This window comes from Pseudochaenichthys georgianus, chromosome 3, assembly GCF_902827115.2.
Source record: "Pseudochaenichthys georgianus chromosome 3, fPseGeo1.2, whole genome shotgun sequence".
Taxonomy (NCBI): Eukaryota; Metazoa; Chordata; class Actinopteri; order Perciformes; family Channichthyidae; genus Pseudochaenichthys; species Pseudochaenichthys georgianus.
Genome location: NC_047505.1, coordinates 31,190,348 through 31,440,092, shown reverse-complemented (window position 1 = coordinate 31,440,092; position 249,745 = coordinate 31,190,348). Strand labels below are relative to the sequence as shown.

At 41.0% G+C, this 249,745-nt stretch overlaps 17 protein-coding genes across 31 annotated transcripts in view; 5 read left to right on the top strand and 12 right to left on the bottom strand.

Moving 5' to 3' along the window:
* The window catches only part of gpc5a (glypican 5a), a 130,178-nt gene extending 119,141 nt beyond the window's left edge, over positions 1-11,037 (bottom strand). For both annotated transcript variants that reach the window (XM_034103133.1, XM_034103141.1), the window contains exons 1-2: positions 10,586-11,037; positions 4,389-4,550 (exon numbers count right to left, since the gene is read on the bottom strand). In XM_034103133.1, the coding sequence (XP_033959024.1) occupies positions 4,389-4,550; positions 10,586-10,739 (316 nt within the window). In that variant the 5' untranslated portion in view covers positions 10,740-11,037. The remainder of the gene's footprint in view (positions 1-4,388; positions 4,551-10,585) is intronic.
* A 10,900-nt stretch (positions 11,038-21,937) lies between these two features.
* LOC117441676 (ephrin-B2a-like) lies at positions 21,938-28,096 on the bottom strand. Its single transcript, XM_034077721.1, has 5 exons — positions 27,990-28,096; positions 27,004-27,287; positions 25,715-25,807; positions 23,112-23,222; positions 21,938-22,305 (listed from the first exon to the last, which is right to left on the bottom strand). Exons 1-5 carry the CDS (start codon positions 28,094-28,096, stop codon positions 21,938-21,940), a joined length of 963 nt encoding a protein of 320 aa, XP_033933612.1.
* Positions 28,097-44,805: 16,709 nt separating this feature from the next.
* LOC117466252 (C3a anaphylatoxin chemotactic receptor) lies at positions 44,806-49,043 on the top strand. The gene is made up of 3 exons (XM_034109400.2): positions 44,806-44,894; positions 45,752-45,877; positions 46,393-49,043. The coding sequence occupies exons 2-3, from the start codon at positions 45,773-45,775 to the stop codon at positions 47,347-47,349; spliced, it is 1,062 nt and encodes a 353-aa protein (XP_033965291.1). The 5' UTR covers positions 44,806-44,894; positions 45,752-45,772; the 3' UTR covers positions 47,350-49,043.
* A 91-nt stretch (positions 49,044-49,134) lies between these two features.
* Positions 49,135-54,517, bottom strand: cenpq (centromere protein Q). Its single transcript, XM_034106371.1, has 8 exons — positions 54,151-54,517; positions 54,020-54,074; positions 53,766-53,874; positions 52,735-52,803; positions 52,511-52,634; positions 51,925-52,044; positions 50,242-50,316; positions 49,135-49,916 (listed from the first exon to the last, which is right to left on the bottom strand). The coding sequence occupies exons 1-8, from the start codon at positions 54,253-54,255 to the stop codon at positions 49,734-49,736; spliced, it is 840 nt and encodes a 279-aa protein (XP_033962262.1). The 5' UTR covers positions 54,256-54,517; the 3' UTR covers positions 49,135-49,733.
* A 914-nt stretch (positions 54,518-55,431) lies between these two features.
* Positions 55,432-58,357, bottom strand: mrpl16 (mitochondrial ribosomal protein L16). Its single transcript, XM_034105473.1, has 5 exons — positions 58,124-58,357; positions 57,422-57,493; positions 57,107-57,255; positions 56,419-56,712; positions 55,432-55,966 (listed from the first exon to the last, which is right to left on the bottom strand). The coding sequence occupies exons 1-5, from the start codon at positions 58,191-58,193 to the stop codon at positions 55,775-55,777; spliced, it is 777 nt and encodes a 258-aa protein (XP_033961364.1). The 5' UTR covers positions 58,194-58,357; the 3' UTR covers positions 55,432-55,774.
* Positions 58,358-58,900: 543 nt separating this feature from the next.
* Positions 58,901-72,261, bottom strand: tgfbrap1 (transforming growth factor, beta receptor associated protein 1). Of its 2 annotated transcripts, none has more exons than XM_034109727.2 (13): positions 72,007-72,261; positions 70,083-70,798; positions 69,228-69,422; positions 68,421-68,575; positions 68,138-68,220; positions 67,691-67,871; positions 67,413-67,573; positions 65,797-65,854; positions 65,567-65,710; positions 63,542-63,685; positions 62,435-62,594; positions 61,670-62,130; positions 58,901-61,367 (listed from the first exon to the last, which is right to left on the bottom strand). In XM_034109727.2, exons 2-13 carry the CDS (start codon positions 70,777-70,779, stop codon positions 61,179-61,181), a joined length of 2,628 nt encoding a protein of 875 aa, XP_033965618.1. In that variant the 5' UTR covers positions 70,780-70,798; positions 72,007-72,261; the 3' UTR covers positions 58,901-61,178. The 2 variants fall into 2 exon arrangements, with proteins under 2 accessions (XP_033965618.1, XP_033965625.1); XM_034109734.2 differs by having other exon boundaries at positions 70,083-70,793.
* Positions 72,262-72,450: 189 nt separating this feature from the next.
* cul4a (cullin 4A) lies at positions 72,451-83,192 on the top strand. Of its 5 annotated transcripts, none has more exons than XM_071206671.1 (21): positions 72,451-72,497; positions 74,284-74,418; positions 75,418-75,533; positions 75,684-75,788; positions 76,555-76,623; positions 76,709-76,782; positions 76,871-77,033; positions 77,126-77,215; positions 77,321-77,403; positions 78,324-78,391; positions 78,529-78,647; positions 78,746-78,938; positions 79,043-79,147; positions 79,245-79,355; positions 80,024-80,109; positions 80,242-80,349; positions 80,948-81,061; positions 81,144-81,249; positions 81,336-81,508; positions 81,644-81,796; positions 82,345-83,192. In XM_071206671.1, the coding sequence occupies exons 2-21, from the start codon at positions 74,346-74,348 to the stop codon at positions 82,438-82,440; spliced, it is 2,205 nt and encodes a 734-aa protein (XP_071062772.1). In that variant the 5' UTR covers positions 72,451-72,497; positions 74,284-74,345; the 3' UTR covers positions 82,441-83,192. The 5 variants fall into 5 exon arrangements, with proteins under 5 accessions (XP_071062772.1, XP_071062778.1, XP_071062771.1 ...); XM_071206677.1 differs by having other exon boundaries at positions 72,458-72,497; positions 74,298-74,418; XM_071206674.1 differs by lacking the exon at positions 72,451-72,497 and adding an exon at positions 73,591-74,188 and having other exon boundaries at positions 74,298-74,418.
* Positions 83,193-84,515: 1,323 nt separating this feature from the next.
* lamp1a (lysosomal associated membrane protein 1a) lies at positions 84,516-92,508 on the top strand. Its single transcript, XM_034109646.2, has 9 exons — positions 84,516-84,925; positions 88,713-88,819; positions 88,919-89,138; positions 89,432-89,593; positions 89,678-89,883; positions 90,372-90,497; positions 90,594-90,660; positions 90,748-90,915; positions 91,518-92,508. The coding sequence occupies exons 1-9, from the start codon at positions 84,871-84,873 to the stop codon at positions 91,655-91,657; spliced, it is 1,251 nt and encodes a 416-aa protein (XP_033965537.1). The 5' UTR covers positions 84,516-84,870; the 3' UTR covers positions 91,658-92,508.
* A 136-nt stretch (positions 92,509-92,644) lies between these two features.
* On the bottom strand, positions 92,645-104,331 carry LOC117466432 (growth hormone-regulated TBC protein 1-A-like). Its single transcript, XM_034109659.2, has 8 exons — positions 103,647-104,331; positions 101,912-102,063; positions 101,669-101,827; positions 100,190-100,314; positions 99,212-99,308; positions 98,781-98,953; positions 94,294-94,479; positions 92,645-93,701 (listed from the first exon to the last, which is right to left on the bottom strand). Exons 1-8 carry the CDS (start codon positions 103,715-103,717, stop codon positions 93,609-93,611), a joined length of 1,056 nt encoding a protein of 351 aa, XP_033965550.1. The 5' UTR covers positions 103,718-104,331; the 3' UTR covers positions 92,645-93,608.
* tmco3 (transmembrane and coiled-coil domains 3) lies at positions 102,932-139,980 on the top strand. 8 transcript variants are annotated; one of them, XM_071206657.1, is made up of 18 exons: positions 102,932-102,970; positions 105,574-105,691; positions 124,124-124,180; positions 124,865-124,958; positions 125,464-125,777; positions 127,788-127,955; positions 128,163-128,342; positions 129,275-129,475; positions 129,909-130,037; positions 130,504-130,596; positions 130,913-131,105; positions 131,331-131,429; positions 131,517-131,634; positions 131,732-131,927; positions 133,065-133,215; positions 133,303-133,382; positions 133,488-133,637; positions 137,776-139,980. In XM_071206657.1, exons 5-18 carry the CDS (start codon positions 125,520-125,522, stop codon positions 137,887-137,889), a joined length of 2,130 nt encoding a protein of 709 aa, XP_071062758.1. In that variant the 5' UTR covers positions 102,932-102,970; positions 105,574-105,691; positions 124,124-124,180; positions 124,865-124,958; positions 125,464-125,519; the 3' UTR covers positions 137,890-139,980. The 8 variants fall into 8 exon arrangements, with proteins under 8 accessions (XP_071062758.1, XP_071062756.1, XP_071062759.1 ...); XM_071206655.1 differs by having other exon boundaries at positions 102,947-103,208; XM_071206658.1 differs by lacking the exons at positions 102,932-102,970; positions 105,574-105,691 and adding an exon at positions 111,764-111,833.
* adprhl1 (ADP-ribosylhydrolase like 1) lies at positions 110,572-116,249 on the bottom strand. Its single transcript, XM_034109605.2, has 8 exons — positions 115,980-116,249; positions 115,551-115,833; positions 114,180-114,344; positions 113,752-113,877; positions 113,434-113,574; positions 111,872-111,999; positions 111,636-111,768; positions 110,572-111,546 (listed from the first exon to the last, which is right to left on the bottom strand). The coding sequence occupies exons 2-8, from the start codon at positions 115,765-115,767 to the stop codon at positions 111,377-111,379; spliced, it is 1,080 nt and encodes a 359-aa protein (XP_033965496.2). The 5' UTR covers positions 115,768-115,833; positions 115,980-116,249; the 3' UTR covers positions 110,572-111,376.
* Positions 117,447-124,062, bottom strand: dcun1d2b (DCN1, defective in cullin neddylation 1, domain containing 2b). Of its 2 annotated transcripts, none has more exons than XM_034109669.2 (7): positions 123,917-124,062; positions 121,898-122,114; positions 121,150-121,318; positions 120,561-120,691; positions 120,367-120,449; positions 120,025-120,121; positions 117,447-119,836 (listed from the first exon to the last, which is right to left on the bottom strand). In XM_034109669.2, the coding sequence occupies exons 2-7, from the start codon at positions 122,070-122,072 to the stop codon at positions 119,760-119,762; spliced, it is 732 nt and encodes a 243-aa protein (XP_033965560.1). In that variant the 5' UTR covers positions 122,073-122,114; positions 123,917-124,062; the 3' UTR covers positions 117,447-119,759. The 2 variants fall into 2 exon arrangements, with proteins under 2 accessions (XP_033965560.1, XP_071062769.1); XM_071206668.1 differs by lacking the exon at positions 123,917-124,062 and adding an exon at positions 122,718-122,806.
* An 891-nt stretch (positions 139,981-140,871) lies between the features above and the next one.
* Positions 140,872-145,573, bottom strand: LOC117460896 (potassium-transporting ATPase subunit beta-like). The gene is made up of 7 exons (XM_034102512.1): positions 145,462-145,573; positions 143,927-144,055; positions 143,731-143,844; positions 143,429-143,634; positions 143,248-143,310; positions 141,753-141,845; positions 140,872-141,286 (listed from the first exon to the last, which is right to left on the bottom strand). The coding sequence occupies exons 1-7, from the start codon at positions 145,571-145,573 to the stop codon at positions 141,128-141,130; spliced, it is 876 nt and encodes a 291-aa protein (XP_033958403.1). The 3' UTR covers positions 140,872-141,127.
* A 6,130-nt stretch (positions 145,574-151,703) lies between these two features.
* On the top strand, positions 151,704-180,270 carry LOC117466386 (transmembrane protein 255B-like). Its single transcript, XM_034109595.1, is given in 9 exon segments — positions 151,704-151,764; positions 152,655-152,797; positions 153,195-153,257; positions 172,513-172,602; positions 174,956-175,036; positions 175,374-175,489; positions 177,300-177,459; positions 178,236-178,382; positions 178,973-180,270. Coding segments are annotated over 9 exon segments (1,098 nt in total). The 3' UTR covers positions 179,210-180,270.
* A 140-nt stretch (positions 180,271-180,410) lies between these two features.
* gas6 (growth arrest-specific 6) lies at positions 180,411-194,225 on the bottom strand. The gene is made up of 15 exons (XM_034109587.2): positions 193,728-194,225; positions 193,345-193,505; positions 191,390-191,414; positions 191,246-191,308; positions 189,344-189,466; positions 188,233-188,352; positions 187,272-187,394; positions 186,187-186,308; positions 185,284-185,402; positions 184,205-184,394; positions 183,953-184,117; positions 183,574-183,742; positions 183,291-183,430; positions 183,011-183,212; positions 180,411-182,309 (listed from the first exon to the last, which is right to left on the bottom strand). Exons 1-15 carry the CDS (start codon positions 193,801-193,803, stop codon positions 182,158-182,160), a joined length of 1,950 nt encoding a protein of 649 aa, XP_033965478.1. The 5' UTR covers positions 193,804-194,225; the 3' UTR covers positions 180,411-182,157.
* A 719-nt stretch (positions 194,226-194,944) lies between these two features.
* Positions 194,945-204,409, bottom strand: pros1 (protein S). The gene is made up of 14 exons (XM_034109578.2): positions 204,162-204,409; positions 203,367-203,524; positions 202,846-202,870; positions 202,669-202,749; positions 202,133-202,255; positions 201,861-201,986; positions 200,922-201,050; positions 200,545-200,785; positions 200,035-200,221; positions 199,697-199,861; positions 198,720-198,888; positions 197,493-197,629; positions 197,147-197,375; positions 194,945-196,095 (listed from the first exon to the last, which is right to left on the bottom strand). The coding sequence occupies exons 1-14, from the start codon at positions 204,238-204,240 to the stop codon at positions 195,914-195,916; spliced, it is 2,031 nt and encodes a 676-aa protein (XP_033965469.1). The 5' UTR covers positions 204,241-204,409; the 3' UTR covers positions 194,945-195,913.
* Positions 204,410-204,981: 572 nt separating this feature from the next.
* Positions 204,982-246,374, bottom strand: rasa3 (RAS p21 protein activator 3). Its single transcript, XM_034109572.2, has 24 exons — positions 246,091-246,374; positions 229,053-229,170; positions 227,546-227,649; positions 226,354-226,448; positions 223,174-223,250; positions 219,635-219,715; positions 219,451-219,523; positions 218,003-218,076; positions 217,807-217,911; positions 216,622-216,778; positions 216,382-216,530; positions 215,999-216,113; positions 215,789-215,863; positions 215,415-215,538; positions 214,859-214,965; positions 214,560-214,637; positions 214,332-214,409; positions 214,048-214,121; positions 210,429-210,535; positions 209,738-209,820; positions 209,416-209,624; positions 209,236-209,339; positions 208,964-209,147; positions 204,982-208,649 (listed from the first exon to the last, which is right to left on the bottom strand). The coding sequence occupies exons 1-24, from the start codon at positions 246,143-246,145 to the stop codon at positions 208,574-208,576; spliced, it is 2,502 nt and encodes an 833-aa protein (XP_033965463.1). The 5' UTR covers positions 246,146-246,374; the 3' UTR covers positions 204,982-208,573.
* Between the last annotated feature and the right edge of the window lie 3,371 nt (positions 246,375-249,745).

Sequence of the window (249,745 nt, the reverse complement as noted above, 5' to 3'; positions counted from 1 at the left end):
TGGACAGAGCCAGGATAGTTGATTTTCCCTTTAGCCTTTATGCTAAGCAAAGCTAACTCTATGCTGGTTGTACCTTTGTATGTAACGGGTAGATATGAGAGTAGTTTTGCTTTTCTTATTAAAATCTCTGCAATTAAGTGGAAAATCCCATTCTCAAAATAACAAACTATTCCTTTAATTTGTTACAAGCCAACAGTTCCAGCCTCTGTAAATATCCCTGGATTCTTCACTTTTGAAGGCAATACAAGGCAATATGTTGCTTTAATATTTCCTCAAAGCTCTTCCCAAAGGAGGGCATTCCTTTGATCTGGTGGTATCCGACATTCTGCTAAGATTTAAGTGCCCCTCCTCAGACAGTCTCTCAGGCATCTCAACAGCTGATTCATAATATGCTCTGTTTCTGAGTTTTATCGGCTGCCGCCCAGCGGGAAGCTAGGATTGCACAGGTTGGTTGCCATGGATGTAAAACAAACCTGCACAGGGCAAAAAAGATCTCCTCTGAAGCCCCTCTGAGCAGGCTGCATATTTGTGCATTGTGTGGACAACATGCAGGAAACCCACAACCGGTGAAAGAAAACATGCAGTCCTAAGAGGCTTACTGACAGAGCAGCAGAAAGAGAAGAGAAAAAAAGAGATGTGCTGGGAGGCTCAAAGGACTTCTGCTGAAAAGTATGCTATCAACTTTATTCTTTCTAGTTTTAACCAGCCCAGTTGCCAAGCTATCTTTTCGTTGTGAAGAGATTTGAGAGGCAGCAGTCAAGTTCATTTAAGGACGAGATATTCTAATCTTGAGGCACATAAAAGAAATGGAAACACGTATTCAGCCATTAATGTAGGATGAGCTGTGCTTTGAAGCTCTCATAATCAACATTTCTTATTATGTGTATTAAGCACTTTTTCTACATATGCTCTTGAATGTGTTATTACTGCCCATTAAAGGGCAACAAAAAGTCCCAGAGGAAGAAAAACATTTTAAATAGCATTTTATTGGTTAGAGCTATTTTCCCTGTCTCCTAAGTCTTTCAGACTGTTATTGATCTACATTCCTCTAATTGTGTCTTGCCCCCTCTCCTTTTAGCTGCATATATATAAAAAATGTCTAATTGAAGGCTTTGCACATAACAAATGACCACATTAGTCTGCACCCCTTTAACTCGCCCTTCTTCCTGTCTGTGGTTGTAATGCATTATACACTCTGCTTGTTCTCCGTTGTCTCTCAAATTACAGCGCAGGCTGCCAATCATTTGGAAGCTAAAACTAAGGGACTTGTTTTTCTCCTACCTCATAGAGAGAAGTATTTCTTCCAGTACTCAACAAAAGTGTTTACGGTGAAGCAGTAATAATGCTGAGGGCAGCCAGTCAACATAACATCTTATTTCAATTTTAAAACCATCCGTAAAGTTGTTGGCTTGTTTCCACCTCCATTATAATCTGAAAACACCCAGAACAAAACTAACAGTCACACAAGATGAATAACAAACAATTCAGTCATATTAATTCAGCATCATTGAACACTCCATGGATAGGAAAGAAGGATTAAATGCTTGACTTGTGTTTCTTTTATGTCTGCACATGAACAGCAAAGCTGTTTTTTTTTTTCCCACTCTGTTAAGATCTAACAACCTGCCAGACATTTCTTTCCCTCCGTGCTTCCCATACATATGGTGCCACAGAGAGTTTTCTCCATGTGACAAAGACCCTTAAAACCTTCACAACCAAATAGAACAATGCCACGTGGGTGGCTCTGTGTGTGTACGTGAGTGTGTGAGTGCGTGCGTACCAAGATATTATAGACTGCGAGTCAAAAAATCAGCAGCAACATTTTAACAAGCATCAGCTTCTATCAGCATAGATTTACTTCAATAGCAAGACAAACAATATTGAACCGGCAGAGAGGAAGAGTTACATTTGTGGTTTGCATTTCTTTCATGCGCAACTTGATTTAGCTTATGAAATATATATATATGTGATCCAGAAGATATTTTTGGACACACGTTTTCCCTTATCTAAAGTTGGTGGTGGTAACATGACAACAAACTAAATAAAAATTCCAGCAATAGGGAGAGATTGCTGGCAAGCAATCATAAATGCAAACATTGCAGGATTTAAAATGTTTAACATGATTAAATATATTATTTATTGTTATGGCCAAAAGCTAAGTAACTTTGTGAGGTCACAATGACTTTGAAACACAAATTCCAATGAGTTCTTCTGAGTCGAAGTGGAAGTTTGTTCCTCCAGAAATCGGGGGTTCATGATAATGAGAGGGACGGAAAATCAAGAACAATATGCCTCTGGAGACATACATATAGCTTTGCAAAGGTCGTGAAGAAAGTAAAAGCAAGGTGTTTAGATGAGAATTCAAAAGCAAACGTGAATGTATCTACAAGAAATTTCACAGGGAGTATTTTAAAAATCGAATCAATCAGTCAATCAACAAACTTTTTTAAACAACAAGTCAATTACAAGCCAACATTTGGTATTATCTATGGGGGCTGGACTATACACACAATCTGAACATGCAAACTAAAAAATAAAAATAAATTAAAAAAAAAAAAAAAAGAATATAAATATATATATATATATATATATATATATATATCAAGAAAATAATCAGTCACAAATGACTTAGAACCCACAACTTATTTTAAATAAATCAGAAGAAAAACTTGGGAACACAACATAACGACTTAATAAATGTAACATTCAGGGTAGTTACACTGCTGTTGCCTGTGATCCAATATGAAACCTAAATTGCTGAGCGTCTGTTGCCACTTGTGTTACGCAGCCTGGATGTTGGAAGCAGCCGCCACTGTTTGTTGACTGGTGATGAGAGCCGCTGTTGACAGGGAACTCTGTTTGCTTTGGCAAGAGAGCACACTGCCTGCCATTCCTCAGATGAAACCATGTGAGTGCTGCTCATTTTAGTATTTCAAACAGCTACCAGCTCCTGTAGTCTTTTTTGACTTGCCCTGCACTCACAAAGCTGCCAGTTCTTGGACTGGCTTTAAGTAACAAGAACTTTAACTTTAAACATGTATTATTTGTGTAGCCCTGATTAAGCTTACTCTTATCTGCTTTGGTCCTCCAATATTGTCCAACAATCATTTAAAAAAACAATCAGAATAGTCGACATTGTTGTACCGAACAACATGTAAATTATTTGGAGCAAGTCCCAAATACACATACCTGTAATACTATACCAAACATGTATTCATCTGAAGTTCAAAAGTTCTCCTAAAAACCAAATGTTGGGACATTTCTATATGTTAGCAACCGTTTTGAAGATGTACATATTCAGTTGAGGGGGAAGTGCCAAAGGAAGTGAAGTCTTTAGTTTTTTCATTGGATTTGAACTTTTCTTTTTAGAAGTTTTTTTTTTTTAAACCCTTCACCTAAATAAGACTGTTTGCCATTTTTTAATAAGTTAACAGTATTTAAAAAATCTGCCAATGCCTTCATAAACGCAGAGTATTTGAATTCACCTTCAGAGCCCCAGTAGAGACATCAAACATCTGACAACACAAACAGGGCATTGCCCCTTCCAACCTCAACTAAAACACTGTGATCATGCCGGGACTCTCCCATAAACCATTTGAGTTTAGGAGGAGGATAACAGCACGTCTTTAAACTGAGAGACATCGTTAAAGAGAATTGGCTTAATAATATGTCTGAGACTGTACACTCAAGTAGTAAGCTCTGCATTTGTTGCCCACTCATTTCAGCCATCATATGACAGCCATCAACTAGAGTGGGAGAAACATCCCAAGCTGGGCAGGAGAGATACAGAGGCAAGTTGTTGCTTGTACACTAACTGTCAATCATTGCTGAATGAAAAAGATGGAGAGGAATGCAAAACAATAAGAGAAAGAGGTTGAAAACCGATATGGGGATGGGTTGCAGCCAGTTTATGGTGTTTCTATGCTGAGTTAACTGTGTTCCTCTGCCCTACATATGTTGCTTTTATGGAGGTATCAGTATAAGAGGACACCTTGCACAGGAAAAGCAGCTATTAGTAAAAGCCCCAGTACATATCCCTGACAGACTTTCACCCTTAGAGACGGCATCCTGAGTCCATCTTATCTCAGGATCATAGTGTAGTGGTAGATCTGGAAGGAGGACAGACCCTCTCTGTTTGCTCTGAAGTGGAGCCTAGCTGCACGCACACTGACTCATCCACTGTTTTCACAACACCCACACAAACCCCAACTCCTAAATGTGTACTGCAACTCGGAAACACACACAAACAACTACACACATACAATTATCCACGTAAACATTTGCTCTCTCATCTCAGCACGCGTTTATGAAGTTTAACATTTGTTACAGTGATGAATAAACACACACACACACACACACACACACACAGCACACCAGTTAACTCTTACCTTGAAAAGCTGCCACATTGCGCGATATGAGGAACTTGAGGCTGGAGCTGGACGTCTGCAGGAGGTTTTGGATGTCTCTCCGGGCCGCCACCTGGTACTTCTCCTCCATCTTTTTGGTGCAGCAGGTCAGGTTCTTGGACATGCACACCTGAAGGTCTGAACCTAAGAGTAGTTAAGATTGAATGTTAGGATCTTAAAATAAAAATGGGAAGGAATAACTCATTTCTCATGGTGCCACTGTATTTCGAAATTCACTGAGCCAGAAATTACATTTGTCTTTGTTATTTTGTTCAACAAAAGAGAAATGTCAAAGAGATAGTTCAGACTTTTGGAATTGGGTTCATTTACAGGCCCTGGTCAGACCTGAAAGGTCGAAGTCAGTGTATTTGACACCCAAGGGGGCTACAGCAAAAATATCATCAACCACCTAAAAAGAGGCATGGCTAAAAGAAAATCAATATCAATTTAAGCTTAAGCTGGCATCCATTACTATTCTCTTTTGATGTTTTAAATGGTTAACTCAGATGTCACACAACACAGACATATTGATACAGCGTTATAGCAACCTCTGTGTAATGTTGTATACATTTTCAGTTTTATTTTTTTCCCCCAATGGAATCTGGTGGCTCTAAAGAGAACATAGATAACAGCTTTAGTTACATGTCAAAACCTGATTGCGGAGGACAGTTTCAAAATATAAGATTCAAATTGGTTTCGCTGCTGGCTGCCCACGTCCATAACAGTACACTTCTTTACCTCCATACCGTAACACCGAGGGCAACATGTGAACACAACGAGACAATCAGACACACCAGGGAAACCAACGACAGGGAGGAAGACCAGACAAAACACTGAATGAACAGACTTACAAAACCCACAACTAGACAGACAACACTAAAACCGTGACATAAACCTGGGAGTGTGACAGAACCCTCCTCTCAAGGGACGGATCCCAGACGTCCCAAAAAAAAAAGGTCCAGCAGGGTGGGTGGAGGGGGACCGGAGGAGGGACACATAACTAGGGCCAAGAAAGGGTGTGTGGAGGGGTCTGGAGGACGGGTCTCGGGCGACGGCCCGGGGGCAAGGCAGAGACCAAGGAGGGGGTCTCGGGCGGACGGCCCGGGGGCAAGGCAGAGACCAAGGAGGGGGTCTCGGGCGGATGGCCCAGGGGCAAGGCAGAGTTCAAAAAGGGGCGAACGCCACAGCGAGCGAACTCAGGGGGCCGAGCATGAGGGCACAAGGCAGCGGCAGGAAGAGTCAGGGGACCGGGCCCGAGGTCGAAGACCGCGGCTCGAGGGGGGCCGGGCTCGAGGGCGGCCGGGCTCGAGGGCGGCCGGGCTCGAGGGCGGCCGGGCTCGAGGGCGAAGACCGCGGCTCTCAGTGGGCCAGGCTCTCAGGGGGCCAGGCTCTCAGGGGGCCAGGCTCGAGGGCGAAGACCAGACAGCTACGGAGGCCGGGCAGGACCCGGTGTCGGCCGAACAGGAAACGGAGCCAGTGGGACAGGTTTCGGCAGGATCCCACACGGAATAGGACCAGGAGTTGGCAGGACCCCCGGTGAGACAGGTGATGGTGGGGCCTCCAACGGAACAGGACAAGGGGTTGGCAGGACCCCCGGCAGGAGAGTAGTCGGCGGGACCTCCAACAGGACTGGACATGGAGCTGGCAGGACCCCCAGTGGAACCTCCAACGGCACAGGACATAGGGTTGGCAGGACCCCCGGCAGAAGAGTAGTCAGCGGGACCCCCAACGGGACAGGACATAGGGTTGGCAGGACCCCCGGCAGAAGAGTAGTCGGCGGGCCCTCCAACGGGACAGGGCATAGGGTTGGCAGGACCACCGGCAGAAGAGTAGTCGACGGGACCTCCAACGGCACAGGACATAGGGTTGGCAGGACCCCCGGCAGAAGAGTAGTCGGCGGGACCCCCAACGGGACAGGACATGGAGTTGGCAGAACCCTCGGCAGGAGAGCAGGGTTAGGGTTTGAGGGACTTGAGTGAGGACTCGAGAGAGAGGACTTGAGAGGGAACTCGAGAGGGGACTTGAGAGAGGACTCGAGAAGAGACTCGAGAGGGTACTTGAGAGGAGACTTGAGAGGGGACTCGAGAAGAGACTCGAAAGGGGACCTGAGAAGCAACTTGAGAGGGGACTCGAGAGGGAACTCGAGGGGAGACTAGAGAGGAAACTTGAGAGGGGACTCGGGTAGGGACTTCAGAGGAGACTTGAGAGGGGACTTGAGAGGGAACTCGAGAAGAGACTCGAGATGGGACTTGAGAGGGAACTCGAGAGAGGGAACTTGAGAGGGAACTCGAGAGAGGGCTTGAGAGGGAACTTGTGTCGGTCAGTACGCCAACAGGACACAGGGAGCTGGCGTCGGCTGGAGAGCCAACAAGTGACGAGGTGCTGGAGTCGGCCGGTACGCCGACAGGACTCTGGGAGCTGGCGTCGGCCGGTAAGCCAGTCCTGGAGCCGAAACTGGAGTCGGGACCATGGCTACTGGGGCCGGTAATGAAGCCGGAACCATGGCTGCTGGGCACGGAACCGGAACACGGAACCGTGGCTGTGTGGGATGGTACTGGAGCACGGAACCGTGGCTGTGTGGGATGGTACTGGAGCATGGAACCATGGCTGTGTGGGCCGGCACTGGAGCATGGAACCATGGCTGCTGGGGCCGGAACCAGGGCCGGAACCATGGCCGCTGGGGCCAGAACTGGGGCCGGAACCATGGCTGCTGGGACCGGCACTGGAGCCGGAGCCGCTGGAGTACGGGCTGGAATCCTGGCCTCGCATCTTCCAGAGACCTTTTGGAGGCTCCGTGGACCTCCAAATGCCCGACGGGTTCCTGAGAAAAGGTCTGAGGCTGGAACTGGAGCCGCTGGAACCGGAACAGAGACCTGGACCATGGCTGTGTGGGCCAGGTAATCGAGCAAGGAAACATAACCCTGCGGGCCGGTACTGGTGCATGGATCCATGGCTGTGGAAACCGTAACTGAAGCCGGGATCATGGCTGTTGGAGCACGGGCTGGAATCCTGGCCCTGCGTCTCCTAGAGGCTTTTTGGAGACTCCGTGGACCTCCAACAGGACAGTAGTCGGATCCCAGGAAAGGGTTAGAAGCTTGTGACAAGTCTTCAGGGCTACTTGTAAAGGTTTGTAGCCACTCAGGCAACAAGCTCCTGAGCCAGGGCTTGCGAGCAACCTCCCGGCGTGCCTCCTTCAAAGCAGCCTCTTTACCTCGTCTAGATGAGGCGTTCTTCCAGGTGTAAAAAATGTACTCCAGAGAGTACCCAAGACATTCCGCCTGTGGGGCCAAAACATTAAAATATGCTGAGTCCAAATTTGGTCGGTTCATTCTGTTACGCTTGGGTGAAGCAGGTAAGACTCAAATGCAGAATTTAACGAAAAGAGAGCTTTATTAAATAATAAAAGCTGTGGCAAAAAAGGCAGTATCCAAAATATCCAAAACAAACGAGCAGCACAAGGAACACAGACCGTGGAATAACATGAAGGGGAAACAATGAACCGACATGGAACACAGGGGAAGACTAGACCAAATACACAGAAGGGTAATCACAGGACAAGACACAGCCGGGCGGGGGAGGGAGAAACACAAGGGCAACAGGTGAACACAACGAGACAATCAGACACACCAGGGAAACCAACGACAGGGAGGAGGACCAGACAAAACACAAGGAGGAAGACAAAACACAGAATGAACAGACAACACTAAAACCGTGACATAAACCTGGGACTGTGACACTTATGAATAGGTACACCATTTTCCCCAACCTTGTGGGTTTTCACCTTGTATTTATTTAGTAACAAATTGCTTACATATGTTACATGAAAGTAAAACAAATATGTGAGAGGCATGAAGTTGTGGCTGGGGATCTAGAGGCTCTCCTTAGGGTGCTCCACTTACTTTCCATTCCACAGACATGCAAGTCTGTCAAAACTGTCAAAAGGCAAGTATGAATAGGTGAGTGTGTCTACAAATCTTTTTTAATACCTGTATGATAAATTGGCCAACCGTCCAAAGTGACAAGCAATTTTCTTTAGCAGCACTCATGAGAATCTGTCAAATGGAAATATTTCACTCAGAAACAGAGGGGTCAACCAATTATGGGAAAATAAAAGTCAAGGGGTCATCGAGGTTAAATGTATTGACAATCCATGTTTATATAGAGAGATACACACAAGTCGAAAAATACAAGGTAAATAAATAGTACGGGATATTCAAAAGAAATATAATATATATGGACCTAATCATTGATTCTGGTCATTCAAAATCATTCTTCCACCATTATAGGAGTACAACAAATGCTTTACTGGAGCAGAAAACCAAAACACAAAGAACCTGAGCAGAGATGTGAGTCAAAAAGTTATCGGCTCACCAGTTTGTGGCAGTGATAAGCTAAGCTATGAACAAATAAGCAATCCTTCATAGGGGACAGTCAAAACATCTTAAAAGAGTCCCAAAACTGTGCAAAAGCCTCTCGGACAAGCCTAGGCAGAGAGTGCAGAGCTGTTGCCAGAGACGCTATCAGTTGAAGAAGAGTGAGGAGGGTGCAGGGCAGGCGATGGCACACGTGGAGGAATTTAAACTCTCCCAGATAAGACAACTTGAAAGAGCCCCAGGTCTTGTTTTTTTTCTTTTTCACCTAAATGCTTCCCAGAACTATTTTCACAGAAAGAAGCTTTAGTTGGCTGAGGGGAAAGACTTATGGCTTGCCATATTCTGACCCAAACTGAAGGCTGTTTGGCACGTCTTATTCGAAAACATAGAAACAGCTCGCTCTCAATCTCCAGGAATTTCTGGCAATGTATCACAAGCCAACCCTAAAGAATAGATACATTATACGATATACAGGATTCATTATGCTATTGCCCATTACACTCTCTGATGTGTTTCAATGCATTAATATGAATCCATCAAGGAAACCATTTACACATCTCTAATGTCAAGATGCATTCAGTTTAAGAGGAAATGTGCAAGGTTGCAAGAAGGGTCAGCAGCAGCACATATATTAACAGTAGCAAGTGTTTGTATAACGTTACTGAATCAGGAGCTTATCATCGCCTCTACAGGAGGCACCCACTGCACACATCATTCATATCTGAGAAAGTACTTTTCAGTTGAGAAGTAGCACTGAGATTCAGATTCACACAGGCTCACTTAAAGGGCAGGAGTGGTGATGGCATTATAAGGGTTAGTTAGAGGTTTAGGAAGTATTTGAGGGTTTTCTGCCAATGTAATCAGTTTCCACACAGCAGCAGAGGAAAGTGAAGTTTGTAGGGAGCAGTTTGTGGCAGGATGCTATCAACACTGTTAAGATTTATTTTTCCAAGAGAAAGCAGTAGCAAGCCGTTTGGTCAATGACAGCCCACTTGAAATATCTGCACCCATCATCCCACCTAATTGATGTGCAGAAGTATAATGTGCAATTGCATTATGGGTGGTGTTCAGAAAGTTAAATGAGGCCTTGTTTACCTAACTTTAGACTAAATAATTCCTGTTTATCCCTGCAAGCCACTTATCTGCTTTTGACAGCCATCAAAAACCAACACATCATCTCAGGAGTTTAAACTCCTAGATACCTTCGAAAAACGTTAGCACAAAACAGCCAAGACAACCACATTTTAAAGGTTGTTTTGTTGCGCAAACACAAGCAAAGTATAATCTCCAAGCCCATCTCTCTAGCCCATGCAACCCTATTGAATATTTCAACATGTATTAAACTGAAACACTCCTGGAAACAAATTTAAGTTATGGGTCCAAACATGATATCCAAAATAAACATAATTGCGTTACACGGCATTTCCTCCATATTTCTCGATTTAAACGTCCCATCACACAAAGGTTTAAAACTTTAAACAGTTTAGCGCTCTCCAGGTTCTGTCTATATTATTATCATGACTGCACACACGCCTCTAAATATGTTTAAAAATGCGCATTTTGTAACTACAAAGAGTACTTCAATAGCCAGAAAATGACAGGTTAAAAATCCACAGTGCAGTTAGTGACCTCAACAGGAAGGTAATGTAGTGTTGAATGACTTCTCTGGCATATTTCTTTCATTCAGGGTTTAGCTTGATGATGCTTTCGTTGCTAAATAGATGTTAATGATTAAAGTATCGAAAGAAATGTGACATCAATTATATGATAGCATAGGTTAGCTTCTCATGTGCATTTCAAACATACCTAGTCTGGGGCTCAAAGGCAATAATTGATTTGGTCCAATTTGTTTGAGTTGGAAAACTTTCCGCACTTCATCGCATCTGTTGGGGCTGCCAAACCCTAATCCAGAGCCACACGCCAGCAAGAAAACGCAGTTCGTCCACAGCAGCACACCCATGTTAACCAAATCCAGGGTTATACGCCACAAAAAGACGCTTGTTTGGAAGTTAAGGTTTCTTCTGAACCTTCGGGCAGCTCAGGTGAGTCCCGTCCACATCTCAGGTTTCAGGACTCAGCGTCGTCGACCATGTGGCGTTTGTGTGGAGGAAACGCTGCGGATCATCATTTCAGTGCAGGCTGACGGAGTGAAAGTTGCAGCGGTGTGAGGAGTCTGTTACAGCGGCATGTTGTCCAAGTTAGCTGGACCCGGAGCAGAGGCGGTCCCGCAGCGTTACCTGCACCCCATGGCCGGTGAGCAGCTGCCGGCGAACGGACAGCGCCATCTAGTGTCCGCCCCCTTTGAGTTAAGACCTGATTTAATTATGACAATTAAACAATATCAACGCTGAAGGGTGCAGAGATTAGGTGGATATGAAGCAAAGGTCTCTTTACAGCAAAGTTTGTATATATTGATGAGGCGTGACTGTTAAGGGTTTTCTTAAATCATGGATTGATTCATAAACTATGGGTATGCCTATGTTTTGCCCTTAATCCCAAATGCAAGTAAATGTAATTACACTGTAGGGGCCTACTCGTAATGTTCAATAGTTCTCAATTTCTTATTTGACTTACGTTTGCTTATTGTCAGCAACATCTTAGTTTGAAATTTAGATTTGAATTCAAATGAAAGATTGAAAGGGTTGTTTTGCATTGCTGATTTGCCTTTCTTCTCAGTAATTAAAGTAGTAGTACCCTGTACATTATGTTGTATGTCATCCTTATTGTTGTTCTGTTGTTTTTATGTTACATGTGTAACTAATGTGCTGCAGGTCACCCATGAAAAAGAGATATGTTGATCTCAAGGGGCTTTCACCTGGTTAAATAAAGGCTACAAACAAATTAAATTGTAAAGTTATTTTCCATGTTTTCAGTTTGCCTTGAACTCATGTGGGCTTGATTGTGATTTGCAAACTGAAAAAAACTAGAGGTAATATTCAGCTTTCATATATTGAAAATGAATGGGCAACTACTACAATAAGACCCCCATCAGTTTAGCCATTACTGCCCTTCAATGTGGCCTCCTGTAATAAGCTGCTGTTATTCAGGGCTGTGCTCTTAAATGTCTGTCTTGTGTGCATTGAAGACTGCACCTCCATTTTTTTTTTTAAAGCTGTTAACCCAATGGGTGATATGCTAGATGTAATCCGGTGTATGGTGGTCAAAAAATTACATTTATTAGAATATTAGTTGATGCCCATCAGTTAAAGAAAGTGTAAAGAGAATCAAAAGTTACTGGCCATAGAATTAGTTTATTAATGTAAAATAAATAATGTTACTTTTTGTATTGTCTTGCTTCAACAGTGTCTAATAAAGGCGGCACGATATAACCATTTAAAAAAAGCTTACAAATAATCCTATACAAATTCAATTGAGGTGCATTTCAATTTACCAAATGACTAAACAGTGTTAAATTCCTTTAACTCATTGTGAGATTTGCATAATAAGGCATTCAAGAAAAAGAAAAGTGTAAACAATTTAATATAAATTTCAAATGACATTACAATTAACACATTTTAAAAAAACATATCCCCATCAACTATCACATGCATTGCATACATAATAAGCAGTCATAAAGTTGAGTGCATTCATTTTTCTAGTATACTGAGGTCAGGATCCAGGTCAGCTCCATCTCCTCGTTCCTATACAGGCCGGGACAAGTGCAATACCTCCAGGTACTCAGCATTGCTACAAATCCCCACCTGCACAGGAAGGGACATCTCCAAGTATTTTAGACACCATATACCCACCACGAGGAAATAACATCTATGTTTAAGAGCAATACCACTTCGAACAGTTCATCAACCTAGTCAGTTTTGCATGGATTTGCACAGCGAACATCAGAAAAAGCTGGATGCAAACCAGCAAAACTGACCAAGTGATGATTAACAGATCATCCATAATCATAGACATCCGAGGTTCAGAAAGATGCAGTTAGTTAGAAGTACTTTAAGTGCTTACATTGCAGTAGATAGGAGAAAGACACTACCTGCACTATAAGCACTTTAGCACTGCTGAAACTCAGTAACTTCACAAACTGGAAAATACGTGTTTTTTTTTTTATATCAGCACTACATTTGTATTATTCAAACCAATTGTGTTTGATGTGACACCCCCAAAACCAAAAATCTAAACAGGTGGAGAGCAAGCAGGCCACCATCAGTTTTGCATAGATTTGCACAACTCATCTATTCTTGTAGTGCAACTATGCAAAACTAGCAGAGAACTGCAAGATATTAAAGCCCAATTGGAAATTGAAAAAAATGGTCTGGTGGCGCATATCACAGCCCCTTATGCCAGAAGGAGCACTTAGGGCAGTAGGTGCTAGTCTATTTCACTATCTGCACTAGATGCACCTTAGCACAAAGACAGTACTTCACATGACACATAACATCAAAGGGCTCTGCACATCAGTGTCAGGGTATTGCTGTAAGTGCCTCCATTGCAGTAGGTATGACATAGAACTACCTGCACTGTAAGCACTTTGACAATACACAGACTGATTACAGCAACATGGGAAAGATTGTCACACTGGTCCAGGTTGGAATTCGGGTTGGCCTCAGGATATCATGGTGGATCTGGAGGGGGGGGGGGGGGAGAGAACAAAATACACCTTAGAGAACAATTCGACTTTTTGGGAATTACAACAAGTTACATCCTTAGGTTGATGTGTGCGCACATGTAACCCATTTCTTTCATTAAATCCACCAAAAAAAACGTGGTATTCAAATCGTCTCCATCAATAAAGTGCATCACTATTCCTGATTAGTCGAGGATTACACGAATTAGTTGTTGTGATAGGAGATGTTGTGATTTATCGCAGCAGCACGAGGTCACAGAAAACATGAATGAGCAGCACAGCCTGCGGCCCGCGTTCCCTGCGACACTGAGGCGCATGCGCAGGGAGACTGTTGATCACCCCTCCCCCACCGCCTTTAACATGGCGCCTCCAAGTGCGCCAACCTTAGCATAAATGAGTAATGACAAATCGAGCTAACGCTGTATTGACTTGTTGAAATGTGTAGTTGCGTGTTGTTTATTTGGTGCAAACACCGGGGCCTGCTGTGTCGGATCCCCGAGAAAAACACGGCTAATGTCCGCAGCAAACAGCAGCCGTGGTCGGGCAGGTAGCTTAGCTGCTGGGAGCTAACGAATTAGCCTGGTGAAAACATGGAAAACCGTGTTAACGTTACTACAGCTGCAATAACGACAACTTTGATGTGGCACATGAGCAGTTTAGTGTCTTAACAGTAAACTCGGTGGGTCTGTTGCAGTGGTTTCGCAAGCTAATACAATTAAATAGTTTGATTACACTGATTAGCCGCTAGCCAACAACAAACGAGCACACGTCTGAACATACACCACCTGCCCCGGTGGATTGGCTGTATTTATCTGCTCCTATCTTTATCTAAATGTGATACCAACCCTTTATACTGTTATGTATGTGTTTACCCAACAACACAACTGTGCTGAGTGTCTGCAGCTAGGCTAAGGTAGCTAAGCTAAAACGCGCGGCCTATCACTGCCCCATGTGCTGCTGCTTTGTTCTGGGGGGCACTTTAACTCACACACCACTGCACTCGAGACTGAGCAACAAATTATCCACATTTACAAACTTTCCTTACTAATATTGGACACGCATGTTTACACAAACTCGAGTGTTGTTACGAGAATGTCGTATTTTTCTCAACTAGTTGCTAAGGAGAAAGGCTCTGGACAGCTTTTCAAATCTCCCTCATTCCCTCAATGGTGGAGCAGAGGGGGCTGCCATGCGCCTCACATTACACTGTTTTCATCGCCAGCATATCATTTAGGATTTAATGTGTGCATTTCCCCTCCATTAGTACGATATTAAGACACATTAAAACAGGCATAAAACACATCGTTTAGAGATTTCGTTCCGCAAAACAGAGATAATAAAACAACCCCAAACCCGACTTCCTTGCCTGATAAACATGCGCTCGGCAGACACTCACCAGCCGAAATCCACCATCTTCGCTCACTTGCTTGGGCTGCCGTGTAGTCTCTTACCGACAAAAGAGAGGAATAAATACGAAACTGTTCCGGAAAGTTTTCTACCGGCGCACAACAACGGAACATAAAGAGAAATCCGAGCCGATCGGGAGTCAATTTGTAGCCCAGTAAGGCTGGTTAAAAATGATTGCGGGGATAGGAAAGTGGCGCGAAGGCGACCAGTTGGTAACCATGTGGGTGAATGAAGGGCGGCTCCCTCTGAACGTAAATATCTAGCTACAACCCCCAACTCTACACATTAGCATACATAAACTACGGTACTTCCGACACAGATCTCCACCTCTCCTGAGGAAGGAGAGGGAAACAGTCAGCAATCATCGAGGGTTTCCAACGTACTTTTATATAAAATTATATATACATATATGAATTCGTCATAACGGCACACAGACTGCTTAATCATACATTTTAATGTCCATTAAAGTTGTTCATTATATTACAAATGTATCATAAAAAAAATGTTATCGATCAAAAGTGCTGAGTTGTGAACTTAATGTATTTATATGATGTTATTCTTAAGGTTCATTGCCTCTTTGTTTACTTAAAAAATAAAATGACTAATTAACCTGTTGCTGCTGCTCAACGCGTTCTCATAATGTGTTGACCTGGAGCTCATCATATAAACATGATTTGCATTTTTTTTTTAAAGAGCGAAAAATAAAAGTAATGTTTCCTTTTTATTTTAATTCTAAATGTTACACTTGTTTTTGAAAAACTTAATTTAAGGACACTATTACACAACAATTGGTCAGTTATACAGTTTTTGTTTGCTTTATAACACTTTAAGTATTACTAAATATTTCTATAATAAAACAAATCTTTAAAAAAAACATTAAGCACCCATAAACCCAGAGTGTTTAAAACAGAAAAACAGGGATCATTTTCATGTTGTTTTCGTTAGTCTTACCTAAATGTTCAAAGGAATATAAATCAGTTATTTCAATAGAAAAGGACTGACAGTGATGTCAGAGTACAGTTGCTTCTCTTTTGAAAGTTGTTCTTATTTTAATTTAAAAAAGAATATTGGTTGAGAAAACAATGAAGATGGTAGTAATCTGTGTTGGGGCAAGGTTCATATTGCTTTATTTATTTTCAACAGAAAACCCCAAAATATGTTGATAAAGTTTTAATGAATCAAGCAAATAATTTAAAGCAACATTTGAAACTGAAATAATAATTGGAGAAAAGATATGAAGAATAAAAATTAAACGGAAAATAGTTTGTAATGTATTTAAACATTTATTTTAGTAAAGGAGTAAGTACTATGTTTGTTTTTTTCAAGTGTTTTTTCAAATGTTTCAAAAATGTTTTCACATTTTGTTTTTAAAGTGGTTCAAGACAAAAGACAATAATAAGTCCTATTTCTTTTAATATTATCCAAATTATTTGAACAATAATAGATATTTGGTTTGTGCATCATGAAAAACTGTAGAAGATGAAACAAATTACAATTATAAATTGTCCTGGGTCCTTCTTTCTTTTCCTATTCTTAACGAAACATCTGGATGTTATGGAGACATTACAGCTAAAGGTAGAAGCCTTAAAACCACAACAGAAGTGTTGAGTACCACAACACTCTCGGGCCCTAAAACAGGATGCAGGGCCCACACTCCACACTTTGTTAAGTTATAAGTTAAAACTGCCTAGCAATTTAACCGTACAGTAATCTGAATGTATGAAATAAAATAATTCAAAAAAAGTTTTGCAGTTAAACACAAAGCTTACGTCGATACAATAATGCATGTTTCATATGTGTTGTTGCATTCTGCAGAACTGACTTTTATATTGAATTCAAGCTCCCAAACTTCAGTTTTTCGTTTTTTCTAATAAGTATGAATTTGCAATTTTCCCAAAAAGAGTTACAGCTATTTACTATGAGACAAAATCTTGTAGAAAATTGTATCAATTGGATGGTAAGGTTGATATCTTTTAATTTAAGATTATTCAAATGACATAACTGAAATAGCCACTTCATTCACATGTATTTGTTTGCCACTCTCAGACTGGTAAGTTCTTTTTCATTTTCTCAAGTATATCCTTTTTATGCTACTTCATTTCAGAGGAAAACATTGTCACATTTTGCTTACATCATTTGTCCAACAACACATACTTTTTAAATGAAGCTGCCCTAAAGAAACCGTATAAAATACGAAACAGAATCATTTACATTTACATTTTCTAAATTGTTGTCATGGTTAGTTTAAAGTGTATTAAAGGTTTTTAATACTTTTAACACCACTCTATATACGTGCTCTGCAGCTTTAAGAGCAAGTACAACCAATCCTTCCAATTAGGTTGTTTTGTTGAGACCACAAATATGCAACTTCACTGCATAAATGATTAAACAAGTGTTTTTAAGATTACTCCGGTCCATTTTCTTTGGAGTTTAATAACAAAGAAACAAGGGATGATCTCTTCTAAATTCACAAATGCAACCTTTGGGTAATTAGATGGAGGTCTGAGTTCTTTTTTTATAATTCTATTTTAATTAAATTTTTACGGGTATATCTATATTTGATCTCTATCTCATGTAAATATTGCTATATTTTAATGTTATAATAGTTTTCTTAAAATCGTTTTTTATAATAGTTTAATTTTGTTGGTCCTTTTCTTACTATATATCTTCTTTGACTGTGTTTTTGTATTCAACATATACACCAAGGCAAATGAACCTGTTTCTGATTAAAAGCAGGGTATTGCTATTGTCCAGATGTGCTGTTTAAGAGTCAAACCATCTTCTGCTTTCCGTTAGTTATTTTATATTATATTATTATTATTATTATTATCATGTGTTGAATCCTGTAAATCACCACTTTGATACTGTAGTAGGGTGATACAGTACGATAGTGGCCAGCAGAGGGAACTAGCAAACTAACTACTGTAAAGTCATGAATGGTTTTCAACTGTAGAGAGGAAGCACTAACCACAACTTCCCCATCCCAGCTTCTGTTTTTAAAGAAAGAGTCGGCTTTATGCAACTTATTGAGTTTCAAAGAATGTTCCGCGTGTTTCCGCAGCTGCTGAAAAATCTTGTTATTTAACTGTAAAATCTATTTTCTGCATGTTGCTGTAAATTACTCTTGGTTGTCACTTCAATGAAAATGTGTGTGTGATTTGCTCTTCACACACACTCATCCAACTGACCAACACATATGAAACTTAAACCTGATACCACAATATCTGTTCTTCTTCTCCAACATCTCTGGGCACACGGTGGGAGTAGGAGCGCTCACTCATGACCCACAACCCCCCATACAAAAGCAGCGGTGGGGCCAGTTCCTCTGCATATGGAAGTGAGGTGGGGGGTGGGTGGACGCAGGGAGGCTGCAGACTTCTCCTCGTCCCATGGGGTCAGATAAAAGCTTGCAGCTCTCCTTATAAGACCTCCCCCTCCTCTTATGCTCTCTGCACAAAGACTTAGGTATATCAGTTGCAAAAGCATGTAGAAGACTTTTTATATAACTGTTTAAAGAATAAGGAAATGCTGTGAGGGACGAATAGCAACAAATGCATTAAATCCATATATTTCTCCAGAAGACTTCCAAGGTCAAATGTGTATCTTAAAACACCAAGCTGGCAGCATCTGTGATATTCAGGCCTTTATTTCAAATCCAAAACATCCCGTCGGATGCATCATGCAGCACCACTTTTGCCTCTTTCTTCAAAATGGCCTGCTGGATCCAAGCCCCTCCCACTACAGGGGCCATGAGCCTGGGGGTCCCTGTTTTGTTCTTCCTAAGGAAGCCTGACCACCATTGTCTCTGTTTGACCCCGGGGTCAACTGAATTCACCTCGCCCAACCACGGCCTATTCAGCTGTGAAACTCCGTAGGACAAAAACATCTCACAAGAGCAAGGATCACTTGAGGCGAGGGGGTGGGAGGACACACACATGCACACACACAACGAACATACTCTGTAATGTTTCACAGTCAGAAGCTCATTTGTGTTGCATTGTTTTTGCACAATAGCAGCGAGGCAGCAATTATTATTTCAATTGATCAATAAAACATTTGGACTATAAAATGTCAGAAAATGATGACAAATATCCATCCTTGTTTGTCAAAGTCCAGCTGTCTTTAAATGACATGTTTTGTCAGCAAAAGAGATATGTTTTAGTAAAACATTCAACAATTACAATTCTGGAAATCTATTTTTTATCATTGGATAGCCAGGATGTGTTCCCTATTCAACACATCATGGTTTAAATTAGACGAGACCCACTAGTCTATTAAGGAAGCCAATTATAGAAAGCGGTTCTGAAGTCATTTTCTCATTCAGATACTTTAAACACATCACTTGCCTGAGGGGAAATAGCTTTTTGCTACAGGGTAAGAATGACACTATCCATGTCAGACGTGCAGTTCTTCATTACGAAGTCTATTATCAAGAGCTGCAGATCACGGGCCAATTAATCAACAATTTCCTTACAATGCACTTTTGCTGGTATTTTGTATGTTTTATTCTTTTTCATCTTATTTAAGGTTTAATCTTTTGCCTTTTGTCTCAGAGCTTTAGCTCTTTTATCTACAGCCCTTTGAATTGCCTGTTTTACAGACATGTGTTTACTTACCTTACAATGTTCTCCTTCAGTAGACTTTCAAAGAACGAAAATAGCTTTAATGTTCTGTTTAATGTTAGATGAGCAGTCTCCTTGTTTGATGCACAAAGCACATGTCCTGGAGATCCTTCAGTCTTGCTTTCTGAGGCAACAGTGTCCCCGGTGGAGAGGAAGCTCATGGAAGCTGACAGGTTGAAAATCTGTGGCATGATGTGGCTGAAGGAGCATGAAACATGTTTACCCAGGGATGCCGTTCACAGAACCACAGGAGACACAATGAGAAATTGAAATGCTGAGAGTTATAAACATGTATATAAAAAGGAATTGCATTACTTTTCCAGATCGCTTAACAGTTTGCAAGTGAGATTATACACGTGTTGAACTGCAAAGATGCCACTTCTAATTCTACATGAGAAAAGGGTTTAGTACAAATTAAACAATCAGAGATATTTATGCTTAAATATCTTTTTGGATCTTGTGTCTTTTTTGCTCATTCAACCTAATAAGACATTGCAAAAAACTCACCACGGTGCTGTTCACTTCAGAATGACAGTCACTTTCCCATGAGCACCATTAAGTTATGATGAGACATGCTCCTCTGAGCAGCGTCTACCCACCCAAATTATTCAGAGAGCGGTTTTGAGTTGAAAATAAATTAACCAACATGTGGCGATGAAAATGTCTAAAAGTCTGTTAAACATAATGCAGTGGTTCCAATTGCTGTATGGGACTATGAAGGTCTTTACACTCACTTTTTGCAAATAAAGTTGCTGTGCATGAAGTCATCACGCACTGTGACGCTCAGTCACTTTGTTAGTCCAAGAAAAGCTGTGAGTTATCCGCAGTCTTTAATTCAAATTGAATTCTCCATAACCCTCCTGCTGTGTTTCCATCACTATGCTGTTGCTCTTGTTAGTTGTAAAACACTTAAAGTGAAAGCAGACACTGAACAAGAGGCTACTACGTTGTTGTGGAGTTTTTTTTTTTACTTTTACACCATTAACAAGTAAAAAATAATAACATCCGATTTTGAGTGATTACATTTTTTTTAACATGGCCCCCTGGCTGTTTATTGAACACAGCTAAACAGGTTTATATTCAAACATAAGGCCCGGAAAAGAGAGATTGATCATCCAACAGCATTTAGAACAAAGTGCACGACCAATCCATTTACAAATGTACCAACATAATTAAATAAAAAGCATATATATTTAATTGCAGCTGCCATGTGCAGTGACAGTGAGGGATAAAATCATTGATCTTGAATAATAAAAACATAAACAATTATACTGTGGAGGAGGTCCTCAGATGTTTTACTTAAATAAAATTGTCACCACTTTAAAAAAATACTCATTCACAAGTTATTGTTCAGCATTTGAAAGAAAATGTATCAGGAAAACGTAATTTCGTATTAAAATAAAAAAGGAAGGAGTTCAATGTAGAGAAAAATGAGTTTTCATGAGTGAAAAACTGTTGTTTTCATTTTGGATGATCTACTTGTTATTTGATCTAATCCATTTAAATGTTGGTTTGTAAGAAAATTGTGACAAAAGATTACAATAACCCAGTGTTTTAAGTGTCAGCTTCAAATGTCTTGTCTTGTTTAACCAACAGTTCCGACATGAAAATGTTTCTTTAATTTAAGACAAAGAAAAGCAGCAAAGCATCACATTTGAAAATCTTAAACCATGACATCAACAGATGATCAGTTATCCAACAGTCACTGACTAATTTCAAAGTTAATTTACGGTCATTTGACAACATAGGGTTGCACAAAGGAATGCAGTTGTTATCCTTTAATTTGACATAACCACAACATTTTGTTTATTATTTAGTTTGTAAAAAAGGATGAGTTGCTGAGTCTCAAAGACGGAGGGAAGAAGTTTCTCAGTAGCCCGGTGGTTGGACAGCGCATACTTCTGTATCTCCTGCTAGCGGCAACTTAAACTAACCAAATAATTGAATAATAATTTGCTCAAATTGTATAAATATTAGGTAGATTAATTTCTTACAAGGCCTCATTTTTATTTATTTTTTCATATGTTTTGTACGTACATTTTATAAGCAAAATGTACTCAACGTATCAAAAGTAATATGAGAATGTGACTATATATATTATTTCCAATATATTGTTAGCTTGTGTTTGGCCAAAGTGGAACTTAAATAAAAGATACTGATGGGTAGTTGAATAAATGAAGATGCAATCATTTATGATCTCTCTTTTTTGTGTGTAAAATCTGCCGTGTATATGTAGTAAGGTGAAAAGCACAATATTTCCCCCTGTAAAGATTACAATTTTACCTCCAAATTGTACAGTGGGCTATTAAGTTACATCCTACCTGTGGCGTTAGCTGGATGATGTGTAAGACGCAACACTTTGACTTTGATTGTCTCTCTTCACAAAAGAAAAAGTATGTGCAGTGCAGTAATGCTATCTGATGTATGGATGATCCCCATGTGACTTTTCTCCTACTGTGCAACACAATTTAAATCTAAAGCAATAGAAATGCTTCGTGTCCCAGACAGTTTAGGAACATCAGTCAGAGTCTGGCATTAGAGCAGCTAACATCAGACCTTGTAGTACATGTTGGTGGGAGTCTGGGGCATGATCTCCTGAACTATGTACACAGGGGGCCCGTAGTCCCCACTCACACGCTCATAATGCCGACAGATCATGCTTTCAGACGCCCGTAGAGGGAAGACCACGTCGCTGGGGTCCGAGCCGTTGTTCTCGCTGCTGATGCTGTCCCGCTTAGCCACAGACAAAGTATTGAGGGACACGGAGGCAGACTGATGGCTGTCTGGCACGCGGTCATGCTGACGGCTCCGGCGCCTCCAGAGCACCACCACCAAAATGATGATGACGAGAAGGAGGATCACACCTCCAAAGATGACCCACATTAGCAGTGGTGGCCCCGAGCTGGGGTCTGTTGGTCCTGTTGGGAGAGAAAGAGGAGACACAGAAAAAGAAAGGAAGGAGAAACTGAGGGTGAACTTGGGCAACCGGCACAATGATTGAAAACATTTTCTCTCAGTTAATGCCCTGGTGAATCGTGATCATAATGTGTTAACATGAAAAGCCTCAGGCAAAGCATCAGAGAAAATGCTTTAATCCAGTGATAGTCGATTTATGGAGGCCATTTTTTCGGATTAACAATGCGAATAAATTATCTCACGATGTGAATCTTTTTTTACTTTTAACTTAAAGGTACTGCATGAAAAGCCCTACAATAAACAAAAAGAGCTTGTTTATAAAAAATAAAAAAGTTCACATTCCCCCCAACAGATGTCCTCAAACTCCCCTGCATCCATCTGACCTTCGCATGGCTGCTGCCTGTGACTGGCCTCCTGTCATTGAGAGAGAACCGTAAAGATAACCATAAAGTCTCCCTGTGCTAATCCTTAGCCTGTTAACTTTCTCTACAGACCAAAGAGTCATGATTAGGGGAGGTTTGGGTACAAGTTGGAGTGTGGAAACAATAAGACTGTCCCTTATTGTCTAATGAAATAGCTAACAATGTTATATACTCTTACCTTACATACAAGTTCCTACTAACAAGAAATATACAATATCTGGGATGTTGTTTCAGTCAAACTTTGGAAAGCTAATTGATTTATTTGGCTAAAACTGCCAAAATATAATAATAGTCTAATAATTGTAAAGCTCTTAAAGATCATTATGTTTTGAAATGTTACACATGTATACTTATTTTAAGGTAATATTTTTGTATTGATTTCATACCATTTGTGCTTTTTATATCCTTGTCTTTTGCAGAGGGGTTCTTGGACTTTGGATGTGTGGGTGGGAATCTGGTGGGGGACTCCTGGAGGGTTGAAGGTGGATCTGAAGAGCCTGGAAAATAAAACAAGTCAGTTGGAAATAGAATCACAACATTTAGCTTGTTGTGCCATTCATCACTTCTCCTAACTTTCCCCATATGGCGGTATGTAGGAAGGAATGTGTCATGTCAAAATGTTTCTTTATAATGAAGTCTGTTGAATCATAATCTGTGATGGTGTCAGAGTCACAGAAGAGGTTGTTCTGCCTGGTTTTCTGATTATATTACTCTGAAAGGTCATTCAGGTAAAAATGCGTCAGTAACCTTATTGAACAAAATAAATGTTTTGTTCTGAGTCACAAAACTCTTTGTTTCTTGCCTGGAAAAATTACCATTAACAAAAAAAAAATGCTTTCACTTTCTCCACCTACACATTTGTGTCTTCATATTCACTGGGGTTTTTCCAAAAGGAACTTTGGGAATCAAAACGGTGTTGAATAATGTTCTGTAGCTCTATAGAAAATAAGATCAAATGACAGCCTAAAAAACATTTACCGAGCTAACCATGTCCAGTATTGTTTTATATGTTTATGTATTTCAGTAAAAAATCATACTTTGTTCTCCTCTACATGTTTCTGGCAACTGTTAATTACCTTTTAAAAAATTATGATAAACTTATAAAATACACATTGTTGGATTCAAACCCTTTCAAAAAGGGTTTATAGTTGGGCTCTTTGTCACTATTCAGATGTTGAAATTTAGAAGTTAAACCAAAAATACATACCCTGTCATACCATTCAAGGCCAACAAAAGGAGAAGCAATTGAATATTTCACAAAAGAAAGCAATCAAAGTGTGCAAAGTCTAAAAAAAATGATTGATAAACACGATCAGTAATTTCAATTAAATGTATTATGTCAACAGGTTCCACACCATTGTATTAGGTTAGTTGAAAGCAATAGTATTAAGTTGAAGCTATTGCTATCAACTAACCTAATACAATTATGTGTTATCTGTTTACATAATACATTTTATTTAAGTCAACGGATAAATAGTTTTGAGTGTAGGAATCTGTGTTTAAAAAGTTAAAATCAGCCCCGCCTCAACCCGCTCCAACATAAATGCTGCTTACACACTGAAGTGGAGTTATATGGCGGAAAACATGATGCCTGCAGACAAGAGATACAAACAACACTTCAAGTAAAAAAGAAGGACTGTAGGAATTCTTTTGACATCATAGATTCAGATATTCTTGTATGTGCAAAGTGTCCACACTGAGCAGTTTCCCAAATGAAAAGTACCGCAGTAGACGCACACTTTGGCCTCTCAGTGACCTAAATAAAATAACATTTGAAATTCTCTCTATTAATTCAGGATTAGATGTATATTTTATGAGGACAACACACATGAATCAACATTTCTGTATGTAGCACTAATTCAAAACTGGCTTTAATAAAATGTTTCCTCACATATCCTTTTTTCAGGTTTGAAAATGCACAACCCATAAATCCAAATCCAAACAGAAGGGTAGTGACATCAAATTAATCTAAACACAAGACCTTAAACTGCAGAAACTCTGTACAGATGAACAAAAAGATTAAATCTAAATCTGAGTGATTCATGTGTCTGTTGCTGTTAAAAGGTGTATTTACATCAGTAGCATTCTGTACAGCAAGAAAAAAGGCCCATATTTGCAGTAAGGATGAGTTAAGAAACACACAAAATGTTTATTTTTCCACTCAAATCCTTGAATAATTTATTTGAATAATACTTCAAATTTCTGAGGTCAAAGATTGGATGTTGGAGCTTTAAGAGATTCAGCTTTTAAAGTTTTTAGCAACACACAGAATTAGTTTAACTCTGATTTTGTGCAGCTAAATAAATTAAACCTCCTTAAGGTTTGTAATGACAGTTAAACAAATTTAAAAACGCTAGGTTTCTGTGTCCATAATATGTATCAGAGAGATTTAAACGCAGGGCATTTATAGTGACCTCAGTTAATATGTTCCATATCTGCTTTATTAAATGTTAATGTATGTTATAAGAGCACAAGAATGATACGGCCCACTGGCTATTCTGATGTTAATACAGGGGAAAGAAAGATTATTGAACGCCACAGTCTGAATGACTGCATGAGGGATAATACTGAAGCCTTAAGCTGCCAGCGATTTGAATTAGGGATTTTGAGATGATTCACGCAATCTCTCTGTGAGAGAATGAATAGATCATCAAGACTATCTGACCACTTAATAACACCAGCGAGGTGGTAATACTATTTGCTTTAAACATAACCAGAATAAAACTATTTCCATCACTACTTTAACTTTGTTAGTCAGATAGCTGTGGTTATTTTTTTATTTGCAAACACAGATTTACACACACACACACACACACACACACACACACACACACACACACACACACACACACACACACACACACACACACACACACACACACACACACACACACACACACACACACACACACACACACACACACACACACACACACACACACACACACACACACACACACACACACACACACACACACAAAGCACTTACTTTGGCCAACCCTCAGCACCAGCTTCATGGATTTGGTTTTACACACCCCTCCATTAGTGTTATCCAGTCCCAGGAGAGACCCTGCAGAGGTGGCTGACATATAGAGAGAAGAACATTAACATTTTATTTACATAATTCTAGATATTTAAGAAATGCGAGGCGAGGCAGACATTTGAGCCAGTTGCCGAATGTTGCATCATAGGCAAGAGAATGCAGATGTTACTTGCAGTGTATAGATAATCACAAGCGTATAAACAACCAAACAACCGATCCTGTGCTAGGGCTGCACCAAATGTTAATTATTGATTGACTGTTTTATATATTGTCAGAAAATCCCAAGAGCCCGAAGAGAAGTCTTCATATTGTCTGCGGAGTCTGATCAACAGTCCTTAAATAACATATATTTGGTTTCACTTATGAGAAGCAAAAGCAGCAACTCCTCATATTTAAGAAGCTAGAACCAGAACAGATGCAGCATCTCCCAATGACGTTAAGAACTGATTATACAAATAGTTGCACATACATATTCATGTTAAACTGACTAAACGTCTCGGCTGTAAATGCAAAATGTCTGCTTGACAAAGAGAATAAATGTGTTTTTTTTTAAACAACATAGAAATGACCAAATAAATGCATATACAAAAATACACACACTAAGAACTCTAGTTCACCCCCCCCCCCACACACACACACACACACACACACACACACACACACACACACACACACACACACACACACACACACACACACACACACACACACACACACACACACACACACACACACACACACACACACACACACACACACACACACACACACACACACACACACAGACTTGTTAGCATGCAGCATTTAGGTCAGATAACAACATCTCACAGTCTACAAGCCACGTTGCCATGAAAGCTCCCATCAAATCTGCCTGATGCTGTAAAAGCCTTGTGTGATTTGGGGCATGTAAGCCCTTGGAATCACACTGGCCTGCCAGAGCGAAGTGTGCTGTCAGATCGTGGCGAGGAGGATGAGGCTACACGGTCAGACTTGCTCTCTATCTCATGCATCACTTGCCACTAAGATGCTGGTTTAACCGACAGCGGGCCAATAACGAGGCCACGTTTTTGTGACTCTCACGCAAGCTGACAAACTGAGTTGGGGCCCATAGGAGGACGGCTTCCTTTTTTATTTCACCAGAAAGAAGAAACAGTTGTTATTGATTCAATTCCATAGAAACCAGCAGCTTGTGGCTCTGTGTTACTGATTTCTAAGTGTTCACAGGAGGGACTCACAGGTGATGTAGTAGTCCTTCCCCTTCAGGAACTCCAGGCCCCACAGGTTGGGGCTGAACTCCTGAAACTTGAAGGTGAACTTTACATCCTGGTGAGGTTTGTCACAGTTCAGCAGGGGCGTGTCCGTCTTGTGGAGGGTGCAGTTCTCTATCTGACTTCTGGAGACAAGGTACACTCGGTAGAACTCCTCTTTCCCCCCGGAGGAAGCATCTGCCCGGGGACACACGATATCCATCTTGTCCCCGATCTGAGGATACAGGACCAGACCCTGACCTGGAATAAATCTGTGTGCGAGATAAGTGGGTGAAAAGATGAAGTGTAAAAAAATGCAGAGTGAAGCATCTCTGTTGCATTCAACAACATTTTTTGAATCATCTGCAACATAAGATAAGATACTTTATGCTCAGACACTAAAGCCTTTGTATCAGATCAATTGATAAAGGAATAAAATATGGCCATCACAAGTTTAAAAAGAAAAAGGTCCAAAGGGGACATATTCAAAGATTTTGTTGGAAGAACTGGCCAAAACCCCAAAAATATTACATTTAAAAGATGCACATTTAGTTGAATAATTGAGTGACAGAAGATGTATCTTCAACTATTTTGATAGTTGATTAATCCTTAAGTCATGAAGCCTCAACATCGCATCTTTTTTTCATGTGACAGTAAAATGTATATTTATTGTTGAGTTTTTTCAGTCAATTAGTTGAAGGCAACATCTTACACTGGATTTCAGGACATTGAGAACATTGACAAAATACACATGATGAAAATAAATGTTGATTGCAGCCCTATTGGCATTGATGTATCAATTAATTTAAACAATGAATCAATGAACAAAGGATTCTGTAATGAATGAACTAATAGTTTTAGCACTAGCCATTCAAATGAAACGTCCAAACTGTAGTGATTTACTCCATCAATGAGGTCCCACTACGCCGACAAAGCAGCAGCAGAAAGTTGTGTGAAGCTGCTCCATCACTTACTTTGCATTGGAGCTGCTCCACTGGATGGACTCCAGAGTGACTGCCCGACATGAGCTAATGATGGCCAGCAGCGCCGCGGCACAGCAGCTCCATGCGAGTCTCCCCATCCCAGGATAACAGCGGCTCCGTATCATAAAGCAGAGTGGAAACGGGACAAAACGTGGTGACTCTGCATGTCTCCGGCGGCTCCAGGTGCGCGCACAGGACGCATTCCTGAGTGAAATCCCACACAGCGGCGAGTCTTCCTCCTGCACTTGTATGAGATTTTCCACATTGTGCGTTATTGCCTATAAAATCATCCGTGTGACGAAATCCATGTATTGAGGACAGAGATTGTGAGGAGTACTTCAGTCATCAGCTGACTGACCGGTCCGCCCATACACTGGCTGGTTGGCACAGTTTGTGTTCACATGCAGATACTGAGCTAAATACCGAGGGCATGAGAGGCTGTATTTATATGGTGTTCATTGTAGAGGAGGTTGGGTGTATTCTCTTAACGCCTTGCATAGTAAATGATTGAAAGAAACATCTATTCACACTGTAAAACTATTTTACTCCAACTCCACTTTCCCAAAAACATTCTTTTTGTCACGTTTGAATATATACTATCCATCTCTGTGAGCTGATAATTATGATAAAGGTTATTAAATGTATCTTGTTTGATCAAGTTTGTTTGTACATGTAAAGGCATTTCATTCAAATTAATCATATAAATTGCCTAAGATCTTATGAGGCAATAATTAGTTAGAAAAACTATGATGTCTGTACAATATGTTGTTTGTGTTTATTTGGATTATATACTCTTGCTTGCATTAATGATTTCTCATGATCATTTAATCAGAGTTTAATTTAATAATACATGTTTTGTCTGTAGCTAGTGCTTGACCTGCAACATAAGTTGGGATATATGTCTGTGGTCTGCCCTGATGTGGTGACAAACTGAAAAACCAGATCGACTCAGAGTTCATCTTAAATGAACCACTGTGCCCAGCATGCACAGACCTTAGGGGACACGTTTACTTCTTAACATTAAGTTAACTCCTTAATTAAAGAACAGTTTGAAAATCCTCCACTGTATCCTGAGCTCAATATTGAATTGTTATTCAATGGATGCATTTTAAAATAGTCTTTGGATGGATGTGTCAGTATGGGGGGATTTTCTTTAACATCCTGTATATTCTGCATTTAGGGAGCCAAGGCTGTAATCCTCTCATTTTCAGAGACTCTGAACTAATGATAAAGTGGTTTAAAAGATTACATAGGGCTTCTGTCGCAAGACTAACGCAGCACAAATGACGGCTGAACTGCAGAAATGTCTGCGACTCGGCTGGATGGAGGTTCAAAGTTCAAAGGGTTCACATCTTTCTTATTTATAATTTAATGGTCTATTTCTTGCTTTTGACATGGACTTCAAGGGAAACTGGATGCAAAATGTATTTATGATGCAAACACAAAATGATACATATCAGAAAAGGAAAAAATGCAGATGTTTGTCTTTGATTTGATATATTTATGATTTTACTTGCATTCAGAAAAAGCAACAAGCATACTGTAAAATAAACACAATATGACAAAGGTGAATTATTAAGAACCAAGTCTCAGCATATTCTCTGGTTTGACAATTAAATGTTTTTAAAGTTCAAACCATTATTGGGTTTGCTATGAGTTTATTTTTCTTAGTTTATAATTGCTTACATACAGTTATCTCTGGTGGAGCACATTTTTCACAAAAAGGTCAATTACACACAAAAGAAAGGGACAATGATCGATCACAATCTGCTGAGTTAAAAGTGGCTATAAAAATCCTCTTCAACTCTAAAAACAACATGTTCAATATCATATTGTGAATGCCATATTTCATAAATGCAAAGTACAAGATTTGTATGTTTAAACAAACTTGTGGCAGTGATGTTACTGTCACGTGTTAATTGTTATGTTTTATCTCAACATGAGGATCTTCCCACAAAAGAAGCACTTTCGTGTACAGTTTTGCTGTTGTGCTGCTGTATTTATTGTGTTTATTGTATTTTGTTACTCTGGCACAACAATTTCCTTCGGGATAAATAAAGTCTTATCTTATCTTACTTCATCTTTCATTTACATTCAACAGCAAGGATTTAAAGCACATGGTTGGGATTGTGCCAATGAGTGTGAGCTTACCCTCTTTCTCTCTTCATGAGCTCATGGCACACATGTGTTCCACCATGCTGGCTGCTTTCCATTTCCTTAATTGGACCCCTTTTTATATTTGAAATGAGCAGAGTTATGCTGTAAACTTGAAATACACACTAAACTAAATAATAAAGGATGCAGGAAGAAGTCAATCTGCACATAAGTGAAAGTGAAATAAGTCCCTGTAACAAGTCACAAGTAACTGCTGTACCAACAGAATGTTTGTACTTTTTAAACCATGTTGATCTCTAATATGTGTTGCACCAAATAATAATCAAAGCTAAGAACTTAGTATCTCGACATCTTCAGAGATGGATATTCTAGTGAGTGTTGGTCCATGCGTTGTGCCTGTTTTTGCATCATTGAGTTTAATGACTTCTTACATACTCTCGGATGTTGCTCCTTCTGGTTAGTTTTAATGTGAGATCTCCCAGAGTGAAGCTAATGCTAACATGTTAGGTGTCTGGTAATAAACAACCCCTATCACGATTAGCATTAACCTCACCATGGGACTAGATTCTTCATCCACATGCTCACCTCCCAGTGGGTGATCAGGCTGCTGAGGACGTCCTGCAGAGGGGGACAGAGGCACACTGATCACAGGTCATCTGTGTGGTTCATTCATAAGTACTCACTACACATGGCACCATCCAGAGGTGAAATATGACTTGCTGTACTTATGTAGAATGTTCAGGTACTTGTACTTTCTGCTACTTTTTACATGATAAAAAACCTGCATATAAGCTGCAACATTATTGATTTATACATTTAACCATCAATATTTTTTTTTTAAATAATATTAAAAATGTTCATCTAAAATTGACTCAGTGACCTAGTTACGTTTTAGACTGTACTTGAAAGAGACTATTTCTTTAATTAATTATTATATTATTATATTTGAGCACTCCTTCCATCTATGTCAATAAATGGACGTTCTTGTGACTTTATGGCTATATTGGCAACAGCAATATACTTTAGAGTGAATTCAAAGTAAGTAAGCTTTCAATTAATTAACTAAAACATTTTTTTTTTATTTAGGATTAAGGATATTTTAAATGTAGGATTGCAATTGCTACATTAATGAGGAAAACAAATCAGCACTAATTCTCCCACTACCCTCTCAATATTTAACCTAAAACAACTTCATTTGTTCTAGTTTGATAAGACATACTTTAAGTGTGACCATCCCCTGTCATTTAGACTGGTCCGTTTGTTTAGCAACTAGTTTGTGATTAGAAAACCAAAATACATTTTCTAAATTTCTTTAAAATATGCTTGTGACCCTCTCCAGTGTCTGTGAGATGAAACACTTTAAACCAGGTACCTGGACGAGTCTTTAAAGACTGAAAGAGTCCTGTTGTGAGGCTGCAAACTGTCAGCAAAGTTTGTACTATTATCTCTCTTCAGAGACATTGTGAGGTATAACAGGATGTAACAGGTTATGTTGTTTGTGACTCTGGTTGAGTATCAACATGCTTATCTGAGCTGAGAGAATGTAAGGAAATTGATTTTTTTTCTGTGTGTGTGGTGTGTGTGTGTTGTAATAGTAGTAAGGTAGTTACCGACCTGTCTTCACTTCCTCTTTTGGCAACTGGTGTCTCTCTCCTTCTTCTCTGCTGGGCGCCTCTCTCTCTCTCTCTCTCTCTCTCTCTCTTCTGTTTACGCTCCACTAGTTTCCGTGTGTCTCTCTGTCTCCCGTTGAGCAGTAAGCCAAATGCGGGTCTGCACGTCTTTATACACTACGCAGGTGACTCATGTGAAATTCCCCATCCAACAGAATGACTATTAAAGTGAAAATCAAGAACACATTTCATTTATATGTAAATGCTTCCCACGGTATAGAAAATATTTTCATTTCTTGGTTTCAAACAGGTTATTTACAGTAATATCAAAGGGGGATGGTAGTTTAATTGTATGGTCTATTATTACATGAATGTGTTGCTGCTTTTAAGCAACATGTGTAAAACTAGAACCTTTTAAAACATATATGGAATGATTTTTAATGTCATATTCTGAGATGAAACAGATATAAAAGTTAAACATTTGATTAATCAGATGTTAACAAACGTACTTTATAAATAAAGTGTGAGCTCCGCCTGTGGAGCCAAACCACGTTGGCCACTCACATTTCATACTGCCACAATATGAATGGGTTGATAAAGGGACTTAAAAACTATTCAAATTTCCTTATTTTCACTTAAGATCTAAGATTGAAGTTGAGTCCCTATACTATACAGTATGTCTTCTTTTCTAATTGTCATAAGATATTATAATTTTTTAGTAGTTAGAACCCCACAATGTATTTAAAAGAATGTCCAGCTCTGAGCAACTCCTTTTTGCATTGGTCTGGTTTAAGTGTAGGTTACTTTTATTATTTACTTTTCTTTTGTGAACACACTTTATATATATATTACAAAAAATATATATAAACATTTAACTTTAATTCCGCTACCAAGTACTTATTTATGGATGAAGGATGCTACCATCATCTTGACATCATGATCACAAACAACATTGCTAACATGCTGGTGTTTAGGGGATATATGGTTTATTGTGTTCACCATCTTTGTTTAGCATTCTAACATTTGCGACCTAGAAAATGCATTTCCTGTAGAGAAAGTGTGTGGATGCTTAAAGCTGAAATAAATGGCAAATATTGCCCAATAGGCAGAAATATAATGCTAAACATTTTAAATGTTACAGCTTCATGAACTGCATGGCATTGAAAAGCAGATGAAATGTAAAACTGGCAGAGTTATAAGCTGAACCGCATTAGCCTACCTAAAGTGTTATACCGCCAAAGTAGTAGTAGACGCTTAGTAGTAGGCTAGTAGAAGGAAAAGCAGCAGTAACGCCATTGAAATTACTAAAAGAGGATTTAAAGAGTCCTCCTATTCACTGACATGATAAAATAAGCTGAAGGTAAAGAAGAAGTATAATTACTTTGTAGAGATAGAGATAACGATACATCATCTGGGAACCATGAATTTCTTCTCTTAAATGTTTGGGTCACACAATCAGAGAGATATTAAAACCTTTCAATGGATGAGAGAAGAAATGTAGACCTGCTGGTGGCACTGGATAACAAAATCAAGGGATCACCAAACAAATCTTAATTTTAACATCTGGGACCCTGGATACTGTACCACATTTAACTCTTTCAGAAAGTTGGGATATGGCACTATAAGAAACTAATGACAATTTGATGCTGCATTTAAAGAAAAGTCAAAGTAGTGTGTACCGCATGTCTATGGAGCATATTGAACTTTTTAACAGATTTTCAACATCCATTTCTTATCAAGCCACGTGTACAGTCACTTCTGACTGCGCAGGGTTGTGAGATGAACTGGAATTCTGTTTGACAGTTATAGGAGTGTCAGTGGGGATTTTGAGACCCTGTTGCACGAAATGACTGATCAAGCGCAGTATCATGGTTACGTTTCTCAGATGTCACCTATAAAACGGCCCAGAATCTCACTGGCCGCAGTGTTTGCCTGTTGTGACCTAGTAACCATGTAATATTGCTCTTTTTGACAAAAAGGTGCCTCCCCATCTATTCTGAATGTCCCTCCCTGTCATTCTGCTCTTATAGCACTTTCTGATTCTGACTCTTTCTTCATAGCTCATTTCTTAAACTCACTAAGGTGACGAGCCATGTACTGTATATACAGTGGAGGAAATAAGTATTTGATCCCCTGCAGATTTTTTAAGTGTACCCACTTACAAATAAATTAACAGTCTATAATTTTAATGGTAGGTTTATTTTAACAGTGAGAGTAAGAATATCAAAGATAAAATCCAGAAATTTACATTTTATAAAAGATACAAATCTATTTGCTAATCTATTTAACTGTGGGAAATAAGTATTTGATCCCCATGCAACCAACAAGAATGCTGTCTCCGACAGACCGGTTATATATGTTATATATGGGATCAAATACTTATTTCCTCCACTGTATATACATACGTACATGGCTGTAAAAGAGGTGACATATTAGAAAATACAAATTGACTGTGTTGAATTTGAAGGGAAATGTTGAAAGAACATGAGGAGGTGGGGGAAGAAACACAGAGGCAGCAGGGACCCTCCCTTAGGTGAAATGGAAATTCACAAGGTATAATATGCCAGCTGGGGAGACTTCAGACACAATCGTCACTTCCTCTCTTTGGCTTTCTGTCTCTTTCTTATAGATTACACATTTATCAATTTAAATGTTGAGGGACAGTTATAGTGTTCCTGTCTACTCAAAGAGGAACTGACATCATATTTTAATGTTAAGGGCAAATCAGATGCTAATCTTCCTGTGAAATTCAGGTGAAAGGACAAAAGTAGTCAGAAATACTTGTATCACCAATCATAACCTTGTGTACTTTAAATTCTTTGTTAAGCTGCTATTGTGGAAACCAGAAATGAAAGTGTGAATGCTTGTCCTTTAGAGCAAACATATCTTATGTGTTGTATCGAGTTAAAACAAAAAAGTTCTCTGAGCTGAGCTCAGTGTTTCCACTTGGGCAGACCCACAGCTGATGTGATCTGATAGCGTTTCCGTTGTTTGTGCTTTGTGCGTGTCCTCAAAGTGTGACGAAGATGTGTCGGAGATATGTAGTTTATTATAAACATCATTCCTAACAACTGTTTCAGACCAAAAGTATCGATTATGTTCACTCCTAACAGAATGAAATGACTGAGAAGCACTGTGAGTAACAAATCAGAAAGTCTTGAATCAAGACGTTGGTTTCCCCGACTAAAACTCCTGCAGCTAAAATTAGCAAGTTCAAAGAAAGTGTGGGTGAGCTGGTTATGATTCAATTCCAAAAACTCCGTTAAATAAGATAATTTCTCCTTTTTTTATTTAACGAAAATCCACATCAACAGATTCAACTAACCACAAATACTAAGACTATTATAACAATTAAATGTCACTTTTTTGCTAATTCAACGTATATAATAATTGATGTATATATGTCATTTCAATTTACTGATACTTTGTTCAACTCAAACTATTTTAACTTTAGTCACCAATTACAAATGAGATAATAAATCATGTTGTAGGTTAAGCTATCAGTTAGTGTTTAAAGAAAATATAACAATGTAAACCTTTATCAGCTGAAACTTTAAAGCAAGTACCCATTAATGTATCACTAATGATAGTAATAATATAGGATTCTGAAATTCTCAACACTTTTACCATTGACATGAACATATGTACACCAAATTCGGATATCCTGGCTTCTCCAATACACAAGTTTGGTGACAATCACCAATATTAGTGAAACATACAATGATAAAATTGTTTAATGCTTCCATTCCTGGTCAGGGATTTTATTAATTGATTATTAGATATGACCAAATGTCCCAATCATGTCAAATGTGACAATGAAAGTCCCTTACAATAACTGAAGCAAGTGTCCAATTCATTGTATATGCCTCATGTAGCTAGAGTCGTCACAAAAAACAGCCTCCTGAGAAAAACTCCAAATCCTAAAATCACATCCAAAGACATCAATTATTAATGAGATTTCCTCAGATAAACAAATGAGCAGCACTGACACCTAGTGGCGAAGGTCGACTTCTGCATCTTTATAAAGTATGGAGGATTCAGATCACAACAGAGCAGTCATTTGTTGAAGCAAACCATAATACATGAGCAAACCTTGCTGGATCCGGAGTGTTGTAACTTCTATGATAGGGACTTTGATAATGAAGAAGACATTTCCTTCTGTCCTTTTTTATTTTCTGGTATTATATAATACATCTGACAGTGAGCTAAACTGTTGCCCTGCAAAGGGAATAAGAGCAATCTCATACTGTCATACTGAATATAAGTGTTTGAAATGCTACGTATTAGTGCCTGTCTCTTTAAGCCCACCTCCAGAAAAGGCTAAGTCACAGGAAGTCCAAATCTCAATAGCTTGTTGAATATAATGTTTTCTGAATAATACAATCCCACAGAAAACAGATATGGTTGTCTTATTTCAGATTCTGTGGGTTGGTATTCACACCAGTTGCCGCACAAGCACTGAAAAGTTCGTTTTTATTTGTGTCCCCTTTAATGTTTTTGTAGGGCGTTTAAAAAATACAGTTCTCATTCATAACACTCCGTTTGATGTCTCACTATGGGATGCGCCTCATCGCAGAGCAAACAGAAGCATCAATCTCATTACGCCAATCCTGATTGGCTGGTGATCTTGACGTCGGCGTCAGGGAAATCACCCCCTATAAGTAGCTTGCGCCACAACGCATGCGTCATTCAAACACCTCTTCTCGCTTCAGAGCACATCTCTACAGTAGCCGGGCAAGCTTCACTGTCCACAGACTGAACCCAAATACCCATTTCGGTCGACGGGCGCACAGGAAGACGGTAGTACTAACGCTGTTAGTATTTAAAATCGACCTCGCCCTTCTCTTACCCGAGAAAGTAAGGTAGGTCCGATTTTTCAAGCTAGCAGCACACCTGTTGCTAGCTCGCTCCCTCTCTACCGACACCACGGTAGCGAGGACGTTTTTTCTTTTCTCTTCTCCACGGAGGAGGAAAGGATTAAGGGAGCATACTGCCACACCAGTCAGTATTCTCCGGGAATAAAAGACCCACCGTCCTTTTCTCCGGATTAAGGACAAGGTGGTAACATCTTTTTCTCCCGTCCCACCTGTCGAGAGCGGGCCCTCTCCATGCCACGAGGCGAACAAAATGGACGCCCCTCTCCCTCACACCAGAGGAGTCAGGGACTCGGTGGCTCGACTCGGTGGCTCGACTCTGCGGCTGCGGGTTGAAGATCTCGGGCACAGACACACACCAGGTCTGTTCGTCCTGCCTCGGGCTGGAATACGCCCGAGGCGCTATCGACAACCCCGGCTCATGCGGACATTGTATCCGCTTCACCGTCAAGAGCCTCCGCCGACGGTTAGCACGACAAGCTAGCCTGTCGGAACAGGACCCCCCCATGTCCATGGACCCGCCGGCCGGCAGTCAAGACACAGGGGCGTCCGCCACAGAGAGTGAACCCCTCTCCGTGTCGGTCTGGGGCTCATTATCTGCGATGGCCACAGAACCGGAATCCCGCGCCCTGGCAGGCCGGGACCCGGTGACGACAAGACACGCGGGAACGGATTCCCGCGCTTTACCAAGCTGGGGCTCCCGGTTAGACCTCACCATGGTCTCACCCGCGGAGGATGTCTTCGAGCTGGACTACGAGCTGGACTACGAGGAGGACGAAGAGGAGGACGCCCTGGCGTTCCTCCTGTCCGAGTCGGATGAACAAGAAGAGGACACCTTCATGTCATCGGCCCAGGCTGCAAAGCCTGGAGCGAGGGCTGCTCTCCCGGGCGATAGCACACCAGCTTCGCCCGGTCTGAGCATGGACCTGCAGGCCGTGTGCAAACGCGCTGCGGTCAGACTCAACGTTCCGTGGCCTGAAATGGCCAAGGAGACCTCCAGGTCCCGCTACGAGGGGAAACATCTTCCCCAAGCAGCGGGCAAAAAGAGGCAACTCCTTCCGGTCTTCCCGGAAATGTTGGATGAAGTGTCGGTCTCGTGGAGAGACCGGCCCTTCAACAACAAGGTCCCAATCCAGGGTGCCTCCTCCCTAGACTGCGACGGAATGGAGAGGCTCGGCCTGCTCCGCATACCACCCATGGAACCGCTGGTAGCGGCCCACCTTCTACCGAAGGTGGGCCCGTCACCGAGCAGGAACCCCACGTTGCCAGCAAAGTCAGACCGTTTTCAGTCAGCAATGACTGAAAAGGCCTACAAAGCGGCAGCGCTGTCCGTCAGGGCCCTGAACGTGTCCTCGCTGCTAACCGCCTATCAAGCGGAGCTCTGCGAGGACCTGTCGGGTAGCCCGGGAGCAGCCACTCTGGACGAGATGGCAGCGGTCACGGACATTTGCCCAAGTGTCCAGCGCTGCACCGTCCAGGCCACGGGAAAGGTAATGGGGATCATGGTGGTGCAGGAAAGAGCGAGATGGCTCAACCTCACCAACCTCCCTGACCGAGAAAAGGAAGATGTGCTGGATATGCCCATCGTTCCCGAGGGAATTTTCGGCTCCGCTCTCTCTCCATGCAAAGGAGGTGTGAGACGAAGAAGAAGAAGGAGGACGAGGCACTCCACCTCTGCCTCCCTCGAAGGGTCCAGCCACTGCCTTCGCAGCAGCAGTCCTTCACCCAAGCTGTCTCGAACTCTGCTCGGTTTAAAGCACCGGACAAGCAGAGGTCGCAGCCCACCCCGAGTCCCCAGCCCAGGCTGGAGACAAGGGCAAGTTGGCCGAGATAATCTCCGGTTCCGGCTGCAGCTCAGGTTCAGCCAACCCAGAATTTCGGCCAGCAGTCGAGGAAGAAGAAGCGAGCGGTGTGACAGCCCCTCCTTCTCCCCTCCGTGAATGTGTTTCCGCCGCCTCGAGAGAGGCCTAAATACCATCCTCAAGTCCGCACAAACACATGTCACACATTGATCGATTCCTCTGTCATAAAACATTTGCCGCTGACGCATCCAGGCTTCAGGCCGAGGGCGCAGCTCAAAAAAAAAATGAAAAGAAAATCAATGAAGCCAATAAACAGCCCGTCAATTGTTCCCCTTCAGAGAGCAGCTAGCATCTCTCAAAAGGCGGATTACTGACGGGTCTGTGAAGGCACCACCGTCACGCGCATGCGCAGTGCCGGCTGGAGCTGTAAAGGCACCACCGTCACGCGCATGCGCAGTGCCGGCTGGAGCCGTAAGCTCACGGCCCGTCCACACAGCGGCGTGCTTTGAGGCTTCCAACGCTTCTGCCCATTCACTTTGAATGGGGTGACGTCACTTTTAGCCGAACTGCATTTTGGGAAGCGACGTGGAGTGTTGCTGGCGTAGCTGGCGTCAAAAGTTGAGCAATGTTCAACTTTTGACGCCTCGACGGAGGCGTCAGCCAATGAAATCCCGTTTATGCAAATCTGCCAGTACAGCGCTAGCCAATCAAACCGGGTGTATGCTGGGAGAGACTACGCAGGTCTTTTCCTCATATTCCAAAAAATGGAGGAGAAATTAATTATAGCGGTAGTGAATCACCCGGTGCTATATGATCAGTCTCTGTTCATTTACCGGGATACAAACCGGAGGAGCCAGGCATGGAGGGAGGTGGCAGAGACAGTGGGTGGAACTGGTAGGTTTTCGCCAGTTTGGGGAGTTTATATTATATATGATATTCTGAACAAACTGTGCTGTTGTATTAGCTGTAACGTGTCTCTACTGTAGGCTAGTTTTATTATATGTACAGCACTTTGGCTCGACCAAAAATCGTTTATAAATGTTTATAAATGTGCTATATAATTTAAAGCTATATTTGATATATCCAGTGTACTTAATTTTAACATTGAATGGACAGCTTGCAGGCATAGACAGTATATTAAACCAGCATGGAATGTAGCATAACATAGCACCATAGACATTAATGTCATAAATGTTCATCATATAAAGTGTGAATGTAAAACCTTTTATGCAAATGACACTGATAAAGGGATTTGCTTTTCATTAATGTAGGAATAATTTAGTCAATTCTTCAAGTAGTTCAATAAATTAACTTTATTATTTAATTTCATTAGAGGAATTGTGCAGGACAAGGTGGAAGTCTCTGAGGGACAGGTTCCGGAAGGAGAAAGCTAGGGAGAAGGAGGCAAAAAGAAGCGGGGCAGGGTCGTCAGGGGGATATAAGCCCTGGCGTTTCACGGCAGTGATGGGTTTTTTAACCCCATTTCTCATTGACCGTGAGACATCCAGCAATATACCCCGGCAAACCCTGCCTCCACCCCCCTGTACTACTCCTGACCCCAGCCAGGTGCCAGAGGATGAGAGCCAAAGCCAGCTAGATGAAAGCCTTGGTGAGACTCAGCCAGCCAGCAGCCAGCAAGCTGAGGCAGGGCAGGCAGGAGAGGAGGAGGATAATGTTGAGGGCCGGGGAAAAAGGAGAAGGGGAAGGGAGATGTCCGCCTTTGAGAAAGGGTTGCTGTCAGCCATCGCTCCTGTTCTCTCCATGCCACTACCTCAACCTCGTCCAGTGGTGGAGGAGGACGAGGACGAGTTGTTTCTCCGGGGCCTCTTGCCTTCATTGCGAAGGATGTCCATGGCAAAGAAAATAAGGCTGAAATGTGCCATTCATAAGGCATTTTTTGAAGCAGAGCAGGAGGAAGACTGATTCATCACTTTTTTTTGTTATTTACATCCATACTGATCCACACTACATGTTTTACACTCATCACTGCACTCATCACTGCACACACTTCACTCACAATATTACATATACATTATTATAAATAAAAGTTATTTAAAGTATGTTATGGCTATACTGTGTCTTCACTTGTTCATGTCGTTTGTCAGTTACAACATACGGAAGATACAGAAGCTTCATGTATGTCGATGTATAATGTGCTGTCTTCTGTATAATTGTTCATGTGAAAACCTGTTGAAATCACGAGAGGTTTATCAGTAAAAACAGGGCTGAAGGAAAAAGGTTGTTAGCAATGCATAATATCAATTTAAGAAACATGTTTATTAGGAATGTTTGTTTTTAAAATGGCTCATATGGAATATTTGCTTTTTAAAGAAAATATGGGTAGCTCTTAAAAGAGCTTTTGGTTTGGAGGCTCTTAAAAGAGCCATGGTGACCCTACACCACGTTCTGCTGCCATGGCACTGCACCCTCCTCATTGAAATAGCTGCAGAAGGTGTCCCGCAGTTGGATGGATCTGCGTGTGCGTTGTTGGAGCCCATCCTCGGTGCATCACGCAGGGTTGGAGTAGCTGGAGATTCATCCGTGGACTCTGCGACAGGTGTGCGTGATGTCCTTCCTATCGTCTTCCTGCGGAGGAAGTTGTGCAACACACAGGTGGCCTTCACACACAACTCTGCTACCTCCGGGCTGGTGGTGATGACACGCCGGAACATTCTCCACTGGGATGAGAGGATGCCAAACGCACATTCAACCACCAACCTGGCACGGCTGAGGCGGTAGTTGAACATTCTCTTTTCGCGTGTGAGGTGACGTCCAGGGAACGGACACAGCAGGTTGTCCATCAGCGGAAAAGCCTCATCTCCAACGAAGACATGGGGAAGAAAGCCGAGCCGCTCTGCTCCTGGGATGACGGTGTCAGGTGGTAGCTGCAGACTGCCATTTCGGAGGCCCTCTCCAAATGCAGAATTCCGCAGGCTCCCACCGTCGCTGCTCCTTCCAAAACCTCCGACATCCACTACCCTGAAGAGGTACTGGGCATCCACGACAGCCAGCAGTACCAAGGAGTGGGTGGACTTATAGTTGAAGTACAGGGACCGAGAATTTGCCGGAGCCTGGATCACCACGTGCTTCCCATCAATGGCACCAACGCAATTCGGAAAGTTCCAGCGCTCCTGGAACCCAGCAGCGATGGCTCTCCAGTCCTCCGTCTGTGGTACCGGCATGGTCTCCTCAACCAGGGCGGTCCAGATGGCACCCGCAACCTCCCTGACGATGACAGCCACGGTTGCATGCCCGACCCGATAGCTGAATGCTATGGTCCTGTATGAGTCACCGGTTGCCAGGTACCTGAGAAAAAAATAATATACATGATTTAAAAAAAAGTATATGTCCCCACACACACACACAGACCACAGACACACAGCACCCCCACACACACAGACCACCCCCCAACACACACAGACCAGACACACACACAGACCACACACTCTCTGTTCAACTACACTGCACACACACACACACACACACACACACACACACACACACACACACACACACACACACACACACACACACACACACACACACACACACACACACACACACACACACACACACACACACACACACACACACACACACACACACACACACACACACACACACACACACACCATGTACACAGGGGAGCAATACTGTATTTACCTAGCTATCTTAATTAATGTCATCCATCTGAACTAAATCACAGACTTCATTCAGCATTCATCCATGGCATGCATTCTCTCTCTTTATATACAGAGTCAGGTTACAGAAGTAGAAATACACAAAACGTACCGTAGGCAGATGGCGAGTCGCTCGGCGGGTCCGATTGACAAACGCATATGGGTGTCTGCCTTTGAAATCAGTGGACCCACTTTTCCGAGCAACTCGTCGAACACGTCTTTGCTCATCCTGAAGTACTGCTGAAACAGTACATCATGCAGGCGGAGCTCTTGGACCAGAACGTGGTATTCCCCCCGTTGCAGACGTTTTCTGAGTATCGGATGTACCCAACAGCGACGCACACTACATGGCCTCCTGCGAGACATTGCATACACTAAAGCCACCCTTGCTACTACACTTGCCCATGCTACCCTTGCTACAAAACCGGCATCCTTTTTGGCAATAGTGGAGAAGAACCGGGCTTTTCCTTTTTTGCTATGTCGGGGGCGGGAGATTCATGTGATTGGTTGTTGGTCACGTTGACTCCCCAAGCTTCAGACACGCCCACCGCCAAGCGTCAACGCACGCCGCTGTGTGGACGGTCCGGCCCGTCCACACAGCGGCGTGCGTTGACGCTTCCCCATTCACTTTGAATGGGGTGACGTCACTTTTAGCCGAAATGCATCGTGGGAAGCGACGTGGAGCGTAGCTGGCGTGGCTCGCTGCAAAAGTTGAGCAATGTTCAACTTTTGACGCCTCGGCAGAGGCGTCAGCCAATCGAATCATATGCCAGTACAAGCTCTAGCCAATCAAACCGCTGCTTGTGTGTCAGGGGCGGGAGATTCATGTGATTGGTTGTTGGTCGAGTTTCAGACACGCCCGCCGGCAAGCGTCAGCCGCTGTGTGGACGGGCCGTAAGACGGCTAGCCAACATCCTTTGGTCTGCCGTTTTATGAAGGGAGCTCGCAGGCTCCTCCCTGTCTCCAGGTCGCTGGTGCCCTTATGGGACCTGGCAGTGGTTTTAAATGGGCTCAGAATGACCCCATTTGAACCCCTGGAAGGAGCTGACATGAAACACCTGTCACTCAAGACAGTGCTGTTACTGGCCCTGGCATCAGCCAAGCGGGTCAGCGATATTCATGCACTGTCTGTACATCCTTCATGCACTCAGTTCGCCCCAGGGCAAATGAGAGTGTTGTTGAAGCCCAACCCTGCCTTTACACCAAAGGTGGTTGGTTCGTGTACCCCAATTGACATTGAGGCATTTCCGCCGCCGCTGGTTTCCTCCGTGGAGCAGCAGCAGGATCTGTTGTGTCCAGTCCGGGCTCTACACACATATATGGACAGATCAAAAGAGCTTCGTCTTAATGACCAACTCTTCATGTCCTGGGCTAACCCTCACAAGGGCAAGCCTGTTACTAAGCAACGGCTCTCCCACTGGATTGTGGAGGCAATTGCTTTGGCCTATACGAGTCAGAATCTGCAAGCCCCTTCGGGTCTGCGTGCTCATTCGACTCGGGGCCTGGCTACATCCTGGGCTTTGTTCAAGGGTGTTTCCATCCAGGATATCTGTGCAGCGGCGAGCTGGTCCTCGCCGCTCACTTTTGTCCGCTTTTACAGGCTAGACGTCTCCGCTCCAAGCGTGGCCCGAGCAGTGCTGGGCACCTTGTTGAGTCGGGACTCTATCTGTTAAATTCTGGTTGATCTGTGATTTTCGAGATAAGCTCGTCTGGCAATACGGGAGCTACAATTTCCCATAGTGAGACATCGAACGGAGTGTTATGAATGAGAACTATAGGTTACTTACGTAACCCCAGGCTCAGAGTAACATGAAGTGAGATGTCTCACCAGACGGCCCTCCTTGCTATGGTGAAGCGAGAAGAGGTGCTTATTTTGAATGACGCATGCGACGTAGCGCAAGCTACTTATAGGGGGTGGATTCCCTGACGCTGACGTCAAGATCACCAGCCAATCAGGATTGGCGTAATGAGATTGATGCTTCTGTTTGCTCCGCGATGAGGCGCATCCCATAGTGAGACATCTCACTTCATGTTACTCTGAGTACTGGGGTTACGTAAGTAACCTATAGTTTCTCACGAAGTGTCCCAGACACTAACTACAATGTTGCCCATAAAGTCAGAATAAAATACGTTTTAAAGGTGTATATCTTCTCAACCCTTTATTGCTCATTCTCTTCCAAGCATATCACAGTGAAAATTAAATAGGAATACAAAGAGGGAGGTGTATGAAATCTGAATCATTTCAACTTTATGGGCAACAGTGTATAGCAACACAAACGCTTTACATAAATGAAAACAGATATCATGGTGCATCTACTGACCAAGGACATCAGGAGGACCATTATTTCATGTCATTCTCACTTTCTTCCCTCATTTTCTGTCTGATCTCTCACCATCTACGAATTGGGGCAAACATACCTATAAGTCTAAAAAGGTGAATGATGAAAATGTTGCTAAAAAGTATTTTGTCCAGAAGAACAAGCAGAGGAAACAGCATTAAAGTGCACCGCTGATTTGAAGATTAATGAGTAACTTTGTATGTAACCCTCTGAGGTTAATGTTCTGTTGAATCTTGCAAGTAATACAGCCGTCTGAGCACAAAGGAAATCACCTTTCATTGGTTGCAGACTGCTATGATCGAAACTATTGCTTAGATGTTAATAGATATGTTCATAGGAAGGAGTGTGTGTGTGTTGCAATCACTCACAGAGAGAGAGAGAGAGAGAGAGAGCGAGAGTTCTTATAACACCAGTAGGCACTCCTTCCTACTTTATCTCCAGCCCCATTCCTCCTCAACGCAAGGCAAATAAAGCAGGTAAGAAGCATTTTTTTAAATTCACATCCAAATGATTTGAAGCAGCTTTTTAACACAGACTTTCAAACAGAGATCTCAAGTCATTAATGTGTTCGTCGATGTAGATTATGGAAATCTGCTTTTAATCAGATAACCACGGCTGCTATCAGTAACTTAGGCACAGGTAAGTGGTTCTGCTACTGTGCGGAGGCTAAAGAGGAGTGTTCATTAACACAGGAGTGTTCTAGCTGCATGCAAACAGGCCCGGTCTAGATGTGCTGGCCCTGAGGCCGCAGAAAAAATATAGGAGATGACTTTCTCTTTGATGATTGCTGCTAATACAACACCTGGCACAAGTCCTGCAAGTCTGTGTATGTGATTGCTTGTATTGTGGGGATTAAGACAATATAGAGGTTGTGCACATCCAAAAACCGCAGGGGCTGGATTTATGTCAGACAGAAATTAAAACATTATCAAAGGTCCACACAAAGTACCTCCCTCAAATGCAGTTTATTTGCACATCCAAACAAGATTCGAGGCTACATGCTCTTATTGCGCTTTGGGACTCCCTTTTTTGGACAAAATGTGATTCAATGCAAGAATGTCAATGACAGTTTTCAGGGTAAATATGTGGTAGTAATGGTTATGGTTCTTAGCAATGAAGCCCTTAGCAAACATAAGGAAGGAAGTCTGTGGGTTGTCGTGTGATGTTGACATCAGTCTGCTTATGTTTAAGACAGACATTTGAAATTCATATGCAATCATGCATGTTACAAAAGGTGTTTTAATTTTGTGACATTTAATATTTGTTGTCAAATTTCAGAAAAGAAAACAAATCTTTGCAACTGTATCATCAACAAATGTTTACTGTGTTTCAGCGCAAGACCTCAGTGGCCAATATGAATGGGACTGTCCATACAGGAATCAGCCCCAACACCAGCAACTCATGGCAGGTGGAGGCAGTTAGGGGAGTCCAAATGGCAGCTACTCTGGTTATCTTCCTGGTGAGCAATCCTTTAATACAACTGTACACTACTACTGCACATAGCGCTGGAAAACACTGAATAAGGGGCTGCTAAATAGGACATATAATAATAGTTTCGATAATCTGTTGATTAGGAAGTTTGCAGGTGAGAAAACACAACATGCTCACTAGACTGTGATTTGCAAACATATTCTTGTATGTACTGTATGTGTTTTTAAATTAAGAGTTAGATGATGAGTTGATGATACCACTCTCATATCTGTACGATTAATATGTATTAAAAAATATCAAACTTTCCCTTGTTCCGCATCAGCTCATTTCCATTTGGAGAGTCTATTTCTTGGAGAGAGGCAGTCATTTCCTGGAGTTATTTTTAATGCTAAGTAAAGCTTAGAGGCTGTAGGTTTCGATGACATGAGAGTGATGTCGATATTTTTGTAAAATGAAATAAAACAAACAAGATTATTCCCTGTATTATGTCTGTTACTCTAAGGCTTTCGTCCTAAATGTGCCTGGTTTTCGTGGTGTCTCTAGGTTGGCGTTCCTCTGAATGGGCTGGTGGTTTGGACACTTGGACTGCGGCATAATCGTCACCTGGCACGCAGAGGCAGCTGTGAGGAGACACGTGCTGCCAGCAGTTTCAGGATTTATGTCCTGAACCTAGCCCTGGCTGACCTGGTGCTGCTCCTGCGCACCCCCATAATGTTGGGCTACGTGGCTCACAACTACAGCTGGCCGTTCGGCCTTGTCTTCTGCCAGCTTGTCATGTTCCTGCGAGGCCTGGGCTTGTACGCCTCTGCCTTCCTCCTCTGTGCTGTGGCCCTGGAGCGATGCCTGTGTCTGCTGAAGCCGGTGTGGGCTCGCCTGCGACGCCCCTCCTGGGCTGTTCCTCTGGCCTGTGGCCTCATATGGCTGTTAGCCACCATCTTCTCTGCCCCCTACCTCCACACTGCTGTGCTGATTGACGTTAACGGGACACTCCATTGCAGAGAGAGTGGGAACTTTGACATTGGGCTGTTTGTCACAGAAACAATAGCAGGTTTCATCTTGCCCCAGCTGGTGTTCCTGGGAAGCAACCTGGCTGTTGTGCTCACCATTCAGCAAGCAGTGCCCTTAACACCGACATCCTCCAACCCTTCCAATGCCCGCAGGATGACAAGAATGTACCACGTGCTCTTTGCCACCATGCTCCTCTTCCTCACCTGCTGGGTGCCATATTTTGTTTGTCGGTTCCTGCGGGCTTTGGCCGTGGGGCACCCTGAACGATTGACACTGTATATCCGAGCATCTTGGGGCGTATACGTATCTCTGTTCCTGGTGTACATCAAGTCCGCTCTCAACCCGGTGCTGTACGTGTTCGCTGCCCGAGGCTTAAGTCGTGCCATCAAAGCTTCAGTTGTCTCCACCCTAGAAAGACTTTTCAATGATGACTCTTCAGAGTCATTTCGAAGGAAGTCACTTAAAAACTCTCTTAAAAACTCACAGATGTAGCCAGGAGGTCAAAAATGCATTAATGTTGTAGTTTTTATATTAAAACCAGACATTTCTTTGGTTTTTGTAAAATGAGAAATCTCTTTACTGGTGGGTTTCTCCATTTGCTCATACCCACCAAAAATGAGACAAGGACAGTTTTTAGGTGAAGTTACTGCTAACCAATTAGCCACGGCAAATGGACAAATAAGTCAATAGCATTAATATTACACTCCTTGTATGTAAATATGTGATCTTGATAGATTTGACCATAAGAATAATTTAAAAAAAATGTGCAATGTCAAAAGCAATTGCGTTTTTTTAACGTTATTTTTATTAAATTGCCGCAGGTCTCCCTTGAAAAAGAGATCTATGATCTCAATGGGACCAATCTCGTTAAATAAAGGTTTGAAATGAATTAAAATGGTCTTAGCTGGGTCATAGTTTGATAATAGTACCACATCTCAGCTCCTCATGAAACAAACTTTTCCTGGAAAGGTGATTCCTCCTCCTGGTTTGATTTAAATTCTTGGATCAATGGTTCCAGAAACTGGATTGAGATTTCAGAGACAGAGAGCGTATCTCCCAGGAATTGACAAATAGGAGCGATACATCTTTCATCAGACACTGACACAAGCCTGGTTCCTCAACTGTCAGCTGAGAACAAGAAGATATATGACTGCAGGTGTCATCAGTGAAAGTACATGACTGAAGACTCCAGAAATGCTGCTTCTGTTACAGCACGCTGAAGGCAGGGTCATAATTGGGCATAACAATTCATTCATGAATCATCTTGTCGATTAGTTTCTTGGGCAGGGAACACTTTGATGGTAGATAACGAGCCGAATGAACCCAGGATTATTTCAATGCCAATTTCCTAGCCCCAGGAGAGTCTTTGTTAACCTTTGGATTCCTCCAAGATGACTCACCGTAGTATGACTCACCGTCATACTACCTCTGCTATGTTTCAATGAATGTTATCTTATCAGAATCAATATTGAATCAGATCCATCAACATGATCACCTCCTGCTCCATAGACTAAACACCATACTGAGCAGGAAGTGAACATGTTGCAGGAAGTGCTCTTATGGTGAATGCACCACTAACATGTCTGACTTGACTTCAGTTATTCACAGATAGCTTTATGTGTTTTTTGTTAAAACTATATTATATATTCTGTCATTGTTGACAAAAGGGATGAATGGTCATGCTTTAAATGTGTTTAATTCCTACATTAAAATGTTAAAGGTTCCCTATTATACTGTTCATCAATATATTATAGGTCTCAGATATATACAAAACATGTCTCTGAAGTGTTTGGCTCCAAATACCAAACAGATCACCCATTGCAGCATCCCATAATCCCCTCTGTTTCAGCCCTGTTTCAAAAGTGCTGATTCTCTGTCTGTTACTTTAGATGAAAATAAGGTGCCCCCCCCCACGCCCCTCTGAGAGATATTTGGTTAAAAGAACACAGTGGTGCTCTAGGAGGAGATTCAGGTGCTAAGGTGTGGGGGGGGGGGGTTACCTTGGTTGGTGATTGGCTAATGGTTACACAAGCCAAAAAAATCGTTATGACATCATAAAGTGGTTCAAATCTGATCAGCTCATTTTCAGACAGGTTTTTATATAAATGGATCAGGACAAAAAGAGAGAGAATCTTTTTTCCTGAAACCTTCAGAATCTCTTTACACAGAGGGGACACATGTTGGATTTCGCATAATAGGTGACCTTTAATGAACAAAAGTCAATTAGTTGTTTTTAATTATATCTGATCATACAGTCATAGCATTAACTCATGTCTCTAAGGTTCTGATTATGGACATCAAGTCACTCTTTATTTGCTGTTACAGTATTTCTTTAATGAAGTTTATATGTTCTGTTATTTAGGCTCAAACGATGAATAAAGAGAATTTGGACTTTCTATGAAAAAAAGAAAAAAACGTAAAATGCTTCGACAGCGAATTCTTTAAATAATAATGCACACTTCAGATGGGGAATGGTTAAGGTGTACACTGTATACCACATGACCGCAAAATGATTCCGGTTTCAATGGAGACTTTAGATGTATATCATGCCTCCCCATCTCTCCCCGTTTCCTCTCTGACTCTGTACTGGCAGCTTTACAATAAAGACAAAATGTTAAAGAAACCTTATGATGTAGTCTTAAAGAACCACACAGATTGCATTTCTTTCTGCAGGCGTTTCTCTCTTTGTGTTTCCATTGCTGCCAGTTAGACTTTTTTCTAGTTCTTCACATATTTGCCACATTTTTTGCACCACGTTATTTTTGCAGGTGTTTAACCACCACAAAAAGTAGAACTGAGTAATATTAGCACAGGAAAAATAATGCATACACATCTTCTTCTTACATGTATACATATCCTTAACATTTCAGACCTGTCTAAGAAGACGGTGCACTACTGATGTGGGCGGAGCCAGGGTTGAACAGCTGATTGGCTTGTCTCTGTGCCTGCAGAAGAAGCGCTTGGGTACCCTCCGTAGTCTCTGATTCCTGCAGGATTTCTCCAAGTTTGCGGGCAGTGGCTTCAGAGTCACTTTCTGGTATAATTTTTCTCAATCGAGCCTGAGGAAAACCAAAACATGTGTGATTTTGTTTAAACGATATGTATTAAGACAGTTTTGTAAAAATGTATCTCTGACGCAACAGAAGCACAATTGTTCTCTCTCTGCATTTCGTAAGACAGATTTCATATCTTCTTGCCCAACACAGAACATGTTAAGACTTTCCTGTAGCATAGAGAAGTGCCCACTCAGACATTTTGACAACGTCTTATTCAATGGAAAAAGTGTCAAACAATAAGTGAAGCTTGTGAAAACAGCTATTGTGCAACAGGAACAAGTCAAAGCATATACTAGATTTCATGAATGTGCTCCCCACCCTTGCTCACCTCTAATGTTGATTCATATTTTTGTGAAGGGAAGGAGGGAAGGTTGAGATTTGCTTGTTCAGCTATCTGTTGTATCTGCATGAACACAAAGAAGGAGAATTGGACTGCATGAGAAAAGATTTACATATTTGTATCTAATAGATGAGGCGAAGAAAAAAGGCATGCTGCAAATGTCTGCTTATATGTATAGAGTATCATAAAAACAGATCTCACAGTCATTTCCTGCTAATGCCAACACCCATTATATCGGCTTCCACAGAACAGCCACATTTCAACATGCTGTTCACTTCTGACCGACAGGCTGATATGGAGAAATGCAGTTAACCACTTATTTTTCTCCGTCACCTATTTTACTGAAACAGCCTGATTAATGTTGTAATGGTTTTTTTGTTAAAATGTCTTTGTACAGCACTTACATTGGAGTGAATGGTGCTATAATACATCAGATGTAACACTGTAGGCCAGAAGTTGGATGGATAAAAAGGAAGCTACACCAATAATCTCTCATTTGTGTTTCAATAACAGCTGAAATGATTTGTGGATTGTCAGAAATAAAGTTGGCAATTATTTGTGATTAATAATTTCAATCATCATTTTTCAAGCAGAAATAGTGAAACAGTATCTGAATGCAGCATCTTATAATCAGAGGTTTCCTGGTTCATTTGGCATTTTAGTCAAACAAAACAAGTTGTTTGATTCTGTGAACTATACAATTTCCATGTGTAAGACTAGGATATTATATATAATACAAAGAAAACATCTGCAGATTAATCGATATGAATAAAAATCAGTTGCTGCAGCTCCAGTTTCATGCCTTCAAATTAAAACAATAAGGAATTCTTAGCTGCTTTAAAGGGGACCTATCATAAAAAAATGCACTTTTTGATGTCTTTTATACATAAATATGTGTGCCCGGTGTGTCAGGGAACTCACGCAGCGTCAGAAAATAAAACCCTCTCTCTTTTCCTCCATACCCAAATCTCTAAAAACGGGGCTACAACGGAGCTGATCCAGATTTGCTTCCGATATGAAGTCAAATCGGCAATGCAGACCCACAGCACTATCAGATAGTTGCTATCAGAAACAATGCCCGACTGTTTTGGACGTAATATGGTCGGTGTTTACATTAGCATCGCTAACACTCAGAGCTAACCTGTACTGCACAGAGCACGTGTGTGAAGAAGCAGGAAGTAAAAAGGAACTCACCTTGTGGTATAACCGGCAAGAGAGAAAGCCTTTGAGCTCCAGACTGTTTCAGAGAGAATCCTTGATAATCCATGATATGGCGTTTCATCACGGCAGTATTTAGTTTAGACAGTAGCTGCTGGGTCCCGCATGAGCTCAGCCCCCACCTTTTTTATTTATCTTTTATCAATTTAAAAAAAAAAAAGCTTTATACCCAAAAGCACTTTTGAAACAGGAATTGAAATGGGGGGATATGAGGCATGGCTAGAATGGTTGATCTGTTTGGTATTTTCAGCAAAACACTTCATAGATGTTTTTTATATATTTGTATATATATCTGAGATCTATGCTATTGCCTAAAAATAGCATGATAGGTGACCTTTAAGTTAGCAATAATGAGTTATAAAATAAAGAAATAAAGATATACAAATAACCGTCTTTTTACAGCTCAGGACACAAAGACATTTCATAAAATAAAATACATCTGTATGCTGGCACCTCTTTAGCTTTCTCCTCCTCCTCCTCCACCTGCTCCCTCAGCACGCTGCATGTGTTCTGCAGAGAGTCGGCCTGCTCTTCCGTCTTCTCCAGAGCACGGACCACAGATCTCAGGTTTTCCTGAAAACACAACAAGACATCATGTAACACAATAACAGACATTTACTCATTTATATTTCAGATAAATTAATGCACTGAAATACCCAAACAGTATGTATTTTCAAGGCAGATGGACGACATTGCTTAAAGGTTTATTGCATATAGGACTGAAGCTTACAATTATCTTCATAAATGATGTGATTATTTATTCCATAATCAATTTATAATTTAGTCAATTGATAGCCACAACCTATTTAAAAATGACCCTCCTTGCATATCCCAGTGAGGTAAACTAGATTAGATATCAAGAGCTGAACATGTTTTGCTTTTTTAATTCTTTAATAAATAACTTGTAATGCTGTCCATGTATTTCCAATCAAACATATACATCAACTAATAGTTTCAGCACCAACTGAAATGTAAATTAAATTAAGGTTTACATTTTTAAAATATTCCAGCCTCTTCACCAGATTCCAGTGTTTCTCACCTCCATTGTGCTCAGGGTCTTCTTCCCCACCCCTGACTTCTTGGCCTCCTCTTGGTGGCTCTGAGAAAAACACTCATTTTGTTTCTGCACTGGAACTTTGAGCTCTGCACATTTAGCAATAAACCTAAAAAAAAGTTAGGGAAATATGTAAGCACCTGTAATTACAAGATAATTACCAGGCACATGAAATTCATTTTTATCCTTATTTCAGAATAATTTCTCACCTGCTTTTAATTATGTTTAGATGTTCCCGGCTCTCTTTCTTCTCTTTCCGCCTCAAAGCAATAGTTTCTCTGGGAAAACAAGACAAGAAGATAAAGATGTTGACCATTTATTCTGCTGTATTTTAAATGCCTCATAGTCTTTAGGGGGAAATGGCTGGCTTCAATTATTATTATAGCTATATTACATTATATTACATGTTACTTGTTAGACGCTTTTATCCAAAGCGACTTACATACTCATTACTGTGGGCGATCCCCACAGGAGCAATTTGAGGTGAAGTGTCTAACGACATGCTGACTGCAGTAGGGTTTGAACCGGTGCTCCCCTGATCCGAACACCAACGCAGTAGACCACTGCGCCACAGCCTCCCCTAGCTATATATTTTTAAGCTGATACCTATCCCACCTTTATCAATATTTGAAAGTTTAAAAAACCTAATGACAATTAATCAAATGGTCTGTGATCTCTGGCTAACAAATAATGTAAAAGGGGAATTCTTTTCTAAAAACCTCATAAATAGTTGGCATTTCTGTACTTAAATCTATTGTTAATCGAGTCGTCACTAGGCTTATTCTTCACCAATACTGACATGCCGGCAACAAACTGGCCCGTTTATCAATATAACTCTAGGCACAATAAATAAACAAAAAAATGTAAAGTTAAAATATGTCTCAGACTGTAAACCATAACTGATAACATCTATAATTGATTGTGTAATTACATTACATGTCACTTGTTAGACGCCTTTATCCAAAGCGACTTACATACTCAATACTGTGGGCAATCCCCACAGGAGCAATTTGAGGTGAAGTGTCTTGCCCAGTGACACAACGACATGCTGAGTGCAGTGGGGTTTGAACCTGAGACCCCCCTACCCACTGCGCCACACGCCTCCCAATTCAATCAATAGTTTTTCTACATGTATACCTTACAAAATGGCCCGAGTCTATATACCGAAAATAAGAAAATACTACTTTTTAAGGGTAACACTCAGGAGTAGTAAGCTGTAAAACAACACAGTGAAACTCACAGTATGGACAAATCCATCATGTTTTCCAGAGCAATGATGGAGGATGCTGGCATCGACCTCCACTTTTCCTCTCCTTTGACTTTGTGAGGGACTGAAGGTGAGACCTCAGCTATTTCAGGACACAAACAGGAACAACACAATGACAAGAGAAAGTAACAACATTGCATTAGGCTTGTTTTGTGGGCTGAAACGTATTTATATTCAACATCTGAAGAGACATGACATCACATTGTGCTATGAAGGGTTTTGCTAACCTTTCCTCTTCTTGGCTGCTTTTGGCTGGGTGCTCTTGCCACTGGGCTTTGGGTCCTACACACACATTGTTGACGTTAACAGGAGACTGCTGACAGGAGCCAACATCAGCTGGAGTATTAACTGATCTTACCTGATTCTCTGCTGATTTCTGTTCCGTCCTCTCGTCAGGTTTTTTATTTTTCTTCATGTTAGGTGTTTTTGTAGCGGCCTGGTTAGAGCCTCTTACAGGCTTCATCTCTGCTAACGTGAGCTAGCTTAGATCACGATGAAGTGAATGTAAAGCTAATGTAACGTTATCTGTTATAGCGTCTGGCTAGGCTAACGTAAATAACAATGGCAACATTAAAAAGAAGTTCCCTTGTTGGACAAATGAATACCTAATACTTGATATACAACTTTATACAAATGAAATCGTAAACTGGACTTGTTGTCATCAGCTGAGGCACTTTATCGCGCTGCTGTTTTCGAACAGGTTAGCACGTAATGCGCATGCGTCAATAGTGTGCTTTCTCTCCCCACAGTCAAGACTGACAGGCAGCTATTCATCTAAGGCTAAGAAGTCATGGCCAAACACAACATTTGAAGGCATCATATTCACACTAGAATTATTATTGTATGAATCATACAATGGCTAATACAGCAGACTTCTTTGAGAAAACAAAACCCACATGACAAAGGTCCCATCCCATCTCCTACATAGGAACAAGACACGTTTTTTTTTCAATTTGTATCTCTTTGAAATTGTCTTGGTCTTTTTGTTGTTATGTTTGTTTGTGATTGTTTTGACCCTTTTTGTAGTCATTTTGAGTTTTTTTGTGGTTTTTTTTTTTATTTCAACAGTGGTCATGAGTCTGCTTAAACGTCCTTAGTAGTTGTTGTATGTTTCTCTGCGGTCATTTAGAATCTTTTCCTGGTTGTAACATGTCTCTTTGAGTGACCTTTTGTAGGTGAAGGACCAGTAGGTTCCTTCAGTAATCCATTTATGATCCCAGCATGGTCACAATGTCAAACGCCTATTAAGTTAACGCTGGGCATAATAAACACAATGCTGCAGTGTATTGAAAACATTGTATGTTTGAAGAATGTTTTCATTAGCTTCTCTGAACACATGAACAAACACTATGGAGGGATTTATTGGCTGTTTGAATCTAAAAAGTTTATAATTATAACAACGATAAGAAAGATGAGTTTTGCTTTAATTTCTCAGACAGCAGGTTCATGCAGAGTTGTTGCAATATATAAATGTTGATATTGACTTAGCTAAACCATCTCTGAATACCAGATAAGTGTAAAATATTATTAGATATTAATGCTCCCTGCTCAAAATAGATTTAAAATTGTGCCAAATATAATTATCATGCATATATCTTACTCCATATACACCATTTACATTATTCCAGCAAGATAGCAATTGGAATTTCACATTCAGCCTTTAATTACTTGTTAAACCATAAATAAAAACGGGTATTTTTAGGTGACAGGAGATTTATTTTCACTTCCGTTTCACACCTTTTTTCAGCAGATTACACATAAAGAGCTTTAAATTCAAATTGACAAAATGCGATTGCATTATTTAGTTTATTTGTATTTTAAAGCAGGAAATTAAAGAAATATCCCTTAGACAAATGTTAAATCCACTAATACGTGTGTAAAAAAACAAAAATGAAAGAAGATTCCCAAAATGTACTGAATATTTAGGTCTGGATGGTAAACAGTATGACAGACACTGCAGCCACGTATGTCCCTCAGGTCTGTCACACCCTCCATGGGAGGTGAAATTTGCCTGCAAAGCGTCCGTTGTGGCACAGGTCTTTGGGGCTGAGCACTTTCCTGATCCCCAACATGTTGCCGAGCGTTATCTCCTTGAAGGTCCAGGGATTCTGGTTGTTCTGCTCCATATCAGCATGCTTCTTCTGAAAGGCTGCTAGGCTCGCTCTGCTAAAAACCTATAGGAAATCCACAAAACAAGGAACGGGTTGTTTTTAAGAATTTACTGATACACTCCCTTTGGCTTTTTGATACTTTATATGGATCCTCAAGTGTATTTATGCATGAATAATTTAAGCATTAAACAAAGAAAGCAACATTGTGTTTAAATGTTCTTTAAATTATCTCTGTAATCTTTTTAGGAGTCTTTTAGTATATAGATAAAACCCTATATGGACGGATCCCTTATCAAGATCTTCATTGAGGTTAGATTTATTGCAGACTTGTTGTATTTCTGCATTTGTTTTTAGCAAAGTATACCTAATCGACTGGCAGCTGTTTATATAAATAAAGTATCATTCACCAAAATATGCCTTTGAAAAAAGTGCACAAACAAAGTTAAGGGATATTTTGAAAGTGAATGTAAGAGTGTATGTCTGAAGTTCAGTATATACAGTATCAGTCATCTCACCTCGGCCTTGAAGGGTAGCTTTTGTGCCACTTCAGTCATGATACGCTGAATCTCTCCAAGCTCCACCTTTCCTCCGACTTCCACAATAAAGCGGCCGTAGCGCACAGGTGTCACGTATTGGTCGATGGCTCCCTTGCCCCCGCCCATGCGCATACCCAGACCTTTACGTGTGACAGGCTTATATGGGCCATTGACACGCCAACGGGCAAATGTAGTTTTGGGATCCATCTTGCGATTGATGGTTAGACGGATCATCTCTATGTGACCCCAATGAAGGTAGCCTCCTCCCATGGCCTGAGCATAAGAGAGACAGACAAGAGGGAGGTCACTTTTTCATGGTCTAAAACAAGTATGTATTATTCTCTTGGCATTAGGTGCATAAAATAATACAAATACACATGAGTATTGAGTACATGTTTTGCTATATAGTATTTGTTTTTAACTTTGCATAAGTATATAGTTACATCATTTTTGTGAAGAAGAAAGCTAAGTAAAAATAAACATTATTTTACATTGTATAATACGTTGAAATAAGTGCTATTAAGAACCTGCTTATACTGTATACAGTTACATAAGGTTAAATAATAAATTCAAGTAATACAATACTACAGGTTACATGATCTTCATATGCTTGAATGCCTTAAGCAGCTGCAGATATCAGCAGTCTCTTAACATTAAATCCACTCACCACAATAGCAAACTCTCCCTTAGTGAAGGCATTGGCTGTCGTCGCTGGGCCTTGGATATCCTTCAGATTCTTCATCTCTTTCTTGGCGTTTTTAAAGTTAGGCATCTTGTTCACAAACTTCAGTTTGCGTCTGTCTGGCAGCACCACATCTTTAGAGGAAAAAACAAGTGAGGAATTATGAACATTTTCATAGTGCATCAGGCATGCATGTCGATGTAAGATTTTAAAAGTCCAAAGACTGGAGCAAGGACAGACAAACTGTATGCATTATTGTGTAAACATAACAATGTCCTAATGTAGAAACTAAATGATTACCACTGTGGTCTGGAGGAATGTCACGTGTCTTCAGGCCAGCAGCCAGGACTTTCAGGTGGCCATGTAAAAGACCTGTGGGACAAACAGCAGATTACAGAACTGTCATTTATTACTGCTAATGTGCACTACTGCTCAGTTCACAGCCAAACCTCAGCCAGAGAGAGAAACTGTAGCAATTGTATTAGTTTTTCTCTGATATTTCCTATTTGAATAGAACAAGACCCATTGAAAGTAGTTATTTTTTTACTTTTAGATGTAACTGTGTCTAAATTGTGTAAAAGTAGACTGTTGTTAATATTGGTCCCCTTCATTCATCTCTAATGTATCTATGTACTGTAGGCCAACTGTTTTAAACCACAGTGAAAACTGTTTTCACTTTATAAATGTTTTAATATCTATATATATAAGTATAATTTGCTTTGCTCTGTGTTAGTAGTTGGTCGTGCCTTAATTATTGCTCTTCATTCTGATGCTCTACCTTTATGACTATAACACCTGTGCAAAAACTATGAGTTTAAAATATTGTATTCGCCTACTCTGAAATATAAAGCTTAAGTGCACATGCTTACGGACTATGTGAAACAAACCAATTGATATGCATATACACATGTCATGCCTAATAAAGACCATACATTAGCTTGTTTTGTTAACTTCTAACGCAATAAAGGAAGAATTAACACATGAACTGAGCTGACTTGTTACCTTGCTGGTGACCGTTCACTCGACACAAAGCAGTCAATCCGCCGACAGCAGCCTTTATGATGGAAAACATGATATCACCCTTTGAATGGACTCTATAAACACCAAACTGTCACTGTGTGTGGTCGATATAAGAGCATTATAAGGTGGTAACTCATTAAAGCATTGTTAACATCACGCTCTGTACAAGGTCGCTGCCATTGCTGTGATGCTTCTTCTTCTTTTGGTTTCAATGCAACCAATGTCTTAGTTGCATGTCGCCACCTGCTGTACGGAGTGTGTAACATGTCTTTATGATAACTAAATTAAAACAAAACCAACAAATATTAAAAACACTCAAATCCAAATACAATAGGGGTGACCTACTTGTTCAGCCTAGTATTACAAATCTGCTTTGATATGGAGTGACATGACACAGGAAAAAAAACCTTTAGATAGAGAATGCTGAATTTTCAATAAAATATTCATATAAAATGTAAAAGACACTAAAATCTAAAGGAATGTCGTCCAGTGCAGTATTACAATGATGCATTTATATGGAATCACTTAGTCACATGATACATTGAAGCTATTGTAAAAGCAAGACTTCTATATTGGAGTTTCAATAAAATGTTAAAATGAAAATACCCCCACTTATATCCAATTAAAAGATCTATGTCCTACTAGTCCAGTGTTGAAACACAATGCTGCATTGATTCAGATTCCCTTGTTCAAATGAAATAAAAACCTATTGAAGAAAAATAATACTTTAAAAATCACATCTAAACACCAGGGGAATACTTTTTAGGTGTGAAATTGAAACACCATAAGTTTCATGTTTATTAAAATGGGACGGATTTACAGTTTGTACACTCCATCCACATTGGCATTGATTTAGAAAGCAACAAGTACAAATGCAGTATATGCATACAAGTATACATATATTTATAAAATACAATAGTATTTTTTCTTTTAATGATTTGATGTCATGGTTAGGATGCTTTTTGAGCAAGCTACACTGACATTGTCCGGATAGAAGGATGCTGTGCATAAGCTGTGAGTTGCTGTCAAAGAAAGTGAGTCAAGCCAAAAAAGAATTACAATACTTCGATCTCCATGTTAGAAAAATAGTCCCATGAGTGCACAAAGTTCCCTCACAGAAATGTGTTGCAATTACAAGAGGCTAGAATCAATAGCACAGGCAGCAGAGAAACAAGAAATACCTGTAAATTAATTCAAATATAAAAGACGCACTTATGTTCTTCTGGTCTTTGCTTCTGTTGAAAACTTGTTTAAGCAATGTTTAACAATCGGGGTTCATGGAGACTTGTTTTTGGAAGTACCAATATTCTCTTTTTCAGAGCAAATTTGAATGAAACCCTTGTATAAAGTGTGTAGCGAGTAAGGATTCCTTTTCACATTCGACTGTCAATATTGCTATTTTAATAACTGTGTTTGCCAGAGTTGTAAACCTCTCGTTATAAGCAATTCCATGCAGCCTGAGATCATTCAATATAAACCCTTTGCAAATGAGTAGAGATGTAGCAAGATGTTGTCGGTGCATCAAAGCCATGTTTTGTGTTTTCTTAATTTTCAAACATAAGTAAGTGAATCAGTTTGTTGCATTGCAATACAATGTATTATGAGACAGCAGTTTCATTTAGTCATCGCCTTTGACTAAATCGCCTTTGTTAGGAATGTGGTAGAAATGCATCCTTATCCATAGCACCTGCTATACACGATACTTGTAATCACTGATTGGACCACCAGGGGTTGTGGTAATAGATTGTGATCTGAAGTAGAATAATAAAAGATGGATCAGGTTTGAAGTATTTGTTCCAAACAGCTTAATATATTTCTCGTGTTTTGTTTCACTCTTATAAAAAGCACTTTCAGGGCATATTGAGTAATGATAAAGAACAACATTAAGTCATTTCCATTAGGTTCCACCTGTAACTCATTTGATTTAAACATAACTGCCTTCTTGGGTTCAAATACTTGTTTACGGTGTAAATAAAAAAACTGTACATCTCTTACATCACAATATGTGAGTAGTTAACATATATTATTAGCCCACAGGTTGTAATGAAGTAGATTCATTACAACGATCTCACATTATACAAATGTAAATGTTTGGAACAAATTACCTCCCAGCCCTTTCCTGAAGAGAAGTCAGAATAACAGATATCTGTAATTGGACTTTCTAATTATTATTACATTTCGCCTCTGGTTGACATTTGTTTTGTGGTTGACAGGATTTAAAATGAACTATCTTTATCACTTAGTACATGAGCCAATCAAACACAATATATCTACGGTATGAAATCAGGCGAGTGGTTAATATCCCTCTTGATTTATTTCATTTGTAACTTCAAAATAGACAAAATGTATGAAGCTTGATTTCACATGATTAGATGATATTTTTCCAACCTACTGACATATTATTGGTAAAGATTTTTTGGTTGGCATAAGCGGGCTGTTCTGAGGGTCCTTGAAGCAGTTTGAGTGATGATTTCACTGTTGTTGCTCCACACGCGACAAGGTTCAAAGTCCCCGGATCAAACTGTTGAACTGAAACACTGCGAGTCCAACGTCCAGGGGGAAATAAAGCAGCAGGGAGACCAGATCACAGAGAGTAAAAGACAGCCAGAGACTCTGTTTGCATCAGCACTGAAGGTTGTAGTATTTGACATTAAAACGATGCAATGTGCAAGTTAGGACAATATTAATACAATACCCAAATGAGGGGATTCGACCACAACTGTAAGAGTGGTAATAATATGCATGCTTCAGAAATATTTGGAACAGGTTTCAAATATTGTGTGTTCTGTAGTTCACCGGGACCGCCCTGAAGTCCACGGATAAGCACGGACTGCTGTTGTTCCTAACTTCAGACAGTGTGGTACAATTGCAGCACGGGAATAAATAGAAGAAATCATCGGTTTCTCCCTTGCACTCTCACACACAGCTTTGTTTGTGTTTCTCATCATGTTCTGTGCTTTTGTTATCCCCCACAGTCCTCAGTACGTCCTGCTTTAGTGCCTCCGATCAGTCACATGGTAGCTTACAGGGTCAAGTCTCACGTGTGGTTACTGCTATTAGTTAACTGTCTCTTAGTGGGAGAGTCTCTTACTCTCTGGGCGACACAGTGTGTGTGGACAGGCGCTCCACCTGGCAGACACACCACGTCGGGCTCGCTGAAGGTGTTGTGGCACAGGTGGCATCCTTTCTTCTCAGACACAAAGATCGGTTTCTTCCGGTCTTTCAACTGAGGAGAAAGAAACACGAGGGCAGTGTTACAAAGCACGAATGAGCATAGAGTATATTCTTTTAAATGGTTGGCATTTTTGGGGGGGACCATGAGTAAAACCCTTTAATATGCAGCTTTTCTTTAGTTGTTTATTTATAATTGTTTGGTTGACTCAGGATTGATAAATGAGTTATTCATATTGTGACAATAAAACATTAACTAAATAAAAAACCATAGCCGGTAAAAAAATCACATTTCAAAAGTATGATTAAGTATTTGACTGAGTTTAATGTTTTTGGGTATTGTCATGTGTTCCTCACCCTGTCGTGGAGCAGTTGGAGGTTTTCGGACTGGGCGAGCCCCACGGCGATCTGCGCGGTGCGGCCGGCGTGCATGCTGGCCCTGACGGCTCGGCCCAGGAAGGGCCGCAGCAGCTGCAGGGACCAGCCCTCAGGGAGCATGCGCAGCACACGGACTGCATCGAACACCTCGCCATGGCGATTCAGGAGATCCACTGCCGCCATCTCCAGCTCTCCACCCCCTGCTGCTGCCTGGGACTTTCCAGGAAGGCTCCGGTCTAGATACACCTCCAGGAGCAGGTGAAAGAGCTGCTGTTGGTATGCAGAATCCCGACAACAAGAGGCCCAGACGCAGAAGGCCTCAGCGGACGAGAAGTCTTTGAGCTTGTGCACCAATATGTGCAGAGCTTTGCCATTCTCCTCCAGCTTACCATGTAGTGTTGCACGCTCCAGCAGCAGCTGTTCACAGTTCTCCATCTTACCTAAAGAGAGCAGGAGGAAAGGAAACATTAACAACACCTGCATGTGAACTCTCATTGAGACCTACTGTATCACATCTTTCTCTAAATGATTTTCCACCTTTCCACCTCGAAGCAGCACTAAGCCTGCATAGCATTTCTGATTCCACAACTGTCAAACTATATGTGTTAGATGTACATTAATATGTGCAGACTGCAGAGCGTTGTCATTCTCAAGCTAAACATCCTCACATTACGTCAAACTTTACACAAACATGGAGACATTAAAATATGTCCGTGTTGAGGCATCTTCCGAGCTGTGGCTCACCTAGAAGGAACTGTGCCTGGTAAAGGTTGGACTCCCTGAGCAGAGCCTGGAGCCGCTCTCTCGCTCTGCTGAGGCGCTCTTCATCTGCTGGCGCCTCCGACAGCAGCGACAGAACTCTCTCCAGGTACAACACGGCCAGGTGAGTGTGGAACTTCTCTTTCTGCAGATACAAATATGAGAGAAAACTATCTGAGTTCAATAGGAAAGCAGATACACTAAAGAATAAAAACAATTTTCAGATAAAACCTTGATCAAGAGCGTTTTCTAATAAGCTTACTTGAAAGACAATGAAAGATGGGCTCAAAAGTGCAGCATTACCTACAACTTGAATCCTCACAATCGTATGCCTTCGCCAACCAATCAGGTTGCAGTTTACATCCATGTCTGTCCAAAATGTCATCATGTTTTATTTAATTAGCATACAAATTAACGAGTAATGACCTAAACTTGTTTTTGAGGTTTTGACCACCAGTTCCTTATCCATCCATCTTTGAGCCCAGGAGGGCCTTTGTGGTCAATTTGAAGAAATTCCCCCAAGGCTTTGCTGACGCATTGCATCGATAAGAATGGGATAGACTGACTAAACCAAAAAAAGCCCATTGTTGTGGGCAGTGCAAGGCCTAAAAAGAAAAAACTATGTTTGGACATTAACAGGATCCACCTTTGTAACCATCAATAAATCAGGAGAATCGGTTTCAAATTAAGTTTTAAAAGCACATACAAAAATTCCTCCTTCCAGTACTTATGTGTCGCAGTACTGCAGTGATGAGCCAGGTAGAAATGAATGATGTACATGTTCTTTACCGAATTGTAAGTCAAGGGAAAGTGAGCCACTGTGACAAGTTTCATATTTAGAATGTGGTCAATAGAGAGTCTGTTTCAGTTCATGTAAATATAATAATAATGCAACTCAGTACTTTAGAGAAGTGCTACTGCTTGGGAACTCATCTAATGCTGCTTGCTAGCCTGCAGAAACCCTCATTTGGATCAGCATCGCTTGCACATATTTTGTGTATATTGCTCAAGGAGAAAGCCAACCACTTGTTGACACGTGATCTACGATGTATCCTAGGATCTAGGATATGTTTGTAATCATTTGGAATGTACCTTTATCTTTCTCTCCAGCACCAGGTGTTCCAGGAAGAGAAGCAGCGCCTGGCTGTGCTTCCCCAGATATGTGATGGCCTCCTCAGGGTTCAGCTCCGTCACATCCTTACTGACAGGCCTCTTAGTGAAGATGTGGACACCTATCTGTGAACACAAACGAAGGTTAGAAATAACCAGGCATGAAGGAGAAAGCATGCAGAATACCAGTGATACAAGTATTGTATTACAAACATTTGGAAGTGTATCTATACAATCCACACATAAATGGAGTTGTATATCGGTACCAGCGACGTGCAGTCAGGGGAGGCAGAGCCTCACCTGTCATACTCCAATATGACAGGAAAAAAAACTAAACAAAATAATAATAATAAAATGTCTCCACTGATCTGTGTTGTAAACGTGATTTCTGTATGATTCCAATCGCTTTTTATAGTCAAAATACATGGGAGCGATGAGGAGTGAGGCAGGGACGAGCTCTGCCTCACGTAACCCCACAGAAACTGGCTGGAGCGCGGGCACTAATTTAGCTCAAATATGAGATGGTAACAGGCATGCGCTTAGTGCCCGCGCTCCAGCCAGTTACTGGGGGGTAAGGTGAGGCCCAGATGAGATCTGCCTCACCTCAGAAACTGGCTGGAGTGCGGGCACTAAGCGCATGCCTGTTACCATCTCACTGTAGGTAGATTGTAGATCCCCTTATTACATGTATCCGCCCCATCCATAGTCTCTAAAATAACTTATTTCACGTATATATGATATTTAGGCTCGCTGGTCTCATCATACAACGGCAATGAAAAGCACCAGGGGAGGCAGCAATAACCTCTGCCGCACTGAAGGGGGCGCAAGTGAGCCCACAGGTTCTTGTTGCTACTGTTATTCTACGCAAAAAAGATCTTTGTCTAGAAGTAGGGATGCTCCGATCGCCAATTTCGGGGCCGATCGCTGGAATCAGTATCGGCCGATACCGATCGCATCGAGTGGGCGGGGCCTAAATTCTCTCTCTCTCTCTCTCTCTCTCTCTCTCTCTCTCTCTCTCTCTCTCTCTCTCTCTCTCTCTCTCTCTCTCTCTCTCTCTCTCTCTCTCTCTCTCTCTCTCTCTCTCTCTCTCTCTCTCAGTCAGTCAGTCAGTCAGTCAGTCAGTCAGTCAGTCAGTCAGTCAGTCAGTCAGTCAGTCAGTCACTCATGCAGCTCACTGATCCAGTAATGAGTGACCCGACAGTGAAGAATAAATATATTTATAACTAGTTTAGCTTGTTCCAGAGGTAGATAAAATAGCTAAGTGTGTTAGGTCTAACTCTCGTGTGTTTCGCTCCGCTTACCGGTCCGGCGGGCGGAGCTGCAGGATTTCTGCTTCACACACGTTGCATTCCGCTATTTTACTGTATTTTTCAGACATCTTAAAATAATGCCAGACCGGTGAAGCCATTTTGGCGAGCTTGTTTTGCCGCACACAGAGAAAAGTGTCATGTATTTTATGTCATGCGATCGGCTCTCGCGATCGGCATGTTTAGAGAGCACCGATCGATCGGTAGAGAGTGAGTATCGGCCGATCTCGATCGGAGCATCCCTATCTAGAAGGATAGGCAAATGGACATTGTATTGAAAATTGGATCTTACTAAGAGAGAACAATCCAATATTTAAATGAAACTAAAAATGTTAAAAATCCTTTTGTTGAACGGCCTGTTTAAAATTAATCGAAACATCAGACTAAAAAGGCTTTTGAAAATAACAGAATATTCCGATTATTGTCAAAATATAATATTTGTAAATCTGACTCTGAAAGAGTCAGTGCCTCACCAGCCATGAACCTCACCGCACGTCACTGATCGGTACATATAAGGGTGCTAAATGAGCACTTTTTTAAGGAACTGAAAAAAACAAAAACTGATCACATCTCTGCTGCCATCCTGACTCCATTGTTTTGCATTCGAATAATGTGGACAATGGAGAAATTATACTTGTTTACATTTTTACAATGAATAATAGAATGATCCTTGAGGTCATCTAAAGTCCTGGTGACGTACCGTGGGATCTTTAGCCAAGGCCCAGTCTGCATGCTTCCACACGAGGTCCGGGTTGGAGCAGGAGCAGAGGAAGTCCACGATGTACTCATAGAGGCCGGACCTGGTGGAGTCCTGCAGATCCCCGTCTACAACGCGGATCCACAGCTGTCAGAAAAGAAGAGGGGATTCGTTAAATATCTACAAAATGGTGGCACTGATTCCTTCAGAAGACTCATTTTAGGTGCACATACCTGAAGTGCTGCAGAATCCTGACTATTGTAATGATAGAGAAGCCCAAGTGCAAAATATCTACAAGAGGAAAAAAGACAGTGAGTATAGCAAAGGCTATTTCTGTACAACATATGAAATTAGCTGGACTAAACTGGATACCGTTGTAAATGGGATGGTTCAATATCAAAATGTAATGGGATGTAACGATACCAAAAACTCACGGTACGATAATATCGCGATAACAAGTCCACGGTACGGTACGGTATTGAATAATAAAGGGGAAAGAAAAAAAAGTTTACTCGGAAAATGTTTCTTTATTACATAACAAATCTGATTTGTACAGCATTTTAGTAGGATAGCATTTTAAAGTGTCAAAAACAAAGTGACAGTAACAGACTGGAACAAGAAAACCAGTGTTTTTGTACCTATAGTACTACCAAACAAAGTAGGCATTTTCTTTGTGCCACTGCATCTCACTGCTCTGGAAAAAACTCTCTCGCTTGGTAGGCTACTGATGTTGCTGGGACAGCAGTGGTCGCGTTAACCGAATATTTTATTTAACAATGACGGAAAAATCTGAAAGCAGTCATTTTGACAGATTAGAACAAACTCGGAACAGCGCCAACGTTTCCCCGCAGCGAGGCTCTGGTGTTATGCCGTGTTATGCTGCCCTCCAAAAGGAAATGATATAGTTTCCAAACCGTACTTTGCCGTACAGATCAATACATGTCTGGGAGGTTTTGCTTTACGCTGTGCGCGCTCCCGCGAGGTGCATGCACACACGGCATAACACCGCCACCCCCGTTGACAGTTCACGAGCGTGCTCTCTCTCTCTGTTCAGACCCGACGGGTAATAAGGGATTATGATGGACATTTTACGATCCTGTCTGTCAAATTGACGGACAGCGAAAAAGTCTAACGCCACCTCAGTGGGACGGAGAGATATGCTTTGGCCATGAGTGACAGCAGTGGGTCAAGCTGTGCATTGTCTCTCCACCACTTCAAAAACAATACAGTTTTTGCCAAGAAGGTGAGGCTTATTGACAGGGCGAGATATAAATATACTGTTGGTACTTGTCAATGTCTCTAGGTGTGTAAATGTAGCCCTGTAAATAGATGTCCTTTTGTGTTCTGTTGTTTTATGTTCATGTTGTAACCTACTTGCTGCCATGTTGGACAGGTCTCTCTTGAAAAAGAGATCGATGATCTCAATGGGACCACCTGGTTAAATAAAGGTTTAAAACAAAAAAAAGTGTTTTTAAAAAAAAATGTTTAAATGAATTTTTGTTTTTAAATCGCGGTAGATTTTGTCAGTCTCACGACGGTGTTGAGACGTTTATTTACCGCGATATTCGGTATATCGTTACATCCCTAATATCAAATCATTACATTGTCTTTACCTTAAGGGATATTTATCCATCTAAAATGTGTTGGGTGACGGTGGAATAAATAGTTATGATATTTGATTGCTGTTTCAGATGAATTGTAAGTATATGAGCCCATCTACACATGTGAAGGGCCTAAACTAATTAAAATGTCTGCGTTATAATACAGGCCTTTCCTTTGCGTTTTGAAATAAATTACATAAACTTATCTTAAAAGTAAGAGCACGAAACCAGAATGATTGGAAACACACTTGTGATATTTCTCCAGCCACGGGACGCTGTCTGCTAGCAGGCAGGCGTTGTCTGAAGCTAGCAGGTCGAGGAGGCTGTCGTGGTCCTGTTCAGCGTACAGCTTCAGCAGAGCCGTGTCCACGTCCTCTCTGCAGCCATTGGCCACCTCTGTGCTTCGTACCTGTGTTCGGAGAGAATTCAAAACAATGGGTACGGATGTAGAAATACATGGACTACTGAGACGTGAACTCTCTCCATTATAACATGCATATACATCTTTTTTTATCATTCCATTTACCTCTCCCAAATAACTGATGAGGAATTTCTTGCATCGCAGCACTTTCTCCTGGTCGCCCTGTGCCAGGTGGTTCAGGTCTGCAAACTCGTGAAGAGGAGGGTGGCAGCGTGTGAAGGAAGAGGAAGCTGGCAGCAGCAGAGGGTAGAGAGAGATCAGCTCCCGAACGTCCAGCTGACCCTTCCTGAGAATATTAGTGAACAATAAATCAAGGATTAAGTCTAAAAGCAGGGAACTACAGGAACTAGAACGCAGTAATAGAAGGAAGATCATTCCTCATAGCTGCACAATCTTTAATATCTGTTGTGATAGAAAAGGATATTTCAATGGGTATTTGATATCACTTAAAATAAAACACATAAGGATATTTTTCAGGAAAACATTGGACCTAAATGGTTCTTGAGTTGTCACAACAGAGCAGTTTAAGAAACACCAGAGTCTGACTCTCACCTGAAGTGTTCCTTTGCTTCCAGAAACTGAAGCTGGCCAAACTGTATGAACCCTGCCTGCTGGAGGATCCTTTTGTGCAAAATCTGTAGAAAGTGATAATATATGAGACAATCGTTTTTTTACTTTAAAAAATATGGTCAATAATGTAACAGTTTACATTGAAGGTCACAGTCCAGGCAAAGCTATCATATTTTCATTCATTTCTTGTAATATCAAAATCATGGAAGGGCATTCCAATCACACATAAGAACATTTCAGCCATAGATTCAAAGCAACACACTACCTGGAACTTGTCTTTGGGGATATTTTGCTGTGCTCCTTCTGTGAGGATGAGCGCCTCCTCCACTCTGTGACTGGCCAGTAGGTCCTGGATCTGTCTCTCAAGAGGCAGCGGGACCAGCACGTACACGGCCTTAGTGGACGCCAGAATGACCTTTCCTAAAACAAACAACACCCACAGGTCAACACTTCCACACTCTCAAACCAACAGCTGCTGATAAGCACTATGACATCACACCAATTGGCTTATTTAAATAAACCCAACACACTCTATTTGATTTTGAATCCCATAGCTCTTACACTTATTTAGCTCTGGAAAGAGCCAGCTTCAGTTAAATGTTGGTTGTTGAAATGAAATATTCTATGTAATGGAATCAAGACAGCACCGCACAGCTCTATCCAGCTAAGCAGTGACACTTTCCATCCCTGGTCTATTTAATAACAGAGGCTATTTTCCAATTTCAAACGATGAAGCATTTGACAATCAAAGTCCAAATGTATTTCCATTCTCTATAATCAATATGTGATGGGCAAATTAGAATAAAAAATGAATTGTCTCTAGTGAGCGGTGAGAAATCTGACAAATTGCTTCATGTGATGTCACTCAGGTATAAACAGCATTCTGGATGAATGGAGTTAGAAAGAAGTGAGACCTCTGTTGGTGCTCCTAATCTCTGCCTGACCTACATTAGCAGCTACTAGCATAAAACACCCAAATCTCTGAATGAAGATAATTGGTCGAGTTTTCCTTTAAAACCATGTATATAGTTTGTTTGATTAGACAACGTAGGTGTCCAATATGTGAGGATACCTTCAAAGTCTTGCAGAATGTGTCCATCCCTGAAGGAAAGGGTTTGTTTTAGTTGTTGGTCCAGCATGCTGTGGATTGTGATGAAGCTTTCATCCAAAGCCACCACGTACGGAAAACTCACGGCAGCACCAATCACGCTCTCCGACCAGTTGACTGGAGCTCGCTGAGATACTCCTTCTGCATTGGCAAACATCCCTGGGAGAGGATTCAGAGAAACAGTTTGAGAAACAACAGGGAAAGGTCATGCAAACACTTGTTTCAAAGTTAAAAATAAATCATTTTCAAAACAATTTACCAGCAGTTGCAAACAGGCTGAGACAAATTTGGAACTGTTCGATGCAACGATTGAGTAGACTGTTACAAATGGGTACATCAAATGTATGAAAAACTGCCAATGATTTGATTTATGTTTTATTTTAAAACCTGGTGACTCATCAGTTTTTTCTGCCTTTGTGAAGCCCTTTGTAACCGGGATTTAAAAATATGTGATTGTATTAATATCACAGTCATACAGGTAAAAGGATGATGGAAAACCAGTAAAGAAAGTAAGACTTACAACTGATTTTTAAGTACACAAATGTATGGACATTCAGATTGTTGTTGGTACTTCCTTGTTATGAAAAAAAGTTTTCTATTTATAATTATTCCATAAAAGTGACTTAAAAATGGTATGCTAAAATTCCAAGCACTATCCACTATCGTCTCTTTTGTTGTTTATAGCTTCTCTACAAAAACGCAATGCAGCAAATATTTACAACCTTTGTAAATTACGTCTGGTAATAAGTAACATCAAAGCCTTTTCCTCTGAGGGGACTGAATGAATCCTTTAAAAGACCTTTTCTTGTGCTGACTCACCCAGACCACCTGGTGCTGCTAAGAGGAACTCCTCCCTTCCGATCCTCTTCACAATGGGTCTCCTGTCCTCGCTGTTGTAAGGGAAGAGGTCTTGGGAGGCTCCTGTGTTGTAGTTCAGAATCATGTACTGTGTAGCGAGGGCCAGGCACAGGAAGTAACCGTCCACACTGACAGCACAGGGCTGCTCAGGGGTGGTCACCTCTTTGACCAGCTGCACTCTGTCCTCATACACCATGTAAATCTGCACCGTCCGTTTCTTGGAGGAGATCACACCCATTTCCACACAGAATGGATCCCCGTTCACCGGGTTCTCGTTAACGCAGAACGCTGTCACTCCTCTGATCTTGGCTCCGCCTCCAGCTGCCGACGGCACGGTCTCCAGTGTCACCATGTCGACAAGGAACACAATCCCATCGCAGAGCACAATCAGACGCTCTAAGGCGGAGGCGGCACGCAGCTCAGCAACGGGTTTCTTGAGGCCTAGATATTTGTGCAGCAGCTTCCGCGCCGAGTAGGTCAGTTTCCCTTTGGAGGAAGTGACCTCGTCCAGCAGGAAGTGGTGGATGAAGCAGTCGTTGGTGCCCATGTACAAGTGCTTTCCACAGCATTCGATGCACTCGATGTTGATGCGAGCCTTGTCCCCCATGAGGAGATCTCTCTCCACAGCGGGGACAAGCTCAAACGCCTTCACACTCATCTCCGTCACGGCATCTACACTGGAAGACACAAAAGAGACAGGCTTCAACACAACAGACTTATTAAATAATCAAAATGATACTGCAAAACGTCACAAATAAATCACTGGCTATATATTACTGTTTAAAAATAGGATAGACTGCAGCAACGGTGTGTCCCTCACTCACAACACACTACTTGAAGACAGAAAAGGGCTCTTGTAAATTGTGTCAAATATTTCTTACAATGTTTTGGTATTTTAAAGATCTAACAAGTTATTGACCAAATTAAAAATGCAAAGAGCTGTGCTGCCTTCTATAACCTTTACAGACAATCTGGCACTTATTATTATAGATATGAATACATGTTTTAAAAGTAGGACTTTGGCAATGCTTAGTCTTTGTTGAGAACTTAACATCCACATATTAAAGTGTTTTGTGTTTGTGTATAGCTTATCTTCTTCTGACACGTGAAAATATATGTGCTTGTTTTCTGTTTTGCTCTTCCTTGCCCTGCAATGCAAGTAGAGGGCTGGGCTTTGGGGTGTGATACTTGAATAGTACAAATACTTCTTAAGACTTACCCCCATGTTCATAAATATTATGTGTTATGTTCATTTTACAAGACTATTTATTTCCTTAGTTTGTTAAAAGGTATCTGTAATGTGTCATTTTATGGTAACAAGCTCCTTTACTACCATTGTATAGCTAACTCACCTCCTTACACAAATATTCTGTTATATCTTAAATATAAGTCAGTCATATTTCCAAGCCAGTTCTTTAAAAAAAAACATTAGCTAAAACACTTTTCTCATGTAACGTAAGGTTGCTGGAGTGGTGACAGCAGCTAATATTGTTAACGCTAGCTAGCGACAAATCCATGGAGGCTAACGACAGTAGCAAAAGACAAAGTTCAATGTTTAGCACTGGCTGTCTGTGGGAAGAATGTTTGGTTTACGTTTGGGAGAGTTAACTTAAACATGTGAAGAAGACTTGGACGTATAGGTATTATTTTAGATTTCTGTCCGAGATAGCTAGGCTAACGTTAGCTTATATAGACCAGTGATTTCAATGCTAGCTGGCTAATTAACACTTAGCACAGCTATATGTTGTATGTGGCTAAAGGAGGGGCTTTCATAATGTGTCTCATTGGGTGACTGTCCAAAGAAAAAGCTCCCGAGATTAGTTTCCAACCAGCCTGCCCTCCCTGGAAAAGATTATCCCTCCCTGGTTCCTGTTAGCATACCTACCGCTACAGACAGCGCTCAGTACGGCAGGCCGGATCAACACCAACAGGCTCACCACTCCACAAACAGCCGCCCCGGCATAAATGTACAGTCAGACATTACTGCCATGGTGCTCTGGTCGGCACCGCAGCGACAAACGTAAAATACAGCTTGAATTGGGAGCGTTCAGGTCTTCCTTGTCCACTGTAAAACACCGCCCATTTGCACTGAAAGTCCTGCTGGCTGCAGGTGATGCTGGCCGTTTCTCAATCTCGAGGATACTGGCTTCCAAGCCAATATTTCAAGGATGCTACGTCATCTAGTGCCGCCGAAGGACTGTTCCAATCTCCAGCATACTTGGAATTCCACCGAGGCCACGTCCTTGGTTTGGGGGAAATTTCGGGCTGCACATGGGTAGACTTCGCATCCTTAAAATCCCCACAATGCTTTGCGCACGGTCCAATTTCTAAAACCCTTGCGGAGAATGGCTGAACCGACGCAGCACACATTTAAATGTAAGTATGTAGTGGCGTAGAACATGTAAATATGTTACTTTGTTAGCACCAACAATGTGTTCCGTGAAAGTAAAGCAAGTTCATAATTAGATAGACATCGTGAGGTATTTATTTTCGGTACAGTTTATGTTGAAACCGTTAGACAGAGTGGCACACTTGTTAGCCTGTTCCATTCTTCTTCGTTTTCCGAAGCCGTGGCTTGGAAGTATACTTGCTTCGTTTCTGAAGGAAGTGACTTGGAAGTACACGACTACCAAGCCAGCATCCTCGCGATTGAGAAACGGCCCGTGATTCCCCTGCTACACAGGGTGCGTTCATGATCGAGAAAAGTTGTTAGATTTCTTAATACTTTTCAAACTGATTTCTAAAATATTTCATAGTAAAGTCAATAATATTCAATGAAAGACAGAGGTGGTTATAGATGGATGAAGTGTTCATTTATAATTATTATTACATATTTATTTGTATTATTTTTTATAATTTTGCAAGGTATTGTGGGAATTTCCCCAAGAGACCGATTAAACTTTACAATAGTCATAAATTATCTTTTATCATTATGACTAAAAGGGATTTACAATTTCTGAGGGTAATTCAAGATAAAAGAAGTGGAGTTAAAAGGTACCATGTTTGAATGAATACATTTTGTCAACATAATAAAATACAGAAACAACATTTCAGTGCACTTTTAAGCCTACATTATCGCATAGACTGATATATCCTATACTCCCCTTCAACATTGACTGTCCTGGTTTCAGCAGTGTTTTAGAGGAACTATTGAAATGTAAAATGTGCATGTACATATGAATATCAATGTACATATTGATTCATCACTACACATTTTCCAGTAATATTAATCAGGCGGCGGCCAATGTAAGAAATAAAATAAGTAGTCCATAAATCATATTATATCAATTGATAGAAAATAAATGGTCAACTATATTAATAATTGTTTCATGTTTAATCACATATGTAAACATAAGCTTAAAGTTTAGCTTTTTGCATGATTCTTCGGTATGTCAATTCAATGTAATCAGTGATAAGTCGAAGAAATATTTATGAAACTTAATCATATTAAATATTCCAACAATAATAATAATACTGTGACTTGTGTAACCTTACCTCAAATACTCTTTATTGCTCGGTATACATTTATTTAAATGTTTTTAATGTTTGAGCTCTCCAACAAACTGGAAGAAAAAAATGACAGTGAAAGGTCAAACTGTCACTGAACGCACCTCGGCCGCTTTTCACCCAGGATGCACCTGTCCAACTGAACTGTCTGAGAAAAGCCATTTTGTTGTGCTAGCTAGCTAACGCTATGTGGGTAAAGAAAGCCACTAAAAATATGGGTATGTTACATCAACGCTAACTCTGTCGTTTTTCCTTGTTTCTTTACCGGCGCAGTGATATACCTCTGTAAGTAGACAGCACTGGCATGGACTAACGTTATCCGGAAAACAAGCTGAAGTGTTTAGAAGAAGACGGTAGCTGGTAGCTAAAGTGTGCTGCAGTTTCACATAACACACTGTTAGCTAACATTAGATATCTGTTTACTTCACCTACGATAGTTATGTTTTTTTTGTTGTTGATTGATTTACGTTAGTCAGTGTGTGTGTGTGTTTGTAAATGTGTTTTTAAATACACTTCGGCTGCCCACCAAAGACAACTGGTTCAACAAAGAGTCTGTGACAGTGAGTAATAAACAGGCGACTGGACTATCAAACAGTAACTAAAAAAGAAAATAAGCATACAGCGTTGAACCCTCACGCCAATCTGATAATGGCAGAGGACACCCGACAGGACAAGAGGGCCAGCTTCTCGGCCCTGACGGAGCACAACACCAACGGGATGGCCCGGAGCTCCGCCGTGGCCTCCAGCAAGAGTGGCGCTTCAAAGAAATTAGTGATCAAGAATTTCAAAGGTACTGTCCCTGGTCGTTTTCACCTTCTTTACCTAACAGCGTCACTTCATATCTTTTATAATACTGAGCGTGTAACTTTTAGATGATGCTGTCAAACAAAGTTGGGCACATATTGTTATGTTTTTTTTACCCAAAATGGTCTGATTAGAGCAATTTCAAAATTTGCCCAAATTGGGATCAGTAAAGTACCATCTTATCTTATGTCCGATTTTAATAGGCTTTGATTTTGTAACCACACATCTCCTAGTCATTTATTTTTCTCGATTCATTTATTTATTTGGCGTCGCAACTTCTGTTTGTCCCATCAGATTTTAGGACGCATTGGGTGTAGTAGACTAATTCAGTTATTAATAAAATAATATAATAAATAAGACTTTGATAATGTGACGTTTTATGTTTTTCTTTCTCTTTTTTTTACCCACATAACAAATACATACACATGTACCTGTTACAATGACTGTGCATCTTTTTGGCTGCTATTGATAGATTAAATAGTAATTTTGCGCAATCATTTGACAACTTGTGATAGGATGCCATTGTTATTGTTTTTGTTTATCAACTAATAATTGTGACAGAGATTTATAGCTAACAATCAGTTACTTTTAATACAGGCAGCCGAGCATTTCTTTAGGACTACATATGTGAAAACTTCTACTGAACAACTTATGTACTATTTATTAAACAAAAAGTCACAAAATAAAGCACTATACTTCTGTACCTTTTGCCATTCAAAATAAGTATTTACTTTCTCACCTGGCCCACAGTATGTGGTGTAGGCCTTGGTTTATTGTCCGTTATCCCAAAAATGACAATTAAAAACATTTTTTTTAAAAAGCTTGTGGTTTTACAAACCTGCAACTTATCATGTTTGGTTAATCACGTGAAACCATGTTTTAAGATGCAAATATATTTGTTATTTTCACTATATGCTTCCTTTTATCTTCTTTGGCAATATCTAATTTGTATTCATTAACATTGTTGCTTTTTTCTCTCCAACAGACAGGCCAAAATTAGCCGAGAACTACACCGAGGATACATGGCTGAAGCTACGAGATGCAGTGGGAGCCATCCAGAACAGCACCTCTATCAAGTACAATCTGGAGGAGCTCTATCAGGTAGCTACAACTACAATTTCTACATATCAAAAGTGCTACTCATCATTTGCAATAAATTACCAAGAATAGCTTTAAATCAAGAAATAATGTGACAAACATTAACTTTTTTTTTCTGCTCTTGTTTCTCTCCCTTGTCTCTCTGTCTTGAAGGCGGTAGAAAACCTGTGTTCGTATAAAGTCTCCCCCACGCTGTACAAGCAGCTACGGCAAGTGTGTGAAGATCATGTGCAGGCTCAGATCAAACAGTTTAGAGAATATCCTTTTTTTGTGAACAGACACACAACGCAAGCCATGTGTTGAAGCTGTGAAAACATTTTGAATCATGATGCATTGTGTCACTGAGTCTCTCCTGGCAGTTAGTATCTTATCTCAAAACTTTGGAAATCAAACTGCATTTGGCCTGTTCTCAGCCCTGTTGAATACTGCGCTGCAGAAATGTTCATTTAGTAATCCTCTTCAGATCAAGCAGCCCATGACTCATAAGAGAGGACAGTTGGACCAGCCTTTACTTACTGTAGTGATTTAAGCCAAAATGCAGTGCTAATGTGTATCACAAACTTGTAGCTTTATTTGTACATGTATGAGATTTAACAGATGGCTTTCAACTTAATTTAGAAAGTGTTGGCTCTCCTGTTACACCTCAGGTGTTGTTGCAGTCTTTCCTCACAAGAGGTCAACATACAACAAGTTTGACAGCTTTATAATCCTAAACAAAAGGGCTGTTTGTCTGTTATAGGCAAAGCACTTACAGGACCTTTTCATTAATGTAATCAATAATCATATATTTCATTTGTAAAAAATAACGGTTTTTAGACTCTGTATTTAGGTGGACTTAATTTATGCTCCCCCCTCTAATAAGACCTACAGAATGTTCAGTAAAGAGCAAAAAGATTGCTTTTACCTAACTTGAACCCCAAATCTTTTTTGAGCAAATAAGTGAGATAAATGGATTATGTCATGCTTGCTAACAAAAGGATACTTTGAACGTGTGTGAAGGTTTTTCCTTAACATGGAGCTCACAGAGTCTTTGGACAACCTTTCCTTCCTGAAGCGAATGAATCGCTGCTGGCAGGATCACTGCAGGCAAACTGTAAGTGTGATGTTTGACAAACATGCATATCAAGACGGTTTGAGTAAGAAAGTTTCCTTTAAGACTCTTGTTTTTCTTTTTATAGATAATGATCCGAAGTATCTTTCTCTTCCTGGATCGTACCTATGTGCTTCAGAACTCCCTACTGCCCTCCATCTGGTAAAGCTACAGTTTATGCAAACATGCTTTTTTTATTCTTTCTGTCAAGTTGTATTAGGAGGCTAATGCTATGATTTCTACCATGCAGGGACACTGGGTTGGAACTGTTTCGTACCCACATTGTGAGTGACAGCGGGGTTCAGAAACGGACAGTAGACGGCATCTTGGAGCAGATAGAACTGGAGCGGAACGGAGAGACAGTCGACCGGAGTCTGATCAGGAGTCTGCTGGGCATGCTGTCGGACCTGCAGGTACCTATGCCCCTGGTTCATTACTAACAAACCAGTTGACTTGAGTTTATGTCATTGTTTTTACACCCAGAAACTTTCTATCTTTTGTTCAGGTTTACAAAGATTCCTTTGAGGAGAGGTTTTTGATCGAGACCAATCGTCTGTACGCTGCAGAGGGACAGCGGCTGATGCAGCAGAGAGATGTGAGTGGGAGGATTCATGGGTATTTGATGTATTGATCACTAATCCGTCACACACTTGATGCTATCGCATGCAACTGCTCTGAATCTTCATGTTTATGTGTCCAGGTGCCTGAGTACCTGCACCACGTGGCTCGTCGGCTGGAGGAGGAGAACGATCGAATCATGAGCTACCTCGACCAGAGCACTCAGTAATTTGTCTTTAAATGTTTAACTCTCTAAATTCCATAATTAACACTTTTTAATAAAAAACAACAATGCATGTGCATACCAAGAGAAACAAGTAAAAAGAACATAAATAACCATTTATTATCATTTCTTCCCAAACATTAACACAGGGTAAACCTATAATACAATACCATTACGGCCCTACACACGGCGGCGTGCGTTGCCGCTTCAACGCTTCTGCCCATTCACTTTGAATGGGGTGACACCATGCTTCGCCGAACTGCATTGTGGGAGCAAAACGTAGCTTTTCTCGCGGTGCTCGCTGCATAAGTGGAGCAATGTTCTACTTTTGAAGCTTTGACGGAGGCGTCAGCCAATCGAATCATATGCCAGTACAAGCTCTAGCCAATCAAACCGCGTGCTTGTGTGTCTGGGGCGGGAGATTCATGTGATTGGTTGTTGGTCGAGTTTCAGCCCCCCCCCCCCGCCGACAAGCGACAACGCACGCCGCCGTGTGTAGGGGCCGTTAGGGGCCTCTGTAAATAGATAAATAAGAGCCTGGTGTTTTTAAATGTACTTTTTGTAGACAAATGGTTCATTATAGTGTTTGCTTACATTTCTAATACAGAGCCCTATGTTAAATTCCCTTAACATCTTCTTTGTCATTCTTTTTACTATTATCCGTTTGTTTGATTTTTAATAACCCACATTAGTAAAGCATGTGTATAGCTCTAATTGTCTACTAATGGTCAAATCCACACTATTCAGAGGTTACAGCTTTGTTTATTATTCTTAAGTCCACAAATAGTTAAGAAACTTAACCTGGAAAAGTTGCTATGCAAAAATGTCATTTTATTGAATGAATAAATGGACAAACCTTTCATGTATGCGTTTATTATATCTTTTTGATACATGTTCTCTCTTTTTCCCACGTACCTTGCAGGAAACCACTTATCAGCTGTGTTGAGAAACAACTTTTAGGAGAACACATGACTGCAATGCTACAAAAAGGTACGTCTCCGTTCCTGCACTTACACATCCATCCCTTTTGAAATCTGTGAATTAAGTGTTGTTAATGTGAAATTGCTAAAATGCTGTAACATTTTCCATATGGACATAACATAATAGTGCAATTTGTTTTATTCCAGGACTGAGCACCATGCTGGATGGGAATCGTGTGACTGAGCTGTGCCTCCTCTACCAGCTCTTCAGCAAGGTGAAGGGCGGACTCCCCACACTGCTGCAGTTCTGGAGGGATTACATTAAGGTAAACATACTTACCTCATACACACAAAGCATTACTATCAAGACAAACATGGTCTGAGAGATGCATTTGCACATTGATGAATCTGTCCCTGGTCTCAGTCCTTCGGTGGAGAGATTGTCTGCACTCCAGAGAAAGACAAGGACATGGTGCAAGACCTGCTGGACTTCAAAGACAAGATGGACAACGTTGCCCAGAACTGCTTTGCGCGGAATGAGGGATTCATCAACGCCATGAAGGAGGCCTTCGAGACCTTCATCAACAAGAGGCCCAACAAACCCGCTGAACTTATTGGTGAGTCAGGCAAATGAATGACATGGCAGTTGTTACTCATAAACATACCTTTTCATTAGGTTTCCTTAGTTATAGCCTGTAATAATATATTGCTTCCCATCCAGCTAAATATGTGGACTCTAAGTTGAGAGCGGGGAACAAAGAGGCTACAGAGGAAGAGCTGGAGAGAATCCTGGATAAGATAATGATAATCTTCCGTTTCATACACGGTCAGTTTCACTTCCGTCGTCAATGCTGGCTATGAACCACTATGAAGCGTTTAACACTGTGATAAGAGCTTTTTATCTGTGTTGTCTTTTGCTCCAGGAAAAGATGTGTTTGAGGCTTTTTATAAGAAGGACTTGGCCAAGCGTCTGCTGGTTGGAAAGAGTGCTTCTGTTGACGCTGAAAAGTCCATGCTCTCCAAGCTCAAACATGGTGAGTCGAAAGGCTGTTCTTTGTCTTAAATATATATAAATGATTGTCCGTTGAGTGTCTTTCATGGCATTTAGAGCATGCAGCCACTGTGTCAGAGAGCTTGGGAGTAGAGCTGACAAACTGAAGACAATGTCAGATAATCACCGATAATGATTTGAATGCATGGTTCTAGTTACCTGCCAGTTATTAGGCTTCGTGGCATGGTTTCATACTTTTCTGGGATAGTCTGTTATCTCATTGAAGTCAAAAACGAAATGAAAATCTGCTCAAAGATTGTAGGTCAACCCCTTGAGGAACGTTATGACTCATGATATTAATGCAGGTGTCCAACGCTGTATTGAACTCCAATCATGTCCTGAACGGCAAATAAAAACATCACATTATTGGAGATGCATGGTTATACTAAAATTAGACAGTTTAATCCAAGATCAGATGTCGGGTCTTGAATGTATTGTCTGCTATGATGATAAACATTTTAGGTATTTGTATTTGTTATTTTCGTCTTACATATTTTGTGTTTGTTCAATGGCGCTGCTGTGGTGCAACAACATGTTTAGACTTTATCTGATCATGAAGTTTCATTCTCACTATGATCATTGTCAACATGACGAGCGCTCATGTGTGGGTGTGAGAATGATTCAATGTTTTGTGGTTTTGACTTCCTCCAGAGTGCGGAGCAGCCTTCACCAGCAAGCTGGAGGGGATGTTCAAGGACATGGAACTGTCCAAAGACATCATGATCCAGTTCAAACAGGTACTCCACATAAATACCAATATTAGCAGAATACAAATATTGATGCCGTATTTCAGTATCTGTATGCATTCTGAGTGTCATTAAATGCCTTTTGACATGCACTATTATAAAATGTATGATTCTTCTGCTCAGCATATGCAGAACCAGAGCGAGCCGAGCAACATCGAACTCACTGTGAACATCCTCACTATGGGCTACTGGCCTTCATACATACCCATGGAGGTCCACTTGCCCCCAGAGGTACGCACGTCTTTGTTGGGGTTCCTTAATGTGCACTCTGTGCTCAGTCTGACAAAAACACTGAAGCGTCTAGCGAAGCAGTTTTCTATTTTGTTTGTGAACTACAGTTTGAGCAGCAGACTATTTGTTTAAACAATATTTAGCCTTTCATCTGTTCTATTTTAGTGTGATGGTTTATTAAAGTAGTTATTTGGGAAACACTTCATTTTCATGCACAAAATAATCAGTTTAGCCCACGTTCTCCTAAAAATATTCCTGCTAAGCTGCTTACATGGCTAATGGAATTAATATTTCACTTATTTTCCTGTTTACATGCAACCATCAAAATACTCACCACTTATTTTCTAAGTTTTAAGCATATCCATCTTGTCCATCTTAACCAAAAAATGCTTAATTTGAATGCCTAATTCATAACATTACATTATATGCTGTATATAAAACCCATAACAAATTCAGAATATTGTCATATTCAGAGCAATAGTTGTAAACAACATGAAATCTGGTTTCACAGAGTTGTACTATTGTGTCTTCAAACTGATGATCTCTTAGCAGAGTCATCACCTGATCCCTAACAGACTCTCTCTTTGTGTTTGTGCAGATGGTGAAACTCCAGGAGGTGTTCAAGTTGTTCTACCTGGGGAAGCACAGTGGGAGGAAGCTGCAGTGGCAGCCCACACTGGGCCACGCTGTACTAAAGGCAGAGTTTAAGGAGGTACGGGCATAATGCACACAGAAAGAGGAAGGGCTTGGGAAAGCCTCTGATTCACACTTCAAATCATTCCTTTTTGCCACAGGGGAAGAAAGAGCTGCAGGTGTCGCTGTTCCAGACGCTGGTGCTGCTGATGTTCAATGAGGGAGAGGAATTCAGCGTGGATGAGATCCGCACTGCCACAGGCATAGGTTAAACACGTCTTCAAACATGTAGTTCAACTATTCTGTTGTGTGAGAGGGGCCTGGTGTCACAGACTGTCTCTTGTCCTGCACAGAGGAGGGAGAGCTCAGGCGGACGCTGCAGTCCCTGGCCTGCGGAAAGGCTCGCGTCCTCAACAAGAACCCTCGAGGGAAGGACGTGGAGGACGGAGACCGCTTCAATTTCAACAATGATTTCAAACATAAACTGTTCCGCATCAAGATCAACCAGATCCAGATGAAGGAAACGGTAAAACATCGTTCTTTCTTTTGATGTTTTGACATATGGATGTTAGTAGCAAAGAAAGCTTGACGCTGTTCTTGCAATGTATGTTTTTCTATGCAGAAGGATGGTTTAATCCATATGTACGCATTGTTCTTACAGGTAGAGGAGCAGGTAAGCACCACAGAGCGCGTCTTTCAAGACAGGCAGTATCAGATCGATGCAGCTGTGGTGCGCATCATGAAGATGAGGAAGACCCTCAGTCACAACCTCCTGGTGTCAGAGCTCTACAACCAGCTCAAGTTCCCCGTAAAGGTGAACACTCCTAAGCTTCTTCTTATTCTTTGAATTTATAACTGATTTCTATAATGTTGTATGAAAACACATTATTACCTGCGTATAGCATGGTTTAATTATATTTATGAGCACTGATGGATATTGTTAAAACGAGGTATAAGCATTTACTTGAAATGGGCATTTGGGGACTGAGGAGAATGAAAAATATTGACAACGTTTTGTGTTTTGCATAGATGTAATGTTTCTTTCACTCAATACACTATTGCTATACAAATGGGACCAGCCCTTTTTAAAGTACTATGATACTTGTGCCTTGTTACTCATTCTAAAATATTTTATATTATGAATATTTATAAGTGTTTTAACTTAATTTTGACATCTATTTAAGCTCATTGTAAGTCAAATCCATGGTACAATCATTGAGTCATTTAACTGTTACCTTTCTAGATATTTTTTATACTCTCACACACACTCACACACACACACACACACACACACACACACACACACACACACACACACACACACACACAAAGCTCATAATTGACTTTCTTTCCTGTCTGCAGCCGGGCGATCTGAAGAAGCGGATCGAGTCGCTCATAGACAGAGACTACATGGAGCGTGACAAGGAGACTCCTAACCAGTATCACTATGTTGCCTGAAGGGATACAGCTGTTACTGCCATGCTTTCCTCAGAGCAAGCGTACAGCTGGCCCCCCTAAACACAGCATAACGGCCCTCCAGCCACCCGACTCTCCTCTGGTGCCCATCTTCCCCTCCATCCAGGATCCTGGACACATCGTCCCGATCACACAGAGCTCCAGAGAGACGAGAGACACTTGGCTGTACCGTTCCCACTCTGCGTTACCTTTAGTGGCTCGGGGTTGGGGGAGTGGCCCGGGTTGTTGATGGTTGGTTTATGTGACTTACAAATCTGCTAATGCAAAACTCAACTGAAAATGATTGGCACTTTCCTCTGTTTTTGTTTCGTTTTTTCCCTCCCAGGATTTTGATTTGTTTCCCCCTCTCCATCACGCTGTTCTAAAATCACTTATTTTCTACTATAGTTGGTTTGTCTTGAGTTTTAAGTTTATATTGTTTTTTTTGTTCAAGGCGGTCCCCTTGCGTAATCTGCTGAGTGTAAACCTGGTTGGTTGGTATGGCAGAGAAACAGCTGTTAAGGACAAAAAAAGACTTAAGAAGATTAAATGGGTCAGACGTGTTTGGGTATGAGGGGAGGGTTTGTTGCTCAGAAGCTAAACAACATGCAAGCAGGCCACTTGGGTATTTCTTTGGGTATCTTCTATGTTCTGACCAAAATGTCCAAATGTCATGTGCTGACGTTTTTGTAGATCAGATTGTATTACGTGTAAGAGTGAGACAAAGTGAACCTGAATAAATGGATATTTAATGATTCAATTCATAATTTGTAGATAAATAGCTAGTAGTAGTGTTGATATTTTCTTTATTTGAATACATGTCTTCCATCTTGCCTCTTTTCAGCTTGATCATGCTACATAGCTCAGTGTGGGAACAGTGTGCAACTCATTCAGTCCAATATGATTTCATCAAATGGTGAATCTTGATTACAACAAAACAATGTCCAATGGGATCAGAGCAGATGGGCTTTAATGTATCAAGAATCTTGTCTTGTAGGCGCCATTGAGGTTTGCAGTTTAAGTATCAAAACATTGACATTACTTAGATCAGAAGTCATTTAAACACCACAACACTATAATGTCCTTTTCCGGGCCTTGTATCACTCCCTAAATCATACAAGTACGTTTTCCATTCTCTTTCCAATCAGTTTTGAGTTATCTTCAAATCATTTTTGATTCAAAGGCACTAGGGTTTTAGTTTTCTGATAAACGAGCCATTCGGGATTTTGATATCTAAGTTAAGGGAAGATGGAAATGAAAGTATATTTCTTAATACTTTCACGGCAGGGAATGTACAGCTTTTTATATATCACTTAGAAATAGATATTAAATCAATGATAAATTGTTGTCTGACATTCAAGTTGAACTATGCAGGGAGATTTTAGCATGGCCCTGATAAGTCTTGTGCAGCAGCATAAAGCAGCCTCTGCGTTCCTTCTAGGGTTTGCACACCCTCGTGAATTGATGATGTTGTCAGCTGACTTCCCACCACACATGCAGCCTGCACAGGGTCTGTCTGGACTCACATGCTGACTTCCTATGTTGTAATCTTGACGTTGTTCTTCAGATGATACAGGATGTGTAATATAGCTGATATCTTGCATGGCATGCTAAAGTGTATTTTCCCATTTCCATACCTTTAACCAGGCAGCTATTGTATTAACAATGTTGTGCTTTGGTATGCGTTTGTTTGAAAGTGTCAGAAAGAGAAGGCAAACAAACCAAAGTAAAATGTTGTCCTGAAATTGTTTTGGTGTTTCCCCTCGTCCTCCCTCATTATTATATTTGTTAGCCTTGGCACATGTAGCTTGTGTGAGTTCCACGAAGGAGAAGTGTAAAATTATTCCTGGAAGTGCACTATTTGTCTCATGTTTCTCTTTACACCCACTCGTCATTATGTACACAGATATGTAACTTCTTATTTAGTCGTGTTTTTCAAACGCAGTATAGTAAACAATGCATTACACTGTTACTCTCTGTGGACTACATTTGTGACGTTCATGTAAATGGGGCCGAAAACAGTTTATTAGGACTGCCTTTGATAGAGCTCGTGAAAGAAAGAGGAGAGGGGGGTGGCTCACGTGACTGGGTGGGTGGCTCTTACTGCTACCAGTTCACATGACGATTGACGAGACATGGTTTATTCAGTCTGTGTGGCTGTATGACCGACAGCTAAACGCGTTTACCGAGAGAATACCAGCAGGACGTGCTTTAGGATTACTAAACAACGGGTTCCTGCATCTTTGGACAGCAGATACACGCAAACAACAACAACAACAACAGTGACGCCTCGCTTTAAGCGCTCCGTCAAGTCAAGTGCAGTACGTCGCGTAGACCCACCTGCGCCCGCAGCGCCGACACAACACCACCTTTGTGTGCTCGACGCCATCTATTACCCAGGAAAGAAAGAGAGGAGAACTGTGACCGGAAAAGATGAGAGTCTATTACTCTTCCGCCGTGCTTATCATCGCCTGGCTTGCGGTTTTAGGTGAGTTTTATATGTAACAAAACACAACATAACCATTGTCTGTTGTGGTGTCCGTTAGTGACAACATGAAGCTCAATGCTAAACGTTCCATCAGTCGATTAATCGAATGGATGGAAACTTTTGTATCGATTGATCAAATTCTAGTTACAACTTCTCAACATGGGACCCCTTTCATTATAACACTATAAGAGTATGAACTGATGGTCAGACACAGTGGTGGAAGAAATATCCAGATGCATTTGAGTAAAAGTGCCAATACATTATTGTCAAAATACTTCCTGCATTCAAAAGGTTACTTAAGTAATAGTGCAAAAGTATTACCAGAAAAATGTACTTAAAGTATAAATATTAACAGTTATCATTGTGCAGAAAAATGTGTTTATAATATAAAAGATTTTTAAATAATTTGACTTTTTTGTGACTTAAAAAGACCAAAACTATTTGAAGATGTCACTTTGGACAATTCTTTCGATATTTGATAAATTAGTTGACAATTGACAAAATAAACTATCCTGACGAAATTCAGAAGAATGATGATTGACAATGTAAATAAATAGAAAAATGATCCTCAGTATGTTGTAGTAGCAACAGGTATATCTAGTAATATGTGTATACTATATAAGGTTGGCTAGTAATGAGGCAAGGACAAAAGTCTTAAACTACCAGCATTGGATGTAGAAATGTTCTATATTCATTCATGACTTGACTTATAATATAATAAGGGACCTCATAGTGTCAGCAAGTAACCAGTTAAAAAAGACACATCCCTCCTAGTTTAAGCAAAAACTGATTGATGGATCCACTGCCCTTTACATTTTCATGTAGCTCCCTGTCGTAAAATAATCCAAAGGTCATCTTTCCTCATGTAGCAATGGCAAAACAGTCCCTGGATTTATTTCACTCGATTCTGATATATCAGCCAGGTGTTGTGGACCAGCAGGCTGGCCTCTTTGTTGTGCCATTTGAGAGCTTCACAGGACCTCTATATGGCTTTGTGTTGCACACACAGCCCAGCAGAGGCCTACTGACAGTGTTGGTTTATGACCTTTTAATTGGCCTGACACACACGCACACAAACACAATGCTGACACATGAAAACAGGCCAGTGAAGTTGTTCAGTAGTTGCAGTATTGAGTATTGTAATACTCAAAAACGGACCATCGGATGTAGTTGGGCGTTCCGTTTAGATGTTTCCACAGCCCCTCCTGACGCAGCATTTCTTCGATACAAGCAGCAGAGTCAAGTCACTTTCTGTTTTGTTATCCTCTCCACGCCGACTGTCTATTGCTGCTCTCTGCAGCTTGATACGTTGAACACGCAGCCGCTCTCTGCAGCTTGATACTTTGAACACGCAGCCGCTCTCTGCAGCTTGATACTTTGAACACGCAGCCGCTCTCTGCAGCTTGATACTTTGAACACGCAGCCGCTCTCTGCAGCTTGATACTTTGAACACGCAGCCGCTCTCTGCAGCTTGATACTTTGAACACGCAGCCGCTCTCACCTCATGATCAGTTTGCAGTGTTGTGTAAACCCATTGCTGTGTGTTTACAGGGTGAACAGAGGGGTGACATCAGGGTCAAGTTTCAGCAAAGTAGCAGCAGAGGGAGTGTGTGATTTACAGAGAGCCTCACAGGACTGAAGCACAGGCTTTTACCATAGTGATCAATACATTTGGAAAAGCTCATGTTAAAAGGAAGTGAGGGAAAGGATATGAGATAAATAAAATGTGTAAAAAATAGATCTCAGTCAGTCCGCTCAGTAATAAGTGAGTAGTGAGATAGATTTATTGAGTTTATGGCCTACAAGACATATTCTCAATAGATCTATCTACTGTAGGCCTGTCACAATACATGTTTTAATTATAGATACAATTGTTAATGTTTACTGAGTGCAATTTTTGTAGATTAAGCCAGAGGATTCATCTTATTTATTGTTCTGGTTGTCTGGTTTCATCCATTTTATTTTCTCAATTTATAAAAAAAGAAATTGTTATTCAATAAAAATAAATTCACTTTGAAAGGCTATTCATGCAATATAATATTATTACATTATCATTACATCAGTGGCATACAATTTCAAAAATATTGTTCAGCACAATTACTAAAATAAAAGAACATGCGCTGTTTAAAAGTGAACCAAAAGCAGTCATACATCAACCACAAACTGCCTTCACTTCTCGCTAGACCTTCTGGGAAGTCTGAACATTGGGAAACTAGTGTATTGTGTTGCAACAATATGTTTGAGAATCCCAACCAACATCACACACCCATACGCACGTAACAGTGAGTTGGCCGATTCCAAGGCATGAAGGCAATACCATGCTAATGACTCAGGTGACGTGTGTGTGTGTGTGTGTGTGTGTGTGTGTGTGTGTGTGTGTGTGTGTGTGTGTGTGTGTGTGTGTGTGTGTGTGTGTGTGTGTGTGTGTGTGTGTGTGTGTGTGTGTGTGTGTGTGTGTGTGTGTGTGTGTGTGTGTGTGTGTGTGTGTGTGTGTGTGTGTGTGTGTGTGTGTGTGTGTGTGTGTGTGTGTGTGTGTGTGTGTGTTGTCTGCTGACCCCTGATGGTGTCTGTGGGAACTACTTTATTGTTTATGTAGGGCATGGCACCATGTAACACTGGTTATGTTGTAATAATCGTCATTGCCATAATTTGTTATTCTTTAAGTCAAATATAAATGCAGATAATGAATACAATTCAGGTCACATTGTGGATTAATAATTTGTGGTTTGCAAAATAAAAAATCTATACATGTTGTTTATCATTGTGGCATGTTTGTAGTTTAACGAAAATCTGACACTCGAGTAGTATCACTAAGTTGTATATTTATCCAGAATAAAGGAGGAAGACAGCTGAAAATAAGTATTTTCTTTAGTATGGAGAATACACATTCCATGGTTACATCCAGATGTGCCGTACCACTGGGTCGAGGACAAAGCGACCCATATTTCCAATGTTATAGCCCAAGAGATGCACAAGCGGTAATTAAGTCTATTATTGACCTTTTGACATTTGTCAAAGTGTTTGTGCAGTGTAATATTAAAGTGTTAGAAATGTTTTAAATATTTGTGACGAGAATAGTTCTGTTGCTCTTAATTGGGGGTAGCATTGAGAAATAAAGAAATGGGTACTAGTCGAGGGTCGGACTGGTTCAATGTTTATTGCAAAACGTATTGAAATTAACTTATTGCACATATTAAACCTGGAACTAACTAAGCTTAAATTATTGCCTATAAAAACAACACTAAACATTAAATAATCAGTTGCATTCATTTCTTATGGCTCTATCTGCAGCTTTTCCAGTCATTTCTTTTGATTACATTTTTCCACAGGCCAACAACAGCTTCAAAAAAACTATTTCCCTCAAAAAAACAAACGTGCCCTGTTGTCGCAAGAAGAAAGAGTGCAGAAAGAAACATTGAAACTCAGTTTGCTGCTCTGTGATGCTAGTTCAAGCAGATACTTGGCATCTCATCTTGGGTGCAAGTTCATCAATGTTTGGGCTCAGGCTCTGAGCTGAGGAAACCCTCAGGATTGAGTGAAGGTGTGCGTGCAATATACCGGCGGGCCAGATCTAATAGTAATTCAAAATGATCCTGCGGGCCGAAATTCAATCCACTAAGGTCCTGATTTGGCCCCCGGGCCTTGAGTTTGACATATGTGGTTTAAGACATTGAAGAATCGTGTCCTTATGCATTTTCACGAATACATGCACCAACCCAGGTATGAATTAAACTGTGTCTTCTGTATGCCTAATCGTCACTGTTGGCCTCCCTGTTCTCCTCCAAAGGTTGCATTCAGGCTGTTACCCTTGAAGTGAAGGAAGGGAACTCCACCTGCATTAAGGCTGAGCTCTCTGCATCCTTCTCTGTCACATACACCACCTCCAGCAGCACAGTACGTACAGTGAACAACACAGTATAATCATTTCCCAAAGCTTTAATATTGATTACCTTGATATGTATCTGATTGTAAACTTGGGTTCTCTTTCCTCAGAGAACCGTGCAGTTCCCTCTTCCCAACTCCACCACGGTGGATACAGCCAGCAGCTCCTGTGGCACAGAGGAAAGCTCCCCGTGGCTGGTGGCCGTGTTCGGGCCCGGCCACGCGCTCGGGCTGAGCTTTTCGACCAATGGGAGCCTGTACAGTGTGGCTAACCTGACGCTGCAGTACAACCTCAGCGACACTTCTACCTTTCCTGATGCCAACAGCTCAGGTGAGAAAAACATGTCAACAAAACGTCCAGCGCAGTGCAGTTTGTGTGGTGTGGTAAAATGTATGCGATCCTTGTGTTGACAATACAATTCACACCATATTTTAATATATGAAGTAAGTGAAGAAAATGTTTTATTTATGGTGAAAAAAAAGGAGCAAAAGTGTGTGCTTATATTTTCTGCAACTAGCAAGTTTATACACATTTTAAGCCTCCTAGTGAATTTACATTAAAACAACATATGCAGTTATACCCTCAGGCACCATATTGATTTCTTATGTTTGATTTTGTCCCAGTTGTAATCACTGTGGTATCAGCTTCAGTTGGGATCTCGGCGACGCTCAACACCACCTACCACTGCGTGAGCCCCTCCACTTTTGCAGTAGGTGGAGCGACTGTCACTTTCTCTGACATGAGGCTGGAGGCGTACATGCCAGGAAACGAGCTGAGTCCAACAGGTACCACTGGGAGGGATTGTGGGTTATTCTGACCTGCTTCTTGATGGTGGATTACACATTTCTTTATAATTTGTTTCCTCACAGAAAGCATATGCATGGCAGATCCGACCAGCTCTACAGCTCCACCTACCACTGCCGGAACAACAACAACCGCAGCTCCAGCCCCAACCCCCCCAGGAACACCTGAGCGAGGCACCTACTTTGTGAACAAGGGCAACGGCACCCAGTGTCTCCTGGCCCAAATGGGACTGCAGCTCAACTTCACCTATTTCTCTCGTTCTCAGAATAAGGTAACAGTTAGCTTCACAAGCAACACAATAAACATGTTGTCTGGCGAGTTGATGAAGAATGGCCGCTGAGAGCACAATGGAGTGCGCACCATTCGCACCTGTCAGTTTTAGCCAGAGAGCCACTTCCATCTCCTGAATGCAATGAAGTGACAGAAAAGGGGGAGATAATGTTAGCCCAGGATTGAGAACGGATTACTGGTTATTACATCCTTAATGGTGTATCTCCCCTATTATATATTTTGATAAGAACAACATTTAACTTCCATGTATGCCGCCGAGTGCGTACTTTTGTAGAGACAGCAACAAATCTAGCACTTTAACTGCGTCGAGTTTGAAGTGCTGATTTTTGTGAATCAAGGGCTTGGCGGTTTTAGTTTTAGTGCACATCATTTGGTTTTATTTGCAAAGGTTTAGAAACCTCCCCCCTTCAGTCTATTATGTATAATAACCTTCAAGTAAACAAAATGTATCTTTGTCTACTTTTCCAGACTGTCCAGGAATTATTAAACCTGACTCCCAATCTGACAACTTCATCAGGCTCATGTGAAGCCAGCAGTGCTTCCTTGGTTTTGACACAGGGGCAAATCACCACGCTCAACTTCACCTTTACTCTGGTAAGATCTTCCTGCGCCTGTTGAGCAGGTTGCTCTATAGTGTTTCCATTTGAGTGTGTGGATACACATTTTCTTTCATTCAAATTGTCTCCTCAGAACTCCACGAGCAAGAAGTACCACCTGAGTGGAATAACCCTGCTGGCTGACAGGGCTGATGCCATTGGTACGTCATTTGTCAGAGGCAACATGACTTTTTGTCTTGGCTCTGATTAGCTTAATTCAACTATGACTGATCTTTCCCTCTCCACAGCTCCCATCTCTGCCAGTAACAGCAGTCTGGACTACCTGCGCAGCACCCTGGGACGCTCCTACATGTGCAACGCAGAGCAGACTCTGGCTGTGGTGCCAAGCTTTTCTCTCAACACATTCAGACTGCAGGTCCAGCCATTTCAAGTCACCACTGACCAGTTTGATACAGGTACAAATACTTTGTGTAACCATCCCTGCTGAGGTGATGGCCTTGTTTGTTAGGAGGAGTAGGTTGCCCTCTGCAAAGTGCCATTTCACAGATGTACCGCAGACCACTGCAGTTAACATAGACATGTTGGAAGAAGAAGTACGCATATTTAACAGAAAACTCCTTTCTTACAGTGAGAATATAAGAGTTGGATGAGAAGATTAAAACCACCAATGTCTGTGAAAATAAAAATAAATAAAGCATGTAACCACTTATAATCACGACTTTAGGGACAACTTAAGGGACTGACATTGAAGTAGTATTCTCATCTAACTCTTGGCAGGAAAGTGAATTACCACATGCCACAAAATGTAAAGCTATTCTTCTAATCGTTTTTTTTGTTGCATTATGCTCATCCACACTGGTCGTTTTTCCAACTGGTGAAACAACCACTAAAAATCACAAAACCAGAACCATTTGAATATTGAGCATTGACTCAAGCACCCTCACTCAATTCAAGTTGCATTTCAATATTTAAAAAAGGCACTAGAAGTGGTCAAACATAATAATATATAGATCCAAAATTCTGCCATGTGACACAAACTTGTCCTGTTTGTCTCCAGCGGAGGAGTGTCAGATGGACCAGGACCTGATGCTCATCCCCATCATCGTCGGAGCAGCTCTGGCCGGCCTGGTGCTGATCGTCCTCATCGCTTATCTAATAGGAAGGAAGCGGAGCCATGCTGGATACCAGACCATCTGAGTGGACCCCTTCATTTCACTTCAGCCTGACAGACTGGGGGGGGGGGTGAACCAGCGTGTGAGAAAGAGCTAGTAATACACTGTGAACACGAGCATGACTGAATGAAAGCAGTTACTCTGGGGCGAGAGTGCATGTTTTTGCATATCCTATGTGACCTCTGGATATTTTTCTTTCACTTTCTCTGTGATGATGAGAAGCCAAAGACCTGCTAGTTTTAGACGGTGTGCAACTTGATGAGAATCACTGAGGGAGGCAGTTTGAATTTGTTGTGGCAAGTCCATTGTAAGCGGTTTTCTTTTGTTCCATTAAGTTCTAGGATTTGGTTGAATTGCTTGAACTGCTGGTTTTATCTGTCATTATTTATAAAACATCATGAAATACCACATACAAATAAAGAGGAATTTGTGTGCAAGTAAAAACATTTTTAAAGTTAGGTGGTGCTTATTATTTGTTAAAGCTTATGAGCTAAAGATAATCCTGCGCCAAGAAAAGGGAAAGCTCTTATTGTTTTCCAGCCATAATACTCCAGTGAAGAAGACTGTCCCCAAAGCGCACTGAGGCAGTTTCATTCTGATTATTAAACAGTTGGGTTATTGTTATGTGTAGAGCTGCTTTGTGTGAACAATGTGTTGTGGTTCGACACAGAGTGCGACTTTGTATTACTAAAATGTATTTAAAATCCCAAGTAAAAAGGTGCATGGATTATTTTTCCATTCTTGCTTTCCCCGACTCTCTCTTGAAAGATGTGTTAATATAAATTGTGATTTGATCTTTTATTTTTATAGAAAATGGTTTGATCTCGTTTTCTATTATGCATCCTACTGAAAGTTAATTAAAATCTTAAAACTCCAGCACTGATATATTTTCTTGAGTATGAGTGTGTGGTATTTTACACAGTGAACAGTGAAACAACATTTGATATCACGTCTATAAAATGTTAGTCAACAAAACCTAAACCTTCTAAACATAAAACCAATGACATTATAGTTTGAATTTCGTTTTTTATTTTGGTTTAATTCAGTGTCAGTTTTCCAACAAAGGTTCGGTTTGGTTAGAGCCAGGTTAAATGTCCCAGAAGCATGTGACATGATTAACATACCAACATATATATGGGTTAGAAAACTGTAGGAATGTTCATAATATTTAAATATTTTTTTTAATTGGACAGTACACCTGAGAGGGATTGCTTGGTTAAATGACATTTGATATATTACTATAAATCATGGTCATGTCATTAAACTCTACACAATTAGACAGCATCCACATCAGGGATTCATTGTGAAGCAATATCACCATCTCCTGGAATGTCAAGTATGTTCATATGTTGTGGTTCAATATCACAAATTGATTGAACTGCTTATTTTCGTGTTAGTTTAGGATAATAACCCTGCACAGAACAAACAGGAAACCCCTTTGTGTGAAAAGAGCAGCTTTTTCTTAGTTACACTTCGATCTTTAAATGATATCAATTATGCATACTATGACATTTGCTCAAATATTGAACACAGACAATAATCCATTATTCAGATTTTGAAATGTTTGAAAATCTGTTTCTGCATAACTCTCATTCAGTTACAGCATTCGATTGCCAGTCTTCATTTACCATCAATTTGAAATACAGTGGGCCGACACATTTATCTGACCTGGCTGCTAATCTTTTTTTCTCTACAGTGTCTCTGACTTTCTGGAGTAAAGTGCATCATTTAACAAAAGCAAGCAACTACAAGTTAATTCCCAATGGAATGCTCAGCTCATACATCGCTAAGAATATTCTCATTTCACAGCATAGTTACACTTGGGCTGTAAAATTGTCTTAAATATGACACAACCTCAACAGCATGTGAGAGTCACTGTGACATTCATGCGTCAGTAAAAAAGAAGAAGGTGCAAACGAGCGCTCGGGGCTCATCCCGGTGGAATGTGTATTGAAATGGAGCAACAGGCCGTTGGTTCAGTGTTCTTCTGCACTGATGCGAGATCGACAAGTTGCCCGCAGCTTACTCAAGGTTGCAATGGAGAGACTTCTTGGTTCAGTGAAGATTTTCTAGGAAAGACACAAGGATTATCGGATTAAAGGCAGCTGATAATAATGGACATCCGTTTTATACGGATTGGTCTTTCCTCCAGTGGATAACATTTTAAAGGTCCCCTATTATACTGTTTTTCATCAATATAGTTCTCAAATATATACAAAACATGCGTCTGAAGTGTCATGATACCAAACAGATCATGACTTGTAGCATCCCATAAACCCCTCTGTTTCAAAAGTGCTGATTCTCTGTCTTTTACTTCGATGAAAATAAGGTGCCCCTCCTCCCCAGACCTCTCTGCGAGATATTTGGTTAAAAGAACATAATGGTGCTCTAGGAGGAGATGCAGGTGATAAGGTGGGTGGTTGGTGATTGGCTAAAGGTTACACAAGCCAAAAAAACATGACATGAAGTAGCAAAATCTGATCAGCTCATTTTCAGACAGGTTTTTATATAAATGGATCAGGACATATTTTTTCCTGAAACTTTCAGAATCTCTTTACACAGAGGGGACACATGTTTATGTATAAAAGACATGAAAAAGTGGATTTTGCACAATAGTTGACCTTTAAATAAAAAGCAGTGATGTGATTCCTCCTTTTTTACCTGCATGAAAGTGTGACATTCTTCCACAAATGGTCCCTGGGTGATCTGCTTGAAGTTCTGGCAGACATCCGGCAGGGACTGGGCCTGCTGCAGCAGAGCCTGCTGGTGCTGGATCAGAGTCAGGGCCACGCGGAATAGGATTTTAGAACCCTCGTAGAACAGGCAGTCCCAGATCCGCAGAACTGTCTGCAGAGAGACAACAAGAATGAAACTGGCTACCTCAGCATACAGCATTTTATATTAATGTACTTAGCATTAAACAGTGATGCAAACACAGGTATGGTGAAAAAAGAGCGAACTATTCGAAGCAGGAAAAAAAAGCATAATATACCATCTGACAAAGGCCTGTGCTATAATGCTTCAATTAACTGGCTATTCTTTATAATATACTCAGATCAATAGGAGACAGAGATGTTAAGTTATAAATCAAGGGTTTTTCTAGTTCATAAACATGTCCGTGGTAAAATGTTTAGAACACACAAGCAGAAATCTGCCGGAGTCTTCTGGCACATGTCCCTTAAAAATGAAGTCTAGCCACAGATTCTTGTCTTTTTCCAGGGATGGCATTGCATGCAGTCCCTTGTTCCGATTCTTGCAGCCAACACCAGCACAACGTTTAACTCCCTCAGACATCTTGGCAAGAACAGGCAAAAACAAAGATGTGACTGGGGGAGATTTAGCTTTCCGACAGCCTATATGCGAATGAGAGGTTGGGCAATGGCCGTGGCCCAACCTTTCATCCCCCTGATAGGTGGAGAGTTCACCATATAGGCGGAGCACACCTTTTCTGACGTCAGAGAAATAGTTTCTACTGCTTTACGTCTGCTTTACCAACTGCTTTACGCAACCGACTGGTGCTGCTGCTGCGTCATGGCGTCACCAGTGCTTATCAGGCTCTAGCTCCGAACCGGCCCTGGAACCGCGTTGGTGTCAAAGGGGCATTAGTTCGCCGGACCCTCGCAGCGGTGTTACAGCGCAGAAGTGCGCCGCATTTGCGCATGACTGATGTGCAACAACATGTGACTCCTCTGTTTGTCTTCTGTTGGTCGCTTCTTAGCAGACCCTTCACGTGATAGCAGAGCAAACAGGTACATGAGGCGTAGAGCGAGGGGTCATTGTCCACTAGTCGTGCTCGCGGATGGATACAAAAATATCCAATTGGCGGCCGTTAATAAAAGTAAAGTAAAGTCTATGTTTTGAAGTGAGAAGTTGTCCATCAGTCCGTGAGACGGACCCCCCCCCCAAATAGAAACTCTTCGGTTCTCCACGAATTACACAAGTCATCCAAATCAGCGTGAGGGGACCTATCATGCAAAATGCACTTTTGTACGTCTTTTATACATGAATATGTGTCCACGGTGTGTCAGGGAACTCACCAAGTGTCAGAAAACACAACCCTCTCTCTTTTACTCCATATCCAAATCTCTAAAAATGGGGCTGCAACGGATCTGATACAGACTGATACAGATTTGAAATATCTCTGACGTCAGAAACGAGGAGCTCCGCCTATATGGGCAACTCTCCACCTATCAGGAGGAGACAGCCACGGCCATTGCCGTTCGAAAGCGCTGGAGACGCTGTAGTACATATGCCAGGCCTGTAGGTGGCGCTGTAGTCTGCCACAAAAGCAGCGAATAAGACTTCTCAGATTCAGCCCTTGCAATAACAGGGCTAAAAAAAAGAGCAAATAGAGCGAAATGAGGCATGGCTAAAATGCATGATCCGTTTGGTATTTTGAAAAACAGACATGTTTTATATAGGTATGGGTAGGGTTGGGTACCGAGAACCGGTTCCAACATTTCGATTCCAACGGCATCACTTAGAAATGTGAATTTCGGTTCCGCTTTTCGATTCCTGAGGAACTGTTTCTCGCCGCTCTCCGTAGCCTACTGCATGACTGCAGCGGGGTGGGAAATGTAGCGTTGTATCTACATTTCCTACAGTGTAACCTGAGACCAGGGCCGGCCCGTCTCACTGACATTATAAATGTTCGCCTAGGGCGCCAGATCTGTGGAGGCGCTGCGCTGACAGCTCTGGGAGAAAAAAAAAAATGTTTTGACCGTTGGTGCTCATCCTAATTTTCGGCCTTGATGTAACAACATTCATAATTAAGTAAATGTAACACCCTTTTCATCCCGGTTACACTTTTCATTTGCCCTGTACGATGGGCGCTGCAAGTGATGAAAATGGGGGATGTTGGCTTATCTGGCAACCGCAGCTCACAGCCAAAGTGCGAGGGAGCGAGGGAGAAAGGGAGGGTGCACTGGAACCGGCGCTGTTGTTATTAGCATCTGGTGCTAGCTGCTCTAATGGAAGAAGAAGATGTTTCTACAATGATGTGGAGGGAGAGTCCTCTCCAGTCAGACTGAGGCTGATAACTACAGCTCAGTGAGGTAAAGGACTCTTGAGTGTTTAGATAGTTCACTTTAGTCTAAGTTATCTCAGTGGGTCTCAAACGTTTTGATCACAATTTATGTAAACACATATTTCCAAGGCACTCCTTTATAATTATTGGGATAAAACAGGTTTGAAATCATTCCAATGTAAACTATAGACATATCGTTTTAAACTGGAGATAAAAAAATATGCATAAATAAAATAGTAAAATAAGATATGAATGAACAACAAAAATAAAATGCGTTACATGTAGGCTATTTGTTATTTAATTATTAAAATGTAAACCGATCTTTTTCATATGGGTGTTTAGAGTTGTACCCCCTAGATCTAGTCTCTAGTAATTCTGCGTGTGCACCAGATTGAAGCATTTTACTTCAAAATGTTCAAACATTTCTTCCCGGTATGCCTGAGAAGGCAGATATGCTTGTTTTTCTCAACAAGAACTGTTTTTAAAAGTTGGACTGTTGCACTGTTGTAGCTTCAGTGGTTCGCAGGTTACAGTCACATAGCAGTGAATATAAACAGACTGATTTATGTGAATATTACTTTAAACTAACCTGTGTAAAAGTTTCTCGAATAAATGTAATTTTTTTGGTGGAAGAAGCATGTATAGTTTTTTTACCCTGCCCCTCAAAGAATCGGAATCGAGAACCGTTAAGAACCGGAATCGAAAAGTAGAATCGGAATCGTGGAAATTCAAACGATACCCAACCCTAGGTATGGCCCTACAATATATTATTCAAATATAGCATGATAGGTCCACTTTAACTGAGTCCTCAAACAAGTACCTGGGGATCCCATTAATGTAGCTTATTTTGCAAACCAAAGGAAAATTGTGATTTAAATGACTTTCTAATGCACCAAAAAAGAAAGCACTTTTCAGTGTAAAGATTAAGGGAAGTGAGGAATGTATTCTTTGTATTATCTTTACTCCAATTATTCTTCTTTTCCTTACATTGAACCTCCTTACCAGCTACCTTTAAACTATACATTTACAACCATGGTCTCTACTCCTTTCAAATGGAGCAGAGTATAACTTGGACACTGCCGGAGGAACCCTTAAATACATCTAGGGACTAGGGGTGGGACATTAGTGAGGAATAATGTCCTTGTGGCTGCAGTATTAAGTGTCAGTGCAGTGTCTGTGTGGGGAGGGGGGATCTGGAGTGAATACTGTGAACATCTGCAAGTGTTACGCCCTCCTCCTGGAGCTCTGTGTATGTTATTTGGAAAACAGACATAACAGAGCACGCCCATCCCCAGACCAACAGAGGGAGTGAGCAACAGCAAGGACTGTTTACATGGTGAGCTGGCTATTGGAACAACAGGAGTTATATATATTTATATCTGAATCCACTAAAAGCAGCTCTTGTATAAATCACATGAAGAGCTTTTATTGTTTGAGAAATGAGAAACAATTTATCAACCAAAATGTTAAGTTTATAACACCTTTGCTTTCTCATATACCGTATCTATCCCCTACATCATGTGAAACCCTCAGCCCCTGAACAGTGACTTTTGATCCACCCCACAAACATTATGGATTACATTAATGCACATCATGTGAACAACATCTTTTTTTCTTTCTTAATACTGTGAGCCATGTTCATGCTCAACTCTGACTGCATTTTGCACATTTTTGCACTCATGTCTGCGCAGCCCTCAACTTTCAAATATAATACACTGTAGTTTTCCAAATATTGTCCTATTTTTAGTGTTTGAGTTTTTTAGCTTTTACAGTTCTTTGTATAGTTCAATTAGATAAATACTTGTCTTTGTTATCCTTTTTGAATGTTAAATTGTTTCCTAAAAATAGTTTTTTTTTTAACTATTATTTCAACATATTTTCATAGAATGTTTATGTTCGCACCACCAGACACCAAAAAAAAATTCCTTGTAAGTGTAAACGTACCATTAAACTTGATTCCGATGCAAATGACCAGAAAGTATGTCTGTCTTTCCACACTGTCGGTTATCAAGCTTTCCTAAAATGTTGAATTAATCAGGATACAATGTGCTGTATACATTGCGGTGGAAATGTCAAATCTTCCCTTGTGTCCGCACTATGAAACCCACACAGAACCACTCACCTCTACTGGCAGGACGTCTATGTAAAGACAGATGAACCATCGGGACACCACGAGGCTCCACATGACGTTATGATCCATCATGGTCTGCCACACTCCGGGGATTTTCACTTTCACCAGTTCCCCCAACACTTCCTGGTCCGTTTTCAGCCCCATCATGGCGGGACTGTAGTAGTCTGAAACCACACACAGAAGCATCATTGTGAGTTACACATTGCTCTTCCAAACAGATTTGAATACATCAATGTAAACAACAGGATAAATGGAAAACAGTTTTAATTCATAGTGACATTTACTACTTTGAGTGAGTGCATGATACAAAGGAAGTGTACTGTAGGTCTTAAGCCTTGGCCAGATAAAGACCATGTGACCAACAGGATTATTCTTAGCTCAGAGAAAAGGGACAACTACAACATCTACACACACATACACACCTGGTAAGATTCTACCAAGTAGTGCATCCATCAGCCAGAAGGACTTCTCTTCATCTTTTGTAATGATAAGTAGATACCCTGCTACGAAGTTCATCCCCTGAAGGAAAACAGAAAAAGACACAAACTCAGGTCATGGTCACATGAATCTTGAAATCGTGCCCTAGAGCTCTTTAATAAAGCATCCAGGAGAGAGAGCAGGACATTTATGCTGGAAATGAAACAAAGCAGCACCAAAACAAAAACATGAAATCCAGATCAGGCTTCCTGAGTTTGGTTACAGACGGATGTTTTCGAGTGATACTTCATAAGAAATGTAGATGTCAACAAAGCCCTGCTGTCATTTGAATTGCAAAGCAAACTGGACGAGCTCTGGTGAATGAGATTTGCCATTCACATGGTAATTATTAACATATGCAATACTGACACAAACAGCCTGCTCAAAAACAGTCCTAAGCCTTCATTGAAAATGTTAGTCATACAGCGCAATAAACAAACAATGTGAAAAACTGCATGATTTGATATCAAAAGTGTAAGATGCTGTAAAAATATTATATTCATCAAAATACACTTAAAGGTGGGGTAGGTAAGTTTGAGAAACCGGCTCGAGATACACTTTTTGTTATATTCCATGGAATGCTCTTAACATCCCGATAGAAATGAATATCTTAAGTGCTTTGACAAAACATCCATAAAAGAATGTCATCTGTGGAAGCCGTAGTACTGTAAACAGCACGACCAATCATTTTAGCCGGCCCGGCTAAAATATCTGGATGGCCTACCTGCCTGTCAGCCTTCCATCTGTTCACAAACTTATCTCGTGCCCTCATTGGTCACGTTCGTGTGTGTTGGAGGAGGGGCTCTGTAAGGAAGTGGCAGATTTTTTTCTGGCTGTGTATTTTCGAATTCTAGCGCACCCGAGCTGGTTTCTCCAAAATTACCTACCCCACCTTTAAGGCTGGATCTTTGCAGTGATATTACCTGACAGTAGCCCACATTTGGGTTGTGGTTGCCATAGGCCAACAGCACGTTATACAGAGCTTTCTGCATACATGGGTTGGCTGTCTTGCGGAACGCCACGTTGTCTGGAAATGTTCTGTTCAAGTCTAAAAGGAAAAAAAACACCAAAGAAACAAGTATTCAGAGCTGCTTTGTGTGTTGATCGGTGCATAAGAGCATGTTGATTTCAAATAAAGAGCACAACAGTTTGCTTTATGCTATACACAGTTATAATAATAAGTTAGGTTTCTAAAGCTCTTTCTAAGCACTCAAAGTCACTTTACAAGGATACAATTTTAAAAAACAACAAAGATGAAATGATGTGAATTAGAAACAGAACGGTATGCTGTTTTTTGACAATAAGCCACACACACACACACACACACACACACACACACACACACACACACACACACACACACACACACACACACACACACACACACACACACACACACACACACACACACACACACACACACACACACACACACACACACACACACACACACACACACACACACACACACACACACACGGGGCCCATGGCTAGTGCAAAGATTAACTTCTTGGAGACTCTTCAAATACATACGAGCACACATTCATGGTCTATTATTTTGAAACCAGGTCCTTACGGTTAAAGTGTTGTTTACCTTGTAATCTCAGAGAGAGAGGATAAAAAGATTGTGCTCAGGATAACTTTACACAGTCCTTGGTCATTTTATTATAACCCACTGAGCAGTGTTTAAGCATATAACTCAACTTCACACTTATTACTCAAGCTGGCTTTCCTGGACTCCTTTATCTCACATACTCGTTAACACATTGCAGTTTTCTGTCTGTATGCCAAGTCAATGTCTGACAGGAGGAAACATCAACATGGGAGCTGGTCTGGTTGTAGAACAGTCTCACTTACTCATAAAGCCACAAAGGGGATGCCAGAAAATACAAAGTGTCATGACTTTGAACACCAATCATCAGTGTAGCCGACTGTTGGCTGTGGCTCTGTAGTGTGTCTGCCACTGTGGGCTACAGTCAGCAATAACCAGCCAGCATTCAGCCGCATCAGCACACTGACTCAATCACCCTCAGAGGGTTAGAAAGATTTCCCTGACTTGGGTTGTAAAATGTTGTTTTATTCATTTGGACCACATGATGAAAATGGCAATGCGAAGCAAAACGTGGGACTCAAATTGGGAAAGATACACAGAGTTTCAGGTTTCTTTAAGGATGTTTGAGTGCACTGATTAATATTTGTCTTGGCTGATTCTGATTTTCTTTCTTTCTAAGAACTATAAGTGACATTCTTTGCCATGTGTTTCAATTTGACAGGCCAAAAATGAAATACAAGAGACTGATCAGTCACAGGGCGTGGCCGAACGGTTCTGAAAGGCTGCCGATCGATTGGTGCATCTCTACTGAATGCCGTGGGACTGAATGAGAAACAGTTTGCAGTCTGACCTGTGCAGATGGTCTCCACCAGTTTAGGGTCATGCTGGGCTCCGAGCAGGGACTGGTAGTATCCTGGGTTCTTCTCTAGCTGGTCCTGACCCCCGCTGGAGGCCATCCAGATCAGAGCCCGGTGCTCATTGGGAATCCCCTTGCGTACGTAGCGCTTTACTGAAGGAGAGGTTAGGTTTCGTTCAGTTTTATGTTGTGTGCTCAGTATGTGAAGATACTGCCGTGTTCAATTTTAGCACTCACGTTTTACATTCTTCTGCACTCTTCTTTTCCCCTTTAGTAGTTTGGACCACTTGATGGTACGTCGGGTCAGCACCACTAGATACTCAGACATGAGCTCCTCATATAACTCGTAATCAAAGTCCTTAGAGCGCTGAAAGCCATACGGATCCACGCTGTGCCAAAAAGAGTTAGAAACTGTTTAATGAAACACTTCAAAAGGATGAATGATTCTTTGATTTAGTTTATCACAATCATCACCTGAATCACCAAGCATTCACATGAGAGCAGTGTCAGCTGTTTATGTGCTTTTCCTTGTAAACCATGATGTAATTGATTGGATTTAAAGAAAGACTGAAGACAACTAAACAACTTTGGCTGAACATTTAATTTAATTTATAATTCAGTTAAAATATTGAACTTGGTATTATAAACATTTTGTAAAAAGTAAAGTAAAAAAGCACTTGAAAGTTATTGTCACACAATTATTGTCATTAATTAGTATTCACATTAGCTACATCTACCTACATCTGGTTCTAAATGAAAAAGTTGTGTATGTACAGTAGGTGGATCAACCTAATGCCTTAGGTAACACCATAATCTTCCTGCAGCTTAACCCTTTTACAAGAGCAAAGTCATGCCTGTAGAATACATGCAGGCTGCTACATCTGTTTTGAAAATATTTAACAGACTTAATCCCTTTACTACACAGGCTCTTACTAGTGTTGTTCTCCAAATACTGGGTGAAAACAAAGGAAGGCATCATCATGCAAATGCTATGTTTTTCATGACTTTGTTGTCAAAGCAGAAGGAAGGGCACACGTTATCAACCTGGAGTGTGTGAATGTGGCACCTGATTGCAGGTGTTAGTTTAGGTTATCACCGTTTGTGTGAACTGTGCAACAGCTCCCTTTCAAAAAAATAAGTAATTCAATGTACTGCCATGAAGAGCGTGGATTGCAATCATCTACACAGAAAATAGATCATCAGCCTAAGTTTACTTGCAGACAAATTTAGTCAACTGCACTTTATCAAGGGCAAATCCACTCCAGTCCCATGTTCATTCAGTTGCCAATTTATTAGGTACGTACAACTGTATACCTTTTTGAAAGTTATGTTCCGATTTAGAAAGGTGTTGATTGAACTTAATGTTCATTTTGGAGGCTGTAGTTTATAATACTTCGATTGCCCTCATTGATATAAATTGGGGAAACCACTATTAACTTCAATAGAGCTACAAAGTTTCTACAACCTCTATGATGGCCATACCATTGCATCAACACCACTCTAAGAGAGTTTAGTGAACATCATCTTCCTGAAGGTAGTTTATTTTTTATTTTAAATGTAAAGTTGTTTACAATGTTCCAATAGGTCTGTTTAAATCAGATCATTACAATTGAGTTCACTTTTAAGGGAACTATACATATGTTTCTGTAAAGTGTAGTACAACAATGTTTCAGTATCCATACACATTGCATACTGAACTTTATGGGTTTAAAACTACAAACATGTTTTGAAAGTTGTTAAAATACCACAACCTGTAACCATTAAAGACTAGCCGCTTGTTAACAACTCAAGTAACGTCAACGGTTTAAAGTAGTTTACGTCAGTTAGCTAACCTTACTGCTTCCAATTTGAACAAAATGAGAAATAAAACAATTAGCTGTTTCTGAGTTGACTTTTCAGTTAAGTTACTGGCTTCCAGATATCGATGAAACATGTTTTTAAAGGTTTTATTAGCTGAGAGAGCCCTGGTTACCTGTCCACCCTGTCTCTGGCGCTACCGTCCGGGGAGCGGGTCCTCTGGGCTGGCTTGCTCTTCTTCTCCATTGCCTCTTCTTCTCCGGTGATATCCTGAGAATCTGTGCTAGAGTCTCACCATGAATCCACCGTGTTGTTGTTTTCCCCCAAGATATGTCAAAACAACAATGATAAAGTTCACATTAACGTCGGAGTCACGGTTGGTTTAAGTTAAAGTTCGCTTTTAACTTTTCTCCATGTTTGCGTGCGGAAAGACGGGGACGAGATCGCTGCCTTTTTTCCTGCAGTTTTCCATGCTATTCCCGAAACGGGAAAGACGGGAAAAACATTCTTTAGCGATTCCTTGAGCAAAGTACTCGTATTGTCCAATTCGTCAAATGTTGTTTTAATGATCCGCCGATGTCTTAGCTGTGTGTAGAGAGTAGAGTTTGAGTTTGATCGCCATCCGCATGCACCTGCTGCTGCTCGGAGTGTAACTAACCGGATTGAAGCTCCGATAACAACATCCACAGATAACCACTACATGAATGCAACCACAAGTCACTTATACTCTCGTTGTCCGACCTAATTTACTACTTCCATGGAAGATTTCGGACTCGTGACGTAATGGCCCCAGGACGCCACACGTCAATCAGACCTAATGCTGCTTTCGAGTGATTCCCGGAATATCCCACTTCAGTGCTGTCCTCAAGGAAAGGCAAGATGCTGTCCTGATTCTGTGGTGCATTCACGGCACTTTGGTTGGAAAAAGAAGTGCATCTGAGAAAAGTGTATCAGATAGACAGAGTTACCCACATTCTTGAAGCGTTCCTCATGTTGCCACTATGTTTGCCTATCACCAACATGTTATATGAAGATTCTGTTAATGTAGCCTTAACTTTTATAGCCTACTTGTCAACTTCTATGATCGCATCTATGTTTTAATGGTATTTATTGTATTATTTGTTTTTGTACTTATATTGATCTAGGCCAATGTGTCTGAAATATAGTTATATTCAAAACTGTTGTTATGCATCTGATCTTAATGTTTGTGCTCCTATGCTTAACTCAACATGTAGATTAGCAGTTACATAACTGGTTACTACTTCGACGAGGTACTTGTTGTGTGTCCGACGACACATAAAGGCAGCAAACATGCTAAGTAGCCGCGCCCTTCGCAGCGCAGCCACGTAGCTCAGCACCTGAATGCAGCCACCTGCTCACCTGAGCTGCTGCTACAGTCAGTCAAATATACCTGACTCAAACATATATGATGACTGGGTGATTTCTTTATATACACAGTCTTTAGGTGATTCAGAGATTTGCAAATATGACAAGCTTATGAAAATAAATAAATTCAAACATATTACACCCATCTGTCAAATGTGTCTGTCTGGTCTGGCATCAGCACATCACAGAGGGGAACATCTTATTCATAATGGAAAAGGTGACAGCAATTGAAAATGACGCAAACGTTAATGAAATCACCAGATTGATTCCAATTTGATTATGTGCTAATGAGAGAATCTGGAGCAGAGCTTATTGTGTCTCCAAGCTGTCATCCACTTCCAGGCAGGACTCCAGTAAAATGACAGCCTAAGGGTTGTTATGTTTACGTATTGCTGTATTTTAACAATTTCCTGTAGTTTCCTATTTAGAGGGGGGAAAGGGGGAAACCACGTGGTGAAACAAATGTTATTAGTGTGTTAATTTGTACTCAAATGAGTTTAAGTAAGGGACATTTTTAAATAGGATGTATGTTTCATGTGGCACTAATATTCTTTTTGTATTCATTTCCATAAACACCACAACTATCATTTACTTAGGTGTGTAAATATGTATATATCACTGTGTTGTATGGTGTACCAACTGTTTCAGAATGTAGAAAAGCACTTACCTTAATCAAATTACTTCAAATTTGATTTAAGCGTTTCTGCCCTACACAGACAGTAAATAACAACACCATACTCCTGATCATCGCCACTGCTATCAGGATAAGCCTTGTGATGGACGGATGATGGATCATGTAGGCCCGGTCTCTTATCCTCTTGTGAAAATACCAGAGTAAGTAAGTGCAAATTCAGACTCATGTTTTAGCAGTAATGTAATCCTGCTGATGGGCGGGGTAGGATCTCTGAATAGGATGAGTTTCCAGCCACATGTGACATGTTTGTCAAAGCTGTTTGCAACCTTTCATCTGTTTTGAGCATCACCACAGTTTCCTCTTTATATTTGATTGAAAATAATTTATAAAAAGCCTTGTAACCTTCATGACCATGTATTTGGCAATGTGTCTGGGTCAGTGAGTCTGTATACACTGCAGCCGGTTTGTATAATAATGTATTTTGCACTCGTGCATTTGAGCTTCAAGCATGGTTTGAAAATCCAATTTATCATATTTAAAATCATTGAATAAAGGTTTTTGCACCTCATATATCCTGCAGAATTACTAACTGCACTTACCAAAACCAAACATTTGCACCCAATTGGCAAACACTTTATTCATGTGAAGACACTTTGTCCAACCTACACACCATTGTGATAAAGCACACTCATCTTTTAAGGTCGTTCTGTATGTAGAGAATTCTGCATATACATTTTTTTCAAGTCTACAAAAATAAGTGCAGGAACAAAAATATACTGTTGTACTTTTATTTTTCTCCAAAACAAATTGGTGCAACAGTCATGCACAACACATAGTTACAATTGTAAACAAAAATGATGCCTCTGTCAAATACAGTAAATCGAAAGGAAAACATTGAGGAAAAATCAATCTTTTAACAAAAAACAGAGGAAAGAAAAGTGCTTAGGCTGCATCTCGTCCCCTATCTGGGTCTGGCCACAGCCCCTCATCAACATTCCGAAGAAGCATGCACCTATAGCCTGACGGTCATACAGCTTCAACCGTTGCAAATAACTCTTCAACTACTTATCCTCCCTCTACATATTCCCACTTGCTGCTATCCATACATCCATTGTTGTTGTGAAGAGTTAACATTTTTACAAAAATAAGTTCTGTTTTTATGGTAATTTGGCATGTGTTAATTGATTCATGTGTGTAGCAATTATAATGGCAGTGTTTTGAAAATGTGTCTTACTTAGAGAACCGTGGGCAGTGTCTTGCAAAACGTACCAAGTGGAATTGCAAATTGGGGAGCTGAAAATGTGTTGAGAGGTTTGGAGATTTAAGCTGGGGTTTTGCCCTTTGAGTGTGAGTTTTAATAACTATGCTTTATGTGTCATTTTATTGTGTTAGCAACTGAAAAAAACTGTAAGCAGCATGCACCTGACACTAAAATAATCTGGCTTGTGAGCGCTCAGGAGGAGCTGGAAAAGGATGCTATGGAGAGGGGATGGATGAAAATGGATGGATGGATTAACATAGATTAATACAGAATTAAATCATAATTCACCTTCCAAATGTAAAGCTGTTTAGCTCTTTACCTCTACGTTCAGTCCTCCTATCAGATATGTTTATACATGTAAATATATATATATATACACAGCATAACATGTAAGGCTCCATGCAGCCTAAGAAGTTAACAGTCCTGATAATATGAGGAACGTTACTATTTGTAACAACCTTGATAAGTTCTTGAGTGCCAGTGTAACTGTAGTAGTTTATTTGGACGTTATCATTGCTATAAATAAATATTGAGGTGAACTATAGTGTAAAGCGCCTTTATGAATATGTCAACCTGTTAAATTATACATTAGATTTTAAATTAACAATGTTGTGATAATTATACACAAGATAAGTGTTACATTTTCTAGTATGATCTAGCTTCTGGCTTAAAAACACCAGGTTCACTTGTTGTTTCCACTGCGTTTCTGTAGCTGTTACTTTGTATTAACTTTGTATTGTTGCTAACGCATGAGGGTACATTCAGGTTAACTACAATTTGAATTCCTTGTACAACATTCCTGTGTGCATCACTCACTGTTAAATACTACCAAACTAGAAGTTAAAGGTGTCAGTAAATCGTATGGTTTTGGGTTTATATATTTGTTTGACTGAAGGATCCCCATAGTTGATTGTTTTGTACTTTGGTCTCTGTTTAGGACTGTGTCTCTCAGGTTGAATATTTGCTAATGTTACTGCAGAAATCCCGGTGTCTTCAAATGCATCCTTAATGGCACTGTCTTCGGAAAGTCTCAAACTTTGTGGCACACTATATTTGATGTCCTTTGTTGTTACATCCTCTCTTCCCTCTCCGGCCTCCTTGTCTTTTTCATGTGCTTTACTGCCGGTTATTTTTTTTTCAGTTGGGGTTTGTCCTTTCATTTTGTTAGGAGGAAATACGTTTGTTCCTATTAGCACCAATCCAGGGTCAAAAGCAGTTATAGAACTATCAGACTTAAGTGTCCCTGTTCCATCCAAAGGAGTTATGATTTCTGCGTGCGGTCCTGATTGACTCTCATCCGCAGCATCTAATCCAAACCTACGAACACATGGGATAACGTACATGGGCGTCCTTTTTTGAACGTTCATAGCTTTGGTTGGATCTTCCACTGCTCTCTCCTCCATTGGTTTAAGGCTTGTATTTGAAGAAAGTTCTTCAATGTTTGGCTTTATTTGACATCTCCCTGAAAGAGCTGCAGTGTCACTTGGATCTTCCACTGCTCTCTCGTCCATTGGGTTGAGGCTTGTATATGAAGAGGTGTCCTCAATCTTCGGCTTTATTTGACATCTCCCTGAAGGAGCTGTGTCACTTATTCTCACATTTTGTAGATCTATATGACAAACTTCCATCTTCATGTTTGGTATCTTTTCCAAGGTTGGGCTTTCTGATTGTTCCAGGGAATATAGTTTAGGAGAATAATCTACACAGGTGGACCACACAGGACAGCAGGTCACGATGGTCGCCACATGCAACATCACCTCGTCTTCTACCTGTGGAAGAAGCCTACAAGGCTCTGTGAGCAACGTCTCAGTGACAGATGATAGACAGAGCAGCTCTGGATGTCCATATCTTAACTTGATGGTGATTCTGGTTTCTTCAGCTATAGTCTGACTTTCCTCATAATCCTCTGTCCTCCAACCCTTACCATCATTATTGGAAGTTTGTTCTGTCTGGTTTAATGAGCAATGGCTTTCAGAGTTTTGACCTGATTGGTGGCCCACTGTTTGCGTAATTTGTTCTGCTTTCAAATTATCTTTTTCTTCCATGCTTGAGTTTACTTTTGTCAAAAAGTCTATGGCCTGATCTGGTCTTTGCTGTTTGTTGTTTTGCCCATTTGTAGATGTATTTATATTCAACTGATGTCCAACAGATTTACTTTTCTTCTGCTTTTGTTGGTTGTGTTTGTGAACAGGCAGATCTGGTGCCTTTCGGTGCTGTGTTTCATGAGAAGATATCCCCTGTTTTATATTACTTGACACCTTGACTTTTGCAGAAGGCTTTTCATGTGAACCTCTTAAGTCAGATCCCCTACATACAGTGGCAATGTTCTCAAACCTCTCCATTAATGAAGACAGGAGTATCCCTTTTCCGATGAGACTTGGTGTGATTGGCTGTTTCTTCAGCATGTTCTCTCCCTTTTCTTTCTGCTCAGCTGTAGCAAACTTGGCCACAATATCTTTGACACTGGCCCCTGTCTTCATTCCTTGTCCTCTTCTAGTCCGGTCCCTCTTGTGGATGACATTCTCACTGTCTCTGCAGTGGTTCACATTAGCTGCCAATGCTCTGCCAGAGCACAGAGTTCCTACTTCCCTTTGGTGGGTGATGGGAGGTTTAGGTGTGGAGCGTATGAATTTGGATTGGAGGAGCTGGAATGTGGTAAGACGTCGTTGTATTAAGCCTCCTATTTTTATATCTCCTCCAAACTTGCTTGGCCATCTGTCCTTCGGTCGTTCTGTACAGCATCTTTCAGGAATGTTCAAACTGGTCCCAGCACTCTTTCCGTTGGTCGTTTTATGCTCTTCAGATGGCTGAAAAATGATGCAACTTATATGAAGTTGAGTTTGCCCAACTTCCTGATCAGGCACATCGGTGTAACTTTCGCCTACAACATCGAACCATGGCTTCTCTCCATATTGGTTTCCGTTGGTCCTCATGGGCAGATCCTTTGTAAGGTAATGCAGGAGACTCTCCAGAATCCCTCGGAGAACAGGACGGCAGCTGCGGTCTCTAATCAACTTCCTCAACTTACTGGCATCAGGGCTGATACTGCTTTTCCGAGAATCTGGTCTATGGAGAATAAAGGACACGCAAAACTTAATCCTTGTAGCAATCTGGATTTCAGCATACCTGAATAGTTAGACAGCTGATTGGCAAATCATTAAATCAGTGTCAGTGCTGGATGCATAATTGTAAGGAGGTGTGTAATTACTTCAGTCAGGTCACTTATAACCAACAATGTGATGTCAACTGAGCACAGGGTTTTGAGATTTTCAATATTTGATTTAATTAAAATGTGGTTAAAATTGGACTTAATTCTCACTGAGACTTTTAACAGAACTCAATTATTGTATAAAATATTTTTTTTCAATTATGTTTTAATAAATTGTACCTTGGAAGAGCATTGTATTGGTCTTGCACTATTTTGAGAATGAACGTAGTAAATAGACTAAACAGGTTATAGAATGTAAAAATGGTACCTCACAATTTTTAAATATGGGCGGTAAAACTAGTCCAAGTGATCTCCAAAAAGCTTGATGTTGTCTCTCACTTATTAATCTTCTATTTGAGTGAATAAACAGAACTTCAGCTTGAACTGGACATACCAGAACTCCTCCCAGCCCCGCAGCAAAGTAGAGCAGATACAATGTTCAGACTTGAAGTGAGGTGCTCCAGCAGCGTGAAATTGTTACTTGTTATTAGTGGGGATTTCAGAGTAGGGTTTTGAGGCGATCTGGTAGCAAATTAAGATAGGATACAAACTGCTCATCAAAAAAGAAAAATGTGTAGTTAAGATAAAAAAAAAGACAGGCACTACATGCGTGATATATATCTGAGTCCAGTTTAATATTCACATCATATATTGACCAGGAAATTGCTAGTAACTTTCACAAAATAGTACACTAATATTATACCTGATAAGAGCATCACAGTGCAAATAATAGTTTATCACAGTATAAGATAAAAGTAATGCTATTGCACGAATCAACAATCTTATGCGTTCAAACAATTAAAAGAGTATAGATGCAAAACTACTGAATCTTAAAATCTGTTAGTTTATTAAAGGTTTGCACAATGTTTTGAAGGAATAGATCCTCCATGACACGACATAACCTTGTGCTTCGTGTTAATGCTGGTTAGCTTTAGAAGAGGGAAAATGCCAGAGAAGGAAATTATCGTGTATTCATTTTGAGAGGTTTACTATTCTCAGTTAAAATAAAAGTTAAAAAAGCAGAATAGTTTTTTTTTTCCTTACAGTTCTGTCAGAATAATATGAGTTGGAGACAGGTTATTTCTCCCTGCCATCAGTTGACAAATATGCAACTGAGTGCAGATGCAGCTCCAGAGAGATGACCTCAAATGAAAGCAGTCATGACAAAGGCTGAACCTCAATACCCTAAATGGTCTCCCTTTTGATGTTCCTCTGCCTCAAATTTGCATTATTTTCCAATTCATGAACTGCGAAAAAGCAAAATCAAAGAGTGGGGGGAGTACAGGCAAGGAAAGGACATGGTGCCCCTATAGACTATTAGGATTCTAAGAAAGAGAGGGAAGTGTGGGACAAAGGGAAGTAGCCTTGTGCAGTTCCCCTGATAGCCAGTAGGGTGCAGGCCAGTGTCGAGAAGGATTACTTGTCTATGCACTTCTCTGAAGATGCTGCTTTGTAAAGCTTTTCTCCCAGCTCCTCCAGACGCTCTCTTTTGTCCAAATCCTGGTACAGGCTTGGGGGAACCTGACTCAGGCCGTGCATGAGGCCATAGAGACAACCTGCGATCAGGCCTGTGGCTTCACTTTCACCTACAAAACAGAGCAATTTCACACAAGTCACTGTGAGCAGGCTCTGTGATTTATCTATCTGTGTTTGGAAATGTCTTGCAGGCACTCACCTCCATGAAACATGGATCTTTTGCACAGTTCTGCCCAGTCACCCCCTGCTGCTAAGAGGGAATCGTAGGCTATCATGGGGGAATCATGACCTCTGCGGCCCGCACGGCCCTCTGAGCTCCAGCGCTTATAAATCTGTAAGGATGAAGACAATGCAACAGCGGCACAATGTTCCTGTGAGGGGTTCTGTAAGCTAAACGGTATGTGTATTTTTTTGTGAGAGAGAAGTAGTATTTACCTTGTCTGTCTCCTCAGCATCATAGCGATCAGGGAAGGTGGGTTTGTTCTGGTTTTCGTTCTCTATTTCTCTCTCTTCCAGGTAAAACTGCCACTTGGCCTCAAAGTAAAACCAGTTCTCCTGATACTCTGCACACAATCACACATAACTAGTTTCAATTAATGCTCTCTCAGTAAGGCAAGGCAAGGCAAGGCAAGTTTATTTATATAGCACTTTTCAACGCAAGGCAATTCAAAGTGCTTTACAAAAAATGAAAGACATTAAGCATTAAAAAAGAAAAGCTAATAGAATAAACATTAAAAAGGAAAAATACATGGATACAATTTACAGTGCAGTCTAAAATATGAATAGTTCAATTAAACATTAAAAGAAAAAGTACATGGATAAAAGTTACAGTGCAGTTTAAGATATGAATAGTTCAATTAAAAGCAGCGACAAAAAGAAAAAACATGTAACAGTAACATGTAAGAAAAATAAAATGTGACTTATACCGAAGAAACACATGTTAAAGGTCCCGTGTCTCGTAAGTGTTTCAAAAGTGCTGATTCTGTGTCTGCTACTTTAGATCAGGGGTGTCAAACTCAAATACACAGTGGGCCACAATAAAAAACATCGGTACTAGTCGAGGGTCGGACTGGTTCAATGTTTAATGCAAAACTTATTGAAATTAACTTATTGCACATATTAAACCTGGAACTAACTAAGCTTAAATTATTGCTTATAAAAACAACATTAAACATTAAATAATCAGTTGCATTCATTTCTTATGGCTCTATCTGCAGCTTTTCCAGAGTCATTTCTTATGATTACATTTTCCCCCAATATGCCCTGTTGTCGCAAGAAATAAATTGCAGAAAGAAACATTTAAACTCAGTTTGCTGCTCTGTGATGCACACTAAGCCAGATACTTGGCATCTCATCCTGGGTGCAAGTTCATCAATGTTTGGGGTCAGGCTCTGAGCTGAGGAAATCCTCAGGATTGAGTGAAGGTGTGCGTGCAATATACCGGCGGGCCAGATCTAATAGTAATTACAAATGATCCTGCGGGCCAAAATTAAATCCACCAAGGGCCTGATTTGGCCCCCGGGCCTTGAGTTTGACACATGTGCTTTAGATGAAAATAAGGTGCCACTCCCCACGCCCCTCTGCAAGATATTTGGTTAAAAAGAACACAATGGTGCTCTAGGAGGAGATTCAGGTGATAAGTTGGGGGGTTACCTTGGTTGGTTATTGTCTAATGGTTACACAACCCAAAAACATTGTGACATCACAAAGTGGCCAAAATCTGATCAGCTCATTTTCAGACTGGATTTTAGATAAATGGATCACGAAAAAAATAGAAAGGATATTTTTTCCTGAAAGTTTATGAATCTCTTTACACAGAGGCGACACATATTTATGTATAAAAATCATGAAAAAGTCGATTTAGCATAATAGGTGACCTTTGATATAACTGCTTTTGTTTCGTTTTTTACATAAGCTTCACTTGATCTGAATAAATCCACCAAGCTGTAAAATGGTGTCTTCGTCCCTCACTAACAAAGACAGAAACAGAATCTAACCTGCCAGGTGTCGTATGGTTTTCCTGCAGTAGTCCTCTGCTCGAGGGATGACCTTCATGAGCTCACGGCCCCAAGTCACCAGAGGTTTCCCCTGGATGGCATAGGATGCAAACAGTGCCGTTGTCAGGGAGCCTAAGAAACCTGAAGCCAAGAGTGACACCAGAAGTCAATTGTTTCTACTGTAATGACAACTACAACTCAGCAAAGTATTAAATCCATGTTCTTGTAGGTAAAGTATAATTAGAAATGCAGCACAATAATCAGCCTGGGGTCTAATCAGATTTGTTTGGAAAGGTTCAAACGAGCTGACATCGTCACCTGTGGGGTGGTTGTGGGTCATCCTTCCAATCTCAATGCTGACCTCCACCAGGCTGTCGATCCTCTCAGGTTGCCAGTATCTCATACCAACACACATGGCTTTGGCAGCCGCCCCAAACCCAGACCCTGGACATAAAGTAGACATATCTTAAGTGGACACTTCCACAACAACATTTTCATAATAGGTAGTGTATAGCTCTAATGATTTGTATTAGACGGAACCGGAATAATAATCACCAACTACTTTGATAATCAATTCATAGTATAAGTAATTTTGACTTTGAGACATTTGAGATACTATTTTTAGTAGACCAAAAGATAATTGGAGGAATCAAGAAAAGAATAAGCAAATAAATTGATGATAAAAAGTGTTGGTTGGGACCCTATTGTTGTTATTTTAGAAGAAAATCTCTACAATCTCCAATGACCTTTTTCATTGAAGGGTGTATGCCAGGCGAGCAGGAAGTTGTGAGGTTTGAGATGAACACATCCCTCCACTGTGGCCGGGTCAGGTGCTCTGCCCTGCAGCGACACCATGGCTTCAACATAGAGGCGCACCAGCTCCCGGTACAGGTCCTCCAGACACCAGTAATCTGGACACACAGACATACACACACATACACAGTCAAGATTGGCATGCAAGGCGAGATGAGTGGCGCTGCAGAAGGCTAAGTTTAGCCTCAGCCTGCCACACCAAAGATTAGCATGCCTTTAGAGCGAGTGGAGTCACTTCCACACACCATGAGGTCAACAGGGATCCACGAGCAGAGCCCCCAGCCATCCTGCTAGAAATGGTTTATGTGTGTACTGTTTGTTTGTGTGCGTACATGTGAGTGAGTGAGAGAGAGAGAGAGAGAGAAAGAGAGCCTATGATGACAAAATAGTACCACGTCTAATTAAGTAGTCAAACATTTTTGATGAAAGACGGGGATTGTCACCCTCTTGGCTGGATTTAGCTAATTCTGTTACATGGAGGTAGAGCGAAGATATAAAAATGTATACATTTATCAAAAAAGGTGTGTTAAGAGGGAGCTGAGAAAATAATCCTTATTTTTACACATTGTCTTTCTGGATGTTGGTGAGATATTTGACAAAGCAAACACTCACATTCGCAACATTCATTCCACTCCATCATATATTGTGTGCAGTGCTGATGTGTGAGTGTGTGTGCAGGCATGCTGGATTGTGGCTAAATAGGGCTTCCTAATCTCAATGGATGTCATCACTATTTCACAGGACCACGGTCATTGGCTTTGAAGCAAGTCTGCAACCAAACTTGATACTGGTAGATTATGGAGGAGTCTGACCTGCTATTGTTCCGTTAAGGAGAGCCGAGGGTCCGTTTTTCCAAAGTAATCTATTTTGGACTTTTCTGTCCCGGCAACACCCTGTGGGGGCTTGAAATGATGTTCGAGTGATATATAGTAAGGTTTCTACTGAGATTATGTCTTTGATGACCTATTGGGTGATGGGTTATGGTATGTAGGCAGGTTTTTCCTTTCAAAAATGTTCTGCCAGTTAGCGATTAGCAGCTTCCATTGACTGTACAGAAGAAGCTATTCTGGTTTTAAATGAAAACAGATGTGATGTTAGGTCCGTATTTTATTGAACAGATAAAAAAACTACAGGTTTCAGTTCTGTATGAAGGTATTTGTGTTGATTCTGATTGGATATTCAACATTGCAAAACAGAATAAATCAGCAATTGATGATATAGTCATATTATGAGTTACACACTGTTATCTGTCTCTTAGACAATCATCAATCCTTTGTCATTCTTGACATCAATCCTAAACGTACCTGTTATGAGTCCTTCTGCTGTGGTGATGTGCATCAGCGTTGCATCACTCAGGGGCCAGTTTTCCGGGTCCAGTTTCTGGGCCCCCAGTCCCCCCAGAGAGGCCAGCTCCTCTTGGATCTGCTTGCCTGAATGGCAGTTTACCCAGCTTCCTTTTCTGTAGCCCAAAGCATCACCAACAGCTCCCAAAACCATGGCGGCCTTGAATTTCTCCATCATACTGGATAGCAACAGAGGTTGTTCTCTTGAATGAAGTGGTCACTTCTCCTGGGATCTAGACGGCTCCTGGCACAAACAAAAGCTGAAGTATTACCTCCTTTCAGCTGTAATTCTTCAGCACATCAACCGAACTCACGGTCACAGAACCAAGGAAGAAGAACAAATTCCCTTGCCCCAAAACATCCTGAATAACAACTTCGTCAGGCTCTCACAATATGAAGATTTCCGCTTGATGTGGAGCTACCACCTGTCTCCACTTCAATACAATCTCTCTTCCCACTCGTGGAGTTTCTCAGTACCAAGGTGGATGTGAAAACAAACGCATCAAGTGTTTCTTTGTGTTGGGCGGCCGGTAGTTCAGCAGTGATCAGGTGTCTCCTAAAAAGGCAATCCCCATGGCTCCAAAGCCTAAAAGCTGGGTGTTGAGTGGTAATGGGGGCTGGACGCACTGGAAGAGATGCTAATGTACTGCTGGGTGGAGGGCAGGCTCGTCAGCTGGTGTGGATCTAGTTGACATCCCAGCTGTCACATGGGAGGAGGGTAAGAATGGAGCCCATCCCTGCTCCATTAGCCTGCCTTCTTTATTGTTGAAGCTCAACTCTCTCATCTTTACCTCACTTTTAAAAACGGACTTTACGCACCTCCTGCACTGACATCTGCTGATCCCCTCTGCATTTATGTGCAAGTTATCCATGACATCCCCTCCCTTGGGTTATTTTATTCTTCACACATTTTTTGTGACATCGTTTCCAACCCTTCATTTTTTTTATGTATATGTTTTTGAATGTCGCCCTTCACATACTCAGTAACAGTAGACATTACCAGAGGGGACAATGATGATATGATGCAGGAATGCAACCTGATAATGGACAACTGTTACCAAGCTGACATTTCATTGTAAACACAAAATCAGAAGTACGGATATTATGTTTGATTTATTACTTCCACCCTCTATATCAGTCCGGCAGTGGCTCAGTCAGTATGGGCTTGGACTGGGAGCTGTAGGGTCGCCGGTTCAAGTCCCCGACCAGACCTAAAAAATATGGAGTGTGAACTGCTACTTGGAGAGGTCCCAGTTCACCTCCTGCCCTACCGGACACCCCCCTCACTCCCATTGCTCCCCGGGCATTGTACAATAGCTGCCCACTGCTCCTAGTACTACACTCCTGGTACTAGGATGGGTTAAATGCAGAGGCCAAATTTCACTCTGTGTGACCATTAAAGAGGATTTCATCCCTCCCTATTCTTCTTCTATATCACTAAAATCAGTTTGTCTAAAAACCTGCTGAATTAAGGGTCTCTTCTGAATAGAGCAAAGCAATAGCTGAGACAAACTCTGTATTATCACAGTGAACCTTGAGTGATATCATAACATTATTGTTTAAATGTTACTGCTATCCAATCCAAATTAACTATTCAGAATTAGGTTTTAAATAAAAAAACTAACAATATTAGTTCCTGATGTTCTTGTTTAAAATGTGACTTAATAACAGTTTTGTTTGATTAAATGTACAACATATTTTTCAACTTTTAGCTGCATTTTTGCATTTGCCATGTCCTGATTCTTCTTGATTTTCAGAAAAATATGAATCTGAGGATATTGATTTCTGAACAACACAACTCTGCTTAACTGTGCAATATACTAACTTGTTAGACAGAGACAAACCTTCACAAGGCTCTTTAAAAACAACATGCTTTATTCACAACTTTCTAAAAGAAAACAATGCTTTTGTGACAAAACATAATATTCTGTAAATACCTGTTTTCTTGCTGGCAACAATAATACTGTTTTGATAAGAATTATCTGCATGACTTGACACAATTGACCAGACATTTGATAAATAAACACGTACCAAATGTACCATGTGAGCAAACTGAACAACCGAAAGAGGTTACATTTTCTTGCTCCAAATCCACAGAGGATGCCAGATAATTCTGTCCACAATCAACTGGGAAAAGCTTTCACACCATCTGGCTGTGCTGGTGGTCTGTGCACAACTTCAACGGTCAGAAGGTTATACAGGATATTTGATTCCACCAACACATATGATATATGTACCAGCTGCTACAGTGACTGTTTTACAGTCATAATAAAGCTGTTTCATTTGCCACTCGATTGCATTCAATCAGGGACTAAAATAATAATAAATTCCCATCCCGATCCACTCTGAAAGTCAACTTAACACACCCCACCTTAGTTATGACCTGTGCCTACATATAAGCAAACTTTGAGAGAGATTTGTTGCAGGGTAACACATCCTCATTTAATAACATGGTTTTATTATAGTGACAATTGGTAGAACTAGACAGCATAGTTAGATGGCAAATAGTGATGCAGGTGCAGGAAGCCACCTGCACTGTGAGAGAGGACGACTGGTACCTGAGCTCTACCTTCTGCCACTCTTTAGGCCAGGAAAGCGCGGTGCATTTAAAGTTCAGAACTGCACTTAAAGAGCAACACTACATCTTGTTTGGAGGAAAAGCATTGCACCGCTAGATGGCAGTGCAAGTACTGTTGAGCACTGTTCTCAAAGTGACATGTTTTGCTCTGTGGTAGTTACTTAAACATGCCACCATTGCACTAAAGTCACTAATTCATGATAAGCAACAGACTAAAACTCAAACAGTGCAAACTAACAGTTAAAATACTCTTAGCTCGGATGTAGATGTTCATTTAAAAAGTCTAGTGTGTTAGTGAAGCTACAGTCAAGTCAACTGAGTAGCTGTGTACAGTACTGCCTGATAAAGAAAAGTCCTACAACAGAAAAGTGTAAATCAGTGCAGTTTGCACAGTTGGCAAATCACCTGGCTGATAAACAGTCAATGTGCCAGTCGGTCTCTCTTTGTACAGCAGTAAACACACTGCAACATGAAAGTCAAGTATTTAATGCAGAAGCATTTCAAAGAAATGAGGATCTAATCGCGGTGTATGTACCAATCATGATTATAAATGTCATTACCTGTTTTCTCAGATATACATTTCGGTTTCATTGGATCTTTCTTATTCCTATTGGTATACAGCGTGTTACGGCTGTAACAACATGATTCTGCTGGTGCTGAGCTTGGAAAGCATGCCGCTCTGTCCAATAGTGCGAATACAAAATGTTGACTTGAACCCTTTCTCTCTGGCTAGTTAAGGTGAATCATAATTTCTTAACTTCTAATCATCATAAAACCAAATGAAAATATTAAGCATTGTAAAAGAGGCCATATGTTTACCTTCCTTAAAAAATATACACACACACACACACACACACACACACACACACACACACACACACACACACACACACACACACACACACACACACACACACACACACACACACACACACACACACACACACACACACACACACACACACACACACACACACACACACACACACACACACACACCCCTCAGTATGATTGTAAGAGAGCTCCACACTCGCAATCTCAGTGAAAATAATGTAGACTTCTATGTTTTTCTCCCCTCCTCAACATCAGTGGCACTGCTTCACACTAGCTGACATAAACATGCAGATTTGAACAGATTGTCCCATTCACGATTGACAATGTGAGAGGCCACATCCTACTGCATCTATAAGTTAATCTTCTGCGTGTGCTGAGGGTTCACAGTTACCTTCCCTCCTGACTGTGCCGAGGGTGCAGCTTAGTGAGAAAGTCAGCAGCAGTTCCAAGCCACACCCATTGGTGATGAGTTCTCAGGGTACTCAACATTTCCATATTGCAATAACAAAGTCTGTTTTTGCCAAAAAAACAAACATAATTAATCTTTCTCCTGTTGATTCCACTCCTGTTTTCCTCTTGCACTGTTCCTGGTCAAGGCATCTTATACAGTTTGAGGAACAATCCTAACATCAAGCTGCAGACAGGCTTATTGAGAAGTACTCTCTTTTTGGCTCATTTGTATGAAAATCCTCATTCAAAAAAAGAAGAAAATTGGGAGAAACACAAACTCCATTTGCTGCATGAAGCCGGGACAAACACTATGTCATGTTGCGCTTACTCGTCACAATCGGCCGAGCAAACTCCACAAAGTCGTCTATGAGGACAGGCCACGCCCCTGAGAGAGAGAAAAATAGTAGTTACATCTCAATTAAATCTTGTTATCAACACACACAATGATGGGGGGGGGGACTAACTGCATTATCAGTAATAAAAGTGTATGTGATCAGCCAGATTTAATCTTTCAGTGTTGATTTAACCACTCCGATGTGTTCACATGACTTTATCCTGCTTTAAAAACCTCACCTTCCTCATCGTAGTTTGACATGTCGTCTGTGATCATATTGCCGAAGTCAAGGAGGAGGTTCCACGTGTCTTTAGGAATGGAGCGTTTGTGATGCTCCTGAATGCAGCACAGTGACAGGAACATTGAGAGAGAAACATTATTACAAAATCAGTAAAAGTCCATTCAACAGCTTTTATGAACCTTAGTGGTTATTGGCAATGTGTCAAAATGGTGTTTAATGTACTGGTTATGTTTGAGTCTGTAGTGATTCTAGTATTATTCTTCTTCACAGGGACTTTGTAAATGAGATGGACAGAATATGCGGAAGAACTATTCTGAATGTATAAAATGTTCTTGCTTACCACCAGGAAGCGGTTCCAGAGATCCAAAAACTTAAAGCGACCAGTGAGAACTAGATTCCAATAGGCGACAGCCATCTCCAGGTCTAAAAAACAAAGTAGATTAAGACTTTTACCTTCTTTGTCCAGATACAATCTGTTAAACAACAAGTAACACACATGTTCTTCTATTCTTCATGTTTTGTTCTTAAACTTACCTAAACCTTTCTGGCCTGGGTTTTTGGCAAAATTGAAGGTAAACTGGTAGAAGTCTTTGAACTTCCCAGTGTCTTTCAGCTCCTGCTCTAGTCTGGGAAGGATGGCCTTGAGTTTTTCTGGACTGTCACAGCTAAAGGAGACATTAGGAATCATTAAACATTTTAACAAAATATCAAAGTCAACTTTATTGTAAATCTTCCAGCTTGTGTGTATAGATGGAGAGATCGAAATACCGTTTCCCACAATCCCGAATATAAAAACAAATGTTTATAAAAAGATGTATATATATATATATATATATATATACACAGTCAAAGACACATTTTTACATGTGCACACATTAAGACCTAAATAAAAATACAACAATCACTATGTACAAAATAACTGTCAATTCAATATTATGAGAATGTACATTGGTGCATTCTCATAACATTGAAGTGACTGTTATTTTTGTTTAAATATTTGGGTATCATAAAAAACAAAAGTTCTAAAAACGTCTTTACATTTCAATTAACATGGCAATGAAATGTTGAGAATGAGGTGACTTCTTAATCAAATGTTGTAGATTTCAGTACCAGTGTTGCTCACCCAAGCTCAGCCATGCCATCCAGGAACTCCTTTCTGCTGAACTCGCATTGCGTGGCCGCTCTGAACTTCCATGCCACCACAAGGATGCTCACGCTAGCTGGATCCAGGATCAGGTCGTCACAGAACTGCTGGACGCCATCGATGCCTATCTTGTTTTCATCTTGGGGGTCTGCAAACACAGATGCCAAAGTGTTACAGAATAGCAATGCTAATGTTAAAGGGAACCTATTATGCAAAATCCACTTTTTCATGTCTTTTATACACAAACATGTGTCCTCTCTGTGTAAACCGATTCTGAAAGTTTCAGGAAAAAAGATTCGCTCACTTCTTGTCCTGATCCATTCGTATAAAAACCTGTCTGAAATTGAGATGATCAAATTTTGGCCACTTTATGATGTCATAACGATGTTTTCGCTTGTGTAACCATTAGCCAATCACCAACCAAGGTAACCCCCCCCCCCCACCTTATCCCCTGAATCTCCTCCTAGAGCACCATTGTGTTCTTTTTAACCAAATATCTCTCAGAGGGGCGTGGGGAGGGGCTCCTTATTTTCATCTAAAGTAACAGACAGAGAATCAGCACTTTTGAAACAGGGCTGAAACAGAGGGGATTATGGGATGCTACAATGGGTGATCTGTTTGGTATTTCGAGCCAAACATTTCAGTTTTGTATATATCTGAGACCTAAAATGTATTGATGAAAAACAGTATAATATGGGACCTTTAACATTAGTTTTGAAACACTTGCCTTTGTATCTGTTGTAGAGCTGTTCCAGCTTCTTGCGGTCCACCGAGGTTTTCATGGATTCTTTGTAGTATAGGTCTGGATTTTGGAAGTAATTATCTGTGGCGACTTCTAGTTTCCAGTCATTCTGCGTCAGGCAGTACACGGCTGTCCTCTCCCCGGCCTGCGTGAAGGACATGAACTGCCGAACCTTGTCCTTCTGCGACGACTTCAACTTGTGCTGTGAAACAAAGTTGTACACAAGATACATTAAGGGCTGTGTCAGGATGTGCACCATGCAAGCACAACATCAAGTGAAACAATACAATTATTAAAGCAGAATTTTAACACAGAGATGTAATGTTTTGTTTAAATGCAGAAGCCTTTATTATTTCAGTTGTTATTGTGTTTGAATGGTGCATATTAACAAACAAATTATTTCTAACTATTTTCTACACACACAACCTGGGGGATGCAGGAACCTGAGGGTGTAGACAGGCAGTAATCTAGTGTTATGGTAAATGGGATGCACAGATATGCATGTATAGTTGATGCTGCACATCGGCAACACTCAGCCTAAACTTTCTGTACTTAAACTGTACACACACACGCACACGCACGCACGCAGTTGGATGTGGATAAATAACACTTGCTATTAGACCTGATCAGTAGGACTCATATCATGCGTGCATCAGCCATTAGTACATTACGGGAAACCAAAACCTCCACTCAATAGCCCACCGTAAAGTCCCGTTAGTTTACAAAAAGACCTCCTCGTGTTCACTTAAACTAGACAGTCATCGGGAGGATTGCACGTATTTGCAGAACTGCAGACCTGACCCACCCGATAATCAAAACAGCAGATTCACGGTGACAGAGCAGTGTGTGGTGACCCTGGACGTTTCGCTCCGGTATGCTCTCTCCTGACCCGGGGCACACTACAGGCGAGTTACCAAAAAGGGAAAGGTACGTGCGGCAAGTGCTGGTGTCCTGATCTCAAAATACCAACAACTGACCTTCCATTTCCCTCATATTCCCGACATACATCACCCTGGCTATGCGACACTTGGCAGAGGACACCCCGGTCTCCTGTATCGGTGTGCCCCCCGCTTTACGGTAGTGCCATACGTTATCGGGTTATGGACTTGTTTAACGGAGCTAGAGATTAGCACCGTTTTCTTATTTTTATTCTACATACCATTTTATCACACGCTGTTTTGGCCCACTTGATATCCAATTACCCTGGTGCGCATGCGTGAAAAGAACTGCGCTACAGTAGAGGCACACTGTTCATGGGAAGTGTAGTTCCGTAGTGCTGTAATGCCACAGGGTCTGTGTTTTTCAATACTTTACTGCATTAAAACACATCTGTTTCGGCAAAATATGGATTTCTTCTCAAAATACTTCTAACAAATATTATGTAAACTAAAAAAAGTCACATTAAAACCTATGTGTAGCTGTGTTTACCACCACATTCAAAATACAAGTTTTGAGCAGGACAGTCGAGGAAACTCGTCTTTGAGCTTATGTAAACGGGTTTGTTGTTGTTGGAAAAGTCAATGTATAATGTTAAGCGAGAGTTAAGACCAATAAAAGTAGATTTAACCAGCTGCCACAATGCAGTTGGCACGATCGCGTAAGAAAACATAACATCATAAAAACCACAACTCCCAAATAAAAGCTGATCAAGATGTTTCGGAAGTAACTTAATCTAAATATAAATCAAAGTTAAATCAGAAAACAATGCAGCAGTTGTCTAGTTTCGCTTAGTGTTAAAGTTATACATTGACACGTCTTGATCAGCCCTATCTCATAAATGTTGCTGAGACGTGTAGCTAACTTATTCAGCTAATGTTAGCATTGTAGTGTTAGCCTTAGCCTCGGTGTCATGGGAGTGTGTGGACTCAGCAGGCTGAAGCTGGTCTGACAGCTTTAAGGATTCCGACTTCGCTTTACTTACAGCTCCAGAAGAGAAAACAGGTTGAACTTTGTACACATTTTTAAAGAATGGTCCAACTTTAACAAGGTTTTTGTCGCACCTACCTGAATGAAGTTACGCTAGCACCCAGTTTGCTAGCAAGAATAGTGTTACCCACTGCTTGAGGTCGAAGTAAACATGAAGTTGGTCGCAAGCCGGTGAACGCCTGCACCGACGCTGGCTTCAGCTATGTGGCAGCAGGGGAGGGGGGGGGGGGGGGGGGGGGTGTCGGTGCTGCGGTACAACAGCATGATTGTTCCCTTCTTCTCCAGCTTCTCCTTCAGTCGTGGAGTACAGCTGAACACCGGGACAGGTCACATATTTCACAGGTAGGTAGGCCTACTGCCTTTCTTTCTTTTTTATCTTCATTTGTTTGTTTTTCTTTAAGTGTTCGGGACATTGAGCTAATTCTTAATTTCACCTCCCCATGGCATTTCCTGAAACGTCAGTCATGACTGGGCTGTGTGTTCTGGTTTGTATGATGTGACGCTTGACTGCCATGGTTTTGATTGTAGGGAATGGATGATATATTGTTTATTTCCCCTTTGGCATGGAGGTGTTGGTATTTATAATTGTATATATGTACATGCATCTAGCAGTATTAATCATAATTATTGATGCATTTATGCTCCATAACTTTAATATTGTATTTGGTAAAGGTGTAGATACTTCTAACTAGTTGTAATACTGTGGGGTATCTAAACATATAATATCACCATTTTATGATATTTACCGATTAATAATATCCAAATTGTCAAGATTACTTCATGTGTTAGAAAAGTGGTGGTCCCACCACTGCTAAATAGTACTGCACTTTTTGTTGTTGTACTTTCTTATACTTATACTGCCAGTTAATACTTCTAGTTCACTACATTTCTTTAACTCCTTTATTCGTTACATTTCAGATTACGTTTTTATCCACAAGCCAGTTTTATAATAATTTTATGAAATGTACTGCATTGTCATAAAACAATCTATAATAACAGTATGTGAATTGTGCTTTTGATTTCTAGCAACTGTATCTGGGTGGAAGCAGTCCTGTTGAAGGAAGGACAGAGGAGCAGTTTGGAGAGTAAAAATCCTTCAACTTGACTCATGCTCTCAAAGGTGTGGTACAGCATAAATGCACACATTCATTCATTTCTAAGTAATTACATGTTGTCAGAAAAGGGCCGTAATAAAGGAGTTTCCTAAAATAGACTTTTGTGTTTAAAGGTAGGAATGCAAACCCATTAGAGGAGGAGGAATAGCAGGTATATCATGTCACATTATCATTCAAATATTTAGACATCTCTTGAGAAAGAAAGAAGCACTGAGTACACAAAGCTCAGAGTAAAACATAGATGATCTAAATCACATTTAATAATACAAATACTTCCAGAACGTTTTAGATCAGTCTGAGGCTGCCTCATGGCTTTCGTCAGACTCAAGTCCCTTCTTCAACACATCCCATAAATACCAAAACAAGTTGTTTGTTCTTCTCTCAATAATCCCCGCTTAAGCCACTTAACCTAAAAAATGATCCTGACATCTCCATTAAATTAGTCTCCTCCTGATGTTTTTTTCCTGTTGATCATTATAACAAACATCCTTTTTCTTTTCTCATCCCCAGATCTCTTTCTCTTCATCGATCTTCACATACAGGTGAAGACAGAGGTAGAGCTTTGGATGCAGGTTGTATGTTGGCTGCTGTGCCTTGGCACGGTGGGGGCGCTCGCTGTGCTGCACAAGGACCAGGTGGCCAAGAATGCCATTAAGCTTTATCTGGGCGAAGGAGGGACACACGGCCACAGCTGGGTGAACAACAACTGCAAACGTCTGGTGGGGCTCCTGAGACAGAAGAATGTGGCGGTCAGGAAGCTGACGGCCGCTGCTGATGCTGTTAGACTTGACCGGACCCTTTCAGATCCAGAGAGACTCTTCCAGGTGTGGAGGAAATTCTAATTCAACTGATAAATAATTAATAGACAAAGTTTGTCTTTTTTTATATTTAATAAAGTAATAAAGATATATATAATTGAAATCGATCTCAAATGCAGGAACAGAGCAACTTCATCCTCAAAGGATAAAATGGCTTTGCACCCAGAACACAGCTTACAGTCACACTATATAGTAGAGAGAATAGCCAACTGGTCCCACCCATCAATTCTCTTAGGCATTATCTAAACATCCCCACCATCAAACCATAAAACCCCACAGTCCTTAACCATTTGCAGATCCACCTTTTGCCCTTCCTGAAATGTCAACCCATATGTCTCTGTTAAACACATAAAGGACTACAAATACAATTTAAACGAGTAAAAGGCAATCAGAGTATAAGACATAATCTATATATATGATTGAAATGATTATATGAACATTTGACACGGAAAAAAAAATACCAGATGGACCAGAGCAATTTGCTGCTAAATGCGACTTAAATCTGTCACACTGGTCATGTGTGATTGTTTTAAGCTAAATCAAATGCATTTTTCTTCTCAGTTAACACAATTCATCCCATTTCACCCCATGTTATCTGGATCTATTTTGACATATTCATATATCTCTTGGCTAATCTGATGAAGACACCTTCATTTATCTCATCTAGTTTGTCAAATAAAGACCTTATTTTAGTACAGATGATGCCAGATATATAACATTCATTTAAATGACTGACTGGTGTCTCCCTAGAGGCTTCTCAATACTCAAATTTCCCCTCCTCGACTCCCCTCCTCGAGACTTAGACCCGCCCACAGGAGATGCGAGCGGAGGACCGAGGAGGGGAACCGAGGAGAGAGGAGGGGAAGCAGCAGACGTTTAAAGAAATGAGAACTCCTCTCCTCTGAGCGGTCATATTAAAGCGACCTCCGTTCATTATGACGTGGCAACAGCTGCATCAGCTGTCGAGTGTTTTGTCATATTTTATAATCTCTGTTAGATCAGCTGAACATTGTTCCCCCACATATTTTATTTGAATTCATTGAGAGTGCGGTATAATGAGACAATAACAGGCTACAGATGCGGACACACACACACAAATATATTTATATAAATATATACAATTTAAAGTATGAGAGCACTCTCATAATAACGTAACACAGTCAGAGACTGGATATACCCCCCCCCCCCTCTCTCTCTGGTCGCTGAAATGGGGAATTGAAATTACGGGCCAAAAGTTGTATTTGCAAGTATTAAAAGTAAGGACATCAAACCAACTGAGACCCGTCTGTCCGCGGCATCTGCGCACTGTACAACACACACCTACACACTGTACAACACACACACCTACACACTGTACAACACACTGTACAACACACGCACCTACACACTGTACAACACACACCTACACACTGTACAACACACACCTACACACTGTACAACACACACCTACATACTGTACCACACACACCTACAGCTGCTAAAGCATAATCAGGCTACAGCCGTTGTGTATTTTATTATGTGAAGCACTAAATGGTTTTAGAAAAATATGGACTCTTTGTAGATATCTACTAAACTAAAGCAAATAAAGAGAGTAGGCCTGTTATACTGAGTGATATATATTTTACACACTGCTCTGCTTTCTGCAGGACCTCACAGCTGTTCTCACTGTAAACATCGCGTTGCGATGAGAGCAGGTTCTCAAATAATATCCAGGGGATGCATGCAGAGCTGTCATTGGCTGAGATAAGTCCGGCCGTGCGTCACGCCTCCACCGTTCCCGGAAATGCATCCGCGGAGGAGCCGTGGAGGAACCATCAGTGTATCCTCGGTTATAGCTCCTCCAGAGAGCCTCCTCGATGCTCGATCCTCGGTCCTCGGTGTGCATTTAGAGAAATGAGACGTCCTTCAAAATGGCGCGCTGAAATTCATTTCCGGGTCACTACCGGAGGACCGAGGAGTCGAGGAGTCGAGGAGGGGAAATTTGAGTATTGAGAAGCCTCTCCTGTCTGCTTGCAGGTTCACACCCTGGAGGTTTTCCAGAAGGAGCTGAATGAGAGCGAGCACCTGGTGTTCCAGGCGGTGCACAGCCTTCAGAGGGCGCTGCAGGGAGACTACAGGGATGTGGTCAACATTAAGGAGAGCAGCAGACAGAGGCTGGCCGCCCTCAGGGAGGCAGCCATAAAGGTGAGGCTGAACCCATTTGTCATATCCTGATGACATGTACATATAACAATGCCAGACAAATATTATGATATTGCTGTCAAGCACATTGCCCGACCATGAAAGGCAGAGTAATATCATGTGTATTGTTTCCTATATATCCTTGAATGTCTTCTGTTTTGTGTAAACAGGTTTGTATAGTTTTTTGTTTTTACACACCCATCTCTTTAGGAGGAGCAGGAGTATGTTGAACTGGTGGCCGCTGAGAAGCACCAGCAGGCAGCTCTAAAGAGCGCTTTAGCTCAAAATAAAACTCTGTCCATGCTGGATGAGATCCTGGAGGACGTTAGGAAGGCAGCAGACCGGCTGGAAGAGGAGATCGGGGAACACGCCTTTGACAACAACAAAGAGGTCAGAAAACACATCTGGTTGCTTGATATAATTCAGACTCCTGGAGCTTGAATAGTCATGATTCCATCTTCAGTCACGTGTTAAAGGGCCCATGTCATGCTTTTCCGGTTATTACCCGTCCCCTTGTGTGTTATGAAGGTTTTAATGCATGTAAACGGTCTGCAAAGTCACAAACCCTCAAAGTACACCCTGTAGCGAGTACAACTCTAACACAGAAAAGACCTGTCTATGCTGCCCCAGAACGCCTCGTTGGAGATTTCTCTTTTTCCATTGTTTTCTTCCTGGGTACAGTGACGTGCCCATACCCAAATGGACCCATTGGTCCAAATGGACCAATCCGTGGAGCCGTTACGTCCGCGGAGCCGTTACGTCCGCGGAGCCGTTACGTCACGCACACACACACACACACACACACACACACACACACACACACACACACACACACACACACACACACACACACACACACACACACACACACACACACACACACACACACACACACACACACACACACACTCTTTTCTCAGCTGCAGCTCCGCCGATTTCTCCTCCCTGAGATGGCGGGACGCAGCGAGGCTGTGGGTGTGTGTGTGAGCACACACACAAACTCCCAGCCAGGCTGCGGGTGTGTGTGCTCGGGCTGGGTTTCGCTGTGTCTCGCTGTCTCGCAGACGGCCACTGGGCTCACAGGGGGGGGGGGGGGGGCAGGAGCTCCAACAAGCCGTTTAGGACAGAGAGTGAATACACATACTATACAGAGATGCTGTATGAGAAACCAATTTGAGTTTGGAACATTGCACAATATAAATCTATGTTAGTATACCTCAACAATGGAATTCTTATCAGTAGAAATGGCCATGGCATGGGACCTTTAACAAAGTACAGTAGTTTGTAATCTGTGACTCCTTAAATACCCTCTGTTTGTATAGATGGAAGGAGTAAATGTGGAGGCAGTGTTGAGAGTGGAGGAAGACGAGGGAAATGGAGGGAAGAGGAAGAACAAGTCCAAGCAGAAGGAAGTGGAGGATGACCTGGGACTGAGCATGCTCATCGACTCTCAGAACAACCAGTACGTCCTCACCAAACCACGAGACTCCACCATGCCGAGAGCAGACCACCACCTCATCAAGGTCCGTGCCTCACACTCACGCTCCTTAGGTGTTAATCCTTGATAATGCACAAACAGGGTTGTTTTTAGTATGTGATACATTAAAACGTTACCGACATTTTACTACTATGTTTTTGTTCGGGGATACTGCATCCTGCCTTAACCAAAATCAAACACAAACACTATTTTTTTAGTAAATCTGGGACACTTCCATGCCATTCCTGGAAAGTGCTCATGCTGGATGTTATGAGCTAAGTTAATAAATATCTATTTAAAATATCTATTTATATTAAAATAAAATGTTTGTGTTGCTGTCTATTCCATTTTTTTATTTTTATTAAAATAGTTAGATATTCCTTTCAAATAATTTTTATGTTTTAAAGCTTTTCTTGAATATGTGATGTTTAGGGTTGGGTAACTTTGATTTAAATGAACACAAAAAACTGTGTGTGCAGGACTTGGTGTCGGTGGTGATGCTGTCGCTGCCCTGTGGCTGGATCTGCTCTCTGATTGGTCTTCCTCCCATGTTTGGATACATCATCTGTGGGGTCCTTCTCGGCCCCTCAGGCCTCAACAGCATCATGGTGTGTGTGTGTGTTTTTTCACTTCCCTTTGTACCCCTAGTTTAGGAGGGAACGTAACAAACAATTAATTTGTACGTTCCCTCCTAAACTAGGGGTACAAAGGGAAGTGACAAAACACAAAAATAACCAGGCGAGAGAAAAAGGAGAGGAAACGGTCGACTGAAGCCACAAAGTGAGATTTTAATTAGTTCAAAAGTAAAGCGGCTCGCCAGCCAAATTGCAAAACAAACTTAGTAAATAAGGACAACTTTCTTGCAAAAGAAAGTGACTAACGTTTACAATACACAAAGACACACTGGAGCACATCTCCTAACAATTAGCCGTACACAGGTCAAACTAGCTCTCACACAGAGACACTACACTACAGCAGGTCTGTGTCTGTGTGTCTGAACTGTCAGCAGGTCAGATCAGAGTTAAAGAACGATGCCAGTGCGTTCTAGTTGTTGATTTCCCTGTCTGTGTGCAGTCTATGGTCCAGGTGGAGACTCTGGGGGAGCTGGGTGTGTTCTTCACTCTCTTTGTGGTCGGGCTGGAGTTCTCACCTGAGCGACTTCAAAAGGTAAACCAAAAGTAAAAAGTTTGGCATTTGATCCATGTTACTCTGTAAAGATCTGAAACCCGTTGATTTACCTTGCATGAAGGGACTTCATACTCAATGTTTATTCCTGCTACCATCATTTTTTTTTGGTATACCTACTTCTAACTTTCCATATTGTGTAACTCAAGGTACCTGATTAATCACCTAAGCATGATGTGTATGCCCTCAAATGTTTTAGTTTGACATTTTTCTGTTAGAGTTTCAACTGTTAAATATATCTGTTTTAGTAAGCTGCTTACATCCATAAGGTGGACTGATATATACTCTGTGTGTGTAGGTATGGAAGGCATCAGTCCAGGGGTCGGGTTACCTCAGTCTGATGATGGTGGGGGCCGGTCTGTTGTGGGGTCAAGTCCTAAATATTCGACCCACCCAGACTGTCTTCATTTCCACCTGCCTGTCCCTGTCCAGCACTCCACTGGTGTCCCGCTTCCTGGCGGGGGGGAGCAGAGGGGAACGAGAAAAAGAAGGTAGGTGTCTTTGTGCACATAGATAAATGTAGATCACTGCAAGTATGACATATTCTGTGAACCAACCTAAAAAATAACATTGCCATTGACCTTGTTGGTTCCCTTGAAAAAAACAAATGGGATATTTCTGGGTTTTTTATTTTTTTTATGATTATTAAAGCAACACCCCATGACGTCATATCATCGTAGTGTTAGGCGTGACTTTCGACCTGTTTTGCTCTGTAGGCAGCTGTGTTTGTCCAATAAGCCTAAATACAGAAATAATTGAGGAAGAGATCTCATCTAAAGCAGCTGTGGAAAAGGATTTAGTCTCACTACCTAAAAGTACAGTACACACACTTCAACAATGTAAATAATGTATTTAGAGAAATTCTTGAGCACAATGATGATTAATGTGTGTCTGTGAGAAAGGTGAACTGGACTACAGCAGCGTTCTCCTCGGGATGTTAGTGATGCAAGATGTTCAGCTCGGCCTCTTCATCGCCGCCATGCCAACGCTGATCCAGGCACAGAGTGGAGAAGTGGAAAGGTCAGTTTTTTCAATTATTTTTTTCTGCATGCGTCCTCTCCTCAACAAGAAGCATGCACCGCTTACTTAAACATGCTGTCTCTTTTGTGAAACACAGCTTCCTGTTGGGGAGTCTGCGTGTGCTTTACCTCCTGGCCCAGATCCTGGTGTCTCTGGCCGCTGTGCTGCTGCTGTGTTTGTTACTCAAATCCTTCCTGATTGCCCCCTTTTACAAGAAACTGCATGCTGAGAGCAAAGGCAACAAGGAGATCCTCGTGTTGGGGATGGCAGCTTTTGTCTTTTTCATGCTGACGGTACGCACTTTGCTTTTAAATATGCATTATTATTTGCCCTGCATTTCTCTACAAATGTTTAATATTGCTCTTACACCACAGCATTATTGAACTTTTTACGAAGATATTGTTTGTCATAGGCGGCGCGTGAGGCTCAGGATTGGGAAGGCTAAATAACTTGTTTTACCTGACACTGCCCGCCTCCGGCCGCGGCGTCTATAGAAAATAAATCAACTCAGTGAAAGCACCGCCTGATGCCTGATGATGACTCAGCGTGTGCGGAGTTTAAATCTATTAAGTATAAAGGAAATACAGTTTAAACTGCCGTATGAAGAGAAGATGCCGACGTTTCGCACTTATCATTCATATCACATTATCAATCAGATCATCGATCATATAATATCATAATATATCATAGCCTATATTTCCTTATCTGAGTCAGCTTCTCGAGCCGTATCTGGCCGTGCAACACTTACATTGTCACATAGGCCTACTGTGTGCAGAAGTATTATTTTAAGCAATACATTAAGTTTGATGAAACACAAGTCAAATGTAATTAAAGTCAGATCCACTCGTGTCTTAGACGGGGCAGTGATATCATAAACCTGTTAATGTACGCATTCAAACACTTTTTCTGTTACCAGCTGTATTCACCTTGCAGGTGCACCTATGTGGCTTTTATCCTGGATTATATGTTTAAGTCATGGATGTTTAAAGTTCATATTTGTCTAATATTAGTTTACTTTTCATTAATGAAGTATGACGCTGCGCTGTCAGTAGGCTACACTTGTTCCTGTTTGGTCAAATGTTGCTAACCCCGCCCCTTTCACGTGAACGCGCTCTCAGCTGGAGAGAGAAACCCTGGCTTGATTTACCGAGTTGATAACCAGCGTCGTAGGACCGCTTAGCGAGATCTCGTTTGTTGGGTTAGTTAAGATAACTCAAACATATCCAGGGTCTGTTGAACTGGCTTCGTAGTACAGGGCACAGGTGGCTGCATAGCAGCGCTAATGTCAAAGACACAAACATTATACATTATATATTTCTTTTACCAGGATGCAGTGACACAAATATTTGGGAAGGCTTAGCCTTCCCTAGCCTACAGTACCCGCCGCCCCTGTTGTTTGTTGATTTTTCTCTCGCTGTTTGATATGGTAGGTGACAGAGTTTTTAGATGTTTCTATGGAGCTGGGCTGTTTCCTGGCTGGAGCTCTGCTGTCCACACAGGGTCACATGGTCACCACGGAGGTCATGGGATGCATCGAGCCCATCAGAGATTTCCTCGCCATCATCTTCTTCGCCTCTATCGGTCAGTTTAAGACAGATCCCAGCTTTATTACCATGGTACACTTATTAGTCAGACTTTGACTGTATCATCGCTTGTGGTTTGCCGCAGGTCTCCACGTGTTCCCGACTTTTGTGCTGTATGAACTCACCATCCTGCTGGTGTTAACTTTCACACTCGTCATTATGAAGGTACATAACTTTTCTTTCTGTTTGTCATTTTCTTCTCCGGTTATTCTTTGCCGCACTCTCAGTCCTCCTTCTTTCCACTGACTCCTCTCATCATGTTCCTCCCAGTTCATGATGGCCGTCCTAGTGCTGTCGTTCATCCTTCCTCCAGGCTCTCGACACATTCGTTGGATCGTGTCAGCCGGCCTGGCTCAGGTCAGCGAGTTCTCCTTCGTCCTGGGCAGCCGTGCGCGCCGCGCTGGCATCATTTCCAGAGAGGTCAGTGATATTTAATGATTGTGATTTATTTATTTGCCGATGTCTATGAAGCACTTTGTAAGTTCTTTATAAACACACAACATTTGGAAAACAAATAACAATTGTTTTCTTTACTGAATAGTCTTTTGAATTATTTCTATACATTTATAAAATCCCAAAATGTTATTTTCAAATACTCAGAAAAATAATTTGACATTTAAAATGCTCAAACAAAATGATATTTTAAATGTTTGCTTGATGAAACATCTGTAGCAATTATCTGATTACATCACAATTGCTACAGTAATTTTTTTTATCTAGAGGAAGTTTTGTTTTATGTATCCGGATTTTTAGATACGTCCACTGAGGTTTCTAATCTGTTCAACGCTGAGCTGCTCAAATATATTTCACAATGGAGAGGACACAGAAATCTCTGAGACTTGTATCTCAAAATTAGGGTTAATCAAACCACAGCGGTCTACGTGCGTATAGGGTTGCAAAGTGGCGGAAAATATCAGGTACATTTCCATGGGAAGTTAAGCTGGGGAATTTTGGAAAGCTTCCATGGGAATTTATGGGAACTAACTGGGAATTGAGGGTAATGTAATCGAATTGTATCATATCCAAGCATAAATATAAACATTTTGTTTTGTCATAAGAAAACATCCATGCAAAATTATACAATTAATAAAACATGACATTTCAACAGATTTATTTGTAAGTAGAACAGAACAAGTTTCAATTATTTTATTGAACAACCATTTGTTTCATTGAAGAACAAAAACCTGAATGTTGAGTTAAATATTACAAATCCCCCCCAACACCACTCATTCAAAAATGCACACCCCATCCAGAAATCCCCACAATAAATCATCTATGCATGTGATGGAGGAATGCACAGTGCCTGTAGGGTGTGTGGTCTCAATAGCCATGCAGTAAGCAGTGTGCTATGTGCATGTGATTGAGGAATGGCATGGATATTCAAGTGTACTTGAATGGCATCTGTTTGTGTTAGTCAAGATTATGCTAAAATATACTTTCCCCAACTATATTTAAGTTCCCTATGAAGAGCCAACCTTCAATTTAGAAAATTCCCAGTTTATTCCCTTAAATTCCCATGGAAAGTTTCCATCTTTGAAAATTCCCGGAATTTTGCAACCCTACGTGCGTATATACAGGGTTCGTACGGGTGCTTGAAATCCTTGAAAATGCTTGAAATTTGACGTGGTGTTTTCAAGGTTGGGAAAGTGCTTGAATTTTGGGAATGGTGCTTGAAATTTAGATAAAGTGCTTGAAAATGTAAATGCTTTACTTTTACAAAAAATTGCTGTGTGACTGAATAGTTCGCTTTTTAGATTAAAAGAAAAGAATTGCTTCGCTTCTACATAAAACAGCTCCGCTGCACCTTCCCGCGCGATGCGCAAGTGTTTGTGTGAGGGTCAAGCCCAAGAGTAGCCTCCTGCAAAGTTTGCAACAAATAACGATGGGAGAGTCTGCGCTGACGAGCCACATGAAAGGTACGACGTAGAAGAGCATTTTAGATTAGGCTAACGTTGCATTTCGTGTTATAGTCATGAAATATAATCTATTGATTCGACACAGAGCAATTTTGAAAGCAATGTATTTCTACTGGTAGTATGTTTCGTGCCTAAACCAAATGTGACTTGCTCTATCGAAATCAGTCACATTGACCCGAAGACACATTTTCGTTTGTATTACTGGTCTCGGGGAAGCTCGCGAGTGTGTTTGTGTATTTTTGCGTTTGTGTACCGGGGAAACACTCACAAGAAACACCGGCTGTTGTTATGCTTGCTGTGACGTTACATTAGTCCGTTCTCTGCTTGTAATTATGCCGAAGCTTCAAAGTTGTATTTATCATCTGAATTTGCCGAAACAAGTTTAATATTCTGAAAGCCAAGACTTTGTTTATTTGAAAACAGATGAAAACAAACTGTCTTTTATATAAAATTGAAGTATTATACAAGTAAAACTACATTTTGCTTTAATCCCATGTAATTGTAGAATGAACACAGTCTTCCTTTGAAGATGTATAAGTCAGGTGTCTTGAGTAGTCACATTACCTAAAATCATTGTGCACATTTGTAAATATTATTTTCCACTTGTTACCATTGTGAGTCTATTTGTATGCAGCTCTGCGTGATTTTGTGGCTACAATTCAGGCTAATACGCTACTAGAGGTGGAATAAGTACTCAGATCTTGTACTTGAGTAAAAGTAGAAGTACTCAGATCTTGTAGTGAAATTAGAAGTACTCAGATCTTGTACTTGAGTAAAAGTAGAAGTACTCAGATCGTGTACTTGAGTAAAAGTAGAAGTACTCAGGTCTTGTACTTGAGTAAAAGTAGAAGTACTCAGATTTTGTACTTGTGTAAAAGTAGAAGTACTCAGATCTTGTACTTGAGTAAAAGTAGAAGTACTCAGATCTTGTACTTGAGTAAAAGTAGAAGTACTCAGATCTTGTACTTGAGTAAAAGTAGAAGTACTCAGATCTTGTACTTGAGTAAAAGTAGAAGTACTCAGATCTTGTACTTGAGTGTAGGAATACTCTGTTACAGTAAAAGTTCTGCATTCAAAATGTTCCTCAAGTGAAAATAGAAAAGTATTCTCATCTAAATATAGTGAAAGTAGCGACAGTAAAAGTAGTCGTTGTGCAGATTGGTCCATTTCAGAATAATATATATGATGTGTTTTATAATGATTGATCATTAAAGTATTCTCAAAGCTGGTAAAGGTGCAGCTAGTTTGAATGACTTTGTATACTGCAGGGTAGCTTGTGAATTTACTCCAGGTGGAACTAAAGTCTGATTCAACACTTGATTAGATTTCATTCATCCACATCTGTGAAGTAACTAAAGGTGTTAAATACATGTAGTGCAGTAGAAGTACACCATGTACTTCTGAACTGTTGTGCAGTAGAAGTACACCATGTACCTCTGAACTGTAGTGGAGTAGAAGTACACCATGTACCTCTGAACTGTTGTGCAGTAGAAGTACACCATGTACCTCTGAACTGGAGAGGAGTAGAAGTACACCATGTACCTCTGAACTGTAGAGAAGTAGAAGTACACCATGTACCTCTGAACTGTAGTGCAGTAGAAGTACACCATGTACCTCTGAACTGTAGTGGAGTAGAAGTACACCATGTACCTCTGAACTGTAGTGGAGTAGAAGTACACCATGTACCTCTGAACTGTTGTGCAGTAGAAGTACACCATGTACCTCTGAACTGGAGAGGAGTAGAAGTACACCATGTACCTCTGAACTGTAGAGAAGTAGAAGTACACCATGTACCTCTGAACTGTAGTGGAGTAGAAGTACACCATGTACCTCTGAACTGTAGTGGAGTAGAAGTACACCATGTACCTCTGAACTGTAGTGGAGTAGAAGTACACCATGTACCTCTGAACTGTTGTGCAGTAGAAGTACACCATGTACCTCTGAACTGGAGAGGAGTAGAAGTACACCATGTACCTCTGAACTGTAGAGAAGTAGAAGTACACCATGTACCTCTGAACTGTAGTGGAGTAGAAGTACACCATGTACCTCTGAACTGTAGTGGAGTAGAAGTACACCATGTACCTCTGACTTGCGTTCACTACCAACCTAAAAGTACCTCAACAATTAATCAATAATGTATTGAAAAGTTATTTGGCTGATTGCTGTATATCGGCTCAGCCAGGTTATATGGGATGCCCACTCTACGTACAGATCACTAATTTTGAAATATTAAACTTGGTTTTCTTTTCTTTACTTTTTCATCCTCGTGTAGAATGCTATCACGAAACACACATGTGGTTGTTTATAGCATAAAGAACATCTGATTTAATGTGAGGTAGGGAAATAATCATTTGAGTATGTGTATATAAATATGTAATTTACAACAGCTGTAAGATGCTGGAAAAGCTGGAAAATGCACCTTGAAAATGCTTGAAAAGTGCTTGAATTTGACTTTGGAAAAGGTGCAAGAACCCTGTATATACCACATCAAAAAAAAATCAACTATTCAAATGTTCCTCTTTTGTCTTATAAAAACAACAGCTATTCATTGAAACATTGAATTAACTCTAACATTCATGATTATATTCAATTAAAAGTTTGTTTTAATCTCACGCTCAGTTTTTTTCCGTTTCTCTGCTCAGGTGTACCTGTTGGTTCTCAGCGTCACCACCCTCAGTCTGCTGCTGGCCCCGGTGCTGTGGAAGGTCACCACACATAAATGGGTTCCCCGGGTCGAACGAAAAACAATCACATGACCACATGAGCTTCTGGAAAAACACGTCCCTGTGTAACTCTGAGAATCTAAGTCTTATTTGGCCTTTCAGAAAGGTTGGACCAAAACTACTTGTTCTTCATTTAAAAGACACTGATTCCTTCCTACCACAAACATTAAACCTGGACCATCTAATCATACTGTTAAATGGCTTGTTTTATTATAGCACAGGCCAAAATGATTTCCCAACAAATCTATGAAATGTAAACGCCTCTGATGTCATCCACTCCTCTTCGTAAAAGCACAACATCATCTGTGACTTTAAAGAACCGTCAATAGGATCAGTTCAATGAAGAAGCACAAGTCCTCCTAGTGTTCCGATGGTTTTAATGCACTTTCTCCTGCATTATGAAGAACATACAGAAACTTTCCCTCTCTACTGTCCTGATGATATAAATTCAACTGAACTACATCCTCCTCAGTTGTTATTGCACTTTCAACTTCAAGTTTTTCTAATTCCTTGCAACAATCTATGGAACAAAATCTGAACTCTATATGTTGGCTCTTTTTATATGAATGAGAGAAATGGTCGGATTACTTAAAGTACACCTATCATGCTATTTTTAGGCAATAGCATAGGTCTCAGATATATAAAAACATGTCTGTTTTGCTCAAAATACCAAACAGATCAACCATTCTTGCCATGCCTCATATCCCTCTATTTCACTTCACACACATGCTCTGTGCAGTACAGGTTAGCTCTGAGTGTTCACCAACACGATTTCCCCCTTTTTTTTCGTGTTGCACAGCACGATTTTAAAAGCAATGTATTTCTACTGCCTGCAGCACGTCTTTTTCTCCGGTCGGGTCGTGGAAGACCGGAAGCTGTGTGGTTCATAAAAACATTTTCTTACTCAATATCAAGCCACGATTATTGCTTTTATTTTAAATCGTATAATTTCGGACTTTTGTTGCCGTCTGTGAGGAAAATAAATGGGGCTCAGAGCCTCAGAATACTGAAATCTGTATTTTCTAAATCTTTTTTTCTTTCTAATTTGTTATTCTTTTCAAAATAACACACTGTTATTTACTCACCAATAACACACAATTATCCTTGCTTTTATTTATTGGTTTAATTTCATAATCTCGTGCTTTTTTGGCGTCCGTCAGGAACTGAATTTCAAAATAAAAATAACCGGAAACAGACGTAGGCATTTCGAGCGATTACCCAAGATCCTCAGCTATGGTTTAAGCTCGCTAATTGGATGCTTTAGCCGCAATGTATGCTGGGATTTGGTGTTTATATGATATGAAATCCGGAATTAAAAATCGTGTTGGTGAACACGAAATGCCATGAGACTGGGTTGGAGTGTTATACCTCATTCACACCAACGGTGTTTCAGGGCCGGTTCGGAGCTGGAGCTTGAAAAGCACCGGGTTTTCCTCTTCACACCGCAGCGGAGCAGCCTGTTAGCTCCGGAATCCGGTTCGTTTCAAGCACCAAAAAATTGTCCGGCCAGAGCAAAAGCACCGCATACGTCACGCTTATGTCGAGGCGGGGGCAGGGGCAGAGACAGATCAACTCCTGAACAACAACAAAAAGCCCGCATTTTATCCAGTTTGTACACAACGATGGAGATGAATTTAGCTCTGAGGAAACTCTTTAGTGTTACCTAAAAACAACATCAATTCATTTTACAAAGACTATAACAGGCTTTATTCATTCTTCTTTTAGGCTCTTCATTTTGATCAAATCTATGTAAACCGGTACATTAGTTCAAAGTAAGAAATGGAGATAATTAATTATTAGAGAGGGGATCACAAGAACATGCTCATCAGTATTTTTTTTTACTGATGTTGCATTAAAAGGAAAATCTTGCACTGGTTACCATTGAATGTTAAACGTGTGTGCCTGCTCTGCTGTAAGTGTCTGTGTCTTATCTTTCATAATGTGTAAGTGTATGTACAGTATGAGCGATATACATGTTATATTTTGTTATATATTTCACATTTTCCTTCGTCAAAACAGAGGCGTATTTTTCTCTTTTCCTGTGTAGTGGATTGAGTTTTCATTCCTGTGTGTTGTTGGTCATAATGATAATGTATTTATTAAAAACAAGAAGATACATCATTATTTTATTGATTTGAGTCTGTATTCACTCTGTTCTCAGATTGCATTACTTTCTCTGAACAATATTTTTGAATCTTGATTATTGTCTGAATTTGAATATCGTATTATACCTTGATATGAAGGAATTTTTTATTTGCTGGTGATCTTAATGCCCATGTTTCCTTACCTTTTGATTTGTATTGCTTTGATTGAAGTTTTTAACTCCATCCAGTTAGTCAGTGGTCTGAGGCATCTCTGGAATTTCTAGACTTCCCTCGGTCCGACCATTAGCTGTAATCTTCTAAATCTCTCTGTTACCTCCTTACTCTGCCCCCAATACTCACATACATGACCTCCCCCTCTTAACTCCACGTCAGGCTCTTCGTGCCTTCACTTTTGTCTTTCATTTATGACATTTTATAGGGGTAAACGTTTACTTTGCAGCATTTAAAAATATGGCAACTGTCAAAGTCAAGTCAATGTTAATTGCATTAGTGACATTAATAAATAGTGCAGGAAACACATCTAGTAGAAAGCTAGATTTAATGACTCCATATAAATAAATGTCACGATGAGTATTTTAATCCAGTGTTTCACAACTTTTTTGGCTTGTGACCCCTTCAAAATGTGTTCTTATGAGTCATGGTTGTAATGTAGACTTTTTTTTAGAGTTTTTAATCCCAAAGATAATCTCAACACCCTTTTTTGGAGGTTTATTTATTTAACAACTTTATAACTGGTAACTTTGGTTTTGGTGATGTCAACTGTGGTATAATACTTAGGTGGACGAGCAGACAGATGGTTACATGACAATATGAAGATTTTATTTTTATTTCATGTAAAATCATAAAACAAAGAGTGTCATGAATCACTCAGCAAAGCATGACAACCATGTTCATAAAAGCACCACAGAAATGTAACAATACAAGGAGTTTAAAGTGTGTTTAAAAAAAAAGGATATTTCCGGTGCTGGATTATTATTGAACGTGTTGTTTATGCAAGATACAGCTGTGAACACATTACAATAGTTTCACTGCAACCTCTTGTGTCTAAAAGAATAAAGTGGTTTAAAGGTCGTTAAATAATAGTTTATCTGTAGTCAGCTGCTCTATCTCTGATACTGAAAGGTTAGTTGTTGTTACTGATATCTCTGTATCTTCTCTACTGTTTCTCATTTTAATGCTTTGAGGTGGAAGATGACTTTTCCCTCGTAGGGGTCGTGGTAGTTTTCGTAGCTGATCTTTTCTGAGACCACTCTACACTGGATCTTAGCGTGCTTTGCTCCGACCAGGCTGAACCGAACAGCCACCAACGGGTTGACGTAAGAAGGCTGAAGGAAAGGAGAAAGAGACAATGCTTACCATTCATGCTCAAGTGCTTGAGTTAAGTATTTTTATTTACAGATGAGATAATCAAAACAACCAGCTACAGTAGCTACTGCTATAATCTAGTTAGCATAAAGAAAGGAAAAAGGGAAACAACAAAATTCCCTAAAATAATCTTTAAATAACAAATTGTAATGCCAGATTGTTAATTTATTTTGTACAAGAAGTGTTATGACAACAGTTTGTGTTATTTTGGGAAGTCGTTTCAGGCTATCCGTTTCCCCTGTTTCCAGTCTTTGTGCTAAACTAAGCTAACTGCAAATAGGGCTACTAATTTAGTATTTTTTTCTCCATCGTGGCCCCTCTACAACAGTTGAAACATTTACTTTTGACACATGAGTGTGAAACTGTTGCCTAGAACCTTTACAGAGAGAAAACAAATGTTATTTAAATATTTAGATGTGGATTTACCTGTGCCAGCCTCCCGTAGTAAGGGAAGTAAGAGGGATCCATATTTCCATTTTCAGGGAAATACTCCATTTTGGCCACATTTCCTTCCCCTTCCTAAACACACAGACACAGATACAGATTTAGTCATATTTAATGGGGCATCACCGGAGGACTACTACTACTGGGCACACTGTTGTATAATGTCTCATGTGACCCTGGAGGAGCTTTATCATATGAGAAAATAACCCTTAGCACCGAGACTAAAATATAACAGAAGGTCTGTTACAAATTGGGGTTGTTGAGTTTGAAAAAAAGAAAACCAAACTTGAAGGTTTATATGAACATAAATGCATTATGGGAAATGTAGGATCAAGTGTTTTTATGGGTTGGCTCACACTTGGACATAAAAATCAGCATATCTGTGCCTCTGCTGCATTGATTATGATCTTTAATTTGTCTCTCAGGAATCCCTCCAACTTGATGGAAGTGCAATACTAAGGCCCAATCCCAAACCACGCCCTACACCCTACCCCTACACACTCCCCCTCCGTGACGGAGTGAACTCCGTGGAGTGACACGAGCAGCTCAACGAGGCTCTCTCCGGCTGAAACAGGAAATGCCGTAACTGTATGTAACAACGGTTTCAAATCAGCATCTCTTAGACAAAACATTTAAATTAATAACTAAAATAAAACTCCAAACGTCTTTAATTGTGTTACTTTTTTGTAAAGCTCTTTTAGTTTTAAACCTGATGTTTATAAGCTTCTTAGTTTTTGCAACAATCTGTAAATATACACAACTTTATAATAAAATGCACACATTTATCTAGACTAAACACATACAGGTATGATCCTAAGTAAAAACAATGTGAGGTTATCATGAGGTTGTTAACATCGCAATGTATCAGTGGATGTTTGCTGGAACTACTTGTAAACAGCGTGTTTCCTGACGGACACACACAGCGTTGAGACCGGTCAGGTAGAGACCGGTCTCCAGTCAGCGCCATGGAGGTCAGCACCGATGCAGACTCGCTGTTTGATGGCTTGATAGCCCACTCCCCCTCCACACCGCTCCACACTCTTTGGTTTGGAACAGCACTTAATGTGGCGGACCCTCCGCGCGAACAAGCAAACGGAGGGGTAGTGTGTAGGGGGCGGTTTGGGATTGGGCCTTACTCCCTCCATCTAACAGGAGGGAGCCTCATTGAGCTGCGAGTGTCACTCAACGGAGTTCACTCCGTCACGGAGGGGTAGTGACTGTGTAGGGGTAGGGTATAGGGCGTGGTTTGGGATTGGGCCGGACACACACAGCGTTGAGACTTGAGCACTTAATGTGGCGGACCCTCCGTGCAAACGGAGGGGTTAGCGCGGTGTGTAGGGGTAGGGTATAGGGGGCGGTTTGGGATTGGGCCTTAATCACTGGAGCACCCCTGAAAATGAAACGTAAAACTTATGACTCTTCTTCTTTAATTTTTTAATGCGTGCTGTCAAAATCAGTATATGGAGTTGTTGCTCACCAGTACAGTGCAGTTTACATAAGGGGCAACATCTGTGCGATTAGTAGGCAAATAGTTGATGATCTGCGGAGACAAACATGTGTACCTTTAGTCATTTTCATTAACAAGCTTTTTTCTAATATACTGCGAGATTCAGGTTTTCCCAAAAGGGCTCAGAAAAGGTTGAATGCATTAAACTTACTCTGTTCATCTTAATGATGACACAAGGCATGGAGCAGTTGTAGCCAAAGGTTGGGTCCTCAAATCCTGAGCAGGGTCCCAGCATGCTTTGCAGGAAGGGACATGAGTACTTAGTGTGGTGAGGTCCGAGGAAGTGTTTCTGGAGGAAGTACTTTCCCTTTGTGCAGTTATAGTTGTTACACTCAAGCTGCTTGGTGTCATTGTAGGCTGAAAGAGAAAGACAGCGAGAAAGATTAAGATGTCTTGTTTGTTTTATAAATATTTTAGTATCTGTATAAAAGCTTCAACAGAGTTAATACTAACGCTCCAGGAACTCATTGAGGATTTTGGTCATCTTCATCCAGCTGGCTTTGTCTGACGTGTTGTAGGTGATTTCAATAACTTCCTCTCCATAAGTGTCCGGCCACACCATCACCCCTGAACAGAGAAACAAACAGAGAGCTCGTTATTTAAAGTTTCATTTAAGTCGTTGTCTAACTCCTTATTGATTATGTGTTACCCGGAGATGCTAGTCGGTCTTGGTAGTCCGGCGTGTACGGATCCAAGGTGTACATGAGCGTCCAGATGGCGAGGCTGAAAAGGGAGGTCATCACAGCGTAGAAGGACACATAATAGAGACTGATGTACACTGTGGAAGACAGAGGGATTTCGAAATTGTGGTTAAAAGAGAATTTGACCCATTGTTTTGGTGCATATCAACAAATATAGTTAGAGAAATAAATGACAATAGCAAGTACTGCAGTCAAGAAACCCAACAATATAAATATGTACAACATATGCAACGTGCTGTGTCTACGAGGCATGATGAGAGTTATATGTTCATGGCAGCATTGCGTCTCTTTTTGTCCATAACCCTTAATATTTTGTAAAATCTCCAATTTCATAGGCCTTTTCTGATTGTTATTCAATGTGTACAAATGTACAAAGGTGAAACAAATCCTTGTATACAGTATACACTAGTTAAATGTGATAACACTTGTGACACAGATCAGGTTCAATTGGCAGAAGTCAAGGTGTCCTCTGTCTACAGTATATATGAGCACGTTTAATCTGATTGTGAAATCAAACACAGGGGGGAAGGACTCTGACAAAAGAAAGAAATAAAGCTTATCACCCCAGCGGCTTATCTCACTGTGCCCACATGCTGCAAACATACACCTCACTGTGGTGATATTGGAAGGACAGAAAATGTCAAACTGAACTGTACACACAAGTATGATGTGTGTCGCTCTTTAACTGTGGAACCCAAAACACATAAACTCACAAAAAGCTGTAGTATTGCTATGTGCTCCTCCACTGCCCATACTATATGCACATAGAAATGGGTTTCAGTAATCCTTCCTTTCCATACTGGCCATGAAGGCCCTTCCTAATATGAAAAGTTAATTTTGTACTAAAAAGATAAATAACTTTGGTAAAAAGCTGCTTTAATTGCCTAATAAGACTGTTAAACATAAGCCTTATTATCTTACACTAAACTATATTTGCAGTTTTCCAAGATTGATAGAACAATACCATATATATTTACACAGTATTATTATATCATATTTTTAAAATATTATATTGTATTACAACATTTCAGCTGAGCTTGAAATGTAAAAACATCATTGCCGCTGTAACTGTGATACATATGACATAAATAACTAATTATAGCAGTTAACAATATTTGATTAATTTTGACATTGTCTTCAACTTGAATGACCTTCTTGTGTTTAAAGTGATATCTAGCAAAAAGGTACTAGTAAAGTATTTTTCAGTCATTGTTGTTGAGAAAGATGATTGCCTAAATGTTTGGAGACATTGGTCGCCAGCTATTAAAAATGATAAAAATATGGCAAAGAGACAAGTAGACTGTTAATGAGTGAATGACACTTATTGCCAGTGGTGAAACTACAGCGTTATAAATGATATTGCCCTGCCTGTGTGTAATACTGAGCCATTGTGCTGTTATATTAATGGTGTTTCAGCCACTTACGGTTTATTTTTAAGGTTTATTTAATGTTGCACAAAAAAGGATAACAATGTTATAATTACCCCATTTCTCTGGTGTTCTGCCCATGAACTTCCCTTCATCTGAGTCCCAGACAAAATGGCCAAAGTCTTCACATCGTTGCCCACAAGTCCTCTTCTCCTTCAAGGCGGCCATGATGAAACTCTGTGCTGACCAGGATCCACAGCAGACCTCTCCTTTCCTTCACACTTTTTTCTCCTCTCACTTACAGTAATATGTGTTTCTCCTCTCTCCTACCTGTCCCTCCCCAAAGATTTTAAGGCACCTTTGTGCTAATGGTTTGTATTGTCCCTTGTCTCTTTCTCTTTTACACTAATTTCAGCTAACATTCACTCCCTGGTCGCTGCTCCAGAGTGTGATGAATGAGTTATCTCTTATTCACTATTTATAAGGCCGATGAAAAGGTGGGCCTGCTTCCTGTTGGGAGGCTGAGGCGGGCCAACGAAGAAACAGGTGAAGTTCCTCCTTCACGTCCTTCACTCCTCAGAGGAACCCGAGGATCACCTTGAATACCCATACAGCTGGTAATAAAGACAAAAAACCAAGGTGACGCTTGCATTTGATCTGCTAATATTTCAAATGATTGACACACATGAACAAAAACATGCGCCTGACTGATTCTGATTCTGTACAAAGTAAAAAAGGAGACATATTAAGGGAAGAGCTGCTGTGTTTCACAGATAATCTATTTAACGTTTCTCAACAAAAATGTTCCCAGAGGCGAGGGTAACATCTTCAACAAACTGCCGAAAAACAAAATATTTGATTTGAGTTAGAAATGTGTATTGTGTCACAATGTTACACATGAAAATAATTTTTCAAGTGGAGGGTTAAAGAGAAAGACCAAGAGGCCGGGGAGGATACTTTCAGTGAGACCATGAACAATGTGATGGACTTTTTTAAGTAGATGCATGACACTTTTTTCTTACTAGATGGGTGTGTGTCTGAAAAGGTTTTTGCTGTGGAAGTGAATTAAGACACAGCCCGTGGGAGAGGAATTTTTTGGGCTTTTCGTGTCTAGGGAAAAGGGAATTATGGCAAGAAATATCTAGAAATAAAGCTGGCCAACCTGCACCGCATCAAATCCAAAACTCCCCAAAGTTACCGTGTTTTAAATGCTGCCAGTTTGGCTCTATTTCTGCTAATGTACATTAGAGGACTGGCAAATTAAAGTCCCCCATGAACCGACTTTACCCCACACTCTTCACACATGCAGTGCACACTGAGTCTTTGCTCTTAACACAAGGACGTCTCTCAGTTATCACGGCTCCACAGGTTTACGACTCAAGAGACGTAGTGCTGCAGGTCAACATTGGTATCTGTGACGTGCACAGCTCTTGACATTACTCTCTTGTGTGTTTGTTCTCACAGGTAACGTTCGTTTCTCTGACCTTGGACTGGCTGTGGAGCTTGGGCAATTATCAGTTTAAAATCAAGAGTTATGTTGGGACTCCAGGTACAGACCACGCAAAACCCAGCATACTGGTCATAGTTGCTCTCACAGACCTGTGATGAGACACACACACCTAATTTATTCTGTAATTAATATATGACATTAACCCTCACTATACGGTAACTGACTGGAACTATGCAGCCATTTTACACAAAAGAGCTCAATGTTTTAATATAGCACATATATCAACATTAATTTATAGTATAAACATATACATATCTAGTTATTTTGTAAAAGGGCACTCCATATTGGGTTTTTCTTTTTTTTTTCTATATTGATTGGCTATTGGTGTATGGAACAGAGTACCATAATGCTGTGGTTTCAGGTGCATCAACTTGAGTGTTTTGGAGTAACTAGTTACAGATACGTAATTGAATACCAATACATGTTGTAGTATTTAGTTAGAGTTGCTATGAAAAAATATATAAGTAAATTGCAGAAACCACTAGAATATTATTATGCTCCCTAAAATAGCTTTTACTTATAGTATATGTAGATTCAATCAATCAATCAATCAATCAATCAATCAATCAATCAATCAATCAATCAATCAATGTTTATTTATATAGCCCAATATCACAAATGTTACATTTGTCTCAGTGGTCTTCACAGTTTGTACAGAATATTAGTATGACAATACGACACCCTCTGTCCTTAGACCCTCACATCGTACAAGGAAACACTTCCGGAGAAAACCCACAGTTTAAAGTGAAAAATGGGAGAAACCTCAGGGAGAGCAACAGAGGAGGGATCCCTCTCCCAGGACGGACAGACGTGCAATAGATGCCGTGTGTACATTGAAAAGATAATACATTTTCAACATAGGTAGTCCAAATGTTTGGAAATGCATGTGTGTATAATAGGAAGATGAATCCACGAGGATATTCATCCAGGACCGATGATCCAGGACCACAGCCACGACTCAAGATCCAGGGCTCGCGATCCAGGACACAGGACCGGAGGATCATCCATGACTCCGGATCCCGGCGTATATAGACACCAAAAAGAAAGAAATTTGGGAAGCTGGGTTAATCGGAACATGAGAGTACACAGGTATAGACAGAGATAAGGAAGAAGTAAGATGTCCCCCGACAAACTAAGCCTATATCAGCAAAACTAGGGGCTGAATCTAATCAGCCCTAACTATAAGCTTTATCAAAAAGGAAGGTCTTAAGCGCACTCTTAAAAACGGATAGGGTGTCTGCCGCCCGAACACAAACTGGAAGCTGATTCCACAAATGTGGAGCTTGATAAGAAAAGGCTCTGGCTCCCATTGTACTTTTAGAGACTCTAGGAACAACCAACAACCCTGCATTTTTGGAACGCAATGCTCTAGTAGGACAGTAGGGTATAATGAGTTCTTTAAGGTAAGATGGCGCCTGCCCATTAAGGGCTTTGTAGGCGAGAAGAAGAATTTTAAATTCTATCCTGTGTTCTATAGGGAGCCAGTGTAAGGCAGCCAGAACAGGAGTAATGTGGTCCCTTTTCCTAACTGGTTAGTACACGAGCTGCAGCATTTTGAATCAGCTGAAGCGACTTGACTGACTTCTTGGTACTCCCTGATAATAAAGAGTTACAATAATCCAGCCTAGAAGTAACAAATGCATGGACTAGTTTCTCTGCATCGTTTTGAGGGAAGATATGCCTGATTTTTGCAATGTTAAGTAGATGGAAGTAGGCGGTCCTTGAAATTGATTTTATGTGGGCGTTAAAGGATCAATCCTGATCAAATATAACACCAAGATTCCTTACAGTCTCACTGGAGGCCAAATTAATGCTATCCATAGTTAGTATATCTTTAGATAATTTGTTTCGTAGATTCTTCGGGCCAAGTACAATAACTTCAGTTTTGGTCGTGTTTAACATCAAAAAGTTTAAGGTCATCCATGTTTTTAAGTCCTTAAGGCAGTCTTAAATTGTATTTAGATGATTAATTTCATCAGGCTTTATTGATAAATAGTTGAGTATCATCCGCATAACAATTAAAGTTTACAGAATGATTCCTTATAATATTTTCTAACGGAAGCAAATATAATGTGAACAAAATAGGTCCGAGCACTGAGCCCTGTGGCACTCCATGGCTAACTTTGGTTTGCGTGGAAGATTCATCGTTAACACGTACAAACTGAGAGCGTTCAGATAGATAGGACCTAAACCAGCCTAAAGCAGTTCCCTTTATGCCAACTAAGTGCTCTAGTCTTTGCAATAGGATATCATGGTCGATGGTATCAAATGCAGCACTGAGATCGAGCAAAACAAGAATAGAGACAAGTCCCTTGTCTGAGGCTATTAGAATGTCATTTGTGACTTTAACCAGAGCTGTCTCTGTGCTATGATGTGTTCTAAAGCCAGACTGAAAATCTTCAAATAAATCATTCTTTTTTAAGTAATCACACAACTGTTTTGCGACCGCTTTCTCAAGAATTTTTGAGAGGAACGGAAGAAAGAGGTCTATAGTTGGCTAAAACCTCTGGATCGAGGTTGTGCTTTTTAAGAAGCGGTTTTATCACTGCTACTTTGAATGATTGTGGAACATAGCCTGATAATAAAGACATATTCATAATATTTAATAAAGAAGTGCTAATTAATGGAAAAACTTCCTTCAACAGCTTAGTTGGAATTGGGTCTAACATGCACGTTGATGGTTTAGAAGAGAGAATCATTGAATTTAATTGTTCAAGGTTAAAGGCTGAAAAGCATTCTAGTTTACTATCTAGTGTAATATTAGAACTTACGTTTCCGGGAGCTGTTGATAACACTATACTGGTCAAAGGCAAGAGGTCATTCATTTTGTTTCTAAGAGTAACAATTTTATCGTTAAAAAAGCACATAAAATCATTACTACTGAGTGCTATGGGAATAGAAGGCTCAATGGAGCTGTGGCTCTCTGTCAGCCTGGCTACAGTGCTGAAAAGAAATCTTGCATTATTCTTATTCTCATCTATTAATGAAGAGTAGTAGGCTGCTCTCGCTTTACGCAGTGCTTTCTTATATTCATTGAGAGTAATATGCCAAATTAAACGTGATTCTTCAAGTTTAGTGGAACGCCATATCCTTTCAAGTTGTCTAGACTTTTGCTTTATTTTGCGGGTTTCGGCATTATGCCATGGAGCTAATCTATGTTGTTTTATTTTCTTCTTTTTCAAAGGAGCAACAGAGTCTAATTGTATTCGCAGCGCATCTGTAGCACTATCAACAACATGATCAATTTGGGGTGGTGTATATTTTGTATAAGTTTCCTCCCTTACATGCAGACATGCTATCGAGTTAAGTATTGGTGGAATCTCTTCCTTAAATTTGGCTATAGCACTAACAGATAGGTTTTTGCTGCAAGAGCTTTTGACTAATGCTTTGTAGTCTCGTAATAGTACTTCAAAAGTTACTAAGAAATGGTCGGATAAAGCAGGATTATGCGGTTCGACTAATAGTTGCTCAATTTCAATACCATAAGTCAGAACAAGGTCGAGAGTGTGATTATAGCAGTGGGTTGGTTTATTTACACTCTGACAGAAACCAACAGAATCTAATATAGAGTTAAATGCAACAGTAAGGCTATTTTTATCATCGTCAACATGAATATTAAAGTCACCTACGATAATTACTTTATCTGTTTTAAGAACCAAAGTTGATAAAAACTCAGAGAATTCTGATAAGAATTCTGAATAAGGACCTTTATTTAAGCCGTAGCTAGCAGCTGTACTGTTCATGAGGTAAGATCCACATAATTAGAATATAGCCGTAATGTTTTTATCCCAGCATTTTCATTTGAAGAGATCAGTAGTTTTAAGAAGTCATTATTAGTTTAGATTCATTTTAGATCTATTTAGCTGTTTACATTAAAAATGGACATCTTTTTGTCTAAAAAGTACTGAAACTGAGGGTCTGAGACCTCTTCATCTCACCTGCAGGTGTCATGGCTTCTGAGCTGCTGAGAGGAGAGTATGATTTCTGCTCAGAATACTCTGTAGGTTACTCCACTTTGAGGGTCAATCTGTATGAGTTCATGGCTGCTAAAGGACCATTCATAGCCCGAGGAGAAAAGGTAAATATACTGACAGGTTTTTAAGATTCTCAGTAAAACATTGAAACTTGTTTTATAGCTTATAGGTGTGTCATTCAACAGATGCAAGAATTCTTATTTATTTAACTTGATTCAAGCCATTAAAGACACCAGTTTTGTAGAGGTAGAGTGGATATTTGTTATTTATATAAAATACACTGAATTAAAGGATTAGTGTTTACAAGGTTTGTATCTTCCAGTTTTTACCAATGGAGGGCGCTGTACACTCATATACCATCGACCCTGCAGCATCATGACCAGTCACCTGCAGCCTGTAGACATTAAACACACCAGAAACTCACTTTAACCACTCTTTTTATTGTTATAATATACAGTATAAATAGTATAGTACAGCCACATTCACTGGATCCTGTATTAAAGCTGCATTATACTTATGTAAGACAGATAATTTAATAATGTATCAATAAGGTAAATACAGGAAGCTGATTGGTCCCTCTCTCTCTCCCCCTCTCTCCCTCTTGCTCCCCCCTCTCTCTCTGTCTCTCTCTCATGCATCAGGAAAAGTTGAACTCGCCTGCGCTCAGAGTCAGCTGTAAACATGTATATGAAGTTGTACCTGTTTATCATACAGATGTTTAAATTGTAAGAACAATATACTTTTGTTGCAGGGTGAGGAATCTGTTTTGATTCAACAAAGACCCAACCTTGAGAAAAACACTCAGAGGGTCTCCTCAGCTGTCTCTTCGGCTTTTTATTCATTTTTCCGGACACTTCATCAGGATTAAGTCAAAATGCAGCAACCTGAACCCCGGCAGACAGCTCAGCAGACAACAGAAATACTGGATCCAGCAGGTACAAACATGTCGGGTTTAATCTTCTAACCTGAACCTCAGTTACAGTTTCATCTTGTGTCAACACTATTTATGTTCTGTTATACAATGCGTATGTTTGTTATATGTCTAGAAAACAATGAAACAGGCCTTGAATACATTTAATTGACTCATTAGTTGTGTTCATTTATTTGACAATCATTGTTGCTTCTTTCTTTTTACAATCTATTTTTAATATAGTAAATGGTGCAGTATTAATGCTTTTCTGTAGTAAACAGTTTCTCAAATTGTTTCCATGTTGACAGAATACAACATTATGATGCTCTGACATGCTATATTTCACATTATATAACAATAATAAACTCTGAAAGGAACCATTCTGCATAATCTTTACTTTTACCTTTAATAGTTTAAGTATATACTTAGCTAATAATGGCCTACTTTTGTACCATTTTGAATTCAGGACTTTTACCTTTAATAGAGTACAGATGGAGAAAATGGAATAACCCATGTTGTTGTTTTTTGTTAAGTATTTCTACCACTGATTACCACATAGTTCCTGCACATATAATAGATTATTGGTGGGTTAAAAAAAAACCTTAATTATAAAAAACAATAATAAGAACATTAAATATTGACCACAATAGCATATAAAACAGTTTCAACACAGCCAGCTACGAGTACTTTTACTTCTGACCTATGAGTATAAGAAATGACTTAAATAAGATTTTGAACAAAGACCTGAAAAAGATCACTAACAGAAGAGTATAGAGAAATAATTTCAATATGTGCATGTTGTCTTGGGCAAAAGGAGGTTTGCATATTTTGATCAGAATTAGGTTGAGAAAGGCATGTAATTTAGAGAGCTCATCTGTATAAGAGTAAATATGTCCTCCTGTGGTCCATCCCCAGTCCACTACCTGCGTCGGAGGAAGACGGCGCTCTGGGTGACGGTGTCTCTGCTGGCTCTGGCTCTGGTGGTGCTGACAGTGGGTCTGGTCTCTGCCACGCGCACCGACAACGTGCCTGTGGCTGGATATTACTCCGGCATCACGGTGAGTCTCTTCAACTTCACAACCTCTAATTCATCCTGACACTGACAATGCATTTATGTCTGAAAACCTAATAAAAACAGCATGATTTGGAGACGATGTGCTGTCCTTTCTGTAAATATTGTTTATTGTTTTTCAAATGACAAGAACAAACCTTGCTGCCCCTCCCCTACTTTCCTAGACCCTTCCTTATAAAAACAATAACAAAACATTACAATCATAACAACAAAAATGAATGGGTGACATCAACCTAAACACACACACAAACTAAATGCTATTCATGTCTCAAGTGTGATATTTCTAAATGAACAGATAATGTCATTTTAAGATTGTTGCTTTATGTTAGGGGCTGTGTTGTCTTTTTAATCATGTACATGTCCCTCTCTCTTTGTGTCTCCAGCTGAGTTTTGGAGCGTTTTTGGGCATTGTTGGCATTCACCTGGTTGAAAACCGACGACCTATGGTGAGTCTGTTCCTCTGTCTGTAATATCGCTTTTGCAACAAATTTAAAATTAAACTAGGATAACAGTCATTGCATCTATTTGACACAATTATGGTCTTAGAACCGTTAACTTCATGCAATGTGTATTTCAGACTTCAGAAAAGGCCTAATTGTTCCATACACGGTTAGTAATAAATGTATTAGCAACTCTTGGAACATTTCTATTTCCTTTAAAGACAGCTGGCAGCTTCGAAAGAAAAGCATGGATGACAGAAGAGGTTAACATTTGTTATGATTATTTGTTTCATGATATTCATCTTCTAAAAATTAGGCGTTGTTCCTGGAAGACAGGACATATATACACAATAAATTATGGATAATGTTACAGACTTTGTGAATTCACTAAATTGTTTTACGGGAAATTGCTCTATTATGAGCAAGAAGCAAATGCGATTACTCGATGGCGGCAGTAATGTGTTCTTGCTCCTTGTGCCCGGGTCAGAGGATGTGACTGGATTTGTGGACGGGGGAAGTGGATGTGATTGGCTCTGGGCTTCTATGACAAGAGGGAAAATTGTATTAGTATTGGTCGGTCCTGACAGGGCTGCTTTATTTCAGGGACACAGAGTACAGACACACACTGTATAGGTTAAACAACGACCAAAGGTGATTGACTTTTTCAAAATCTTACATTTTCCAACTTGTGCTAAACAAACAAAACACAGTTTGAGAGTTCAGACTCTACCTAAATAACTAAAACCGAATAAAAAAACAAAAACAAATCTGCATAAACAGATTTCCAACTGGCAATAATCAAGAGGTCGACAAATGAAAATGCGTCTTAAGAGCCAGCGGCAACCAGTATCTGGAACTGTTCCTCTGTCATTAAAGTATAGTCAGTATCACATTCGCAGGACATGAAACCCAGCATCAAGGGCTGAAGTGGACACCAGTGACACAGAAACTTTAGCAGATTGCCAGTTTACCAACTCTGAATTATTATGTGGTACACATCTTATGTTAAAACGTTTCCAAGTTGATGAAATTAGTTGAGACTACAGTGCAATATGGGAGTTTCTTGATGATTCATGTCTCATTTGATCCTCTGTAGAATAATTCATTTTTCAATAACAATTAGCATTCATTATATACTACACATTACTTTAAATGTTTGTTAAGAAATAAGGGAGGGAAAAATAAAAATAAACCAAAGATTCATTTAAAGTTCCAGGAAATAATGTAGTTTTTACTAGGATTTTAGAATACTTTAAGAGGAGCTTTGATGGAAATGTATCAGGTAAATGAATCTTCTAATGAGAATGTGTAAGGTTTACTTAGTCCCGCCCTAAAAGGTGCAACAAAGCTAACACGAGACTCAGGAAGATGTCTGTCAATGAGTCATTACAAGTCCCCACTGTCCTAAAAAGAGGTCTATTCAACCGGATGAACTCATAACCCCCCTCACAACGGTTGTAGTTTTTTTTCCATTTCCCCCCCAGTATATCTTACTAAATATTGTTTCAACATGAACATGACTTTGAGGATGGGGATTGATTCTTCACTATTTCGTTGACCTTAAAGTATTCCAAGTGAAAGATAACATCAGCGGCTCTATTCTGCTCCAATAGTTTTTATCTAGTTTACACCTTAGACTACACTAACAGTAGGACTAGTAACTCTAACCAAATTTGTAACCTAGGATAGTTCACCAAACACAATTTCTTTGGATTTGTGCTTTCCATAAAAGCTTGAATACACAGAATACAAAGCATTAGGCATTCATCTTAATTTCATACAAGGAGTGAAGCAGGTAGGACCCAAACGCAGATAACACTTGATAATACCTTTATTTCAAGGGCTCTTATCTAACATCTCACATGGACCAACAAAACACTCCACGGTGAACTAGGTCGCAAACAAAAGACGAACCAACACTGAACACAGGAAGAGACAAGACTAAATACAGGGAGGGGAAACAGCCGGGCAGGGGAGGAGACACACAAGGGCCACAGGTGAACACAATCAGACAACTAGACACACCAGGGAAACCAACGACAGCAGGAAAAACACAGGGAAAAGGACCAGACAAAATACCAGAAGAAAAACGTGACAAGGAGAACAGCAAAACACCCAGGGAACCGGGCACTAGGGCGAAGGCAGCGGCAGGAAGAGTCAGGGAGCCGGGTCCAAGGGTGAGGACCGCGGCCGGGAAAGTCAGGGGGCCGGGCTCGAGGGCGAAGACCGGACAGCAGTCGGTGTCGACCGGACAGGATCCGGAGCCGGTGGGACAGGTGTCGGCAAGATCCCCCACGGAAGAGGACACAGGGCCGGCAGGACCCCCGGCAGGAGAGCAGTCGGCGGAACCTCCAACGGCACAGGACATAGGGTTGGCAGGACCCCCGGCAGAAAAGTAGTCTGCGGGACCTCCAACGGCACAGGACACAGGGTTGGCAGGATCCCCGGCAGAAGAGTAGTCAGCGGAACCTCCAACGGCACAGGACACAGGGTTGGCAGGACCCCCGGCAGAAGAGTAGTCAGCGGAACCTCCAACGGCACAGGACACAGGGTTGGCAGGACCCCCGGCAGAAGAGTAGTCTGCGGGACCTCCAACGGCACAGGACACAGGGTTGGCAGGATCCCCGGCAGAAGAGTAGTCAGCGGAACCTCCAACGGCACATATGTGTACACATATAAATCATTAGTCAAAACAGGGCTACATTTGATTTAATTAAAAGGTATAATATGTGGTAAACTGAAGAGCCCTTTGGGAGCCGAAAGAGCCGGCTCTTCTTGGTGAGCCAAATGATCCGGCTCAGCAAGAAGAGCCGGAATTCCCATCACTAGAACAATGACTTCTTCTGCTAGGATTTATAAAGGCCCTGACACACCAAGCAGTCACCAGAGGACTAGCCGACGCTGAAGTCGGCTGTTGCCTGGCCGTGTTCTCCTGCGTTTTGGCCATGTGTCGCACGGGAACACACCGCACCGACTTCAGTGCATGAGTGGCAATAACTCTCCTTACCAGCAGGCGGCGGTAGTGTGTATTCGTCATTCAAAAGGGGCAACAACCGGAAGACAGAGAAGAAGAAGAGTATCTTTTCTCCGTAATATCATACAGAGCTGGCCTCTCCTGGATCAAGGTGATGAGCAGGTCTTCGTTTGCATCATTCCAGATCGCCATGATGAGATGAAGATGAATAGCAGTCTGTGTGTGCCTTCTTAAATCGTTTGTTTACGTCCCTCACTTCCGCTTCGCTTCTCATGCACTGATTTGCTAGCTGAACAGCCAATCAGAGTGATTATTTGGTCCGACTGCCAGACCCGATGCATGGCCGATTCAACATGTTGAATCGGCCATGCATCGGGTCTGGCAGTCCAAATAAGGCGTGTCACGGTCGACGGTGCGGGACACACCAACCTGACTACGGCGCCGCGAATGCCCGACAGCCTCTGACGGCCTCTGACTCCCAAAATCGGGTTGGTGTGTCAGGGCCTTAAAAGCAGCTGGAATCCCTTAAGTTGCTATTGGATAAAAAAAGTTAGGAAACGCCCCTATAGGAAACGCCCCTATAGGAAACGCCTCCTTGCTGCGGTCTGCAGCCAGACCCATCTCGTACTGACAGCGCAGCGTCATACTTCATTAATGAAAAGTAAACTAATATTAGACAAATATGAACTTTAAAGTTCATATTTGTCTAATATTAGTCATCCATGACTTAAACATAATAATCCAGGATACAAGCCACCTGCAAGGTGAATACAGAACTGGTTAAAAAATAAATAAACTACCGAGTGTTTGAAAGTGTAACAGTTTTATGATATCACTGCCCCGTCTAAGACACGAGTGGATCTGACTTTAATTACATTTGAGTTGAGTGTTTCGTCAACCTAATGTGTTGCTTAAAATAATACTTCTGCATACAGTATGTGACACTGTGAGTGTTGCACGGCCAGATACGGCCCAGCTGACTCAGATAAGGAGATAATATAGGCTATGATATTATATGATCGATGATCTGATTGAATGTGATATGAATGATAAGTGCGACACGTCGGCGTCTTCTCTGCATACGGCAGTTTAAACTGTATTTCATTTATCCTGTAATATGACTTGATAGATTTAAACTCCGCACACTGAGCTCTGATTTTTCAGCAGGCGGTGCTTTCACTGAGTTTCTCTTTTCTATACACGCCGGAGGCGGGCAGTGTCAGGTAAAAAAAAGTGATTTAGCCTTCCCAAACCTGAGCCTCACGCGCCGCCTATGGTTGTTAATGTGTTTTGGATGCATTGTTCTATTATTTGTTCAGGCTGTTACATAGGCTACAATTAGCCTCTGTTGCTACCTGCTGGTGAGTAAATATTAAAATCAGTTAAAATTGACAACCGGTCCGCGATTTTTTTTTAATGTAGCCTATCTGCCGGTCCTTGGCACAATAAAGGTTGGGAACCCCTAATCTATCACATTCGCTAACCTGTTTGTCTTTAAATTCTTTAAACAGCTCTGGATGCCGGTCGGCGGGTGCTTAGCCAAGTCTGATGTGTTGGCTCCAGTGGTGTAGTGGGGATTTTTTTACTGGGGGGACGCTATTTTAAATTAGGTAATCCCAAACAATGCCAAACAAGTGCGCACACGCGCAGTGCACTCACAAAACGGGCAGACAGGTCCACAGAAACTACCGGTATGCTTAGTCCTACTTTACTTACTGTACTGCAAAAAGCAGACGGCGCTGTGCTCAACAGACACACACAGACTCAAAACCATGGACACACTGGCACATACGTTACATAAACAATGTATAGGCTTAAATTGCATAAACTACAGTATTGCAACTAAGCAGACAGCGCTGCTTTTCTCTCTCTCTATCTCCACTTTCAAAATCTATTTAAAACTCATAACAAACAAACAAAATTCCCAAAGTTGTCCTGAAATTAACTTATTAAATAAACAAAACGAAAAATATATATAGCCTACTAATGCAAACATTGAATCTGGACTGGAAATTATTCTGATTAGGCCTAGCCTACATTACAAATAAGCAGACAGCGCTGCTTTTTTTTCCCCCACACACACACACACACACACACACACACACACACACACACACACACACACACACACACACACACACACACACACACACACACACACACACACACACACACACACACACACACACACACACACACACACACACACACACACACACACACACACACACACACACACACACACACACACACACACACACACACACACACACACACACACACACACACACACACACACACACACACACACACACACACACACACACACACACACACACACACACACACACACACACACACACACCTTGCGTTTTGAAGACTGATACATCAGATATGGATGAACAAACTTTGCAGCCCAGTTTCCCAGCTTTGCAGTCTATCCACGGGTATGTCTCTTGTTTCCTCCGCCACATCTCCTCCGTCCATACCTCTGGGAAAGGTGAGCTTGAGCTAGCCAGGGGAACGTTGCTAGCGCAGCTAACGTGCACGTTAGCTAGCATTATCCACGTCTTTAGGCGGCTCTTCTGATGATGTACTGTAGTCAGGGGCGCCGCCAGGGATTTTGGGCCCCCTGAAAATATATCACATTGGGCCCCACCACCAGGCACAGACCACTTTGTTTATAAATTACCTCGAGGGCCGTACCAAATGGTCTAGCGGTCCCTATACGGCCCGGGGGCCGGAGGTTCCCCACCCCTGCTTTAATATAATAACATTATTATTAATATCATAACCAAAATGTCTGTGATTAACATTTTGTTTACAGACGATCACTCAATGCTTCAAACTGTCCATCATCCTAAATAGACTAAAAGCAGTTTTTTGTTTTATAGATCATTGGCTATGTGGGAAAATACTGTGTTTGAAATGTATAATTTAAATTAGATGTTAGCTTTTTGTTATATATATATTGTATTCCAGTCTCCCTTCAGATATGTTAAGTGGCATGTCATTCAACACAATGCTGCTCACCTCCTTCAGTTGGGAGAAAAGCTGGTTCAGCCTTATGGGGGGACAGGGCTGCTGAGCCTAAAGATGGATCTGTTGGTCCTGGCACCAGGGGGAGGGACAACTGATTTAGTATGAATAGGCGCTAAAAATGTGCCTGCATTTATTAAAGGTAGGTAGGTAAGAATGAAGAAACCAGCTCAAGTGCGCTAGAATTTGAAAGTACACAACCGAATAAAATCTGCCCCTTCCTTCAGAGTTCCTTACAGAGCCCCTCCTCCAACACACACGAACGCGCACATGACCAATGAGGGCACGAGATAAGCTTGTGCACAGATGGAAGGCTGACAGGCAGGTAGGCCATCCAGTTATTTAGCCCGGCCAGCTCAGATGATTGGTCGTGCTTTTTACAGCGCCACGGCTTCCACAGATGACATTTTTGTATGAATTGATTGTCAAAGCATTTAATATATTCATTGCTATCGGGACGTTAAGAGCATTCCATGGAATATAACAAAAAGTGTTTCTGAAGTGAATTACCTACCATACCTTTAAATATCAGCTAAAAGAGCAGTGAAATGAAAGACCTCTGCATTTTCTGTAAAGATATTAACAGTACTTAATGTCAGCTTAGTAAACAAAAAAACATTAGCTAACAGAATAATTTCCACCACTCATGGACCACACCCACCTTTTCTTGTGGAAAAACTGGGTGACATTCTGTCGCCCTTTAGTCCCTCTTTTTTGTCGTTCTCTTCTTTTCTTAGAGCCTGACTTTGTTGGTCGTTGAAACATGGTAGGCTACAACACACATATGTAGGCTAAGTACTAGCATCCCTCCTCACATGCTTTCACTCTCTGCAAGTGCCGGTTCCGCACCGCGTTTGGAGGCAGGACCAAACCATTACATGTAAATAGAAGGGGGTGTACAGAGGCTTTGGGTAATTAACTTTTGGAAGAAAATAAGTTAAATGAATCGTAAGTTTAGTGAGTAATTTATCAATATAACGTTTTATTAATGTTAATTATTGAGGATTGATGAAAGGTTACTTAATTTTTTTTTCTTAATGTTCTGAACATTTTGGGGCCCCTGTCAGTCATGGGCCCTTAGAATCGTCCTAACTTTTCACCCCCTTACGGCGCCCCTGACTGTAGTACTAGTAGCAGCTTCACTTGTAGCTTCGGTGCTGCTAGACTCTTTCTTCTTGTGAATTATATTCTTTTTAGAAAAGAAGTCAAGTAAAAAATGTTTGCCTGCCATTATAGAGCTTTTTCGTTAGCGTTCTTGAGGGAAAGAGCTGCCGCAAAATCGGCGGGCGGTAAACTGGCCGTGGGTGTGTCACTGACACACTAATCATAATTCTTTAAGGAAATCGTTTTTATTTTTTATTATAATTACTGTGAAATGTATTATGTTTTTGTCATTATTACAAAAAATACACACTTGCAACTGATAAGACTGGCAATGATTTTATATTTATTAGACTATTACAAAAAAGATCATGCTCCAAATAAGTGGGGGTACGGCGTACCCCCGCGTCCAACGCCCACTACATCACTGGTTGGCTCCCTTGGTTTGCAGGGATCTAAAACATTTCTCACAGACAGGCCTCTTGGTGTCCGTAGGCTTGCCCTCACTGTCAGAGATATAGCTCAAATACTTCCAAATTTCGCTTCTGGCGTCTTTTTTGTCAACAAGCCGAGGCGCAGCGGCAGTTGCACTCCCACTTGCAGCCATGCTTCTCGTTTTCTCACATGCTAGGGCGTGGCCGAGTGCACGAGAGAGGGGAGGAACTTAGAACGTGCTTGAGAGGGGCGGGACTGCAGGCACGGCTGCAGTGCAGGGAGTGGAAGCAGAGCGCTGAACACACACGGGTCTTATTAAAACGGCGCTTTCTCACCGGACTACTTTTCCCCGTCATTCTTAAAGTACCGATACTAATGAAACGGAGGAATCGTACCGTTTTTAACGGCAAGGTATCGCGGTACCTATCAAGTATCGGTACACCGTGCAAAAGGTCTAGGTCACAAACAAAAGACGAACCAACACTGAACACAGGAATAGACAAGACTAAATACAGGGAGGGGTAATCACAAGACGAGAAACAGCCGGGCAGGAGAGGAGACACACAAGGGCCACAGGTGAACACAATCAGACAACTAGACACACCAGGGAAACTAACGGAAAAACACAGGGAAAAGGACCAGACAATATACCAGGAGAAAAACGTGACAAGGAGAACAGCAAAACACTCAAACCTAGACATAAAAAACGTGACATGACATGATATCATGACATAATTCTTCTGTGTCTGCGCTGGTAAGCGAAGATGAAATAAGAACATTTTACCTCATCAATCTTATAGTTTTAACTTCAGCCTAGATTCTTGTTTGAAAAATTAACAAGACAGCCACATTCTATATTTTAGCCAGTGTTATCTGAATTAAGAATTACATAACTATCTACATTGAGTAAATTAATCGAGCAACAGTTTTCATCACTTTCTAAAAATGCGTAGTGGCCTATGTCTACCTACGTTAGGATTTAATAATAAGTAACTATGTCAATCTGTTGCTGTTATTATTGGAGAGGAGAATGGAAATGTAGCATCAGTAAGGGGGACTAAGCTGGGCAATTGGAATATATGAAGTCTAGAAATATTAAACATTAGATCCTATATATTTTTGTATCAGTTTATGTTATTACTAAAGACTGATGAAACCTTGAACATCAGAAACAATTATTGAGCACGTCACTTCTGGGCACTGCTCAATGTATTAAATCAAAACAAAATGAAAGTAATCTGAACCTTCTTCTCAATAATTTCCTTACAGACATTTTTGAGCCATTTTAGAGACACTTTTCATGCTTATAACCACACAGAGAAAGAAAAATATCGTCTTGGCAGGATAGAGGTGTAAACCCATCACCATGACTGGTATATCAGCGTGAGTTGTGAATTTTTCATGTGGCGTGCAGGGTGTCCTTGTCTTACGTTACGCTACAGTGTACTGAATCTACTCCTGATCAGATACACTCCTTATAGCTGTTTAGTGGAGAGGCAGAGTCTAGTTCAAAATAAAGCATCATAATGACAGGTTATGTTGTTATGTTTAGGAATATGTTCTGCAGGCTCTCACTCCTTCATGCTGTTGTTCAGTTCTTGCATTGTGAGCTGTAAATGTGAGAGGGGAAGACATTTACTACCAGCTGTCTCTGTCTGCCCCTCTGGCATAGCTCCCAGGTCTGTGCTTTAAACTTTAATGGTGAGATCGTTGCCACGCCAGCCCCGGTCTACGGTGTCTCTTATGAGGCGCATGTGGCACAATGTCCCTCTCACACAGGTGTCTTCTTCCCATCCTCTGTCCGAGGCTCAGCGCTGAAACACGAGCGCCGGCTGGCAGAGCGAGGCTGCTCATTAAAGAAGAACCAACCACACCGACATTAATGCCCCGACATCTGAGAGCTCTTCTTTTACTTCCTGCATCTCACAGGCCTTCTCTCCCCTGATGTCACAAAGCGGCAGATGGAGGGCTTGATGTTGTTTAAACTGTAAACACTCAGAGGAGTGACAACTTGAAATACTGCAGCCAGAGATTACAAGAATGAACAACTTTAAATCTCTGCCTTCTGTGGGAGTGGACTACAATAGCTTAAAATGTATTTGTTAAGCACCTTTGATACAGTCTAAAGGATAAACTAGTGCACAGCAAAACTAAATAACAATTAAAATATATATTAAAATGATAATAAAACAAAGAAAAACCTACAAAATAGTACTATCGTCAAATATCTACGAAACGCCTGTGCCATTTCTTTTTTAATGGATCTGTTTTTTTTTTAGGATAAATGCTTGTTAGTGGTTTAAGTTACCTTGAAATAATTCGCATACACAGACCAAATGTGTGGTTTGTGGTCAAAACCAAGCTAAAGATGCAGTTATGGGGTAATAAAATATGGTAGACAGTGAGAAAATAAAAAATAAAGACATTATCACCTGTATTGTTCCACAAATTAATATTTAACCATAGTCTAGTTGGGATTCTTTGCTTAGTGGGAAACTTTGTCTCTTTAGATTTTAATGTAATGTGACATTGTGCTCTAATCACAAATAATCCAAAAGACCCGTCCTCTTGATGAAGGTGAGGTGTGGTGCAGGTTAAACATGTGCTCCACTGACATGTGTTATTTTGTCTAGTGTTGTCCTCCAACATGTTTAAAAGGATTTTAGAGATCCTGTCTGTAAACTCTCCTCCTTTCTGCTGCTCCTAAAACACTGAGAGATGCATTTATGACCAAATGCTCCATGTAGCTCGCGTTCTGCCGTCCTCTTGGTCACCTTCAGGGAGCAGAACGGTGAACCTTTGAAGAGCCGTATTTTACCCAACTAGTTTCTTATTACCGTTGTGTCCAGCTGAGGTGTGATTGGTCACTGGACCACTGAACAGGGAAGAAGACCTTGCAGCGGTCAGCGACTTTAGTTACATTACCTGATAGATATCTTAACTGAAGCCATAAAACTCCTCTCGCCTCTTCATCACTGATGGGTCTCCTCTATAACTAAAACGTCTTTGTCTTCTATTGATATTTCCCTCTGTTTTTCTGTTCTTAAAGTGGTTACACTGTAAATTTTTATAACAACGCTTCAATTAAATCACCTGAATCTGCATCTTAACATTTAAGAAGATTATTAACAGATCTCAGCTCATTATTTCTCTGTCTGTCCCACAATGTTACTGTTTTGGTTCACTCTCACGGCTCTTAGCTTTGTTTTCAGCATTGGTGATAAACAAATGACAAAACTGTTCTGAAATCCACTATTACTTCTCTGCAGCAAGCAGCAGACAGACACAGTGAACATAGTGGAACATTTAGTAACTAAAGAGTGAGACATTTCCATTGGGAGTTAACAAGGACCAAAACACGGAGTTAAAAAAATAGTTGGACTGACGTTCATCAGGTGGACACACACACACATCTAATGAATTGCTAATGTTGCTTTATTACTTCTGAATTTGTAAAAAAGCAACTGTTTGCTAACAATGTTGCAATATTTACTTAAAATGTGTATTCATATATTAGTGTTAAAATAACACTGTATTCATCCAGAGGGAAGTTGCAGAAGTTGCAATAAAGAACGCAAATCCAAAATATGCACAATGCTAAAATCAGGTTAAACGTGTTTCTGCTGCTCCTACATGAACTTCAGTTCCAACACTGTAAAGTAAAAAATATTCATGACGAGTAAAAGTACCATTGAACATTCTACTGATCTAAAATCACAGAAATTATTACAGCAAAATACTAAGTATCACAAAGTAGCAGTAGCACTAAATGATCAAATGATACCTCCCAGCTGAGCCAATGTTTCAGTACTTGAGTAAATGTACTTCACATGACCACTTCCTTCTGAATATTTCCTCACTTAAAGACTCCTGAGAGAGACAACCCTCTACAGTGTGGCTGTGAGTGTTAATCTTTCACAGCTTCTGATTATTCTCCCTGCCTCAGTTGTGTCAGGGGAGATTCAGGTTTGGACGGCAGAGTGTGTGTCGAGGTGTTTTATGGGCTGGCAGCTGGTGCTAAGGTAATGTGAAGTAATGCAGTTGTCAGGCTCTATTGTCTCTGCTGCTGGCCTCATCTCCTGCTCGCAGCCCATAAAAGCAGAGTCATTTAAACCGCTAATGAAGTGGAGAGTCTGGGCTAGAGGCAGATAAAACCCACCCTGAGAAAAGCTTATTTCCTCAACCCAGCTCTTATTTCACTCTGTTCAGGGTAATTCATTTTTAATATTACCTTTTTCCAAATCCGTTCCACGCCTTCTACAGTGAGCGTTTACACTTGAGACGATTAAGAGCATGTTGGAGAATTCAGGTTAATCATCTGATTCTCACAAATTATCATTTCATATTAAAGAAAATCATCAGCTGTTTAATGGTTCAAATTAATCCCACTGGTAAATGTCTTCTGGATGAAAAGGATTTGTATTTAATCTTTCAGAATAACTGAAGATTTTAAATGGTATCACAATTCGAGTAATGCCCACAGACATATCATTGTAGGATTGTTAGATATACTGTACATTATAAAACAAACTAAACTCATTTTGGGAAGAAAGTGCTGTATCTCGTCTCTCTCTTTAGTGTGTATAATCTCCTGCCTGAGTACAGCAGGCTTCGTCCTGCAGGAGCGATTGAACAGACATCAGACAATGCTCAGTGATAAAGTTCATGATCAGGCATCTGTGATCAGCCAGCTGTGTGTGTGTACGTGTGTACGTGTGTGTACTAAATTAAAACTGCTCTTTCTTACAGTAATAGCTACATGGAATCACAGGTGTGTCTCACAGATTTGAGGCTGTTCAGATTGTTGGGCCTAATTTACAGGTGTGTGTGTGTGTGTGTGTGTGTGTGTGTGTGTGTGTGTGTGTGTGTGTGTGTGTGTGTGTGTGTGTGTGTGTGTGTGTGTGTGTGTGTGTGTGTGTGTGTGTGTGTGTGTGTGTGTGTGTGTGTGTGTGTGTGTGTGTGTGTGTGTGTGTGTGTGTGTGTATCAGATTGGGAGAATGAAATTGACCTTGCTGGTACAAAAGGCCGTCTCTCTGTCCTGTATGTCGCCTCTGTGCTCATAAATTACCCACAAAGCACCTCTACTTTGGCAGAGCAAGAAGCCGTACATTTCTTTTATCGTCCGAAAGCCCAGCCGCTGCAGACGACCAATCAGGACACACATGCAGAAAGCTTACATAAATGTGTGTGTGTGTGTGTGTGTGTGTGTGTGTGTGTGTGTGTGTGTGTGTGTGTGTGTGTGTGTGTGTGTGTGTGTGTGTGTACTTTTATAAAATAACATTTATATGTATTAATAAATCAGATTTCATAAGGAAAGAACACTCAAGAAAATGAAAATAAACTATGATAAGAAAAAGTTATACATGCAGCAATTACTTTTGAGGATTATTTATATATGTTTTTATTATTCACTCTATTTTCACCCCTGATCTCTGTGAACTCTACATTTACGGTTATTGTTGAAGAGTAAAGTACATAGACATTTTTATAAATGATAGAGGTTTGTTGTTTGCAACTTGATTCCCATCTTATTTTCATATTTACCTATTGATAATGTTTGCTCACTATGAATGCTCATTCTTTTATTTTGAAATCTGTAAATGTTTCTTTCAATTCCATATTGTTGTATATTCAACACAACCAACATGTACTGTACTGACTCTGATGAAACTGTCACAAGTTAGACACTTCTATTATTGTTTGTTTGGTGGCTCATCTAAACTCTCCTGTCATTTCAGATCCCGCCTTCCTCCAGGCCCTTGTAATCAGCTCACTTCCCTCACCTGGTCTCCCCAGCCCTTCCCCTCACCTGTTACTCATTCCCTCATCACTCCACAGTATTTATACCACCTCACTATCATTGGTCCTTTGCCAGATTGTCTTGTCGTTTCCGCCAAGCTCTCCAGTGAGTGTTGTTCTCTAGCCTAGATTTTTGTCCTGCCCGGTTTTTGATCCCTGCCTGCCTGTTTACGGATCTCGAGTTCCTGCCTGCTCCCTGTCTGGTTTTGGTTGCCTGTCTGACGGATTTCCTGGTTTTGACCCTGCCTGTCCCTGAGCTGAATAAACTGAACATTGCAATACACTGGTTGTATCTGAGTCGTGCTATTGGGTTCTGATCTGTACCTGTGATCGTGACAGTACAATCTGGCCAACATGAACCCAGCCGACTCAGCGACAGAACCACCGACGCAAGATATCATGTTACAACGCCACGAGCAGCAGCTTACCTTCATGGCTGAAGCGATGCAGGAGATGGCCGCTCGTCACAAACGGACCTTTGTGAATCTCCGTGATCATCTTCAGAACCTTCCTCCTACGGTCCAAAGTCCGGAACTAACTCCAGCTTCCGCTGTTCGAATCCAGAATTCTCCGGCATCGGATGCACGCCTGCCTCCTCCGGAACACTACTCTGGAGCCCCAGGTTCGTGCAGACCATTCCTGGTCCAATGTTCCCTCGCCTTCGAGCTTCAGCCTTCCGCCTTCCCAACAGAAAGATCCCGGGTGGCGTATATTGTCTCTCTTCTCACGGGCAAAGCTAAAGACTGGGATACCGCCGAATGGGAGAGACAATCCTCTGCCTGCTCGTCTGTAAGCTTATTCTCCGATGAACTGCGTAAAGTCTTTGATCACGCCACACCCGGAAGAGAGGTCGCTCGGGGACTGTTTAACCTGGTGCAAGGAGGGAGATCTGTGTCCGATTACTCCATCGAGTTTTGTACCATAGCCGCCGAGAGTAAATGGAATGCTTCTTCACTTCTCGATGCCTTCTACAATGGTCTGTCGGATCGCCTTAAAGACGAACTGGCAGCTCGGGAACTTCCTGCTGATTTAGATGAGCTGGTGGCTCTCTCCATCCGCATTGACTGCCGTCTGCGGGAGCGGAGGAGAGAGAGGGTTTTCTCCGTCGCCCCTCAGGCTCCGCCTCTCCCGTCAGCGCATGCTACTGAACAGGTGAGAGGAGGATTTTCTAACTCGTCTGAACCAATGCAGCTGGGGCGGACCCGGCTCTCCGAGGCAGAACGACAGCGCCACCTGCGGGACAACTGCTGTCTTTACTGCGGCCAGCAGGGTCATCTTGCCTTCTCTTGTCCTGTAAAAGACAGGGCTCACCAGACATCCAGAGGGCGCTGGTGAGCTGAATTATGAATTTAGAAATGCCCTCTCGACCCCTAATCCATGCTGAGCTGCTCGGGGAAAATGCACACTGTGGCAGTTCTTATTGACTCTGGTGCTGATGCCAGTCTTTTGGACATAACACTGGCCTTTCAGATGAGACTTGGTCGGGAGGCTTTGGAGAAGCCCATCAATGCTACAGCTCTAGATGGTCGTCTTCTCTGCAGAGTGACACACCGTTCAACTCCAGTTCAAATGAGCATGTCAGGTAATCACAGCGAAACACTCTCTTTTCACCTTATCCATGCACCACATCAGCCTGTCATTTTGGGGTTTCCTTGGTTAAGGAGGCATAATCCTCATATAGATTAGGATTCAGGAACTATTTGAGAGTGGAGTGCTCATTGTCATGCTGTCTGCTTAAGATCTAGTTCCTCAATTGATTCCAGTCAGCCGATTATCTCTGAGTGTAAAGACATTTCCGGTGTTCCCAAGGATTACTGGGATCTTAAAGAAGCCTTTAACAAGGTTCGGGCCACCTCAGTCCCGCCTCATCGTGCTAATGACTGTCCTATTGACCTGTTACCTGGTACTTCTCCTCCTAGAGGTCGACTTTTTTCTTTATCGGCTCCTGAAACTAAGTCAATGGAGAAGTATATCAATGACTCTTTGGATGCAGGGCTTATCCAGCCTTCATCATCTCCTGCTGCTGCAGGTTTTTTCTTCGTGGGGAAGAAGGATAAGATTCTGCGCCCATGCATTGACTACAGAGGACTCAATAACATCACTGTCAAGAACAGGTACCCCCTTCCACTTGTTTCCTCTGCATTTGAACTGTTACAAGGCGCTACTATTTTTACCAAGCTGGACTTACGTAACGCGTACCATTTGGTGAGAATCAGGGAGAGGAACGAGTGGAAGACGGGATTTAACACTCCTAGTGGACATTATGAGTATCTAGTCATGCCTTTTGGACTCACCAATGCACCTGCAGTCTTCCAGGGGTTGGTGAATGATGTTCTGCGGGATCTACTCAATATCTGTGTTTTTGTATACCTGGATGACATTAGATTTTTTCCAAGTCAAAACAGAAGCATGTGGTCCATGTTCGCCTAGTCCTCCAGAGGCTCTTGGAGAACCACCTCTTTGTCAAGGCCGAGAAGTGTGTGTGTGTTCCACACCACAGAAGTCCCTTTCCTGGGATTTGTGGTCTCCACCGGAAACATCAAGATGGATCCTGACAAGACCAAGGCGGTGACTGACTGGCCACACCCTTCAACACGCAAGGAGCTCCAACGCTTTCTGGGTTTTGCCAACTTCTACCGGAGGTTCATTCGAAACTATAGTTTGGTGGCAGCCCCTCTCACAGCTCTCACCTCTCAGAACATTCCCTTCCGGTGGTCCTCTGTGGCAGAAGGGGCTTTTGGTGAGTTAAAGTCACGCATCACCTCTGCTCCTATTTAGATCTTTCCAGACTCTACTTGGCAGTTTACTGTAGAGGTAGATGCGTCGGACACTGGAGTTGGGGCAGTTCTTTCTCTACGGTCGGCCGAGGATCAGAAGATGCACCCATGTGCCTTCTTCTCTCGGAAGCTGTCCCCAGCAGAAAGAAATTATGACATTGGAAATCGAGAACTGTTGGCAGTGAAACTTGCCCTGGAAGAATGGAGATACTGGTTGGAGGGAGCAGAGCAGCCTTTTGTGGTCTGGACTGACATCCGTTCAGCTAAGCGGCTGAACTCTCGTCAAGCCAGGTGGGCTCTGTTTTTCACGCGCTTTGATTTTTCTCTTTCATACAGACCTGGTTCTAAGAACATCAAACCTGACGCTCTGTCTCGCCAGTTCCAGCCAGAGAGCTCTCCATCTCATACTGAGAATATCATCGCTTCTACATGTGTCATTGGTCTGGTGACCTGGGAGGTGGAGGATAAGGTCAAGCGCTCTCATGCTGAACACCCAGCCCCAAGTGCCTGTCCTGTTAACCGTCTGTTTGTTCCTGCCACTCTCCGTACCCAGGTTCTCCAGTGGGGTCATAACTCTCGCCTGGCTTGTCACTCAGCAGTGAGACGGTTCCTAGCCCTGATTCAACAGCGATTTTGGTGGTCTTCCATGGAGAAGGATACCAAGGAATTCATTGCTGCTTGCCTAGTCTGCTCCCAAAATAAGACCTCACGCCAAGCTCCCTCCGGTCTTCTTCATCCCTTGCCTATCCCTCATCGTCCCTGGTCCCACATCTCCTTGGATTTTGTCACTGGACTACCACCCTCAGACGGTAACACAGTCATACTCACAGTCATAGACCGCTTTTCCAAGTCTGCCCGGCTTATTCCATTAACCAAATTACCTACTGCCAAGGAAATCATGCTACAACATGTGTTCAGGCTGCATGGTCTCCCCAGTGACGTTGTGTCTGATCGGGGACCACAATTTACTTCTCGTTTTTGGTCCGAGTTTAGCCTGTTGCTGGGAGCCAGTGTCAGTCTCTCATCCGGATTTCATCCCCAGTCCAATGGTCAAGCAGAGCGAATGAACCAGGAGATGGAGACTGCCTTACACTGTCTAGCTTCCTCCACTCCCTCCTCCTGGTCGAGGCAGCTTCTATGGGTGGAGTATGCCCACAACACCCTTCCTAGTTCTGCTACTGGTCTTTCTCCATTCCAATGCTCCCGCGGATACCAGCCACCCCTTTTCCCTACACAGGAACGTGAGGCCAGCGTCCCATCTGCACAGGCGTTTGTAAGCCTGTGGTTAAAGGCCCGCTCCGCGTACCTGCGCTCTTCCGACCGTTATCAACGGTCCGCCAATCGCCGTCGCAAGCCAGCTCCACAGTACTCCCCAGGGCAACGTGTCTGGCTCTCCACATGGGATTTCCCCCTCAGAGTTGAGTCAAAGAAGTTGTCTCCCCGTTTTGTAGGCCCATTTCCCATATCTAGGGTCATCAATCCTGCAGCTGTCTGCCTGCGTCTTCCCCCTTCTATGAGGATTCATCCTACCTTCCATGTGTCCAAGATCAAACCAGTTAATGTGAGCCCTCTTCAGCCCCCCTCTAGACCACCACCCCGGACTATCGACGGGGAGACTGTTTACACTGTCCGTCACCTCATCAAGTCCCGGCGACGTGGTAGAGGGTTGCAGTACCTGGTACACTGGGAGGGTTATGGTCCTGAAGAGCGTTCATGGGTGCCCGCTCACAGTATCTTTGACCCATCTCTCATTACTGACTTTCACCAGGCTCATCCCGATCAACCACGTGGGAAGTCAGGAGCCGTCCATAGAGGGGGGGTTCAGTCACAAGTTAGACACTTCTATTATTGTTTCTTTTGTGGCTCATCGAAACTCTCCTGTCATTTCAGATCCCGCCTTCCTCCAGGCCCTTGTGATCAGCTCACTTCCCTCACCTGGTCTCCTCAGCCCTTCCCCTCACCTGTTACTCATTCCCTCATCACTCCACAGTATTTATACCACCTCACTATCATTGGTCCTTTGCCAGATTGTCTTGTCGTTTCCGCCAAGCTCTCCAGTGAGTGTTGTTCTCTAGCCTAGATTTTTGTCCTGCCCGGTTTTTGATCCCTGCCTGCCTGTTTACGGATCTCGAGTTCCTGCCTGCTCCCTGTCTGGTTTTGGTTGCCTGTCTGACGGATTTCCTGGTTTTGACCCTGCCTGTCCCTGACCCCCCACTTCCATCTACGTAACATTGCAAAAATCAGGCATATCTTGCCTCAAAACGATGCAGAGAAACTAGTCCATGCATTTGTTACTTCAAGGCTGGATTATTGTAACTCCTTATTATCAGGGTGTACCAAGAAGTCAGTCAAGTCGCTTCAGCTGATTCAAAATGTAGGCTTAGTTTGTCGGGGGACATCTTACTTCTTCCTTCTCTCTGTCTATACCTGTGTACTCTCATGTTCCGATTAACCCAGCTTCCCCACATTTCTTTCTTTTTGGTGTCTATATACACTGGGATCCGGAGTCATGGATGATCCTGCGGTCCTGTGTCCTGGATCGCGAGCCCTGGATCTTGAGTCGTGGCTGTGGTCCTGGATCATCGGTCCTGGATGGATATCCTCGTGGATTCATCTTCCTATTATACACACATGCATTTCCAAACATTTGGACTACCTATGTTGCAAATGTATTATCTTTTCAATTTACACACGGCATCTATTGCACGTCTGTCCGCCCTGGGAGAGGGATCCCTCCTATGTTGCTCTCCCTGAGGTTTCTCCCATTTTTCCCTTTAAACTGTGGGTTTTTCCTTGTAAGATGTGAGGGTCGAAGGACAGAGGGTGTCGTATTGTCATACTGATATTCTGTACACACTGTGAAGACCACTGAGACAAATGTAACATTTGTGATATTGGGCTATATAAATAAACATTGATTGATTGATTGATTGATTGATTGATTGATTGATTGATTGATTGATTGATTGATTGATTGATTGACCTGAATAAACTGAACATTGCAATACACTGGTTGTATTTGAGTCGTGCTATTGGGTTCTGATCTGTACCTGTGATCGTGACAGAAACTCACTTGAGCTCTCCATCTTTGTTCCCAAATAACTTCTCCTGATTCTCCCCTCTTCATATCTTATAGCTGGTGGCAGCGATCATATTCATCAGTATCGGAGTTGTTGCCTCTTTCTTCTGTGCCATTGTGGATGGAATCATCGCGTCAGAGTTCATTGTAAGTAATAGAGGAATGTACCCGCCTAAACTGAAAAGAAAGAAATACAACAAATACATGCTAAATCCACACATCAAGATGAACATTGTTATTAATATGAAGACATTTTTTTTTTTTTTGTTGAATATACAAATTATTACCATGAATGTGGATAGATACTGTATTATAACAATACGGTATTCTGTTTTTCACATTTGTTGTTTGTTATTTTTTTAATCAGTTCGAAATAAAGACTGAAAGAAAGAAAGAAACAGAGAGAAGCCTGCAGAAACATATGCTGAAACCGGCACACACACATCAGAGAGATCTTACCAACACGACACCACACTGACCTCAGGGTTAGTCAGACAGTTGCCACGGAAACATTCAGCAGAACAGGGCTGATTGTATGTATCCAAAAGTTACCCACATTTCCCCACAGAACTCCTGAATTAAAGGTCACCTATTATGCAAAATCCACTTTTTCATGTCTTTTATACATAAACATGTGTCCCCTCTGTGTAAAGAGATTCTGAAAGTTTAGGAAAAAAGATTCGTTCACTTTCTGTCCTGATCCATTTCTATAAAAACCTGTGAGCTGATCAGACTTTGGCCACTTTGTGATGTCATAACGATTTTTTTGGGTTGTGTAACCATTAGCCAATCACCAACCAAGGTAACCCCCCCCCCTTATCACCTGAATCTCCTCCTAGAGCACCATTGTGTTCTTTTAACCAAATATCTCTCATGCGGCTTTCACACCAGCGCTTTGCCCTTTCTAGCTCCGAGCGGGAGCTTTTCTGGTTCAGCTCCGGTTTCCCTTTTCTGCTCCCGCTCTGTTCACACCGCCCAGAGCTGCCGCTGCTGCGTCATGACGTCACCGTTTACGTGCCTGCTTCATAAAATCCAAACCGCGCGGAAATCCCTCACATCGACAACAACAACAATGGACGATTGTATTGAAGCGCTGTTCGCTTTGGTTATCCTCTTACGAAACGAAATGGAAGGCATCGGACGACTTTACAAGGGACGACTTTACTTGGAACTTTACAAACATCACATGCGAAATGCAAGACTTCTTTGTGGTCTTCAGCATCTACTTCAACGACGAATCTGCCCCTGCCCCCGACTCGACGTAAGAGAGACGTAAGAGAGACGTAAGAGAGACGTAAGAGAGACGTAAGCGACGCCGCCTCTTAGCTCCGAAGCTCTTGCCTCTAGAGACCGACAATTTTTGGGAGCTGGAAGTGAACCGGATTCCGGAGCTAAGAGGCAGCGCCTCTGCGGTGTGAACAGGAAAAACCGGTACTTTCCAGGCTCCAGCTCCGAGCCTGAAAACGCGTTGGTGTGAAAGGGGCATCAGAGGGGCGTGGGGAGTGGCTCCTTCTTTTCATCTAAAGTAACAGACAGAGAATCAGCACTTTTGAAACAGGGCTGAAACAGAGGCGATTATGGGATGCTACAATGCATGATCTGTTTGGTATTTCGAGCCAAACACTTCAGATACATGTTTTGTATATAACTGGGAACTATATTATATTGATAAACAGTATAATTGGGGAACTTTAAGTAAAACAACTTTCATTGTCATCGTCTCATTTGTCCCACTGCAAAGGTGTTACATAATGCCAGCATTTAGTTCTTTCTTTTCATATGAGGGAGTTTTAATTACTCCAGAACATTTGATCTATCACTTCAACATAATTTGTTTCCCCAATGCCATCAGTCAGGAGACCATTTCAAACTGACTAGATCTTAAATTATTCCCAGACTAAATGAATGTGTTCGAAATGTTTACATTTTATGGGAATGTGCGGAACATGCAGTGGTCAAAAAGCTCCATCTTAGATTTCTCTCTGAACCCCTCAGTTTGTCCCATCACCCTGAACTTTATTGAGCATCTTAATGACTATGGACCAGAGAATAAAAAAAGCTGGCACAGTCAATGATATTGATCAACAGTGCTATCAAACCCACTGCAGATATTTTTTTTCGTGCTCGTGGGACAGTAAAAGTCATATTTATCGCACTTTCAAGCTTTGGACAATGAAAAAAGATTATATTACTGTTCACATTATATAAAGCCAGTGAGGCTTAATGCTGTAGGCCAGGGTCTGTGGGGGGGGGGGGGGGGGGGGGTGGGGGTGCAGCTGAGGGCTCTGACACATGTTGTAAACTCTCACTGCTGCAGTCACACAGAAACTACACGAGGACGGACAGAGTAACACAAACCAGGGTTCTGGCTAAATGTGCATCATGGAAGCCTTTAAACTTGGGAGATGTGCTCTAAAAAAGTACAGAAAAAACATTGAAGTCACAGTGTGTTTCTACTGATGATATGTGCTTCTAATGTTTTTGTATTTTCCACACACAGGACACAAGACCCTTGCAGGAGGACATGTGTGACTTTTACGCCAGCGAAGCGGCTTACGCCTACGACAACTACTACACTGAGGTGATTTATACACTGCCATTGTCTGGTTTTTAAAAACATACCATTATCTCACAATTAACAATCTGAGTACCTCACCTCACCTACTGTGTGTTTTCCTTATTATTTACTTATATATTCTTCTCTCTAAAATAATGTGTAAAAGATGCTTGAAATGCATTTTAAGCTGACTATATTCTGCAGCCTTTTGGTGCCCACCAAAAACATTCACCAAGTGTCTAGTGGCATCTAGTGGTCTCATAAGGTCACTGCACTGAAATGAGACGTATCAAATAAAAAGCTATTCAAAGTTCTGGAAATAATTGTAATCATACATTGAATAAAAAGGTTTCTAAAAAAGGATTAACTCATAAATCCTCTGACGCTGCAGGTGACGTGTCGTTCCTTTGACAAAGCGTGTAAACTGAAGCTGAGGAGCAACACATGCTACTGTTGCTACCTGTACAACTGTGCCAGGTGAGACACACCGTGTGTGTGTGCAGGGCTGGCCCTGACCAATTTGCTGCCCTAGGCAAGATTTTAGCTGGCGCCCCCACCCCGCCCCCCCCACCCCGCCCCCCCCCCCCCCCCCCCCTATTTTAAATTAACACAAATTTGACGCTCTATCGAAATCAGTCGGAAGTCGCAACGGCTCATTTCAAAATAAACGTGGATTTGCGTAAAAAACTATTTTTTCGGGGTTCGGGTGTTTTGTTTGATTTTAAACAAACAAAGTCCTGGCTTTCAGAATATGGAACTTTTATTTCCAAAAATCACACGATAAATACATTTTTGAAGCTTGTAAAGGGACGAAGACAGGCATCTCTCACTCACAATCTGCTCTTCCACAGCGCCGCCCCCCCTCCCTCCGGCTGACATTATGAATGTAAGCGTATAGTAATCATAGATAACACGGCAGGGTCCGTTACAGTTAGTTTTCATCTGATTTAAAATAAACAAAGTCTTGGCTTTCAGAATATTAAACTTGTTTCGGCAAATTCAGATGATAACTACAACTTTGAAGCTTGTCACGGCATAATTACAAGCGGAGAACGGAGTAACTTAACGTCACAGCAGGCATAACAACAGCCGGTGTTTCTCGTGAGGGATTTCCCCGGGAAACTAACACAATATACACACACGCAAAATTACACAAACACACACACACACGACGTACACACACACACACACTCGCGAGCTTCCCCCAGACCAGTAATCCAAACGAAAATATCTTCCCTCCGTAGTATTTTGATCATTTGCTCCGCTAATCAATCAGATCGATGGATTCCAGAGAAGAGGAAACTTTGAAGGCCTTTTTCTCAAAATGATGACTCGGTGACAGTCATTATATAATGTGACATATTTCGCTTAATATTTGGAGTACAAAAACAATCCTGATATCATTAGAAAGCTAGGCATCTCCTCTTTCCAACAGTATGCTCAAAATATGTCTTCGGGTCAATGCGACTGATTTCGGTAGAGCAGGTCACAAATACAACATTACAATCTATAATTGCACACAAAAAACATTATTTCAAAAAAAGAACAATTTCACATAAACCTCTGGTTTTTACTGTAATTTACATTAATTACAACAGAGGGAGCTGTCCTAATCAAGTGACGAGACGGCTGTAATCTACTTCCACATTAAAAATGACACTTGACCCGCCCCCTCGCCTCCTGTTCGGCGCCCCCCATAGGTTGATGCGCCCTTAGCATTCGCCTATACTGCCTATGCCAAGGGCCGGCCCTGTGTGTGTGTGTGTGTGTGTGTGTGTGTGTGTGTGTGTGTGTGTGTGTGTGTGTGTGTGTGTGTGTGTGTGTGTGTGTGTGTGTGTGTGTGTGTGTGTGTGTGTGTGTGTGTGTGTGTGTGTGTGTGTGTGTGTGTGTGTGTGTGTGTGTGTGTGTGTGTGTGTGTGTGTGTGTGTGTGTGTGTGCGTGTGTGTGTGTGTGTGTGACTCTTGACTCTTACTATTCAGGGTGTCCTCCACAGCGAACATGTTTGACTATTTCTTCCAACTGTAATGTTATAATAATATTGTGATAATACAGTAGAGAGAGCAGTTAAAACCACATCCTAGATTTCAATGCTGGATGCACTTACAGTCTCTGGAAGTTTAAAATAAATGGGAACATCCCATGGACATTGTGAGGAATTCTCATAGGGCAAAACAAATTCTCCTGTGACAATCCCCTCTGCATATTAAGAACACCTGCTTAGTGATCTATAACAAGAACAACATCATTACCACGTTAAGATCTGAGTCCTGCTCTCTGCCTCTTGCAGCACGGAGTTCCACAACCAGTACTACGAGTTCACGGGGGTCAACAGCTGCTGGGACGTGATCCACCTGCAGCGCCTACTCTGGACCGCCGTGGTGCTCAACGTCTTCTGCCTGATCCTGGGCATCATCACCGCCGCCATCCTCGGGGCGTACAAGGACATGGTGAGCAGGAGAGGAGAGAGAGAGCTTCTTTACAGCAGAGACAAGGAGTCAAAACATAGTACTCTTTGAAGTGAAGGGCAAAGAAAATGATCAGAAAGAACTTCTAAATGCAAGAGAAAAGCAGGTCAAAATGTATTATTTATACTGGAATCTTCATTTCTTTTTCTTTTGTGTTTAACTTTTTAATTTGTTACTTTACCAAGGCTCTTTTTTAAAATACTAATATTATGTGTTTAGTCAGAATCAGAATCAAGTTTATTTACATATACAAGGAATTTGCTTTGGTATCTGGTGGTGTGAACATAAACAATCTAAAAAAGTAAGTTGCAAAGTAGGTAAAAAAAAAACAGTATTTTTAAGAAACAATTTAGGATTAAAAAAGGATGCTAAAGACAAGTATTTACACCAAATGTAAATGTAACTATACAAATAACCTTAAAACCTAAAAGCTACAAAACTAAAACACTTAGGACAATGAGTATATGTGGCAAGTGTGCAGATATCTCTTTGTTTCACCGCTTCCCTCAGTTCAATTTCATCAGTAAATGCAGTTTATGATGTTTCAGAGACATGGATATCTCTGATCTTATTTAATGTAATGGTCCTGGTGTTAGGATAGATGTCCATACAGAACATTGAGCAGCAATCATAGTTCATTACTTCCTTTATAATGTGTGCATTTCATGAGTAACTGGTGCACACTCACTCACGTTTTCCTTTGAGCTTCATTTGATAATTTCCCATCTCATCCAAATCCTTTTTATTGTTTCCTGCAGCAGAAGCCCACTCCTCAGACGGCTACCAGCCCCGCACCACCCCCCAACATCCTTTACAACCCCACGCAGCACATGCTCACCTACGCTGGCTACTGCCCATCGGGACAGACTCTGCCCGCTTACCCCAACTATCCAATCCCCATGCAGGTAATGGCCCAGAAATAACCATTTTAGGTCCTTTTTGTTTACAGAAGGTGTAATAAAGATTTAAATTAAATTCAGTTCAAGGTTTTCTGTGCATGCTGGCTCAGTCTCACTGTGACGTGTTAATACAACTGAGCCATTGTTGATGTTATTATTGCTTTTCCTATGACATTTCTGACAAAAAAGGCAGAAGTACTTTTCTTTTTTATATCAGAATCAGAATTAGAAACAGTTTTATTACCTGGTAGGTTGACACGTACGAGGAATTTGATTTGGTATTGTGGTGCATACATAGAAGTAAAACAAAAATTTAAAACAGAGATAGCAAACTATTTTAAGAAAACTATAATAACATATACATTAGCTGTGGATTTAATCACCTTAAATCCACAGATACAATTTCATTTATTTATATCATGGTGATTTTGTCTGAAATTAGTCCCACAGATGTATTGATTACTTATATTTCAGTGTCAAACTACACAAAGAATAAAAGCTACACCTCACATTAAAATGAATTTGGTTATCTTTGGCTCTACTTCCACATACACTGTAGCGATGGCTACCACTCCCTGTGTTCCCCTCTCCCACAGCACAACAGCAGCTATCAGCCCCCTGCCACTCCTCAGATGGTCCCTGAGGGGGGGAATGCCTCCACCCCCTGCCCGTCTGAGGAGAACCAGAGCCAGCCCCCCTCTCAGAGCCCCAACCAGCCCCAGCCTCAGGGGGGCACCCAGGAACCAGGGTGCTACATGCTGACCCCCAACGCTCCGGTCCTCTACGGCTCCGCCTACAACCCCTTTGAAAAACCCCCACCTTACGCCTGCTGAACCCCCAGCCCAACACCTGGGGCCTGTTGGAGGAAATATATCTAGACCTTGTCGGACTGAAAGTAGCACACGACATTTCATAGATGACCTTGGAGAGCAAACAGTGGGCTTCACTCTGTACTGATACATGTTTCTGTGTTCGCACTGAGGAGATACAGAGGTATGGCTATGAAGTGTGATTATACAGACATTATTAAGATATTTCATGTGTTTTAAGGGAACTGTTTGGGATAGAAACTAATTTGCTTTCTTGAATAGTGTAATAAGATTGGTACACATTTGTATAGGTGAAATTAATCTTTAGCTTCAAAATCAAACTGCTAACGGTGGCTAAGTCTGGATATAATGGAGAAAATCCCCCAAACAACACCTTTAAACCTCACCAACAATTTTATTTTTATCTTGTTAGCTTCATCTTTACAAAAACGTTATTGTAAATTGGCGATGTGCTTTTATTGGGGAAGTTGGTGAAATCAAATAAAAACAAAATGTCACACTTCTTTAAGCCTAGAGCTCCCATGCTAACCTGTTTCATATGAATAATCGTATCGTCGTACACTTGGATCTGATCTTGCTAACTTGTGTAGATTGGACTACAGGTCTTATTGTGTATCGTCTCACTTAACTACTGTATTAGTCATTCAAAGGGCTTTCTTGAACTGGAGAGTAAATGTTGACACTGACGTTGCTGTTATTTATGTTTTGTGTTAATTGTGTAATGTGCACTTTTAAAGTCAGTATAATGTATTTATTATTGATGATGCATGATGTTAAACTGCTGTAGGATGGGATCGTGTAGCTGCTATAAATACATAATGTATTAAAGAGGTACCTTTAAGAAATATTTATTCACTGATGCATAATGAATGTGTAGTAAATTGTTGGAAAATAGGATTATTTGCCTGCTTTCCAAGAGTTAAATAGGACAATTATTTATATTCTAATCTCTGGGCAAGAAAGGGAATAATTGTATTTACCAAAATGTCAAACAAATTATTTGAACTGTCACATTTTTAGAATCATCAGTAGGCTACAACTTTTAATAGCAAAACCAGGTGTTTTCATTGTATTACTTCACCATAAAGAGACTATATATGTGAATAAAACAATTCTTCCTCAAATAAAAAGTTTAAACCTTTTTTCGCATTAAATAAAACATGCGTTTCAATTGTCTGTTTTTCTTCAAAAAACCAAAGAGCACTTTTTATTTTTGAAAATACAATTTTACTGATGTTCATACAACTGCTTTTATTTTTGTTTAAATAGCATTTTCACTGTTGAGGGAGGTTAACACTCAAAAGGCAGACTCCTCTCACCATTGTACACATACTGGCAGTTAGTGAAAGTGAAAAATGAAAACTAAAGACAAGTTCAATATACAACACATGATAAAAAATACAATAACTCATCAAGCTCTATATTCTGGCATTCATTCATCAGAAATCTAGAAAATGATATAATACAGAGCGAAGTAAAATAACACTGGAGCCCTTTTGGCATTCTCAATCACAATGCTCCGACATTCTCTCTTTTAATTGTGTTTTCATTTGCTCAGCACCTGTAAAATCAAATTAAAAATGGAGTCCCCAAAGATGTACGACCCTTTGATCCATGGATATCGCTTTCAGAGTCTCCCCCTTCAGTTTTCATGATAGGAATTGTGTCTTTGTTATCCAAATGTTTTTAGGATGAAGTGAAGTGGAGAGACTCAGATTACTGGATCTACTTAAATGTGCAGGAAACCTTAGTGAGCAGAAGGTAGTGTTTTTCTGTCTTCTATAAAGCATTGTACAGTCACATTATTTACATACTCAGTATATTACAGCGCACTCTTCCTACCCTCAGTAGCTTTGTGGTGCGTTCGATGCAGTGCTCACTCTCTCCTAATGGAGAGGGCACCTTCCGGTCTGTGCTTCTGAGACTAATCTATCATCATGTGATTGAGGATTATTGAGAATCAGGGTGTAAGTCAAATCTTTAAAAGACTGAAGTACTGCAGAATGCACTGGTGGAAATGCATAGTGTGTTAACTGCAATGCAAAGCATTATCTGTGTGTGTGTGTGTTACAGTACTGCACCTGTGTGATATGATTCACCTATTTGGAGGGAAGCTGCTGCGAAGTTTGGGTTGGTTGTTCTTTGTAGGCACACGGTTGATTTTTAAGGTTGCAGGCAGACATGGAGTGTTGCTTTAGTGGGGGGGGGGCTTCACACGCAGTCCATTGCTACCTGCAACAATGTGCAAAGTTTTCTACACAAAGGGGGCTTCTTGTTAGGAACAAATAAGATTGATTAAGTCCCTGATCAACCCCTGAAATAATGATGAACCAAACACTCATGGAGATCTGAGCAATGTTCAATGATTTCCTTTGAATAAGGGAAGCCGATAAAACTCTTATGATCTGGTCCACATTTTTTTCATTTCATCAGATTCTACATGAGCGTGGTCGTTGTGTAGAATGGAAGAAAGCAACACGACCGCAGCTCTGTCAGCGGAGTCACTGTGCCTACAGAAGTCCCGTCAAATCTGATTGAGCACAGGACCCAGGCGTAGTGTGCTGACCCCAGACCAATCATTGGACATAGCTATAGATAAGGCCCTGTGTGTTCTAATAGGCTCACAAGACTGTGATGCTTGGGCAGTATTTGAGGCAATGTTGTGCAGCATTTATTCCAAGAAATTGTACAGGGGACATAGCTGATTGGCTTATTAACTCCTTATGGAGTCATTAGAGAATACTGTGAATCCCCACTGATGCCTGAAGGCAGCAGTGTTGTCACAGTAACAGGACAGGGTGACCCTGGGCTAAGGCTTTAGCTGAACCCCGAAGCCTGGCAAAGCTTTTATGTGTGTTCCAATCCAAATCATCACTGGTCAAAGCTATTATAAATATATTGGAAATAATCCCCATTGCCTCAATGAACTGCTAATGCATCAGTTGCTGTGGTCACTGGCGAGAGTCCAGCAGGGGGCAGGAGTGTGAGCGGATGTCGTTGTGTTTGTGGAGGGCCTGGTCCAAGTCCAGAGGGTGTCCGTTAACACTGACCTCCATGCAGCCGCTGTAGGGCGCCGACACCAGCGTGGACACCAGAGGGACATCTGAGGGAGAAACAACAACAACATGTCATCCAGCAGGAAACAACATGCGCTGTGTAGGAGATCTAACTCTCCAGAGTGCAAACAGCATTAGTCAGTGTGTTGAATCAGAGTCAGCGACCCCAACACGCAGCGCTTTTATCAATTATATAAGCATTTGGATCCATAGGGGATTCTTTTTCTGTCGACTCAACTCTTTTTGCCTATACGGTGTAAAGAAAGAAAGTGAGCCGTTTATAAATCGCATACATTTCCATAATTATGCATAATCACCCAGTCATGATTTCTGTGTTTTTTTATTAACCGAACAAGACGGTGTGAAAGAGTTTTTAATCTTTAAATCATTCAATTGATCTGCTCAAGGAAACTGGATAAAACAAGGCTTGTGTGGCTATGCAATTAAGAAATCTAAATGTGCAACATATCAACAATGTCTTACCACGTGTTCTAGACCAGAATTTACTGACGTAAAATGCATTGCCAACACTGATGCCCATATGCATGCGCTTGTTATAAGACCATATTCTCACATACTGAAAAAAGAGAAAATGCCCGACTATTATTTTTATATTTCACTGCCAATTTTGAACCCTCCACTTTATGTGTGTAGCATCTGCACAATACTTTTCCTTTATACTGTGCAAATAAATCCCCACATACTGCATGAATCTGATAAATGTGTTTATAGAAGGACGTGTCCTCACCAGGAAGGCCTCCTATAAAGATGCTGGACTGTGAAAGGATGTCAAAAGGAATGTCAGCGTCTTCACTGCGTCCAGCCTTGCCATCGACCAGCAGCAGGGTTTGGTTTCCTGAGAGCGTCACCTGGATGTCATGACTGTCCCCGTCACACAGGGGGGCGGGAGAGCTGGCAATGATGACATCACCTAGTGATACCAGCATATACTGAAAACACACAACAGGTCAGTAAATAGCTCACACACAGACAACAAACATACACAAGTTGAGCTTTTAAACACTTACATCTCTCCATTCATCGGTGCCGGGATGGTAGTCGGCCAGCACGATGGAGAGAGGGACTCTGTCCTGGTGAACGAGTGCAAACAGGACTCCGATCGCAGAGGTTGGACGCAGGGTCAACTGTACGCTCAGGTTCTGGGATTCTGTAGTGAAGATAACAGGAAGTAGGAGAACAGCAGTTCAAGGACAATGACGGGAGCCAACACTCCCCAATTCAAATGAAACATTAACCAACTGCCATTAGGCTCAGATCTGCATCACACTCCCACACATCCACACACTGCACCATAGCTGACGTTGAAGAGAGCGAAGCCGGTGCCGGGGTAATACGTTCCAGGAACCTCGCTGCTGAAACACTGCATGTTGTCGTTGGACTGAACCGTTTCTTGTATGGAAGTATCTTCACCCGTCAACCACTTCCAGTCCTTCATACAGCCGTCCAGGCGGGGGTTTACCTACACAGTCAAAAAGATCTGTCAGTATATAACACTATATCAGTCAAAACTCAATCTCAATGTCAGGCCTAAGGATTCTTTCATCAAGTCTAATGAAAACTGGGCTAGTTGTTTTTCCATCATCATGCTGACACACAGACAGACAAACCGAGCAGATTGCCCAACTCCTTCTGCGGAAGTTAAAAAACACAAGCACATAGAGATAAACACCTGATTGACGAGGCCGTCCTCTCTGAACGGGACTCCTCCCACGGTGAGGTTGAGTTCATGCATGCCTTTCTTTAGCGTAAACAGATCACCGTTTACTGCAATCTTCATGACGGCCTCCCTGTCGATCTTAATCACCAGACTGCGAACCTGCTCCTCCACCGAGATCTGGAGAGAAAACAAGAAGACATTTAAAGAAGCGTTCAGCTAATGAAGCTAAAGTAGAAGCATATCACTGTTCATGAAGAGTCTAACCTTTCTCCATTGGCCGTCACTGACGATGGGCCCGCTGCTGGTGACCCTGCTGACTGTGCCATACTTCAGCTGCAGCTCCAGCCTCCCATGGTGCATTGCAAGCACAATCCAGGAGCTGTTTAGGTGACCCCCGGCGAAGAAGATCACCCCCTCTGGGTCGTAGGTGCGGAAGTCAAACTCTGCAGAGAAGCTGGAAGGTGGGGAGCAGAGTTTATTTCACTTATCTTTTTTTACGACAAATATAATTGAGAATACAATTAAAGAGGAAAGGCCGAACCGGAAAGAAAACCTTTGAGTGACCAAAATAATTTAATCTGCTATCCACTTGGCACACAAACAAGTGGGCGGCATTTTCCCAGCCAAAATTAGACCTTTATTTTCTAGCTATAACAAACTTACTGGAACTATTTTCCCTATCACAACTTTTTACTGTGATATCTTGATTCAATAGTTACTTTATTTTTGCTATATTATTATTTTAATTTGTATTCTATTTTATCTTTATTTTTACCATGTGTGAATCCTGTTTTTCATTCTGACACTGTTGCTAATATTAACGCCTGAAATTCCCCAAGGGGATAAATAAAGTTCCATCTTATCTTATCTTTATCAGACATCAAAACAAGAGACTGTTCAGCCTGGTGTTTGACTTGATTACAAACATGCCCATATAAAAACAAAATATCAACAAAAACTTCTAAAAGTATTTGATTATAGGCCAAATCTTCAATTATTTGATCTTCTAATGCATATAAAAATCAACACACGTGCAAAAACAGGTTTGGAGTTTATTGCAGGTTCTTGGGCAGCTCTGAGATGCCAGAGAAATACTTAAAGGAACACTTCACCCATAAACTATTATTATTCAAAACCTTGAAGAACAATGTTTAAGACCTCCTTAGACTAGTCTTCTCATCCATAAGTGAAACTAAAACACTCTTAACAGGACTTACCAACAGGAAGTGTCTTTTTAATACTGTATCTGTCATTAAACTTACTGTTAGGAATGAGTGCAGAGCTGTTGATGTTTTGTTAGGAGACAACTGTTGACAGTGTTGAGCAGTGTAACATGTTCTTACCCGGTTTGAATCCTGCGACGAAATCGCAGCCTCACCACTGGCACGCCGCTGAACATGCGACCCAGGTAGAGCGAGCGAGGGTTCCTCTTCAGAGACGGCGACATGCAGGGGGTTATAGGCTGTGAAACACAAACAGAAAACTGTGGATAAGGCTTACTGCTACTCCATTACATTACATTACATGTTACTTGTTACTTGTTAGACGCTTTTATCCAAAGCGACTTACATACTCAATACTGTGGGCGATCCCCACAGGAGCAATTTGGGGTGAAGTGTCTCAGGGACACAACGACATGCTGACTGCAGTGGGGTTTGAACCTGTGCCCTTTGATCCGAACACCAGCGCACTAGCTACTGCGCCACAGCCTCCATGAGAACCATTGGACTCTTAAATTACTTAAAGGTCTTCTATCATGCTATTTTTAGGCATATATTATAGGTCTCAGATATAGAAAAATATATAGAAAACATGTATATGAAGTGTTTTGCTCAAAATACCAAACAGATCAACCATTCTAGCCATGCCTCATACCCCTCTATTTCAGCCCTGTTAGAGAACTGCTGATTCTGGGTCCGTAGCTTTAAAAAAATAAATAAAAAATGCATCCTTATGCAGGAGAATTCTACCCAGATGGCTTCACGGCAGCATTTAGCATTTGTACCCGCGTTTTTAGAGATTTGGGAACGGAGGAAAAGAGAGGGTTTTGTTTTCTGACACTTTGTGAGTTCCCTTACACACCGGGGACACATATTTATGCATAAAAGACATACACAAGTGCATTTTGCACGATAGGAGACCTTTAACAAATCAGGAATGCAGTAAATAGTTCATATTTAACAACATAGGCTTGAGCTGAACTGTGAAATAGCTGGTTGATATTGTCCACAGATCATGTGTTTCACCTTACAGCTCCTGAGGTCCTGGCCCAGCTTCATGCCCTGACGTCCATCACAGAAACAACGGAAACTCCCCGGCGTGTTCAGACACTCCTCTGCACACACACCCGTCTCACACTCATCCACATCTGACGGGTACAGAGCAGGTTGAAGGAGTTTGGGAAGAGATAAAAGACATGTGAGGTATAAAGGGCTACAAAGACAGAGAGTTCATGATGTTATCATTGAGCGTGTCAACATATCAGGGAATGCAAACAACACTTGAGTCGAGTGGTGTTTGACGGTGACTGGGTTGTATCTCCCCGCTTCATATACAACCGTACATGGCCATGAGAGAGAGCTAGCTGAAAAAACATTAATTCTCAGAGGAGGGACGCAGAGGTTATAAAAAGTCTGGTTCCACTGCCGAGCAAACAGTGAATTCTTATTCAATGTTTTACCAAAATACACAATGTTGTAGTTATTTATCTTAGAATGTTATCTTATCAAATAACAGACAGTATGGCTTTTGTTTTGGATATTCTTAGATTCTTGAGTATTATAACGTATTGCGAGCAGTGAGACTTTTGCTGCAAAGTTAGGGGGACAAGGTGAGATTAAACTTGTTTGACATACTGTACAATATTATATGTGTACATGGTGGGCTCTTAAAATCACACTTATTAAAGGTCACTTGAAGATGAGGATTGGTAATGTTTCTCTAAAGCAAGACTTGGTGAGTTTAAGCTGACTGTCAAAAGTGAAAAACACCTATAGCATATCTGTGTGTCAGTTCATTCTGATTGCTGCCCTTTATGACCTCATTTCATTTCTGACCTAACCGCATTTGAAATTGAAAAAAGGTACTTTCAAAGGTCTGTGTACCAGACCTTTGTGAATCAAAGGGTCACTGTGTGTATTTTCCTGTGAAAAAACGGTTTTCTAAGGCATAGAGAACATGACCTGTTACCTAGTTAAACAGAATTTCTCCAAATATCTTTGCATTCCTTTCCTGACTCCTCAACACAGCTGCATCCAGTCCTGCTGCGGCTGGAGCTGCTCCTCGGTCCGTTCTCATGACACTATGTGTGTTTGTTTGTATACACACTTACCAACACAACTTTTGGTTTCGTTGTCGTAGACATATCCGATATCACACAAGCAATCATAGCTGCCCTCCTTATTCTCACATCGTGCGGTTCCACACACACCTGGGTCCTCACACTCATCCACATCTGAAAGAAGACAAAATGAATGTCAGCTGGAGGAGTTGGAGTCTTCTGGGAATCAGAAGCAGAAACACTAAACGGTTGTTTGTTGTGCATTTGCTCATTAGTGTAAGGAACCACATTTGTCAGACTAAACTGAATTCATTTAAGGAGTTGGAAATTAGAATCAGCCATAAAAGGTGGTGTGTGTGATTGAAAGATATTTGGCTCTTCTTTGTGCTTCCTGCGCCCGGTGATCCCTGCCGCTGATGCTGAGAAACATGCCGTTTATTTTGCAAGTTTGTACACAGACCATAACAATACAAAGCCGGAGCAACATTGGCAAAGTCTCCCTTCAGCTATTTGAATCAAAATGATCTCATTAATGAACCCAAAGCAGCTTTAAAATTAGGTCAACAGATTCATTTGTTTCAAACTGTTTGTCAGAGTAATACTGGCTTTAAAGTAAATACATGAGACACTTGTTACAGCACTCACCGAATCTATGTCCATCGAAGATTTTAAAGGCAATTAAATAGAATTGTCAATGTGTCTTTATCATGGTTTAATTAAAGATTGCTTGCAAAAAACGAGTTTGCAATATTGAACGTGACTAAGGGTCTGTGAGGTTGAAATGTGTTTTCCTTACTTATTACCTAAATGTGTTCTTTATGGAAACAAAATGATAATTATGTCACAGGAGAGGAACACACTGCCACTGGATTACGGGACTGCAGCCACAGAAAGGTTCAAATTGAAAAACTTATTTTTTTTCAAGTGGATTCACAATTATTAAGACAGACTGATTGAAAAAGTGATGCTGCAGTGACAGTATTGACACGGTAGTCTTTGGGGATGTGCTCACCTTTACACGTGTGGCGTCCTACCAACATGTAGCCCTGGCGACAGGAGCAGCGGTAACTGCCCATAGTGTTGTTGCATATGTGTTCACACTCTACGCTTTTCTTGCTGCACTCGTCGACATCTGCAAACAAGAGCGTACAGTACAGTCAACGCAGGAAATACATCATCATGGGCTGTGAAAACATTAGCTTCTTTGGCTTCAGTAAAGCTTTCCCCAGGAATTCAGGATCATGTTGTGTTTAAACAGTTTCGAAGTTTACTTTTGAAATACTGAACAGGAGCCAACGGGGGAAGTTTGATACAGTTTGAAAAACTCACCTAAATGTTCTATTTGTACTTGTGTTAAACACTTCACAAATAACGTACAGCCTATGTCATAGTGGCTGTGTTGCAGCGGAGTGTTTAGGAAGAGTGCGGTCATCAAGTGGAAAGGCTTAGACCGAGTCAAACCGAATCTGTCGGGGTTTCCTCTCGCAGTAAGGTGGCAGGATGAGTCACAGTGGAAATGATGCTGTGCCATAAACCAACCACTTTCCCTCTCACTCAGTGTGTCTGTTTGTAATATGGGTGTTTTTCAGTTCCTGCATGTAAACTTAATATTTGACACCTCCCCCTTGTAAAATGGAGTTCTTGCTGTGATTTCCAATGTAAGCCTGCATACACAGTGACTAGCTTTGACCTCTAATGAGACAAATAGATTGCTGTTGTGAGTTCCCGCTCAAATTGACCTGACACACAATTCATACATCATTATGAGCTGCAGCGGCAACAGTTGATATTAAAGAGGCATGTCAACAACAGCAGTTGCAATTGTAAGATAAGAGCGAAAGGAAAAACTAGGCTAGAGTTCTAAAAGGTCAAAACAAAAACCTTCACATGAACATAATTAGAAAAAATTAAACTATTTGACAATTCCAGTAAATGACTATTGGAAGTGACGGGAAGTCAGATCTTTCTATCAGTGCACAGGACAGGCTGTCAGAAAGAAGGTCACACAGATTGTGAAATGTATTGAGTGAGGCTGGAGATGACACAGAGTGACGGTACACAAATTCAACCTTGGTTGAGCTCTAGCACACACTGTCCAACTGTTTCCATAGCGATGACAGTACCTTTCTCACATCTGGCTCCTGCCCAGCCTGTGAAACAGTGACAGAGGAAGTCGCCCTTTTTGTCCTCGCAGCGCACTGTACCGCTGGGATAACAGGGCGAAGGGGAGCACTGATCCGGTATATCTTCAAGTGAGAGAGAAAAAAAAACAGGAAAACACAGAGAAATGCGAGGGTTAATTCGGATTTAAAATGTAGTCTGGACAAACCAGATGCATACAGGGATTATAACAGACTGGATATCGACACCAGAGGAAGGGCACCTATTATGTTCTGCACATCAGGAGTTCAATATAAATAACTTTATGCTGGCTCAGCCCTCCAGCCTGATATGCACTGATTCCGTCCTTCCCAGCATACCTATCCTCTAGCTAAAAAACTAAACAAATGGATATTCAACTTTTCTGAATATCTATTCAAGCTTTCATGCCAAGCTTGTGCAAGTCAATCTTTTCTCTCCCAAATGCAATTTTGTTTTCCCAGCAGTGGAGTGTGACTGCTCGACATGTCTGGGCATGTTGGCTGGAGTTCAGAGAGAGTGGAAGGCCGTGTTTGGAGAGAATTAGGGGAACAGCCTGGAAATAAGCTCACAAGGCACAACTTTTCCAATGAATGATGTGCAACGCTGTATAATAAATGCCCTTATGCAATTAGTGACTGACTTGTATTAACAATTCACATATGATCACATATCATACTGACTGCTGCAAATGGTGGCAACATTAAATCATTATAAATTGCATGCTCCTGGTGTGAGAGGTTTTGGAATTACTAACGGATAGTAAAAACAAACAAGAGGTGGACCTAACAAAAGGGGAAGAAAAGGGAAGGAGATCACCAATTGAAAACACAGAAAATCTGTCACTTTCTAAGGGGAGGGTAACCACAGGACTCTCACTTGTTTTGTAGGCTTAAAATGTAGAGGTCCTATGTGCAACTGATTTGATTTAATAAAGCAGACACCATGGGCTACCACAATGTCAATTTGAATAAATGCTAGACGATGGGAATATGCGTGTTTGATTATTCTATTTTCTACAAAAGAACCAGCAAAAGATGTGAGTGTGTAAACGGCAGACTAAGGGAACAGAAACAGGGAGGAGGAGTGGGAGAATAAACAGTCTCTGCTGTGCTTTTGGTATGTGCAAATATGAAGCTGATACTGTATGTTTCCACAACATGACATGTCTGAATAAAAGGAATGTCATGATTGCTTTAAAACCAGAATACCACCCACCATGAGTCTGCAGTGAGGCGAGAGACAGACGGGAAGAGAGTTGCAGTGAGAGAAAGAAAAGTGATGAGAGAGAGATAGCTGCTGAGCTGCCGTGTCATGATGCTGCAGCTGAGTCATGGAACCCCCCCCTCGAGGTTCCTCAGCCAATAGCAAGGAAGCCGGTTGCTCTCTTGTATCCTCATGCAGCAGAAACCCCGTGCTCCACTCACGTCAGTCGTTTTGTTTCACGTCATTGCTCCACTAAGCAAGCTCAGGAAGACGCTGGTGCAGTCACGCAGAGAGAGTGAGTTTGTGACGACAAAAGGGGTGTGTCCCCCATTCACCAATCTGCAGCATCACTGTAGCAAAGTGCTGCAATATTACTCACAGACACCTATACATCATACAGCTCACTCTTCAAAGCCACACACTCACTGACCTGGAGTTGCCTAAGAAATTCAGCATTTCTTTTCAGCTGCATGCTTTCTTTTTCTGCCTATAGAGTGTGCCTTAGTTTGATGCAGAGGAGTTATACTGCAGTGCAGCCCAACCCCACACTGCAACCTCTCTCTATACCTAATACTACTTCCACAGCACAGAGAAAAGAAAGACTGAAAGGTGAGAAAAAAACAGTTCTGCCTTCAAGCTTTGAAATACATTGTTAAACAGATAAGAGGCATACAACTTACTATGGACACACGTTATCAGATCTTGTTTCTTCTTTTCAGCATCTCCAAACTTCTCCATACAGGCTAGACAGAAACAAACATTTAAATCAAGACCGGATGTTATCAGTAGAAATGGAAAGATGTATGCAACTTTACATAACTTACCTAAATACTTGGGATAGAAGTAGTCCTAAATCAGGGGGAAGAAGTGGAAAAAGAGGAGAAAAAAGTTACGTAGGCGTATTAAACACAAATTGAAACAGAACAGAACATTTTTAATACATATATACGGTTAGTACGGGAAGTCCTGCTAATATTTGACATAATCTAGGATTTGTTTTTGCTTCATGCCTCTCATAAACAATCGTTAATTCTGATAGGTGTGTATGTGTTTAATGTCTGGAGAGAGATAAAAACATGATTTATCTGTAATCTGTGTGTGTGTGTCTTCTCTCTAACGGGTGCGGCCCTTTGCCAAAGGCTCCCTGAGAATTCTCTGCATTCCTGATAGTAGTAGCATCCCTCCCTCCTCCTGGCTGCAGTACTTCTGAACATATAGGTCAAAACCTGGGGATGATCTACCAATGTGAAAAATGGCTATGGAGGCACAGAGATTTGAGTGAGCGGTTGCTGCAGCAGGAGCCAGAAGAATTAGTTATCAGACACAATATATATATATATCATATAAAGCTAGGAGCATTTTACACAAGTCTGGTTATAACTCATATTTTCGGCAACAAATCCTTTGCAGCAGTCAGTCACAGAACTAGTTTGGGGCTATTAGTAAACTTAATCCTGACATAATAAAGCACTTTTGACACCTTTTCTTCCACCTAACAAGTGAGAGACCAGAACACTGCATGCTTGCGTGTGTAGCTAAAGACAATCATGAGTATCCAGGAACACCCTCCCTCTGCAGAGCCAGAAAGCTGCAGCAGTAGAAGAAAATGCAGAGTCAGAGACAGGCCCTTTCAGAATGAATAATGCAGCAATGAATGAGACTGCAGCTCTGTGGCACGACATGGTTTAAGACTACAGAGCTGTCTCAAACTGCCCTGACTTCACCTTGTTCCCAAACCCAGCTCAACTTTGCTTTAATCCTCTCTCCCTCAGCTTCCATGTCAGTCCACTGGGCTAATCTTATGAGTAATTTCACATTCATCGATTGCCTCATTCACTCTTTCGCCGCAATTCACAGCAGCAAAACTTCCTGCCGCCATCATTAAGGAGCACCAGCACATTGCCAACAAACAGGTACCGTTTATTATTTTTTTAATCCCGCACTTGTAAATCAAGCAGTCGGAACAAAATAGATTCAACACTCACTGTCAGGATACACTTGTTGACCTTATTTCTTGAAAGCTAACAACTCAAAGGGGTTTGGGCAAGAATAACATAATATAACTGCTCAGTGACTACACACAGGTGTCTGTAGATGTTTTCTATGACATTACATCATTTCTATCTCTGGGCCTGTTTGCATATTCAGCATGTTTACATATTAAATAGGTTGACATTCACATGGATGAAGAGGCTTCTCTTTGCATTTATTAAAGCAGAATGGAAACTAATCTGCAGTATAGGGCTTTACAGTGTTAATGTGAAATAGTGCCATTTTATTTTGTGCAAGTATGAAAAGGAGTGCAGTGTCTTCACTGAAATTGTATTTCATAAACTAAGGCTTAGTCATGCTGATTCAGTGTCTGTCAAAGGAGCAAACAAAAGAAGAGGGAAAACATGCCAAGTCCTTGACATGGGAATGGGAATAGTATGTGCACTGACAAGTATGAGGACTTATTGGAGCATGAACACCACGGGGCCAGACAATGAATCATTCTGCTATTGCATCATGAATTTACTGTCAATATCAACTTCATGTCAACAACCAACATTGCAACTTAATGTTTTCAAAATAACACTACCATTATGGTCCCATTTCAAAAGGTAATAGTGTTTTGATAAATTACCAGACCGTCAACGACTACTGTTTAGTACTGACTCAATGCAGGGGATGGTAGTTGGAGTGTTGTAATGGTGTTTGGGTTGCAACTATGCAACTTTACACTAAATACCATAACTTTTTAGTGGCGGTTTGGTGCAGAAATATATAATATACTCACAGTCTCCGGGTCGTTCTCAAACACTTCTCTGGCCTCCTCTTTGGAGCACTTTTCCTCCACACACTCCCTCTCCAAGTGCCCTTGCTTCGTCTCCTCGAAAACTTGATTTGCTCTCCTGTGTCTGCTCAGAAACTGGTTTGCCTCTTGGGGAGACAACGAAACTAGAAAAAGAAACCCAAAAATACATGAATTAATCTACAAGAGCAAGGGAAGGTCAAACAACTCAGGATTTAAGCTATATTTTGGCCCTCAAAAACGAAAACATTTCATGAAGGTTGTTAAACATATACCGTTAAAGCCGTTAATAACATCATCATCAGCTACACATGTCAAAGGGGACTTAGCGAGCTAGCTAGCCACCTAGCATGTGAGTGTTTACTTACTGCTGTCGGACCATCGGACAACCAGCAGGATTAGCAGGGCTGCCGATGAAACGCACTTGGTCGGGGTCAGCAGCATTGTTTCACCGCTGTGTCTGCGCCAAGCTTGAGAAACTTTCCTCCTGCTCCGTTTTATAGTCCCACTATCCCCCTCTGTGTGTCTCTCAATGTCACCGAACCGAGGCTAAGAGCGAAACACACTGCAGGTATTCAGGTACTTCCGAACGGTGCTCCTTAACGTTTTGATGCGCAATCACCTAAACTGTCGTGAGTTTCTCCCGCATGTCCTTCATAACACAGGAAAACTAAGCAACCGTTCTCGTTTCTCTGCGGTGCTGCGCGTCCCCCATAGCGGTCTGTACTTTATGTTGTGACCCTCCTCTCTTGTGTGAGCCCTCTCTGGCCGGGCTGAGTCCCCACTCTGCGGAGAAAGACAGCAGCAGCACGCCTCTGTGCTTCAGTAGGGGGAGCAGCCAGGAGTTTGTAACCATGCCTCCCTCACTCCTTCTGTGTGTGTGTGTGTGTGTGTGTGTGTGTGTGTGTGTGTGTGTGTGTGTGTGTGTGCGTGTGTGTGTGTGTGCGTGTGTGTGTGTGTGTGTGTGTGTGCGTGCGTGCGTGCGTGTACGTGTGCATGCACCCATTATCACAACAAATTCAAAACCAGATTTTAAACTGACTTGTTTTACCTGGATTAAATTTAATCAACTCTTCAATTTTGCTGCTTGTAAATGTGGGATTCATTTTAATTGCTTCACAGACAATCATTATAGATTAAACTACCCAACAGACTGTAAAGTTGTTCAATTGAAACGTTGCTTACACATTAATGCATCAATAATACTTATCTAGCAATACTGACAAGGGGCCTGCTTGAATATTACTAATTGTATCTTTTCATACCTGAAGTACTATGCTGATAGTATTTTTAATCTGTGCCATTACAATTTTAGTAATATGTAATATCTAAAGGACCTGAGAGCTTCTTCCTCTACTTTAATGGTGCTGTCATTACACAACGTTCAGTGCAGTTATTTCACACCCATTTCTTATTTTTCCTTTCTGTTTTGTTTTTCCTGAATCTTGTTTGACCAAAATATCCGTCTCAATGCACTTTCATTATGTAATTGCCTTGCTGATCTGCTCACTTTTCTTCTGTATTCCATTCCGCTCTCTGTATCAAGAGGACAGATAGATGCAATTTTAAAATAAACACTATCCGATTGCTTTGACCAATTTTATTAAAACAAAAATTAAACAAACACAACACTGAACATCTACATTTAAGTTATATTAAAGATGGCTTGTTTTAAATACACTGAATATTGAACAGAGGGACCAACCAGGAGAAACCTGTATGTGGACAGAGATAGCAGAAGTTGTAGATCGTCTTCTAAGACCTAGAGTGATACAGGAATAAGTCCTAATACCTGGAAATAAGTTAGTATGCTGTGCTTAACACTAGTTATTATATTTTCAGGTTTTTTTCAAATGAAACATTAATTCAGTTTCTTAAACGTACTAACCCAATGCAACACCTCAGGAAGTCAGATAATGGTTGAAACCAGATAAAATAAAGGTTTAAGGCTAAGCTTCTCCTCTATGGTTTCATCGCCACAACCAACAACCACAATTTGTAGTTGCCTCCAGACGTTTGCCTCCACAAGTGGAAGATTACATGGAATTTAGACCCAGTACCAATACAACAACAGGGAAAGAGATGCAGGTGGTCTCAAAGCCTGGTCAACAGTGACCATTTGTTTATTTTTCTACATTAAACATAACCATCGCTTTTACTCAACACATGGTATGCATGCCACAGAGCTCAGCTCTTTTCAAGCATTTCTTGGAAAGCATTTTATTCATTGCAACAAACTGCTACAACTACGTCATCCAGCCATCTAGCTTCCCACTAGCTCACTGGCAAGCCAGCTTTCGTTATGATTCACACAAAAAACTCCCAAGACAGGACTATAACACTGTATGGTTGAAAAGCATAAGACAAAGCTTAAAATGAACCCATCAGAGAAAGTCGACAAAAATGACTATAACTGTCTACCTCAATTATTTCTCTTCTCCTTCCTCGCCCCCTTCTCCTCTTCTATTCTATATCTCTCTTTCCAAAATAAGTGGCCGCTGTGGGATGCTTCAAAAGTGAGGGCTTTTCAATATGATGTTCATTTAGGTCACTTTCAGTGCGGGTGCGGTGCGGCAGGGTGACTCTCAGGGGCAGACACAGGTGGACAGGAATGGGATTTAATGCTGTTGTGTTTTCTGAGGGCATTGTCAAAGTCCAGCTTCTGGCTGTTGATAGTGATCTCCATGCAGCCATGGTAGAAGGCCGTCACAGGGGTGGCAGGTAATGGGACATCTTCTAAAAGAGAGGGAGAGTGGGAATGAGAATAATGAGAGATGATGATGTATATAGCCATTTCAAATATCCAGGTTATAACATGCTACACAAACACATTCACAGGTCAAAGAGAGATTAAACTGCATTCATGTGGTTTAGTTTAACAAAATGGACCATCATACTGGATGGAGATGAGTAAAACTTCTGACTTAGTTTGTTAACAATATCTAAACAATCTTACAATGACATTTCAAATGTTGTAGTCCACATCAGGAGGGAATTACTTGGCTGAAGTTATATTGTGTCATACCTATTACAACCAATCTGAACAAGAGGGAGAAAAGCTGTCTGTTGCTTGTTGCTTTTTGATTCCCAGAAAAAGTGAAATACCTCCAAAACTGTTTGTCATGAAACGGCTTTTGGCTGCATTTCAACCACTTTGAACACTTACAGTTTTAATCTAGTGCCATCATCTGGTCAAAAATGTAAACTGTGCAGTATTTATATTTATTTTACCAGCAGTAAGACATTTCTCAACATTGATGTTGCTCGATGTCAAACCGGAGGAAACATTTAGCTGTAATGCCCACTTTAAAAATTATATTAGAAAAGTAATCAAAATTAAATCAAATGTAATAAGTTGCATTACTTTGATTAGTTAATCAAATACAAACATTACTTATTTCATTGTTAACCAGTTAACACATATTCTGTAACCTATTGAATTTGAAAACTCACCTTCCCAACACTGTTACTGAGAGTATGACAGCACAATGACATAAGCATTTATCTAAAAGCCCCACGGCGCCTGAGTGCAGCCTCATTTAGCTGCTGGGGAGAAAAGCCTGCAGTAGTGCTTTTTCAGCACAATTGAGAGGATATTCCTTTGTTACTTTGCTTTGTTCTTCTTTTCTTCTATAAGGAAATCTCTGAGAAAGCTTTCTTAGAAATATATGCAGACTTGTTTGTATTTTTACTGTAAGATTGTTGCGAGAAGCCACAATGGCCCTTTAATTGTGACCATATATATCTAAAACATGATGTTCTTAGTTCTTCTGCCACTTCAACGAACCTGGTATCCCACCAACGTATGTACTGACGGGGTCCTGCATGGTGCTGTTGAGGCGCTGCAGGGCCTCCAGCAAGGCACCAGACTTCATGTAGGTAACGGTGGAGGAGTTGGCTGTTAGCTGGATGTCAGTTGGAGTCACGTTCAGCTGCAGCGTCAGCCGGTCGGGGTAACACAACATCAGTGAGTCCAGCGTTGCCACGGAGACGCCGTACAAGAACACTTGCAGGTTCTGTAGCAGGGAGGTCAAAAACATCGGCATGTTTAGTCATGGGTGCTCGTGCTCCTACATTTTTGTGAAGACATACACAGATGTGTGTTTTTAGAACTAAAGTGTTAATGAACTCACAGCATCTTCTTCTCCCTGTGTTACCACGGCGACCGACAGTGGGACTGTGTTGTTTTGGACGAGAGCAAAGATGATCCCTGTGCTGCTGGATGGACGAATACTCATCCTTAAATCCACACTCCAGCTGCCAGAATCACCTAGTACACACACACACACACACACACACACACACACACACACACACACACACACACACACACACACACACACACACACACACACACACACACACACACACACACACACACACACACACACACACACACACACACCACACACACACACACACACACACACACACACACACACACACACACACACACACACACACACACACACACACACACACACACACACACACACACACACACACACACACACACACACACACACACACACACACACACACACACACACACACACACACACACACACACACACACACACACACACAATTTCAGCTTATATTTGCCTTGTTGGGTACAGCTTGTATTTCTCTCAAACTGTAGATGGCATTCTTAAATTAAACGTTGTTTTTCTCTTTGCTGGTTTTCCAATCCAAAAATGGCACCGCAAAGTGCAGAGGATGTTGTATACAAGGATACATGTTACAATGATTTGGCTTCTTTGAATATAGCAGTGGAGATAGGTATGCATTAGATTTGTATGAGGATATGGTCAGTAGGGACTTTCCGGGCATCAGAAGCTCTTTATGCTCCCTTGCTCATTTGTTGACACTATTTGGACTGCATATAACTACATTTGTACCTGCAAAATTGCGCTGTGGCTGCTTAAAGGTGGGGTAGGTAATTTTGGAGAAACCAGCTCGAGTGCGCAAGAATTTGAAAATACACAGCCGGAACAAATCTGCCACTTCCTTACAGGGCCCCTCCTCCAACACACACGAACACGCACATGACCAATGAGGGCACGAGATAAGTTTGTGCACAGATGGAAGGCTGACAGGCAGGTAGGCCATCCAGTTACTTTAGCCGGGCCGGCTAAAATGATTGGTCGTGCTTTTTACAGTACTACGGCTTCCACAGATGACATTTTTTTATGGATTCTTTGTCAAAGCACTTATGATATTCATTGCTATCGGGATGTTAAGAGCATTCCATGGAATATAACAAAAAGTGTACCTCGAGCCGGTTTTTCAAACTTACCTACCCCACCTTTAATGCTCCTAAAATATAAGATTGATAAAGTATAACTTAACTTACTCACTGTAGTCAATGTTGAATTGTGCCAGTCCTGCCCCCGTGAAGAAAGACCCTCGTTCCACATACACAAAGCAATGTTTACTCTCCTTCTCCTGGATGACCTCCTTTACCCCAGACGCTCCCTGGTTCATCAGGTTCCAGCCCCGGATGCAGCCGTCAAGACGAGGGTTGATCTGGTGGATCAATGGGTACACACTGAGTACAACACTGTCTTAGAGCAGGCCTGATGTAAACCCTGGTATATTGATTTCAATATGTTATTAAAGGTAAATTATGTAACATATCTGCGTTAAAATGTCTCAAAGCGATAAACGATATTTTGTGTCTAATTGTGAACTTACAAATGTCTTTCAGACCTAGAGAAATCTGATCTCAAGATAAAAATCTGTTTTATTTGGTTGCCTCTAATGTTGTATGGCCTATTGGGCATGTGTCAGTGATGTGGTTGTCTGCTAGAAGCTGTCATAGAGTAACAGTGTGGCTTCAGTGAGGCTTATAACTTCCAGTCATAAGCTACATTTTCACAATACACTTTTTAAGATTCCTCAATTTTTTAAAAACTTTATATATACAAGGATGAAGGATTTTAGTCAAAAGGCGTTAACAGCAGCAGAACAGCATTGTGGAAACACTGATTTTTATCATGAAACGGCTACCAGGATTTTTTTCTCCTGGAAAGGAAGAGACCTCTGCTGATAATTTGGCTACGGAACAATGATCGATGATGGAGTCCTGACATGTAAAAACAGATTGCAATGCCAAACTTTCAAAACTTCACTGTGCCACCAACCTTGTGTTTGTATTGTTCTGATGGAGAGAACTAGTGTAGTAGGAAACATATTGTGTGTTTAAGTAAGGTCGAATAGAGAAAGGAAAGAGCCCATGTTTGCTGTGTGATTCATTGTGTGTGTGTGTGTGTGTGTGTGTGTGTGTGTGTGTGTGTGTGTGTGTGTGTGTGTGTGTGATAGACGCTCTGCTTACAGGTTTGATGACGTTGTCAGTGCGGTTGGGCAGACCAGCGATGTAAAACTTGGTCTCCAGTTTGCCGTTAACTGAAGTGAAGAGACTGTCAGGGCTGTTGATGCTCATCACAGCTTCCTTGCTGATCTTCACACTGATGCTGCTCTCCAGTTCATCCACAGAGATCTGCATGTTTCACACAGTTTGTATCATTAGAATTCTCCTACTGTACAATCTAAACAGTTAAGCACCAGAGCTAGTTAGACGCAACACACACCACTTTCCGTAATTCTGTTTATCGATTAGGCACTTTAACTATGAAAAGCTCTACCACTGATCCACTAAAGGCTCTTTCTTACCACATGCCACTGTCCATCATTGATGGCCTTTCCTCCGCTGGTGACTTTGAAGGTGTGCTGGTTTTTGAACTGGACTTCAATGCGTCCACCTCTTAGTCCCAACATAAACCATGAGTCCTGCGAGGACTCGGCATACAGCACCACTCCCTCAGGGTCAAATGTGCGGAAATCAAACTCTGCTGCAAACCTGCCAAGAACATGAGGACAGAAATAAGACTTTAGAGAGAATATAAATAAATTGACAATACAATGTTGCAGCCCACTCACTTTCTAGGCATTTCCTGACTTCGTAATTTTCAGTAATGGAATTTACATAAAATATGTTTATTATAGTTAGGCTGAAATGGAGCCTTGAGCTGCATCTTACAAACATCTAAATCCCAGCATCTAAATTATTAAAAAAAAAATTCTACTTCTATCCTCATGCTAAATGGGGCAAATATCACTTCTTACTTCATTTTTAAAAAGTACTCTACATTATGTGTGTGTGTGTTTTTGGTAGCCCCTCACTTGGTGTTCTCTGGCAGACGGTAGCGCAGATAGATGACAGGAAGTCCTGCGAACTGCTCCCCCAGGTACAGCATCTCAGGGTGTCTGTGGTCATACAGCTCCACACAAACAGGGATACTCTCACAGTACCGCTGATCCTCGGCCAGACGAAGACCCTGACGACCATCACAGTGGCACGCATAGCTGCCCACTGTGTTGATACAAGTCCCGTCACACACATTTAACAGGCACTCATCAATATCTGCAAAAAAAAAGGAAGAGAAAGACGTATGAGCGGTGATCATTTGTACATTGGCTTTGGTAGCTTTATTGATTTGTGGACTTTCTGACAAAATGGCTCTTGGTAAGAAGATAGGAACAACAGATTGAAGTCTCACCGTTACAAGTTTTTGATGTGAAGTTGTATTTGAAACCTTGAGGACAGCTGCACTCATACATGCCCGGCGTGTTGACACATTTAGCCGGTGCTTCACAGATCCTGGGGTACAGCAGGCATTCATCGATATCTGGAAAAGAGTGACAATGGGAGTATTTGCGGCATTTTTCAATATTTCTGGCCATTCCGTGAAAAAAAACAAAAAACATTTAATTAATTAATTGCAAATGGGTTTGATTTGCAACTAACTTGTATGCTCCAAAAAGAAAAATTGATATCAGTGTTTGCTTGAAACTTCATCAATCCTTGTATGGTCTCCTTACTCATCAAAATAAGTTTACCAAAATGACTCAGACCATGTTTGTGAAGACTTTGTACTCAACAAGCCCTAACGTGATGTCCCCAAACAAAATGGACGGATGGAAATGGGCCAACAATGGGAAAACAAGCACCTACAATCTATTAGTAAGTATAACAGCTCAGAGATGTGATACTGGTGGAATTTTTACAGAAAGAAAAGATGGACCCTCTTTTCTGATGTTAAAAGCTTTTTTTCATTCAGTTGCATAAGAGGTCACCTCAGGTCAGCTTTAGAAATAATAAATTCAGGCCCTGAGGACGACAGCTGGACAACAGAGGTTTTGTTATGAAATGCGTAGGGTTCCACTGTCCATATGAAAAAATGTAAAGGAAGTTATCAAAAGGAAGGGGAAGAAACATGTGTTTGCTCAGCTGCTTAGTAGCACTATAGCACTATATGCCCCTCTTCCATAAGGACAGTACAAACTGCTGGGTGTCTACATATATGACATAAGAGCAACAATTACACAAACTAACACACACTTTACTTTTCTGTCCTTTGGTTTGATTGACATTTTTTTAATGGTTCATAACATTAGTTTAGGAGCACAAATTGCATCATAAATGAATGGAGACTTACCCCTGCAGTGGACCTTGTCATTGAGGAAGTAGCCATCTTCACACATGCAGTGGAAACTACCGGGTATGTTGTAACATTTTTGGTTGCATCCCGCAGGAAATTCAGGGTCTGAACACTCATCAATGTCTGTCAAGTGGTCACAACAACATTTATCAGCAGCAGATATAGATAAAGTGTGTTATGTTTATGTCAGCCAAAAAGCACAGAGACAAGTAAATATTGAGAAGATGAACACAAATATTTAAAACCCTAAATGACGCATAACAACTCACCGTCTTCACAGCGCCGCCCCTTCCATCCAGGTTTACACTCACAGGTGAAGGTGGCCTGTCCGTCCACGCAGCGCACTGATCCCTCCTTGTAGCATGGAGGCGGTGTGCACTGGTCACTGATCTCTACACACACACACACACACACACACACACACACACACACACACACACACACACACACACACACACACACACACACACACACACACACACACACACACACACACACACACACACACACACACACACACACACACACACACACACACACACACACACACACACACACACACACACACACACACACACACACACACACACACACACACACACACACACACACACACACACACACACACACACACACACACACACACACACACACACACACACACACACACACACACACACACACACACACACACACAGGGTGTTAATGAAAGCATTGACAAAAAACTTTCACAGGTAGGGAAACCTAAATGAGTTTTAAGGACTAACTGACATAAAAATGCATGTTCTACTAAAATGGCCCTCACCCTTCACACAGGTGCGGAGGTCTGATGGGATGGCGTCTGAGTTTGGGTTGTTGATGCCGACACGGTGTGAACCCAGGCACGCTGCAACCATTTTTTAATGTGTTATTAGAACAGACTGATAACTGCAAATTAAAGCTGATATTAAAACATATTAAGAGAAAAAAGGTGCAGACTTACCAACATATTTAGGGTAGAAGTATTCCTGGAGAAAAAGAGATTTAAAATTCACATTTATTTGACAAAAAGGAATGAAATATAAAGAAAGTAGGTTGCAGCCAGCTCTGTGCTGTGAAGAAATGCTCTGCTTGAAACAGAAATGTTTATAACTTTCAATTTCTTCTTTCACATTCCTTTTTAGAGGTCCTTTAGAATACATCTTCAACGATTAAAATTGCAGGAAAAAAATGGCAAATTATTTAATAATTTGATAAATAATGAAGGTCATTTTTTATTGAAATGTGTCATGTTAAATGTTAAATGTGTGTTTAACCCCCTCATTTATGGAAATTGACTATTTCGTTTTATATAATTTGAAAGTGAATATATTTGGGTTAAAGACTGAAAGAAAACATTTGGAAACTCTTTTTGACTTTGAGAAACTAGGATGGACATGTTTTAATATTGCATGACATAAATCGACCAAAGAAAATGGACCCAGGCTCCCGGCCCTCAGCACATTGTGCTTCTCTCTCTCTCACCGTTTCCGGCATGTTCTCAAAGATCTCCCTGGCCTCCTCCTTGTTGCACAGCTCCTCGATGCACTCCCTCTCCAGGTTGCCCTTCTTACTCTCCTCAAACAGAGAGTTGGCTCTCCGGTGCCTGCTCAGGAACTGCGAGGCTGTGCTCTGGCTCAGGACTAGGGAAATATATGAGTATATGACAACACACACTCATAAAGATACACATCGTGCAGATAAGTAACAACACACACTGATAAAGATACACATTGTGCAGCTATAACAACACATAGGCCTACTCATTAAAATACACAATCTGCAGCTATATTTCCAATGTCAGTGCTTGCCATCACATCACTCAAAAGTGAACACAGCTGTTTACAGTGCAGTGATACTTTCACTGATTAATACCAGCAGGCAGCTACAATATGACTGATCCCAGCAGTAATTACTGTCCTCATGATGGCTGATATGGCTGCTGCTTGCATGCACAAAGTTGACTACCTCATTCTTTGAAAAGGCTTGAAATAAAAAATAATTAGGTCATTGCGAAACCGTTACTTCCCAGAAATGACCCCCTAGTTGTTGTTGAGAGCAGCTCATGTTGTGCAAGCGTTGTTTCATAGTAATGAGACATGCCCCCTCACACTTGTTTGTCTGTTAGCTGAAAAAGTTATACCAAATCCTGAACTGGTCCCATCCAGAATGCTATCTGCTGACTGTAAACACACTGCAAAACGCAATTCCGTTAACTGCTCTCCAAGTACGTAGGGTTGAAAACTGCACACCGCAAAAGCCCAACAGTCGCATACTTACATCGATAAGCATCGACGAGCGTCACGAGAAATACGAGACACGCCAGGGAATCCCAAAGGTCCCGTTTCTTTCTCCACATAGTCGAGCTGTTCTTCCTGCTAGGCCACGGCTCCGACTAAAGACTGGCCGAGAGCAGAAAAAAACTTATTCTTCCCGAAAGTGTTTCCGTAGAGAGTGGGGGAGAGGAGGAGGCTGCCAGGAGAGCAGAGCAGGCAGCTAGGGAGCGCTGCTAACACACACACACACACACACACACACACACACACACGCACGCACACGCACGCACGCACACGCAATTAGAACAGCTGGGACAGAAGTATTGAATCTGCTCTTGCAAACTGTTTCTGCCAATTCATTTTAAAAGGACCTCCATTACAGTTAAATTCAGGTGATTCACTGGACATGATAGTTCACAAAAAGCCAATGGGCAACATTGCATGCATGGGAAAATAGATTGACATCATTTGGGAGGCATGTTTCTCAAATATATTGTAGGCCTTTGACTTTTCATGGTGGGAAAAAAACCAAAGGTGGAAGCAATAACAACACTATTAAAGCCAATAAGCTATGTATATTTATGTATGCTATAATTTACATCTATGTACATCAGCTGTTATGTCAACATGTTTTCTGTGAATAACTTTAAGAATAATTCATTCATAAAAGGTAACACCTGGACCCAAATAATGGACACAAACATCAAAACCGCTTCCCCGTTATCTGACTTATTTGATCTAAATAGCTATACTTGTTAAAACAAAAATGAAAGTCTTGAGTGGTTTAGTTTATAATTTGAACGACAAATGACACAGACACCATGTTTGCATTAATATTGGTTTCATTTTGTTATTCAGGAATAAAACACATCACATTTTCACCATTCATTCAACTGTTTTATGTACACATAACAGGCTTTTTTTTAATACTTTGAAAATATTTTTACAAAATACACTGTTCTCCCTTATAGTAGGTGTTTATTTGAGGAGGAATTTCACTGCAAAAGGTTAGCAGATGCGCGTTCATAATTTGAGGGGCTTATTGAGGGGTTGTTACTATTATTGCATGCTGAAACACCATTATTGCATAATAAGTCATTCCTTTGTGGGATTCCGGGTAGAGGGTTAGTCGTTAATGTAACTGACATTAACCCCCCCCCCCCTCCTCTCCCCAGCCGATGTTTCTGGGAAGGTTTTTCAGAAATGATAATAAATAGGATTACCAAATTAGGGATGAGTGACAGAAATGTTTGGTGGCTTATACTTCAGTCGCAAAATAACACACACAGTGCTGAGTTTCATAAACCTGAGGAGAGTTAGTAACACTCACCAAAGTTTAGAGGTTACAGCTGCTCTCTTAATGTGTGATCAATGTGAAGAACTGTGTTACATACATAACATGAGTGGAGAATATATTGGCAAAGGTTCCTTGAGATGGAACAGTGGTTCTATACAAGAGAAAAGAGGAGATGTCAGGCCAGAGTACTACACTCTTCAGTATAATTACAGGCAGTGATTTTCTCTTTTTAAGAAGTTTTGAAGTGGGACTCTCTCCACCTGTAACACTGGGGTAAATCAATTGGCAATTCAACCCGTCATGTCACTCACATATGCACATGCAGACAAATGCACGCTCACAAACACACACATATATACGCAGAAACGCACACACATCTCAGTCATTCGGTTCAGATACACAGTGAATATTTCTGTATGAAGACAAAGATAGAAAACAGAGTCAAAGTGTTGAGAACCTTTCCTTTAGTTCAGAGATCAACACGTTTGACAAAGAAAAAGATGTCATTGGAATAATTGCTTTACTGTTTTTAAAACAGTATCAGTTTATAAAAAAACAATGATTTTTTTTTTGTTTGTTTTTCAAAAAGAGAATTTAAAAAAAGTGATGACTGGCACTGTTTAGGATCCTGTGATCACTAGAGCACACATGAGGCTATTGAACCAGGTACTTTTTTGTGTAAAATACAACATTTGTTGTGGTTTGTAGTGACCTGGTCGCACAGAAGTGACTGTGCAAGCTACATACACTGTGACTACAACTATACTTCACATGCACTGGTTTTGGCAAGAGTAAGTGCTGATGAATATCAATGCCAAAGAGAGTGGTTGCCTTTGGGAAGCGTAGAACATAACACGACTGGTTCACAACGATAAATCCCGTACCTTCAACAGATGTTGGGGTGCTGAGCGCTAAGATTCACAGCAGGCAGTTTCTCAGAGGAATGCATATAAATAGACTTTCAAATACAGGGTGCAGCTTTTCCAAAGTAAGACAGAGCTAACTCACTAAACAGAAATTAACATTATTAGGCAGCCAACAGGGCAACACAACCAGTAACACACTATCCATTTCACAATCATAACTTGAGACAAGACTGGTTAAAAAGTTAGTATATCAGTTCATTAGAAGTAAAGCTAAAAGCTGTCCATGTTGATGAGCTTTGCAAACATATGGTTTATGCTTTGTGATGGATGAAGGGATAGTTTAGCTTGAACATTTTACTAACACAGAGTGAAGCAAACATATCGTGTCTGCATGCAGTTTGTGTGTTGAATTAATGCTTATCGTAGCCAAGCCTCAATAAATGGACATCGGGAACAAATATCGGCACCTCTTGAAAGTAGCAAAATCACTTATATGTATCCACCATCAATTTGTGTGCATGTTAACCATGTTCAGGCTACCAACAGGCAACTGGCCAAGGTGGCAAATCGTTTCTGGTAAATTAAAGTTATTCATTCCAAAATGTGTTATTATAATAATAATGTATAGCTAAAAGCAATCAAATATAACTTTTCTTCCACAAAGACCACTTCCATTATGACTATAACGTTCAGGCTTTGTGACACCATCATGGATATGTTACTAAAGTGATATGAGTATTATTGAGGTCATAGTAAGTGATGGTGTTGTTCTGGAGTGCGTTGTATTCAGAGATGTTTTTTTTCTTCCAAATCAAATTATGAAACACTTATCAATTATATCTAGTCCAGAAGAACACCACCATTAACATTAAATAACTGCCTTCTATAATAAACAATTATCACTGACAATGTTACACAAATGTAACATCATTAACTGAGTAAAGGTTGAATATTTCAAAGAGACACTTGATCTATCTACTTTATTGTCCTATTGTGTCTAATAAAGTGGCCACTGAGTGTATTGTGTATTATTTCTTTCAGTATATATTTGTACTTTTACACAAATGTAAAATTCAAAGATTGTAAACAGGGGCCCACAGCAAACACATTTTTACCATGAGCCTCTGGTGGGTAATATGGCCCTGATATCAACCCAAAACGATGACTAAATGTTGACATGATCTATTTTCTTTGGTCATAGAAGGAGTTTATAACTTAATAGCTATCCAGTGTATTTTGTCCTACTTAAAAAAGAGAAGCTTCATTTTGACACCCTTAAGGATAAAAACATTAAAATGATACACGGATTTGTGTACAGGTACAGGTTACTGTTAAACAGGAGCATGACAAGGCTTCAAACTAAATGAGTAAATGTGAACCCTTAACTTCTGTTAGCACGTGGATGATGATGATAAAAAATACGAGATAAAAGTGATTGCTAACATTGACAAAATCATGCTGCTCTTGGCTGTGCTTGGTCCCAACAATCCCTTGTGTGCCCTCGACCTTCACACCTTCCTGAGGAGGATGGGGACAAAAATTAAACACCACTCAAAAAAGGGAAGAATTACAGTCCTTCCTTACTCCCTTCCTTCTGGAGTGAAATACAACAGAATATTTCAACATATCAACCATTAAAATAACAAAATAAAAATAGGATATAATAAGCTTTTGAAAGTGTGCTGCGAGGCTTGTTCATCCATAGATTTGGAAGCGATTAAAGTGCGTACTGGTCACTGCCAAAACTGTCCAGTGAAAACGTTTGTTCTCTCGTCAGATCACAGACAGGAGACCCTAATATATGTGGGTATGATTATGTCTTCATCGCATCCCTCCTTTCCTCCACAACCCATTCCTTTTCATGCTCATCTGAGGTCTGTTCTCCAGATTTGGAGTGATGCATCTTGAAACAATGGCCAAAAACAAAGTCCATCTGCACAGCGCCCTCAGTCTGGTATTGACTTTTAAAAATAACTTTCCTTAAAGCTGATCAAATAAATGTGTCATTTGACACTTGTTTCCAAAACAGCATCACTTGCTTCCGGAAAAGTCTTTAAAAAAGTGATATCTTGCCCTTCAAGGCTTGGATATATTGCATTGGAAATAAGTGAAATGATCTCACGTTAATTAAAACCTTATTTTAAGGAAACGTTTAAGTTTTAAAACTGAATACTTGACAAGGAGCATTGTTAAGATGTTTTGCAGTGAAGACAAATATGCTGGTTCTGGGCATCATAGAAACAGTGCGCAGGGCTAGATGGAGTAGGTGGAGCTCTCGGACTGCTGGCGGATGTAGCACTGAAAACTCTTGTCTCCAATCGGATGCTCCCTGAGGACACAAAAAGAAACATGTTTTTGATTTGGTGTCAGGAGGTATGGGGCTGAAAATAGAACAGAAATAACAAAATGTCTCTGTCAAGATAATCAGGTGCTGGCGGCCAACATTATGATGCCAATATTGTGTTATTTAAAAAGTGCTTTTTATAATCTCTGACACACTTTGTACTTGATTGCCCCATCTGCTGGCCCAAAGGGGGAAATGATTGAACTACAGTTTACACTTAAAATGTTTTCCACAGTTCTCAGCCTCCATTGAATTTAATTACAAATACAAAACAGTAGTTTGCACAAAAAAGCACGTACTGGCTTCCTATCTTTGTCTTCTTGAACTTGTCGCGTTTGTACTTGGTGTGCTGCTGCTCCAACGTCTGCACGGCTGAAACAATCAGTTTCAGCGTTTTGTATGTCTCCTGAGGGTCATCGATGACAAAGGTGGAGTACTCTTCCAGTTCGGGCCCGTCGTACACAGACTTACTGCCGCAGGCCTCTGCAGGGGAAGACAGCAGAGTGAGGATAAATATGGAAAATATGCAACCTACTCACAAACACTTAAAAACACTGAATCATCTACTGACCTTGCATCTTGATCAGTTTGGTCATGTATGTGCTGAATAGGGAGTAAATCCTCTCCGTCTCCCTGTCTCCATCTACGTCCAGCTGGATGTTTGCTGGAAGGCCTCTGAAAACAGATGCATACAGGAGGATGAGAGCGTGGAAACACAGGAAAGGAGCACGATGCTGGATGCTTTACATACCCGGTGCAGGGCGTACACCCGGGCGCTGTGTCTGCAGACAGCTTACAGCAGAGCCAGTGGCCGTTGAGGTAGGCTGAAGGATGGTAGGTGCTCAGGCGTTTGCGGTTACACTGGCTGACTTTGGTCAGTATGTCGATCCAGTCTCGTGCTTCTACGCAATTGTTGGCCTGGATGTAGAGCGCCCGTTCTGGCTGAATAACCTGGAACATCTGGAGGAGGGAAAAAGGGACAGCAAGTGAGGAAAGAACCTAAAAACATGTAGGAATGATTTGGGCCAAATGCGCAAAGCTCCAGAGATGTCATGGCTGTGTGTGGTCCTTACATTTTTCATCTTGAAAGACTCCTCCTCGAGCCTCTCTACAGCCAGAATGTTCTCTATGGGAATGCTGCACAGAGCACCCTCATCTGGACATAAAAGGAAATATACATCAGACATGAAAAAAAAGTAAAGGATGTAAGATAAGGTAAAATAAGATAATACATTTGGGATTTGTTTTCATTGCAGCAGCATAAAACAAACCAAAGCATTGCACATAATAAACAATTAAAATAGTAGAAATAAACAATTCTAAAATGATAAACATCTAAAAATAGAAATAGAAATAAACCAGCATTAGAGAGTAACAAATATACAGATTTTGCTGTGTGATAATTACATTGATTAACTTGAAGTAATACAAATAGATGCTTTGTTAATCTGCCAAATTCTTTGTGAAAGGCATTGAAGAACAACAGTGTTTATCAAAAGCACAATAAAACGTGTTTTTCTTTTTTAAGTTGTGCTGTACACTGACTAATTTGAGTAAACTTGATTTCATCACTTTCTTATAACCTCTTTTTCTGCTTTTATGTAGTGTAGGATTTAGGAAACAGAATGTCAGTGTTTTGGCCTGACCTTGTTTGTATGCAGCACAAATGTATTTCCTGCAGTAACCTAATCTTTACCACATGTGTTAAACGCACATTTTGTTCAAACTGTACATTCAGCAGATTCTCTCCCTTCTGCTGCTCACCTTTCGTCTTGTGGTAGGTAAACTCGTGGTTGGTGAGGCGAAACCATCTCTTCTTGAAGTTCTTCATTCCGAACCGGTTCCTCCCTTGTGCCCTTTTTATCATAAATCTGAGGGAAATGAGTGAGAAACATACCAATGAAAGACTTCACAGAAATTAAAAATATATCACAATATCAATATTGTTATTAATCTGGCACGATGCATCCTATATAGACATGTCTTAAGTGCTGAAATAGTGCAGTACCTTGATGGATAAGAATATAAATGAATGACTTTGCATGAAAACACGTGTTACCACCATTTCATTGTTTTTAAAGGAATCCTGTGCAGTTTACATTCATCATTCAGTATACATGCTTGCAGTTACTGTCACTGTAAATCATTTCGAACACTTTTAATGGTCTATGAGTCAAAAAGGAGATTGGTCAGCAAATCAAAGATCCCTGTGTCTTTGCATGTTTTACCCCATTACCTACAAATTGTGTACCAATATTTTTTTACCAAATAATAACGAACAATTTTCAATACAAACAGCTACTGGCTACCATTTTCTTTCAGTACCTTATAACACATTAACTTGCATAGACTTGAAAAGATAATCTGAAACTGTTTTATTAATATAGATAGAGTGATTAAGGCATTTGAAAAAATAAATAATCAGATGTTAGATCTGATTAGGCTATACACTATTTGTTGGTATTAGGCTAAAACATGTAACAACCAGTATGGTCTTTAAGGGAAAGAAAACACCAGGATTTGTAATTTATTGAAAGGTCCCATGTCATGCTTTTCTGGTTATTACCCATTCCCTTGTGTGTTATGTAGCTTTTTCTGCATGTAAACGGTCTGCCAAGTCACAAACCCTCAAAGTACACCCTGTAGCGAGTAAAACTCCAACACAGAAAATACCTGTCTATGCTGCCCCAGAACGCCTCGTTGGAGATTTTGCTTTTTCCGTTTTTTTCTTCCTGGTCGTAGTGACGTAACACACACACACTTACTCACTCACTCAGCCTTATCTTTTCTCAGCAGCGGCTCTGCAGATTTCCGCACACACACACACTCTCACAAGCTTTGAGTGTGTGTGTTCAGGCTGAGTTCCGCGGTGTCTTGCTGTCTCGCAGACCCCACACAGCAACCAGGAAACAACACCAGTAACCCAGCTCACACTGTCCGCTCCTCGAGCATCAAAGGTCGGAGCAGCGAGCCCCGCAACGTCCCGCCAACACGGCACCCAGACCCCCGCAGCATTCTCATCTGTTTGTCCTTACTGGTGTCATTTTTTTTGGGTTGCTAACAAACGCCATTGTAACACAAACACTGATATCCAGCTATAACGGTGGTGGACTCATCAGAACAGAGTGGGCGAGCTGACCAATCAGAGCACACTGGGCTCATAGGGAGGGGGGGGGGGCAGGAGCTCCAACAAGCCGTTTAGGACAGAGAGTGAATACACATACTATACAGAGATGCTGTATGAGAAACCAATGTGAGTTTGGAACATTGAACAATGTAAATCTATTCTAGTAGACCTCAACAATGGAATTATGATCAGTAGAAATGGCCATGTCATGGGACCTTTAAAAGTTTGAGGGCCATTGCATACATGGAATAGGAAACACCAAAGTTACAAGTGTCAAACAGGAAGACTTTTCAACTACTGAGCTGCTGGTTTCACATCTAGAGAGTACCAGGAACTCTATGTGTATGGTAGCAATAGGAAAAAGACTGAAAAAATAGATGATAAAGCTTCCATGAACACACAGTATAATATTATTATATCACCACCAGTGACATTTCCAGTATAAAGCTAATAATGGTATGCAGAAAACGTCACTACTAGTACAGACTCAATTGTTCTGGTCTTTGACATATATTCTGCCGAGCGCTATACCATGGATCTGCATGCATGCTTTTGTAAAAAAAAGTTGTTATGGCAGCGATATGGTCACAGTCTGGACAAAAGGTATAAACGGTCAGGATGCGGGCAGATATGAGATCCCAGAAATGTTTGTACAGCAACCAACCCCTGCTGTCACCATCACATCAAGCATGTCTGGCACGTCAAGGATGGAGGTGGGCTACCAGCACTAGTGATGGCTGAAGGCTTTAAGGTTAACACTTTACTTCATACAGTCACTGAACGCACCAGTCCACTGCCATTGTAATGCAGAAAGACTCAAATCCATCACCCAGTGTCAAACAGTGTGACAGAGAGTTGCTTACAGGCCAGATATAAAGTAAAGTGCAGCAGCAACTACAGCAGCGTATGATTTCGGGGGGGGAGAGAACACGGCCGGCTTGGTCTGGGGGGGGGGGGTTACAGTGCAAACACAGGGGGTCACAAGGGCAAAGCCTTTATATTGAGAAGCTCTTACCTGCCCTTCGTGCTTTTTGACCCTTTCCCATCAATCCTCTTTATAGTGAGTTTTACACTCCTATGCCCGGTAGCAGAAACAAAAGAGGGTGGAGGATGTTGATAAAGAGGCCCGGCACACCTACTGTCAACTGGAAACTCTCCTTCCCTTTACACCCTCATTAGAAATATAATCAAAACAACCACCCATGTGTTGTTGGAGGAGTTTACAGCCAAGGGTTTGTCTATACTGTAACTGTTCACTTTGGTCATGAATAGGAGCATGAGGGATCCAACATGTGAAGGTAAAATATACCTGAGGAGTGATTTGACAATTTGGGAAATATTCGTATGGAATTGGCGGATAAGATTGACACCAATCTCTCGTATGTACTGACAGATATCATCCAGCTATGTTTGCTCAGCATAAAGACGGGAAACAGCTAGTGTGGGTTAGGTTTCCAGTTGCCAGCATTACATTACATTACATGGCATTTAAGATAAGATAAGATGGACCTTTATTAATCCCCATGGGGAAAATCAGTTGTACAAGCAGCAACAGGGTTGCGCCTTTATCCGAAACGACTTACAATAAGGAATTCAAGTTCACTGATAACTATCTAGTTTGTTTAACCAAACTGTCAAAGTGAAAATCTGCAGTTTAGGAGATTATGTGCCAGACTATTTCCTCTTTCTTCTGAACAGTTGCCAGGCCAATGGCAGACACACCACATATACTGGTTTCAAGTCAGTCAAGTAAATGGCTTAAATCACCTCATAACACAGAGGGTACTGTAACCATTTTTACACTTTGGTTTTGGCACTATTTAAACAAAGAATACAAAATGTGTGTTACCCTTGTGCCTGCCATAGCTACATACAGACAACATACAGACATGTGGGTATTATCGAATTCCTGCTATATAATGAATATTTCCCAAAATGTTGAACTATTCTTTCTTGAAACATTAATTGTCAACCTAACTCTTTAAAGCTATAAAAGTGGCAGGAGAACCTTAATAGGATGGTGAAAATAAAAAAATTAAAGCTGCTTAATTAGCAGTGAAAAAGAAATAGCCACAGTTCATAATACAGTTTTAATACAATTACAACATCCTAAATTACTGCTTCATAAACTCTCTAAATTATTCCAATATCACAAATAAAGGACTCCTAAGCGATATCGTGAGAGCTGTTTGTATATTTTGTTTTTGGGCCGTTACTTTCCATGAATCTTGGTTTATTAATATGTTTGCTACTCACCCCTCTTTGAGCATGATTGGTGTCTCAATACTCTTCTGATCCCATTTGCCAGAGGTGGAGATCAGGTCCAGGAACTGAGTAGGAAAGTAAAGGATATCATATAACAACATGATTACTCTGGTACTAACTTTGGCTCCATTTCATGCAAATTGTACTGTTCTTCCAAATGTCTAAACTGAGCCGGCATATCTTTATCTGACATACAAGACAAAGAGAATATTTCATGAGTCTACAAAGTGCTGGAGATTTATTGCATGAAACAAGGGAGGAAGTCGAACACTCACATTCTTCACAGCGTCCGCATATTTCTGCTCATTGAAGTACTCGTAAAATGCGGCCATGTAAGACTCTTTGAAATTGGCCTTGAAAGGAATTAGAGACAGGGAAAGAAAGAGACAGTGAGAGGAAGATTAGTACATTTCAATTTCATTTTTTAGACAGTAATACAAATGAAGCCTAGTTCAGTTACAGGAGTGAAAAAAGGAAAATACACTTTACTCAGAGAAACGTACAGATTTAGACTTGGCAAGACTTCCCAGGGTCTGGATCGTCTTGGAGATGAGGGTTAGGGTTCGAGAGGTGGCGGGATCCTAGGGAGACAAATCAGATCTTGAGAATTTCACACTTGAGTTCATCATAAAAAAACACTGGATGGGCCAGAAAAACAAAGAGATGTCTTCAAAGTCAATACAAACTTTGAGCTTCACAGGAAAAAAAAGAATTTAAAGAAAATGTTAGAACAACTAAAAGAGGTATATCTGCAGATTTAGGTTTCATGTACAGTATGTGTGTTATTTTATATCAGACTCACCGGATGGTGCGGTCGTAGATGGAACAAGTTGGGGGAGAGGATGGCCGGAGCGAAGAAACGCAGGAAAATAAAACTGCTTACTGCTGTGTATCGGACATCTTGGTCAACTAGACAGAAGAAAGAAACGGGGATTTATCACACACACTGTACTTGCTCAAAATATACCCAAGACACGATATGTATAGTACATCTGCAATAAAAAAGTCAACTTTATTCAATGAGATGTCTCAATTCAAAACAAGTTATTTTTGTTAGCTTATAATTAACCAACAATAGATTTGTATCACAACAGCATGTTCCTCGTGCTAAACTGCAGATCCCTGTGATGGCCAACAGGGGGCAGCACAGTGTAAAATACTCCATACTGCACATACTGTATAACCAAACTGAATGTGTGGGAGGCTTACGTGTTTTCAGGTTTGACACAAATAGCAGAAAAACAGAGAGTGTCCTTAAACATACTGTACATAATGTTCTTTATTGTATATTATCTGTCTCTTAATAGCACCTATTTTCTGTCCTATATCTCTTATGGGCCATTAGCAGGCAGAGTTACCTTGGAAACGGGTGGCAGCGGACTCTCTCAAAGAGAAGAAGATATCACACATGACAGTGGGACAGCGAACGCCTGATGTGGTGATAACGTTGAAGATACGGTCCACATAGTGGCGAAGATTTTCCTGGAGACGGGGGGCAGGGCAGATATGTCAGATCACACACACACACACACACACACACACACACACACACACACACACACACACACACACACACACACACACACACACACACACACAACACACACACACACACCACACACACACACACACACACACACACACACACACACACACACACACACACACACACACACACACACACACACACACACACACACACACACACACACACACACACTCCTCTTCTTACCCTGTTAGTATCCAGGTTTTCCGACTCTTTGAGTTTGACCGGGTCGATTTCACAGGGTTTGTGTTCTGCGCAGATCTGTGAAGATTTACAAAAGTAGTGATATATCCATTGATGACTAATTAAGCAAAACATATTCTAAGAGGTGCTACAGAGAAAGATTTGTGACATGAATGAAATCAAGAAATAAGAGTAAGATTGGCAGTGTTATACCTCGTCTATGATTGGTCTGAGCGTGACTTGCAGATAATGCATTCCTGCCAGCTTCATGGTCTCATCAATGCACTTGGATGTCAACGAGTTTCCCCGGAAAATTGTGTTAGGATCCCTACGCAGAGAGACAGGGTGTTTTTTCCATACAAATCAAAACAGCAGTTTAGTAAAAAAACGATACATATATAAAGGGAAGAGACCTTTAAACAAGAGAGAAAAATCAGGATGAGGAGCACAAAAAAGAGCAAACTTAAACTAAGAGTTGTTTCATCTATAATAAAGGATGAGACTAATGCACAGCTGGACTGTCAGGTATAACTTTATGAACTTAATTGTAAATGTTATAAGTAGTCATTGTTGAGCATTGATTCAGGGACACTTACTGTGTGCGGTTGACTTCAGCGTGAGCGATGGCGCTGATGAAAGGCACAATCTTGCCGTAGTGAAGAAACAGACGCACGAGGGGAATGGCGGCTTCTTGTTTCTCTCGACACACCTCCCCCAGAGTGTGGGCTGTGGACGACGATACAGGCTGGCCGGAGAGGAGCAGAGTCAACATGTGCCATTCAAACAGTGAGGTGTGAAGATGCTGCAGGAAACCGGAGACACTCGTATACACACACCTGTACATTAGCGGAGTGCAGCAGCAGATCTCTGAGGGGGGAGTAGTGTTCGGAGGGGAACACGTGGTCCTCGGTGTAAACGATGTTCAGACGCAGAGAGCCAAGCTCTTCCACCTTCACCGACTTCCCTCCGTTCTCCCTGGGCTGAAGAAAGTACCTGAAGGAGAAAACATACAAAAGATCAGACCAACAGTTCTGCTCACTGATGGGATTGTGATGGATGGGAGACAATTGTCTTATTTACTACAGCCATTAAATAGTGCTAACACATAGCAAGCTAAGCAAATCCAAATGTTTCTATAAGCAATGATACAAATGGTGTAAAAGGTGTTGGTAGTCGCAAAAAACACCACTAAGAAGTACTACACAACTCTGCAGTTTCAGTCAGCTCTACAGATCTTTTAAGCATCTTTAAATGGTTTTCAGGCAACCAACCCAATTGTTGTGGTTCACTCTCACTTCCAGCAGATATGTCCCTAAACAGTTGATGGAGAACAAATCTGAGCTACGAGAATGAATATTGTAATTACATTTGTTGGGGAACTCCAAGTGAAGGCTAATGTGTTTCCGTGTTAACTGGATTTGCTAACAGGCAACTGTTCACCTTCTCATTTTAAAAAGGCCATCATGTGTTAATGCAGTGTTAAGACTAAGAGCTTTGCCGAAAAGAACAAGATAAAGCAGGTCTAACTGTCACATAGATATAGACAATTACTAAATATATTCTCTTTATATGTTGTTCCTTTCTGTTACAGACTGCACTGACTACTCAATGTTCATTCTCTTTATTAACATTTCCAACAAAGTGCTCCCACAACCAATGGAGGCTCTAGTTATTCAAAATAAATGAAATACAAAAACAGTCTGTTGGATCAGCTATTTGTTAAAAAGCCTTCACTGATCCTGGTTAATTAAAAACTTTTAAAAAAGGACTGTTGTCCGTGTTGATACTACAGCTCTGCTGTTGCTGTAGCAACACATACCCAGAAAGTCAATGGACAATGATAATTGAATCAAACACACCCAGCCCCAGCAGGGTACAGTGGAACAAAACCATAAAACACACCAAAATGATTGACAGAGTGTGTGTATGTGTGTATGTGACGATGTAACGTGTGTGTGTGTGTGTGTGTGTGTGTGTGTGTGTGTGTGTGTGTGTGTGTGTGTGTGTGATGCTCCTCTCACCATGCGTCGTGGACCCCAGCCTGACCCAGCGCGCGCAGAGGAACTCGCACCCCCCCCAGGAACTCATCCCCGAACTTCAGGTTGCTGGCGTTCCACAGATCCACCCTGAACACAAACCAAAGGGTACAATTTAAACATGGAAAACTTTTTAACAAACCAAACTATTCAAATCCCCTTAAGGCTGCCAATGGCTCACCTTAGTGCCAACTTGTCAACATCCTCTTCTTCTACATCAAATTGACGCTTTGTGTAGCTTAATGGCCGTGTCACCTAGAAATGGAGACAGAGTAAACGATTAGAAGTCACATTTTATACCAAAAAACCAAGCTGGTGAAAGCACATACAGTATTGTTTCAGTCATGGGTTTTAGCTTCTCAAAGGAGAGGATCACTTTTGACAAATCTAGTTGTTAAATTTGATTGAAATTATTAGTTGAAAAAAAATGGCCCAAATCAAACTCTAAACTCACTATCTGACAGATTTGGATCCACATGGGAGCCATCAGAGATCAGAATGTGGCAGTGTCTATGTTAGTATGGAGCAATGAGAAGATACAATTTGAAACAATTAAAAACAGGGACAACCACATGACAGAAGCATGATAGATGGTCTCTGTTTGCGTGAGGACAGGGCCTGAAAGGGGTCCGCGGGCAGAATGCTCTGCAGGGTATGAGTCCTGTTCCTGTGGTGGTCGGGAATAAATGAGACAGTCTTGTCGGATAGAAATAAATGGGCTAGATTGTTTGGTGGTTTGTCCGAATCAATCATACTCTTGTCCTGCTGTCTTCCAGCGCTGCAGCAGGGGCCATAGGGAGGAGCGACACAAAAATGTCAGAGCAGTGTAGCTGGCGAGCGAGGGTTAACGGGGGCAGTGTGACAGGGAGGGTGTGTGTGCAAAAAAAAAATCTATAAATATAAACTCATGAATATGATATAATGTGAACATTGACACGCTTTTACACATTCAGTGAAAGACTGCATGACTTTATGTTTTTCCAGTTGCTTTTTCTTATAATTTCAACTTTTATCACATTCATTTTAACCATTTAAAAATAATGACATGAAATGGAGATTGTAAGTATGTCTATGTGTGTACATGACATATATATATATATATATATATATAGACTAATGATAGAAATATGAATTGTGAGACTTTTAACAAAGACAAACTATGTATATATATAATATATATCACACAAAACTATTATGCAGTGTTTCCAGTTAACTTTTTTAACCTAAAACCTGGCATGGCTAAAAAACCTACACAATATATATGTTTATTTGGGATGTCTGATTTAAAAAAAAATGTTGCTTAACTTGTACCTAGTTTTACCAAAATGACTCAACCAGTCCTGGTTATATTCATAACTTTTTTGGTGTGTTTGGTGGTTATTGAAGGCTCTGTACATCAACACCGGTGTATTTCCCACCTATGCTGGTAATTTCGACCTCTGAAGTTGGATGGGGCTGTGCTAGAATTATATAACAATAAGTCAACAATGAAATATGGTTGTATATTCCAGCTTTCACATAATTGTTTTAACCCTCACTATACCTCTACTTGGATTGATACCCAACATAAAGACACATCTTTACACTGACGTGAAGTTGCTGTTAAACAAATCACACCAAAATATTTACCTCAAAATAGAAAACCTCGTCAAACTGTGGGTTGTTGGTTTTCCTCTTCACTTTGGTCTTCTTGGCTTCCGACCTGAGAGATACAGAGAGGCAGATGGAGATTACAAAAACACATCAATCAAAAGTGTGATAAACAAAGTTGAGTACAGTAAAAAATGACATCTAATCATGTGAGAGATCTTACCTTGAAGGGCCGAGTAAGGACACAGCAGCGTACGGATCACATTGGCCGTTAACGATAGGAAGACCTTGGCACTCCAACACTCTGTGGAAACACACACACAAACCATGAATGAAACACACATTAATGTACAAATGTAGACACACACATCTATCATATCAGGCAACCCATTAAACAGCCCCCTTTTCACAGACATAAAACATCTGGTCCATTCACACTCTAGTTCCCTCCCACGCTGGGAGTCTTGTTAATACATTTGGGACCAAGTATATAGCTCTCTGAGAGTTTTCCCAGCAAGTGAAAATGGTCCCCTGCGTCAATATGAGGTGTGTCTGTGTGTGTGTAAGAAAGGCCGATGCTGAGAGAAGGGCAGATGAAAAGAGATGGAAGTAATTCCCTTTGAGCTGTTGGCGGTGAGTTGTGCCAACTGTAAATTCAGTGTTATCCAGCAACTACACACACAGCACAAACACCACTTGAGAGAGGCCAAAGAGAAACTCAAATAAAAAGCTGAGACCATATCCTCAGTTCAGGTAGGATGTAATCCTCAATGTGTTTCCAGAATAGGATTCAAACATCCCTGATCAACAAAAAAAGAAAAGCAGCATAACGTTTTTCTTTCTGGTTCTGCAGAAATGACTTTTTCTAAATGACATCCATAGATTCCTGCATTTTAAGATTTCTGCACAACCATACATTACAATTTAAATAATATGCTACTTAAGCTTTTAATTTGCCACTGTCTTCACACCCTTAATGTAGTACAACTTATGCATACAGAAAACATAAAGTTCTAATATGGTGTTTTCTGAAAAGGAATAGCAGATTCTTAGGAAGACAGAGGTGGGAAAACAGATATTTCACTGTCACACTGTAAAGTGACGATTACACTGAATAGAGGTTCATCAGTGTCTGAATGTATAGCCTTTATTCAAAAAAATCCACATCCCTCAGAAAACGGGTTAACCATCACATGCTGATTGAAAAACAGATAAAAGTAGAGAATTAGGGTGACATCCATGCGTTCCTGTGATGGATGACATCATGCTGTAAGGGGATTAGCACCCAAACAGACCAGGACACCAGCGGGGTGAATCACTTCCTGTGTGCCAGGGTGATGCACAACTACTCACACCCCCGCTCCCGCCGTATGATGAATTACACACACCAAATCAATGCACTGCCCCCAGCTGAACTGACTACACAAGCAACAGCTTGCACCACGCTGCTGATGCACACCCACACACAGGTTCCGAACAAGGAATAAGGAGAGGGCTGGGTTAAGCATCACTAATGCCAGAGCGCTTCCCGTCCAATAAGCTTGTTTATATAACCCCTGCTTGGCCTACTCTCCAGCCCCCCCCCCTTTCTCTCTCATCACCACTGTGAGCTCTGACAGGCCAGACAGCGGTGGTGAAGCAGACTTTGTTGTCTTTAGCCCACGTTACTAATTTTAGGTTAATGTGTTTCTATTCTGCACCAAAAACATTTTGACTCAAGTAAGAGGGAAATTAATGACCTCATAGGGCCAAAACCACCACACTCAATAATAGAGTCTGTGTCACTGAGGGGTGCACTTACAAATAAGTGAAATTAAACATAAATCAGAACAGTAAATAGTATGTTTAGGTAAAACATGTTTCTTGTTTCCAGATGTAATTCACGGTTACAAAATGGCCTATTCTTCTATTATAAAGATGAAGGTCATTATCAGTAGGAATATGAACTTGAGAGTGAAATCATTTTTATACATTATTTAAATTATTTTGACTTTGTTAAAGGTTGGTTTATTTGTATGCATGTTGTGTATTTTTGTCTTTTGTTGCTGTTATTTAGTATTTTATGTATTGTACTCTTAAGCACATTTTAAGATGAATGCATTTTAGTGTTTACTAAACAAAGTATACTTGCAATAAAACATGCTTCAATACATGACATTTCTTTTGATCTGTAGAGCTCTCTCTCTCTGACTAGATGACCTCCTGCTCTAAGCTCCTTAACCAATATGCGCTCTGGGAACAGGGCCATGCTGGCTCATCATCAGACTTTACTGCTGCAAAAGAAGAGCTGGAGAGCGCACGCACGCACGCACGCGCACACGCACGCACACACACACACACACACACACACACACACACACACACACACACACACACACACACACACACACACACACACACACACACACACACACACACACACACACACACACACACACACACACACACACACACACACACACACACACACACACACACACACACACACACATTAATCCATCCAGACCATAAGCATATCATCATCATTGATCCCCTGCAAATACTGAAGATCAAAAATCACATGTGTGTGCAATAGGGATGTGCATCTCCATCACTGAGGCCGATGCGATGCGCATCTCGATACGTTGCCACGATACGATACATTAACGATACATTTGAAACACCAGGCGATACGATACGATTCACCCCTGTTGCGATACAGTTCGATACGATTTGATTCAACATTATGCGATTCGGTGCGATACGATTCAACATTATGTAAAAATAATGATACTTCAATTTGGTACGACAGAGGATTTTTGTTTTATTCCTTATATGCAGCAAATCATACATTAACAAAAAAGTGCTTTACATATTTGGTACTGCACATCCCATCATGCCGTTTATTTTTTTAACTTTAAAAGCTCTCCAGAGCAGCTACAGTACAATTGTATAACACCTCACAGTTAAACGATGTAAGGATGCATTGCTCATGATTAACAATGTGCAAATAACAGCTACCATAGTGCAATGCCCATCCAGCTGCCAGCCTGATGTGCTTAACACTCATAGGCTAACTTACCAGTGAGCAGAAAGCAGTGGGTTCTATAACAATAAAGAATACTAATAACCTTTCACAAACAGGTATTTCATAACTGCTTACAGTAAGGAAGACATTTAAATTGTTATTGGCCTTCACATGCTGCTGTAAATTAAACACCACTCTCTCTGACAGAACACCTCACTGAGTGATTTAACTCATAGTCTAACTTTCAGGTTTCTCTTTTCAGCCGCAGACCCCATGTCGCCTCTTTATGTGCGTCGCTAAGTTCCTCGTACTACTTGTGTACTTTAAAGCGGCTCGGCATCGTTAACAATTTGCCAGCGATTTTTCAAGTTGACCGTCTGTAGTATATAGTGCCGCGCACATATACCATCAGGACGTTACTGATGGGGTGCGGCTGCGGAGTGATACTGTGTGTATGCAAGCCCACATCTAGGACGGATCTATGTATCATGGCTGTAGACCTGTTGAGTAATAAAGATACCTCATACAAAGGTCTACGGATACCTTATTCCTCTCCATGACCTGCGGTCAGCTATATAGCATAAAGCAATGGACGCAGAGAGGTCACAGTTACTGTGGACATGACACACAGGATGTACTGACTTGGAAGTGTTATAAAGCTATGAAATACCCTTCTACAGAAAATGTGTATTTTTCTCAGGAAATTAGAATGTGTGTGTGTGTGTGTGTGTGTGTGTGTGTGTGCGCAGTCTCACCGTGTGGCTAGTTTATGGTTGATGGCTCCACTGTCAGTGATGACTTCACTCAGACGCAGCTCCAAGTGTACTTTTCCCTGCAACACACAAACACACAAATAGTCACTTTAAATGTTCAATGTTCTGCAGAGGTGTTATGAACACTTCAGCACGGCCCAGAGACAGGTGACACACCTATGCACTCATCAATGTGTTTGTGTAAATGTATAGACATATTTCTGCAGACAACATCCATCCATATCATATAATGAAACAGGTTCAATCATGTATCTCTCAACCAATAAAAACATGTTAAACTATCTCTGAAAACACATTATTGGAAATCCCTTGTTTTCATTGGACAGAGTCCACGTGCTCTGCTCTAGGATCTAAGTGCCAAACATAGAAATTCCAAATGTATCGCAATATACATATTTAATTATATACTCTATCTTTATTCTAAATGGTTAAAACTGTTTTAGAGAAGAACTGAGCCAAGGAAAGCCCAAAATACATTCAACAATAATTATTCCTCGATAAATCCTAGTACAAAACAAAAACATACACAATCATGAATAAAGAGGCATTCCTCCGCCAACAGAGACACTGTATGTAAATAACTGCGAGGCTGAGCGTCATGCTTAAGTTATTTTCCCTCTGAAGTGATTGGATTAATGACATAATGACAGTGTAGTGGTGCAGCTGTCTAGAAAAGCTCCTTTAATTAACAGCATCAGTATGCAAACTCACAGGCGTTGCTCTTTCTGGCCGATTCAAGCTGAAGGAACAAACACACGCACTTACACATGTGCGCACAGGCCAAACAATGTGTCCTCTATTGGAAAGAGAAAAGAGACACTCTATCTTCCTACTTCATTTGATCCATCTCCCTCGCTTTCTCTCTTTTCTCTCAATCTCTCACACATCCTTCCTCTCCCCGGCTCCTCGAATGAATGTGTCTCTGTTTCAGATCCCTGCTCCAGGGCTGCTCACACCCATCTGTCTGCAGATGTTACTGTTCACTGTGTCTCAGACTGTGTGTGTGTGTGTGTGTGTGTGTGTGTGTGTGTGTGTGTGTGTGTGTGTGTGTGTGTGTGTGTGTGTGTGTGTGTGTGTGTGTGTGTGTGTGTGTGTGTGTGTGTGTGTGTGTGTGTGTGTGTGTGTGTGTGTGTGTGTGTGTGTGTGTGTGTGGTACTATGTGCTGGGTGTGTGCGTGCATGCATGAATGTGTGTATACATGCATGTGTGTTAGACTGCTGAACACAGAATAGAAGAAGATCTTGCACATTTTCAATATGCATGTGAGACAAGTGAGGCAAAATGCAACAGCTCCAGACTGGATCACTAGAAGATTGATCGATTCACAGATAACTCAATGGTTGTAGAAAAATGACAGATTTGGTCACATTAATGCATTTAATAATACACAATAATACATTTTACTTCCTAGCTTGTTTACAACTTGGTGATAACAATAATTGAGATGTGTTAACTGCTTGGCAGGAAAAACAAATGTCAACCATAAAAGGCTACTAAATTAGCTTGAGCAGATTTTCTACAAAAAACATGTGTCTATTTGGTTGTGCATTGGATTAACATAAACAGAGCTGTGAGTGGAAAAAAGACAAAAATGCAAACATTGAGATCAAATGTAAACATTACAGTCAGGAAGACTGTCTCTCAAAATTGTCAAAAAAATGGTCTCCTTTTAACGCCATTAAACCAGAACCAGTGATGTCATTATTCCACTACAGAACATCTAAAAAACAACCTGTGACCCAAACTGTTGGCTTTTATTTCACAGCTTCACTAATGACAATTGAGAATGTGGAACACATTGTGTTTCCGATTAAACCTGTGTGTTCACTCTCTCACCAGCTGATCACAAACAGAGCTGGGATGGAGGTAGACGGATCTACAGTATAAACTGAGAGCCAGGTGACTTTGACCCTGCAGGCTCAGATGTTTTTGGTGCACACACGCTGTGTTTGTTTGGGTTCTGCCTTGCTTCAAACATTAAAATGCAGACACACTCATCACACATCAATGCACATACTGAATAGGACAATTGTCTATGGCTTGGTATCGTTTGAAACCAAAATAATAATTTTGTCATACTTTTGTTTAAGGGACAACATGTTTGTCTATGTAAACCTTTCCTTTAAATAAACCAACATTTTGTAATTTCAAAGCAAGTTCATGTTACTTTTGCTGAACCTAAACTATTGTGGCCACAAATTACAATTAGGGTTCAAATGAAAATGTATAATGTGATTGTAGACTAAGTATAGTGAGGTCATAATGTCAGCTAATCAATTTAGTAAAGTTGCTATCTATTAAACAATATTAATCTAAAGCTTGCTAACATTAGCTAACATACAGCTCCAGAAGCTTCTGTTCATACAAGACCGAGTACTGCAGGATTGTTTAGGCAAGACCCCTTACTGTAATGAAATGAGCAAGGGTGTATTTCATGCGTATAACTTTTTTAGATAGAATGTGATGTGATGTGTGTTGATTGCTCTTTTAAGAGTGACATATTCAAATACAGGCCATGATAAACAAATAAAAGATTGCTAGTTAATTACATAACATTGGATTTAATAACCTGTAGCATGCTACAACAGCTAGAATCTAGATGATAAATCATTGTAATGTAAATGTTCACAGCACTTGTTCCACCATTACAACAATATAAGTCAATCCATTCTCCTGCTCGATGTTATGTTACCACCAATCAAAATATACATTCTCTGATGGTTTTCTTTCTAGAGGACACACCAAGTTTCAATAATAGCAGCTTAACACCATTTAAGGTAATGAGCAAAATGGGACTTTCTGCTTGTACTGATGGAATAAATCTAGTGAAACTTCATTAAAAAAAAGTCCTCCCTCATAAAACCATGTCCCAAATACAAGCTTTGCTCAATCCGCCAAAGGAATCTATTCAGAATTTACACCAAAACCTTCAAAGAAATCAAGACTAAGTGAAAAAGCAAGTATTCAATGCCAGCTTTGAGTATCAAACGGACACCAAAGAGAAACCAGACCAATAAGTGTCAAGTGGTTTCAGTGAAGAAACTGAGAAACAAAAGAACAAGAGGATCTGCAAGATAAGAATAATAGAAGATCAGGGGATAGTGCTTTGCTATTAATATGCTGGTGTGTGCATGTGTGTGTGTGTTTTCCCTCTGTGCTGACCTGCACTTCTGAGTCAGCACTGACAGGTTGGAGCTGGAACCAGGTGTCTTTGCCGTGATATTTCTGCAGGTCTTCTTTCTTCACTGCTACCTTGCCTACACACACACATTGACAAACAGGCAAAAACAGATGAGTTCAAAAAACGTAAAAAAAAAGTAAAGTAATTTTTCGGGAAAAAAAAATACCACCTACGTGCTCAGATGCAAGCTTCAACAAACACTCAAACACCCACACACCTGCTCACACGCTGTCAATCCACACTCCAGTCTCTCTTTAATACGTGTAGGCACCTGGTTCTCACACAACTGTCAGTGGCCTGGAAATGACCCTGTCAACTCTACCCTGAAACTAACACGGTACTTTTCTGTTTACAACACTCACGAACACACACACAAGTAAACACACACACATTAACAGGGGCTGTTGATGATACAAATCCCACCCTGAGACAGATTTTTCAGTTAGTGGTTTGTGGTCACATACACAAATCGGCACACTGACACACCCAATGACACTGATAGTCATCCTCTCTCACACACACCGACACAGTGGTGCTTTAAGGGATCTAAAAGAAATAATTAAACAATGTGTGAAAGATGACTATTTGTTTAATGAGAAGATCGATACTAATCTCATTATCTGTCTGTTTAATATGAGGCATCTGCCAGAACAGGTTAGCTTAGCTTAGCTTAAAGACTGGTAACAACTAGCTATGTTTGTGGGTAACAACATTAGTATGTAACCTCTCACAACTCTAAGTAAAACATATTTTGTGTAATTGTGCTTATGGTTGTTGTGATTCTCAAGTTTGATTGGCCAAGTGATATAAAGATAATCTGTATTTGACAAATACACACGGCTCATTTGAAAATTAGATGTTAAATCTTCAGACCTTGGGATCTCCATTTTTGATAATGTGAAACAGGTAACTACTCAAATGTATTAACGATATATAAATTACTCTTCTGATTTTCCTGGATAAAAGTTGAAGTGTTTCATTTATTAATTGGAAATTGAAAGCGGAGGTTACTTACAGTCATACATAACATAGAAACACAGCTAATCCTCAAAACGTTGTTCTTGAGAAAAGACTCAAAGGATTCAATATGTATTAAACTTATTGTTACCTTATTTCTGTTTATTGTATACTGTCATTTATAACACACCAGTGTAACTAGTTCTGTTTACTTACCGATACTGGAGTCCCTCCTGAAGACATCCCTGTCGAAGATGTAGAAGGAGAGGTGTCTGAAGCTGCGCGGGATCTCACAGTAAAAGTCCTCGCCGTAGAATGGGCTGCAGGTCAAAGCAAAGACGAGGCAAACTGCGATTAGAGACTCCTCTGGTTTGTTTGAGCATGTTTTAGCACAAACACATGTAGTATTACATATTTAGTTATCCAGAGATGGGAAGAAGGAAACGTGTGCGGGAAAAAAGAGGGAGTTATGTCTGGAAAATCTCTTGAAAACATAGGTTGGCGGAGTGTGTCAATAAGGACAAGAATATAGGATACATTTCTGTGAAACAAGGAGATGCCTTTGTCCAACCAGCTAGTTAAGGTATAATAATCTTTCTGTGACTGACCTATTTATCTCAAGCGTTTACTCATTCAATCAACAATTCATTAATTGGTTAATATTCAAACACTTCCTTTCCTTCCCAGAATGATTTTCAGTGTGTTCTTACTATGGGTATCCTGGTCAGAAAAATTGCCTTCATGCAAACATCACAGACAAACTTCTTTTGTTATTCTTGCTCAAAGATGATTGATTTTGTCCACGTCAACAAATAAAGATCCCATGCATTTACATCTTGGCATGAGTCATGTGGTCTACAACAATACTCCTGTTTGTGAAGACTGGCTGGAAGGTACATCCTCCACCAGGCTCTGCCTCACCTAAACCTCAGCCATAGAGACATTACAGCAATGTGAGTCTCGTGAGCGGAGCCCTCGGGGCCGCTGCTAACAATTACTGACTTCTTCTGTAACTCAGCAGACAAAAAGACACACAGAGAGGGGGGATGGCGGGCTGGCGGATGGATGTATAGGCAGGCATGACTGTATTTATAAACAAACCTATTAAGTTTCATTCAGGCTACCATGTGTGTCGAAAGAATTGTACTCGTTTCCTCATCAGCCGGATGAAAAATGTGAAAGCTTGGGGCTGTGTAATCAAAGTGGAAGGAAGGGGACCGTAATCTATTCAGCAACACATGATCTGTAAGTTAAACTGCGGTACAGTACGCAGTATCTGCAAAGCATCTGGGTGAATTAGGTTATATGTTTTGAAAGCTTTGTAAATAAATTCCTTTTGTGATACATTTACACTAGCTTTTCTCTTACGTTAATATATAATCTAATTTCCCCTACTTATAAGTTCAGCTTTGTATATAACAACACACCATGACACAGAGTAAGAAAAATGATTGATATAAAATGCATTTATTTGAGGGACACGAATAGTAAAGTTATCTTTAAATACTTATATTATAATAGTTGTGATAACATTTAAAGTCAATGTTTTCTTCAAATTCATGAAGGCAGGGATTTACTATTTATGTTTACGTTTGTATAGTGTCTCAACCTTGAGTTTTGAACGAGGAGGAAGTGGATATCATTTGACATTCATGTTTGCACGTTTCTGTACACAGATGGAAAGAATGACACACACATAAAGGTGGAGGGCCCCTCAACGTACCAAAGGGACTTCTCGATGATCTTGGTCCTGAACACCTCTTCTTGGTCCAGGTTGACGGTGCAGTAGCAGTCTCTCATCCTGTTTGGTCCAGGGTACGGAGGGATGTTTTTTGCTTCTCCTGCACAAAGCAAGGGGAGGAGAGAGAGAACAGTTTACTTAGGAACGCTGTTGTAAGCAGTAAGCAGTAAGCAATGTGTTTATTCAGCCACACTGCTGTAAGTGATTACTTATTTAAGAACCCTGAAAGCACGCCACGTTTAAAGAGACATAGCATTATGTAAGTTCACACCTGTTTGAGCTTTGAGTAATCTGACTGCACGCATAACAAGCTTAACTCTGCAAAGGTGACTATACCTAAATACCGGAAACACACACAGTAAGCCATGCTCTCAGAAATAGACGAACCATTAAAAAACAACATATGTGCGCTTAAATGTTTGTGTGTCAGTCTGTATATGTTATCAGATCTGTGATTAATAGAATCTGTGTGGGACATTTCCTGAATCCTGCCGGAGAAAATCTGCTCATCAGACATCGGTGACAGATAGCACTCCCTTTTAAAAGAATGTGGTCACACCAGCCACCAAAACACGATTTTCTCTCACCCACACACCCACACACAAATACACACATACACACAAATACATGCACAAACCACAAAGGTGGTGCTCCAGTCCCTCAGGAGCAATACCATCTCCTTTATAAAGCCATGTGGCTCCCTGTTACTAAGTAATCTGTTCACAGGTTGTGTTTCTCTCCCCCTAAGGACCCACAGGACTCTGCGGTCTATAGTTACACGTGTATTAGTGCAACTTTGTCATTGTTAGCTCCATTATCTGTACGTGAATCTGATGCTGCCATTGTTATTTCTGACCTTAAAGGAGCAACTTCTGCACAATGTCAGCATGAGTCTGCGGGAGAGTGCTGCTGTTTGCAAGCTGAAACATTCTCTTTTAAATGTGATCCTACAGTGGATGCCAACATTTTTGGATTCAACCCAATACAAAATAAACAAGGTCTATTTGTGTTTTTTCCTTCTTAAATAGTTTTATTATAAGAATGTTTAAAGGCCTTAAAAGGTCAGGTTTAAGAGAAATGTCATTTGTTGACTCCTTGTATTTATGTTGGAATATAACCGTCACTTTGGTAACAAGTGCTTTAGAATAAAACAGTAAGAAATAAAGTGAAAATCTAAAACTTATATTGCACAAAAAAAACTGCCAATAAGGATTTCTAGAGTTTTTTCAAAGAAAAAGGTTTATGTTGTTACACAAGGTAACTAGTTATTCAACTATACTATATATATAGTATAGTAGTAAAGCTTCTACACAAGATGTAGTGACTTTGAGCATGGCATGGTGTTTGAGTAGGGGAGATAGGTGACAATTGTATCATAAGACTGCCTGCTGAATGTGCACTATCGAGTACAACAATTAGTACAACTTATGTTTTGTCACCTCAAAATTGTATATATTATTAATGTAAGGACATACTGAACATTGCATCCATTCAGCTCTACAAACTAGGTTTAGGATTTCATGAGAACTCAATCTTATCAAACAATCCATTTTGAGAATAAGAGTTGGTGTTGAAATAATGAAAAGCAGGAGGAAGAAAAAGGATGTGAGCAATCACACTAGTCATGAAGTACACACTAACATGCAATGACGCGTTGTATTTTTGTAAATCACCTGTGGTTAATTTCATAGGATTTGTCGAAACAATGTCAGGAGTATCTATTTAGCTCAATGTGTTTGTGTTGACTTCTTTGTCAAATACATAAGTTAGATTGATAATAAGAGTGACAAATGTCCGGGGACAAAAGTAGTTGTTTCATCTCTACCTTTGGTCCATAACTCTACACAGAGGATAAATAAAACCGAGGTGATTAAGTGTCTCTCTGTGGGGTTAGTAACACAACACAGTGGTATGGCTGCATCTCTGGATGCTGATTCATACAGAACGGGGATCATTACACAACTATTTTACAATAACAACATTCATTCATAAATCAGAAAGACACCTGAGCTGTAAGACACAACACGTGCTCCACTGCTTTGATATGTTGATTCTGACCTACGCTGTCTGTGTTTACGTGTGAGAGATGACGCATCGCTCTCTTATCTCCTTCTTTATCCCTTCACCTCATATTGTTATTACATCTCCCTCCTGTCTCCTCCTATCCTCTCATATTCCTATTGTTAATTGAATCTTCCTCCTGTAATCCTCTTCTTTCACCTCTCCTGCTCCAGACTGTTCTCCAATCTCTGTTTTCCTCCAGCTCTCACTCATGACCTGAGGTCTCTCTGATAGTTTGCAGCATCCAAGCACTCCTAGTAATCAAAACATCATGAGATTACCACAGCTTTCTCAGCAGTGTGTGTGTTTGTTTTTGTGTGTGCTTAAAGACTCAACTCACAGCGTCAACTTAAATCTCTGTGCCAAAATTGCAGCAACTGGAAAGCCAAAAACACACAATTTATATATTTTAAGCATCATCTTACGTACTATTCCAAATCTAATGACAGTTCAAGCAGTTTGGCATATCTTATGCATCTTTTTTGCAACTGTATAATTTGTATATTACTGCTGCTGACCTTTTTCCAACCTTTCTTAGATTGATGTGTGGATTTCTTTGTGTTTTTCCAGCAGCCAGAGGTTTCTACTCAAGCCTATATGACATAAAATCAACTTTCAGAGACTTGAAACTTGCCTGAGATAAGTAATCCATCACAATGAACATCTAGATGTTGTCAATTTGCTCACTGTTTAATTGATGTATGGTAATGCAGGTGAAAAGTTTGCTGCGTAGGTAGATCCAAGTGCAACCTCCTAGGGTTACAGACCAGATATTGTCAGTTGGCATCAGTGTGTATATAAACTGACGGATAAAGTCAGTAATTAAAAAACTGATATCAAACAGCCATCTAACTCCCAGCAAGACAGCCAACAAGCATAAAAAACCATTTCAAACCGCAATCCCTTTCACAACTGTTTTTCCAACTTTGATATCATGCAATTAAGGCAAGAAAAGTTTATTTATATAGCACTTTTCAACACAAGGCAATTCAAAGTGCTTTACAAAAAAATGAAAGACATTAAGAAAATGGCATTTAAAATCAGTCATTAAAAATAAAAGCTAATAAAATAAACATTAAAAGAAAAAATACATGGATAAAAGTTACAGTGCAGTCTAAGATATGAATAGTAAGAAAGCTGACCAGTCCCTGAAGACCTGAGAGATCTGGAGGGTTCATAATTTAGCAGGAGGTCAGAAATGTATTTTGGGCCTAAACCATTCAAAGCTTTATAAACCAGCAGCAGTATTTTAAAATCAATTATTTGACACACAGGAAGCCAGTGTAAAGACTTCAGAACAGGAGTGATGTGATCCACTTTCTTAGTGTCAGTGAGGACTCGAGCAGCGGCGTTCTGAATCAGCTGCAGCTTTCTAATAGATTTTTTAGTGAGACCTGTGAAGACACCATTGCAGTAGTCCAGTCTACTGAAGATAAAAGCATGGACAAGTTTTTCCAAATCCTGCTGTGACATTAGTCTTTTAATCCTAAATATATTCTTTAGGTGATAGTAGGCTGATTTAGTAACTGTTTTAATGTGACTGTTGAAACTCAGGTCAGAGTCCATGACTACACCTAGATTTCTGGCTTCATCTGTTGTTTTGAACATTGCAGACTGAAGCTCAGCGCTAACTTTTAAACGTTCTGCCTTGGCTCCAAAAACCATTACCTCAGTTTTATCTTTGTTTAATTGGAGAAAGTTCTGACACATCCAGTCATTGATTTGTTCAATGCACTTACTCAGTGTTTGAATTGGAGCATAGTCTCCTGGTGAAATTGTTACGTACATTTGTGTGTCATCTGCATAGCTATGGTAACTTATTTTGTTGTTCTTCATTATCTGAGCCAGTGGTAGTATGTAGACGTTAAAGAGAAGAGGCCCCAGGATGGAGCCTTGAGGTACCCCACATGTCATATTTGTAAATACAGTAGGATTGTTATTCACGTCGGTGGTAATGATGTTCGTTTACGCCAATCAGAATGCACAAAACTTAATGTGGAGTCGGTGTGTAGTTATGCTAAAACAATGTCGGACACCGTAATCTTCTCTGGTCCCCTCCCCAATCTGATCAATGATGACATGTATAGCCGCATGTCATCATTTCAGCGCTGGTTGTCTTGGTGGTGCCCAGCAAACAATGTGGGCTTCGTAAATAATTGGACAGCCTTCTGGGGAAAACCTGGTCTGATTAAGAGAGACGGCATTCACCCTACTTTGAAAGGTGCAGATCTCATTTCGGCAAACATTTCAGGGCTTTGTGGACGTAATCCATGACAAACTGGAGTTGAGACCAGGAGGCAGAGTCGCAGTCTGACACGCTTCTCTGCGCTCTCTCCTAGGCAGTCACCCATAGGAATCCCGAACCCAATAAAATACCCAATATTAGCGGTGTGTGTGTCTGCCCAAGGACAATTTAAGGTAAAACCTAATAGAGGTGTCATACATAATAACCTAATAAAAGTAAATGTAACAACTACTACAGTGCAACAAAACAGGAAGATTAAATGTGGTCTCTTAAACATAAGATCTCTAGCATCTAAAGCAATATTGGTAAATGATTTAATATCAGATTATAATATTGATATATGCTGTCTCACTGAAACTTGGTTGAGACATGAAGAATATGTCAGCATAAATGAGGCCACTCCACCCAGCCATGTCAACACTCATATTGCTCGAGGCACGGGCCGAGGAGGTGGAGTTGCAGCAATCTTTGACTCAAGTTTACTTATCAATACTAAACCAAAATGTAATTATACCTCTTTTGAAAGCCTCGTTTTTAGTCTTACGCATTCGACCTGGAAAACTTTGCAGCCAATCTTATTTGTTACAGTGTATCGTGCACCAGGTCCTTATTCAGAATTCTTATCAGAATTCTCTGAGTTTTTATCAACTTTGGTTCTTAAAACAGACAAAGTAATTATCGTAGGTGACTTTAATATTCATGTTGACGATGATAAAAATAGCCTTACTGTTGCATTTAACTCTATATTAGATTCTGTTGATTTCTGTCAGAGTGTAAATAAACCAACCCACTGTTATAATCACACTCTCGACCTTGTTCTGACTTATGGTATTGAAATTGAGCAACTATTAGTCGAACCGCATAATCCTGCTTTATCCGACCATTTCTTAGTAACTTTTAAAGTACTGTTACTAGACTACAAAGCATTAGTCAAAAGCTCTTGCAGCAGAAACCTATCTGTTAGTGCTATAGCCACATTTAAGAGATTCAACCAATACTTAACTCGATAGCATGTCTGCATGTAGGGGAGGAAACTTATACAAAATGTACACCACCCCAAATTGATCATGTTGTTGTTAGTGCTATAGATGCGCTGCGAATAAAATTAGACTCTGTTGCTCCTTTGAAAAAGAAGAAAATAAAACAACATAGATTAGCTCCATGGCATAATGCCGAAACCCGCAAAATAAAGCAAAAGTCTAGACAACTTGAAAGGATATGGCGTTCCACTAAACTTGAAGAATCTCGTTTAATTTGGCATATTACTCTCAATGAATATAAGAAAGCACTGCGTAAAGCGAGAGCAGCCTACTACTCTTCATTAATAGATGAGAATAAGAATAATGCAAGATTTCTTTTCAGCACTGTAGCCAGGCTGACAGAGAGCCACAGCTCCATTGAGCCTTCTATTCCCTTAGCACTCAGTAGTAATGATTTTATGTGCTTTTTTAATGATAAAATTGTTACTCTTAGAAACAAAATTAATGACCTCTTGCCTTCGACCAGTATAGTGTTATCAACAGCTCCCGGAATCGTAAGTTCTAATATTACACTAGATAGTAAACTAGAATGCTTTTCAGCCATTAACCTTGAACAATTACATTCAATGATTCTCTCTTCTAAACCATCAACGTGCATGTTAGACCCAATTCCAACTAAGCTGTTGAAGGAAGTTTTTCCATTAATTAGCACTTCTTTATTAAATATTATGAATATGTCTTTATTATCAGGCTATGTTCCACAATCATTCAAAGTAGCAGTGATAAAACCGCTTCTTAAAAAGCACAACCTCGATCCAGAGGTTTTAGCCAACTATAGACCTATTTCTAATCTTCCGTTCCTCTCAAAAATTCTTGAGAAAGCGGTCGCAAAACAGTTGTGTGATTACTTAAAAAACAATGATTTATTTGAAGATTTTCAGTCTGGCTTTAGAACACATCATAGCACAGAGACAGCTCTGGTTAAAGTCACAAATGATATTCTAATAGCCTCAGACAAGGGACTTGTCTCTATTCTTGTTTTGCTCGATCTTAGTGCTGCATTTGATACTATCGACCATGATATCCTATTGCAAAGACTAGAGCACTTAGTTGGCATACAGGGAACTGCTTTAGGCTGGTTTAGGTCCTATCTATCTGAACGCTCTCAGTTTGTACGTGTTAACGATGAATCTTCCACGCAAACCAAAGTTAGCCATGGAGTGCCACAGGGCTCAGTGCTCGGACCTATTTTGTTCACATTATATATGCTTCCGTTAGGCAATATTATAAGGAATCATTCTGTAAACTTTCATTGTTATGCGGATGATACTCAACTATATTTATCAATCAAGCCTGATGAAATTAATCATCTAAATAAAATTCAAGACTGCCTTAAGGACTTAAAAACGTGGATGACCTTAAACTTTTTGATGTTAAACACGACCAAAACTGAAGTTATTGTACTTGGCCCGAAGAATCTACGAAACAAATTATCTAAAGACATACTAACTATGGATGGCATTAATTTGGCCTCCAGTGAGACTGTAAGGAATCTTGGTGTTATATTTGATCAGGATTTATCCTTTAACGCCCACATAAAATCAATTTCAAGGACCGCCTACTTCCATCTACGTAACATTGCAAAAATCAGGCATATCTTGCCTCAAAACGATGCAGAGAAACTAGTCCATGCATTTGTTACTTCTAGGCTGGATTATTGTAACTCTTTATTATCAGGGAGTACTAAGAAGTCAATCAAGTCGCTTCAGCTGATTCAAAATGCTGCGGCTCGTGTACTAACCAGAGTTAGGAAAAGGGACCACATTACTCCTGTTCTGGCTGCCTTACACTGGCTCCCTATCGAACACAGGATAGAATTTAAAATTCTTCTTCTCGCCTACAAAGCCCTTAATGGGCAGGCGCCATCTTACCTTAAAGAACTCATTATACCCTACTGTCCTACTAGGGCATTGCGTTCCAAGAATGCAGGGTTGTTGGTTGTTCCTAGAATCTTTAAAAGTACAATGGGAGCCAGAGCCTTTTCTTATCAAGCTCCACATTTGTGGAATCAGCTTCCAGTTTGTGTTCGGGCGGCAGACACCCTATCCGTTTTTAAGAGTGCGCTTAAGACCTTCCTTTTTGATAAAGCTTATAGTTAGGGCTGATTAGATTCAGCCCCTAGTTTTGCTGATATAGGCTTAGTTTGTCGGGGGACATCTTACTTCTTCCTTCTCTCTGTCTATACCCGTGTACACTCATGTTCCGATTAACCCAGCTTCCCCAAATGTCTTTCTTTTTGGTGTCTATATACGCTGGGATCCGGAGTCATGGATGATCCTGCGGTCCTGTGTCCTGGATCGCGAGCGCTGGATCTTGAGTCGTGGCTGTGGTCCTGGATCATAGGTCCTCGATGGATATCCTCGTGGATTCATCTTCCTATTATACACACATGCATTTCCAAACATTTGGACTACCTATGTTGCAAATGTATTATCTTTTCAATTTACACACGGCATCTATTGCACGTCTGTCCGTCCTGGGAGAGGGATCCCTCCTCTGTTGCTCTCCCTGAGGTTTCTCCCATTTTTCCCTTTAAACTGGGTTTTCTTTGGAAGTTTTTCCTTGTACGATGTGAGGGTCTAAGGACAGAGGGTGTCGTATTGTCATACTGATATTCTGTACACACTGTGAAGACCACTGAGACAAATGTAACATTTGTGATATTGGGCTATATAAATAAACATTGATTGATTGATTGATTGATATTTGTCAACTCGGATGTGTATTTACCTATAGAAACAAAGTTGTTTCTGTCCTTTAAGTAGGATTCAAACCAATTTAGAACTGTTTCCGAAAGTCCCACCCAGTTTTCAAGTCGGTCTAGTAATATATTGTGGTCAACAGTGTCAAACGCAGCACTGAGATCTAATAATACTAACACTGAAGTTCTTCCACTATCTGTGTTTAAGTGGATGTCATTGAAGACCTTTACAAGAGCAGTCTCAGTGCTGTGGTTTGAACGAAAGCCTGACTGGAACACATCCAAACAGTTATTTAAATGCAAGAAGTTACTCAACTGTTGAAAAACTACTTTTTCAATGATTTTTTAAGAGTTCATTTTGACTAGCACTGCAATCTGTTATATGGCTAATAAGATGCAACACCACTAGTCAATACCACAGATACAGAGATATCGTAACGCTTCCTGTAAAGGACACCTGGAAGAGTTGATGAGGAGCAAAGTTTGTCATTTTGCGGGAAGTTTACTACAACAGTCATGGTTGAGTAAACACGTTTTGCATATTAGGATGTTCAATGGAGAGTGAGAGTGAGTCTATTACAAAAGAAAGGATAAGCCTCTCCAGTAACCTGCCATTCAACACATTAGATTAAAGACTTTATTATGAAACCAGAGCGTGTAATCCTCTGTCTCAGCATGTCTATCTTTCTCTAATACTTTCTTTCATAGTGGTCCATGTTCTGCCGTTTTCTTCTTTCCATTTTCGCATTAAACCCCCCCCCCCCCCCCACCCCCCACCCTTTTCTTTTAGATTTTTCATCTAGGGCTCGTGTTGAATTGCCCATTTCGTTTCGTTTTCCAAATTAGCTTTAACCTGATTTCACTTTCCTCTATTTATGGTTGCTTCCCCTTTTTTCATCTCTCCCTCTCTAACTCTCTGTTTTCTCCAGAGGGTGTGTTTATCTCCCCTCAAGATTCAAAATAAGCAGAAAAATAAACAACAACAACAATAACAGCAGTTTTCTCTTTTCATCAAGCATCACTGCAGCTGCCCTTGAAGAATATCTTGCCCTAGTATCTGAGCAAAAACAAACAGTGCAAAAACTCTACTGCCACGTGTGTGTGTGTGTGTGTGTGTGTGTGTGTGTGTGTGTGTGTGTGTGTGTGTGTGTGTGTGTGTGTGTGTGTGTGTGTGTGTGTGTGTGTGTGTGTGTGTGTGTGTGTGTGTGTGTGTGTGTGTGTGTGTGTGTGTGTGTGTGTGTGTGTGTGTGTGTGTGTGTGTGTGTGTGTGTCTGCTGGGGTGGTGCCCATGCAAAACATGGGGGCGTTGAGCAGAGCTGCAGAGAATCACAGAACAAACCAAAGGGGACAACATTGAATGGGATAGCATCAGAAATGTTGACTCCACACTTCATTCCTGCAGAGGAAAGAGAAGTGAGGGAACCAGAGTGATTGAAGCACACAATGGACGCAGTGAATGTGAAGCTTTGTTTCTCTTCCTCCTCCGTTGACTAGTTTCCAATTCGCCAACCTTGTGTGTACAGTTTCAGAAGCACCACTCCACTAGTTATTCTAATCTCTTCTGACATGAACACATTCAAGGATACACAGGCGTGAATGCGTTCAGTGGCTAAGAGCTTGACTAGCAGGCCTGGGAAACACAGGCTTTAGGGAAGAAACGAGGGAGGGGGGTGGTTAGTGAGAAAAATACAAGCAGTGTACTCAATAAAGGGTGAGAGGGGAGGAAGACTGCAGAGTGAGAGAGGGCGGGAGAGAGAGAGAGAGAGAGAGAGAGAGAGAGAGAGAGAGAGAGAGAGAGAGAGAGAAGTCAGTCAGATAGAAAACTTGAGAGTGGTTGGCTTCGGAGAAAGCTGCAACAGGAAATGAGATGAGGAGAAAGGAATTTCAACTGGATACAAGATGTAGTTTAAAAGCAGTGAACAACCCAGTTACCCCTGTGTGTGGGTGTGTGTGTGTGTGTGTGTGTGTGTGTGTGTGTGTGTGTGTGTGAGAATGGAAAGAAAACCTGATACTTGTAAGAGGACAATTTATTATGCCAGTTATTACTCAGTTCCTTTGATGGTCCTAAGTAGAGTCTTTCAGAAAGACATTATTGTCTTTCTGAAAGTGACGTACACACACACACACACACACACACACACACACACACACACACACACACACACACACACACACACACACACACACACACACACACACACACACACACACACACACACACACACACACACACACACACACACACACACACACACACACACACACACACACACACACACACACACACACACACACACACACACACACACACACACACACACACACACACACACACACACACACACACACACACACACACACACACACACACAGCGAGATATTCCTTATCACTCAATCAAATAAGGGCTGCAACTTGCATTTAATTTCCCAAAGTAAATTTAAAGGGTTTCTCCTGTGATTTAGTATTGCACTTTCAAAAGGTTAGGTCACTTGGGAGAAACCGATTCAAACAATAATCGTTAAAACAACGAGTGGCCCAAGCTCCAAAAACCCTGAATCCTAAACTTCCCATGATGCTTTAAATTGTGTTTAATTTTGGCATAATGGCCACTAGAGTTTGTTTTGTCAAAGTAAGTCTTGGAGCCATTAGTAACAATGGAAATGTGAAAGTCTGGAAGTCTGAAAACCATATTTAGCATGCTTGCACTTGCATGCTTGGACCAACAACAACAACCAAAGTTTCCACTTTGGGTTTACTTCCTAGTGAAAAAGGCAGCAGTGTTTTCGACGTGGTTGTCGGCTTGGTGCAGAGACTTTAAATAGAGATGACATTACAAGTTTAAAAATGGTTTTCCTCAATTTGAGGAACGTTTAAAAAGTTCCTTAGTCTTCAATAATGGTGGCCTAAGGAACAACAGTTTTTTGTAATCAACTCTATTAATTCGAGGTTAGCACTTGTAACTTGAGTATGAACATGAAAACTCTAAAACAAAAATGTGGCAGCCAAATTAACTTTGAATGCCCTATAATTAACCAAAACCCATTATCAATGAAAACATGCTATCATCCTTATATTTCCACTACACCCGTTTTCTTTTCAGTAACAAAGCCTTATCCACTTGAAGGCTTTAAAAGTTCAGTTCTCTGTGGTCAGTTTTGATGTCATCTGAAGGGATGTCAGATATTGACATTGTAAACCAATGTGGAATGATGTTCTGAACCACTCAACAATTGTTAATCCAAATTTGTTTCTGACAATCACAGCTTTGCCAAAAACAGCTTTAGGCTTAAAGACGCAACTTGAGGAGGAGCTTTAGAGCCCTTAGGAGGGTAACCGCAGGACCAGGTAATACCATATTTGTTTGTGTGTCTAAAATGCTCCAGACTTTCTTGACTATTATTTTTAGTAATGTGTTCTGGATTGAATAAATATAAACTGCACACAATATAGTAAAAAGTAGTAAAAATGGTGAGTCAGCAGCTTTAGTGTGAGCACCAATAGTTGCATTTCTCCTACGTATCAGCTGGTTTGGTTTATAAGCTGGTCATAGCAGCACCTACTGCTGTGCCTATTGTGTCAAACTACACTTTGGAAGCAATACTGCTTGACAAAAATCGAACACCAGCTGTGCTGAAGTAGTTCAGCAGCATGAGGAACATAGTTAGAAAACAATGGTGTTTAAAGACTGAGTGTGCTGAACGCCACGGTCTCTGTAATAAACCAGCGTTCAGTTACTGATCAAACTCCCTCTCCATCTAGCGCGTCCTAGAGCTAATGTTCAAACAGATCAGTTAGTCTCTATGGAAAACTTGAGAGAAACAAAAATACAAAAACATGCTAACAAAGGGGCATATGCCGTGAAGTAACACAGTTGGGAGAAAGCTCTGTGATCTGCTCGCATGTCAGATATCAGCGTCAGAAACCTGGTATTCAGGATATGAGTGTAATCTTTCAGACCAGTGTGGTGTCATGATGGAGTTAGAGGTACAAGTAGATGGGTTCACTACTTTACATGGCCTTGTGTTCTGGTCCGTTAAACCTCGAAACTCCCTCCAGCCTCCTCAAACATTTACAGAATTATCAGAATACTCTGTATTTTTAAACTTCTGGGAACTAAAATAAAGCTGTGGAATTGGAACAACTCTCCCCTACACAAACAGGCTTGACACACACAATGCCGAGAAGATATGAAATATTTTGTATGCACAGGAAAGGCAGAACAGGTTGTTTGTAAATCCTTGTTTGTGGCAAGCTGACATTGTTTGTACTGCCAGAGGAGAGTAGTCACACTGTTGCAATATCTGATTCATTCCGTGTGTGGAGACATTTGTTGCAGACATTACAACATTTTACTTGGAAACAGTACCTTTCTTTTGACACTTCTCTCTCTTTCACAGCATGGTGAATGTTTCATGCTCATTTCATTGTCAGCAAGTAGAGGTCGTTGCAAGAAGGATTGCGTCAACTTCAGGGCAAGTGAAGGACATACTGAAGGAGCGGGCAGCAACCCTTTATTTACCCCGCTGACCCTGCATGCTGGGTCTACAGCGTTACTTCCTGTATTCCTGGTACTGTGTGATTTGAGAGCTGCTGTACCCGAAACACAGTATTCGTCTCAACAGTCAACACTCATGTTTACAGCAAACAACTTCCCAGAGAGCGGCCTTCTAGGACAAAATTGAGAACTTGAGACATGTATACATACTGTACAAGCCCATATGAACACACGAGGGTTGGAATGCAATATATATATATATATATATATATATATATTTCTTATATTATATAATGAAATTATGCTTGTTATTTGCCTTAATTAAAATCAACCCATAACCCATAAAAGAGCGGGAGTCCTCCACACACAAAACGTTCCTCCCCTCCCTCTCCCTGTTGCTCCATGTCTCCTCTTTACTCTGGACAGGAGGGAGTTTGGGAACCTATGTTGGCCAGCTGTCAAAGGAAGGAGGGGGGGTAGCTCTGTCACTGTAGACTTTTCCCTCTCAGCCTCACCCGGACCCGAGCCATCCAGCCCAAGCCACCGAATTCAGTCGCCCAATCCTGTTTCTTTAGCTACAACACGTGGTCTCTGCACACACTATGTAATGTAGTGTTTCTTCCACTTTGTGGTTCACTTAATCAAAAACGACTCTTCTATTTGTACAGCACAGTGCTGCGGCAACACTATAAGACCTCAGCAGTGCATGTTGAGTAGCTTAAGAGGAGACCTGATGCCATGTTGAATGGAGATCTACTCTCAGGCCAATCCAATAACTTATATCCTCTGACTGGCACAACACCTGCTACCTGGCACTCGCTGAACTCTTGTTACTCTAAAACCTTTAACCTGGGATTAAACAGCAAACAGCAAATGCACTGACAATCATTTGTTTCATCATGTACCGCAACTCACTGAACTATACTGGCAGTGTTTTTTAAGATGTTAAAGGGGCACACCACTAAAATGAAAGATTCCAATATGTCATTTCCAAGGTCTAAACATGTCTTAACGTCATCTATAACATATTTCCCAATTCATTATGGAGCTGTTCCAGACTTTATAATTGGTGATATCACAAATTAGTTTTCTACTTTTTGGATTTAGAAAAATCTATTCACGTTCACTAACTTTTTTGACCATCTTGGATAATTGAAATAACATATATGGGTATTGAAAATGGACCAAGTTCCCCTTTGAAGTTATTCTTTTTTAAATATTCAAACCAATACTGTAAATTGTTTGATGTATTTTTCACTCCACCCAAGGTTTGTCAAATGGTGCTTCTAGCTTTGACAGAGAAGTCAAATGCACATATGTTGTTGTTAATTAGTGCAAAGTCCCAACTCCAGCTGTGCCACTGAGACCCCCCCCCTCTCTGTTTTAGCACTGACGGAGACCCAGATGCTGACAGATGAAGCACAGCCTGCCCCTGCAAGAGAGACGCCACCTCTGTCCCTCACTCTGTGTCTCCATACATCTGCTTTGCATTAGCTTGTTGCCATGCAGGAAAAAACACAATTCTTTTGTAGTCTAATCCAGCCAATCAGGAAGTGAATTGGGGGTAGTTTCCTGTTTCCTGTGTTTGCCAGACAGAACGGACTCGGGCCCAGTAGCCCTGTTCGGTTTCCGATGATCGTGTGTTCCTCCAGGAAACCGAGGAGAGTCATCCCCTTCTGGAGCACAACAATAATACATCCTCTATCTCTGTGTCTCTTCTACTAATATCTGGCAGGTTTTAAGCTCTGAGTCATCAGCCAGAGGACTGTAATGAAAACAATGTGATGCAAGCATTACACAGACATTAGCAGGAGCAGAGTGCCGTGGGGATGGGACTGACAGCTAGTATTACTGCTGCTAGGTAACTAGTGCTGTCAGCACTGTACAACGTTTCAGAAGAACTGAGGAGACTCGAGTCCAGGCTTGGAAGTGATGACAACATAAATGTTATTCATCGGTTAACTCTAAAGAACAAGTCCGGACATATTTACAAAGCTTGTAAACTTTTTTTCTTGGTAACATAATGTCTTTTTCTGGCGAAGGAGTGGAACGCAGTACATTTACCAAACTACTGTACTTGTATTGTATTTTTCTTAGGTATTTCCATTTAACACACTTTATTAGGACTGTTTATAATGCTCTACATTTTTCATTGAGGGCTCTACATGTATTTCTATTAATGCAATTACCGTTTTTTTCATTATCGATAAATGTCAATAATTTGTTTTGTCAGAAGATTGATAAAAACAGTTCAGGATAATGTCTTCAACTATCTTGTTTTGTCCAATTTACAGTCCAAGACCAACATATATTCAATTTACAATAATAGGATAAAAATGCAGATACTCCTACGTAAGAGGCTGAAAAAGCTATTTATTTTGCATTTTTGCTTGGCATTTTTTTAAACTATATTTTATTTTTCTTGATTTAATAATTGTTGAAGTACATCTAGTTAGTAAGTAGAAGTAGCTTTAAATTGATGATTTAAAAAGATGGCAAAATGCTATTTAGTATTTACACATTGATGCATTATTTATAAATACAAATTAAATAGTTTGGTAACTTACAGGGGGAAAACAATTCTACATCCCTTGACCTTTGACATAAAAGTACATTTTTGTTGTGATACTTCTGGACTCCTACTAAACTAAAATTTAAAAAAAACCTGTATTTTACTTGTAACTGAGTACTTCACAGTTTGGTATTGCCACCTTTACTTAAGAAAAGGATCTGAGTATCATCCCGACAGCACTGTGTGTGTGTGTGTGTGTGTGTGTGTGTGTGTGTGTGTGTGTGTGTGTGTGTGTGTGTGTGTGTGTGTGTGTGTGTGTGTGTGTGTGTGTGTGTGTGTGTGTGTGTGTGTGTGTGTGTGTGTGTGTGTGTGTGTGTGTGTGTGTGTGTGTGTGTGTGATCAGTTGGCAGGCTTGTATCCAGGAAAGATGTGGGTCCTCCACACATTCAGTTTTCATTCACAGGAACTGACCCCTGCTGGAAGATTGTAATTTCATTCAGAAACTGCAATCTAACGAGGCCTTTGTGATATCAAATGACACGTGTAGCTGCAGATCTGAGTATATCAACTCACCATGGCTCAACTATTTGATCAACTCGAGTCAGGGTGGTTCTCCCCCCAGCTGTTTACAGTCAGTTTTAACAGAAGGTAAGGAGCTTAAAAATACAGCCGATCAACTGTAAAAGGTTTGTTGTCTGACGCTAGCTGGTATCCTCACTCAGCTTGTATGTGTGTTTTTGTTTTCTCTGCCCATCCCTCCTGTCTGTTTGTAGTCAAAACAAAGTGGGACAGCACAGCCAGAGTGAATGGCCCGCCAGATGTCAATGAAACTACAGCAGGCGTTAACAAAGTCCCATGTTGACCCAAGAAAACAGATCAAAGCAGACAAAGGAAGTTATTGTTTGTTTTGAATATTATAGGATTAAAGCAATATCAAATGTTATCGAGTGTGGCCTTTTAAATAATTTCGGACCAAATAAACACTTGGGCCTACTATGAATGCAGCTGAAACAGATGATTTCTGCAATGAATTAATTGATTTGACAGAAAAATCATTATGATCCTCAATACTTTTTCAACAACAAATTATCTGATCCCAGCTCTGAAATAATCACTAAATGTTTTTGAATATTTGACTGTTAGTTAGACCTGTTATTTGAAGTCACCAAATAAATTGACCAAATGTTGGAAAATAAACTGTGTAACCATAACCTCAAGTCAAGAGTGTATCTTAAAAGTAAGCTTAAGGGGGGCTTCTCTCTTCTGTTTGAAGAATAATATTGTTATTATAATAAAATAATAATAAGGTATTATAATTGTTATATAATGTCTTGTAATCCATTTGATACATATATTACTTTTTTACTGACATGACCATTTTTTTGTCTTTCTGCACACCGCCTCATAGCTCCATTCACAAGATATGCATGCACCACATGTCTCCCACAAACCAGTGGCAGCTCACTGGAGACCAGCTATATCTAAAAATAGAAATTTGGGCTAACAATCAATAGCTAGACAGTTAAGCATAAAGCTGCATGTTTGGAGGTTGAGGCCAGGAAGAAAAACGAGTTTGCAATAACATGAATGGGGGGCTGAAACTAAGGTAAGGTTTATTTGATTTGAAGTGTCCCCAAAACGCATCTGGGTATGTGCAGCTGTGGAGCCTTTATGTCGCACAGCATTATTATCAGCCAGCAGTCCAAATCTCTATGTTTGCCAACACACGATTCTCCTGCCAGCTGCCACATTTCCACAAGCTCTTATCACCCGTTTTGTTTTCCTTTTTCATGTTTACAGTTTGCGGTTAACAGCGTGAGAGGAACGCGTGTGATTTGAATTACAATGGCAGCAGGAACAGGACAGATCTGTCCAGCCTCCAGCCCTCACTGTCTGCCCGGCCCGTTAGCATTGAGCCATCCATTGAGACGCTCAGACTGGGGGTAGGGATTTCTCTTTTCTTACCTATTTTTATTTTAACGCTCTGGAAAACCCGGAGACCTTCCTCTTCTACCGCCATGCTGTCCCCGAGGCTCTTTCCCTTCTGACGGTTAGATAAAGACAGTCCTCCACGGTGGTCGGTAATGGCTCCAGCGCGCAGATAATCCAGGGGTTTTGCACATCTATGCTCGCCGGGCAGCGATCACACGCCGGTCCCAATCGCTGCTTCTGCAGGCTGCTGCTGGTGAACAAGCGGGCAGACTCAGCTCAGATCCTCAGCAGCAGCAGCAACGCCAGTGGGGGTGTGGCTCCACAACAACACCGCCCACACATGGGTATGGAGCTGGTAAAGAGGGTAATCCGTGCTGAATCTGTGCCACTAACACAAGAAAGGAAGTGTCAATGGGGAAACTGGAGACAGTCCAAGTCCCGCCCACTCGGCTAACATGATTTGTAAAAGATACAAAACACATTTGTGGAAATGAACAAAAAAGGTTGCAGATGCATCTTGCCATGGTGGAAATCGAACATTGCTCATTTGCACATTCCACCACTAAATAAGCGAAGTTTCTCTTTAAACAATATCCAGATATAAACCAGAATCCCATGTGATTAGGTAAGAAAGAAAAATTACAAGCAACATTCTCAGTTGCAGTGCAAAGTAAACAAACAACAAATTACATATCAGTAAAACATATAAACTGGTCCAGGTACAAATCCAAGGTTTGATATTGCACACCAGTTATCAGAAATATTCCCATAATACAAATATACTCTGACTGGATTACTCATGGTGGTATTATCCCAGGAATCGATTAAATACAATCCTGTCTCACAACCTATTGCAGCTAGTTTCTTGAAACAGGATGCCTTGTCTAGCTCCAAAGTGCCACAGTGTGGTTTACCCTTAAGTTAAAAGTGCATCTCCTCACTTAATAACCAGAGCAATGTGTTTGCAAGCAATATTCACATTTTGCTACTTTGGCATCATCTACCATACACACATAGGTGACACAGACAACAACCAACAGACATGTCTTTATGTTGTCATGATGGGATCAATCATCCCTCATACTGGTGACAACATCATGAGAATGGCTAGACTCTGAATGGACAAGAACTAGCTCATAATGTTGAATTATATAAATACATAATTGTAGCTCCTGGCAGAGCTAGATGACCATACTCGTAGCATTTTATTTATACCTCTCTTCTCTGAGAACTGGCAAAGCACCATCAGTGGCTGTTCATGTCTCTCCCCCTCCATGGGCCCCACATACAGCAGCATTGGGCCTAACTTTACTGGATATCGCCAGATTGTTTCTACATCAAATAGACTGCAGATTCAAAAAGCAACAAAACAGCTTTAGACTGGTATTTCTGTGGAGTAAATATTCTATTACTGTTCCAATGATCTGAGCTTTAAATGACTAAGGATTAGCCTCAATTCCATTTCAAGAAGTGAGACCATCTCAGGACATTGTGTGAAACCTTCAATGAATCAACCTAAATGTTTCATTTAGGTTGGGTCAGGGTAATTTTATTATATAGGCTAAAATGGCCTTAAGTGACGTGTGAGATGCAAAAAGCAAAAAGAAAGTCCCTCTAAATGACAGCTTGCGTTTAAGATTTAAGTGAACACGCAGATTAACATCATCTGAATTTCAGGGTAAATCCCTTCTTGAATAGTCAAATGCCACCAGGATAAGAAGATTGGGGCTGTCTCTTTTCACAGATATAATTAAAATATCTTAACCATGACTGCAACACTGTTATCAAACTATACTTGTGTCAGAAAAAAGTGAGCAAATGCAAACAAGATATTTATAGGGACAATGGAGAAATGTTCTTAATTAAAGGTACTGGCAGTCACCAAAGAAGACAGCGATAACCTGTAAATAATGAATGTGTCCCTGTTTTCCTGTTGACGCAGATCTTGAGCCAAATTGAACAGATGGATGAACAGACAAGGTGCTGGCTTGCTGTGTGGGAGGGATGTCTTGAAAGTTTAACATCCATTCAGGTGAAATACACATGGTCATCATCAGCCCACACTTGAGCCTATTGGGCCACGCCTCTGGGATCACCATGACCACATTCCTCAAAATAGCCTGACTCTGGTCGGGAGGACTCTGCAAACCCAGCTAGCCGAGCCCAACCCAGCAGAGATGGACAGTCTTACTAACAATATCGATGGTTAGCTGCAGTGTTTTTGCTGCAAGCTGAAGTGTTGGGATTAGCTGTGACTCCCTTAGAACAGCTCTAAATCTAATTAGGCTATATGTCTCATTGCTACCGTCAGCAAGGGGAGAACTGACATACATGAACAATCCTGGTATGCACTAAAGCAAACTGAATGCAGTAGTAGGAAGTGCATCCAGTGGTGAGATGTAACTAACTGCTAAATGCAGTACTATGTAAAATGTTGAGGTACTTGTTCAGTGGTTCAATCGAGTTTTTCCTAATCTTTTTATGGCTTTTGATCACTTTTCTTCACGTTTCAGATGTCCATGATATGTAGCAGTTACACCAAAAAGACATTTCCAGTCTAAACTTCTCACATGGTTTGATCCAATGTCTAAAGTTATGCAATACTTCACAAACAAAATAATAAATGGAGAAATGTTCTAAATTGAGTACAGATTTGTTAAGCAGAACTATGTTTTGTTCTCTTTATCTCAGTGATGCTGGAGGGGCCTGACCCTTAGTTTGGGAGCCACTGGACTGAACTGAACTGTAAATACTTAAAATGAGTTCCACCTCGACCAGCTTTTAAGTTATTTTAATAAGCATGTTTTATTTGTCAGTGTATTTTGATTACATGTTACATGAAAGTAGCATCTGAGTCTTTACCACCACTGACTAAATGGGCATTTCTTGCCTGTGCGTGCATATCAGTGACACATTTTGCAACACATTTGTTGTGCCTTTGACTATCTCCACTAAAACTGTGTATCTAGATAATAACCATGGTATTAGCTAGCTGTATAACCTCTCATGACAGTGGAAAACTGCAGAAAACAGCAATAATGTAGGTCCTTTATGTTGGCCACATCCTGTCAGCTGCATGTTTGTGCAGCTTTAGGGGAGATGGGAGGGCGATTTGGGATTTTACTTGACATAAAGATGTTATCCCAGCAGGTTATATACATTTGCATGTACAGATGTAACACCAGTCAAATTGCTGTAATATAAGACTACAATGCAAGAGTCAAGGGTTGCCACTATCATAACATACCAACCAAAGTAGTATCCTATCAGCAAGTAAAAATAGGGGAAGGATAATAATACAGTTTTTGTAGCTGCATGCACAGCATCACATAGGGAAATAATGCTGTAAAGACGTTTATGACGTACAATTATTTCAGTTTAGCTAAAGTGGCTACGCCCTGTGGTAAACCACAAGCCTGTGTGTGTAACTGTATGTGTGTGCAAGTGTTAATGTTATAAGAAAAAGGCCCTCAAACCTTGGAGGTCTAACTAATCTTAAGCACAACATTTTTACTAAGATAGAAAAATATGTGTCCAAGTATAAGCTTGGCATCAAACAGTGTCTGTACAAGTGCCTGCATACAGTATGTGTGTGTGTGTGTGTGTGTGTGTGTGTGTGTGTGTGTGTGTGTGTGTGTGTGTGTGTGTGACAATGCAGATCCAATAACAGAAAGAGGAAGATGAGGCA

What these genes read in the sequence shown, in the direction of transcription:
- LOC117441676 (XM_034077721.1), bottom strand. Translation starts at nt 28,096, where the DNA reads ATGGGGAGACTCGCATGGAGCTGCTGTGCCGCGGCGCTGCTGGCCATC. An exon ending in GGTGCTGAGGGTTGGCCAAA is followed by an intron (nt 23,223 to 25,714) that starts GTAAGTGCTTTG and finishes TTTATTTTCCAG; the next exon opens with GCTCTTCAGATCCACCTTCA. An exon ending in GGATATAAAAAGCACAAATG is followed by an intron (nt 22,306 to 23,111) that starts GTATGAAATCAA and finishes CTCTCCCAACAG; the next exon opens with GACCAACAGACCCCAGCTCG.
- LOC117466252 (XM_034109400.2), top strand. Translation starts at nt 45,773, where the DNA reads ATGAATGGGACTGTCCATACAGGAATCAGCCCCAACACCAGCAACTCA. An exon ending in CTACTCTGGTTATCTTCCTG is followed by an intron (nt 45,878 to 46,392) that starts GTGAGCAATCCT and finishes TGGTGTCTCTAG; the next exon opens with GTTGGCGTTCCTCTGAATGG.
- cenpq (XM_034106371.1), bottom strand. Translation starts at nt 54,255, where the DNA reads ATGAAGCCTGTAAGAGGCTCTAACCAGGCCGCTACAAAAACACCTAAC. An exon ending in CTAAACATAATTAAAAGCAG is followed by an intron (nt 52,635 to 52,734) that starts GTGAGAAATTAT and finishes ACTTTTTTTTAG; the next exon opens with GTTTATTGCTAAATGTGCAG. An exon ending in AGACCCTGAGCACAATGGAG is followed by an intron (nt 52,045 to 52,510) that starts GTGAGAAACACT and finishes TTGTGTTTTCAG; the next exon opens with GAAAACCTGAGATCTGTGGT.
- mrpl16 (XM_034105473.1), bottom strand. Translation starts at nt 58,193, where the DNA reads ATGTTTTCCATCATAAAGGCTGCTGTCGGCGGATTGACTGCTTTGTGT. An exon ending in AGGGAGAGTTTGCTATTGTG is followed by an intron (nt 56,713 to 57,106) that starts GTGAGTGGATTT and finishes TCTTATGCTCAG; the next exon opens with GCCATGGGAGGAGGCTACCT. An exon ending in AGCTACCCTTCAAGGCCGAG is followed by an intron (nt 55,967 to 56,418) that starts GTGAGATGACTG and finishes GATTTCCTATAG; the next exon opens with GTTTTTAGCAGAGCGAGCCT.
- tgfbrap1 (XM_034109727.2), bottom strand. Translation starts at nt 70,779, where the DNA reads ATGAGTGTGAAGGCGTTTGAGCTTGTCCCCGCTGTGGAGAGAGATCTC. An exon ending in TCCCCAAAGACAAGTTCCAG is followed by an intron (nt 68,221 to 68,420) that starts GTAGTGTGTTGC and finishes CACTTTCTACAG; the next exon opens with ATTTTGCACAAAAGGATCCT. An exon ending in TGCTGGAGAGAAAGATAAAG is followed by an intron (nt 62,595 to 63,541) that starts GTACATTCCAAA and finishes TTGTATCTGCAG; the next exon opens with AAAGAGAAGTTCCACACTCA.
- cul4a (XM_071206670.1), top strand. Translation starts at nt 74,277, where the DNA reads ATGGCAGAGGACACCCGACAGGACAAGAGGGCCAGCTTCTCGGCCCTG. An exon ending in TCCCTACTGCCCTCCATCTG is followed by an intron (nt 76,783 to 76,870) that starts GTAAAGCTACAG and finishes TCTACCATGCAG; the next exon opens with GGACACTGGGTTGGAACTGT. An exon ending in CCGCACTGCCACAGGCATAG is followed by an intron (nt 81,250 to 81,335) that starts GTTAAACACGTC and finishes TGTCCTGCACAG; the next exon opens with AGGAGGGAGAGCTCAGGCGG.
- lamp1a (XM_034109646.2), top strand. Translation starts at nt 84,871, where the DNA reads ATGAGAGTCTATTACTCTTCCGCCGTGCTTATCATCGCCTGGCTTGCG. An exon ending in AAACGAGCTGAGTCCAACAG is followed by an intron (nt 89,594 to 89,677) that starts GTACCACTGGGA and finishes GTTTCCTCACAG; the next exon opens with AAAGCATATGCATGGCAGAT. An exon ending in TCAACTTCACCTTTACTCTG is followed by an intron (nt 90,498 to 90,593) that starts GTAAGATCTTCC and finishes TTGTCTCCTCAG; the next exon opens with AACTCCACGAGCAAGAAGTA.
- LOC117466432 (XM_034109659.2), bottom strand. Translation starts at nt 103,717, where the DNA reads ATGGAGAAGAAGAGCAAGCCAGCCCAGAGGACCCGCTCCCCGGACGGT. An exon ending in AGTGCAGAAGAATGTAAAAC is followed by an intron (nt 101,828 to 101,911) that starts GTGAGTGCTAAA and finishes CCTCTCCTTCAG; the next exon opens with TAAAGCGCTACGTACGCAAG. An exon ending in ACTTGGTAGAATCTTACCAG is followed by an intron (nt 98,954 to 99,211) that starts GTGTGTATGTGT and finishes GTGTGGTTTCAG; the next exon opens with ACTACTACAGTCCCGCCATG.
- adprhl1 (XM_034109605.2), bottom strand. Translation starts at nt 115,767, where the DNA reads ATGATGGAGAAATTCAAGGCCGCCATGGTTTTGGGAGCTGTTGGTGAT. An exon ending in AGCAGAAGGACTCATAACAG is followed by an intron (nt 114,345 to 115,550) that starts GTACGTTTAGGA and finishes CTGTGTGTCCAG; the next exon opens with ATTACTGGTGTCTGGAGGAC. An exon ending in ATGCTGAGGAGACAGACAAG is followed by an intron (nt 111,769 to 111,871) that starts GTAAATACTACT and finishes TCATCCTTACAG; the next exon opens with ATTTATAAGCGCTGGAGCTC.
- dcun1d2b (XM_034109669.2), bottom strand. Translation starts at nt 122,072, where the DNA reads ATGTCCTTCACGCAGGCCGGGGAGAGGACAGCCGTGTACTGCCTGACG. An exon ending in GATGGCATGGCTGAGCTTGG is followed by an intron (nt 120,692 to 121,149) that starts GTGAGCAACACT and finishes TGTCTCCTTTAG; the next exon opens with CTGTGACAGTCCAGAAAAAC. An exon ending in TCTGGAACCGCTTCCTGGTG is followed by an intron (nt 120,122 to 120,366) that starts GTAAGCAAGAAC and finishes TGCTGCATTCAG; the next exon opens with GAGCATCACAAACGCTCCAT.
- tmco3 (XM_071206657.1), top strand. Translation starts at nt 125,520, where the DNA reads ATGCAGGTTGTATGTTGGCTGCTGTGCCTTGGCACGGTGGGGGCGCTC. An exon ending in CAGGCCTCAACAGCATCATG is followed by an intron (nt 130,038 to 130,503) that starts GTGTGTGTGTGT and finishes GTCTGTGTGCAG; the next exon opens with TCTATGGTCCAGGTGGAGAC. An exon ending in TTGTCTTTTTCATGCTGACG is followed by an intron (nt 131,928 to 133,064) that starts GTACGCACTTTG and finishes TTGATATGGTAG; the next exon opens with GTGACAGAGTTTTTAGATGT.
- LOC117460896 (XM_034102512.1), bottom strand. Translation starts at nt 145,573, where the DNA reads ATGGCCGCCTTGAAGGAGAAGAGGACTTGTGGGCAACGATGTGAAGAC. An exon ending in CAGAACACCAGAGAAATGGG is followed by an intron (nt 144,056 to 145,461) that starts GTAATTATAACA and finishes TGTCTTCCACAG; the next exon opens with TGTACATCAGTCTCTATTAT. An exon ending in TCATCATTAAGATGAACAGA is followed by an intron (nt 143,311 to 143,428) that starts GTAAGTTTAATG and finishes TTGTCTCCGCAG; the next exon opens with ATCATCAACTATTTGCCTAC.
- gas6 (XM_034109587.2), bottom strand. Translation starts at nt 193,803, where the DNA reads ATGCTGCTGACCCCGACCAAGTGCGTTTCATCGGCAGCCCTGCTAATC. An exon ending in TGTCCGATGGTCCGACAGCA is followed by an intron (nt 193,506 to 193,727) that starts GTAAGTAAACAC and finishes TTCTTTTTCTAG; the next exon opens with TTTCGTTGTCTCCCCAAGAG. An exon ending in TCTCTTCAACGTCAGCTATG is followed by an intron (nt 183,431 to 183,573) that starts GTGCAGTGTGTG and finishes TCTTCACTACAG; the next exon opens with AATCCCAGAACCTGAGCGTA.
- pros1 (XM_034109578.2), bottom strand. Translation starts at nt 204,240, where the DNA reads ATGTGGAGAAAGAAACGGGACCTTTGGGATTCCCTGGCGTGTCTCGTA. An exon ending in CTGACAACGTCATCAAACCT is followed by an intron (nt 198,889 to 199,696) that starts GTAAGCAGAGCG and finishes TTGATCCACCAG; the next exon opens with ATCAACCCTCGTCTTGACGG. An exon ending in ATACGTTGGTGGGATACCAG is followed by an intron (nt 196,096 to 197,146) that starts GTTCGTTGAAGT and finishes CCTCTCTTTTAG; the next exon opens with AAGATGTCCCATTACCTGCC.
- rasa3 (XM_034109572.2), bottom strand. Translation starts at nt 246,145, where the DNA reads ATGGCGGTAGAAGAGGAAGGTCTCCGGGTTTTCCAGAGCGTTAAAATA. An exon ending in ATCATCGAGAAGTCCCTTTG is followed by an intron (nt 227,650 to 229,052) that starts GTACGTTGAGGG and finishes TTTGACCTGCAG; the next exon opens with CCCATTCTACGGCGAGGACT. An exon ending in CAGGAGGGACTCCAGTATCG is followed by an intron (nt 226,449 to 227,545) that starts GTAAGTAAACAG and finishes GTGTGTGTGTAG; the next exon opens with GCAAGGTAGCAGTGAAGAAA.